At 40.5% G+C, this 277,076-nt stretch overlaps 8 protein-coding genes across 19 annotated transcripts; 3 read left to right on the top strand and 5 right to left on the bottom strand.

Moving 5' to 3' along the window:
• Positions 1-14,482: 14,482 nt before the first annotated feature.
• ANXA5 (annexin A5) lies at positions 14,483-50,465 on the bottom strand. Of its 4 annotated transcripts, none has more exons than XM_033060890.2 (15): positions 50,407-50,465; positions 36,177-36,257; positions 33,249-33,552; positions 33,127-33,168; positions 26,757-26,841; positions 25,640-25,734; positions 25,154-25,267; positions 22,897-22,987; positions 21,975-22,054; positions 21,516-21,572; positions 19,056-19,149; positions 18,599-18,694; positions 18,124-18,182; positions 16,015-16,137; positions 14,483-15,002 (listed from the first exon to the last, which is right to left on the bottom strand). In XM_033060890.2, the coding sequence occupies exons 1-15, from the start codon at positions 50,448-50,450 to the stop codon at positions 14,940-14,942; spliced, it is 1,428 nt and encodes a 475-aa protein (XP_032916781.1). In that variant the 5' UTR covers positions 50,451-50,465; the 3' UTR covers positions 14,483-14,939. The 4 variants fall into 4 exon arrangements, with proteins under 4 accessions (XP_032916781.1, XP_032916785.1, XP_032916784.1 ...); XM_033060894.2 differs by lacking the exon at positions 50,407-50,465 and adding an exon at positions 49,278-49,325; XM_033060893.2 differs by lacking the exon at positions 50,407-50,465 and adding an exon at positions 46,853-46,993.
• A 3,958-nt stretch (positions 50,466-54,423) lies between these two features.
• Positions 54,424-59,081, top strand: EXOSC9 (exosome component 9). Its single transcript, XM_033061402.1, has 12 exons — positions 54,424-54,520; positions 54,720-54,814; positions 55,377-55,496; positions 55,583-55,685; positions 56,079-56,216; positions 56,320-56,402; positions 56,552-56,684; positions 57,111-57,199; positions 57,377-57,523; positions 57,801-57,991; positions 58,278-58,356; positions 58,829-59,081. Exons 1-12 carry the CDS (start codon positions 54,455-54,457, stop codon positions 58,908-58,910), a joined length of 1,326 nt encoding a protein of 441 aa, XP_032917293.1. The 5' UTR covers positions 54,424-54,454; the 3' UTR covers positions 58,911-59,081.
• A 2,896-nt stretch (positions 59,082-61,977) lies between these two features.
• On the bottom strand, positions 61,978-66,570 carry CCNA2 (cyclin A2). Its single transcript, XM_033060682.1, has 8 exons — positions 66,430-66,570; positions 66,062-66,296; positions 65,201-65,316; positions 64,644-64,867; positions 63,942-64,146; positions 63,082-63,195; positions 62,676-62,809; positions 61,978-62,273 (listed from the first exon to the last, which is right to left on the bottom strand). The coding sequence occupies exons 1-8, from the start codon at positions 66,568-66,570 to the stop codon at positions 62,222-62,224; spliced, it is 1,221 nt and encodes a 406-aa protein (XP_032916573.1). The 3' UTR covers positions 61,978-62,221.
• A 933-nt stretch (positions 66,571-67,503) lies between these two features.
• Positions 67,504-83,227, bottom strand: BBS7 (Bardet-Biedl syndrome 7). Its single transcript, XM_033060716.1, has 19 exons — positions 83,129-83,227; positions 82,901-82,966; positions 81,660-81,722; positions 80,656-80,831; positions 79,940-80,126; positions 79,237-79,309; positions 78,205-78,321; positions 77,294-77,424; positions 76,626-76,710; positions 75,120-75,222; positions 74,362-74,554; positions 73,367-73,441; positions 72,223-72,288; positions 71,195-71,334; positions 70,081-70,245; positions 69,895-70,004; positions 69,684-69,787; positions 68,440-68,563; positions 67,504-68,150 (listed from the first exon to the last, which is right to left on the bottom strand). Exons 1-19 carry the CDS (start codon positions 83,162-83,164, stop codon positions 68,017-68,019), a joined length of 2,148 nt encoding a protein of 715 aa, XP_032916607.1. The 5' UTR covers positions 83,165-83,227; the 3' UTR covers positions 67,504-68,016.
• Positions 83,228-83,572: 345 nt separating this feature from the next.
• TRPC3 (transient receptor potential cation channel subfamily C member 3) lies at positions 83,573-115,623 on the bottom strand. Its single transcript, XM_033061083.2, has 12 exons — positions 114,937-115,623; positions 105,844-106,615; positions 98,509-98,694; positions 93,931-94,095; positions 91,674-91,890; positions 90,923-91,156; positions 89,550-89,814; positions 88,844-89,039; positions 87,529-87,738; positions 86,927-87,010; positions 86,379-86,454; positions 83,573-84,133 (listed from the first exon to the last, which is right to left on the bottom strand). The coding sequence occupies exons 1-12, from the start codon at positions 115,158-115,160 to the stop codon at positions 83,991-83,993; spliced, it is 2,772 nt and encodes a 923-aa protein (XP_032916974.1). The 5' UTR covers positions 115,161-115,623; the 3' UTR covers positions 83,573-83,990.
• Positions 115,624-143,287: 27,664 nt separating this feature from the next.
• On the top strand, positions 143,288-226,780 carry KIAA1109 (KIAA1109 ortholog). 9 transcript variants are annotated; one of them, XM_042779248.1, is made up of 87 exons: positions 143,288-143,366; positions 150,560-150,689; positions 153,405-153,521; positions 154,877-154,955; positions 155,570-155,634; positions 158,707-158,893; positions 159,976-160,057; positions 160,719-160,912; positions 163,150-163,229; positions 163,625-163,775; positions 165,331-165,487; positions 166,247-166,325; positions 166,622-166,713; positions 167,559-167,676; positions 168,443-168,598; positions 169,008-169,105; positions 169,679-169,857; positions 170,018-170,124; positions 172,135-172,343; positions 174,175-174,402; positions 174,959-175,096; positions 175,362-175,538; positions 177,177-177,305; positions 177,460-177,579; positions 179,111-179,388; positions 179,492-179,742; positions 180,168-180,426; positions 180,815-181,658; positions 182,450-182,520; positions 183,036-183,209; positions 183,483-183,603; positions 184,324-184,470; positions 184,826-184,953; positions 185,063-185,265; positions 186,563-186,760; positions 187,360-187,571; positions 187,806-187,957; positions 188,831-188,981; positions 189,785-189,937; positions 191,159-191,399; positions 192,016-192,164; positions 192,596-192,815; positions 193,480-193,638; positions 194,619-194,794; positions 194,882-195,057; positions 195,682-196,388; positions 197,554-197,781; positions 198,138-198,231; positions 199,239-199,289; positions 201,806-202,012; positions 202,103-202,341; positions 202,781-203,025; positions 203,559-203,664; positions 205,411-205,508; positions 205,611-205,796; positions 206,467-206,635; positions 207,141-207,352; positions 207,935-208,133; positions 208,711-208,770; positions 209,124-209,372; positions 209,794-209,981; positions 210,192-210,322; positions 211,169-211,292; positions 211,449-211,558; positions 212,214-212,304; positions 212,843-212,905; positions 214,420-214,664; positions 215,209-215,424; positions 215,547-215,727; positions 216,553-216,745; positions 218,545-218,706; positions 218,808-218,947; positions 219,118-219,319; positions 219,482-219,685; positions 219,786-219,965; positions 220,388-220,525; positions 221,030-221,287; positions 221,671-221,821; positions 222,087-222,244; positions 222,369-222,561; positions 222,751-222,968; positions 223,161-223,412; positions 223,957-224,160; positions 224,380-224,574; positions 225,001-225,135; positions 225,565-225,730; positions 226,065-226,780. In XM_042779248.1, exons 2-87 carry the CDS (start codon positions 150,593-150,595, stop codon positions 226,279-226,281), a joined length of 15,267 nt encoding a protein of 5,088 aa, XP_042635182.1. In that variant the 5' UTR covers positions 143,288-143,366; positions 150,560-150,592; the 3' UTR covers positions 226,282-226,780. The 9 variants fall into 9 exon arrangements, with proteins under 9 accessions (XP_042635182.1, XP_032915325.1, XP_032915326.1 ...); XM_033059434.1 differs by lacking the exon at positions 209,794-209,981 and having other exon boundaries at positions 209,124-209,350; positions 221,027-221,287; XM_033059435.2 differs by lacking the exon at positions 209,794-209,981 and having other exon boundaries at positions 209,124-209,350.
• Positions 226,781-227,455: 675 nt separating this feature from the next.
• On the top strand, positions 227,456-233,844 carry ADAD1 (adenosine deaminase domain containing 1). Its single transcript, XM_033061191.1, has 11 exons — positions 227,456-227,724; positions 228,595-228,770; positions 229,153-229,320; positions 229,854-229,916; positions 230,369-230,491; positions 230,605-230,728; positions 230,886-231,056; positions 231,831-232,057; positions 232,515-232,752; positions 233,134-233,266; positions 233,414-233,844. The coding sequence occupies exons 1-11, from the start codon at positions 227,546-227,548 to the stop codon at positions 233,525-233,527; spliced, it is 1,716 nt and encodes a 571-aa protein (XP_032917082.1). The 5' UTR covers positions 227,456-227,545; the 3' UTR covers positions 233,528-233,844.
• Positions 233,845-259,733: 25,889 nt separating this feature from the next.
• IL21 (interleukin 21) lies at positions 259,734-264,192 on the bottom strand. Its single transcript, XM_033059937.1, has 5 exons — positions 263,982-264,192; positions 263,828-263,863; positions 260,375-260,506; positions 259,849-259,935; positions 259,734-259,748 (listed from the first exon to the last, which is right to left on the bottom strand). The coding sequence occupies exons 1-5, from the start codon at positions 264,114-264,116 to the stop codon at positions 259,734-259,736; spliced, it is 405 nt and encodes a 134-aa protein (XP_032915828.1). The 5' UTR covers positions 264,117-264,192.
• Positions 264,193-277,076: the final 12,884 nt, after the last annotated feature.

Here is a 277,076-nt window from a genome sequence, read left to right on the forward strand (position 1 = left end):
GAAAAACAAAGATGCAGACAGACCCTTTTGAAGATAGCAGACACTGATGTGGAGGGAATATAACAGCTTTTTCTCTTCTTGCAGTGCGAGCTTTTCCAGAATGCACATGACAATTGTGACCTCCATGTTTCTCCCCACTTTCTCCTACCCTGCTATCACTACAATATTACTCATTCCTTGGTGTGGCATCTGGAACACTGACACAGCCAAGAAGCCCAGGGGTGAGTTATTCCATAAAGAGTATGGAGTATACTTTGTCTTCCTCTAAGCAGTTGCAAATCCACATAGAGAATCCTCACAGCAGCAGTGAGGACAAAACAAACAGGATCGATTTCCTTTTCTGTAATGCTTTGTTTTCCCTGTGCCAAAATCCAGAATTTCTTAACCTATTTTGAACTTGTGCCAGTCCATTCCCTTTCAGAAAGCTCGGAATCAAAAAAAAAAAAAACCTTAAAGATAACATGAAGATATCATTTCAGGTGACTTGAAATGCACATTATATGAAGTCTCTGCATCACAACTCGATCCAAAGGGCTGAGATGAGAGCAAGGGAGACAGAGGGTGCAAATACAAGCACAGGGTGGTACCTTATGAGCCTCATCCCAATTTTACAGTTCCACTTCCTACTTGTGCTGCATGGATTTCTTTGTCCTTAGTCAAACTTATCTGCTTACGCATTTTCTGAGCGGAACATGTGGATTGTTTCTCTTCTCACAAGAAATTAGTCCATTTTTTCATTACATTTGCTCATAGGCAAATGAAATGTCTTTTCATTTGTAACAGCATAATAAAGAAGCCAAAGTGAGAGTTTGCTCTCCTGCTCCTCAGCTGTCTCTGCATGCTTGTAATGCAGTCATTGATTTGGATGTAAAAGAGATTAATACTAATTGGCACAAGCTGCAGCAAGGAAAACTTTGACTAGCAATAGAAACACAAATATTTACAGCAACAGCAGTTAAGCACTGGAACAGATTGCTCAGCCAAGCTGGAGGATATTCCTGGAGATGTCCAAAACTTGGCTGGACAAGCCCCTGAAGAACCAGACCTCACTTTAAAGCTAATCTTGGGCTGGACTATACAACCTCCAAAGCTCCCTTCCAATGTAAATTTAATGCCAGATTGAAGACCACATATTTATTGTCATCTTGTGTGCCAACAAATCTTTGGAGATATATACACCCCAAATCAATTTTTTATTGCCAGCCTTGTGGAAATGAGGCATAAGCCATGCAATTCCATGCTGTTTGTTCAACCTTCTCCCAAACCTGCTACAATTTTGGAAACAAGAGAGCCAACATCAGATTAATTTGATAGAGGGCTCAGTGCTAATCATATTTCCAAGTGTTTCAAAATAAATATAAACATTGACACACACTGAGCAGTCACACAGCTGGAAGCAATCAGAGGCAACACCATTAGAGTAGATGACTGTCATTAAATGTTTTACAACATTCCTCTTTCTCTGCCTAAGGCCTTCATCCTGAATGAAATACAGCTCTAAAGGGACTGGCAAAGCAAGTGTGCTGCATCTCTCAGGCAGGATATGATAGACAGGATAAGAGCACCCCTGAGTGCACCAAAAGAGCCCAAGGAAAAATATTGGGCAGGACACAGTGCATTTAGCTCATGTATATATGCTGATTTATCTCCTCACATGACAACTTCCCTTACAACTTGCTGTCTTGGTAAACACCTAAAGTTCCATAAAATAGGAAAAAAATCCACCAAAACCACTTTTTACAAAGAATCCTACTCAGCAGAATAAGAAAAAACCAAAAGCACTGCAACACACAGAGGACCTGTCAGCAGGACAGCTCCATCCTTGTCACCAGGAGGGTCCCAGCAGCACTGACTACACTGAGCTGGTGCACAGCTTCTGCTGATTTGCTGTGTGGCCCATGCTGGAGACATCCAAGGGGCAATCTTCAAGGTTCCTGCTCCTTCACGAGAAACTCCCTCATTGATAAAGGGGCCACAATCCAAATCAGAGAAAAAGTAATGGAAAAGCAGATCAGAAGCACGTTAGAAAAGCAAGAAGCACAGAGCAGCAGTTACCATGACACTTTTTCTTTAAAAGCTTCCTGATCTAAAGTGTTTCTTGTGGCCAACAGACAATATTTTAGACAATACAGTGGCAAAGTGCAAAAACTCTAAGAGCTGTTGGCCCCTCTGTACCTGCAGGAAGCATCTTCCACTGCAAAGTCCCCTATAAATCAAATGGCAAGGCCCATTTCACCACTGTTAAGAGAGGTGCTTTGGGGCTTGCACTTCAGACACAAATCCATCCACACAAACAAAAAACTGAATGAAGGTTTTCCTTCTGCTGAAGACAATTTTTAAGCACTTCATTGTCACCTAAGTGTGATCTCTTCTTTCACATGGAGATTTTCTGGTTTTCAGTAAAGCAGTGGCTAGAGACCCCACTTGAAAGAGAGGGTTCCAATTTAGGTGTGGCACTACAGTGGTAAGATGTGACTCAAGAAATTTCTTATAGCTTTTCTGATAAATTATTCCATTTTCAGCCTTTTGGACCCTAAAGTTGGAGTCTTGTGAAGCAGCTGGCACTGAGTAACTCTGCTAAAGGTCAAAGTGATTTTGCATTTATGCCATTACTACAGGCAAGTTGTTACTGTGTAAAAATCATTGCTTAAAACCCTCTCTTAGATCCTGAGCTCAGTCTTTAGTAAGTGTTAACAATTAATCAATCTGCATTAGCTTACCATATAGCCAGGTCAGAAAAAAATGTAAGAATTGTCTGCTCAGATATAATCAAGCCCACAAACTCATTTGCTCTGGTCTGCTGAGTGCCTAATTCACCAGTGAGATCCTGGCTGAGACCAATTTGAGCCAGCAACAAATACCTCTCAGCACTCTGCTGTTATTTCCATGATTTGTCTCATCTAAATAGTGGAAAAAGAAAAACAACACCTCCCAATATACACTCCTCCTCCACAAAAAAAAAAAAAAAAAAACAAAACCAAACCCACCACACTTGTTTTTCATAACTATAAATTCAGACAGACCCAAAAAAAGTCAACAAGAATAAAATTGTCATCTTTTCTCAAATCTCAGTAGATACAAGAAATTAAATAGCCCAATGGTATTATGCTCTGTGTTTTCTTAATGTTATGAAAAAATTTCAGTCCTTGATTTTCAAGGGCTTTGTTACTCTACACTGTTTTAATTCATGTAAGTTTAATCACAAAAAGTAATTTAATCTTACTTCCAGTACCAGCATATTAGCATTTCATTTTCTGAGAATTTGTTTCAGCTGGTTTTATATTACCATCTAGAAAAACCAATATCTCCTAATATTTCTCTAACACTTTTCATTCAAAACAACAATGCATTTTCTCTAGTCCCCACTGAAGTCTCCCCTCTCATTTTTCTCTGTACTTATTTATTGAGCCAGGCTTCACAGAGCAGGCTAAATATCTGTCACCCTTTAAATAATTTCTTTGTTCAGAGTTTCAGTAGGTTGTAAGCTAAAGAATGGAAGTCTCTTGTGGTACCACCAGACAGCCTCATGTATTTCACAGGAACTGGTAGAGGTTACTAGAGGGGAAAACACATCACATGCATCAAAACAAAAAAAAGAAAAAAAGACAACTCTGATTTATTACTCAGCCACATTTTTCAGATTTTATGTAAATGCATGCATTAAGTTTTTTCCACCCTCTGCCCAGAAAACATTTCACTTCTCAAAATAAAGCTGCTGTTCAACGCTGGTATTGGAAATATATTTTGAGAGCAAGACTGCCATAAAATAATGTAGGATTGTCACAGCAAGTTCCCTTCTTCCTGCCTTGCTCTCTCTGCTTTGGGAAGGCAGAGCTGTTCTCTGGCACTTCTCTCCCCCTGGCTGCTCACCAGCCTCCCAAGGGGGATGTTTTTTCTTACATTACTGTCAGCCCCACGGAAAATTCAAGGTGTTCCAGGTTCCCCCCTCCTTCACCATTTTCTGCAGATCCTGGAAATAAGTATATATTTGAACAAGATTTTGTTATAGGCTGAAATCTCTTTAAAATATAATTTGTGATTGAATATTAGAAGCATAGAAAATATACTCACTTCAACCATCAGCTAGAAAAGGCCTTTTGGTTATCTGCACTTCCTTTCATGGGAAGCCACCTCTGTATTTCATATCACTCTTAGAGTAAATTCTCTGTGATGGGGGTCTCTCAGGTTAAATTTCTGCCATCAATTGCTGTGAGAAAGCCACTGTTCCAGACAGATTCTCACTGATTTTAAAAGCCATCATCATATTTGAGACCATTTTCTCTGGCTCTTGAGTACTCTGATGCCAAAAACCACATAAGGCAGAAAGAGCTATCCCTGAACTCGCAGTAAGCAAAGTAAAAGACAATTCTGGGCAGACAGGAAGGTCCCAGGTATCCCTACAGCCCAGATAACTGCCACAGAGCAGAGATGGGAAGGACAAGGCTGGCAGACTCAGTGCAGCCCTAAGGAAAGAGCCAAGAGGGAGGAAGGAAAGCAGCAGGTACTTTGAGTTGTGTAAAAAACTCATGTCCAAAGGTAACAGCAATCTAATAACACAGCAATTCTAAGACCCCTTGCAAAAAGGCTTTACTGAAGTGGCCTTTCCAAACATGTTAAAAGTCAAGGTCTCAGTAATCTCCATGTCATTAAAAAGCTGCATAATCTTGTTAGATGTGATCTATCACAACCTACACCTAAACACCTATCTGTGTAATACAGTGCTTGGATGAGGCATCTGGTACTCTGTCATTGCCTGATTTCCAGCCCTCAGTGCTACTGAAATCCCCTATATAAGATGTTCTGGCAGTTTCTGAAGCCTGAAGACATGAAGGTGCATGATTTCTTGGTGGAGCACATCTGTCTTCACAGCTTCAGAGCTCCCATCAATGCCAAACCCAAGAGAATTTTACGCTCAATGCAGTGAATCCGCAAAAGTGCAGGTCTCTGGCAGAGATGGATAATGAAAGCTCTTCTCTGCCTCTCTGCTATTTTTCCACATTAGGAACAGAGTGACTTCTACAAGCAATTTCCTAAGGAAATGTTATGCCAGTGCCCTGCTTTCAATAGCCCTCTCTGCTGGGAAAAGCATGACAAAATGTGAGCATTTACAGAATTCTCTGTTAGGGGATTTATGAGTTTATTCAACACTTAACTAAAACCTTTTCCAGTTCTACTCAGCAGAGATCCATTAAACAGAATATCCATTTAGCATTATCAAGTTCTATCAAGTATATTACATGGAGGGAACTAAATTGCCTATCTTCATAAAGCCAGATGAACTGATAACAAAAGTGAGTCAACAGCTGAATTTGGCTCCATGCAGAAAAAGTATCAGTTAAGTATATTTTCCAGCTCAGTAGATATTTTACTCCTCATCTATGCATAATTCTGGTGCCATTAAAACGATGGATGACAAATCTTAAAATTTCATGTACATCCAATCAGAGTTCTCACATGGCATGTGACCATCAGCACCCCAGGAGTCATCAGTAAACATTTCTGCAGCCTTCTGAGCACTTTGTTGATTTAACAACACTGATCCCAGAAAAGGAGGAACTGTCACTGACTTGCTGTGTTGAACCTGGACAAATATTTATGTTTTTGCTTCCATTTTCACTAGCCCAAAAATGACAAAATTCAGTCTTTTGAAAGGCTCCCTCATGGATTAAGCAGATGGATAAAGAATATCTTTGTTGCTAATTCCCTTTGGGTTTTGGTGGGAGATAAAGAGATTAAAGTTCAGAAAACACCAGTCAGTCGTTCTTATCCAGACACAGAAATAACATAAGTACTGCAAACCTACAGTGAAGCTGCTTACATGTTTAATGTCTGGTTTGGGGCATGCCCAGGAATGCACCAATCCTATGGGAGCTCAGTCAGCTCTCCCAAATGGAATTTGCAACAAAATCTTCAGTGACATCACATTCTGAAGTTGGCACAGCATCTCCAAAGCAGCTATGACCATAGCAATCAAAAGTTTTGTTAACTAAGCACTGTGTCAGAAATACCATGGTAAAAGGCTCTCAGTGCAAAAGGCTCTGAGAGGTTCTGTTTTCTAGGTACTAAACCAAACCAGTACATTTCTAAATAACTGTCAGCTCAGGATGGATTTTCTTCTCTTCCAGGAGTTTCTATAATAGACTTTGTTACTGTAACACTTGCTAGAAAAAAAAAAAGATGAAGAGAAAAATAAGTTTATACAGTCTGGCATTGAAAGCAATTTTTTCAGGCCAGCCATGGTGTTCTGCAAGGCTTTCATTTTGTGGGCATCAAATGAGACTGAAAGGCAATCAGAATTTTTTCTCAAAGTGCCACAAAACCGTGATTTCTTCCTGTCACTCTATTCTCAAGCAACTTGCCCACATTGCAGCCTTTAGCGGTTGTGACTTGACACCGTTTAACCCTAATCAGGGCTCTCTCCCTGAAACCCCTTTGCCACTTTCTCCAGCACATTCATGGAATCAAAACCAGCCCTCCTCATCTGTCCCATTTCTGTGTGAGCCAGCACCAAACGAACACACTGCTCCTTGGAGCAGAGGCATCAGGGAAGGAAGGAATCAGCACCAGGTCAGTGTTTCCCAGGATAACTTTGGGCTGACATGATATCCCAAAGACCTCAACTGCTGTGATCTAATGCCAAAATCAAATTACTTCCAGAATTTAGAGAGGAATCATCCTTTGCTCTATACTGCTCTTTTCATTCCACTTCTCAATAATAGTGGACCGAGCACTGACAGTATAGCAAATTACATTGTTTTTATAGGCAAAACCCTGTCATCTTGCAAGAAATTTTAGGGGAAAGAAGAGTTCAGTTAAGTACATTCAAAAGTCCTTTTATGGACAACAGCCAATTTTGAACTTGCAGAAAAGACTTAGACTTGTTTATGAGAGAAGCAAAGAACAAAACTTCTGACCAGCAAACCAGCAAGGTCACTTCTTTTCCAACTTGCCTCTTGAACTGTTACAAGCCTGTTACACTTGCATTAAGATCCCACAAAAAAAATGTCCAGACCTTTTCAAATGGAAAGCAAGTAACAATGACAGACAGGCTCTGTAGAAGTTGTCAACCCACTGCAAGTGCTCTCAGCCGTGGAGTCCTCTGGCAGCGTGCTCTAACCAAAGCTCAAACTTTAATCCCATTTCTTTAATGCATGCTGCAGCCTCACTGCTATTTCCAACATGGCACTCTGTAACAAGTGCCTTAAAGCCTAAACTGCATCCAAGTCTTCCAGTGGAGCTCTTGTGTGCTTAAATCCACAAGGACTACACAACAATGTAAGATCAGGTTTTGTAAAAGCATCTCCGCTGTTGTAATCAACATATGCAGGATTCTCAATAATTTGGGGTGAGTGATACAAGCCCATGCAGCCCCTTCCTGTGTCACTGGCCCAACACACTCAGGCAAGCAGCCCCTTCCTGCCTCTTGCTTGCCAGGAAATTATCAGCCACTGTACCGGAATAGAATCTTTTAAAAGACTGGTTTCCCACCACCCACTGGGAACAGCAATGACCTTCAGAATATCTGCCAGGAGATACCAGGGCAGTCCCAGTCTGCAGAGCCTTGTTGGTGAAACAGATCACATCATACAGCCAACCCCACTGCTCCAGGGAGCAGGTTTTGTACAGCAGCACAATATTTTATAGAGCAGAACACTGCAGATGGAGGGCAGTGACTGCCAGAAGAGACAGTGGACTTCAGTCCAGCAGAGAAAGGTTGGGCTCTACAACACAATCATGCCTCTGTCCTTTCTAACCACTTTGTGTTTCAGACTCAAAACTTAGGCTGTATGTCCAAAACAGTGGCTGTACAGTGAAAAAAAAAAATTTTACAGATTTTGATGTGGTCAAGTATAAACTTGACTGTATTCCACCAACCTGCTGCAATGACAACTTCAAGTGTTAGCAGCATCATTAAAGATAGCCTAAAGCCAATGCTGAAATAAGACATCTCTGTCTACACAAGTCTCACATCTATGACTTTAATGTTCTGTTTTAATAAGATCAAGTTCCTTGCCTCAGGATGATTGAACAGCTTTGTGGTATTGACTATTTGACCTTTCCCTTGCTGTTACTGGGGAGGTTGAGTTGACCAACTTGAAGAAGGAACTTCAAAACCCAACCTTTTCAGTGTCAGGCCCTCAGAAGTATTTGTCCTGGGCAAGCAGCTCGTGCAGAAAGAAGAGAATGCAGCTGGAGAAGAGCAGTGGTGGCTTTTTAGCTTTTAGTGGACAAACATAAGTGTGGCTGTTCACAGTGGCAGTTATGAGTAGAATTTAGTCCGTTCATTTATACCTGGTGTGGTTGTTACACCAACAACTTCAGGGTCCTGCACTGAGAGCTGTGGGCACCCTGAAATATGTAAACAAGAAGGAAGAGACAGAGCTGCTTCTGCTGGTGTCAGATCCTTGCTGTCCATCAGTCTGCCCTTTCTGCAGGCATGCACAATCTGGAGAGCAGTGAGGTGGGATACCTCTCCTTCTGCATTGTGACTAGGAAATGGCACAAGTCTGCTTAAAACACAACTCCTTGGGCACACAGCCTTACAAACCACTGCAAATATTTACCAAAAAGGTCTTGCTCATCTCCACATACAACACATACCCTGTGCAAATCAATAAAATTAGAGGGGATTAGGGAGGAACAGAAGCATGTTTCAACGCTTTCATTCACTTGCATTGATTTTAGTTTTGTTTTTCAAAGATGTTTAAGATGAGTCTTCAACCAAGACAGGTTGAAAATCACTGCTCCACCTTCTCTTCCCAAGGCAGGACCAGCCACATCAACAACACTCCTGACACACTGTTCTCCACTGAATGCCTTCAGCTCATCTTGGCTGATGTCAAACTCATCAAGGTCAGTCCCTCATCAAGGGGCCATTAATTAACAGCCTCCCACCGAAATCAGCACTTTCTTGTGCAGAGAAAGTCTTACACGAATAGTTTGCAGTTTTAAATAGTTTGCAGTTGCCTGCTGTGACTCAGCTGGCAGCCATGGGGAAGACAAACTACCCTGCTGGCCAGGGAGGCAAGTGGGGAGGAAATAAAACCTGGCACCCAGGTAGGGATGGGTAATTTAATCCAATAATTGGCCACCAACAGTCACAGTCATGAATCCATCACAAACAGAGTCCCTGCTGGCTCCCAGGAAAAGCAGCTGGGAACAGTGTGAGCTACACTCTACACCTGGTTTAAAACTTACCCACAGACCTCTGCATGAGCTTGTCTTCTTAGCTCCTAAGTGTAATTTGTAGCCAAGGTCTCCACAGTGCCATGTAACAGCGAGTTCTGTAACTTAATCGTGTCATCACACCTTTTTCCTTTCATTTTGTTTCTAACTTCCTACCTGGCAATATTGCTGACTTCTCTGGTTCTTCTTGTCTGAGAACAGTAAATAGTGACGACTCCTGTTCTCCTGGTCATTCAGTTTGTAGTCTCCTCTCATCCTTCCTCCCCACCAGTCATTTTCAGACTCTAGGCAACATACACAGTCTAGAGGTCACCATAACATCAAGGCTCTACCTGCACATGGACTGAAGCAAAGTGTGACAAGTGATCTTTTGTTCAAATTCAGTGTTCACTCTAGCCATGCCTGCATGGATCCTCATCAGCAATACAAGAGCCTGATAAGCCAGATGAAACAAACAGAAACAGGCTCCAAATAAACACACATGATGCTGCATCAGTCTGGAGTGAAGGTGACGCAGTAGGTGCTGAGCCAGGGCAAAACACAACATAAACAGGTTAAATAATTAGGCAATCATTTAGACTGGGTTTGGTTTCCTCTAGCCAGGGGATGCCTTTGATGGATCACAGAGTATTTTTACTCACTGTAAATGGCATTAAGAGGTGGTTGCTCTGTTATGCCCTTAAGGTTAACAGATGCTTTATACCCAGCTGCACGGGAGAATCGCTGTGCGTGCTCCTCGTGAAGTAGCAAGTCAGATTACCTGCAGATAACAGCATCTATAAATGTTGTAACATCTAAGCATAAAGCAGGGAGGAAGAGGGGAGGGGGTGTAGGAGAAAAAAATCCAAAAACCAAAACTAAAGCAACCCAGACTCTTTATTCTCCTCACAGGTCATGTCAGCCATGTCTGCATCATTGCTAAGGAAAATTTTGGCTGTGTCCACTAAGGAACAACCTCAGACCATTCCAAGAGATGCCCACACATGGGACTGCCCGTGCTGCAAGCAGTGCTGCTGAGGTGGTGAATATGATAAAGTGCAAGCAGTGACAAAACACTCCTTTACTGAATTTATTTGTTAGGAGCAATGGATGGCCACGGAGAAAAGTCAGTTCTCTTGCTAAGCTGCCACTGCTGAAACTCATCAAAAATGAATGGGCCTTTTTTTTTTTTTTCCTTATTTTATCATTCATATTCACTCTGTGGTGCCAGCACAGTCAGGATCTATCAACTCTTAATTTCCTCCAGTCATCCTAATCACCAGAAGATTTTTCTGGAAGTAAACAAAAAATGGCAGAAGGGTGAGCAGAGATAAACAGGTAAAGTAGTTAACAAAGCAACAGAGGCATCCACAGAGTAACTTTGCTGATTTAGTATTTCTGCATACAAAGACAAAGCAGTCAGTGTGAAAGAACAGAACATGTCATGAATATTCAGCAGCTGATGCAGAACAACTTCTAATGACATTTTTACTGGATTTCAGAGATACTCCTGTGCCTCATTATATGCAACCTGTATATAATCTCTTACTGAAGGAGGCTTTGAGAACAGGAAGGGTAAAAGGAAAGCACATCTACTGTGAAGTGTGTGGAAATAATCACCTACACAAGCTGCTTTTATCTCTATTTCCTTCCTTCACATTCCCTTATGGTCATGACATTTCAGAGCTGTGTGTAAGAATGACCAAGACTTGGACCTTTTGTTACACCATTCTGCTACCTACTGAAATACAGGCTAGAAGTAGCCAAAAAGTTGAAGCTATCAGATTATTCTGTGGATGAAATTCTATTCACATATGCTCCAGATCCAGGAGGATTGATGAGCCCAATGGAAGATGACTTTGGCCATTTTTTCTTGTGGTAGCAGCCCAGAATAGTTTGTGTCTTACAATATCTTTCCCTTCTTCTGCTCTAAGAGTCTGTCATGATATCCATATAAATGCCACCTCTGTCATCACAACTGTTTGAAAGTAAAAAAAATTCAAAACATCACCTTTGCACCCCCCAAGTTTTTCCTGCTAATTACACTGCTACTTTCTAAAATACCAGGTCCTCCACAACCTTCCAATTTCTTTGGACAGTGCAGGGAAGTTATGCTGGTGCTTGAATAATATTAAATAACACCCCAGGCTTACTAAGACTCAGTAATGCAGGGACTGCAGGTCAGAAATCTCTGTAAATCAAATAATACTGCACAGCAAAATCTGTTCTACTAAACTCCCCAATCGTAAATGCATGAGTTGAACAAAAACATTTTCTCATTTCCCATAACTGGGGAGTAAGAGGGGATATTGTCTATGCTCAGACTGCAGCAGGTAAATGCTTAACATTAATAAAAGTGTCATGTGCATAAACCCAGCTTCTATTTCCAATAAAAAGTATCTTGTTCACTGCTCTCTCATTTTATATTGGACACAAGACTACATTAAAAGAATCTGAAAACATAACAAAAAATTCAATTGTCTGACTCATGCTTCAGGTCAAGGAAGCCAAATAAAGCAACATGAAATAGGTACAAAAATAAAACAATTCAGGTGATTGAGAGAGAATGAATTTGAGCACCACCAGGGCCTGAATGAGATTACTTGGAACAACAGCACCATCCCCTGCCCACATGGCAAACGGCACAGGCCTGGAGAAAATGACACTCCTGTCAGGAAATGGGAATTCAGCTCACTCCACCAACACCCAGAGGAACTAAAAGATGAAAACAAGGCTTTACACTTGGCTCCTTTTGCTGATTATAGCAACACTTCTTGCAGGCACAGCTAGAAAAAGCCTTGTGTGCTTTATGTGCTTTCAGTATTTCTGCAGGGACAAAATGACCACATGCCAAAAGCTTTACTGAGACAAAGAGGTGAAGCCTTTTCATTTCCAAGTCTGAAATGCAATGTCAGGATGAACTACAGACACTGGGCAGGTGAGTTACCTGGTGTTTAGTCATGTTCCACATGTTTATTCCAGGTGATCTATCAAGTGCCATTTCCAGAGGACAGCAGAAACTCCCCCCACACCACAACAGCTGTGACCCACCACTCCTCACTGTAATGACTCCTCAGTTCTGACTCCAAGATGAATCCTACACTAAATCACAGTTATTACTTAGGCTTTTCATGCCTAACATTCCCTTGTTCATAAATTACTGCTTTCAGCACATTTGACTAACTGGATGCCCACAGCAATTCCAGCTGTCAGGGAGCTGAAGTGGGATAAAGAAACAATATGAATAGCACTTATCATGAGTCTAAACCAAGCAAATCATAACCTGATATGCATCACAAAATTAAGGGAAATCAAGTAGAGAAACTAATAATTTTCTTTTCCCCCATACACTGTGTTCAATACTGCAAAAATAAATCCACTGTGATGAAAGCAAATAAAGAATATCATACTTGTAGCAGTAAATAAGGGCTCTTCCCCCACAACAAAGCAGGAAGGGACAGTAGCTCTTCAGGGAAAACCAGCAATATTGTACTTACTGAAGTTTGCTTTAAAACAGATTCTTCATAGGCAAGAAGGGCTGATTTCAGTGCTCATGCTCAAATCTTGGCAAATTGATTTTGCAAAGAGATTGATAGGATTTCTTAAACTTCCTAGTGACAAAATGAATGTAATACATGTTTTCATGACTCTAAATCAGATGATGGAGAGAAAAAGGCAAACACACCAATGATTAACTATTGCCACAGAAGAAGTAATTAATTTATTGGCAGTTGCAATTTAAAGCCCTCTTAGGAATGCACTGTACTGAAGATTCCAATTCTTGTATTCTTAAGAGAAGTTACACAGTAAATACTATAAATATTGCAATTCAATGAACTTCTTTACATGTAAATTAGATTTCTTAGAGTAAAAAAGATTCTCAGACTTTGTTTTCTCTGTTCAACTACTTCAAAAGGGAAATTCAAAGGCTTTTGCCCATTTGCATCTTAAAACTTTCTGCAGATGTCTGATCCCTAACAACTCCTGATCAGAGCCACTACTTACAAATTCTGCAAGTAATTTAGATCATTCCATTCAAATCATAAACATCAGGTTTTTTACAAGGGTCAGACTGGAGGAATAGCATCACATGAGAACCAAAACACATGAATATCAGACAGTACTTTCCTAAAAATCCTAAAGAAACTGAAGAACACTGAAAAAAATAAATACAGTGTCTAATCTCTAAAGCAGTAGAAAGCAATGCCTTAAAGCTTTTTGTGCATGATTTTGCCTTGGCAAATATTAAATCACTAAAGAAAAAACACCAAAAAATGCCCAAACTCCTGTTATCCCAAGGTAATTCCAGGCCAGTGGTCATGCCAAGCTTGCAGTGTTTGCAGCTGGCCACACCATTCCAAGATGAGCAGCTGTAATTTAGTACTCCTTGCTAACACATTTGTAAAGGCTCCATAAAAAGCAAAACTGACAAACACTGACAGTTCATTTCAGGAAAGGGAAGAAAACAATCTGAATATAAGATAATTTTCTCTTCTGCATACTTTACACTAAAAACAAAGCACTTAGTAGCAAGAGGTCATGACAGTACTAATTCAGAACTACAACATAAAAAATTAAAACTTTAAAACTTTCAAGGTGAATACATGTAAAGCTCTTAATAACCTGTGAAGAATCAGTTTCAGGAGGACCATTAAAATGTGCAGTTTCTGCAGCTGATGTGACTGACTGATAAGCCAAGTCTAGAACATGGTGTTCAGATCTTACCAAGGCATGATAGAGAAGCCTCTTTATTCTCCTTCACACACATCCACTTGATTTTCAGATCCCAACATAAATGCTGAACCAAAGCAGAGAATTCAAGACAGCCCATTAAACAGGCTGGTGCTTCCCTCACCCTGTGCTCTGCTCCCTGATAACCTGAGGGGAGGGATGCTGCAATCATCCCTTTCTCCCAAGATCCCTGAAGAACAGATCCCACCTCTTCTTCACCTGCTTCATCCCAGACATCCTTAACTGGTCTTAGAGTGCAGCACATCTGCTCTTCTCTGGCCCTGCACAGCAACTCTCCTTCCTTCCTGCCCCAGCTTTAGAGAAGGAAAACACAAAGCAGCACAAAATGAGAATGCAATACCTAACAAACACAAACTTTGGTTTTCCAACCACACTGAACAGCAGCATCACCACAGCACCTGTATCCCAGGCTAGACATGAAGATGGAGAGCTGCAAAACACCAGATACCTCAAACCTTTAATAATGGGAGGAAATATATACCTTCAGTCTGAGGCAGTGAAACCCTATCAAAGGGAAAATAGATCAAAAACATTAAATTAGATTAAAAACCACATACAACTGTAATGAGAGGGGAAGAAATTTATTGGTCCTTTAGATTTCCAATGACTGCTTGCAATATGCTCAGCAAATTCATTCCAATATTACATACAAAGGATTTCCTTGTTTGCCGTGTTAGAACTAGCTTAACACTCAGTGGAAATGTAAGGAATAAAAGCAAAAAAGGATTATCTTGAATTTATTGTGAAATATATGATGATTTTTTTTCCTATTTCAGCAAAACACCTGTAAAGTATTGGGTTCTGTGCTCAGCACCCACCTTCCACAAAGGCAGATCACAGAAGGCACTTGAAATTCCTGGAAGTTGGGATGTGGGGAAGAGGAGGGATAACAACGTGCTCCTTTTTGACTAAGTGCAATCCTAGTATAAATTCAAGCAGCCACAAAGCATTAAGATACAAAACCTCAGGCAGACATGCTAATGAAGGCTGCAAAGCTGGAGTACGACGAGTGCTGCGTGTCCTCAGTCGTCGTCTCCGCCGCAGAGGAGCAGCAGCGCTTTCCTGTAGTCCCCAGACGTGTCTTTCTGTCAAGGCAGCACAGCAGCACTGTGAGTCACCAGAGCAGCTGCCAGGAGGGCCCCAGCACGGTTACACATTGATCCCACCCACAGGAAATCCACACGGATGACTCTCTGCTCAGGAACGACACAAGGAAATTCTCCGCCTCTTACGTGAGAGCTGTATTTACACAGACGGACTGCCAGAGACAAAAATCCTCCACAAGCTTTACTAGAAAACAGAGCTGCCTGTTGCACACTTGTCTGCAGGGGAAAGTCCAGAGCAGCACCAAAAGCAACACATGGGCAAAGTGCACCTGCCACTGCCTAGAAAGGCGCCAGCTCTGCTCCCTGTAATCGATGGGAGCTCTGATACAAAATCCGTACAGGTCTGACAGGCAGCGCCAAAAAGCAACTCCAGCCAGCCTAGTCAAGGGAGCATAATGTCAGAAATGACAGTAGAAAAAATATCATAAAATGTAGGACTTTCAAAATAAAACAAGCGGAAAAAGAAAAGCCTTTTGGCTTAGCTTTGCAGCAACAGCTGGCTCCAGATTCCTTGCTGGCTCCTTCTCTTCCCTTCCTGTTCCTTCCCATCCACTCAAAGGAAATTATGACTCAGAGTGGTTCCACAGTGAAACCCTTTCCACTTGGAAATGTTGAAGAGTTCCACACCACAACCCAAGATCTAAACTTCAACCTCATGATAATTCAGACTCTCTACCCGTGTTATTTCTGAAGCCTGCACCCTCTCTGAAGCGCTGCACAAAAAGGAACCCAGACAAGAACAAGGAAATGATGCAGTAGCTAAAAATGGTGTATGAGTAACTGCAATTTCAGAAAACCTAGTGAACACTGGAAGGAAACATTTTTCCATAGGAAGTGTCTCCCACTAAACAATGCCATGTCAGAACTGCAGAGGAACTCACCAGTCTCAGAGCCCAGGTCACCCAGCTCTACCCACACCCTCCCTCTGCCAACAAAAACAGTGACATCTCAATCACCCCTGCATGCCCTGAGAACAGAAGAGTCATTTTACCTGAATCATTTGATACAATGATTTAGCAAAATTCTTTCTGAATTCTCGTCTGATATCCAGCAGATCAATCTCACTTCTTGAAACCATGACTCTGATCAGGGTGTCATCATCAGTGCCAGCCCCCTAAAGAGAAAAGACAAAATAACTTTCAAATGTGAGCCCTTCTGGACACATGCCACAACAAAACAAAATACAAACAACTGTGGTACAACATGAAAGCAACAAGTGGCATCTCAAACCATTCCTGCATTACAGTTCAGCTGTATTTGGGACAGTATCACGAGACATTGACTGAAATGTGGAGAACAGAGGGGTCACCATGCAGAGTGCTCTAATCCCTGGACCTCTATCAAGTGCCAGATGCTCAGATCTCCTATTTCATGTTTTATCTCAGGATTCAACTGAGAATGCCCACATAAATTTGAAAGACCTCAGTTCCAAGCTTACCCAGCAGCACAGTTGCTCACCACAGTCACAATCACATGTAAATCCCCCTTCAGTGCACCCTGAGGCTGCAGAAGCACAGTCAGTTCTGGAACTGGGTACCTCAGTCCCAGTGGTGACCAGCACAAAGGAACATCATACAGCAGGACACAGCAGAGCAACTCATCCCATGAACTCTCCAGCTGTTCTTGTAGGGGCAAACGTCACAAACCTTTTCCAACCACACAAACATGCCCCACTCTGTTCATCATCTTCAGTGCTGGAAACATTTCATGTTCCTGTGCAGACCAGGCCCTGCCCCCTCTGCTCAGACAAGGCAGACTGCACACAAGCTGAAGCCGTACAAACTCGCACGTGCTGACCTGCGGATGCACCTCAGGGAAGGACTTGGCAGAGCCCCCACGGTCATCTTCAGCCTAATGTCCAGGGCCACTCAATCCTTCTGGGTGCAATATTCTTGGATTACACCTAAAGATGCCCTAAAGCTGCTCAAAAGTTATGCCATGAGTCCAGTGGTTTCTGAGGAATAACAACCAAACTCTGCCCCATCTAACGATGAAAGGAAATTCTGCTCAGTGCAGAATGCTGTCATGTCAAACTGACACATGAGAAGCACAAACTCCTCTGTTAAAGTAATAATTGACACAAAGCTTTCTTATCTGAAGTGTTTAACAATTTTTATTTATATTAAAAAAAATTTGGGGGATCTCACCAGCACACATTGGTCAGGCTCCACATAACAGAAGTGTGTAAGAAGCTAAAGCCTACAGGAAAACTGCATTCTTTAAAAAATAAAAATTAATTATTAAGAATAAAGTAATCTTCCTCAGACCTACTGGTTTCACCTGATCCTTATTCTACATTGGTATCTATAAAAGCAGTAAAGGACTTTTAAAAATTAGGCTATCATTTTGTGTCTCATCACTAACTCTCAAACTGTCACCTCATCTTCTGACAAACATACTTCAGGGCTCTCCAGCAAGGGGAAGGGAAGAATTCCTCAGGGAAGCTGATAACTTGCCTGAAAACAACAGACTACTTCCCTCTGGTTTAATTAATATTACCCACTGGGAGTTAAAAATTACAGCTTTCCCTGCTTATCTGTTCCCATCCAAGAGAAGGTGAAGCCAACAGAAACATGGATGTGCTGCTAAATACAATTCCTGTGCATAATCTTTCACAGCTGTTTAAGCCTTTCCTTTACTCTGCTGAGCTTCTTCTGCTCCTCAAAACAGGATGGATAGTACCAAAACGTGTTTCAAAGATACCTAAAACCCTCAGTCTGTAAATACTCACCTCCAAATCAAACAGCACTAAAATTTGCACAATTTAGAATTCTTTCCTTTCTCAGTGCACCCACCAGCTAAAGACACTGCAGTTTAATCAGCTGGAAGCACCCAGAGGATCTTGCCAGACATTTTTCAGTCATCAAGTCACAAAACAGCTGATGACTGTAAAAAGTCTATGGTCTAACAAACCCAGGAGGAACTCCAAGCAAACCCCAAGGAAACTATTTGCCCTGCACTCCCTGAACCTTTCACAGATACTCAGTGATACAGTATCCTGTCAGCATTTACAGTGGCAGAAGAAATTAAGAACAAGCTAAAGGGGGAGGAATTGTAGCTGGAAGAGATGTAAAGTGACGTAGGGAAAATGTTTACATACCTTCATGGAATAATACAGGGTCTCAGCAAAATAGGCAGGCACACTCCGGATGCATTTCACTGCAGAAAACCAAATGGTTGAATTATGGACAGCTTTAAATACAGGGCAATCTCTGACCACCAAGGCAAGGTGAGAGTCATTGGGTTATTCTCTCCACTGATGTCACCTGGTCTGGTCCTCTGGTATAACTCTTTAGGTTCTGGGATTTAGAACTAACATTTATTTCTGATAGCAGAGACTTTACTAGTCAAACTCGACAAAGCTGCCAGGAATAAGGTGAAGGCAGAGTTTCAGCTTGAACACAGGTGCACAGAATGCAGTTCACCACCTCTTCTCTAGATATAAAAATAGATCCTAGGTGATTGATTACCTTCCTAAAGCAATCTCATTTTCATGCCAGTCTCTGTGACAACTTTTACCAATTTAAGGAGGCCTAGGAGTAAGCAAAGTGCCAGACATGTTAAGACTCAATTACCCACTGCCAGAAGCAGCTTCTCCAAATCACCAGAGGTCTCCCTGTCGATGGTCTCTTCAATCTGGAAGCCAGAAATGGTCATGTACTTGTCAAACACTGCAAAACAAAGAGTGCTGTGTCAGGGAACAGCCAACATTCCTGCCAGTGCCCCTCAGTTCAGGACAATGCCACCTGTGTGTCATCATCCACAGTTCAGGTGCTACACAGTCACTCACTGTCCTGTTCTGAGCACCAATTTCCCATCAGATGCCCCCTCCCTGCACCTGGGACAGCACCATGCATTATTCCCAATGCCTTAACAGATGGGCAAGAGAGACTTATGGATGAACAAGGAGCAGGGGAAAAGGTGTTGTCTCTCTTTTATCAGCTCATAAAATAGGCACCTTGTATGGGCTGAGCTTTTCCAGGCTGGATTTCAGGCAGAAGCTTTCAGGCCCTCATTAACCACACCACTTACCCCTCCTCAGGTGGGAAACGCTGCGAGTTCCCAAGATAGTGATGAACTTTTCTTCATCAGTTCCCCATTTCAGCTCCCCAGCTCTGAACAAAACCTGTTACCAATTCAAGAGATCCAAACATCAGCATTTGCTTTGTGTCCACAGATCCTGTTAAAAAGCTCTGTCTCACTCTAAGGAACATTAAGTTCACTACCAAGGTAGCTGGAGGGGAAAAAAATGAAATAAAATTGCCAAGTATTGAACTCATTTTAGAAATTAATGAAAAAATCTGAAATTGACTGTGAAGGCATTTCCATGAATAATGCAGCTTTAGGCCCTGAAACTGACTGTGCTGAGTACTCTTCCCAAGCCTGAAGTTCCCTGAAACTGTGATAATACAGCAGATAAAATCTATTCACAGTGCTGCCTTTTCTGCCCTTTTTCAGAGTAGCAACAATTGGTTACATGATGGCTTTTCCAAAGCAGAACGAAGCCAACTTGGCCCAGGAGGAAAATTTCCAAGAAGGAGGGGAAGATGGATCTAGAAGCTCTCAGAAACAGGATTTGTGGTTCATAAATTCTTAGTTGTTTGAAACTAGATTTTAATCATGATTTTAGCAGATCTGTGGTTTTTCAAGCAAGTTTGGTTTTGGTGCAAAGACCTGGGTGCATTTTTAGCACTAGGAAGGTAAAGCTCTTCAAAAAGTTGGAATGAGCAAGGAGAAAATGAAAAAGGAAAAGAAATTTGGAAAATTAAACTAGTTCTTTTTCCTGACAGTCAGCCAACTTTGCCTTTTTCCAAATCATGTGCTCTCAAAGGAGAAAGGTTATACATATTGTCACATGTGATCTTTTTAATATTAATGGTACAGAATAAAAAAAGGTGGAAAGGAAAAAGCTCTCAAGGCACTCACTGCAAGGCTATTTATTACAAATAACATATGCTAAACCCTCCAAATGAATAGCAGCACTCTCCATCCAAATGGAGCAAATGAGAAGTCCCATTACAGCATTTAGAAACACCAGCAAAAAGATTTATTTAGGATACTACAAGTTGTAAACAGCGCTTTATGTCAGCTTTAAGTTCTTAGCTGCCTTGCCACTGGGCAATACACAAAATGTACCTCAACTGTGTAACTTTACAGAAGTGATAGTCACAAAATCTTATCCAGAATGTCAGACTTTCTCTTTCAGGTATTCTCATAAAAGTCTCACAATTGCTTTGATTTGATATTTAGTAATCATAAACACAAAAATATTTAAAAATCACCACTGAGCAAAAAGTTTGCTTTCTAATGTATCAGGTTCTTTCCAGAATACATGACTTGAGAAAAACATTGGGAAGCCAAAAATACTCCTACATCTGCAGAGTCATGTTCTGACCATCTGTACCTGGCAATAGCAATTAGAAAATGACTGAATCTGTTCCAGCTGTGTTGGGTGGTGAATGGAAAGTCCACTGACTCAAGGTCCCAACTCAAGCTAAGCTAAATGCATGCAGCAAACCACAGAGACTGTTTGGGAAACCAGGACCTTTTCAACAGCTGGGTTTGGTGACTCCTAAATTTATCTGCTCATTTAAAGCAAATTAAAGGGGCCAAAAGGAATCTACCTACCTACCAGACCAGTGCCTCACATGTTTCCTCATATACACAGGCCCAGCTAAAAGCAAGACTGAAAATTTCATGGAACAATCTGGTTCACAATTCAAAAGCTTGCCCCCTCTAATTTTCCAGCTGTAATTTTCACAAGAAATTAACTTTAACAGCAGAAAAACTAAATTTAAGTGACAAAAGATAAGCCTGTGCCAGCAAAATATATTTTGCCAGTCTGTCTCTCCATCTTGCTGTCAGGAAAATGGTTTATTGATCTGATATTCTGTTTTTACTCTGTGTCATATTGAACAATCCCTGTATTTCTTTAATTTCAACAGACAATTTATGAGAGAAAAATGTCATGCAGAATTGTCTGAAATAACTGAGAAGAAATATACGTTAAATGAGTTACAACCAAATTGTTGAAATATTGTCCATCACTCCAACAAAGCAAGAGACTGGCAAGGACATCAATTAACTGCTGCCACTCCTTTCCATCCAGAGGACAGGGTTAGGGAGCAGCCATGGAACAGGGGATTAAATTCAGAGAGAAGTCCAAGACAGGTATTAAGGAATGAAATGTTAACATCTGAGTTTTCCAGCACTGAGTCTCTCAGCATCACTAAGCCTCAGCCTCTCTTCTAATGATCTCCTCCCTGTTTCATTGAGGCCCCACATTAAGTAATAAGCAAAATAGATATAAAAGTGCCAACATTTTGATCCCATTATTTCAGGTTTTGACACTTCTTTTGTCCAGAACATACAAAAGTATATATTAAAAACACAGAACCTTAATTATCACTCTTTCAGATTTGAGTTCTAGCTGTACACCATCTTTGTGAGGTAACTTGTAGAAATACCTCAAATCCTAAGTCAGTCACCCACCTGAGCATCCTGCTCAACAAGAGCCTCATCAACTCCAGCGTCAGGATCTCTGTTTGCCTAAACAGAAATTCACAAGTTGTTAAACTGAAGAATTACAAGTCAAAAAACATTTATCTGTTACATTGAGCCTGTAAGAGAAGTCACCACCTAATGCATCTTCTCCAAAACCATCTGGCTTTTCCTTTTTCCTTGTATGTGCCCATAAAATAAGTGTCTTGTTCCCATTTTGTCCTCAAAACCCCACACAGCAGCACCTGCCACACCCATGGGCATCACAGAAGTTTTTTGCTTCAGCGATATGGAAATGACTCAGAAGAGATCCCAAGGCTGACCCTGCATGTCAGAGGAAGTGACTCAGCTCCAGGGCCAGTCCTGCCTGGCACTGGCCCATCCAGAACCCAGTTTAGCAAGCAGAAAGTGATAAGTGAAGTCAAAGTCACCACACAACACAACACTGACCTGCAGCAGCACCACCAGCATTCTCTGGAAATGGCCTGATGTTTCTCCTGTGATCTTATCCTCCAGGTTGGCTTCATATTCTGCAAAAGAGCAACATCCATCACCACCTTACAGGCTCCCTTGCTATTTTGAGAGGAAGGTAAGGAAAGACTCACAATTTGTAGAATCATCTATCAGAAACATCTTTAGCACTCAGGACATATTCTGCTTTCACTTACAACATAACACTACTCTAAAAAAGGAAAATTCAGCACCTCACACCTCTTGTCAGGAGCAGATCACCCACAATATTTTGAGGTACAAGGTGACATGCCTGGATTCAGCTCCTTAAGGAACTCAAGGGGATACAGACATGGAGTAATGCTAAAGCATGGTGGTCTCACTGTACACAAACCATGAGCCCAGAAAAGTCTGCTACTAATCAATTTTGCCCCTGGAGACTCTTTCTGGGCTCAAAATTTGTTAAAATGTGAGAATCTCTTATGTTCAGGAGTCTGCATAGAGCTAAAAGAAATCAACTCCTGTGGACATCCAAAAGCTGCACCTACTTTAGCATAAGTGCACTTGAATACAACATAGAACAAAAGGCAGGGGAGAAAAACACTTCTGCCTTTTTATGCAATATCAGTCTCTTTGTTTCAAATTACTGAAAATTGCCTTTCAGTCAAAGGGATGAAAATAATGGCTGGAGGAAAGAAATGCTTTTGACAGAATTTTAACTATAAGGCACAAAGAACCACAACCTGCAGTCACAACCCTGAAATAAAAACTATTTCAATTTACAATTCAAATTCTTGTTCCTTTCAATACGAAGTTTTGCAACACAGCAGAAAGAATTCCCTCTTATTGGACACATCCATCAGTTCAAGGGTAAAACTTATCTGAAAGACAAGTTAAAATTATATTTTATAGAGAAAATTACCTTGCTGATAAACCTGTTTAATATTCTGCACTTCTGCAGGTGTTCTGGAGGCAAGAATTTCAGTCAACACTTTCTCATTGGTTCCTGCTCCCTGCAGGGGTGCAAGTATGAATCAGTTGATGGAATAACAAAAGGAAAACCACAATTCCCTTAAACAATCAAAACCAAACTAACTTATACATTTGGACCAAATAAACAAAAATATTTTCTTTTTTTCTGGTATACCCTGGAGGTTTTGAGGATAATTTGTCCCAGCTCTTCTTAATTGTTTCCAAAATGAACCCAACAATTTGTAAAAGCCCAGTGCTGCAGGATTCAGATGGGCCCTTCCACGCCCAAGCACAGTCAGGTGTGACTGTTTCTTTGCTTTTACAATCTAGGACATCAAGAGCAGTGAATGGAATGAGTTTTCATCTTAGCTCTCATTCATACAGTGTCTGCCACCAGCCAGGACACAGACAAGCACAGAGCCAACCAGCACAGATCTGCTGTCAGCTGTGCTGTTAAACAAACCCCTTCTTCCACTGCAAACACACTTGACAACAGAATTGCTAACCCAGATAGTTCCAGCAATTCTGCAGTTCTAAGTGACAGCAGAAACAACAGCTCTTCTTTCACTTTTACAAGGATAAAACTTACAAAAGCCAGGCCAATATCTTGTATCCACGAGTCTAAGCCCACTTTGTTTGCAAGAATAATCCACTGCTCTTCACACATACAAAGGAGTCATTTCACAAAAGCAACACTGAAATGCAATACTGAGCATTTTTTGCTTGAGCATGTTATTTACAACCTTCCCTGTAAGGAAAACACTGAATACTAAAGGCATACAAAGATATGCAACTGCACATGAAAGTATCCAGAAAACAAATCTGCCAGGTTACAGGCAATCAGTTCCAAAATGCAGATTGTTTCATGAACATGCCCACTCAAGGGAGGCAGGCAGAGTTACACTCACTCTAATCCAAGCAGCAGCAGTGAAAATTGATGGGACAGCCTTGAGTACAGAGTTAGTGCCCTTAGCTGAGTTATCTTGCACTCAAGTCCCTTCCATCACATCTGCTTCACTGTTACCCCCTTGGCTGAACTGCAGCCAGTCCTGACATCCTTTCCTGTGCAGACATGGCCTGAAATTCTAGGCTCTTGGGTTTAATTCATTTTTTTTTAAGTGACAAGAACAAAACCTCTCTTGTTGCACTATCTCTACATGCCCTCCTACACACATCTGTTCTGCCATTTCCCTGTCAGTCTTTGACTCCTAAATCAATAAGAGGAGCTTGGAAATACAATTTTTATTAATCAACAAGGCCTTTATCAATTTCTCCCCTTCCCCCAAAGTACACAAAGGTGTTACAGAAAACCTCCAGGAATGAAGTTTCTGTCTCAGGACTATTTACTGGGTCACAGGTGCATGAGCACTTGCTTGCACAGTTGGCTAAAGCCTACATATTAACCAGCTGCTCATCCAGGATCTTGGGAGTTTACATGGAAGTGTCATTCCACAAAGCACTATCTCACACTAGAGTCAAGTTCAATGTCCTCAATTTTCAATCAATACAGTAAATAGTCCATTGAATTCCTGAAATTCCACAGCTGTGACAGAGGCAGAAAAAAAGAGCACATGGAAGAGAAATTTCTACACATCCACATTGTAAATTGTTTGTGTACCTGGTCTGCCCAGAAAGGCACTAAATGACTCACTAAAGAGGAAATATAGAAGGGTAACACTGACAGGGCCATCAATTATTTGCTCTGTGTTACTGAAGGCAACTATTTAGAGCACATTTAATACTACACACAATACCTGCTCATAATTTTGGTGGACACCAGTTTACACAAGCTCATCAATTTTGGACTTGTACTGCAATCCATCAGGGGTAACACGCTCTGTAGTTTAAATAATAGTCAACAAGAAACAAAGAGCATTACACTTCCATAAATGCTCTGAACTAATTTTCCTACAGCTCTAGAGCCATAAAACCTTCTGCTCACAGCAGAAAAATCCAGAGTCCCTCCAGACTTCAGCACTTCACTCAAACAGCAAAAAGAATGTGAAAGCAACTGCACATCTACTCATTGTATTTAAATCAGAAGGAACAATTCTTACTCTGTGTAGATTCCCAAACTGCCTCTGAATTACTACAATTTTTAAAAAGGCAAAACCATTACATTGGCAGGTATTAGCACAACTCTGCTAATTTTTTTTTCATCAACCAAAAGCACCAATCATTTCATGTAACACATTAATTCCTCTTACCTTGATGGCATGCTTCAGTGCATGAGCATCAAAAATATATGCTGGTCTCATCAGAGACACCATCAAGGTTTCAAACTTGCCAGTAAGTTCTGATTTCAGGTCATCCACAAGATCCTAGTGCAGAACAAACAGTGCTGTAATGAACAAGGACTGAGCATTTTAAAAGGAGGCAGACAAGTCTGCAAGCTGACTGACTCTGGAGACACAGCAAAAATCCACAAAGTACACCTCTCTTTGTTTTAATTGGTCCTCAACTGAAACTAGGCAGAAGAAAAGGATAAACAGGTGTTTGGAAAACCTGAGATTTGGAAACACACTGTGATTTTTTTTTTTTTTTGATAAGGCAGAGTGGAGGAGAGGGAGAGACAAAAGCAAAAGTAGATTTTCTTGCAAAGAATGTTTTTACAGGGTGAATGTGCCTCATATTTTAAACTAATCATTGTAAGCCAGAACCAGCTCATTTCCAGAGGTGTTTTTTCATCTTACCCTGCCAAATAAGGTTTTAAAGGCAGAAGCTATTTCTTGACGCTGAGCATTGTTTCTGGTGGCGAGGATGGTCAGCACGGCTTCTTCATCAGTCCCTGAAGTCAGAAAGAACCAAAAGTTAAACACACTCTGAAAAACAAACTGCAGTGGCACAAACTCAAAAGGCAGTGAAAGATGCTTTGAACAACAACAGCCTACTGGCAAACAGTAGAAACATTTAAATTAACAAATGTCACCAAACCCCAAGCAGAACCACCAAGTTTGGTGCAAAAACATGACTGGAGGGCTTAACATGCTGTTTGTTCTCCATCAGTGCTCCAGACTCTGCTCCAAGCATCAGCTATAACATTTAGTCTGTTAGAAAGGCCTTGCCTTTGGGCTCAACAACAAACTGCCAACTCCCAGCAAAACTCAGTCCCAACAATCCCAGACACCCTGGAGGGCAGCAGTGTGGAGCTATTATCCATTTAATAGACAAAGTTGAAAGGTAGGTCCTCCCAGCTCAGCATCTTCCCAGCCCAACTGAGTTTGCCTGTGGGCTGAGGTGTATCACAGGTCCCTCCTTGCCTTCCTTCTGCTTCCCTGCACAGGTGGCTTCAGAGAAAGCAGCAAACCAGGGTTTGCTCTCCCAGGGAAGTTTTGGGGCAGAAAGCTACAGTGTGGGTTTACTGAGCACTTCTTAGTCTGTATTCACAATGTGTGCTTGCACTCCTTGTCCCAGGAACTGCTCTGTGCTCACACACTTGCAGGCCCAGGAGGCTGCTGAGGATTTTCCGTGCAGAGTTCCTACCATGCTGCTGTAATTCTCCACAGCTGTCCCTGTAAATCCAGAACTACTGCACTGTAAAATTTTGTGTGCCCAGAAGAGCTTGTGGAACATCCATTTCTTAATGGGGAATGTGTAAACTCCTCCTTTATTCCCTCATGCTAATCCAAAAATAAACATCCTTGAAAGCTGCGCAGTCACAACCAGGACACGCCCAGACCAGCGCTGTCATTCCGTGGCTTGTAGACACACGCACTACTCTCATCTACTGAGACAAAAAAGTGGATCAGAAAGGATATTTGCAAAGGAGGAAGAGCCTCTTCTTGCTTGTAAAATAAAAATCATCCTTACCTATTCCCTTCATGGCCTTACGAAGGGCTTCTGCATCAGCTCTGGCATCAAAAGGAGCGAAGGCTGTCACGGTGCCTCTCGTGTACTGGGGAGAAAAAAAAAGCCATGAAATAGAATATTGCATCTTTCAGTTCATACACAAGCTCAGGCTACATTTGAATCCAAAAGCTGGTTGTATTTTCCTTGGAATTTTCTGACTAAAGAGCAGTCTGTGGGTATTTAAACACAGCTCACTCTGGAGGCACTACTATGGTTTTCCTTTGCAGTGTGCCAGCTAAATTTGGGAATATTTAAGTACCAATTCTGAAAACTACTTTTATCTCCAACAATGGAACCTGAATGCAGGGAAATGACTAAAGTAATTTGAAAAATTAATTAATTGCACAAATCATGTATGCTAGGCAAATGGCACGAAAACACACATGGAAATACAAACTTCTCATGAAAACCCTACTGGAACTCTCAAGCAATTTTTTCCACCACCCTGCAAATGAGACCTATTGAACTTTTAAATTTTTATCATAGTGCTTTTGACATGAGCAACTTCTTAAAAAGTGATTCTACTACATTAGTTTGCAGCTAAAGAAAAAAAAAAAACAACAAAAACCAAATCCAACAGTTCAAACATAAGGATAAGAGATCAGCTTGTCCAAACACAAAAATAATACTACTAGGTTTCCATGGAACATGGCTCTTGAGGGAATTTCTCTTTGGATTAAACACAAAAGGACACTCATCATCCTTGTGGAAAAACTTTGCCTTTATTTAAACAGGTTAGTTCAAGAACCTCTGTGTTTAGCACAGTAGTTAAATTAACTATGGAAGTGGCCAAAAGGGGAAACAGCTGGGTTTGGGGAACAGGAAGGTGTTTCCAACAGCTGAAGAGGGGAAATTTCCTTTAAGTATTGCTGTAAAAACACAATAATCAGAACAGGCATGGCATTTTTCCACTCTCAAGAAAGAGCAGGACAGCAAGTGCCAAGACTGAGACTGGCACCAGATTACTCCAGAGGCAGCACAGCCATCTGGCCTTCCCTGGAGTTAGGAATTTCAGCCACTCTGAGCTTTGGTCTCCAGTCAATGCACTCATCAGAGACAGGTCAGCCAGGAGGGCAGGGAGAAAAGAGCAGGAACCAGAAACTCCCCTGTGCTCCTGCCAGCACAGACTCCCCAGGGCTCCCCAGCAGCAGCAGCCAGGAGTCAGGTTCATTTCTCACATACTCTGACAGAGTAGAACAAAAGCATCACAGTGCTCAATGGCAACAACAAATTTCTTTTTGGGAGATGGTTTCCAACAGCCAGAATAACTCAGAGGTGTGACAATCCCACTGGAACACTCTGCTTGTCCCATTATAAGCAATTTTTTTGGGTACCACTCCAAATGTATTTACTGTCATCTTCCTAGCTAATTCCAAAGGTTACCATAAAAAAAACCTCAAGGATTTGGGACTCACTTTCACACATTGAATTTAATTTGGTAAAACAGATAAAGACTGAAAAGCCTTTCCTTCCTCCTCCCTTACCACCACTCCACCCACAATGGGATTATTTTATTTTTGTTCCTTATCATCTCAACACAATTAATATTGCAAAAGTACCTTTTCCTTTGGAAAGTACCAATGTAAAGAAATCTCAGAGGAAGCAGATATTGATCTTTTGCTTTCTTTTGCTTATCTTGTTATAATCAAGTGGAATTCTCCTTCACAATTTCTAGGTCTTGTGACAAAAGCCCAACATTCCTTTGTGGCTGTTACAGACAAAGCATGTGGAAACACTAAATGCCAAATGAAATCTCTCTGCATTGCCCTCCTCATTTTTGTTAACTGACAGGAATCCTTCAAAACTCTCTATTCCAAAGCACTGCATAGAAAGCCTGAACATGCACTAAACCTGATGAACAGTTCCTGAAAATCTCCTGGTGCAGCTGGAGCCTACAAGACTTTTCTTGATGTCTGAGCACCGTTTGCATTCCAGGCATTTCCTTGTGGTGCACAGCACTCAGTGGATTTTGGCTCCCCACCTGCCACAACCACTCTCCATCAGAACCTGAGCCACACCTGCCTTTAGAGCCACATGTGGGCAGATGTGACACTCCCAATAGCTGACCCAGTACTGGGAAAGGATGGAGCCATCCCTAACTTCCACATGGTGTTCAACAACTATAAATCCATCTGCAACACCCCACTATTCTCAAGTGCCCTTTCAGTTATTCCAGTTCAGATTTCTCATTTGAAATACACAGACTGGAGCGGAAAGTTCTGCAGCAGTAAGATCCTCAGTCCTTGGAGGGAAGAGCTGTTCTCCTCCTTTCCCAACATGGCACATTTTGGCCACATGAAGAGAGAGCAGCACCTCTTCTGAGCCACCGTCACAGCCTGACCCAAACTTGCTGTCGTAGCACATCTGAAACAGGAGCTATGAACCTGCCAAACTTCATGATTTATTTACCTCTGTGAAAGATAACTTATCTTTAGTATCACTAGAAACATTCCTTGCCGTTTAAGTAAGCAGATACACAATAACGCTACAGCCTCATAAGTCCTTTTTTCTTTGGATAGTAAACTGCCCACCCAGTAGCACCCAAAGAGTATCAATGAAAAAGACAAACAGTCTTTGATAAAAATCCTTTCATAATCTGGAATTATCCTTTACTCAATCACCACACCTTACACCAGGCAGTAAAACATAAAGAGAAGCACAACACAAAAAACCTCAACACAAAGCGTATCACAAGATTACAACACTCCAAACCCACACAACATTCTTTTCTGTCCACACTCCCAACACAGGGATTGTTAAGGAGTCATGTGTAGTGCAAGTGAAATTTGTCATTACACACTAGAAATGAGCAGTGGCTTTCATTTTCTCCAGACACTTTCCAAAGAGATCAATGAAGCTCCTAGAAACACAAAATCAGCATTAAAAAAAAACCCAAAAGAAAAAATATTACCAAGCAAGAGATAATATTGTTTTAGAATTTATCCCTCTCCAAATGAGGAAATTCACATTCTCTGGTATTTTTGTCCAATTCTATGCTACCAAATGTTTCCAGAAGGAGAAGATAAAACCTCATCAGGTGAAATGTTTCTAGCCCACACCTTAAAGTGAACGTCTCCCAAGAAACAATTTTAGCATCACAAATTAATACTGCCACATATCCTGGCAACAGTAACAATAGCCACTTAACAAGGTTCCTTTCCATTTTCCTCACCAAGACAAAATATTTCCTGCCCCAAAGCCCCTGTGTTTAGCCACTGTTAAATGCAGAGCATTGATATCAGCAAGCAACAGAGCACACTTGAACTGACTGAGGCTCCTTCCCCACTACCATGGCTCTGTACCAGTACAGAAACTTCTCAGAGTTCCACAGATGAAGAGCCACTCCCTTTTCTCTTGCAGCAACAGAAGCAGAGTCTCAAAAATTTGCAGCTGGAAAATGTGGTATTTAGTGCAGAGAAGGTGCTGAGACTCCTTTTTACAAGCAGCTATTTGTTTACAAGGCGGCACAGGAAAACTGTGGAGTGCTAAGACTGGAAATGGAAACAGAGTATTTACCAGCAAAGAGAAAAGGTATTCTATTTCCAGCAGACAGAGGAGAGCCCAGAAGGTCATGTGCTAGAATAAATGATAGACTGCTGTAAGATGCCTTACACAAGAACCATCTTGCAGATAAACACAACACAGTGTTCACTGCTGACCTGAAAGTCCTCACAGCCATTGAAGCCCACACAGAGATGCCAGTTCAAATTGTGCTCTAAAACCCACATGACACAAGAAATATGCAATTACTTCCTGACATTTCAAGGGCAGTACAGTGCAAATGATATTATGAGTTGATGGATACAGGTGCAGAGCTGATACAAATGCAGAGCTGTAAAGATATGTCTGCAAAACACACCTCCAAGTTTAACAGGGCTTCAGATTGTCTGCTTAAACAGGAGGAGTGAGCTCAGGTCAGCAGACTATCTCACATCTGCCCCACTAAATTTAAACTCTTGAGAAAAAACAATTACACAATGTCTGTGGTGAACTCTGAGTCAGTACACCATGGAGATATCAAAGATAGGGAGGAGGGATGGGAAAAAAAAGGAAGAGGGGGTGGGAGAGAAGGAGAAGAGTAAGCAGCAGCCACACAGGAACCAATGCAGAGACATTTGAGAAACCCTCACGAGTAACCTCAACAGAGCCAGAGGGGGCTGCTCAGAGCCCAGTTCTGAAGTGTTTGTACTTTGGAATGTGAGACAATCCTCTGGAGCACTGTGGAGCTGGCAGTACTATCCCTGTGCTCCAAGTCACAGGTGCACAATGGCAGAACAGGAACTCCAGATACAGCACAGAGCAGCCACACCTTCACCAGCAGCAAGCGATCCTTTCCGGGCAGTTTACAAATGCACTCACCAAATACTCCCAAAGTTCTATTCAGGAAAAAATTGGGACTAGCAGACCAAAACAAATCAGTCCACAGCACTTGCTGCTTGCTTTCCAAATTTCTTTGCTAGCAAGTACAAGGCAGCAGTTCCCAGTCCGTTCACTGAGCAGGAGGATATGTGCCCTGTACATCACTGCAATAACAAAGATCACTGCACACACAGCTGGAGAGAAAGGGCAGCTTGCCAGGGCAGCAGAGCTCCCTCAAAGAAAGCATAAACACAGGCAGGGAGAGACCAGCCTGTGCAGCACATCACAGCATGCTGTAGTTTTCCTACAAAATGAATGAACCTTTCTGTTCTGGACAGTGAACACACGAAGCTCCTCAGGCCTTTGGGCAAATCAAAAACATCTTCACAGAAATGGGCAAGAATAGGTACACCAGTGACCAAGACTCCAAATATAGCTCACCTTCTTCAAAGGTTTTATTCTTCAGTGATGTACCTAGGCTAAACCGGACTCCAGCACACTGTGCTGTGCAGCCTTTGTGAACTCTGAAGCTTTAGCTGTACACAAGGAGTTTCTGTCAATTGACTCTCGACATTTCATGGGGATTTTCACTCTTACCTCCTTTTCATAATACAACATATAGAACAGACAGATGTCATGAGAAGCAGAGTTTCTACTTTAACTTTGCTTTTTTTATTTTCCTAAAATGAGTTACAGGCCACAACACTTTAACACTTCCAGTCTCTTTCATGGCTGCCTAACTCCACAGGCAAAGAATATTACTTATGTGGAAAGCAGCCCTCTGAATGTGGAAATTAGAGAGCAAGGCCTCTCTAATAAAAGCCCTCATTGTTCCAATGACTTCCATCTACCACCACCCACTACAGACAAAAAAAACAACCCCAAGTGTCACCTTAGGCAGCAGAAAATTTACTACCTGAAGCCAAGAGGAACTGGTTTGCACTAGTGAAGAATGAAATATTCATGCTAAGAAGATGAATTAAAATTTGTCTCTGTGGAATAGACAAGAGTATTTTAAATTTCCACGCTTTTACTAAAAGGAAGTTATCCTTGAGCCTATACATGAAGCTACAGAGACTATAATAAAAATCTTACTGTTCAAGTATATCCCTCTGGGCAGGTGCTCTGCGTTAGCAGGGGTAAGGCTCCTGTTCTGCAATCCTACAATCCAGGCCTGATGTTTAGAGAAAGAAAAACCCTTCTTTGTCACTCCAAAAAACCCCAAACCAAAACAACTTCAAGAATTTAGAAAAATACTAGTAAAAACTTTTCTCTAAAAGAACTTTCCTTTCTTCCTTTTAAAATGAAATCCAGACATACTGAGTAAACATCCTACTAAAATACTACTAATCACTCCACTCATTAAGTGCAATTACTCTGACCTTTGCGAAAGCCCTAATAGACCTTGATTGCTTTCACTTCCTACAGAAGCACAAACCCCATAAAGCCATTACAAACCTTACAAATAAGCCATTAAGCTCCTATTTTACTTTTCAGAGCGTATGCATTTGATGCAACTATAGAAACACGCTGGAGTCCGCCCCATTTTCCACGCCTCCATCCAGCCTCAAACCACAGCAACCAAAGGGCTACAAAGTCTCCAAACCCAGAACCACAGGATAGCTCCAAGGCTCCCAGAAAAATTCATGTTAGCTATGAGAAAACTGGGAATGGAAATATTGAGCCCCCACTAGGCACTGCCACGGCGATGGTTTTTTTCTCCTTTCAGTGGAAGGAGCCTCCACCCATGCGCAATATAAACACAGGGTACCGAAAACTTGGCGAAATTAGTGGAAACTGGAGAAGGAAAAAAAAAATAAAGAAAAAAAGTTGTGCCTGACGCGCCCCTCACATGATCCGTCCCCCTCCCGTCCGCGTTCACTGGTTTAAGGGAGCCCGGAAAGAAATGGGTGAGGATGAAAGTAAGGAGAGGGATAATACGAGGGTGTCCCGGAGCCGTCGCCTTCCTCACCTTCGCCATCTCTGGGATCTCCGGGTGGGGCCGAGTCCGAGTCTGCAAAGAGAGATGCGACAGTGAGAGACAGCAAGCGACAATGAGGGACAGCGAGGGACAGCGCTGCCCGCGCCCCTCACCTCCACCGAGAGCCACCGCGAGCGAGGCAGGAGCGGACAGGGAGCAGAGAGAGAGATCCGACAAGGAGGAGAGATCCGACAGGGAGGAGATCCCGCTCGGCCCCGCCGCTCTTGCCTCAGCCGGGGGCCGGGCCAGCCCCACCCCGGGCGGGCAGCGAGGCTCGGCCGCCTCCCGGGGCCGCCTCCCGCTTCCTCCTCCTCCATCCCTGGGATGCCCTGCGAGGGGGGCATTGGTGCTTGGTTTCTTAGCGGTCCCCGTGAATCTGAAGGGGATCCTGTCCCAGCACTGCAGGGCAAGTCTGAACTGAATTCGGTAAAAAGCAGACATTGCACTAGCTGAGCCAGGCTGGCTTCCAAGTAAGCCAGGTTAGCACAACAAGCAGTGTTGAATGCAGTGTCAAGGCTGTAGTTTTCGACTATCAGAAATGTCAAGTATTTCAGGTGATAGTGACACTTTTTACTTCATGTCTTCCAGCAGGACCATTTCCCCACCCCAGGAATAGGGAAGATATAGCCAGTTTGGGAGAGCAGGGAGGATGCAGCCTGCTCCATGTGAGCTGCAGACAGACTCACTCCACAGCCACACAGCCTTGAGTCAGATCAAAGGGGGGAAAGTGACTGCAATGCGAATGGAATTCAGTGTCTCTGCCAAAAATAAAACATGCAGTAATCCTGCTGTGTGAGCCTTTTAACATGTAACAGTCACTTCTGTCTGAAAGAAAGTTGCATTTGCCTTACAAACAGTGAGAAATACATAGATCGTGATGTAAATTTAAATATTCTGTCCAGCATTTCTCGTTGCCCCAGCAGTGCACATACAGTACAGCAAAAACATGGGATCCACCCATCTGGCTTCCTCTGCAGGACCGAGGAACAAACTGTTTATTAAATGTTCTGATTTACTTATTAAACTCTGATTTGAATCTAGTCCATTGAAGTTGCATTCCACACAAGCCCAAAGATGCACAAAGGGAATAGAGAGCTGCTCATAGCATGCATGTGGAAATGCACATATGAATTAGATGTAGAATCACAATATTAAAGAAAACATTATAGATTATAGTTTTAAAAAAGAGCAGTTGATATTCAAATTGGTTACTTCTAATTTAAGCACAGCCTTGCTTAGACATCCACCCCTTTCTGCAAAAAAGCCTTTTTCTCCTTACACATCATACCCAGATGAGACACAGGCCACACTGGATCATGTTTCAAGCTGTACCATCTAGAGAGTGCAGACATGAGAAAATGCAGTGGGAGCCAAATCCACACTGTTCAACATTCTAAAATTCTATCAATCAGAATGAGGCACATGAACACTGCAGTAAAGGCTCCTTAAGTGCTTAGTGAATCAGATGTGTGATAAAGAAAAAATATGTTAACAGAATACTACAGTAAACATCACACAAAGGTCAGTAAGTTACTCTGCTTGACACAAAAATATCTATTAAACTTCACAAATAAAACAAAGCCTTGCATAATTTGAAAAAAAGGTGTCTGTTTGTCTGACAAATTATTTAGCAGTTAGCATGGGACCACCTGGAGTGCATCTGCTCTCCCTCCCTCTCCTTGCTGCAGCAAACCCATCCCAGCTCCCAGAAATGCTGGGTATAGCTTAACCCAGGCATCCCAGAAATTAAAGGTTTAAATCCTTGGCTCTCTGAAATGCTGGGTATAGCGTAACCCAGGCACAGTGACACACAATTCCTGCAATCCTAAAGAATCTGTTCAGAGTGTGTCATTTGGATAATAGCACATTAAAAGGCAAGGGGGGGATAACTTGGCTTTTAACCTTTCAATTTAGGAGAATGGATTTTTCTCTACTATAGAATTTTTGTTTCCTATGCCTTATTTAGTATCCTTCTTGCTACTTTATAGCAACTCTCAGATTCAAGGAAATGATCCCAACAGATGTATTGAATTCCATTTTGCCCTTCAAACTTTGTGTTGGGGGCTGTGGATTTGAAATCAAATTAACACATGCCTTTTGTTCTGCAGTAAGTGTCTCTAAGCACACTTTGCTTCTCTTTTCCAGTGGCAGAAGTCTATTTTATTAAAAATCAAAATACTTGAAATGATTTTCGATTCTACTACCTTCAACCAGCTTGTTATTCTATTATTTGTGAACAAACATGAGGTAACATTCAGTCAATGGGAGGCTACCTCTGGATTTCTAATCAGTGAAGAACAAGAATATTGGGAGTGAGAACAGAATATTTTTCTGTCTGGAAGGGGTTTGAAATGCATGATCCAATATGAATTGCTGTGGTAGGAAAAGGTTAAACAGAGACAAGAAGGACCTCCTTGCCAACAGAGTAAAACCCACTCCAGTCAATCTGAAATGTTATCAGTGTGTGTTTAAGCAAGGGAATATTTACATAACTTCATAAAGCAAAGAGGCCTGGGGGAGCAGGGAGAAATGTTAGAGTAAAACCATGGGAAAGACATGAGAGGCTATTCAGCAAGAGCAGATGTTTGAAAAGAAATAAATCTGATTATCAGAGAGTTTCAGCCTTTGCATCAATTTGAACACAAAAGGAAAAGGCAGGAATAGCTCTATGAGCAAATCCAGGATAGACCTGGAGACATGAACATGTGCCTGGAGAGAAATGCATTTTGCACTGATTGCCTTCAGCAGACACAATTCAAGTTGGGCTAAAACAGTTGGATATGGTGACTCACAAGCAGCAGCTGCAGCACCTTCACAGTCACCACGGGCAGGTATTTCACCTGACAGAATTTCTAACAGTCAGTAGTACCCACCCACAAGTCACAAATAAGCCTTCTAGATTTAGTACACTTCCTTTTCTCATTTTTAAAAATAAGACAAATTTTCACACAAGTTAAAAAACCAGATGAGCTCATAGCAGTTCTTTCACCTTCCAAGCCCCTCCCTGCTCTTTGCATCTTCAGTCACTACTAAAATCATACCAGGATGTGACAGTCTGCTTCCCAGGGCTGCTGCTGGCACAGTGCACTTCCAATTCTTCCTTAACACAGAGCTGCAAACACCTGTAATGAAACACAGCAGTAAAAGAGCAGAAAAAAGAGTGGCATTGCCTTAACAGCATATTTAGCTCTGGCACACATTGAGACTTTGCAAGCAGGGCCCTGTCACTTCCCAATCCACTTCAAGGCACAAGAATTGTCCACACAGAGTGTAATCCAGGGGTTGTAGCTGCTCAGGAAGGCAAAGAGTGCATGCAGGAATTATCAGATAAGTGAAATAATTAACTTGGTATGAAGTTTCTAATAAGGGTCTTGAAAATGTTTTCAGAGTCTGGTTTGCAGCACTAAAACACACCTGTGTGTTTTTCTGGAAACAGTGGGGAAGTCTAGGGTGATGAAAAGCTGGCACAAAAGCAGTTCTTTTCAGAAGCACAGCCCCTTGAAGTTGCTTTGAGGAGTTTGTAAAAAATAAATAAGGGAGATGGATAGTTTGCTGTATCAAGGCAGTCTCCCAGCAGGTCCTCACCTCCTGCCCAAAAGCATCGTGCCTCATTTTGCTACCAATGCTATTTCTGAGCTGTTATGTGACCCTACAGAACTACCTTCAAATGCATCACAGAAGAGAATAAAAGAGCAAGGCCCTCTTCAAAGGCAAGTTTGCTCTGCTGTGTATCCAGAAGCTGCTGAAAATGGAAAGGTCCTTCAATTTATCAAACAGAGTTGGAGCACAGGAATCTTGTTAAAGCATTTCTTGCACAAGATACAAAGGCCAAGGCCTGTTATTGTCCTAGTTAAAATATTTTCTCCTAAAAATAAAATCCCATTGCAAAATATTTTAAAAGCCCATTGTAGAGGCATTGAAGGGCAAGAGGCTTACCAAGGGAGATTTTCAGGCTTGGGAAATTTCATGGAGCAGACCATTTCCTTAGGATTATAACTGAAGATCAAACCTTAATGCTTCTCCACACTTTAATGTCTCTTTGGAAGTAAAACAGTCCACATTCCTTGGTGAACCACAGTCAGAAGCAAAGGTGAGGGTAGGAAAAATAGAGCAGTTTCAAGTTCATGGTTTGATTAACACTGACAGAGAAGAATCTGTTTTGTTCTAGACTTGGTGCCAGAGGATAGAAATTTCTCAGTGCCTCATTTCCCTGAGCTGCTACTCGAGGGGAGCTCAGCGTGGGTGGAAGGTGTGAGGCAAACACTGAGCAGTGACACCATTAAAATAAGGGACAAGAGAGGAGAGTTTTACTGGTTTATAGGCAGGGAAAAAACTTCAGAGTTTAACACCGACAGAAAGGTTACAAAATTCTTCCCCTATTGCATGTACTGGTATCAGGGGGCTCCTGAAGGACAGGCTCAGAGTACAAAGTAGAAGATTTTGTTGTTTCTTAAAGCACTTTGAGAGTTGTTTTGGAGACAAAATGTTGTCTCATATTCCAGCAAAGACAACTTCCTGTAAGTGATTCATTACTTCTAATCCACAACCCATTACAGAGCAGCACTCTGTCAGATTTTGATTTCTCTGGGGACACCAGTACAAAGTGAAGAGGTTAATGGGAGGTACAGGCATTCATACCAATTACAGCAGCAGGCAGCTGAATTCCTCTTACTGGAAAACTGTGTTATTTTCATTTACTCAGAGGAGGTGCAGGTTTCTTTGAAATTGTCTTTAGAGTAAGATACATCACAAGGATGCCACCAGTGCAATAATCTCAATTCAAGCAAAGACAAATCACTAGAGTCAGATTCTAGGCCTTGATGCTACTCTTGGTTACTAGGACAGCTCTGCAGCACTCTGCTAAGGCAGAGTTTGAGCTCCAGGCTAATTCTTCCTGAGAAATACAATTGATATCCCTAATGACCAGCAATATGGACTCCTCCTCTGGGGAAGGAGAGAGAAAAGGAGCCAGGTGCTCAGCTCTAGTTCTGCATTTCCAGCTGTTCCAAACTACAGTTGTGCAGATCACTTGAGCTTTGTGCTCTACACTCACACACAGATGGTGTATGAGGGCACAGCTCATCTATAGCAGCAAACACTTCAAGCACTGTGTGAAGAACTTAAGAGCCATTTCAAACCTTTGGGACAGCACTAAATCACTACCCAGAACAACCAAATAAAGTTCAGAAAGGTGTTTCCCTTAACCGTTAAGGTCATTAGTTCTACTCAAGAGAGAGGAGCAAGAGAAAAAGAATTGAATTCTGTTAGCTTAATGGAAATTCAAAAAATCTGAGGCACAGAAATAAAAATCACCCATGAGTGGTTGTTTCCCTCCCTGTGGAGAGGAGAAATAAGTTTAGCTGGAATGAACTGCCATAAGGTCACTAAACAAGTGTGGACTCTGCATTTACTGTCCCCTAAAACACTTCTAAGTGAGGTCCTGTAACAAGACCTCTTTCTCACCAAGGGGCCTCCCATTAGAAGCCACACAGGAACCCTGGGACACAGGAACAGCATTATCTTCATTTTCAAATGGACAATAAAGGCAAGCTGAGGGACTGATAACTGAGCCCAGGTTTCAAGTCTCAAGCTACTGACTTTGCACTGCTTTGTTCTTCCTCTCTCTACTTTGCCAGAGGCCCTCAGTGTCACTGAGAACTGCCTCCTTGGTTTACTTCTGACTCATGAAGAAGAAAAGCATCCATAAATTATTCTGAAGGTGTCAGGATAAGAAGCATCCTCCCACCTCCTGTGGCTGTTCTCACCTGACACAGCAGAAGCCTTTGCTCCCGTAAGGAAGAGCAGAATCAGGCCCACAAAATTCTGCTTTGATTATGAGGAAGTACGCCTGGAGACAAAACCAAAACCTACATCAACAACTTCTCTCTTCAGCCTTTCATTAAAATATGTGATCTCAACCTTCCAGGTGACTATTCACCAAAACCCTAATAGTGTGCTTTGATTTCAAACTGCATAGAGTCCACATCAAACCCAGATAACCCAACAGTTTTATCAGGAGGCACTTGTGTCCTACAGAGCTTTAATGATTTGTTTGGAACTCAATTCCATTCTTTCTGTCTATAACTTGCCATAAACCATCAACACTGGATGTTTACAACATAAGAAATAATTTTAACACTTAGCTCAAGACCTCTAAAGCCACTTTCCTGGTTTCTACAATACATTTTGATAGCTAAACTAAGACAAACCTGCCTAAACTGTCAGCACACAAGTGTGTTTTAATTGCTCATTCCCAACACACACCAAGACACAGACACTCTAGAGGAAAATGCTCCATTTCTTAATTACTTATTTTTTAAACTTTAAAGGGTAAGAGGCCACTTAAAGGTTTATGCATGAACAAAGCCATTCAAACATCAGGCTTTGGGCATAACTGTGGATAGGACAAAACTCCATAAACCTTCTCTTGCTCACTGTCATGCACAACCAAACACAATATTCTGAGTTGGAAGGGACCCACAAAGACCAAGGCTGAAGGGCCTGCCACTGTCTAAACCCCAGCCTTCACCTCAAAATATTCAAAGACATTTTAAAATAGCATTTCTTAGCATTCTACTAATCCCACCCTGATCGTTGCCAGGCACAAGGGGGGTTTTTCCTCCTTGGATTACTGGCCCTACAATCAAAAAATAGGGCACTGCTGGTAGCTTAAATTTCTCACCTCCATCATATTTTTGAAGAGTTGGCTGTATGCCAGAATATTTTTATTCTCCCTAAACTAGCTGTTTGCCTGGAAATAAACTATAAATTTAGGAGAAATGTCTGTGGCATTGTTCCTCTAAAAGACCTCAGTGCCTCTGCATCTCCTCTTTTGGTGGAGTTTCTGTTACTTTAATTCACATTTTGAAGCTTAAAACAATTAACATAGCACACCAACAAGTTCCAGTAGTGTTAGTGATAGCAGAGCTGTAGATAAACCAGAGCCAGGTTAAGGTCCAGGAACACAGGAACAAGTGACATCCTGATGCAAACTGCAGTTCTGTTTACTGAAAGGTGTTCCCCCTCCCATCCCCAGCAATAACTTTGATGTATTTATTATTCAGGTATTCACAAAGGAAAACATGGCTTTCTTGATTTTATTGATAGCATTTTTAATGCCAATTTTCTACATATTAGAGGATAAATTCAAATTCAGGGGCTGCAAGTCCTTGCAAGATCCACTGTTAAGCTACCATGAAACCTCAAGCCTCTATTTCTGTATTAACTATTAATATGGTTAAAACAGTGTTTATTCTTAATAAAAGTGCCTTGAGGCAAATATCCACAAAAACTAACAGCAAGCACTAAACCCTAACCTGTAGATTAGAATTGGTTTTGACCAAAAGCCAGGGTGGGTTTGTGCCATTCAGATGCTACAGGATAACCCCATTTGCAAGAGGAACCACAGACTGCCTGATGTTAAATGTCATTTCCTGCCTCTTCCTCCTGTGTCCTGAGCTCCTCATTTTGTTGTATCTATTTCCAGTCAGTGGTTTGGCTGTCTTCTCACGAGCTGTCTGCAACACCACCTGCTTCACCACACCCCAGGTAATCAAAACTAAAAATAAAATTGCTATTCCATTCCAGGTCTGGAGGCTGTTGCTCAGAAAAGCCAATGTCCAGATCCAAGAGCGGAGGTAAGAAGGAATGAGATGTCACAACTGAGGCAGTCAAATCATTGTCCCAGAAGGAGAAATCTCCAGACCTCACTATCCCCAGGCATGGGTGAAACTGAAGTTAGACAACAAGAAAGTTTTGTCACACAACTTTTCCAAACACAGCACATCTTGCCCGTCTCTCAGTGCACAATTCCTAGGTCTGGATTGGTAAGAGGGAAGAAAAGGGGAGAAATTCCTGCCCTGATCCCTCCAACACCATTAAAGCCCTCAGGCAGGACAGTGCAGGACTTGCAGCATCAGGCTGTGAGCTGCAGGGAAAGGTGGTGCAATCCCATCTGTGCCATGGGTCACATTTAAACTTTGCATCCAAACTATCAAGCAGGAACAGATGCATTTTATTCTTTTAATGGCTAATCCATTTCCTTCCTGGTGTTCTATTATTTGCTCAAGACAGCTGTGAACATAAATTACCTTTCTGCCTGCAGCCAAAGCAAACAAATAGTTATGGCTAATTAGGATTTTCCTCTTAGCACTGGGAGCATTCACCTGTCTGAGCAAGAGGCAATACCACAGGTCCCAGGAACAGTCTAAGCAGAGGGAGAAACTAGGAAACACCCAGAATTCACAGCAACCTCAGCCTCCATCTGCACCAGGATCTATATCCCGGTATGGTAGGGATATATACAATTGCTGTACAGCAGCTTAATACCAACTGACCACAAGTTATTTTGCTGAACACAGTGGCACAGAAGGATGGGTGCCTGCTTTTTGTCAGGCTCCCCGTCTCAGTCACTGCAGGAATTTTAGTTAAACCACGCTCAGTAACAAATTTTTTAAAAATAGGTATGGTAAGAGCCAAAGGGGAAGTGAAAAAATGAGTAACGTGAATGGTGACAGGCTGAAATCCCTTCTATAGTTCCAATATCCCGGGGGTTTGGAAAGCGGGATGAACCTTGCAGGAAGCGCTCCATCTAGTGGCGTGCTCGGGAATTGCAGCTCCCCGTGAGGACCGGGACAAATTAGAGGAATAACAAGTAACTGCACGTGAGTCCTCCAAAATCCTGACACGGGATAACATTCAACAATTTCCTTCTCTAAATAAGTCAAAACATAATTTTACCAAGTGATGATACAGGTGTTCCACTTGATGGGGCTTTTCTTTTGCAACACTCTTGCCTTTTGCTTCCCTTTCTCTCTCAAAAGCACTCAAGAGTTTACATTGTGCATTCTGCTGCATCTGAATAACAGATTCACACTTGGAAAAAAACATGGGTTTGCCATTTTTTAAATAAATTAAAGGGAAGAGCTCCACTACTGGGGGAAAAAATAAAAAAAACTATCTTTACCTACACATCCTAATATTTGATCCCAGAATTTCTCTGCTTACTAAGCGTTCCCAGCAGCTCTAGGCAGGTCCCCCACCAGCTCTGCTTTCTGCAGAATCAAACTGTGAGCAGGTAACTGTAAGCCAAATTTTCTATAGAAATAGATAATCTCATGCCAAGAGTTTGTCTCTAACATGTGAAAGATCAGTGATGAGCTGGAAATGAATCCAGTAGATGCAGTAGGATCAATATCAGGGAAAAAAAAGGTTACATTTTTAATTTCTTTTTTTCGTCACCAATCCTTATTAGGACTTTACATTTAATTTTGGGTTATATGTTACACATTGAGGAAATAGTTCTCACCCAAAAGACAGCATAAGTGACCCTAGAGTTGTGATGAATAAAGGAGAAAACAGTAAAACCTCTCAATTAGTCAGGTTACTTTAGTGGAGACTGCAACCAAAACCATCACAATTCATATAAGCATTTCATGCCTTCCTCTGTACTAGCACTGAACAGCATTTCACTGCTTTTCAGTGTTCAGATAATTCCCCTCTAAGGAAAGCTGAAAGGGGAAAGATTTTACACCAGTGATATGTCTCTGCAGTCAAGGCAGATTTTGGCCAAGAAAACTATTTATTTTAAAATTTGATACTCATAACATCAAGCAAACAGCTTTCAAACAGTGAATGAGAAATCCTGACTATGCTCAAAGGACCAGACTAAAGTGCAAGAACAAGATTAATAAAAACCAAACTTCTTTAAAATTAAATTTCTGTTTAAATTAATATTGCACAGTTCCATGACCACGCATTTCCTTTAAAAGTTAAATTATTTCTACAGAAGCTCCCAGGTGATGCTTGGTTTCTCAGAGCTGCAGGCTGAGACAAATAGAAAAATGAGTTTGTTACACATCTCACAGCTCTGCCCTGTCACAAGCATTTGCTGATGCTTGAAATATTTTATTCCTAAAATGTTGCCAACCTTTGTGTTTTCCATGGAGCCTGCTGTTAGTTACAGAACTGGCAGCAGAAACAGCAGCTTAAAAAGGAAATTTGTTTGGGGGCTTAGGGCCACAAACAAAGGGCACCAAGTTGCTATCACAGAGTGGAGGGGACCTTTGTGGGTTCATTAAAAAAGTTTCCTCACTGCACTACCAGCAAACAGCCACCCACGGGGCAAAACAAACTCTTTTTCCATGAGCAGATTCACCTGCCTTCCATACCACAAACAGGAGCAGGGAAAATGCGCTGTTTTCCCTGAACTGAAGGCCAAATTACAAGCTTTATTAGCTGGCATTATAACACACTTTCTAGCAGTCTTTTGGGTTTCTGACCTGCATTAAAGTGGCAGGTAACAGTGTGTGCAGGAGTATCTCTGAGTCCATTTGTATTCGGCTCCAGCAACCCAAAATTTTGGCTTCAGCCACCAGGGGCCTTGAGGCAGGTGCCCACATTTAGGTTTTGAGTGGCACACAAATGCCCAACAGCTGATCCCCACCAGAGGCTTGCATTGTATCCCTGCTCAGAATCACTTTATGCCTCTGTTTCCCCACCTGAGGAATTAGAGTAACAGGGCTTTGCCAAAAACCAGCAGCCAGGAGAGGACAAGCAGTGCACACACAGGCCAGGTGCAGCATATTTCCCTCCCAGCTCTTTTGAGCCGTGGATAAGTGATGGAATTGTCAGGTTTGAATGAGGTATGTGAATACAGGGCTGGGGCAGAGCAGCAATGAATCATCTTTCCCTCCGTGCTTATTCTTTGCACAACAACATATTGCACACCTCTAATTCCTCTGCTAAGCATCCATAATTTTCTGACAGCTGACAAGTCTCCAGGGGTTCACATGTGAATCAGGGCAACAGACACAGACAAGTGCATTAAGGAAGACTTCACTAAAGCAGAGTCAGAAAATGTATAGACTTCTACTATAACCAAACCATAGACTTCTACTATAACCAAACTGCATTCTAACAAAAAAGTGCTTTACATCGCTTCCACTACTAGCACTCTTAACAAAATTATTTCACTAGAGGCTTATGAAAAGACCATGAAAACATACTGTACAATTTCCACAATTTTAAAATATAGGAGAGCACATCAACCCAAGACATGTCTAGGAACAGGGTGCTAAGCTGTGTTCACAGGACAGACAAAAAAACCTCTCTGCAGACACCAAAAGCCCTATGGAACTGCTGGGGAGACTTGACAAAGTAGGAGGGGCTTCATCACCTCCTGCTTTGTGAGACCTCACTGTTTTCCTGGGAACTATTTGGCTGAAGAAGACAAAAAAGAGCCCCACAAGCACATTTCCCTTCACCCTCTAAGGATCACCATGCTCTGCTCTTTCCTACACAATAACCCAAGGATAGCAAAACACATAAACGTGTCACCTGCTGTTCCTGGATCTCCTCTGCCCTGGGGCCCTCCATCCTCACTGGCTTCTCTCGACAGATGTTCAACCAAGTTGCTCCAGAGGGCATCACTCTGCCCAGGCCAGCAGCCAAGACTCACACACCACACCCACCACCCCTCTCTCTCCAGAAAACCCCCAGCTGCCTGTCCCAGTGCTTTTAACCTCTCTGTTTCCACCCTCACTGCGAGTAAAGGAGCCTGATGCCCTCTCTATTGACCACACTTGTGTTTTGTTCTGCTGCTCCTCCACCTCCTGCCAATCCTCACTCCCCCCACGGCTCCCCCTGGCCATCAGAATCCCCCAAGGCTCACAGACGCAGCCCTAGGCTGTCCCGAAGATTCAGCGACACTCATGGTGTGAAGATCTGAGAGTTTTTGGGAGGCTTTTGTCATTTTCAGGACGGAAACATCAAGTTTTCATGCCATGTCTGATGTTACCTGGCATTCACGTCGTGTAGAAAGAACTGGTTGGAATACATGCATCACCCCAAAGGAAGAGAAAACAACGGAGAGAAAGCGTACACCAGCGATCCTTTCTCCAAGCACAGCAGTTAAACTTGTCTGCAGCAATAAATCAAGGCTCCAGCAAAACCTGTTCTACCAAAATCAAGCCATCCTTTGCGAAAGAACAAATTCCTCTGAAAACTTCATTAGCATGCGTGAAGACAGAGAATTGCCTCTTGACAGGCTCCTTAATGCGGCATAAATTTTAATAAGCCAGCACTTCCCAGGTGTTAAATAGGTGTGAGCGTGCCCCGGTGATCTCAGCAGACTCGCGCTGAACTTAGCTTTTAAAGATATTACATCTTACTGAAAAAGCAGAAGGACCTTTTGTTAACACAGGGATTAAGTAAAGCCTTGTGCACAAATGCTGGAATGAAAGCTAATTTGTTTTTCTCTATCAACTGCTTTCTTCAGCGGGCAGGGACTTTTCTTTTAACCATTTTTGCAGTGTGCCGTTTCTGTCAACAAAGATACAGTAAAAGCAGGAAATTAAATTATAAAAAAAACCCCACCCATAAAGACAGAAATAATAAACCAAGCAGACTGATAAAATGTACATACATTTTATCTCTAATTATAAAAGTTAATGATCCAGGTAATGCAAATACCATTTTAAGGTCATTGCTACTGACAAGGTCAGTTCTGAAGATGTTCATTTTCCAGAAATCAAAAATAGGATATACATTTTCAGAGAGAAGTCACCTGAAGCACATGCTGCTGAATTTCACTGAAAACATAGAACATTCAGATTTGTGAGGCTGTTCATAAATCTCCTCGAATATTTATATATATTTCTGACAGAACTGATTAATACTTTAATTTTTGCAACTACATAAATCAATGTATTCCCCATTCTGTAAAACTTGCAGTCATTATGTGCTAAAATATCAAAGTAGCAGTAATAATAGTAGTAGCAATAGTAATAGTAGTAGTAATAATAATAATAATAACAATAGTAATAACAATAATAAATTTATTCTCTAAGTTCAAATAATATGGGCCATCATATTCTGTATTGAAAGCTTTGTCAGGTCAGATGTGCCCATACACCTGAAGACAAAATCTGCTCTGGCTGAAGTCCCCCCAAGGCACCTCAAAACATATCTTAAGTGACTGTCAGAATTTTGACAGCCCTTCACAGAGGTGGATTTTCAAAGCGGAATTTGAGAGATGTAACAACGTTTGAAGGGAAGTAACACAGTGGAGTTTCTCAGGAATGCCAAAAAATGAAAGGTACTGAGCAGGCCTTGCCCAGCTGTGGCTGGGAGTGGATCCGTGGCACTGCCTGTCACTGTGAAAATACACCAGATTGATCATCAGAAAAACACATTCCTGTGTTTGGTTTAGAGTATTTGTAAGTACCCAAATTAGGACATTTCTGGCATAATTCTTCAGGCCCCACTGGGAACTGTTTTGGCCAATGAGTCTTTGTGTCTTTTAATCTACAGATGGGAAAGAGGTGACAATATAGTTGGTGCCTCTTCATGAGATCACAGCATTATTCCCTCTAATGACAGTCTGATTTTACACGGCAAAGATCGAGCTTTGTGTGCCTTCCCTGGGACATGATTTCTTGAGTTAACACACCTTGCTGTCAAGTACTTTCGTGTTTCTAGTCCCTGTCTGTACTGTCTTCAGCCCAATTACAGATCATGCTAAATAAATCTTCTTCCTCAGAGTTTGTATCTTTCAAATATTTGCAGTTGATTTTGTTAACCCGTAGCTGCCAGCTAACAACAGCATACATATTTAACTGTTTTGTTCTTTCCTTCTGGATTTCCTTCTGGCACCAGCAATCTTTAGGAAAACAAAGCACCTATAACACCAGCCCAGAAGAACAGAATATCCACCCACCTTCTTGCCCTGTGACCATACCAGCAGAGGGGAAAGTGCTGCCTCCACAGCTGTGCCCTAAAACACACATCAAGAAATGGGAAATCGTTTGAATGGAGCAGATGTTTGATGCCACTTGAGCGTGGGATGCCAAACAACTCCCCTGCTTGTCCTTCCAAATTTTACACTGCAGATGACAGTGCTGGAACATGGAGCTTTGTTAAAAGGAGCACTCATCTTGTGAATTTGAGGTGAATTTATTCCTACACTGCAGGTATTTGTGAAATGACAACATTTGAGATGCAGTACTAGTACCAAAATAAGAAAAAGCAAAGAGATTATAATCCTCTGACCTGCACATGTTTCACTGAATAGCCCCCACAAGCTTTTCTTTCTCTTATTAGTATAAAATGCTTCTATGTCAGAGAAAAATCATCTACTAGTTTTCATTTTCCAGAGATAGGTAACTGTGCCCTGTCAGTCATGCTTGTAAAGAGTCATTACAAAAATCAGATTCTCTCTGCTCCATGCAATACAATAAGTATGAAGGGGTTCTGCAGCACAAGTTATCAGAAGTGCCCCAACAATTGCCAAAATTTTAAATACTTCAGGGCTACTTATCTGTGAAGTCACCCTCTGAAGGTAATCTCTTGGTGCTCATGCAGAGTGTGTCACAGTTTTATGGATACTTATATTAATTGAACAAAACCTTCTAATCACTGATGTGAGGCCAAAATCATTCCCACCATTTTCACAGAGGAAGAACAAGAAAACCATAGAGATAAGAGGCTGATGGGTCATTGGCAGGGAACCCTGCACTGGATTGTTCTCTCATCATTTTCCCATGACTGAAAAAAACAGCCAAAAGTGCAGAAGGACAGCAGGGGCATCAGGCACTAGGAGGGGCTACAGACAGCAAATCCTCATGGCCCGAGGTGTGTGAGGCAGCACGGCATCAGCTCCAGGACCAGTAGCCAAATAGAATGTCCTGAGTCTTGCAAAGCCCCTGCCAAGTGGGACTGCACGTTGTGACAGTCTGTGTAAGAGATGATGGATCTATAATGCAAATAAAAGACCTGAACTAAATCACAGTGTGTGCAACAATTTCTAAAGCTTGAAATAAAAAGCTTGAACCAGATGGAAGAAGGGCCAGAGCAGTGCCAACACCCTCTGGAGGAGGGCCTCTCCTGCTTGATTTTAACTACTCCTGCACATTAGCAGTCTCTTCCCCCATGCCAAGTTACCCAGCAGTGAGCAGAAGAGAGCTCAGATCACTGCAGCAAGGGCTGGAGAGCTAGAATATCCCATGTTCCCTCTAACAGTGTCCTCGTGCTCGCAGCTGGCTGCCTTGTAACAGAGCAACGCACAGCAGGAGTGAAGGAGGTAGAGTGAACTGAGAGGCACTTGTTGAATTAGCAGCAACCTGCCCTGTAAAAATACACCCCACAGCAATGCTGGAGACCTGGCTGCCTGCAGCCACACCGCCCCAACAGCTGCCATCTGAATGTGGCCTAAAGAAGAACCCCTAAATCCCATACTTTAAAATAAGAACACCTATTAGTGCTCTATAGCACTAGAATAATTTCTTTTTGCCAAGCTCACTACTCCACAGGTCTTTCCTGTGTCTGTCCACCTTTTGCCATGGTGCAGAAACTCACCTGAGTGAGCACAGGTCACAACTCATGTTCGTTTAAGACACCCTGGTTCCAGAGAGCTATCAAAAAACCATGCTGTGAAAGGTCTTCAGCCAAAGGTCTGCACAGATTTCCTAAAGGCCTCAAGCAGGAATTTCCTCAAGGCCCAGCAGCTGAGTTGGTTCATCCATGCCACCCCTGATGCCCTGCACAGGATGGGGGCAGTCAGCAGGAGGTGGCTGCTCAGCCACACTATATGGACACCAGCCCAGCTGCTGAGTCCCTGAGGGGCATCAGAGATGGGGTAGGGTCAGCCATGGGCTGTGGCCAGGTCGGTTCCCACTCTACAGGGAGTGAAGCCTACTTGGCATTGGTATTTTTGCTGTATGATGGAATAACTCCTGTGGAGTAAAGGGAGGAAAACTGAGATGTGGTTAAAGTTGGGGGGGGCGCAGGGGAAGTTCTTTTAAAAGCTCTTCTGCACTGCAAAACGCTACATTTTAGAAATGCTCTAATCGGGTCAAATTGGGATCTCTATATGCCAAAAGAAAGGCAACACAACCTCCTCCAAAAGACAGCCTGAGGGGAGTTTTATAATACTTTCTTACAGATCAAAAGCTGCAGGGTGAGCGCACCTTCGAATTTCCCCTGAATTGTACATGGCAAACGCAGCGAGGGCGGGGGACCGGAGGGCGGTCGCGGGCAGGGATGCTGTCGGAGCAGCACCCAGCCCGTACCTCCCCGAGGGACGCGGAGAGGCGGAGGCGGCCCCGGGGGCGGCCCCCAGCCCTCCCAGCGTGTCGCGGACTCACCTGGGGGCGGCCCGAGGCGGCGGCGGCGGGCGGCTCGCAGCTCCCGGCTCCCGGCGCTCAGCCCAGGGCTGCCGGGGCGGCGGGAGGCGGCGCGGGGCTGCTCCCGCCGAGCCCCGCAGCTGCCGGAGGAGCAGGCACAGCAGGAGCAGCAGCAGCAGCAGCAGCAGCAGGAACAGCGCCAGGTAGAGGAGCAGGTTGAGCTCCCAGTCCATGCCGCTGGCGGCGCGGCTCGGCTCCCCGCGGACCGCTCGGTGTCGGTGTCGGTGTCGGTGCCGGAGGCGGCCGAGCCTCCTCCCCTGCGGCAGGAGAGGGGCACCGGGCGGAGGGGCCGCGGAGCCCGTCCTGCCGTCACCCCCTGCCCCTGCGGCACCTCCCGGGACAGGGGCGGTCAGGGCAGGAGGCACCGGGGCTGTCCCTGCTCCTTGGGTCCCCTGTCACAGAAACGATGCTCCCACACCACCTGCCACCCTGGCACGGGCAGGAGAAGCTCACTTCGAGTCGGAGCTTCCCATCCGGACTGAAATGCCCACATGTCCACCCTCCCCAGCCCGTGTCACCGTACAGCAGCTCAGGCCAAACAGCTCCCAGCTCCAGAAAATCTCTCTCTCCTGAAGACATCTGAGATCCCTGCCCTTGTTCCAAAGCACACTCAGGGATTGCCGTGGCGGTAGGGAAGTTGTTCCGAGTTTTGGCCGCTTGACTCAGATTTTGGTGAACAATAACGATTGTGATGGACCCACCATGAGTTCTGTTTTTCCACTTTTCTGCATGGTTTGTCTTGACTCAAGCCATATTCCCAAAGCTTCCAGCAATTCATAAGCCAGGGAAATGAAATTTCACAGAGGGAACATCAGCACGACTGCATACACTGCAAATTTTGGGAGGGCCAGAGAAAGTGCACTGTTTTCTGAAGAAATACATATTTGAAAAAAGCTCATAAATTCTACTTCATCAAGCCTCCCAAATTCTTAACATAGGTATAGCATCACCCCAAGTCTGAGCTAAGGAGACAAGTAATGTATTGAGTTTTGATTTTGCACCAAATCTATCCTTGTTGGACCTCTGAATAACACTTCACAATAAAGCTCAGTAGAACAATTTGAGGTAATTTGGAAAAATGATCATTTACCTTTTCTTGAAGTAGCAAAACATAATTCTGACAACTTCATCCATACTGTAGAAAACATTACCTGGTGGAAAAAGGCAAGGCCAGCATCTATCATTCTCCATTGCTCATCCTGGCTCTGAGGTCTCTGACACAATAATTGGCACTTTCCCGTTTTGCTGGTATTGCTAGGAGGAAATTCAGCTACTCACATCAGTTTTCATGTAAGCATGTTTTTGGCAGAGAACGAAGAATTGGGATCTTTGGAGAATCTGGGGAGATTAACACACTTAGATGTGGTACACAGAGAATATTTCATGTGAGACATCCTGCTCTAGTGCATAAGACACTGGTGAGCAGCTGTTCTATACAACAGGAGGCAATTCTCAACCACACTTCTATCTTTTTAAAACACCTGCATTCTAAGATACAGCAGTAGAAGTGAAATTTCATTTTAAATCAGCCAAATTAAAAAGATTCATGCCCTGTTTTAAAAGCAGCATTTTAGTATCAAGCATTTTAAGGGAGGTTGTCCATGCAGAACAACAAAAATACTTGATTAAGAAAGATTATGACTTCTAGCATTTCAAGGCTCTCAAGATTAATTTCTGGTCTGTAACAGATACATGGAAGCTAAATAAGCAGGAGAAATAATTGAAAAAAAAATTTAATTGAATGGTTTAACTTGATTATCTGATTATCCCCCAATTTTATTAAATGTTCTATCATCTCTTAGGGAGCAGATGTGATTCATGAGCTTGTCAGTACCCTGGATTTCCCTAGTATTGTAGGACTATCAATAGGTGGTAACAGCAAACATTTTATGACACCTTTCCAAAATAAGAAACCCCCCCGGTTTCCAAATAGGTATTCAGTTCATTTTCACACTTCTGAGTTCTGGCATCAAGCCAGTATTTAACCTATCTGTTAAGTAATATTTAAGATTAGGATATGAGAAAGTGCTTTTTTTTCCTGGCAACAATTCTGGTTTATTTTTACCTATTCCCCATGAAATGAAATTAGTTTCTACTTTAACACGGACATTTTGCTGCTTCTTAAGAGAATTTGAAGATGCTTCTAAAAGGTTTGAAAATCTTAAACCACACTAAAATCTGCACTCAGATATTAGTTCTGTATGTTCAGAGCCTTCAACTCAAAGATGTAACAATTTTGGCTTAGCAGAAGGATTTAACTCAGCAACTGGTTTCACTTGAATCCATAGAAATCATGGAAACAGTTTGCCTGGTGACAGGGAAATTGCAGGGTATGGAGACAAAAAAAGGAGGGCTGTAACTTCTTTTCCTCTGACTTTGTTGCATCCAGCCTTAGGAACAGTTCCCACTTTCCTAAATGGATTGCTGAGAGTTGGGAAGTGTTCGGTGTAGCACTGTCTACAGCATCAAAATTTCTGGCAGGACCCTTTGGAACAAAAAACTTCTTTCAAGAGAGCAGTAAACCACAAGAGAGGATGTGAAGGATAAGTACAGGTGGAAACAGCAAGAATATTTTGGGATTTACTCTGAAATCGAGCCTATGGAAGATGATCAAGCAAGCATCCAGCAAAGTAGATGAAGATGTTATTACCAACTTGCCTTAAGCTGGGGTTTGGAGGATTTCCTGGCCCTTCTTGGTCCCATTTTTTAAAACAAAATTATTTGAGCATATATACCAGGCAACTCCTTTCCTAAATTTTAGCCTTGGAAGCTGTGACACATTCCTTCTAATACCTAAGGGACAAAAAGATAAAAAGATTGTTTGAGTGCTTCCCTGGATCCTGGCCAGAATATCCTGTTCCTCATCTCAGCAGGAGGTGCTGTTCATGCCTCAGTTCTGCCAGCAGCGCTGCTTGCAAGGATTGCCCATCCTCCCACCCCCCGTGGAACTGTTCATCATAAAACCAAATTATAAATTACATCATTACATTTAGGCAGAGCCTTTCTTCCCAAATAACCTTATCAGCTGGGCTACTGCATACATCATGTCATGCATGGATGTGTAAATGAGCAGGACTTGCTGCCAAGCACCAAAGGCACATCGCAGTTAAAGCTGCCATGGCAAGAGAAGCTCAATTTCTTATTTGTTCTTATTTGTTTTGATAAAAAACATAAAAACTGCTGGCAGCTTGCTGCCAAGATGCTGAGATTCTGATGCAGTTTGGTTTTGTTCTCCAGTCCTCAAATGTGATCTTCCCTCCAGGCTCAGTTCAGTAAGATAAACCAATTCAAGCATTGCAGCCCACAGAGCATTCAGCTCAAATGAAGAAATGCTTCCATGTGGGCACAGTAGATGATCAGGATCTTCCTTCTAAAAATTCCTGCTTTAGCCTAAGTGCCTGTGATTTATTCGCTCATTTATTCACTCTGCAGGGTGCAACACTCACTCCTTCTGAACACTCAGAGTATTTCCATTATTTCATTACCATTGTAACCCTGCCCTTCACTGTTCAGAAACACAGAAATTACTCAGCTTCTATTTCATTAACCATTTATTACTGACCTTATTTTTCTGTGTACCCTCCTCCTACAGATTTCCAGTGCTGTGGTTTAATGCCTCCTTAATTTGTTCACGAAATTCTTTACCCTTCCTAGCACATATGCAAGCACAAAAGCTGCAAAGTACCCTTTGTGTGAAGGAGATGGCATGGATCAAAGGGGACATAGCTGATTTCCAGCCCCAGGACATGACTGATTTCCTCTGGAATTACATCTAGCTCTCCTTGAAGTTCACCACCTTCTCTGGGAAAGGGTGCTTGGCCAACAGCCTGATGGATCAAGGCACCTTACAATTCACTAAGAGAAAGAATTTTTCCCACTGCGCCTCAAGCAGAGATCTCAACATATGCTGAAATTAACTTTTTCTTTATTTTTTTTTTGGTCATTGATGAAGAGTAACAAAGTTTGGACGACTCCCACAAACAATAAAAACCTTTCCAAATTTGCTGTTAGTAAACTTGAAGAGTGTGAGAATTTAACCCTAGGCCTTCACTAATGAATATTGTCACCAAGTTCACACAACAAAAGAGTAAAATCAGACAGAATTTCCACGTGAAGATTGCCAGTAAAACTGCAAGGGCTATTGCCAGTAAAACTCCTAGGGCTATTTGCTTATTTTTATCCTTGGAGGAATGTCTTTCTATAATCTCATCAATATTGTCTTACAAATATTAGTGACGGTATTAATTGATCCTAAACTGAAAATATAAAACCAGCATGGGAAAATCAGGCAGCGCTTGTCCTCACTAGCACAAACTTTTAAGTTTCAGAAACACGACGAACATTTTAGTTTGTGCTAGAACTGTAGTGTGTTAACAAGGCTTGAAAATGCCAGTGACTGGGGTTTAATATTGACGGGAAGATAATAGCTTTTTGTGTTTTAGGTCAAACTTTGTAAAGGCCTTTTTACTGACGGGCAGCATTTCGGAGCAGCAGGGAGGGATGTTTTCCTGGCACAATGGATGTTTCGGGTGCATTTTTGCCTGCAGCACCGACCGCCGTGTTCGCGACTCTCTCTGAGGGCTGCGGGGCATCCGCACCTTGGGGCTGGCCACCACAATAGCGCTAACCACTCGAAATGCCCGGCATGCATGATTTGAGGGCTTTTTTTTTTCAAATTCCAGATAGCTTTCCCGACACTCCGTCTGCCTTTGTCCCTTTTGCTCACCTCACGGCTGAGGTGCACACTGGTGCGGCCTCTCCGTTTTGGGCACCACAGGATGGAAAAGGCACTGAGCTTTGGAGGTACTGAGGGGCCGGCAGGGGAAGCCGTGTGAGGCCGGCTGAGGGCACTCGGTCTGTCCGGCTGGAGGAGAATGAGGGGAGACCTCAGCATCCTCATCAGGGGCAGCCGAAGGGACAGGAGTCGAGCAAACAGCACGAAGCTGAGGCAGGGCAGGTTTAGCTTGGATAGCAGGAAAAAGCTTTCAGAGCGTGTTTGGGTACTGTCAGGGCAGCGCCCTCCCTCAGGGGACGCGCTCGAGCTCGAGGGCCGGGCACGCGCGGCGCGCGGCGATGACGCGCGCGCTCCCCCCCCCCCACTTCATCCCCCGCGCGCGCCGCCCCCTCACGGCGCGGCCATGAAGGCGACGCCGCTCTCCAACTGCGAGCGCCGCTTCCTCCTGCGCGCCGTCCAGGAGAAAAAGGTGCGGCGCCAGCATCCATCCCCTCTCCCTGCCCCTTTTCTCCACATCCCTCTCCCCATCCCCTTCCCCGCCGCCGGGGCAGCGCGGCTGTCCGCGGGATCCGCCCCCTCTGCGGGCATGGCGCACTAACCCTGTGCATGTGCGTGTCCGTGTCCATGTCCCTGTCCCTGTCCGTGTCCGTGTGTTCCCGTTCCCGCAGCGCCTGGACGGGAGGCAATGCTACGACTACCGGAACATCCGCGTCTCCTTCGGCGCCGACCGCGGCTGCTGCATCGTGGAGCTGGGCAGGACCAGGTGGGCCCGGCTTAGAGAGAGCTCAGGAGCCTGCAGAGATCTCTGTGAACGCCTTTTAACCTTTCCAGCCTAAAAGTCCTAGTGGTTTAAGGGTAGGAGCAAAGAGGAGAAGATGGAAAGGAAGGCACGGGTTTCCGTGGTGATTATAGTTGCAAGTAATTTATAAAATGCGAAATTGTTTTCATCCCTTTATTCGCTGATCTCGCATTTTGTATTCTTCCCCAAACCAAACGATCCTTTCCTGCCCGTGTAAAAGCGAAATTCATGCACTCACATAAATATTTCATTACAGTTTCTCATGTATTCGAGTCAATTTTCAGTCTTAAAAGGCTGGAGCAAGTTCTAGCTCTTAGTCTTAAAAGGCAGGAGTATGTTTTAGTGCTTACATTTCATTCTTTCATTTGTTGATCAAAGTTTAAATATGTATGACAGGCATTGAACAAGACACTGTCAGGAGTGAGAATTACCAACTAAAACCCTAACCAGATGCTTTTTCCCTCAAGTATGTGTTTTGTTTCTAGACCTTACATTCTGTGACTCGGTGCTTTGCTTGCCTTGGCAGGGTTCTTGCACAGGTCTCGTGTGAGCTCGTGCCCCCCAAGCCCAGCCGGCCCACGGAAGGCGTGCTCTTCTTCAACCTGGAGCTCTCACCCATGGCTGCACCTGGGCTGGAGCCTGGCAGGTAGTGAATGTCTTAAAATGACTAAACTAGGATGGCATGGAAGCTGCTGTAATCGTAATGAGTTTGGGGTAATTTTGTTCCAACAGACAATCCGAGTTACTGGTGTCGCTGAACAGACTGCTGGAGCGGTGCCTCAGAGATTCCAAATGCATTGACACTGAATCTCTCTGCGTTGTTGCTGGTGAAAAGGTAGGAAAACCTCCTCATTCCTGATAAAATATACATGTAGCCCAATTTTAAGTTGGTCTCTGTCTTGTGTTGGATAGTAGTACTGATTTTAGGTTAAAGATCCACTCATCTGATTTGAGAGGTATTTTTAACTTGGATGTCTGTGTAGGCTTTCTGAAGTAGCTGGGACCCTACAGAATGATGTTTAAATTGTGCTGATGATTGTTTAAATTGTGCTGACAATTGTCATAATTAAATCTGGCACAGCAGGTATCTTAAAATATACCAATATCTCTCATCTTCTTAAAGACTTAAGGAATATATGCTGCTTCTTTTTCTGGTTTAAAAAAAAATGAACTAGTTCTGAAAAAAAATTAACTTCTGTAGAATCAAGGAGTTTTGTGTTTTTCTCAGGTCTGGCAGATTCGGCTGGACATGCACCTGTTGAACCATGATGGCAACATCACTGATGCTGCCAGCATAGCAGGGATTGTAGCTCTGTGTCATTTTCGCAGGCCAGATGTGTCTGTGCAAGGAGAGGAAGTAACTGTGGTAAGTTCGGGGGGTTTTTAAAAAATTTCCTTAAATTTCTTTGTCGTTTTAAAATCAAAGGAGTTTCATAAATAACTGTATTCTGGGCCAATTCCTTTCAAAGTACACTCCTGAGGAACGTGATCCTGTCCCCTTGAGTATCCACCACATGCCCATTTGTGTCAGTTTTGCCTTCTTCCATCAAGGGTAAGATTTTGAGGTCTTATGTACCCATATAAGGGGTATCAATCTTGTATATTAATATGCAAACCAACTCCTTTGTTTAATTGTCTTTAAGGGTAGTTAAGATCCTTTGGATTTCTACTGTTGCCTCATATTTCAAACCTTGATTCTAGGACCTATTTATTGGTGGATCCAACTGAACGTGAGGAGCGGGTGATGGATGGGCTCCTTGTTATTGCCATGAATAAACACCATGAAATTTGTACCATCCAGTCCAGTGGAGTGGTCATGCTGCTGCAGGATCAGGTAAACTTTTGCCTTGAGCAGTCCTTCTGGAGTGTACAGACTGGTTCCTGTGCTGCAGTCCTGATGTGGAAATATCCGTGGAAGTTGAGAAGTCAATGAAGTTGTCTGATTTTATTGGAAAATATTAGTAGAAGAGCATAGTACTGTGTACCATGCTGCAGAAGGGATGTAGAAAATGCATATACATCTTTTTATTTTCCCTGTGATTTGCTGAAAAAGCCTGCAAATTATTTCCAGTTGCACTCTGGAGGCTGTTAACTTTTTGCATAAGTCTCCGTGGATCCAGTCCCTCATGCTAAGGTGCCATATTTTAGGTGTTTGTAATTCCTGTGATTTAAATGTTTATGATTCTTGTGATGCTCTGCACTTTCAGTTCAAAACTTCCTGCTTGCCTGGTTGTAAGCTGCTTTTTTGTATGTGTAACAGATTCTGAGATGCAGTAAAATAACAGCTGTTAAGGTTGCAGAAATAACAGAACTGATTCAGAAAGCCTTGGAAAACGACCAGAAAGCCAGGTGAGTGTTTTGGGAAGAGATTGAAATGGGGGTTTTTAAGAAATGGAGCTCGTGGTTTCAGCAGCAAATTATCTTCACTTGTATTTGCTTTAAATAGTAAGCATTTGTATATTTGAACTTGGAAAGAGGAGCACTTTTTGGGTTATCCTGAAATAATGTCTGTCACTGAATGCCCAGGAAAGAAGGTGGGAAGTTCGGCTTCGCAGAATCCATCCCCAACCAAAGGATCACTGCCTTCAAGATGGAGAGTGCTGCTGTGGACACCAATGATGTGGAAGAACAGGCTGGAGAAATCATTGCTAAAGCTGACCCTCCTTCAGAAGTGTATCTTTTCCAGAGTATAGCTCTAGGGAAAACCAGGCTAAACACACATCGTAAGGTTCCATAGAACCTTGAGAGGAAACATCATCATCACAATCCTGGTTTTGGCTCAGTCTGCTTTTAATTCCTTGCCTAAAGTGCAAAGCTGAGGTCAGAGCTGTGACTGGAGAAGTGGCATTCTGAGCTCCCCTTTAGGGCTTGCTTATAAACCACCTGAGTTTGCTCTCAGAATATCAAGAGTTTTACCAGCAAACACCAAGGTTTTTCTTAACTTCTGCAGTTTTGCCAATCCAGTATTGCACACTCCTGGGACAGCCCAAATTGGGGAAGGAATAGAGAGCTCCTGGGGAGACCTTGAAGAATCTGAGAAGGAAGAAGCAGCAGAAGAGGAAGGTGAAAGTGAGGCAGCTCCTTTTGAATGTGAGAAAGTGGAAACTGAGGATACAAGTACAGTGAGGAAAACTAAGAGTGGTAAGTACTTGTTTTGCTTAATATCACATAATATTATATTATCAGCAGTTCAGAATTAAAATGGGAAAGGTCCTTAGAAAGAAAGAACCACTGTAGCCACTTTACACATTTGGTAATCCTACTTGACGTGGCCAGTTCTTCTCAAAACTTGATTGCTGTAGTGTAGGGAGGGCTTCAAATGACTCAGTAGCCCCTTTGAATGTTTCTTGAAAAATACTGTGGTTATTATTTACAGGGTTTGTTTGTACAAGACTGATCAGCAGTTTGGGGTCTGTGTGTTTTGTAGATGAACCCATTGTACTGTCCGACAGCGAGGAGGAAGAAGTTGTCATTCTGGAACCACAGGAGCTGCCAAGGAAAACGAGGTAACCAGCACATGGAATGAGGAGGGGAGAGGAACTTGTAAGGAGTACTTCCAGGAAGGAGAGGATTTTGGCTAAGGCAGCTTTCAGTTGATCAGAGATAATACAAATAGAGCTGAGTGCAAGGAAGTTTATGTCTAGGCTAAATCTCTGGCCTTCTGTCCTGAGAAGCCAGAGCCTGGCTGGCCTGCAGCTGTTTGAGATGATTTGGCTATTTGACTCATTTTAGTCCTTCCAGAGGGCATGAGAGCATAAAAGTGGATCTCAATCAGTGGCTCCTTAGAGCTGCTGTTGAGTTTTAGCTCCAAGAAGTGAGATATGCTGCTGTACCCATGGAAACTCTCATTAATGTACTTTCAAAATACTAACTTGGCCCCAGGCAGGGTCTGTAGTTGCCAAGTTATGGATAATCATGCCTGTTATTTCAAAAAACTATTCAATATCTTTCTCTGATACAACTGTTGTTTGCTGACAGAACACAGGCCAGCTCCAAACAAGAAAATCCAAGTAAGAAAGCATTTAACAAAAGGAGAAGAAAGAAGAGAACTTCTCGTTAAAGCTGTCATCCCTCCTGCAGGAATGCTGTATAATATGGATTTTGGTGTGTTATTACTGAGCTTATTTTTGTAGATAATGTCATTTTCTCCCACCATCTGGTTCTGCTTTTACATATATGTTAAAACTACTATACACAGATTTAAATAAAAAAATGGTGCCTATAACTGAAATCCTGTGTTTGGCATCCAGCTGCAGCAAAAACCCACCTAGGTCAGCTTTCTTCACAGGAGAAAAAAATCAATGTGCTAGGATTAAAAAACCTTCTTGCCCCTGTTACTCCACATTCTACCTTGTACTCAAACTGCTTTACGTGAAAAATCATCAGAAATTCATGGATTTAACAAACTAGCACACAAACTCAGCAGTGGAGTTTTTAAAAAAGTTTAATTAAATATTACATGCAACAGACAGGAATGCTTGAACTATAGGCAAAGAGTTACGCTCTGAATTTAGGATCAGGCAAAACAAGGAGACAAGGAGGATTCCAAAATAGCTGATCTGGGTGCTTTGTTTGCAAACAAGTGACACTGGAAACACACACATATTTACAGAGCTATACAGGTGACCTCAGTGTTACACAAGCTGTGAACAGGAGAGAAGTTACTGTTGCAGATGTTACGTTCCCCAAATCAGGTTAAGAACTTAATGTAAAAAAAACCCCAAACCATATATATATAAAATTGCTCCCAGCCAGGCAAAGCTTGAATCAAGTTGTGCTCTTTCAGGAAGGGACCAAAACACAAAGTTTTCTCCAGGAGCTAAACCAGTGCATTTGCTTAGTGTCAGTTCTTCCAACCCTAAGTCGCTGTCCTGAGTACAAAAATGGGTGAAGATGCAGTTCCTTTTAGTTCTGCAGTACCACAAGAGTGTAAACTTCTTCAGAAAAAAGAACAGTATTTTTTGCACTGCTGTTTCTCTCTTCAGGTATAACATCCCTATATTCCTTAGAGCCTTTAGCTGGAAAGGAGTCGACCTGGATAGGCTTAACAGTAGTACAGTACAGGCTGGGATATTTTGTTCAACTCTTGGAAGCAAAAGCTGGAATTGTCCCATATTAACTTCAGAAAATGAGAAGATGGAAAAAGATAGCACTGAACAGCAGAAGCAAGAGCTGCCCTGAGAAAGGAGGAGGAACATTGTCCTGCTGGGCAGAAATGCCAGCCCCTGACTGGAGATTTTTTTTGTTAGGCTGCAGAGGAAGTAATGTTGATAATGGTGAAGATAAAGCTCAGGGAGCATGGAGGAATTTTTCTCTGTGCCATGAGAACAGCAAGGGAACACATTCCATTGAAACTCAAGCACAGCTCTTTGATTAAACACTAAATTAATACTAAAACCCACTGAAGTCTTTTCACTTAAGTAATGCTACTGCTCTTGTTCTGGAGAAAATAATTAATGAGCTTCCTTGAAATGACCCTTCCAATGTTCATATTTCTCCATGGTCTTGGAATACACCCCAGAAATGAAGGGGAAGGCAGAACATGGTTTCCCTGGAAGAGCACTGTGGCCTGTTACCTTCAAGTAATTGCTCCCAGTCAGCCTTCCAAGGTCACAAACAGGGAAAAACACATTCCTGCCTATATCAACTCCCTCTCCTGCAAGGTTAAAGTGTTTCCAACCCAAGCACCAGACATGATAGACTGCACAGGCTGTCCACAAGCCCTTTCAGCATTTCAGTAGCAGCCCACTGAAATTAAAGAAAGGCTGTTGGCCAATGAAATGTGGTTCTTCATTAACCATTAGCATGCACAAAAGTCCAAGTGCATCCTAAGAAGCTCAGACTGGCCAAAAAGGCCACTCCTGCTGCATATTTCTACAGATTTTTGAACACTGCTCGACTCCATTGGTTTTGTAACTGAGGTGGTTCAGGGAATGCTCAGGCAGGAGCACAAGGGTAGGGGCAGAGCACTACCTTGGTAATTGCTGAGGTGAGACACAGAGTTCTTCCTCATTAATACCTGCTGCTCAGTCTGACAGAGATATGATGTAAAAAAAATTATTTCAAATAGCCCACACCCTACCAGCTGTTGGACATCTGTGAGGAGGAGTTTATGCTGCTGGGTGCCCAGATAACCAGAGAAACAGCGCTGACTCCACGTCAAATCAGCACAAGTTTCACAGGGCAGCCCTTGCCAAAAGGCTTTAGGAATGAATGTGCCAGTCTAAGATGACAGTTCTACCCCTCAGTGATTTTAAGCTATTGGCAAGACCACTAACATCAGATACAAAAAGTGTTTATTAGCCAACCTGGAAATGGTTGTTCAGCCCATTTCCGTGCACTCGCTGCTTCACATGCAAACAACAGCGGGGATAGGGCAGCATCACTCCATTTACACAGGCTGAAGGTAAACATCTACTTGATCTAATGCTCATTGAATGCCAGTTTGCTCATGTAACAGTTCCAGAACTGAGGAAAAATATGGCACAGTTTTGCTGTGTGCCACAGAGGAGCTCCTCCCAGCTCATGCCAGAAGATATTCCCAGCTCTTGAGGGCACAGAGCAGCAGTTCACTCACTGCTGTTTAATCCCTCCACCACCCCTGAAGAGGTACAAGGCAAGCAGACTGAGGACTGATTTTCTCAGTAGGCATCAATGGACTTTTGGGACAGCCAACACATCAGTGGGAACTCCATGGGTTTAAGATCAGTATCAGTTTTACACTTCAACTAGAAAATACTGACAGCAAGACCATTTTCTGTGTAGCAGAAGCACGAGGTATGAACTGGTGCAGGAGTTTTAACTGTGCAGTCCCTGCAGCAGAGCATTCAGCCTTTCCCCTGATGAAGATCTGGCACTACATTATACAGCAACTGGGGCACATCCTAGAGCCTCATGAGTTGGTTCCAGCAAGGAATTCCCCTCGTGGCCATAGAGTTTCTTCCAGTTTTGTAGCCATTAAGGCACATTTTGGATCTATGCTAAGTCTCAGTTTAAACTAGACAGTATAAAAATGCTACTGGTACTCTGTGGAGACCAAGTCTTTCTTACCCAGGAGAAAAAGCCCTACTATAATAATGCACTGCTAAAATTAACATTTAGTCTATAATTAGATAAGCAGTCTCAGATTTCACGTGGCCTGCATGGTTAATTCTGTGCCTGAAGAGAACATTCTGATAAAAACACAACTAAAACTCTTAACAAGATTGCATGTACAAAAGATTTACATTAAAACCACATGAAACTATAAACTTCATAATTGAAGTCAAAGCCTGCGTTGATACTGAGTGATCATATCTAGAATCTTGAACCATGTTTAAAACTGTACATTTCCTGGTAATATACATCTCAAAAAGATCAGTCTCTTGATTGTTACAATAAGTTTAGTGTGTCTGGTGGGTCAATGAGCGATACTCCATGGTACCTAGAGAGGGAACAAAAGAGGCAGGATGTCATCTTGCTCAAGTGCTCCTTGCCACAAAGAGCAGCATAACTGCAGCAAAGCACATTTCCCACCAGGCAGGAAACATTCTGGGGCTTGTTGGCTGCCATGCCCCATGCAGATTTTTAGGAGCATTAGGTATCACCAACTGCAGGAATGTCAAGAAAATTCCTCCAGTTTCTACCTGACAGTCCAGCAACAGAACAGCAAGTATTACTTGACAAACCACCATGCAAAAACCCCAGAGAGTCGTGTCACCATCTCACTGAAGAGGTGAATTTGGTTAGTTGAGTCTGCCTGAAGACTCAAAAGATACATCCCACACCCTGCCAGGCAGCTAAATGTTAGAGCAACTCAGATGTTAACACCTCCACAGATACTCACTTGGTACTCTTGTACTTTTCCCTTATGGACTGTTGTGTGTGCTGGGCTGCTTTGAGGTAGGTGTTGTGTAGGTCTATGAGGCAAGGCTTGATGTCTTCAAGGGTGTAACCAGTTACTTTGCACAGGGATTCAGGCTGAGGGGGGAAAAAAGAAAGGGAGAGGAACATTTGAATGTTGCTGTTCATTTATGCTGATCACCAGTGGTGGAGATTTTAGTTTCCTGTTGAACCATATTTACCTTACCCCCCATCCCATTTTTCAAATGCCACAGGGAGCAATCCCTAATTAACAGCCAGGAGCACAGAGGGGGTGCAATTCCAGCAGCCCAGGGCCAGCACTCAGAGCTGTGCACAAATACACTGAACACACACAGGCCCATGAAGGTTCATGCTGAAGTGCTACGTACCCAGGTTTGTCCAGTGAGTGTGTAGTCTGCCAGATGAAATGCTGCAGCAGCAATAACTGATGGCAAGTATTTCAGGTAAGGATCAGCATCAATTAGACTCAGCTCTCCCAGGTACTGCAAGTAAACAAAAAAAGGAATTATCTGCTTCCAAAAATTAGCAGCTGCTTTAGAACCCTAACTTGAGCTTCCACTCCTTCCATCAGTTGGAAGGACATCTTTTATTACTTTCCACTTACTTTCTCTTTAAGCATTTCCTGCTAGCTACTGCCAAGCAGCATTCCAAACACATGCTTTCCCAGGACATTTTATATTTAGGGACATATAAGAACTAGAGGGAAGAGTGTAGTCAGGTCTGACATTTGCAAAGTGAGACAAAGGTTTGTGTTTAGGACCTCTGGTACCATACTGTACAGCTAGGATTTACTATAACTTCAGCTGAAATGTTATCTGTGCTCTGCTCTAGAAAATAACCTCTGGATTTAGAGCTTGCTGCTGGCTGAGGAGAAAACCAAACCAAAAGTCCTTTCTTGCCACAGTGTGTGTGGGGGTAGGTGTGGCAGCTGTAGATAAGACAGAGGGAAACATCTGTCTAGCAGAGCAGCAAGCCTCAATTTAAAGTTCATTAATCTCTGCCTGCTCTGAGTAAGGGTGCATGCCTGAGCCAGGCCAAGTGCCAGCCTCTGATAAGAATGGAGTATCCCAAACAGAAAGTGGCAATAGCAGTGTTAGTTCCCAGCAGTGGGGGCACCACTCCTGGATGAACACAATTCATAAGGTGCACATATGTTATACATATATATGTGCAATTAGTATCTGCTATAAAACTAACTACATGGGTTGAGCTAGTAATTCTTGCTTACCATTGACAGGCTCTCCACTTTAGCATCTGTCTGCTGGTGCAGGAAGTACTGGGTGAGGAACTGGTTGATTGTTGGAGCTGCCAAGTCGAACGACAAAACCTTGAGAATTAAGTGCTCCATCCTTAGGACCTGCTTCTTGGTGTAGGTGTCATCTGTGATGTAGACAAACTCTGCTACTTCAGGAGGGTAGATCTCTTCAAACTTCCTGCCAGGAGAAACATGTATGAGTAAATAACTGAGTACCAGGAAACCACCAACATTTAATGAAATGCTTATTTAAATTCTGACTTGGGAAGAGGGTGGGCGCTGGTGCCAAACAAGTTTGCTGCAGTTGGTTCAGTAGCTCTTGAATCAGCACAAAATTAGAGAGCTACAACAGCATGATAATTTAGGACTTGGAGTCACTGAAACTCCAGAATAACCCACTGAATTAGTAATTTGGGCTAGCACAACTTGCTTTTCACATGCCTTATGAATATTCCCTCACACACAGTTTAGATGCCAGCTGCTACAGCTGGAAATAACAGACCCTCACTTGAAGGCAAACTTCAAAGGTAACTGCCAAGCTTTTAAGTGGATAATTTGTGATTTTTATCCTGTGTAAAGCCCTCCCACGTCAGTCCTGCTCTAGACAACAGAATCAGCCACAAAATTTTCATCTGTATGAAACCAGGAGGTGGAACTTGAAGCAATTTCACTTACGATGCGAGCAGCATAGCTGCAGTACCCACAAGCTGAAGTTTTCCTCTCAAAACAGACATGGAAGAAAGAAACCTATCAATGTAATTTACAGCTAAGTGCAGGGTTTCATTCTGTAATTTGTATTCTTCTCCAACTTCCACCAGCCAGTCCACAAGAATAGCCCGCATGTTGTTTGTGATATCAGGCTGCTTCTTCATGTAACCTACTTTGGGCTTGCATTTCACCTGTAGGTTGAGATGACAGATAAAGTTGAGGCTGGACCACGTGTTGGTAGGGAAGCAACTGTTTAAACTCCATTTATCACAGTTTAACAAATCAGAAGTAAACACTGGTGAGCTCAGGATCAGCGAGTTCTATTTCTGTAATCCCGCTTTCCAGTTTCTGTGCATGGCACAATCAGCTTTATCATAATAAACCAGCCCCATGCTCTTATTTCTCCCTTTCTAGCAAGCTCTAATTTAGTCTTTGCCTTGGCAACTTGTGTTCAGAGACCCTTCTCCACCCCAAACTCTTCCCCCATGGGCCACATGCAAGTAAGAGATGGGACAGCAGCTCACCTCCATTTCCCTCAGGTACGTATGGATTTCATCGATATAGTCTGGCACGTTATTAACGTTTGGTGCTTTCTCTTCTGGTTCTGAGGTTATTGAAATATCCATAATACTTGGAGAATCTAAGCAGAGGATAACAGCCATGTTAAAATGGGCACCATCCCATCATTCCCTCACAGCACAGGGAACCTTGTGCTGGCTCACTCAGCCAGACTGGGAGTTGAGGAGGTTCTGTGGAAGTCAAATGTTAGGGCAACAGGGAAATGTCCCCTTCCTGCTAAGAATGAAGAGATGGAAAACTCTCTTTGCAATTATGTAGTGCTCAGTGCACCCTGTGTTACCTTGTTACATCGATGTGGATCCTGTAAGCTTAGATTGTGGTTTAAAACAGGGCAGGGGGTGCCAGAACCTTTTGTGGCCTGCAGAAGTGGATCACAGGAAAACCAGCCCTCAAATATTCAGACATGTGCTACAGCAGATAGATCTGGTAGCTCCCTTTTTTCACATACCGGGAAGAGCTCAAAACACTTGCACCACTACCTGGGAGAGAAACCTTTTACATCTTGGGATCTACCTGGGTAAAGTCCCATTTTAACTCTGTAAAGGTATCAAAGGGCGAGGCTTTATAGGTTGATCTTGTCTGTAATCTGACTTTTCTCACGAGGCACTGATGGTTAAAGCTATACAGTGCAAACCAGAGGATAAGAACACAGAGGGGGCTCAGCTGCATTGAACAGCTGCTGCATCCTGGTGGCAGCCTCAAAGCAACCAAAAGTCCCGAAGCACATCCCTGCAGTTGTCTCGGGAGCATTCCCGAGGGATCGGGAGCAGGTGGGACGGGGCCCGCCCGCCCGGGGTGTCACGTACCGAAGCTCAGCTCCATGGCGTTGCCCAGCGGGGCCAGGGGCCGCCGCTCGCCCAGCGCACACACGGCCGCACGCAGCCCCAGCGCCGCCTCCTCCTTGTGCCCCGCCGGGACGCCCCGCTGCCGCCGCGGCTCCCGCTCGCCATCGGGCTCGTCCACATGGATGGAGAAGGGCTGGTTCTGATGCTGCTGCAGCCCCGCCGCCGCTCCGTGGCCCTCGCAGCCGCCCCGCGCCGCCTGTGGGGAGAGCGGCCGTGAGCGCCCGGGCCCTGACAGCTCCCGCCGCGCCGGAGCGGTGCTGCCCCTTCCGCATCTCCCGCATCCCGCGCATCTCCCGCGTCCCCCCGTGCCCCTCCCGCTCCCCCCTCACCTGCAGCGCGATCCCGGCGCGCTGCTGCGCTCCCCGCAGCAGCCCCAGCGCCACGCGGGTGCCGGCGGCGGGCGGCACGGCCGCGGCTTTGCCGCCCGCCGGCGGGGGCACGTTCTCCTGGTTCTCCTGCTCCGCCAGCATGGCCGCAGCAGGAGCGGGGGGCACGGCCGAGGCGGCGACGGCGGGGCCGGAGCGGCGGGGCCGGGGACGGGCGCGCCTGGAGCCGCCCGCGCCGTTCAAGTAGCCCGCGACTCTTGAACCGCCCAATGGGCGCGCGCGGCGTCACGGCCGCGCCGGATGGGGCGGACAGAGGGACGGACAGACAGACACGGGCGGACACTGAGGGCGGGGAGCGCCTGCCGGGGACACCCGAAGGAAGAAGGGAGGGAGGGAGAGAGGAACCCCGGGCATTCCCGCCAGGAAACGTGCTGCAGCTTGCCCAGCCAGGCTCGTGAAGGAGCCCTGGGTGATGGGGAGTTAATCGGGAGAAAAGGAGGCTCGGAGTGGGGGAGAGCTCTGAGAGGAGGGGTAATGAGGTGCCCGCAGCGAAGGGACGAGAGGAAATGGCTTCAGGCTGAGACAGGGGAGATTGCGAGCATCAAAGAACCGCAGCCCACCGAGGTGCTCTTGTTCCAGCCATCCCCTGGGCAGGGACACCTTTCACTATCCCGGGCTGCTCCGGGCCCCATCCAAACCTGGCCTTGAACGCTCCCAGGGGTGGGGATCCACAGCTTCTCCGGGCAGCCTGGGCCAGCCCTCACCACCCTCAGATGAGACAATTAAAAAATTATCACTGCTAGGGGGAGTCACCATCCCTGGAGGTGTTTAAGAGGTGTCTGCATGTGGCGTGGGGGATGTGGTTTAGGGGTTGCAGTGATAATGGCAAGCTGATGGTTGGACTTGATGACCCACAAAGATCTCTTCCACCCTTGATGATTCTATGTCACTTCAATGGAGCTGATTTTTTTTGTTTGAAAACAGATCTCTGTCTCCACTGGCTGCTTCATCTCTTCTAATTTTAAATAAAACCAAGTGAGAAAGTAGGTGGGGTTTTGAAATGAAGCACAGGGAGGCTGGAGAAGGACTGAGAAAATTTAATGCCATCCATTCCTAAAAAAAAGTGTCATCAGTCTAAACTTCAGAGTTCTCCCCGCTCTGCACATCCCTGCTATATCAAGCCTGGTGAGATTCTCACACCACATTCTCAACACAGCAGGATAAACTAAGGTACATCTTAAACATACAGATTTCTTCCAAATCCATCCAAGTCTCTGGAAACCAGTTTCTTCATGTACTCTTGCAGTTGGGGGACAGGCTACTGTCGTCTTAAACAGTACTGAAAATATTTTTGCCAAAAGGATATTTGGTATTTACATCTGATTTTTCTTGAGCTATTAACACTGTACATAAAACCTCTGCGCAGTTACATACACAACAATTTACATGTGGTTTACTACTGTATCCAATATGAAAATAAATATGAATAAAACCTAAGAGCTGACAATACAACAAAAGAGTAAAAGTGTTTTTGACTTGATACTGAAATGCCTTGGTTAAAATCAGAAAAATTACTCTGCTTTTTCCTTGTCAGGCAGCATCAAAAAATGCAATCAATCCATCTTGATCACAGCCATCCAGAATTTCCAGAAGGAGAGGAACTTTGGTTTTCACATTGGTGCCTTTAAATTTAAATTTATCTATGAAGAGATCTGTGATCATACCTGTAAAAGTAAAATTCCAGGAATTACTATTTATTTTCAGTAGGAGGTATCTCTACTTTTAACTCATTATTATGTACTCCAGTTGTTAGAACTTTTTTAGCTTCATGTTTTAAACAATGGTTTAATTGTAAACAAATGCAAGCCACTTAACTTTTATACATTCTTAAACACCATCCTGAATTTGAACACAATCTTTAACCAGAAAAGAATCATCTAAATATAAGCAGCTACTTCAGCCATGTCTCTGGACATTAAGCCCCATTTAAATAAAGCTGAATTGTCAACAAACCATAAAGTCTCTCGAGGTGTGCAGGCTGTCTCTTGTATTCCTCGAGCAGCTGATCTGCCTCTTCCAGAATGCTGCGGTATTTTGGGAGCAGGAAGTCCACATTGCCTTCATGAACTTGTAATTCCTCAAAGACAGTTGGAAATGGTCAGAGCTAACAGCAGGTAAGTATCATAAGAGCAAGTAAAATGAAATTAAGCTTAGCTATGTCAGAAGGAAGCACTTCTTCTAAACTAGAAAGTGTTATTTTCAGAGTGCCTCATCTCTAGTCTTCTAATGAAATGCCAGATGTCACTTCACAGATTTGATTCTCAAAATCCTGTGTATTACAGCTTCCAGCTCTGAGCCAGAACAGGATCACACCATACAGACTCAAGGTTTAACCACACCTTCATTTTTAGAATAAGGGAATTCCTAAGAAAGTGTAGCACACAGTGAAGTCTGAAAGTAAAAGTAAACTCTGAAAGTATCACTCAATTTGTGATAGCAAAAAGTTTTGAAGGCTTCTCCTAAAAAGCCTCAGTCTATCAGCAGACCAGTTTGGGATGGTTGATAAAATAGATCTTTTTATCCTCCAGAGAAAGGCACTTCTGTTCTAGACAGGAGGTTGTGCACTGTGAGTCTGCTGGGATAACAGCTTTCATCCAAACATTAAATTATTTTACTGCCTAAGTTATTATCCAAAAAATGTGTGACCAAAACATTTGTCAAAGACTTGCTGTCTAAAACAAGCAAGATGTACAACACCATTGTTACTGCACAAATACAATATGCATTAAGAATAAATTCTCTGTTATTGTTCACATCACTGGTTTTCCAAACCAAGCCCAAGTAAAACCCTTTAAGTTATAATAAAGATTCACACTGTTCTCACTGGTAGCCATCTTTTCTACTATCTAAAGAGCTCTGACAATTTGATTCCCCCAAAAGGGCAAGAGAGAACTGGTTCAATGTTTTCACCTCTCCTCCCATTCAATAAAAAATACCAACTTGATGATGGTGAGCTTTTGACAGGAAAATCCTGGTGGCTGGAAAAAAATCCAAGAACTGAGATAAGCTGCCTAACTGGGATCTCCCACAGGCTACTGAGGAGGATATTAAGCATAAGATTCAAAAGCAGATAATTCAGAAATTATGAGACACTGGGATGAGTTCCAAAGCAAAGAAGTTGCATCTGGCCTGGATAACCTGAAAAACCATAAATGTTAGTGGGAAAAAAATCAAACCCCAGGAGTTCAGATACTTACTCTCAAAGCATCTATTAAGTGAACCTTCTTGGCCAGCAGCTGCTGATATTCCAATTTAGGGTGGATAAGCTTCAGTGTGTGCCTCACAGATTCTTCATTTACATCTGGCAGGGAGTAAAAAAGAACGCCAACAAGCAAATGAGTACTACATATTCCATTTATGGGATTAACAAATGAACTGAAGGACAACAAAATAGAGAAGAATTTTTACCATATGATATGTTGAGATTAATCTTCCTTTTAGTAGCCTCTTTGGAAAGCACATCTTTGAGGATGGATATTGTAGAGATGTTGTCAGATTTAAAATATCCCTCACCTTTTCTATAAATGAAGAAAAAAGTTAAATAAATAACCTTGAACATACAGGCATGGATTAGGTTTGGTGATTGTATTTTACCTGTAGGTACTTTCAAGCTGTGTTCCCAGGAAAGTGTTCTGAAAATAAAAGGTGATGCACTCTCCAGCAGGAGTCTTCTCAGGAACCTCAGGCAAGCAAAACACAACCCAGGAGTGAATTTCAGCAAAACTGAACTGGCCTTTGAGCATCAGTGTATTCATGGGCCTGTGACATTGTGCAATTAAAAGAGAAAAAGGACAGTTAATACTTAAGAAGGAGAGACACTAAAAAAAAGTTTACCACCAGTTCCACGTGATGGTTTCCTTTTAATCAGCACCCTGTAAAAAATCAGGTCTCTCCCTAAGTACAGATACATCTTGCAGATTACAGCTATTTTCCTGTACTTCAATATGCAAAGCTACATGCACATTCAAATTTTACCTCCCACTAGGCATGTCAGATCTAGACAAAAAAAAACCAAAACAAGTTGGAAGTTTTTGATGTCCCATTGCAAGTTGTTAAACCTGAAATTTAGGACAAAGGTAAATAACTGACAAGAGCAAATATGACTAAGACAGAGCCTCCCATGCTGTAAACCCCAGATGTAGCACTTTTATCAGGAACAAGGCATAGTGGAGCTCATTTGCACACTGAAGCCTTTGATATTCTCCCCTCAGTCTTTCAGTTTTAGTTTGAAGCAGCAGATCCTTGGAGGCAATACAAGATGTTAGCTGAAGATGGGCAAAATCCATCAGAAATTGTGTAAAATACTAAACTCCTATAACAGAGAGATAAAGGTAAAAAAAGTCTTGGCTCAGTTTTGAGGCCAAGTTAGCTGTGAGAAAAAAATTAGGGGAAAAGGGTGGAGCAGAAAATGAGGCTGAAACTGAAAAGACAACTAGAGAGGAAGGTTTCCTTTCTACCACACCCTCAGCTCTACTACCACATGGGGCTGAACTACAACCCAGGGCAGTAAAATTAAAAATACCCCCAAAACAAGAATGGCAAGGAACCCATTTAATCTGTAACTTCTATTTAGAAATCCATGAAATGGAACTACAGTGTAGGTCAGGGGTTAGAAATTCCATCCTTAAGTTTACAGAGAAAATGTTTCAGCTGGCTTGTGTCACTTTTTCCAAGTGAAAAAAAAGAATTGATTTTTCTTTGCACATACCTATCCTCATCAATAGAATGAGTTCTTTGGTGAAGTGAAAGTGGCTTAATTTGATATTGATGAACTTGACAGGTTTTTGGTTGAATTCTGGGAGTTACATATGCCTGAAGTGTCCCGTACTGCCCTTCGATCGAGCGAACCTGCAGAGAGGAAAGGACACACAGAGGAGAAGAAAAGGGAAAAGATTGCTTTAACACTGTTGGGAAATGTAGTGAATATTCAGAGTATGTTAAAGAAAGCCTCTAGTATTTCAAGAATATTTATAGTACTATATTTACTTGATAGTGCCACTGTAAATAAAGCAGGTGATTTTTAAACTAAATGCAGCATAGTCCAGCAAAGTGCTGTTGTATTAGATGAATTAAATATTAATAAAACAACACTCTCTAACTCATTTTCTGATCAGTTTAAAATAAAAAGCCTCAAAATTGACAGTTTTATGTAAACATGTATCAGATTAGGAGGCTGCAGGAAAAAAGAGAAAACCTCATGCCTGTGTGCATGCTGAGGATTTTTCTAATCAGGATTTCCTTCATTATTTCCTGTGGTGGTTACCATAAAATGTGTGAATTTGGTGGATCCTTAAAAATAAACTACAAAGCACCCACGTGCCTTTAAGTATAATAAGCATGGGATGACAGGATTTGTTTCCTCTCCAAAATCCAAACTGAGTCTCTATTCCCTTTTTAGTTCCCAATGTTACTTCCTTCATACACTTCAGAGGATAAACATTGCCACAGCTTTCTTTCCCACACCTCCCTCAGCTTCTAAGTGCCTTCAGAATCCTGTATTTTCCCAATCTGTGGTGTCCTCCACTGCTTTCATCTTAGGGACACTCAAAAAGACCCCAGGCCCTCCTCTGACATATTTTTAGAAGCCCTTAGAAATCCTAAAGACAAGTAAAAAGGAATTAGAAGGTCTCAGGAAAAAAAGCAGCAGTAGAAACTGGACTGATCCATGTAAAGAACTCTCCATTCCAGAGCAGGACTAACTATTAATTTTATGGAACATATTTTTGAGCATTTTACCTTAAGTTCAAGTCTTGTAGTATTTGCTTGGCATCTGTAAGTTGCAAGAAGAAAGTTGCTATTTGGCTGGAAAAATGAAAAAAAAAAAAGCAACAAACTAAATAGGAAAATAATACAAAATAGGCTTGTGGATTCACAAAATTTCTACTGGGCTGTTTTAACTGTAGATATGTTACAGTGAAGTTTTTGTTATGCATGTACAGCTATTTACAAGAGTTAAATACAAAAAAGCAATCCTTGGTTCTTCTGAATGTTCCAATTAGTTTCAATTATGATGGAATAAAAAAAAAAAATAAAATCTCTCTTGAAGGAGGATACAACCAAAGCCTCTTACACTCTAATATCTCCATGAAGATTACATAGATACCTACTTTTCATCTGAAAAATGCATATCAGCCTGCCCCTCTCAGCTGCAAAATTAGTTCAACATTCAAAAACTAAAGCAGGATCAGTAAGAAAATACACCCCAAAAAGCACTAAGTTAATCATCACAAATGGCACACAACCTAAAATAAAAAGCAGCTTTCTGGGAGCTCCAGGGCAGAACAATGATGTGCAAATTCAGTTCTTAGAACTATAAAATAAAGGACTGTTAGAAGGGAAAAGATTTTACAGAAGATTTTCATAAATCTAAGGTGGTTTCTGGATTTTCTCCCTGGCCCTCAGTGTCAGTAGTAATTCTGTAACTATTTAACTCTGTAGTTATTATAGATAAAAAAGGCATGCAAACATTTGACTCCTCACACAGCAGAATCGTCACATTCTAAAGATATTTTTCAGAAATCAACTAAGTAAGAAATGTAACACTCTTCACCTAAACTACTTGAAGTAAATGTACATGAGTCTATGAAATCCAGAGAAGAGAGCAATACTGAATGTCTCTCACAATCCTCCTCAGGAATGAAAATAAATGAAGACAGAAGGTATTTTTGCATATATTTAGGTTTGCCTTATGTCAGGACCTGCCTTGAACTCCTAATTCTGCAGTATCTCTAATGAAGCTGTGCTTTCCACAATTACCATATGAGTAGTTTAACTGAATCTATTTTAAATCAGAGAGATACAAATCCAAGTTCTATTTTTACTACACAATATTAAGAGTTTCCATCATGCCATCTCTACAGACATCCTCTGCTTCACTCACCTCAGAATCACAGCTGCTAAAACTGACAACAGCAGAATTTTTATCCACATCCAGCAGGTCTAGTGGGACATCACTCTGCAGAACACAGGATGAAGGAAAAATAAAGAGCTTATGCTCCTGAGTAGCTCCAAGTGCATTGATCCTCTAACTGTCATCAATCTTGGTAATAAGGGAGAGGTAAGGAGATTGCTTCATCTCAGAGGCAAAAGCCTAACAGACATGCAGCTTAATCCTGGAGTAACATGATGGTCTTTTTCTTATTCCCTTACAGAGCCCTGAACTCCTGGGGGGATGGCTTAGCACAACCTCAGTGTAAAATCTGTAACTGTCCTTCAGACGTGAAAGGTAGATTAAACAATTTCATAATTTCTTTATTTAGCTATAGAAACACCTGATATCATACAGTGGCAAATTAGCTGTAGCTTAGCATTGCTCTGTAACATCCTTAATAAAAACAGGATTTTTACTAAGAAGTGAAAATTAAAATCCTACAATACTTCTTCCCATTTGTAATAGAAAACTTGCCTCATAAATTCCTTCTTGTCACATTTTTCTCCTCATGCATTTTCCAAAGGAAGGTAATTCACTACTGCTACTCTTTTTCTACCAAAGATGGCATTAATTTCAGCTGATGCAGTAGGAGAAATAATTAATTAAGGCTGCTGTGATGGGCAGGAGTATTTCTCCCCAACTGCACACAAATCAGATGCTGTTCCACACTGGAAGTGAACAGGTGGCCCATAACATTCTGAAATTAATTTTCCACTACAGAGGGCACTTAACTGGCGAGTGAGGATGTGCACCTCATTTAACTGGTGTTTAAATAAGGACATGCAAAAGCAAACACAAAGTTACAAAGAAATCACAGCAGGCACTTTGGCCTATTTTGTTAATTGCTGTATTTATTCCCTAAGATGCTTGGTATTTTGAACCAGAAGTCTCTGAGTGTTTTATTTCTGCATCAAGAAAGCCAACAAGAACAAAGCCCCACTGACCTGCACCAGGACATTATCTATGGCTGTCTGCACCTCCAAGATGAGGCTGTAGCTGGCATCATCCTTGTTCAGTGTGAACTTGTCATTCACACTGAAGGCAGGTACTGAGGAAACTGCAGTGCTGGATTGAGAGGACTGCTGGTATTTCTCCCGTTCGTGAAGTACTTTTATCTGCAGTTGCTCCAATTCATTCCTAAAAAGGCAAAATCACTCATCATGCCTTTAAAAAAGGCAGCTATAGAGCCACCCTGGAAATTAGTTAGTTTAAACTAGCAGAGCAATCATGTTTATCTCCTGTACTTAATTTTCCAGCCAGAAGTGACTGATGATTCCCCTTTGATGCACTCAGCAAAGATAAAGCAGAAACTCTATCACATGGACACATGGATTGTATGTGTTCCTTGCCAAAAGATGCTTTTGAGACACAGGAAAGGACAATCTTTTTCCTTCAAGAGTACAATGCATTTTGAGTAATATGGTAGTGACTTCTTTCGTGCCATCATTTAGAAGCTATGGAGCAGCAAGGAAGAAAGGAATCTTATCATCTTATCTTGCTGATACTGAGGCAGAAAGCATTAGGACATCATCATGAGAAGGCAAGACAGAAAAAGACTACTACATTTCTACTTTGAAAAGGTTTGATTCCACTGCTAGATATATTAATGATAAAGAAAATCCAGTGAGATAGGAAGGAGAGATGACATTTCAGCTTTTAACATTTTCATTCTTCCATTTAAATTTCTTTCTAGTGCAATTACCTTAAGGATGAAATCTTGCTCTGCATTTCTTGGCTTAATTTTAGTTCTTCACCTGATCCACCTTCTCTATGGACAGGTTCTGTAGTCAGTCCTGTCAGCCAGCCTAAACCAATATATGAAGTTTATATTCCTTATAAGCTAAAAAGAAAATTCTACACTCAGCTATTGTATGTGTGGAGTGATGTTTGTTCCACACATTGGGTAGGGAGAATTGAGCCCAATTTAATCCTTTTTTGTAGGATTAATTCTAGACACTGAGCATCATTTTTTATGGGTTTCATTCTTAAATTGGAAAACATTACTTTTTTTTTTTCCATCAAGTACTTTGAGCAATCATTCCTCTTTAACAGTTTTTAATTGAGCAGTGGGATTTTTTTCTCACCTCTCTTTTTCTGAGAAAACCTTGAATTACTGGCAGTACTGAAAACAAAATAAAATCTGTGCAATGTGTTCATAGCAAACTGGATGCTGCTCAGTGGGCTTAGAGGTTGGCTGCTGCTGCTTGAAAAAAAAATTTACTTTTGCTTACAAAATTACATATATTTATAAAAGCAAATACTAATTGATTATATTCTGATAACTCAGGCATGGTATGCAGACATGAATGGGTGTTTATAGCTCTGGTTCCCTGACAAAAATCAGTCTAGTGCACATCCTACCAGAATTCTTTGAAAAGCCCACAGGGGAACATAGGCTTTCACTTTTTCCCTTTCTTCCATGATCCATGGATCTTTACAACATTCCTACTGAAAGAAGCCACAAAGGATTTAGGCTGCAACAGTTCTGTGGCCAATCACACCAAAACAATTCATATGAGGTCAGGTGTAAGAGTCTTTTGATCACTCAAAAATGTTTAAAAGAGGCACTTGGAACACCATTATTTCTCAGTAACTGACTGAGGATTGTATCTTGCCAAATGACATGATTTTCATCACAAGAAGTTTCAATAGGTTAAATTTTAGCACTGAAGGTAACTAAAGAGAGGGAATTAGCAGTATTTTAGCTCCCAGCAGCTGACACGTGCAGCTGTCACAGACAGGTCAATAGCTCAAGACTTAGGAGCTGCTGAGATGCCTCACATGGGGGAGCTTTATTTCCTACTAACATCAAAATCAACCCCATCTAAAGCACTGTGAAGCTGAAAAGGAATGAAATTACATAAAAGACAGAAAAATAAAAGAAAAACCTGCTTCTAGATCAACATTTTTCATATATATTAAAAAATCATAACTAATTCCTTCAGACATAGTCATTAATTCACCACAATAAAGCAGCAGCTTACACCAAAATATAGCCAGTCACTGTGTTATACATGATGAGCATCTTAAAATACAAAATCCCTACAGTTTAAGTGTAGGAAACTTTTTATAAGTGCAAATATTAAATCAGAAGAGATCTTCTCAACACAAAATTTTAAGAGATGTGAGTTGCACTACAAACATAACCTGCTTCATTTTATCAGCTCACCACACATGGCATTTATTGTGTCAATGATATGAGGCTTACCTGAGTATGTTGCTGCTAAAATTTCATCATAGCCATCTTTCCCCACACAGCCACCCTGGATTGATGCAATGCTCTCAGACAAAGCCTTCAAATAAACACATTCAAGCACAGGGAAATATCACTGCATTTCAGAAGATTTTAGAAGATTTTACTCCACACAGCAAACACTGAAAAGTTGAAAGCAAAACACTGATGGACAGTGTTTTTTCCCAGCAGAAATCAGCAATCTGACTGAAGTGAAATGATCCCTCTGGACCCAATTACTATTTTAATCAATTGATAACCAAAGTAATTGTGCTCTGTGAAGCCCTGGCACTTTCCACTTCTTAACCTGTAAATCACAGACTATACACAACACTTTCAGTTTTTTCACTCAGAGAGCAACCCTGTATTATGTTTCACCCTGAAGTCAACTAAGTCAAAAGTTTAACACATTCTCTACATTATTTTGATTTTTGTTCAAATCACAACTACTTCACTTTCTGTTTCTTATGCGTTTATTTATTTATTTATATTAATCCATACTGATTTCAAGTTCATACTGTCAATGTGACAAACCTCCAAACCACATATTTTAGCAGTAATGACCATGTAAGTTTTGAAATGCAGATTTTTATTTTTAATTAACCTTTATTTTTCCCAGAAGAGTGTGAAGAATGAGCACTTACATAATCATGTCGAAGCACAGGATCGTCAGCACTCTCAAAGCTATAAATCTCTATCATTCCATCATCTCTTCCAACAAGTAACTCCTTAACTCCATCTCCCAGGATGTCAAAACTATCAATACACAGAATACCTAATGAAGAAGAAAACAAAGCCATTTGCTTCATCTTTATTAAAAGTTCATGATACAATAATACACAGGCCACACTGAATTACACAGAAAGAGACTCCTGGCCAGCTTTTAAGATAATAATGAGATTTCTGGATGAGTTCTTGAGGTCCTGTGCTTCAGGTTCAAGGTTAACTTTTATAGTTCCATATTTCATAGAAAGACTAAGTACTAGGAAGCATTTTAAGAAAATAATGTGGTGGTAACTCTTATAATTAAATAAAAATGCATTTATACATTCCATTCCTAATCTTCTGCTGTACAAAGCAGTATGGGCTAATAAATGTTCCAGAAGCAGCACACCAAGGCTAAAACTGGGAGTTTTGATCAGTTATTTGGGAGACATATTCCACCTTCAGACAAAACCCTTTATTATGATTCTTTAGAGACCTTAAAACCACTGAACATCTGATAAGTTTGGCAAATATACACACACTTAGAAATAGAAACATTATAAACATCTCAATCATATTTGAATCAACACTGTTTTACAAACACCACTTTAAAAACAGTGTAAGAAAAAAAGTTTGCTAAAATACTGGAAATAATATGAACACAAAATCCAAAGCAAGACAAACTGATTAAAATTATTTGTCAGAAAATCAGAAGAATCAAAGAGACCTTAGTCATATTACTGACATAATCACAATATGCTTCCAAAATTATCTGTAAATAAGATTTCCTGATTACCCTACTCTTAACAAAGCCTCAGGAATGCTGAGAGTAAGAAATTGAGACACATACCTCCTCTCTTCTTTTCATTTCCAATTTCCCACCTTGGGATTGCCTTGGTACCAGTAATCTGGGTGAGGCCCAATTTCCCATCAGAAGTCCCATACACAACTTCTTCCCCAGAATCACCTAAACACAGAAACTGAATTTAAAATTGATAAAATCAAGCACATCAAGATGTTGTGTAGTTGCACTCTGCAGCCAATGGGAAATGACAACACTGAATTAGTGACATGCCACAGAACTGTCAGGCTTCAAAATCAAAAACAAATCCATGAAAAGTGCATCCATGCTGGTCATTTCCTTGTGGCTATCACTGTTCTGTGTTTGGCTGCACTCCTGCACAAGAGCTCTGCCTAAAAACCAGTCAGAATCTACTATTATATATTTCAGCAAAGTTAGGCTGAGGTATAAAAGCTATTCAATGTATTTAACAGAAGAAAAACAGAAAAATCCATTCAGAACACACTCAGCAGTGAATATTGTACCAAAATTTCAGCAGTTAAGAACTACTTTTCCAAACCAGCTCTGGATGTTTGTCACACAATCAAACTGAAACTAAATTAAGCAGCAGATTAACACCCTAAAGAGATTTCTATGAGGTTAGAGCAGATTAGCAAGAAGGATGATCAAACTATTTTAGGTTTGAACCTTCCAGTCTCAGCTTATGTGAGCTCTGCTCAATATTCTCATCCATCCATGCATTCCAGTTATGGAAATCCATGTGTAAGAGAAACACAAACCCAAAACCTGGACGTGGCCCAGAAAAGTCCAGCTTGTTTTTACACAATGAGACCCCTCAGATCTCACTAGTGTTATAAGAGGCCTTCAATTAAATGTAAATATAATTTAGAACTTTCTAAAGCAGTCACATCTGGGTCTATTTATATATTTAAAAAATTACCTCACATAGTCACTTTTCTGCTGTGTTTTCAGCATCAGCTTAAAAATCAAAGTAAAATAATTAACAAAGACAAGCTACAAAATCTTAAAAATACAGTAAAATAGTATTATTAATTATGTGTATATTCCAAATCTTGTTACCCCCATTGCCATTGCTCAGAGCAAGAACAGTAGGTGGTCCAGGAAGTTCTACTTCATACATCAAATCAGATCCCTGAAGACAAAGAGAACAATCTTAAATGAACTGTTAAAAAAACCCAAACAACAAAAAAAGAACAACCCCAAACCACCAACCAAACACCAAACCAAAGCCCCACAATGACAAAATTATTATGGATCATCCTAAAACGTAAGATTTACTTATTCAAGCTCCTATGGGAGAACCATTTCTAAGCCAAAACCAGGATGAAGTCTGTAGAAATGTAACATGGTGTTATCATTAAAAATGATCCAGGAACTCATCTGGCAAATTAACATGTTAAACCGCTTAGTATCACTCAAGACTTGTAATTTATGAGAGCAAGAATTCCCAAAGTGATAAAGACTGCAGGAAATTAAATGTATATCTGAGCACTTTTAGTTAGAAGGGACCAATTTGTCACTGACTTCCACCTATGAATTCCAAAGCCTGTTTATAGTGGTTTCATTAATCCTCATTTTCTGCAAGTTTACGATAATGATTTTCCTTTTAAAAACCAACAGAAAGGGAATGCAGCAGCAGCAACACTGCCAAGTAAGGCACTGATCCTTATGATGTTTAAACCATGCTGGTATATATTCCCTTAATAATTAGTCCAATTCCACAGCATCCATACATAAAACATAAAGGAGGAAGCATTTTAACCTGCAACACCCTGAGGATTCTGTCCTGACACGCAAGCACCGGTGTGATGCAGTTCACTTTGTCTACAGGAAGGCAGAGAACATCATTGATTTTATCTCCTGATAGGAAGTAGTGCTGGTCCTTGCAGTCACAGTAATGGTTATAGATGTAGCTTGCACAGAGAAAGAGATCTGCTCCTGAAATGTACCTGAGGAAAAGAAAACACATCCTGTAGCATCTTGCTGCAGCAAGAGTCTTTTATGCTTTTATGCCTTACAATGCTTGCAGCTCCAAGGTATTATGGGGCCCTGCAAGCTGTTCCAGCTTTTACAGTTCCTTACAAATATTGAAACCAAGTCGTTTCTGCAGCACTCACATTTCTACTTTGTCTTCAGGTAAATCCCTGAGAATATCTTTATACAAATTTCATTACTGCATTTTTTATGCTGATTTATCTAGTGTAGCATCTTACAACACAATCCAAAAAAGATTTTGCTCCAGGAGCTATGTGGACAGGCCATCCTGTGGCAACAACCCTAGCTCTGCTGTGAGTGACTCCAAACCACTCCCAATTCCCCCTACACTTCCAAAACTTCTCCATCATATTCCAAATTCCTCCTACAGGTTACAGCAGTGTCACCTAGGGTCACCTACACAATATGCTCAAAATCATTGCATAAAACCACAGACTAACAATCTGCTACAGCTCTCAAAAAAGTGCAAAATATCATACATACATAGCTTTGATGCTTTCAGTAAGGTTAGTTTCAAAGGAAAGAAACTGCTTCCCTCTTTTTGTGAAACCTCTGACTTCAGATCCTGTAGCCACAAAAATTTTCTCTTGTGGTGTATTAAGAGCTCCTCCCAGCTCCAGTCTGGAGATCTTTTGTCCTGGCAGTGTCTTGAACACTGGCTGTCAAGAGAAAAGCAATTTTCATCATCACAGTATCATACTTACTGTAATCTTTTTAACATAAAGGATAAGGAATTTCTTTACAGTTTCTGGCAAAACTAAGATGCAATAGGTTGTACACAGACAAAAAAAATCTGTACATTTATCTTCAGAATCACAGAGCAACTAAGCATTTGATCAGTAAATAAATATAAAAAGCTTTAAAACATAATAAATTAAGACTTCATTACTTCAGTGTTATTTATTCATCCATGGGAAAAATTCAGCACTGCTGTCAGCTGTTTTATTAGTGGTTTGTTTTTTATTTTGAAGAACAACACACAGACATTCCCTCCCTCTCACGTGTTACATTCTTATTCCAGAAGTCTACATTGATTTATTTGTATTGCTGTAGAATACTTATGAGCTAACCATGAACTCCCTGGAGAAGAAAACTCAAAGAAAACAATTTTTTTATTGAGCTGGGCATACAAAGCCATCAGTTTGTCCAAATCCCCAAGGTGATTTAATGAATCTCTGCAGGTTTTTGTCCCATTACAATAACTGTGTATGTGCCCAGGCTTAAGCCCAACTTAAATGATTTGCAAAATGTGTGGAAATTACTTTTTTTGGTGATGATCCACATTAGTTTTTGATTCTGTAACTGTGGAGGATGCTGACCAGGCATGAGATCAGCGTCCCATCACCACAGTTAGGTATCAGTCCACAGCTCTACTCAGACATCTTCCACAGGCATCTGATTTGCCATGTCAATAAAAAATGGACTTTCAAAGTTCACTGGGGCGAACATTTCAAAAATAAAATTTTAAATGGAACATTTCCACTTACCACAGCTTCCCCCTTTTTTATTCCAAAACACGTAACGACCCCATCCTGATCTCCAACCACCACCTTCAAAAGTATAATAATACATTGTTATTTTTTATTACACACATAGCTGTGATTTTAAAGAATGTTCTTCCTGTATTGATAGAATCACAGAATGGTTTGGGTTGGAAGGTACTTTAAAGATCACTCAGGCCCAACCCCTTGTCGTGGGTCCACTATCCCAGACTGCTCAAGTTCCATCCAACCTAACCCTGAACTCTTCCAGGGATGAAGCAGCCACAGCTTCTCCGGGTAACCCCTGCCAGTGCCTCACCACCCTCACAGGGGATGATTTTTTCCTAATATTTAATCTAAACCTACTCTCTTGTCAGTTTGAAGCTGCTCCCCCTTTATCCTGTCACTACATGCTGTTGTAAATAGTCCCTCTATTATAAAATTAATGGTATTTTAATATATTTAAGGACTCGGAATTCTAGAGTACTTAATTACATATAGGAGGAATCTATATAAGATGGTATAGATAGGAGATTGAACAGCAGTTCAAGCACAGGCATTTACAATCCTTTTCTTGCTTCTACTTGTAAATGGTGCATTTGGGATGAGTTGTGTTTTCACACTAACACTTTATTATTGAAGGAAAAAAAAGGCAGCTATTTGTATTGAGTTTCCCTAAAAAGGTTTCCTTAATTTAAACTTATATTAAGAAAAACTTCAGAGAAATATTTAATGGACTCATCAAGGTTGGAAAAGACCTTTAAGGTCATCAAGTTGTCAGTATTACTGTAACCCCAAAACCATGGCAGTGCCACATTCAGACACCTCTTCAACACCTCCAGGGATGGCGACTCCACCAGTTCCCTGGGCAGCCTATTCCAATGCTTGACCATCCTAACAGTAAAATATATATTTTTAATATCTAATCTTAATCTCTCCTGTCTCAGCTTCAGGCCATTTCCTCTAGTCGTAAGTATCAATAAAACCAAAATAAGAGAAATATGGAAAAATCCCTTGTGGTTTCAGCAGTGCCGTAAACTACAAAAATTCCTTCCCGGTTCTGAAGTTTCCCAACCTCAAATTCAATTACTTTTCTATTTTTTTTCCAAAAAAAGGTTTTCCAAACCCCCAGAACGGGATGGCACAGTCTTTCCCTGTGACGTCCTAGATCTAAGGAAACTCTGGAGATGATTAACGATAGGATGAGGCACAGAACAGGAGGCAGCGAAGCAGCAGGCGCTCGGTACCTTCTGCGTGGCCTTCTTCCCGGAGGCGGGCAGCAGCCTCATCGTCTTCTGCGCCGTGACTCCAACCTGCGATGGAAAAGACGCTCCTGAGCGGGGCCCGGAGCGCCGGGACGCGCCTCGGGCCGCTCGCAGGCCCCGCCGCGCGGCCGCCCCTCGGCCCCAGGCGGGCCGTGCCACCGGGACATCCCGTCCCGCTGCCGGGGCGCTGCCGGGGGGTGCCGTGCTCACCTGCAGGTAATCCACGCGTGCCAGGCTCGGCTCCATCGCTCCCGCGGGACGCGCGTCCCTCCCGCGGGCACGGCGCGCCCGCCGCCCGTCACCGCGGCAACCCCCGCGCCGAGCCCGCCTCCCATTGGCTGGGCGGGCTGAAGAGGGCGGGGCCTCGGCAAAACGCGCGCCGTGATTGGCTGCAATGTGCAGGAGGCGGGGCCAGGGGCGGGCACAGCCCCGCAGCGGCTCCTATGGGAATCTCGGTGCTGAACCGCACGGGAGGAGTGGTTTATTTAACAACGAAGCCAAAAATACCAGCCCTGCACCGAGTCTGAGTTTAAAAAAAATCCCTTCCCACTCACCTGGTTCTCAGCAACTCCTTGCGGTCATAACCATGAGTTCTGGGCTTACACGCGTTACTAGCACCACCATAAAAAACAAAGATTTCAAGTAATCCTCCACTCATCTCTAGTTGGTTTATTGTAGTATGAAAAATCCTATTTTGTACCTGGACACTGCAAGGAACAGAGTATTACGCTGTATCTGTTAATTTTTTGTCTTGCAAATTTAGTGCAAAGAATTCTCCATATGTAATCATAAACCTGTTAAAATATCAGCAATCGATACCATTATACCTTTTTAATGCATAAATGCAAAAAAAATGTTATGATAGTTCTTGCTTTTAGACAATTAAAATGAAGAGAGCAATCTTTTTGTGGTGAGTTAATAAAAGTTCCTAAGACTAAATTCCAGAGAAGCTGTACATAAAGTTATTTAGTGCTAAAAATCTACAATACATTTTTTTTCAAGTATAAGATACTGAAATATTATTGCCAATAAATAGTTGTGCTGTAGTCGAAGCCACGGTTCCTTTGTTGAGTCATTCACATCTCAGCATATTAGGATTTAGTTTCTCACTGAGTTTATGTATTAAAATTGCCAACTCTTCTGTTGCTTGGGACTTATCCTCCAACAGTTCATAGCGAAGACTGGAGATGTCCTGTTTGATTTCCTTTAATTCACCTGCATTAATAATGGAAAGAAACACTCCTTAGCAAAGTTTAACATTCAGTCAATACTCTTCTGTTGAATCATATCAGTGCCCATTTCAGATTATCATCCCAAAATGTTCATGAGAGCAGGTACAGGATAGGTCAGGAGGATTTATCTCTCCTTCATTCCCAGTGAGACGTCTCTCCATCCCTAAATAGTACCAAAGGAATTTTAACAGTCCATCGAGGTCTCACTTTGTGCTCCACGTGTTCACAGAACACCAAAGATCCCCAGAGGGCTGGACAAAGGTTAATGAATTAATCACACCAACACTGCTGAACAGCTGGTAAATATTAGTATCCCCTTTTTAGAGAGAAAAGGAAAAAAGGTTTGTTTCTGAAGGGGTGTGCCAAAATCACAAAGGAAAGGTGTGGCAGAGCTGGCAGTAAAACTCACAGCTTCTGAGTCTTTCTCCTCTTCCTTACCAACACCCTTGGAATTAGAAAAAGTCAACCAATTTAACATGATATTATAATTTGATATAAATACAAAAAACACATTTATACAAATAGTTGTGAAGGCCAGGCTTGTAAGAAGCAGTAGCATGTCTTCCCTTGTAGGATATTCAGTTCAACAGCAAAAGCTTTTAAAAATCTTCAAATACTGTTCTTCCAGCAAGTGTGAGGGATGTGTGAGCATCTGCCTCTGGAAATGATTAGTCATGTATGAAATAAAAGAGTATGAAGAGACACCTAAATTCTCTAGTGATGCAGAACAGGGAAAATTTCCAGACTTCTGTTGAAGTAGTTGTAGCACATAGACATGTCAATGTTTTCAGTTTAGGGTACAGCAGACTTGAAGAATTGTATCTTCAGAGGCTGGGTCTGTACTTTGGGTACCAATGAGATGCTCAGGACACAGAGCACTTGACTGTGCATCTGAAGAGGGAAACTCAAGGGTTACTTGCCCTGCTCCAAATGGACTTTCCTCTGCCTGGTAAAACGGTGCTAAAGCCAGAACCATGCTGTCAGTAAACCCTGATTCTTCTGCACTGTCTTGCTAATTTAAACACATCTCTGCCAACACCAAAGTGGCATCAGGGACCTGGAGAGGGCTGGCACTGCTGGTGACAGAACAGTCTTTTCATCAGTCACTAGGCAGATGATTTCCTACATCACAGAGCAGGAACAGGAGGAAAGCAGTGGGAATTCAGCAGAGCAGCACACTGAGAGGATTCACTTTTAGGAGCCTTTCTGCTTTTGTCACTGACAATCACAGCTCTGCAGAGCCACACAGGATGGGGAAGTGTCAGGATAACAGACAGTGCACAATGCTGCATTTTGAAGGCACTGAGGGGGATTTAATTTAATCTTTTCACCCTGCTGCAGAGTTACAGGTAAGCAGAAAGCAACTAAGGAGCAAAACAGAAGCTTTTCTGCCTTAGCTGAGAGCTGAGCAGCCCTTTCAAGCCCCTCACCTCAAACATGCACACAGCTGCATGATGCTGCCATTCCAACAGAACATCTTCTGACCCCAGGCTGTCCATCACTGCATCACTTTATTGCTTGGTAAGATTCTAGGCTAGAGTTTTTGTTTGGGGATCTGCCCAGAGCACAGCAGTTTGTTGGACTGCAGGCCTGTGTTTCATTCCTGGAAAGCTGGGGGAAGGAGGACAACCTTTGCCATAATGTCATCTCAGTGATGAGCACCTGGAGCATGCACCTCTCACATCTGCCAAGGAGCTCAGATCCACTGTTTCTCAAAAGGTCTCCCACTAAAACAGAGGTTTCATCTGTCATTTTTTATCGCCATGCAGCTGACTGTGGAGCTTTGTTTAATGATGGGCAGCTTCACAGGTAATTATCCCTCACAGCTCTATGAAGGAAGGCAGGACAAAGTGGTTAATGGTGTAAAGTGGTAGATTGTGTGTTCAGTTGAATGAAACAGAGAGGAAGATCCTGCAGCTTTGATTAGGACTCTGGAAATGTGAATACAGTTAATGGCTCCTTCACAGGTTTCCTCTGTGCATTATGTCTGTGCTCTCATTTTCTGTCTGTAAAATGGGGCCCATAATATTTCTCAGTTCTACTTCTTTAGTCCCACTTTTCCATTTTTCTGGATGACATGGGCATACTTCCATTACTATCTGAGCTTCAGTGCATGTGAAATAGAAATAATCCCTCTTTTCACTCAAAACCCCCATGCATCATTGTAACACTGGTTCCTAATACAACATGAAAAAAATTGCCTCTGAATATTGCAGTCTCTTTCTTACCTTCATTGACTTCATCATTTTCTTTGTCCACTTGTGCTTTCAGAACATAACGTTTTATCAGTCTCTTCATTATTTGCTGCCAGATTAACAGAGTTATATAATCAGGGGAGATTATGTAATTAAACATTGTTCATTTTTCTTTCTTAGCTCTCTCTGTCACATCTGCCTAAGAGAAAGAATGAAGCACTTGCCTCAAATGGGCTTTTCTAAGGGCATGCTGAGAAAGGAACAGCCAATTGAGTCAGCTTTTACATCCTTTACCCAGAAACTCATTCCAGATATTCCTTCCCCACTTTCAGATGTTTGCTCCTCACACTTTCCCAACTGGAACATCAAACACCAATTTTAAATACTGCATGAGCTAGTTTTGAAATGCTTCAAATAATGAGCTTAGACAATAACTGTCTTTTCAAGGAGCATCCTAGAGTTTGATTTCTACAGGAGGTTTTCTTTATCTAGTGAAGACAAAATGTACTTGAAACACAAAACTCTGCTAGAACCTTCTCACAGTTCTATTATTCAGGACAGTGAACACTGGATGGACTTACCTGATAGCGTGTTGGCTGATTGAGAATGCTGTTAAAACTGTGGGATTCAAAAACTCTGGAGTTCGACTGAGTGAAAAGGTTTAACTAAGAAAAAATAAGACAAAATTAAAATAAATTATGGAATTCACACTTAGGATTCAGCTCCGTTATTCTTTTTCTTTAGACATATTGAGGATCTTTCCATCTTTTGTTATATCAGAGTATTTTTTTTTTTAATGATATTGTCATGAATTATATGTTAGTTTTGGTTTTTTGGGTTTTTTAAATGCTGATAATTTTAGCCATCCTATTCTGAGGAAATAGGCTTAAAGTATCTTTAATCAATATTCAAATAACTCCTTGTGGGAATTATTTGCATCTTTGAAAACTCATCAATTTTTGTTTTAATTGTGTTTCCCCAGATTTGCTTGCTCTAACAAAATTTAAGTCTATTTTCTTGTTTTATGCAGTATGTTTAGGCAGTCTGAAATAGAGATTTATTTACACAGATGATTAATTACTCTACTATCATCAGAAACATGGGTTATAGGCTAAAACTAAAAAGAAAAGAAGATTGTTGGACACACAATTCTTCACTGCAATGAAAAGATCTCAGAACCTACCCTTGATTTGGAGTTGCCCATTCCCATCTCAATGTCCTTCTGTAGCCGTCTCCTCCTGCACTTAGAAAAGTTAATGATCCTCATGATGAAATAGAAAAAAGATTTGGGGCTTGGTACAAGACTGAAGGGTGGAGGTAATGTTTTCCCATCATCAAAATATGACAGCCAAAGTTTAGAACGAGCAAACTTCCACTCTACATCACTGTCATCCTGTGTTGGGAAATAAAACAGATGATGCTCTTGGTTTTTATGAAAAAAAACCAAAAAGATTCCAAATTTTTAAAAAAGCTTCTTTCAATTGAAACTGCTTTGAAATATCTTTCTGGTATTAGATAAAATGTTATTTTCTTGCTAGTAAGACATCAGCAGTTCTGCAAAAATGTAACCACTTTATTTAGTCTATTTTAACCAAATTTCAGTCATCTCTTAATGGCAACATTTCATTGAGAATACTTAGGTCAAGCACATGAAGCATTTAAACAAGGATAATTTTTGCATCAAGTGAAAGCCAACATATAAACTCCCTGCTATTTAAAGTGGAGCTTTCAGGGGATTTACAAGTCTTGTTTTTCTTATTAAAGTGGTCACATGTGTTTGGTACTTGCACTAGTGTTGAAGTATTAGACTCAAGGCAAAAAATGGCTTAAAATGGTAGTGGCTCACAGCTTTTTATATAACCAGGATAAACAACTCTGATTTATGACAGACTATAGAAAATACCAAGTTTGTGGTCCTGAAGAAGTTGTGTTAAATACTGACAAACTTATTTTGTCCTAATACATTCTTTAGGAAGTAGTCCAAGGCTGGATTATGACTAGTTTTCTCCTGCTGAATTGGCTAACATTTCCCAGAACTCATTGAAAAGACTGGGAATGACATATCCATTTGTATACTGTGCCTTAGATAATCCTTCTTCCTGTTCATGTGGGTGAGTGCCTGCATCTGTGTGAATTAGTGCTCTTTGAACTCATGGTCTGTCTGGAAAGCTGGCACTATAAATACACTTTTACTTTCGTTTCAGCAACCTGAGATTTATTTTTGAAATCCAAGTATCTTCAATACTCTACATTTTCTGATTTTTTTAAAATTGAATTGGATGCCAAATATAGTGTGTACATTGCATGAGATAAAACTTGTTTAGATCCTGTGAGTTTCTGCAGCTTGGCTGAGCTATTAGATAAAGCCAGATTTATTTTATACATTTTGTGATATCCTTTCCTGTGGTAATCTCTTCTTTGTACTTTTTGAATATCACTGAAATAATTCCTATTAACAGAAGAGAAAAACTTGAGAACACCTTGAGAACAGAGCCCACCTCAATTTCTTGATATGAACTGTTGATCATAGCAATCAGCATGTTGAGCAGAACCACCACCATTGTGACATTGTATATGCCATAAAGAACATAACCAATGTTCTCAATGAACTTGTGATCATATTTGAGGACAACAGAGGTTACTTCAGACAAGCCAAATATCGACCAAAATAAAGTCTTGAAACTTTCTTCCACTCTGTAGGAAAAAAAAAAGGAAGGCATTATTAGTAACTACACAAAGAAATATATCAGTTGTGTTTACAGTGGCTGATAAACAACCTCAATTAATTTGTCTGTGAATCAGAGCATTGATCAAAACAACAAACATGCAAGGAAACATTTTTCACAGCACTTCCCATTTTTCCTTTGTGCTCCACCTATCCATCACAGCTAATAGAGCTGTAACAATACATGCAGAACAACAGGAACTAGAAAGGTATTTTATATCAAGTAATATTCTCTTCCAATTGGTTGCCCACAAGTCTGCGTGATTGAAATATATGCAGGTGAAATTATTTCAGCCTGAAATAAAAGCTTCCATTATACAAACAGGGAACAATTGGTCTTTTGTGTTCTGCTTTCTGAGGTCTGCAGTTTTATTTTAATGCTAAGAGAGAGCACACAATATCTCACAGACTTTGTTATCTTAGTGAAAAACCTGAAAGTTTTGATTGGCTTTTTACTTACAATGAAACCTCATACTTACGTTGTAAAGGCTGGGTTTAGCTTAGCTCCAAGGTAGTAGGAGTACAGTATGAACATTCCAATCATAAATGCAAGAAAAACCATAATAAAAAGGACCATAAACTTGAAGATGTCCTTAACAGTCCTTCCAAGTGAGATCTGCAAGGGCCCAAAACTCTCATTTGCAGGCAGGATATAAGCGATCCGAGAAAAGCTGAGAACAACAGCAATTGCATAAAGGCCTTCAGATATTATCTGAGGATCAGATGGGAGCCATTTATCTCTAGCTGCAAGATAGGAAATACAGGGGTTACTCATTTATCACCATCTAGAAGAATAAACCTTGACAAGATTTTTCCATTAACATGTCTGAATTTAGTTGAGACAAATATTTGAAGAGTCTAATAGTTGCTGCTCTATTCCTATTTCATTTAAGTCACAAATTATGAATGTGAGTTACATTACCTTCTGTCAGAAGAAAAGTGACCTGAAGAAACTTGGAATTTTCTTCTGCAGTTTCCATTTCAACCTGAACTAGACAATAACTAATTCCTTACTGCCTTCTTTAACATCTGTATTAACAAGCACTGTGCTAAAGGTGGGAATTTATTCCTATTTGGTATTTTATTGATGGGAAGTTAAGTGGTGCCTGATGAACAATTTCTTTTATTAGTCACACTGAGCTTTTGCTTTTTGCACAATTTAACCTAGTTCCCATAGTGACCATAAAGAGTTTTGCCAATTACATCAAAAGAAATAGGATTGTGGGCTTTACACACAATGTGCACAGAAACAATTGAGTTACACAGAAATTCATAAATTACTCTGTGAATTCATGCACCATCTTAGCAGAGCATACTGAATTAAAATGTGTTTCATATCAAAATACCTTGTGTTTCTAAATGTGTATTTACATGTGCACAAATTCAGATTGGTTATATTGCAATTAAGGTAAATTAAAAAAACAAGTCTGCTGTTACAATATATTGAAATCCATCCTAAAATACAGTCAGCAGCATTTTCTTGTGTTGCAAATACAGATTAATCACATCTTTATTAACAATTTCTGCACTGCTATAAGTAGTTTTTAGTAGTATTTAGTAGTTTTATTCTACTTAAGCAGATCTTCACAGGGCCAGCATCCTTCCTTCAGGAGGAAATGCTGATAGATGTTTATGAGCATGAATAACTATCAAACAACTGAATCAAAAAAAAAAGAGAAAGTAATCACATCAACATTTTATCTGTTAATGCAATTAGTCAACAGTAAAATACAACTTCCAAATGTTTGAAATCAAGGGGGTCAAATTTAGCTCTAGGGTAAAAAGAGGCTTCTAAGTGCACCCTTGAGGCTTTCCTGTGTTCAGATGTGTTTGGCAGAAAAACTAAGCTCACCATAAGTAAAATATTCAATTTCTGGAGGAAGTGTGACCTCGGAGAGGTCGTTCTCCTCAATGTAGTTGTCCACATACTGTTGTGCTTTTGTGGCCTGAAGGAATGCCAAGAGCCTGGCTGTGAAAGCAGCAATGAAAATGGACAGCATCCCGAAATCCAGAACATTCCATAACTGCAAGATGTATTCCCTGGGTCCTTCCAGCCACAGCTCTTTGCATTCTGACCACATCATACCTGCAACAAGAAATGAAAAAGCACAGCAATGTTTGCCAAACTGTTTTCATGTAAATTCCCTAAATTCTCCCATTTCATGGAAGTGGGTGATACCAGTGGAGCAGAGATTTATTTGCAGTATCACAGCATCATCATCCCCTTCACTAAGGTTATTTTCTCTTGGTTTCAACAGGGTTGATCAAATAGCAAGGTGTTAATTGAAATTAATTAATGGAAATATATACTTGAGACATCACCCCACAGAGGGTAGAGTAGAGCCTTGAGTTTGAAGTCAAAGTATTGTGGCCTAACAATAAAATCTCTGTAATTCCAAAGAAGGAAAAATAAAGTGTGGGGAATAAATGTCTTCTTACTTTCTTACCATTTACATTCCCAAGCCACTTGTGAATCAGAGGGTTTAATTTTTCCACAAGAACACACAGCAGCTGGATCAAAGGTTTGGGACCTGGGCTTCTCTCCTCCCTTTCAGAATTTCTATTTGCAAGAAAACAGGAAGATGAAGGGGCAATATACCTACCAAGAACCCACACCATGATCAGCATTTCTGTCCAGGTGAACTGGGTGGTCTTCACCCTAAAGATCTGCTTGGGGTAATCAGTGACAGTGACATTGGGCAGCGTCGTTATGCCCTCAAATCTGTCTGAAGCATTGAACACCAGCAGGCCTAGGAAAATAATGAAGGATGCTGCATGTGCCACAAATTTCATAAATGGGCTTCGAAGGATTCTTCCAAGCTGCAAAGGCAGAATGAAAGCAGTCAGTTTTCTCAAAGAAACACCAGGCATTACAGAAGCATAAATGGGCACTCAGAGCTCAGGACAGCCAATCTCATTCTCAAAGGATATTCTTCCAAGAGCACTCAACTGTGATGCTTTGCCATTTCAGACAAAATGCTCCCACAGGGAACCTCACAGATTATGTTGTCCTGTTAGTGAATGCTCATGTTATTCCATAAACTCTAGATGGCAATGTTTGAGGGGAAACACTCCAAGGAATTGCAAATGTACAATGGCAGTGACCAGTAAGAGTTTATAAAGTAAGCCCAGGGAAAGATAAATTATTAAAATCTCCAACTCCAGCATAACATTTTCCCTAGCAAGAGTGTACTATTAAATTTTCTATAACTACAGCTCTAGGAAAAAATCAATTGTTTTCTTATCTCTAGTTTACTATATTCCATCCACAGAACACATGTTCAGAGCTCTAAGTCCCAAATAATTACCTGTGTCTATTAAAACTAATGACTGTTCCACGAAATGGACTAAGAAAAATGAAGATCAGAAATATTAGTGATTTCTTAAATAAATTCAGCAGGTTTAATTCACATCTGCATCTGGCAAAAGAACAAAGTAGCAGCAGTAGGGGCAGTCTGTCTGCACCAGGAGAGGGAACCAGCTGCTTCCAGAAGACCACATGAGCTTTCTTACTTCAAGGAATTGTTTTCCTTGAAATTTGGGTCACCTACTATGAACTAAGCAAACCAGCACACATTAAACTGCATTTACTACCTGGGCAAACAATCTCAGGTTCCCTTCCTGCTCCTGACCTTTAGAAAGCATTTTGTAATTGCAATATCCAGCAACTGACCTGAATGTATAGCACTTTTATTTGACATGAGCACTGAGGGGAAACATCAGATGTTTCTGCTGCTGGGAATTAGAGCTCAAGGACAAATGTCACTTTTCCATATTAGAGACCAGCTAAAAATACATTAATATGTTCCTATTGTATCTGTGAGCTGTGAGGACTATATTTACTAAAGATATTAATGGAGAGTAACAATTGCACTATTTTCATAAAAGTTTATCTTTAAAGTTAATAAATATTTAACTCAGAGAAAAGATCAGATATGTAGACGAGAAAAACCTTATCCTCTTTGAGACGAACTAAAAGAATGAAATATAAAATAAACTCACATTTATTTGCTTTACACTTGCTAAGGAAATATAATTGAAAGACCACATTCAGCACAGGAGTAAATGTACTTAAATTTTTAAAAAATGTTAATGCACCAGAGAAATCTTAATCTGATTTACCAAAAATCTATCAATACATCTGATTTGCAAACAATTCATGTGCTACAGACCATAAGGATTTCAAAGAAACTGCTGTTCCTTTCTTTCTGAGATCAGCAGGAAAGGTGGGAGCACCCTGACACTTTCACATATTTTTAAAAATGTAAGAGTTTGCAGCTACTCTCTTTTATGAATATACCCCACTGCATGGTCAGAATGATGCATTTAATTTAATTTCTGCTCTACGGTTCAGCTGGCAAACAGACCTCCTAGGGCTGGGATAACAAATATTTTACTTAAGATTAAGTTCTGCATCAGTAAAGTCAACAGATGTTCTGCTAATGGTTTATATGGGAACAGCATGAGACCTCAGGATGCCACCAGAGGAGACTTAATAAAGAATCTGAGCGGTGACTTTCAAAAAATCCATGTTACTAATACAAAGAAATTACACAGCAGAGACTGTGAGGTGAGCACAACCTAGGGAAATTTTAAAAAGAAAAAAGCTCTGACAGAAGGCTATTTTTCTTTCCTTCAGCTTAATGCTAATTTATATTCATATTTCATCATTGTGGTCCCCTCTTTACAGTGCAAGTAACAAAAAATCCCCTAAGCATCTTTTGGCTCAAGGTTAGAGATTGCTAAAAATATCATTAATTAGTTAAAATTTGGAAGCAGCAAAAATTGCATGTTGACTGCCAGAAAAGGAAAAACAGCTCTGAGAACAGCACAAGACACATAATTTATAAAATTCAGTACCCTGCTACATGGTGCAATCCAATAACCAATGGCTAGAAAGGGAAGGCCCAGTGCCACAACCAGCACCACCAGACACTTGATGGCTATGGTCTGCTCCCGTAATCCTGAGAGGTTTTCATACCAGATTGTCAGTAGCTGCTGCTGACAGTTTGGATGGGCCACAAACTGCAAAGAAAAAGAAAAAGAAAAAGAAAGAAAAACCAAGACATGCTGTCATTAACAGGAAAAGCTACATGCACAATTGCGATCACCTCAGGGTCTAAATTAACACCAGATATTTAAGAACCATGGCTTTTTTCTCTTTTCTTTTAAAACAAAGGTTAATAAATAAAGAAGAAACTGCCAGATCACAAGAGCATGTGGGACACCAGAATTAAGCACAAGGGTGAGCAGCCTGGTTTTCTCAGCAGTTTGAAGAAATCTGATAATACATTTGTCAAAAACTGGTGAATCAGAATAAAGAAGGTGAAGTGTTTCACAAAAAGAGTTTGAAAATAAATCTGACAACTGATAATTTGTGTTGGGTTATGTGTGAGATTTGATGTCAGTTGGTTACACTCTAGAAAAATTGAAATACTGTAAACCTTGGATACCCATTTTATTATCCCTTGTACTCTGCAGAGATCATTATGTACTACATACACTGTTGTTTGCCAGGTCTTGCCTGCAAAACTCTATTAATATTCCAAATCTCATTAAAAAGTGCATAGAGTAGTACAACAGGACAGACTTCTTAAAGAAAATCAAATTAAATCATTGGCAATGAAAACAGGGAACCTTAAACCTCTCAAGGAAGAGCAATCTGAAACTGCTGCATGAACTTTAAAAAGGGAGGCAATCTTCATACTTTAATCTACTTTGCTGTAAAATTGAAGTCCCTAAGCATTTTGGTGTGTGATGCATTAAGCAGTTACTTCACATATTAATGCAGTTTGTACATAAAATGGAGTGGCCAAGAGAAATAAATAAAGAGATTGTAAAAAAGTCCTTTAAGAAATTAATGTCAACTCAAACTGATTCTGTTCTTTTTATTAGGCTGTCACCTTTGAAGCTTATGCACCATAAAAACTGTCAGCCTGGCCCATTTGAAAAGAAGAGATTGGGTTTTTGTGTGTTTGTGCATTCTGACATATGCCCCCAGCCTCTTCTTTCACTAAGATAAATTTCATTGTCAACTCAGGACATCAAAGGGACAAATCCCACAGCAGATTAACTGTGGACAAAGGCAGGAAAGTAAATAATTATTTCAAATTACAAAGACATTTTTAAAATCAGGCTTAAAACTGTAGGGAAGAGGAGGGAAGAAACAGCCACATCATTGCCTCTGTTACCACAGGGAATGGGAAGAAACAGCAAAGGAGCTTTAAGGAAGTTTACCCAGGGCTGGGAATCAGCCCATGGGCCCTGTGGCACCTCATCCAGAGCTCTGCACTGGTTTATTCTCCTGATCTATCAACATTCTGATCTGACACTAAGAGGACATCTGCTACAATTTTCAAAAATTAAAAAAAAAGAGAAGATTTAGTGAATAAGATGCCAAGGGTTATGGGCAAGTTCTTCTCTGGCAGTGAGTCTAAAGGTTCTTGAGAGGATCTTAGCAACTTATTTAACTGCTGGCAACTGCACAGTGTGCATCACTTCCAAGCCCTTGGAGCGAGTTGTGTCACTTCTCATCCATAAAAGCTCTGAAATTCATCCCTCCTCTCTCAGTCTTTACTGAAATACTTCAACTCATGATGATGTTGGTTTTATTTTCAGCAGCTTTAAACTGTGCCCACCCCTGTTGTGTGTGTGTGTCTGTATTACCTGTATCTGCCTGCAGCTTCATCTCCTCCAAGGACAGCAGGTTGACATCATGTTTTAGCTACTGCTCATATCATCCTACAACCTTGTTCTTCCTGCTTTTCTCCTCTCACTCTATTTTCCATGCACTTTCTCACTTTTCATTACATATGTTGAACTCATTATCACATGTTTCTAATACTTTCAGCTGCAAGCAGAACCCCAGTGAACAAAAATGATGCATGAGAACAGTATCTGGTCACTAAAAGAAAAAAATACCCCAATTTTAATGTAGCTGCTTTTCCAAGCATAATTGACAGTAACACTTCTGATGTTTTCAGTTTCACGACCATGAACCAAGTCATCAGTATGTAAATATTTTTCTGTATGACTCAGAGTGATTATGTTATTTATTTCTACCATCATAATGGCTGGGCTCAGAGCAAGAACAAATCCTGGCACACTCGGATACATTAACGCACAAAATACAAAGGGAATTTTGCATCCTCTTTCTTATCCATCAATTGAACACTTCAAGGTTTGAAAATTAACTCCTGTGATTTTATTCCAGCTCTTATTGATTTCACTTGGAAATTCCATCTTGATTTTTGTCTTGGCAAGAACTGCAGATTAGTTGGGCCTGTGTCAGCTCTTCTCTGGAATTTTGTTTGCAATCTAAAGACAGAGTAGAGACACAAAACTAAAAGCACTACTACAGCAGTAATTCAGCATACAGAGCAAGACTAATTTGTTTTCTTTTTTTCTCTTTTTCCCCTCCCTTAATTCCCTTAGTCCTTCTGCATTGAGGCTGCAGTTTCAGTCTAAACCTTAGCTTCAAAACCACATCATGTTTAAAAGATGGGCTCCACTTTGGTGCAGTACCTAGGGCATTAAATGCAAGAGTTTGATTACTAATAGAATTAAAAACTCCCTTTCCCTAGCAGTGAAGTTCTGAGCACATTTGCTACTTGCCATATGTGTTTTCCTGCCTCTCCTCCCTCTGCACTGGACCTGCTGCTCTGTTTGGCTGCACTCTGGCAAAAGGGAACTGACCTTGATGGACCTGACCTGGAAGCACAGCTGGAAATATGGGAAGCTAAGGAAATAGGCTACATCCTTGTCTGCTTCCTATGGTGAGAGGGTTCAAATAATCCTGTGTGGAGTTCCCACATCTGAATCTGTCACAGCTCTGACAGAGCAAATGCCAGCATCAAAGGACCACATTTCCATCCCTCCCATGCCCTGTGTAATGGCCACTTACACAGAACTGTATGAATATGGTATCATGCACATGTATGAATATGGTAACAACTCTGCACCATCTATTTCCTCCCACCAAGATCATTCCTCTTGTAGGTTCTGAACTCTATTTGTCATGAACTGCAGCCAGCACTCTGAGTTTGTCTCTTGCAAGAGAAGAGAACAAGTTTGCTATGAGGAATTCTCTCTCTTTTTTTTTTTGCTATTTAGATTTCAGTTATTCTTAACAGATCTGTGTGGCCCTTTGCTCAGCAGTGAATTTCATCAGTGACAACAAACTCATAAAAGAAAACCACAGCCTTTAGCATGAAAGCTCAGACATGAGTCTCAACAAAGTTTTGGTACACATTAAACTATAATACCATAAAGAATATATATATTTAGACACTACAGCATGCTTAGGCAGTTTGATTTTTTTCCCCTCCTGCAGTTTTTAAAATTAATTTAATGCTTGTATATATTTACCTTGATTTTTGGTAATTAATATGCACTTATCTGTAGACCAATCCTATACTGGAAATTATGATTTGCTGCTTGGGATCTGTGTTTACAATTTCTGTTATCAATCTTTTGGGGCTGTCATAAACACCAGCAATCCCCAGTTGTTCTGGCAGGGTCCTTACAATTCATTTTATATGGCAGATTGGCTCAAGAGGTGGCCACAGAACACAGAGTTATTTATTCTGAGAGACACAAGGCTTCTTGTGGAGATGATGAAACTATAATGGCTGTAAGGAATGGAAGTGATGCTAATCACATCAATAGGTGGCTGTAAATAATACATAGGCACTGCTGTATTTCCTGGCTCCTCTCACAACAGGACACAGTTGTAGCTATTTTCTGTGCTAGCCTAATGTGGGATCTTGAGGAGAACAACATAGCAATACAATAAAAACCACAATGAAAGGATATGTATTTCTGTCAAATATGGGATGCACACCTCTATTTTTCAACACAAAACATTCATTCACAAAATACAAATTACTTTGAGAGAGGCATCTACTGAAAACGCTTGTCAAAACACCAATAAACATAGGTACAAGGTGAAGAACAGGAATTTATTGATCAAGAAGACACAGATATATTCCATGCATTTCTAGGGCTGGGTTTTAAAATATTTTTTGAAGGAACAAACACAGTAAATCATGTGGAATTTCTTACTATAGTTGCAGATGAGCTATTTATGGGTCGAAACCAACACAGCCTTCTCTTTGGATTAGGTATTATTGCACTGACTGACAGGAAGACAGCCTGAGTGTCACTGAGTGAAAATCTCACTCTACTGAAACACCTTTTGGGTTAATCAGGAGAAGGATCTGACCAACTGTGCAAAGCCTTGCTAGCACACCTCATTTATGTCATCACAATCTCCTGCCACTTCTCAGCGGTGGCAAGTAGATTAAACCCAACTCCTTCATTACAGCCCCCTCCTGCCTTGTGAGAGCCTTGATTACTCACCCCAGGTCTCAGTTGTGCATCACACCACCTGCAGCAGGAGGAGGTGGCACTGCCCCCCTGAGAGCTGTGAGGAGTTACCTTTTTGACTTCGTACTTGATGGCCAGCTTGACGCGGCTCAGGGAGGCTCGGTGCCGCTGCGCTTCCACGGGCTCGGCGCTCAGGTCCCCGTTCAGAATGGCCTCCACCTCTTCTGAGTCCCGGCACAGATCCAGGACCCCCACCACAAAGTCCTTGCACTGCATGGACAGCTTGCGGTAGTCGTTCTGGAAAGGAGGGGGACGGAAGATGGCACGTGACAAACGGGCTTGAAGAGGTAATGGAGAGGAAAAAAGGACCAGCACAAGTTGCTAAAAATGAAGGGTTTCATTTTTACTGTCAGTTTGGAGTGTATCAGATATTGTAGAATCATTTATCTGACACAAGGTGAACACCTGACATAGGAGTGTGATGAAAATAACCTGGATGGGCAACCAAGGGGCACCTGAAAATACAAAAATTACACAAACAAAGCAGGACCAGGATTATTGAAGAAGTAACCTCACTCTTGCAAAAACTTTACTGACTACTCATGAAATAATTGCCTCTGAGGCTACAAATACCTTGTAGCTCTCTCTACACTGCTGAAGTGGCTGATTACTCAACATCCTGATGTACACCAGGTACATTTTCCCCTTTTTTCCTTTCCACCTTCCCTTGGAACTTCTCACACCCAACAACTGGCACAGTGGGTTACAAAACAACTGCACAGAGTAACTGCAGGACAAACTTGGATACCAACTGTAGTGGGCAAAAGACCCCGAATTTCCTCTAAGAGTGTTCTGGAAAGAACAAAAGAATTCATCTTCCATACCTGGCCAGTCTTTCCAAGGACTATCATACACATCAACATCAAATATTTGCCTTTGTCAATCTTCAGATTTCAGAATTCATATCTAACTTTGTAAAGCATGCACATCTGAAATTTTGCTTGTGCTTTTGTTTATACTTGTAAATGTCTCCCACCACCTCTGTGACATTACCTACAAACCTTTTTGGATCTCAGCTTCAGCAGAAACCTCAGTCTTCATTTTTGTGCCCATGTGCTCTCAGACAGATTTCTAGAAATTCCGCATCTGAGATGTGGCCTCTGATTTCCTCACATGAGGCTACAGCTGGAGGAGGAAACGTGACTGGATCTGCCAATTTTACCTGCAGTACCCAACCAGAAACAGCACAACCACCTTTTTCAATTATTACATAGCTTTCCTTCCGTTTTTTTTCCTCCACCAGGCCACCAAAACACTAATTTGAGCCCTCTGCCTCTTCATTTTTTGTGTTTTACTGTTCATTTCCAGATACTGCCTTTTCAAAATCACTTTTTGAGAGTGCAGATTTTTCCTTAGAGGTGCCTGTCTTCTCAAAAATGTTTCCTTACTGCTTCTGCCCTCATAATTTTCTTACTTAATCTCTCTCTCTCCATTTTTTTTTTTTTCTCAAATCCTCACTTTTTCCTCCTAAGTAATTTTACCTCCTTGCACTGGCAGTTCTGCTAAATTTTCAACTTAGCATTTATATAATGGGACAGAGAAACTAATGTGCTCTCAGCAGCTTCAAATTATTTTGGGAAATGATGGGAAAAGAGGCTGCATAGGGTAAGTGCAAGAATCAGCTATCAGTTCCATAGGTCAGATTCAAAAATGAATCAAAGTGAAACATTACTGGAGACAAACAAATACTCCAAGAAGTTGTGTTATGACACAAGACTGACATCCCTGATACAGACTTGGAAACAACCAGTCCTAATCACAGACCTTAAACAGGATCCTGTTATTTCCTTTGGTCATAGAGGACAAATTAATTCAGTTGTCAGTGAAACAACAGGATGTAAAGGTTATTTTAGATTTGTTTTTGGTAGCCAAGGAGAACAGGACAGAAGAGCCAATTATAAAAATAATACTGGGATGTGTGATTAAATTCAGTGAAGGGATAAGCAAGCTTCTGTATGACCAAGATTTAGGACTTTGAAAAAGGCAAAGTCTCATAAAAAAGTGAATCAAGGGAGTGAAATATATTTGCTAGCATGGAAGTCTGAATGCAGATAGAGCTTTTATACATGAAATGTGATTAGATCTCAGACACCACAAAGATGAAAACCTTGCAAAAGAAGACTCCAGGATGGCTAAAGGAGGTATATTTAACAAAGGAGATGGCTGAGCAAAAACCATGAAAATCATCAGACACAGCTTAACATGAATTCAAGAGCATAAGAATGATAATTGACTTTTTTCTAACACTTTAAAGTAGCTGTAAATCTGCTTTCAAAGTGCATGGGATAATACACTTCCTGCAGTGATTTCAGTAATAATACAACATCACTAAAAGAGAAACAACATTCTTTCTCACCTGAATTTGCAGACACTTCTAACTTTCAAAAAAGAAGTATTTCTTTTACTATTCTTTGTATCTAACCTACAGTCTAAAGTGGCATTTTATTAAGGTTTAATAAAGTTTAGTTTAGATGGTTTTGTATTATTTAAGTCCTTTATGACAGAACCCAAATTTTTCCTTGTATGAATGAACATGGTCTGTCCAGTTGCAGGGTGAGGTTTCAATTACCAAGCGTTTTCTCATTCTTTTGCTAATTGTGAAGAAATAGAAGAAATAGTGGATTTCTAATAGTTAGGAAATAACAAGAGTTATTTCCATGCTTTGCATGTTTGCTTACCTTGTGAGTTACCCAGGTTTCTTCTAGTAGCAGTAGAGTAACAGTAGAAACATGAATGATGTGTTTCTTCATTGGTAGATAACACTGCTTATAAAAATTATGCTTATTGCCAGATAGGATGAATGATATAATGGATGAAGTTTTATTCTGCCAAATTTAAGGATTAAATACAGCCTACATTACTCACAAATGCTGTTATGAGAACTGAAAACCAGTATGTGCATTCTTAATATCTCACTCTGATACCTTACAGCAGGAAAACTTGTCAGATTTCCCTCTCCAGATCTTTATTTACCTACGTATTAGCAAATCAAATTTGTGCCAGTCTATCTGATTGCTTTACAGAATTAAGCAGACAAACAGTACCTGATTCTCAAACAACCTTCTACCTCTAGGGTGTTGTGTGAATATCAGGAATTTTAATCTATGGTCCCAGTTATCCAAATAATCTCTGCTCACTCCTGAGAACATACAAATGAAGCCACCAGATCAACACTAACAGTGACACAAACACTAAAAAACATCAGCCTACACCCTGCATTTCCCAGGTTCCACACATGACTCCAGCACATCCAGGACAACTGATGGCGACTGGAATTGCAAAGCTGTGTCTCACAAGCAGTTTCAGAGGACTCTGACACACATCAAAAGCTGGATCTCAGCCTGCCCAAATTTGTGTGTTCTGTTCTCACTCATTACATCAAGCATTGCCCTGTGAATTCCTCTGGAGTCCTGACAAAGAACGAATCGATTGCTCTGTGCGCAAAGAACGAGGCACACGAACAGAAAACCTTCAGCTGATTTCACACAAGATTTGTGACCACTGCAAAGGAAATTTATACTGAGCTATCACATGCAGTCAAACAGTGTTACAGGAGCCACAGTCCTGCAAGCACCAAGGTTCACAACTAATTCACAGTCATTTTACTGAATCATAAATCTATGTTATTATCTGGTAAAAGACCACTTTGAAATCACATATATGGTGAGTTTGCACATGTAACTGTATATGCAAATCAAGCACATAATTGCACTAATGGTTATGGATCTGGGCCCTGTCCTTTCAAAAGCTGGGCCTAAACCTAGTTGAAGCTTGAACACTTTTTGTTAGTTCAGCTGAGATAACACTATGTAAATTTACTTGGAACCCTGACAGATTCTGCTTTTAGATGCACGTCCACATCTTCTGTTGGTTCAGTAGGAGCTTTCAGCAAAACTGGGAACAGGGATTTATCCTATAGAAGCAGGACTGCAACCTTTTGGATCCTTTCCAGGGCAATTTCAGCTGGGAGAACTGAGCTTGCTTACACAGGACAGTGTTTAGTTGAAAGCTGGTATAAAGAGATAACCACAGGGGTTTTTAGCCACCTTGTCCTCTCTCTTCCTATGGTGACTCCAAAGGAAAGTTCTGACTTCCAGAAATCCTCCCTTCCCTGGGCAGTAACAGCTTTAAAGTTCTCAGGGAAGAGGGTGAATGTCAATTAACTTTAGTAACCCAACCCTGTCCTTCCCCAAGCCAAGCCGCAGTGGCCATGGTCTGCTAAAAATAGGAGAACAGGAAAACATAAAAATTTGGAATATTTGTATTGCAAAGTATTTTGTGGGCAGGAAAAGTTAATTCTCCAGCTATGTTAATGGTCACTTATTTACATTAAAACAAGATACAGTTCCAGTTTTTACGATTTGGGAGCATTCTTGACTGAGATCAAACTGAAATTCCTGATGTCAACTGAAATGCTGCAAGCAATCCCTGGAATTAGGAGACTAGGGACACAAGGAATACAAAGTAAAGTCAGAGAAATACTGTACTCCCTGCCCTGGCCATGAGAGAGTTGAATAGAATACATGGGAAGAAGAAAGTGGATACAAAGATCAAAAAGGAGTAAAAGTGTCAAGAAGAAATAAATACAGTAGATGAACAAGAGCAAAAGGATAAACAGCAGGCTGAAACAAGGATTTTACAAAGGGATTTAAGGAAGCTTGGAGATGAAAGGAGTAGAATGAAATGGCTTTTAGGACTCCAGTTTCCTCATCTGTTTTTATTATTTTTCAGTACTTTTTTTTTGGCTATGTGTCTTGCATCTTCCAAGAAAAATCAGGGCTCTGTGGTCCCTTTGAATCCTTTCTCCTTACTTCTATAAGGAAAACAAAACAAAACCCTAAAAATCAGTGTAATCAATCAGGTTTTCTTGAGGAACTGACTGCCATGAATGAATGGCCTAAGTCACCTTCCCACATTTCTAATTCACTTGTGCAAACCCTGGTTTGTGCATTAGAATTCCTTAGTGTAAATGATAAGCAAGAGAGGCAGACTGGATTTTGCATATGCAGTGGATGTTAGGTTCAATTTAACAAGCATTTACCAGGAAAACTGGCCCTCAGGTGTTTTTAAACAGGTTCAACCTATGCTCCTTCTCTGTGGGAAAACCACCCAGAACAGTATTTTCTGTAGGAGTGCTCTGCATCCTGGAAGCAGAACATGGACAGAAAACATTGTGGGCCTCAATATTCCATACATAATAAGAACAAATCACGATTTAAACAGATTTGTCCATTTTTTTGTTGTAAGACAGATGAAGTATTTTGCCCATTTTTCTCCACCCTGAAACAATTCTGCTCAGTGCTGTGCTACAGATAGAATTTGAGTGGAATTCCAGTGATGATCCTGAGAAGAGTGCAGCAGAAGTCTGCAGGAATGCAAATGCTGGATTAGAAGCTTTCTCCTCTGGGATGTGACAGAGCACACAAGTTATCAGCCAAACAGATTCAGATGACACATCTATAAGGAAGAAAGCACTGAAAAGGCAGTTACAGATTGGAGGGACCCCAGGAAAACACTCAGCTCTCCTATCAGGCTTGATGGAAACAGAAAGAAGAAAAAAGATGTGACGTCAATGAGGAGAGTAATTATTTCACTGGAATGTTTTGGCATTGATGAGAAGCTGGAATTTCCATGCCAGCAAGGAGTCAGGAACAATTTTTTACTCCAGGTGCCAAAACTGAATCATCTGATACACCTGGCAAGGTTAAGTAGCCATGTAAGTGCTATCCAAAAATACTGAAATCTGTAAAAACAGTGAATTTCTTGGGGTCTTATGCAGCCCAAAAAATAGCAGGGAATTACCATTTTAAAAACCAAAATAATTTTTAAAGCCCTGGTTTGAAATGAGAAGCTCAATCAAAAAACTTCACTTTTTTTCCTCTAAAATTTCAAGCTAGTTTTTTTTCCCTGATGAAATTTGTATGGATGGTATTAATACTTGTAAGATGGGAGTCTCCCATGAATTTCTATTTGCACTGTAATTTTTCTGTGCAGTTCTAATCATCTACATCCTTGTCTAACAAAACCACAATGCAGCTTGCCCTAATTTAGCTTTTGGTGGCAGGGTACCTTTTCATCTGAGGAAAAAGAAAAATCTTTCCCCACATAAATACATTGAGGAAGTATTCAATAAATTTGGAGGTTACACAATACACAGCATGGTATGAGTGAGTTCCTTCAGCAAAGAAAGGGGAGGAAGGGTTTAAGCTGAATTTTACACTTCATCAGTGTGTATTATAACACATTAATCCTTCTCACCATTGAAAATTTATTTTAAAATTCTCTTTTAACTCACTCAGCTGAACATGGACCTATTTTTTCTCAGGAGTTTTCTTCCTCTTTTGTTAAATTTCACTTCATCAATTTCTGCCTGTCTTTCTCCAGGTTGTTGTATATTCCCTGTGAGTAATCCACAGGGTAAGCAGTGCTTGCTGCTGTTTGGAGAGGTTAATGCATCTTTTGTCTCATTTTTGAAGATATTAAACAGACAAGTGACACCCAACACTGGCCTTGCAGAACCCCAATAAATTTGCTGTTGCCCCCAGAGACAATGCTGTGAATATCTCTACTCACTGAGAGCAATCTGTCATTCCCTAAGCCCAGCTTTTCTCATTACAAGCAGTCTACTGGGGTTTGATTTTTTTGTGGGGTTTGGCTGCAGGGGGAGAATGGGGGACAAGAGGAAAGGTGGCTGTTATGGTCCTTTAAAAGGTATCCAACTGAACTGAAAAATCATTAAAAAAAGCACTGGGCAGCAGTTAACTAAGCCATTAATTGCCTGAGGGAGAAGCTGAAATACATAAAGAAGTCAGGGCACTGACATACAAAATCAGATACAGCTGAAAACCAGGTAAGAGGACCAACATCTGTAAGCAGTCTAACAGCTGGATTGGAACACGTGACATTCCTAAAAGGTGCATCCAAAAAAATCCACTTTGGGTATTTTTAACACTTTGGAGACATCAGTCAAAATCAGTACAAATTACAAAGAGGGAATAAGGTCAGTGCTGCAGTACCCTCAAGAAAAGCAAAATGTTTCTGCTTTTTGCCCTTTTATTACTCAGCATTTGTAACTAAGAACAATCCTTATGTGCTGCAGCAAGCAGATTTGTTTTCCATCTGCTGCAAGGTTATCAGAACACGCACTTTTTCCAGTTTCCAATTTTACCAATTTTCTCTAAACACAGCAGGTGCAAAAGCAATTTCATTCCATTAAAAATTCCTTTTAAAGGCTTATGTATCAAGAATAAAAGAGACAGTAAAATGAGAGTGTTTGTAATTGAAAAAACAAAAGCACAGGGAATAATTTCAGCATCTAAGGACAACATGAAGTAGCAGCAACTTTAAAACAATAACAAAGACAGAGAAACACAAAAACACCTTTACCTTGAATTCTTTCTCAATGTTGGCCAACTTGGCAAGTTCATTGCTGAGTTCTAGAGCAGTGAGCACTGGATCTTCACTGGACAGGGACAGATAAGCCGGACTGGCCAGTCCTTTGTACGCGTTTATTCTCGACCTAGAGTGACTGAAAGAATCATGTTTTTGCTTCTCTGTACAGTCATTACATTTGCAGAAATAATCATGAGGTCTTTCTATCCTCGCTCCTTTCATCAACAGCATGTGCACGACTTCGTATTTTTGGCAGTGGGCAGCTAAAATGATGGGAGTGATGTCTGGAGAAAAGCGGGTACCGTCTTCGTCGTAGGAATAAAAATCATCATCCTGGAGCTCCTGCTCACAAGGGCTCAGAGTCAGTCGCTTATTTACTGAAAACCCAGGATGATTCAAAATTGCTTCCACTATCCTAATGTAACCCTTGCTGATTGCGAGCAGCAGGGCATCTCCAATCCGTGCCAAGTTCTCCTTTTTTAACAGAAGTTCTGTCACTTCCAAATGTTCGTTCCCCACAGCGAGCTGCAAGGCGTTTTGGCCCATGTAGTCAACGCAGTTGACATTCAGTGTCTTTGACTCCTCGAGCATTTTGCGCACCACGGGGATGTTGCCGTACTCGGCGGCGTCCAGGAAGCGCTCCTCCTCGGCCGTCAGGCTCGTGCCCCTGTTGTTGAACATGAAGGCTGGGCCCCTAATGGCCTGTCGCCTTCCCTTCTCCCTCATCATGGTCATACGCCTCAGGGATGGGCTCTCTTCGATGTACCTGAGGAGAAAACAAGGGAAAAGTAACAAATTTTCGCTGTGCTGGTAATTTGTAACTTCCAATCGTATTTTGTCCCTTGTCCTTTGCCCATTTGCTGACAAGCAGTATCCTCTACTGGGATAACTCTTGCTTGTCTGCAGTCTAAAGGCACTCACAGGCTCAGTGCCTTGGGCCATTGCTGTTCTCTTAGCATGGTCAGGACTTGTCAACATTTTTCACTTCTTTTAAGACATCACTCCTCTTCAGAAATCCCTCCCATAAACAAAATGAAAACACATCTACTATACTGCTTTCAGTAGGAATTAATATTATCCATCACAGGCTTTCAAGCTGATGGTATAAATAAGGCAATACTTAATCCTTACCATGTTGTAGATGACATAAAAGTGAGGTGAGAAAACACATTTTCTTCAGGATGTCTTGCCAAGCAACACATGACGAAGCCTGATCACAGCTTCTCGTGTTACTACTAGAAATGTTAAACCTGGAGGCTTTTGGAAAGCAATAGTATGTACACATTCAGCAGACTTTCTGCAACTAAACTGTCACAGGTTCCAGACACCATGAGTCCTCCTGTACAGACTGGGACCAGCTGTCACTCCAGTGGACTCCTGCAACACTGTGGATTGTGTTGGGCCTGTTTCTACATCACCCATTTTAGTCTGTGTATACATTCTTGTACCATAATAAAAAAAATGGGAAAGTCAAAGAGTTAGTGAATGAAAATTGGGATAACTTGCTTCACTAGAAAGAGGGAACCTGGGTGTAGGAAAGTGAGATGCTTTAAAGGAAAATGAGAACCAGGGAACCCGTGAACTCTCCACAGAAACCAGAAGAAAGAGGGAGGAAAGAGAAGGGTAACAGGTTAAAAGAATAGGTGAGCAAGCTGACTTGGTGAACACACAAACTGGAATTATGAACCAGTGAAGGTACTGGCTGAGAGGACAGGCATATTGGGGTGCTGAGCTGCATCTAGCAAGGCAAGGAAACAAGAGAGGGGTGAGGAGGTTCAGAGCAGTGAGACTGGATGGAAATTGCAAAGAAAAGGAATGAGAGGCTGAGCAGCAGACACTGACTAGCTGGAGAAAACAGCAGCAGGAGACAAGTGCCTGGCAAGGTCTGAAACAACAAAATGGACAGGATCAGACTGAAGTGGTCACAGCTGGGAGAACAGAGGCATTTGTGCCTGCCAGAGCAGAGGCCAGAGGCCTGAAGATGTACTCAGGATACCCTAACCTTCCTTCAGCACCATCTGCACATAAATACGAAACCAGTCAGCAATCTCCCTTGCCTTTTCCAGCTCAGTAGTGAGAAAGGCAGCCTCCAGCTGCTATCAGTTGATCCAGTAGCTCAAGGGATAGAGATCACTTGAGATGATTTGATGGGCATGGAGACACCAAGCGCTGCTGATAAACAATATGACTTAATAGAGGGTGTGCTTGGAATACATATAACACACTATATATATATATATAATGCAGAGGGATAAAGAAATCTTTTAAGTTCCAAATCTGTTTCTTAGGTTCCTCATATTTAGAAAAAGAATTGTTGGCTCCCATCTTACGGGAGCACTGTGAAAATTAAGTTTTTTCATTTTGCTGAAAGACACAGGAGTAAAAGGCCAGACAGAAAAACTGAAAAGGAAATTAATCCTACATGTTGCAGTAATAAGCAGACAGGACTCAGTTTCTTCATGCAGAAAAAGCCAATTCTTTACTCACAAAGCTCATATTTATAGGAAATATCACAAGGCACTGTGTTAGACCTAATTGGTTAACAACACACTGACACCCAGTTTATTGGTCTGTAAATGGCCAGGGTGTATGTCTGTCAAATTTCTCTATTTTTGGTTAGTTTACATATTTTGTTCACTGATTCCCATGGGACAGATTTCTTGTTTATTACAGGTGCAAACGGTTCTTGTACCAGAATAGTTTGTTGTGCTAACTGCTTTCATTCTTATGATTTTTCACATGGAAAGTTACAAGCTAACTCTTAGCTTTAACCTAAGCCTAAACCAGGTTTTATAAGACCTTTCTTTTATAGGATCTCTACCTGTGTGCAACATCTGCCCTCAGTGCTTTAGAAGAGATGTGAGTCCATGTAATGAATGCCAAGGGCAAACCAAAATATGAAACAGCCCTTTTTAAGTCAGTAAAAAGGACAGAACCAAGGGAAAAATGCCACACACACCTTTGGGCACTGCATGAAAGTGGACACAGCAGCACCTGCAGGGGCAGCTTTGAAAGGTAAATATCCAAACTGGTGCAGGTTCAAATCCACAGACAGAGGAACAGCCTCCTAAGTGCTGCTGGGGTTGTTTTTTGTGGGTGTGAGCTTTGCTCTGTTGATGCTGCACAAAATATGCCTGTTGCCATCACTGGATGGATGCAGCACTGGAGTTTTCATTGGGATAACTAATTCCATTCAGGTTGTAGGGATAGGCTGCCCTTCCAGCTATCTACATCAAAATATAAAATGTTAATCACTTTAAGGCAGCTACAAACATCCTAAAAGCCAGTCCAAGCCCTGAGCATTTCAGGGAACACAAACGGGCAGCTCGGTTGCACATCAAGCAAAGAAACTGTGAAACTCATTAGCAAGGGCAGGGCTCTCCTGGGATGAAGCATTTGATCTTTTTACCTTTTTATCTGTGGCTGGCATTTCTGGACTATCTGAAATAGCCTGAGTGGCACTGCAGTATAAGCAATGCTATAACCACAATTTACTTTTTGAAAGATGTGGCAGAACTGCTCTGGCAAACATAACATGATCCATTCTTTCATTTTTATTTTTATTTTTTTGCTTCTGTACCACTTTCCTTAAATCTATAAAAAAGGCTGCATAACAGAGAGGATTTGTAAGTCTGTTAAACACAGAATTTAATGTCTTAAACCTCAGGCATATTTCCCACTTAAGAGTAGTCAGAAATAAAGACTTGAGCCCAGAGTGCACACTGTGAACAGCCACAGCGTGCTGCTATCTTACTCCCCAACAAAATCAGAAGTAAAACCAGATATATTTTCTTCTTATAGTTTCTTTTTAAACAAGATCTTTTATGCTGTTACATTTCCACTTTTCCTCCCCATCCAAAATCACACAGGTGCAGAAATGTAGTGTTTATTGTAATGTTATAAAGAAAAAAAATTTACAGCTATTAAACATGTAACAAAGACAAAACAAATTGACCCATGCTGACTTCTTGCTTTAAGAGGACTCTAAACTGCCACTTTGAATCTCATTTATCTTTTATGAAGTCCACAATACAATTGTCCTTATATACTCAGTTTTATTTTTCAGCATATTTTGAAATATGACATTTATTTTCATTTTATCTACCTTCCTTTCAAAGCCCACTATCTGAGTGATCATTGAGGTGATTCATCTGACTTCCTCAGAGAGACACACATCCTTTCAACACTGTCCTTTCAAGAGTGGGTTCCTAATAAGGAAGACATCCTTAACTGTAAACCTTGTGACAGAAATGATGGCTCTGAAGTGACTGCAACACCTTCTCAAAATAAAGATGCACAATGCTTGGTATTTTAATGACTAAAATATTGTCAAAACATGCTCAAAATAATGAAAAGAAAAAAATCTTGTGCAGCTCCACAGGGCCATGAGGCTGTTGTGTTCATCCACACTTCTCCTCTCTTCCACTTTTCCCTCAGCAAATTCTAAGACCTTGAAGCCAGCATAGCTCTGGTCAGAATAATGCATTCAACAATCAGGTACAAGGTCTCCTATTTAATTTTCTGCTCTCCTTTTCTTATATCTAATATTTTTAGCTATCCCAAAGTATGAATAAAAGGCTTAGAATTTTAGTTTTAAGTGTTTGACCATTTTCAATATACTTTGTATGTATTATTTGCCATCTGAAATAATCAAACCAGCAAAATCTCAAGATGCATCTCTCAGCATCATTAAACTGGCTTAAAAATATGATTAAAATAGAACTAAATGTGCATTAATTACTTGTGTTCTATTTCCAAAGCCTTTAAAGTTCAGACACTCAGCCTTGTCTCTGTAGGGTGCTGACAACCTACATTTAAAAAGAGGGAAGGAGAGATGGGAATCATTTCTCCTCTTCCCAACTATTCCAAATAGCTGAAAGAACAAACACACAAAAATATTAAAATATTTCTAGAATGCACAGAAAAAAAACCCACAAAAGAACCAAGCAAGGAAAATGCAAAGAAGGATGGAACTGGAGATCAGCCATGCTAACTGAAGCACACCTGTCCCACCACATCTGGACATGTTTCACTTGGCCTTGAGCCTGCAGTAGCTAAGGAGCTGTTTTGAGGAACTGAAAAACTTCATGGAAAGAAGGAAGAACTTCAGGAACTGCACACAAACCTTCAGAATCACTCACTCATCAGCTCTGCTTTGCAGCAGAACTCCCACACAATGAGGCCAAGGCTCCTGAAGGAGCACATCACCTTTCAAGACTTTTACCTCATATTAAGTATCACAAGCTGTCAGACAGAGCAATGTTATGTGCACTCTGAACAATTAATTGGCTCATTACAAAAACCTATCCTACACTATAACATGCTTATGCTTACCTCAAACATTTTAATCTAAAATGTATGACCTTCATATGGGAAATAAAAAATTATTAAAAAAGAGATTTTTCCACTGAACAATCAATGCCCACTTGTCTCCTGTTTTCTGCACACATCACATTTACCACGACCTTACATTGCATCATATCCTTGCCTGGTCAGACTTATTCCTACAAGGAATGTACAAGACATTTGAGCAGCACAGCAACTGCAAAGGGCTGGAAAAAGCACAATCCCTCTGCTACTACCATGGGCTGTTTCAATTACAGATTTCTACTCTGTTACTCTACCTATCCCTGTTCATGTTCAATCTGGAACTGCAGCAGAACAGAAATGTGGGATGAAGAGTTGACCTGAGAATTCCTTTTTCCTTATCCCACTCGTTATCTACAGCAACCCAAAGGATTTATAGTTTTGTTTCTAAGTCTACTTTTTAACACTGCAAGCAGCACAAGGAATTTTAAAAGAAAGGAGGGTATCTGGAGAAACAGAGATTTCATCCTGGGCCTTCCCAGATCCATAGAGCAATTTGTGCTGAAGAACAGGCTGTTACTCTCCCTGAACTACCACATGCAATAAAAGATGGCATCAACAATTTACAAGCAGTTTACCCCCCTGCTGAACTACAATACATTAGTGATCCTGATTCCCTTCTAGCCCTAAAGGAAATGCAGGCCAGTGGTAACAGACAGATCTGATAAGTACATCGTGCCAACAGCGTTTAGAGGCAACAACACCGGAGTCATCCGAGCAGGAGATGCAGATTGTGCCTCTTGTTCTGCCAAAAGTCACCTCTGAGGTCCCAGTTTTAAAATTAAAGACTGGTAATTGCCTTACAGAAGTGCTCAAACATGCACATACATCAGAGCACAGTGCTGTAGCTAATGACTCCTGAGACCTCTCAAACTAAGCGATCTCAAGTGTTTTATTTGTTCTGTCACAGAAAAAAACAGCTCTTCCACGTGAGGAAGGTGTTCCCGGCTCTGAGCAGGGCCACAAGCAGTGCTGGAGGGGCAATTCCCAATCCTCACTGCCTCTCCCCAAAGGAAGGCTTTCCCATCTCTCCAAGCTCTGCTACAGCCATGTGTGAGAATGGGCCAGTGGGAAATTTGTTTCTTCACCACTAGAACCAGTGTCTCCTTCATGCATGTTAGCTAATGTTCCAAAAAATTTGGCAGTCCCTGCACCAAATCCAAATCACATTAAATGAGAGCTTCCTTTTCCCTTCTGTGAGCTACTGCCTGGGCTTTCCAGAAGAGGGAGGCTAATTCAGCTGAACAGCAGAACATAAATCAGGCCAGCTGCAAGATCTGACTGAGGTCTATACTCTCCCACTGGTCTGAAACGACACAATCCATCATCCAAAATGCCCTCATGTCATCTCACAGAAGTTCTGGCTCCAAACTGGAAAGATTTAGTCCAAAAAAATGGAAAAAAAAATTACAGTGAGATATCAGGAGGAGGTGTGCATGAACTTAAGGGATGGAACAAACTCCTGCCCCATGAAACTATGCAGAGCTTTTTCTGACCATTACCCTTCACTAATTCCTCAAGGGAAAATACCAACCATCTGAACTCCTGTGGGAAAAAAAGGACTATATACTGATGGCAGGAGGGCATCCATACACACACAGAACAAGGCAAACATCTCACCAGGAAAGAACCAAGTTAACAGGGCTGTACCAATAAAGAATTTTAAAGCTCCTTTGAAACTTGGTCCTTTCTTTGTGTTCTGCCAGTCAGAAAACCTCACTGTGATTTTCAGAGAAGTCAGGTATCTGATGCCTACTACATTTAATTTACAGGGTTTATCCACCTTTTTCCCACTGGGGCATACAGTACCCTGTGAAACAAGTATTACATCCAGTCTGCAACCATAGTGGGAACCCGAGGTTAATTACTTTTTTTTCCAGCAATATTTGGCACAGGAGGGAGCCAGCTGTACACTGACAAGCACCTTGCACAGGCTACTGCTTTCAGAGATCTCAAAACCACCTTGCCTACTTCACATCTTCCTGCCTCTTTCTCCTCACACCTTGCACTGAATATTTAGGCTACAAATCCTTCCAGCCAAGGATTCTCACTCTGTGCCTGCTAAAGCCTGACATGTGTCAATCTGAGCACATCAGCAGCAAGCTGATGCTCATCTTTCTCTCGTTAACATGCACAGTGATTTCAGGCATTAGCACCAAACACAGAGTGTTACTCCAGGAGAAAAATCCCACTGCTACGCCAAGGATGACCACAGGGAAAATACATTTCTGTGTCTTTGCCTCTATGCCCCAATAGTTCAATCCACACCAACCACATTAATCCATGTCAGCCCTTTGTCAGTCCATTGGGCTCACAGATTCCCAGGATATCAAGAATTATCTACCAGGGAGCAATTCCAGGAGACAGAGCTCACTCCAGGCTCACACACTGATAGCTGCGCAAACTGAACTCCAGTTTGATCCCCCTCTGGGGTAGTACCCATTTCTTAAACATGGGAATATGCCAACCTTTCTGGAAGGACACTTGGGACCCAGAAATTGAGAACTCATAGCTTATAATTCATCTGAGCCAGCTTGAACTGTCTAAAAATAATGTGTCCAAGTCTCTTTTTATGGCAGATAAAGACAGGCACCTCCAAAAAAGAAGATAAATGACTAGGCTGCCTTTCCCACTGCTATTTCCTCTCCCATTCCATCATCTACATGGGAGTCTAGACAAGTAACTCAAGCACAACTAACTTTCTGACAGCTGAAGACAAAGTGCAAACTGCTGGGCACAGGGTATTTGTGAAGAATTTCTGCACAGGGATGGTAAGCCCCACTTTTATTTGTGGTTATCCCATTCTAAGCACTACCCTAATTATTTCTGTATTTTACAGCTGTCTCTGGGGTGATTTTAATTATGGCTTCTACAAATGCTGAATATCTTATCTTAAAACTCAGTGTTTGCTATCTGGTAATTAAAATATTTAATTAAGAACTAAACGTTGTTCTGAAAATATAAAATAGTCAAGCAATCCTCTGAGGTTAAGTCTACCTAAACTGCAGCATGTTATAAAAATTAGTGAATAATTCATGGACAACCTACATTTTGCAAGTCGAGGAGAAGAAAGTTAACATCCCTACTAGTAAAATTGAATGCATTTATCTTGCAGTAAGTCTGGTAGCATGGGCAGCACCTTTTTATACATCTAGATAGACAAATGTTTATGATTGCATCTTTGAAAAGAAAGTGAAATTTTGGAAGAGCACATCCAAACAGGATAAGGTGCATCTCCAGAGGTAAGGCATTTCTGCACAGGTGTCCCAGATTTCAGCGGGGAATTTGGTTTTACCTCAGCATAGATTTAAAAAATATACAAAGTGGATGCATTGGCAATGGGCTCTCTAAACCTTAGCTGAGACAATAATTGGGCAATTTCTCGTCAGCTACCCTTGTACCCAGCGCGGAAAAAAGAGACAGGGAGGGGAAAAAAGGAAGGGACGGAATGCTGGGATGGGATGGGATGTTCGGCCCGGCACACGGCTGAAGAAGCGAAGCTGGGGAGCGGGGCCGAGGGCAGCAGGGGCCGCCCGGTGCGAATTGGCCGCGCTCGCTCCCGCCCGCGCTGCCCGGGCCGGCCGGGACGGAGCCGGGACGGGGCCGGGACGGAACCGGGACGGGGCCCCCGGGCCCAAAACTCGCCGGGAGCCGCATCCCTGCTCCGGGGAAGTTGCCGGGCGGCCCCCTCCGAACACCCTCCCCGGCCCCCACACTTACATGGTGCTGGCAAAAGGAGGGGGCGGGTAGTATCCGTAGGGCTCCCGGAGGGTTTTGACAGCTCTTTGCGGCGGCGGAGGGGGCTCCGGCCCCCCATTGACGCCTCTCCAGCCGCGGCGCCGGCGCTGCTGCTCCTCTTCCTCTGCACCCTCCTCCTCCTCCTCCTGCTGCGGGGGGAAGGTCACTCTCCCCTGCTCCTTGCCCTTCCTGCTCTTGCTCGACATGGTCAGGGTCCCCTCAGGCGGCGGCGGCGGCCGCTGCTCCCGCTCCCGGCTGGCCTCGTCCGGCAGCGTGTGCAGCGGGGAAGAAGGCAGGAGGAGGAGGAGGAGGAGAAGGAAGACACAAGCCCTGCCCGGCGGGGCACAGAGCACCTGGAGAGGACAAACCCCTCACCACAAAACCACGGCCAGCCCACCGCCCGTCGGCGAGGCGATGCGATGCGCAGCCCGGCAGCGGGAGCCGGGAAGTGCCGGGGAGGCGAGCAAGACACAGGGCTCCCGGCGGCGGCGGCTCTGCCTCCCTCCTCCTCCTCCTCCTCCTCCTCCTCCTCTGCCTGTCATCATCCCTCGCTAGGACGGCATCGTCACGGAGGCAGCGGGGACATGGAGAGCGCACCCGCCTCCCGCAGTGGGCGCTCCGGAGAGGAGGGGACGCTCCCGTCCCACCTCCGCCCCTCACGGCCCGGGAGAGGGGGGGACGTGAGGGGGAGGCGCGGTGCCACCAGGGGAGCGCTACAAATGTCCCTCATCCGCCCGCCCGTGTTGCTGGCTTGAGGGAAATGCTGTCCCTGCCAAGCCGGGCTGAGGGGAGCCCTCAGGAGCTGCCCCCAAGCCGGCGCCCAGCCCTGAGGGAGCCCCAGCTCCTTGGCCCCCGGTAACAACGTGAGCCACTAGCAAGGTAATTCTCGCTAAAATGGCCCAAAAGCCCGGCCAAACCTGCACAGAGCTCGGCAGGTACTTAGAGAAATATCCACCCTCACATGGGGAACAAGTTGAAGTCGAAATTTTCAGGTGGAAAAGAGGCGCTTGTGGCTGACTTACCGAGCGAGCCGAGGTTCCCCAAAGTGTTCCAGATGTCTGCCTTAGGCTTGACTGCTTCAGTTCTGTGTGGTGCCAAGCAGAAAAACAGTGGGAGGATGCTGAGGCGCCCATGGCATGTAATCAGAACTAATTATGCTCTATAGAGCCCAGTCACAAAGATTCGTGCCGTACAGAGACGTATTACCTCTTCCATTATTATGAGATTATATTTTTTTTTGGTGCGTTGTTTCACAGCGAAAATTATTTTGTGATATTAGGGCAACCCCTTTAAAATCAAGGCAGAGCCTTGATTTTGTGTGCAGAACATACAGAATGCTAGGTACACATAGAGTACATGTGTTAATTTATATATGATAAAGCCATTACTCTGTCTGCATGCTGCTGAGATGACATTTTTCTCTTGCTTTAAATTTTTTGAAGCAGTATCAGTATAAATTTCCATGAAACTGCATTCCAAATCCACATTCAGGTGCTGCTGAAATTGAAATTTATCTAAGCTTTCCAATGACTTCAGAGAAAGTGGACTTTTATTCCACATATCACCACTAAGATGAAATTCTCATTTGTGAGTGTCATCAGGTAGTCTTAGTGTAGAATCCTTATTAGCTCACACTGTTTTCAGTACCATCCTTGGTTTTGCCTTTGTTGTTTTCTGTATGTACCAAGTTTGTCCTCATGAAGCACAGGAAAAGCCAACCAAGAGTTTCACAGAGATAATTTACTCAGCTACGGCTTTGAAGGAAGAATTGGACTCTGTCTTCATCACTTTAATTAACTTGCATCTTGAACTGTTTAGGGAAGTGTGTTTTTTATGTCTTTCATCACATGCAAAAGCCCTTTGAGCTTCAGTGGAATTATGTGCACAATAGAGCAAATTTTGCTCTCTAAGAAACTACTGTATTGTGCAGCTACTGTAACTCTGAAGTGCTTGGGGTTATTAATTTAAGACAATCTAGGTGTTTAACCTAATTACACATCTGTATCAGTGTTAATACATTTTAGAGCACAGCCATGCAGCAATCTGTCTGAATCAAACCTTGTATTCGTGCAGGGATCCTTTGACTCAAAAAATGGTACTGCCCATATTGTGTTCCTTTTATAAAAAAAATCCTCTGTTGTTACAGGGGGCTACAGGAATGGACTTTCAATTGCCTTGGGTATTTCCCTTGAGAACAAAACATAAAAGTAAAGCTGAAAGTCAATGAGAAATACTCTTGCCTCAGAAATGTATGCTCAGAGCAAGGCTTTCACGTATCAAGGTTTGTTTGTTGTTGTTTTGTTTTTCTTTTCAGAAATAGCTAGAAAATAGTTTTAATGTGAGTTCTTGGTTTTAAGAAAGTCTTACTCTTGCTTTCTCCATTGCACCTCCCATTACTAATTTGAATTGTGTTCTGTGGGTTGTGTTTTTTAATTTGAGTATTGTGTAATAGAGATTGGTTTTCTGTTCATGTCATAAAAGTAATGTCCACTGTTTTGTTATCCAGGTACCTGATAATACCTTGGAATTCATCCTTGGAAGGATGACTTGGAAGTCATCCTTGAGAAGCCTTCCTGATACGTCTCTCCATTTCAAGGGGTAAGATGATAATTCCCTGAGTAATCTTAATACTGAAGGACAAGGGGAATGTAAAAAGAATTTGCCAAATCCTTTTTTCTTTCTCTCCATACTGTTACAGAGCCACCAAGCTGAAATACATGGTTCCTAATATTTAGATTAACTGTAATATTCCCCTTTGTTCCTTTCCCTGAGATCCAACCTAAAACCTGCCAGCATGGCAACAAAAGAATCCATTGCAAATCTCAAATGTACTTTGTATGGTTATACTGCTAGAAATAATGCATATTTCTAACTGGAATGTGCTGGATAATTATCTTGGTCACAGTGAAATGGTTTATAGAAAATTTACCACAGTTTGAAATGTCAGGCTGCTGCCATTGGAACAGGGATGTGAGAATCCTCGTATGATTAAACTTCAGCCATCACTGCCTTACCTGACAGTAAGAATTTAATAATCATTGCTGTGCCTTGGTGGTATGGTTGAGGCTTTGAAGTGCCAGATTCAGACAAATAAATTGCATGAAGCTGCACTTTTGAAACAGCAGAAAAAGTGAGAAATCTAAGAGTTCTGAAATGGTACCTAAACAATCCTGGTCAGGGCTGGATGTCCCAGAAAACTGATTTCTGTTCACGGCCCATGTTTTTGAAAACATTTATAATTCCATTAATTCCAATGTTCTAAATACTTACTCTTAAAAATATTTCATGTTATCACAGTATCAAATAGATGTCAACACAGCCAAGTTGAAGAAGGTGAGGGAGAAAAGATGAATAAATTTGAAATGCCAGGCAGAGCAAGGCAGGCAAGATTGTGCTGGCTGTGGATTCAGATGGGTAAAGACTTTACAGTCAAAGGCTGCCAATCCAGTACATTTTGTGAATGCTGACTTGAATTTACAGGGTTTGGAAGTGATGTCATTTTAATCTAGAAAAATGCTTCCTGGAAGTTGCTTAGACAAGAGTGAAATAATGAAAGGAATACTACCCTGAGGACAGAGCAGGAGCAGAAAAACCCCAAAGAGTTACAGGTAAAAGGGAAATATAACAGATAGGTGTGATATTTTATTACTAAAGGTGCTAGATTACTCATCATTTTGTTTTAGAACCTTGAAATATTGTCAGAAACATGAGTTCTGTATTTCTCTCTCCCATTCCTTTTCAGTGTCTTTGAGCTGAATGAAGATCTGAAATATGAAAACACAGCACAGCTAGCATTTATTATAATAAAATAACAGGAAAAATATTCAGGAACTACCACAGTAATAAGAACTTGCAGGTCTGTGAGGCACCTAAATGAGCAGATGTGCACTTAAGTAAGATTGGGAAAAGTGATGGGGACAAAGATAATTTAGGGAATTATGCTCTGGGGTTGTTATCCCTTACCAGAACTTCTCTGACAGGTACATGAACACTGTCAATTTGAAAATCAATCTAACCTTCTTGTTGAAAATTGTATTGTAGACACTAAGACCTCCTTGTTGAAACCAAGTGATTTCGATTTAAGAACCAGCAACACACAAGAAACTTCTAGCAACAATTTCCCTTGTGGAACAACTTTGTATGCTACATGCCAAATTATTATTTTCCAGCTTTATTAAAAACAAAAAAAGGAAGAGTACCTTCCCTCAAGAGACAAAACTGGGTTTTATTTGCTTGAAGTGACGGGCGAAGAGAAGCAAAAAGACACTCATGGTAATGCTAGAAATAGAATCCAGGTCGTGCAGTACATTGAACCCTTCTCCAACGTGTGTGTACTACTTTCACAAAAATTGGGAAAGTTGGTGGGAATAGCAACAGTGTAATGAAAGCAAAATTGGCCTTCTTTGCCTCATACAGGGAATTTGCCTACTTGCCAAGAACCCAGTGTTTTCAAGGACATTTAGCTCCTACATCAAGGACTTCTATGAAAGTCTAAACAGGTTAAATCAGCATGAAGGAAAAAGAAGGAGTGATGTGATGTCACTGATCTGTAAGCAGATCTCAGCCTCAGAACTAATATTATGGTTTAAGGCTTTTTACATGAGATGAAAAGACACATTCCTGAGACTTGAGCCTGTAATTTCAGGCACCCTGTGCAGCCATTCAGGCCCTTGTGAAGTGAGTGGGTATAAAATGCTCTCAAATCACCTACTGCAAGCCAGGCCCTCAGAGCTGTGCATTGCAGTCATGTTATGTGGTCTACTTTATAATTATAGAAGGCTACTGAAGTGCCAGTGGTACCATTAGATAGACACTGGCTACATTTTCAAAGAGAAAATGGACAAATACTCTTACTTTTTTTGACATTAGGTGGCAACTATATGTCCATTTACATATTTTCACCTATTAGTTTCTTTTTTCCTAAGGTCAGGTATGCCTTTAGACAAATCCAATCCACTTTTGAACAAATCCACAGGATCCTGAGCCTGTGCCAATTAAGTTTTATTCCTCTCTTTTCAGTCCTACTGGTAGAAATTCGAAGTTAGCAGAAGTGCCACTTGGAAAGGGACTGCAGAATCAATTTCCTTATCTCTGCACTGCCCTGGGGATTGTATGTAGCTTATACCTTCTATAAAGTTTACTTTCCTAAGATTTGCTTATCGTTTATATATAAAGGCTGGATTTTTTTTTCCTTAGATTGGTTTCCCTGTCCCTGAGTCAGCCAATACTCCTTGAAAATGTAAACATGAACCTTAGCCTACAGCTGAGTGCTGGGAACCATGTGATAAGTAAATTTATTGTCACAAGCCAAAATCTTTAACAAATCATTTTTCTTTTTGACAGTGATTCAAATATGTGTGGGTGAGTGCAATGTGCCCTCCTGTCCCCTTGCTGGTTGATACCAAAAGTTATTGCCTGGATATTTCCAGTGTTTCAACTAATGAGGGTTGCAATGGGTGTGTGGAGTGCAGAGTAGCTCTTATTTTAGTAAGTTATCAATGATTTCCATCCTGTGCAAGTAATTAAGTCTGAGTATTTTTGGACACAGTTTGATCTGTCTCTAATTGGGGGATTTGAGTCACTGTGGGGATGAGAACAGGGGAAGCAGGACACAATAAAAATAATAGCAAGAGGCAAAAAGGTCAAGTGATGAATTAAAACAGTTCACAGTGCTTTTTAAACCCAGAAACAAGTGGCTTTTTCATGCTGTTTTGTTTTGTAATATATTTTAATCTGTAGACACATTCTCACTTGTGACTCCTTAGCAGAAAGAACTTTAAACAGCAGCTCACCAGTATGGAAGACAAATCTGAGTGACAAGCATGGCTCCCTGAGGAGGAAAAAATCCTTCATCCAGGTTTGCACCATTCTAAGCTCCCTTGTCCAGGGTGTCTGGCAATTTTGACTGAAAGATTGCCTGATTCTGTCATAGTTCAGAGCCTACTTGCCTTAAATCTCATCATTAGATAAATACCATCTGCTCCTAACTACTTGTGTACCTCAGAGCATTAAACTGCTCTGGTTGGAAGAGGAGTGAATACCACAGTGCACAGTGTTGATTGAAAATGTAATCTCTCCTTCCACGGGCTGCTGTGGAATTGGTGATAACACTCCACCAGAGGTGCTCTCTGTTTGAGTGACAGAAACTCAGGGGGTCATCCCAAAACCCTGCTTTCCATCCTACATCAGAGGGATGGACAGCCACGAGGGGGAGGAGATCAAAGGAAGATCCTGCTAAGCACTGTAGCTATGCTGGGAGTGGGAGCACATCCTCCTGTGCAGCTCCAGAGTCATTTGGGGCCAAGAGAAAAAAAAAGCCTCATTATCTGGTACAGCAAAAATCATGTTTCCAGCTCTAGCAAATAATTCCTAGCCTTGAAATGCTGTTCAGTGCTGAGCACTCTGAGTATCATCATTCCCAGGGGAGCAAGAGGTGATATTGGCAACCAGTGGGTTAGTCTTAAGCCTCCTGGTAATAAACTTCTTATAAAGAGGCCACATCTCACCTCTGAACTGAGATGCAGAGACATTCATTAGGAATTAATCAGAATTGGTATCAGAGGTATGGTGAAGCCTCAAGTCTGATTAAAGCAGCCACAGATACCAACACCCTGCCTTTCTATAGCACAGACCATGTTTATGTTCTGTGTTTAACTCATGGCAAGTTCAGGTGTTCTGTAAGGTTTGGGATCCCATATTCTGTGTTATGAAATGAAAGCAAAAATCCTATATACACTTCTGTCGCAGCTCTCCTGCCTTATACGTAAGAAAAGCCACTTCACAAAAAGGAGCAAGGAAATTCCAACATTTCTAGCAATTGAGAGGTGCTCAATAACAAAGAGAAGAAAACCCCAAGCAAACAGGATATTTGGAAAAACACAACTCCTGTTACACTTGCCAGTAATAATCTTCGAAGCAGCTGGCAGAGAAGATGAGAAAGTGTGGGAAAAGGGAGATATGACATTATTATAAATTATTCCCTGCAGGAAATTTAGAATATATTGAAGATATAAAATCTTTTGCTGTGAAAATTAGAATAATTCTTCTGTTGTCAATAACAGGTAATGTCCCACTGAATTAATAAGTGTTTTGGGAAGGAAGACATTAGTAGAGGTACAAATAAGGAAAAGGAAAACCTCAGCACTCCTGTCTTTTATCACTGGTCCCTGTGGTACCCCAGCATCTGTGACCAGGTGCTGACACAGAGGTGTGGGCATCACATTTCCTACTTCTCTTTCCAAATTAAGGAAAGCAAAAAAACCTTTAAGGATCTTGCCTGTTTTCTGTTTTGTTTTCTTTGGTGAGTTCAGGACAATTCTGTCAACGCCATTGCAATCACTTGCAGTGAAGTTTGAGATTCATATTTGGCTTTCAGTAGAAACAGTAACCCATGAAAAGCTGGGGGAAATTTCCCTAGGGTTTCAGAGCAGAGCCAAGTCCAGGTGGACTGGTACCTCAGACAAATTGAGGAGAATAGGTAAAACTCAGGAGACTCTCACATGTTGCATTAATTTTTAAAACATCCATGTCCTGGTTTTTAGGAGTAAACTGCAACTACAGCTCCCATTAAGACTCAGACAATGAGACCTGAGGTGTTTATTCAGCAGAAGAGCTTCAGTAGAAGGCCAAGTATTTTGTGATAACATGACAGACAGACACAAGGAAGTGTCTTTCATGCAGAAAGCTTTTATACGCCTATAATAGAGGTATTTCCATCTCCCTCAGTATTTTTCATTACATTACTAGAGCTGCTGTGTGGAAACTGCCTGCAACAATGAGGGCTTTGTCTGGGAATCCCACCCCCTCAGCTTCCAGGTTCAACTAACAGGGATTTCTTACCAATAGAGATCTCAAAGGGAATTCATCTGAATAACCAGAGGTAGAGTAAGCCCTGAAAAATTGAAATCCTAAGCATCAAAATTAGTCCATAAGGGAAAAGTGATACAAAAGTTTCCTTATCAGATTGAAGAACTGTTGACAGAAATACGTGCCTGGCAAGTCAGATTTTGGAAAACTGGTCCATTGTGGACTTTGATGAGGGCGTAGAATTCATTCGAAGAGATCCAAAGGTTATTCAAGGGCTTGTTAAAATCAAATTAGTAAATATACATTAAGCATACATCCTGTGTGTAAAAACAGTATGTTGAAAGACTTACAGAAGCATTTAAAAATTTGCATTGTGGCCACAATTGGGTTCTCAAATTAATAAAATCCCTTTTACACATGTAATCAACAAAAAATAACTAACCTACAGTATTAGATGAAAAAAAAAAACAACTTCATGAGCCTCACAAACTTTCTGACATTTATATTTGCATTGTATAAAGGAGAGTGAAAATTACAAAGTTGTTCAAAAGGCCAAGAATGATACACTGACTTGGCCCTAAACCAGTGAGATGCAAAGGAAATGATTCAAATATTTGGAGGAGAAGGCAAGAGCTTGTTTCTGCCATCTTCAGAGGTGACATCACCATAGAAAGCAGGTAGATATTGAGAGGGATGGAAGCAGGAGTGTATCAGCATTTTTGCCCTTTTCTCCCTGTGACATTGCCACAATTAACACAACACAGCTCATTAGATCCTGAAAGGACTGCTGGACACTGTCCTGAGCAGTGTCTCCCTGCAGCCCTAGTAGATTAAATATGCTGAGCCAATTAAATAATCAGCATCCAGTTTTGTGGAAACCACAAATAAAATCCAGATACATGGCACAAGGATGCCCTTGACTTGCAGAAACTGAAAGATCCCTGTCATATATGTTAAACCTGACTGTACATCCCATGTAGAAAAATAAGCAGGAAATTTTGTGTTCCAAGGCACATAAAAGTTGCTTGTTCCCATGTAAGTTCCCTGCTTCTCTTCCTTTGCTTTGCCCATCTTTCCTCTTTTCCCTCTGCTGCCATGCCCACGCAATGCAGCAATAATTATCAGTGGTTCTTACTGAGGCATCTGGACCCAGCTCAGCAGCAGGAGAATATGATTCAAATGAAGAAAATTCGGGGGAGCACTCCTGCAAGGCTCAGATCAGTGCATCCTGTTTGTAGCTGTTTAACAGAAATACTCTCTAATGTCTATTTAAAATCAGAAGTGATTTTTTTAATACTGGCACAAAATTGTGGAGATTTGTGAATACTATTGACTTATTCAGCTGCTGAATTGAAATAGAAATGGGAGAGGTAATGAGAATAAATGTGAGCAGCATTGTGCACAAAAAACAATTGACAGTTCAAGAGAAACAGACCCAACCAGAGCATAAACACAGCCTTAAATGTTATTAAAATATTAAACCGGTACATTGGGTCATTCATGCCATTTGATTACTTTAACGTTTGCAACCACATGGGACAAGGACTTGACATGAAGGATGGAGTGGCTTTTGCACAATGGACTATTCAATTTGAAAAATTGGCCAAGTGCACGAGGGACAATTTGCCTTCCTTTGAAGCATCTTGCATTTGCCAAGCAGAGGGGACAATATTGGACTTGATGGATCATGGGCTTAATGGAGCATGGCAGATCCTATGTTTCTATTAAAATTGACTGGCAGAGGACATTGTTCCAGACACAAATTTAGGATTGAAAGTAAATGTATATATTCTTCTGAGCCTCCTCTATATAAAAAAAATTACAAGCTGTATGATTTCTGTATTTCTGTTAGAACTCAATAATTTTATGTAGCTGGATTATTTGGTGCATCACTCTGGTTTACACATTTATTTATGAGACACATTATTTAATATTATTATTATTTATATTACTATATTATAATAATGTAAGGTATTAAAATTTGTGTGGGTGAGAAGTGTGGTGGTCTTGTGATAGAAGTACTTCCAGGTAAAATGAAGGGAACAATCTTGGGAAACCAGAAATACAATTCAGTGATGGCTGTCTTTATAATATAATCTTTCAGCCAGTGTAATGCAACAACCCTACCAAGCCATAAAACCTCTTATCAGAATTAAGCCAGAATTAAGAAATAAAGAAAAAAACCAACCCATTGGAATCTTTTTACAGGCAAAGGCAGGGCTGGAATGGATAAGTATTACAGAATGACATCATCTTCCACTCTGTCCTCTTTGTGGCAGGTCCACACCCTTACAAAAAGGGCAAGGCAGGGCATCTGGTGCCTGGTTGCCCATTAGTGCTACAAAATGCTCTCCCTATATCTAAAGGGACCTGTCTTGGAATTTATTAGGTGTTTTACCTGCTTCTGTCTTGTGCTTTGTTAGAAAGCTACCCTAGAACCTTTCATCTTTGGCCAAGTAAATAATTTTCCATGGCTGAACACCACTGTTGTTGTTGCAGTAGCACAGTGGATTTGTGCATGCCATTTTCTCAAGCTAGAAAACTATTGCAGTATGAAAGGCAAAGAGCCTTTAAAATCCATCTCCCTCCAATTTCCATCATAATTATTAAATTGCCTCAGAGCTCAGGTGAACATCCTGCAGTGAGCTATAGCAGGAACAGAGAAGACTCTCACACTGTATAACTTGTACAATTAAATAATGAATTAAGATCATTCCTACCCCCCTTATGTATCAGTGGAGAAAAGGAGCAGCTCTTCTAAACAGAATGTAACAAAGGAATCTAACTGGCTTTCCAGTTTTGCCACGTACAGGGTGTCAGGAGGTAAATTATGGTCAGAAAGGGCAAACTCTGAAAGGATTGCTTTACCAGCTTTATCTAAGTTTTTCTGTATTTACAGGCACATTAGAGGTGTGGTAGGAACTTTGAGATAACAGCTCTACCAGAATCCACTGCTGGAAGTGGAGGGTTTAAATGCCAAAAGGGTTTCTGCAAGATTTCTTTGTTTCCTATTAGATTTGGACACTTCCTTAGGGAAGGATGCAGGGAAAACACAGGTAGAGGACATGAGGGAGAAGGTGAAAAGGTCCTAAGTACAGAAGCCACCTTGGATTTCTATTCAAACCTTGCAATGTTCAGCTTCCTCCTTCCTGGTAATCCCAACTCATCCAGGGAGCTTCACTTGTCAGAGTGAAGTGGGCACTGCTTAGCAGGGCCTGTGGGCAAAGTGCAGGAAGGAGACCTGAGTACACCTGAATTTCGTGCTGCTTAAAAGTGTTTTCATTTCAGACCTTTCAGCCTTGTGCAAGCACTCACCTGGGAATGCTCCTGTTGCCATATGAACAGATGTTTAATGCTCACAGAGTGCTTCATTTTGTTTTTCAAAGAGCTTAAAGAACATAAATAATTGCTGTGGTGTACCCACTACTCAAAATGTTAAGTTCATAACAAATTTCGGGCCAGATGATCTGCCTGCACCTTAGGAAAGGTTTGAAAGTGCTTTCAAAAGCAGTCATAGCTGGCAGCTGTAAAGAGACTATGGTAATTTCTTCCCTTTACAGCAAGCAGCAAGAGAAGACACTGAAAAGGCACAAGCTGTCACAAATAACAACTTCCTTGCCACAGGACAGTCAGGATTTTGTGATGAGCCAAGCAGTAGTTTTTCACACTGATGACAGCTTGGGCACAAACTGAAGTCATCTCTGAGAGCCCTGAAAGTGGAGGTAGCAAAGAAGATAGTGGATAAGAAGCCAAGGCAGTTACATGAAGAGGTTTCTTTTCAAGAGTTGATGATTCCTGCTGCTTTCTGAACGTGTTTCTTTGGAGCATGGATGTAAACAGGTACGTCCCTTGATGCTGCAGATGCCTGCAAATGCCTCCTGGCTTCCAAAACACAGTAAAACCTAAGTTTTACCACATCTTTCAGCTTGAAGGGATTTATGAGAAGCATGCCCTCATCTGTGCAGCCAGGGAGTATGAGGTCTCAAGGGCTTTCCTTTTTATTAGAACAAACCCATTAGTTTTATGAGCTTTTAAGTAAAGCATTGGCAAAAAGCAAAAAATAGTAGCTGATATAAAAGATGCATACCTCTTTATCTGTGCATGAGAAATTAAATAATTTTCATTAATTTTCATGGATAAAAAAGGACTTTGACATACATCTAAAATCAGGCCAGGCTGGGGATAAGGCAAATAAAACATTCTGTGCAAGAGCTGCTCTCAACCAACCAAAATGTTCATTTCTCATTCACTAAGTCACAGCTCAGGCAAATATATTTGGGTCATTGCCCAGCTCCTTTGCTCTGAATTTGGATTGGCCATCTTGCTGCTGTATTAGCAGTCACTGTGCTCTATTCCAGAGGATGCTTCTGGGAATAAATTTTTGTGTTGTGATTGCAGTAACAGTAAATACAACTGGACTTCCAGATTATGAAATACTGAATATGTTCAGGTCACTCCACTTAGTCTGGCTGCTTTTTAGTGCATTTCCTCTCCTGCCTTTTGAGACAGCAAGGTCAATGGGTTGGCCAAATGTGATGAGAGTCTCTTAGGTTGTGGAAAATATGTATTCATATACATCCATTACTAGAGTACAGAACAACTTGTAAATTATGCATCTGGCTTTCTTACCTACAAAGCCATTAAGGTAATAATATAATATGGCAGGGGTTGATTAGGGGATACCACATTTAAATAAAAATCTGCTTTGCTACAGGTCTGTGAAACCACAGCTATGTAGGACCTTGTACAATCCCAGCCATAAATTCTGTTCACTGAGATCAAGTGTAGTAACTCACACAGGTATTTGGATAGCCTGTTCTTAGGCATGCCCAGCAGTGCAGATTCCACAAATTCTGGAAATGATGTCCTTATTGCTAAAATGTAGTTGGAAAGCTAGAATTTTTAAAATTACTTTTCCTTTGCCATGAAAAAGTAGATTTCATTTACAAAATGAGAACTCTGTAATTTGTTCTCTTGGTGCATTCAGGGTGCTGACAATGCTAAGTAAGCTCTTGCTAACTTATTTCCCTACTTTTCCCCTTATTATTTTAATTTTTAATTTCATTGTGCAATGTGTAGATCAAAAATGGATTTTTTTACTGAAACCATTCTAACCTTATTTGACCTATTCTGAGTGCAGCCATGGCACCTTAATATCACAATCTTTTGAAATCATAGGCTTCAAGGACAGTTTCCCTCCTGCTTTATCCACTTATTTCCATAGGCTGGTATATAAAGAATTATTTTCACACTGGATGGACTATTACATTTCTGTTTTCTTGGTAGAGTGGTACAGCTTTGACATATAGAAAACGGTATTTTGCAAAGAACCATGGAATAGTTTGGTTTGGAAGAGACTTTAAAATCACCCCATTCCAACCCCCTGCCATGAGCAGGAACAGATTCCAGAAGTCCAGGTTGTTCCAAGCCCTGTCCAACCTGGCCTTGAACCCTTCCAGGGATGGGACATCCATTTTTCAGGCTTTTATTTCTGCCCAGTTATCCCTTGGCTGCAACTTCTCTCATAAGTAAGGGAAGTATGAGGCTGCTTAGACAGATAAAACAGAGAGGTTGTGCATGTTCTTAAGATTAATAAAACAATTTTTGTAGCCATTAATAATAAGTAAATAATGTTGAATTGATAAAAATAGAAGATCTAGCCTATTCAAGCATTATTTTTAATGGATCATAGCTCTAGCAGCATGGTATTGGACTGTTTTGCTTTTGTATATGGATTTATCAACAGTTCTAGAGGTAATATCACTGTTTTAGCAAGAAAAATACTGTATGTTTTCACTGGCAGACATGCAACATTTTTTCACTAAAGCATGGACCACATCCCCAGGCATGGGGTTGAATGGATAAACTAAATTAACAGGATAACTTCACCATCTGATAAATTCTGCAAGTCCTCATCTGCTGACCAGCCAGCTGATGGAAATGCAAAATGCTTGGCCAGACAGAATGTGTGCACAGCCTTTATAGGAACACATGAAGGAAATTTTAATGAAAACAGCATTTCTGCAGAACCAGGTGTGGAAGAGGAGCCTGCCTGCTGCTCCTGCTCTGTGTGCCCATGAAGGGGTGGACTGGGCTTATTTCCACAACAATCAGTCAGCATTTTCACAATTAGGGTATCCTCTCCTCCCCTTCTCTGAGAAAAGGTGCTTGCTGGGGAATTGCAGCTTTGGCTCATTCTTTCTCCTTGTTCTGTCACCAGTCTTGGTGATGGGCTAGAATAATGTCAGTTGTCCTGATAATAAGAAATGCTGATTTCCTCACTGCTGTGAACTAAAACAATAAGTTGCCTTACGATAATATTTGCCTCAAACCACACTTAGACAATGCTCTGAATTGCCTCTGAGAGGCTAAACTAATGCTTTAAACTCAGCTCTGTGGGTTATTTATAGATCCTCTGCTGGCTGGTGATAATGATCCTCCTCAGGCTTAAGTCACAGGCAGAATAATCCCCTGAATTGGAGACCTTTTATTAATTGTTCCAGTAATTTTGCTTTGTGGGAGGAGAGCTACGTCCTACCTGCGTGCTTGGATGCTATTAACAAAACACCTCCAAGAGCATATTGTACTGTTCCAAAGGAGCCTTACCTCAGAGAACAGGGACCTGCAGTACCTTGGCTCAGATTCCCAAGAAACTGCCCAAACTTTATCCTGAGGAGGATAAAATTCTCAGGCTTTATCCTGAGAATTTGCTTAGTCCAAACCACCGTGGCTGAGGCATCCTTCACATGGCCACAGCAGCAAGAGCCAAGGGTGGTCATCCCAAACCACACAGCCAAGCAGCTGTGTTGTCCAAGGTATTCAACACTGTACAATGCTAAAATAATTATTTTCCTCCTTTTTTTTTTACTTTAATTTTTAATTAATTTGGAATGTAGCAAGCCCTAATCAGATAACAGAAACGATCACTCATTATTCAGAAAGAAAGAGATGCAGAACAAATGCTCCCCCTTCTTTAATGTGGGAACAAAGAAGAAGGAAAATTGGAAAATTGAAATTGGAGCAGAGAATCTTAGAGGCTGTGTAAGGGAGGAATAATGTAGCCTTTGCTATGCAGTTCCTTTGACCTTCTTCACTCCAGCCTCTTCCATGATGTCCTCACTAATGGTGCAGGTCCTGGGAGCAGAAGGTATTAATAAAACAATTCTCTGCTTTCATTCATTCCCCTAAGGCATGTGTAAGTTTTGGGAGGAAAAAGAATATTCTTTATGCTGGTGTATGGGAAGAGAATACATTATTTGGGGTTTGTCATCATGTTTAGCAAGGTGTTATTTTCATGTGACTCTCACTCTGACAAAAGGGTATTTTCCGAAGTGATAAAATTCTTTTCATCACGATTTTATTTCCTTCACCAGATTTTACCCAGCTTTCTGCATATGTATGTGAGAAAAAGAAACCACATTCCATGAAAATCTTGGAAAAATCATTGGCGTTACAGATTTCCTACCAGCAATTCCACTGAAGAGTGCAATGAGAAAGCAAATGGCAGATTATTTCCCTTCACTTTTCATGCTTCCAGAAGAGTTACAGGTGAGAAGTAATATCATAATGAAGTCAATAAAGACAAGCTTTACACTGCCCCACAAATTAAGAAGGGTCAAAGCTTTGTTAGAGGATCAGTCCTACACTACAGGAAAAATAATTGTACAATCAGACAGTTCATTGGTAAGACAACGGAGCATTACTTGCACCACCAATAGCTGCTAGAATGCAGCTCCATTCTGGAAAATGTTTTAAATTAATTTCTAATAGACCATGCCTGCTGTACAAGTTCTCATGAGATTCCTTCAGAGAAACATCTTACTGAGGTACCTGAGGAGAAATCTCTTTGGGAAAACTCTTTGAAGTTGCTTTTAAAATTAGAATGCTATACTAACAGATAAAAAGACAAACTTAAAAGTGCTGCAGATTTGCTGATAGGAAGAGTACCTACTGAAATTTCTTTGTAGTTTCCCATAAAAGTTGAAAATACAGATATTTCAAATGTTTAGGAAATGTCTTTATTAATCTGCTTCAGTATTTCAAGCAATGGGAACCAAGAAAGAATAAATTGTCCAAATCAGGGTATGTGTATGATGTGGATTGACTCTCAGAAAAAGAAATGCAGACAGTGCAAAGTTAGGAACTGCCCAGTGAATGGGAGGAATATTCAGAGTAATTAAACAAGGAATACTAATAATGTTGATCCTTCACAAGTATTTTGTATAAACTGCACAGTATTACAGCACTGCACAGGTATGTGCAGCAGTTTAACAGATGCTTGTGCTTAGAAATTAATATTGTAAAAGATAATTTAAAAATCATCTTTTTAACCAAATTTGCTGTATCCACGTGAGTGTCCTGAGGCTGACTGGTGATTCTGGAAAGGACCCCTATAACCAGCCACCCCATTTGATTTCAAAAAACTAAGCTAGTAGCAATACAGTGAACACAAAATATATTATTTAGTCACAGTTTTGCAAAGTAGCTGCAAAATGAGTAAATAAACAAAACCCCAGAGATTTTTTCAGAAACTCTTCAAATGAACCTACAAAACAACACTTACCACAGAACTTCATTAAAGAGAATTAATGACATAATCTCTCTGTGTGTTTACTTCTTCAGAACAATTACTTGAGGCAGGAAATCTTTAGATAAAAACCTTTAATGATGCTAAGTCTCCTATCTAACCTCCTTCCCGAAAACATTACAGTTAATGATGACAAATTCTTTCCTTTTGTATCATAATAAAATTCAGTCTTTGTATGTGGTTCAATAAGAACAAAAGAACAATTTACCCTCCTTCTTTCTGATTATAGATTGACACTGGTAATTAAATAATGAGAAGTTTAAAAAGGTGGAAAACACTATTTTTCTTCTTTTGTCAGTGTAGTTTTTATTTCTTCTGAACTTGCAAACAGATCAATTTAATGAAGAACCAGCAAATTCAGGAGTTTTAGGTTACAGTGAATGAGAGACTTTGCTTTTGCTTTTCTCTTTCATAGGCTGCAAAGAGGATGAGATGAGCCTACAAGATGCAGTCAGACCAGGTGAGAAGGATAAAAGTATAGCTACAGATGACTCTTGTAAGAGTCAGGGGCTGTGAGAAGAATTTACAAATCAGGAAACTGGAAAGGAAAGCAAATGCTGCCAGCCTGGAGGGTGGTATGTAGGTACTCATTTCGAGATAACCCTATCTAAGGGCCACATGCTGCTTGGGAGCACAAAAGTGCCAGCAGACCTGCTTACCTACTGATACTGCCAAATATATTGGGAATTTATCACAAGTTTTCAGTTACTGTGCAAAAAAGTGAACTTGGGCCAGTCCTCTTTGTGTCTGATGAGAACAGAGTCAGTTTTACAGTAGAAATTACAGAGCTAGGGATTATGCACAGAGGACTGCAGGGTTGTTCTTCAGTGAGTCTAAAGTAAGTGCTGTCAGAGATGCAAGTGGCAATGGGTCCTCTACTACTCAGAGGATTTGCAGATACCTTTTGCCCTTTAAAGGACCCACTATTAGGGACATGCATATAGAAAAGGCTCTGGTGCACTTTGATGACATCATGTACTCCTGAGAAGGTGATACCTGGGTTTAAATCCCAATAGTAATTTTAGCATTTCCTCTAGTAAGGCTGTGTTCTGACAGTCACTGCTGGGAAGGTGGTGGCAGATTTAGACACACAGAGCTGCTGTGCCAGGACTCACCCCAGTAGTTCAGCCAGGGGAATGGAACACTGGAGTGCTCCTCATCAACACTGCTGCACAAGTCAGCCCATCTAAGCTGTGCTGCTGCTGCTGTGGCTGCTTCAAGTAACTTGGCTGAGTTAACACTGGAGTGAGGAGAGCTCATGTGATCTGTTCCCTGGCTGAACTGTGGGATGGAACTGCCCTCAAGCAGCTGCTGCTGCCAAACAGGAGAGAGTTTGTGCATAGATCATCTGAAGGACACCTAATGCTGCTGCCAGTGCTACCTCTGGCAGGCTGGAATCAATACCAGTTGCTTTAGAGGCTCCTTATCAGTCTGGGTAAAGCCAGAGACTTTACAGAAGCAGCATCTTAAAAGCTTGAAAAGCATAAAAGCATAAAGCTGATGTTTGAGGCAATGTAGGTCCACCAATACCAGAATTTCTTATGAAAGCTCTTACTGAAACAGTAAATGAAATTGTCTGAGCAATTGTTCCTTAACATTGCACATGCAAAAGAAATATGTTTAATTCAATATTGCATGTCTTTGCCTTTTACAGGACCTGGGTAACAGTAGGGCATTGATAAAGTTCAATCAGGAACTTTAGGAAGTTCTTAGCTGAACAGAAGGTTCTGGTAGGCACTTTGTTACTGGAGCTGGGCCAAGGGAGCTGAGGAAGGACTCCCACAGCTCAGAGAATTGCTGGTACTTTCTTGTGGGTCCAGCACAGAATGTAAAACAATACATGATAATCTTTTGAAGTACGTGCTGGAGTTTCCACTTTTTGAATTTAAAATACACAGCACTGCAGTTCAGGCAAGAAAAACAAAACAGCACACACGAGAGTGGACTCCCTTGCCTGAGTCTAAAATGTAAACAGAGCACACACCCTCAAACAAATACTCACCATTACCCCAACCCCAAACAACAGCCCTTCTGAGTACACTGAGTTCTGCTGTTACCTACAGGTGTTACCAGCTTCTATTATTTCACTAAAAGTAAAACCATGCTCAGTTTCAACTCTCAGATCACTGTAGATTGGTAGATCAGAGCTGCAAGTTTTCAGCACATGCCCCTGCTAGGCAGAGCAGGCATCACCTCTAAGTCCCTGTCAGACCCACCCTGATGCCTGTGTGTCCTGGGAGCTGGAAAACTGTTCATACCACCAAAAGGCTGTGTCAAGGTCCCAGTCTGGGGTTGTTTGTTCAGAAGATATATCAACAGCACAGCTGGAAAGCATCTAGGTACAGTTTCCAAGCCCTTTCTGAGCTCCCTGCCCTCATCATAACTCTTCCCCTCTACTCTCTTGCTTCTGCAGAAGTTCTATCCACCTTGGAGAAAGGAGCAGGAGCTGCCAAGTCACCTGCCACAAGCTCTCTGCTCTGTTGGTGTGCAATTTCTCCTTGTCCTTGCTCTCCCTGCCTTTTTCCAATTTGTCAGCATCAGCCTCCTCCATCCCTCTGCATAAGATACACCCAGGGCTCTGGAGCTGGGGAGGGGCAGGTGGGAGATGCAGCAGCAAGTATCAAAGAGGGAAATGTAGAAAATTGAGAGCAAATTGTGAAAAAAAATCACTATTCAGGAGGATTTTGTGTTTGCAGTTACACTAAATCCATCACTTGTCATCATCATCAGAGCCCTGTGACACAGCCTGTCCTCACTGGTTTAGGTCTTCACATTAGATCTGTAATCAATACAAAGTATTAAAAGAGCTGATTAGAAACAACTCCAGGAGTCTGGCTGGTCAAAAGCCATTTTGGTGCTTGAATGATGCCCCTTGCTCAGCAGTCAGCTGCATCACTCTTGGGCCCTTCGCTTTCAGAGGTTGTGTCTGTGGGTGACAGTGACAAAGAGAAATACACCTAGGGGACACCATTTGATCCAGGGCTGCTCCCTGCCAGGAAGGGCTGACTCTGGACTGACTAAGATGCTTGTTCTTAGATTGAAATACTAAGTTGGCATCTGCATTGCACTAGGCCAAAAGAGAGTAGGCTTGCTTTTTTTTTGTGGGAGTGCTGGTGCTAAAGCCAGCAGTTTTCTTTTTGCTAAGTCTGCAAGAGCAATTACTAATATGGTCAAAGTCCAAGGAATACTGTCAGTTTTGCAGAAGTCCTATTTCTAAACATTTAGAAATCTCACTTGTAAAATCTGGTGGGAGCAGAGTTTCTTATATTGCACAGTTAATACTGAAAACAATTTCCATAGTAAGTTTGATTTTGGTTTCCTTCCCTGCCTCTTGCAAATGTAAATTGAATAAAAAGAAAAGTGCAAACTCCATAAACAAATTTCAAAGTCTATCAACAAACCCTTTCCTGTGCACATGTTGAGCCAGGGAAGGGGGATAACTGTAGGCTGAAAGGGAAACTGTGCAGCTCCTTGTGCCAGGAGATAGTGCTTCCTTATCTCCCATTCTGGCCACTGCCATAGGAAGCATCCAGGATTTCAGATAACACCTTTTGAGGCAGCACAGAAATTGAGACCAGTGTTCTCTTTTCAACAACAACAGTTTCAGTTACTTTGACCCCTTGACTGTTTTCAAGGATGGCTCAGGTAGATGGAGAGGACACACTGTGCAAACAGAAAATATTGAGCTGTCACTTGCCAGCTACCCACAAGATGGAAAAAATGAAGAGCTGATTTTATCTGAAGGCAAAAACCACCTCACTCTTGCAGAGGGGCAAACGACAGAATAGTCAGAATATAATCAAGGAAGCTGCTTAGTTTAATGAAAGCAAATGTGATAAATTGCTTGTTTATAAATTACTTACTCCTTGTAAATAAATTTAGTGAAGTATTTATTAGTTAAAATCACCAAAATCATATGTCTCCAAGCTTGTGAGCTGTGTATTAGCAATGCTAAGTGTTACCACCAGCCAGTTTTCATCACCATATTTTATTACCAATAACAATATATTTATTTGCACTGCTTTGTGCACTACCCAGATGGGGATCTGCAGTGATTACACTATGAAAGTGTCAGCAACACTTCCTCTGGGTCTCTGGGGAATATTAATGGCATGCACCCTGCTTCCATGGATGTCCTGGTCAAAACTTCCAGTGATTTCACTGAGAACAGTGCTGCTCTGCTCTCTCCTGACATGGTCCCACCCTCCAAGCTGAGGGCTTGGGAGCTCCCCTTGGACCAGAGCTTCATGGTCAGCTGACACCTCATTAATTTATCCCCTGGATGCAGTATGACTTGAAGCCTTTCCTCTTTTATTTCTACTACTGCTTGTTATTTTAGTGACATTTTTAAAGTCACCTTGCTCACGCTGAGGTGTTGTGAGCCTGGAAGGTAAGATGAAATTTGACACTGTAGCCTTGGGAAGTGGAGGCATCCACAGTGAATTAAGACACTGTCCTTACAGCTTTGTCAATGCTGTATTTTTTCCATTTATCCTGGAAAACACAGGAGACCTGTAAAACACGTGCAAAGTAGTCACTTCACCCACTCACAGGAGCAGGCACTGCTCTAGCTGAGTGTGGTCACCTCTGTGGCCTCAAAGTAATCCTGCCAAGCAGCTATCCCCAAAAGATTGGGAAAAGATGACATTCGAGGTGTATAATGCGCCAGAGGATCTCCTAGGCAACTTCCAAAGCCCTGGGTCACTTATGGCACAAGAATTTCAAGCACTGAACACAGGTAAGTTGCATTGCACAGTAATTTACAATAATAAACCATCACTGTTTCCTGTGTTTAATGGCTCTCCACGAGCACAATTTTGACAGCCTTTGGTCTGTTTTTTTGAGCCACAATTATTACCTTTACATCTCTTCTTTCACCTCTAAATCATTTCCCTAAAATCTGCACTTAAGCATCATTATTCCCTCAAGTGGCACAATTATATCACCCCTTAAAATCCATGTTATATTTGTGCATGAAGAATTCACTGTTGGATTCCTCCATCCTTTTCATTTTTTAAACCAATAATTGAACAAGTAATGAAAGGAATAAACTCCCACAAAGTCTCAGTATGGTCCTGCCACACAGCAGTCATTGAGACACCCAGTGAAAAGCGGCTTCTCCAACAAAAAACGCTGGAGAAGGTTTAAAAGAAATGTAGGTGGATATTTGCTATTAAAAAGGCTTATTGTATAGGGCTGGTATTAAACATGGGGTGATACCCCTGTGTCTGTCTTTGTACACCCAAACTTCAAGTCTGTGGGAATTTCCAAAGTGCAAAGAACATGGAGTATAAGCCAGAATTATTTGTAAACATGTGATAGCTGAGATTTATGTAACGGCCCACTGCAGATTTATGAATCCAGGAAAGGAAATAATTACAAAGGAAATTAAAGTTAAAAATAGTCATGAACCACCAGAAAGAATGTGCTTGCACCTCTTTCTCTGGCAATAGAGTGTAACACCCACTTGCTGTGTGGCAGTTCATTCTTCTAGATAATTAGTAGTGCCAGGAATGGGGTCTCCAGTTTAAAAAAGAAACTTTACTTGGTAAATACTTCTCATTATATGTTCAAAATGGGTTTTAGATTGCCTAGACAAAAGGCTTATACTATATGCCTATACATCCAGCACAAAAAGTCTAATAATAGTGTGTTTCAGTATAATGCACTTCTTTTGAGAGCCGGAATGACTAAAAATAAGAGAAATTTTAAAGCCTAAAGCTAACCTACCATCTGACGCCATTTATTACCAGCAGAACAGCATAAAAAGCAGTGTGTGAAATGTAAGATATGAACACTGGAGGAATGGACACAGCTGCTTCTAGTTACCCTGCAGATAACTATTTATAGGGCTGGAGACACACAATAAAATCCAGTATAAATCAAGAATGCAACTGGCCAGAAACAAGATGGGGAGAAAACTCTTTGCTGCTCTGTGCTGGATATTGCTGTCACCTATGATGCATACAGTGGGGCCATGCCAGGGAGCTGGGAGGATGTCCAGGATCTTTAGGAGCTTACAAATACTGCCCTGAAGCCAGGCACAGGTTTATGGTGGGTTCAGTGAAAAGATCATGGGCAAAGACAGCAGCAACCATTTTCTTAAGAGTAAGGAAGTTATAATCCATAGCAAAAAAAATCCATACTGAAAAAAGGAAGCAGTAGCACAATTAAGCTTCATCCAGCAAGTGAAGTAGGGTAGAAAGATGGGGTTTTAAAATGAAGGATTTTATTTGATTTAGTGGAAAAACCTGTCCAGGTACAACACAAGGACACTCAAGTGTGTTTTAGGGATTGCCAAGATACAGCAATGGGATCTCCTGGAATCCCTACCTGTTTGCTTGTTTGCACCTGTCATTTTCTGAAATTAAAAGTACCAATTTTTTTACAGAAATAGGATGTTTAGTGCTGTCTGAAAATAGTTTTGATAGATGAATTTTAGCAAGATTTTGGTTCTACAAGCTATACCCTGGGCTTGCTGAAATCACTGTTAACTGTGTGTTTGATGCCTGTTTCCTCACAGGATAATCTGCATCCAGTAGGTTTGAATGAGAGACACAAGAACAGTCCTGAGAATCTGGATAAACAACACTCATATCTAAAATGCAGATTTTATTATCAGTGTTGGTTTACAGTGACACTCATTAATTACACCAGAAGGAAAGAGTTTATGAAAGTGATACTTTGAAAAAACTAATAAAAATAAACATCTTTTTTTAGTATTCTCATATTCTACTCTGACTGCTGATCAAAGTGAAAATGAGATTGCTGAGTTTAGAAGAATATGACAGCATAACCTTTATGTAAGGTGAGTTATATTTTCCTTTGCATTTTGTTTAGAGATTGAACGGAGAATACCTTGATCTTTGTACATTTTTCTTACATTCACATAAGATCTGGGTGCTCAGATCCAGACACCAATAAATTACTGATGGAGCAAGGATGATTTCCTCAGTTAAGGCACCTGTTTGAGAATCAGTTTTTGGGTGCACCACAAAATAGGGAACTCCTTTGAAACACAGGCAATGTTCAGTGAAACTCCTTGAATAAATATGCTTTGGAAGTTAAAAAGACACTGAGTACTGAAAGGTCAAGTATGGAATAAATTAATTCTGTAATTGATAACAAGCGACTTCCAGCTCTGGCAAATTATGTACTTAAAACAAATTATTAATATTTGTTTGTTTTCTGAACTAAGTGTCTGTGATTTTATCCTTAGATGAAAAGAACCAAGGAATTTAAGATTTTGCCCTGAAGTTAAAGGATGTGGGTGTTTTGACCCAGCAGCTTCTGGCTTGTTGAACTGAATTTTCGCAGTGTTGTGAATATTTTGCATAAGGAATATTTATATTTCTTTATCTTCAAGCCCAGTGTTTGTTTGTTTTTAATGTAATCTAAAATGAACTCTTATAGTAAATACTGATGTTATTTAGAGGAAACATAAATCAACCATTGGTATCCTCACAGCTCCAGCAACTTCAAACTCCTCACTAAAGCAGAGCTGAAGACAGAATTAAGTTTCATAATACACAGAGTGGTAGTAATGTCTTTTCTCTTTCCCATTTATTTGCAATTGTTGTCTCAGAGCTGGGAGCAAGAGGGAAATATTTCAAATTCTGAGTTGATTACCATGCTTCTCTTGGTCCAGTGAAGGTGAGTCTGCAGCCTCCTTGGATACCAAATGCAGCATCAGGAAAACAATTTCCTGGTATCCTTAGAGAACTCCCTGCAAGAGGATTGCCTGACAAGAGCTTTTCAATCTGATAAGGCTATGGAAGGGCTCTTTACAACTTCCTGATTAAATGAATTGTCTCCTCAAGTAACTGATGCCAGTGAATCATCTTCCAGCTCCATGATGGTGAATGCCTGATTCTGCTCACTGGGCTGCTGCAGGATTTTTAGAGGGTTCATACCCTAAGTGTCATTTAATGTCAGTTGGGCAGTGACTGCTCCATTCCCGTGGAAAATGCCAGGGCTGCCCTAACAAGGTAAATGGTTTAAGTCCCAGAAAAGACTGAATATTCACAGTCATATTTTTGCTTTTGTTAAATAGTGTCAAGTGCCCAGCAGCTTCTGGTTCTGTCTGAATAAATTCCAGCAGCCTCAACATCAGCTTCTCTTTGACCCTTGGATGGCATCACCCAAAGATAAAGCAATGGGCTAAATGACTTGGGAGCTTTTAGAACAATGTTCAGAGAAGCATCTTCCACAGCAAAGCAGAAGAGGCATAAATAATTTAAAGGTAGTGCTTTTACTCAGCTACTCTTCTTTGCTTATGAAGAAAGTCTTGGAATTTCAGGCATGAAAATAAACATACTGAGGTAATGGTAATGCCACCCAGTGTCAAACAAAGCATAGAGGATGTAATTTTCCTTAACTTGGAAGTTATATGATGAAGTAACATTTATAAAATCCCTTTTCAGTTGCCATGCTGATAACTAGAGATACAACATCATATGCTGGGAAGAATTAAGGATGAAATATTCTCTGTTTTCTAGACCATGAGAAAAATTTGGGCAAGACTGAAAAGTTATACCCTAGAGACAGCACTCAAGCCTGGGCCATTCGTGCTTGTGTGCAAATACATAACACCATCAGAAGCTGCCAGTTTTCCCCCAAAAACGAAATGAGCCTCTGGTATGTTACAGGGCAGAGAGGAATGGAAGAACCCCCTGATTTAGCCCCACCCTGCAAAATGTGAATCTAGATACTACAGTCATTTTGTTACTCTGCTTTAAATTGTGTTGCAGTGCATTGTATTTCATCTGTGAATCTCAAGCTGCCTGGGGAATGGCTCAATGTATCAGGAGAGGCTTTCCTGGTGCTTCAGATCTGAGTCATCAGCTGGGTTACAGAATACAAAGGTAATTAATCAATTAATTTCTCTTATGATGTGAGCTTTTAGGTTTGTGTGGCTAAGGTATCTTGAAGCTTTGATTATTAGTTTGCCCTTCTAAAAGTAATTCCTATAAATTCAAAATGCCAAATGTATTTTATTGTCTGGAAATCAGCATACAGAAGGAAGGGCTGAGAAAAATGATTTGGCATCATTCCTTATTGGAAAGAAAATGAAGGAAAAACTCCTTTAAGAAGAGAGAGAATGAAAAGAAAGCAGGGTGAAAATATCAGGAGCTAATTTGTAGACACTCCCCCAAAAGGTCATGGGAGGCAATGGAAGGAATGAAACTGGTGATGGAAATCAGCATCAGAGGCAAACATCTCAAAAATGCAATCTTCAAAAAAAGCAGCAGGCAATCAGGCAGGGGTGCTGTGAGAATCCACAAAGCTCACGTCAGCACTAACCTACAGCAACCACCAGCTCCAGTCCCTGTCACACCCAGGCAACACCCCTGCTTCCAGGGAGCTGCACTCTGGGGTCAGAAACTTGCACATAACACCAAGAGCCCACCTAAAAAGAGAAAATCCTGGCACCCACTTTCCATGGCCTCATGGCTGGGATGCAGTGACTTACTGCATTGTCCATATGAGCCTGAGAAGAACCAGCTTCCTTGAACCGAGTAAAATGATGCTGAAAACATAATTGTCAGGTGTAAAAATAGAGGGATCTGAAAACAGAACGAATCCAAATCTAAAAATTATACTAATTGTTAGCACTAATTGTTAAAATTACTTTTTGTTGCCACTTTTGGAAATAGTTCTTATTCTTGCTGCCTTAACAAAGAAAGGAACAAAGACGGAAAACTACAGTGCTGCTGACTGTCCTAAGGCAAAGTGAAGATGTTCCAGGTTACAAATATACACAGGACCTTATTTTTTAGATAAACATTTTGGACTTAAGATGAACTTTGCTTAAAAATTCTGCATGGAATAACTTCTGGGCTTGATTTTATGTGTTGCACAAGTAGACTTAAAGCCTCTCCATTTCCTGCCCACCAATGGAATTGGAATAAGACCCAGAGTTTTGGTTATCCTGGTTTTTCTATTTCAAACCTGGTAACTCTAAGTTGTGGTATTACACTAAGAATAGAAATAATTTCTCCCTCTGCCTTATTTTGGTTATTTTGGGACACATTCTGCCCTGTATTGATAAGAGTTTAAAAATAGATCTAGTAAAACATAAAAATATTTTTGTGAGAAGAAAGTGCACATTTCTTTTACTGAGAATGTAAATACTCGTGTCCTTTATAAAACAAATAAGTTCAAAGCTGTAGAGGGGTAAATATTTTTCCCCGTGTTAATTCTGTATTTCAGTTTTCTAGCCAGGCCTGTATCAGCATTAAAGCTTTTACCTTCATCTCTTACAGCAGGCACAGACCCACCTTCCTCAGGTTCTAATGACAGCTTTGAACTAAAATTTCCTTGTGTGACTTATCTGTGTGGATCTCATTAAAGCCTTCAGGCACCATGTGGATAAAAAACATTTGGAAGAGCATCCCAAGACTCCATCAGATCAGGGACAGCAGATCAGGGAAGAGTGCTGGAGTGCACCAGTGGGGAAGGAGGTGGAAGGGGGGCCTTCAATATGAAAACCTGTAATACTTAAACAATATTTTCCTTACTATGCTCAGTATGATGGGAATGTAATATAAAACAGTGAGGGATAAACCTCATTTGGTAACACTGGCTTTGATGGTGGCTCATCTGCTGGGTGGAGGAAGAGTGGAGCTGCAGTTCTGTCCAGCAGGGTGCTGGGGCAGCTGGGGCAGGATTCACCTGTGGTTTGTGGCACTGCTCAAGGGATAATCCTGCCACTGCCTTCCTGTGCCAGGTTAAGAGCTCTCTCTAGGCCCCCAGGGGCATCCATGCCCTTGTGCAGCGAGGAATTGCTGATCCAGCTGAAAGTTGGCTCTGCAGGGAAAACCATGTGGAATGCTTGAGCAAGCATGAGCCAGGAGGCAGGAACATGTGGCTCACAAGAGATGAGCCACGAGCTCTGTGCTCAGCTGGGCTCAGTCTCACTTTGGCCCAAGCAAATCCAGCCAGTCCATGGACAGGCCACTGGGAGCAGCACCATGGCTTAGGGAATCTGTGTTTTTTCACCCACAGGATTTATTTTGCAGGTACCAAGCAGTACATCCAGCCTTCTGCTCCGGTGCCCAAGGATGGGTACCCCTCAGGACAGACAGCAAGGTGCAGCTTCTGGAAACCTCGGGGGCATTGAGAGAACTCAGTGATGCAGAGCTCAGCATCAGTGTGGAAAGTGTGCAAGGACCTCGTGGAAGAAGGTACATGTGCACACACACAGTCATTGTTTTGGTTCCCTCTAGTGATGCACACCTGGCTGATTTTAAAGAAATCTATGTGTTTTATCATGTCTGGGCGATTCTAAAGAAATGTGTGTACTTATCACATTGGGCTACACCTGGCAGTCAAGCCACGGCCACACGTATTCAAAAATGCCTGAAAATTCACTTTTTATCTGGTTTCGGGAGGGCCAGCTTTCTTCACCTGCTTCGGAAAGCACAAACAACGGGCGAGAAAACGAGCAGCCCGTTACCGGGCGGCTCGGCCAGCAAACCCCTCCGGTGCCTCGCAGTTAAGCGCTGCCAGGACAAGGGCGAGCGGCAGGTGCCGCGGCCGCGCAGGCGCTCGCTCCGCCAGCCGCCGGCGGGCGGGCAGCACTCCTTCTCCCGACCTAACAGGCATCCAGCCGCGCCGGGGTCGGGATCCATCAGCCAGACTCCAATTTCGGGGCCGTGCCCCCTCCAGCCCCGCAAGGTACCGGCCCCGGCCACGCCCGCGGCCCCGAGCGCGCCGCGCACATCTGGCGGCTCCAGCTGTGCCCGCGCCTGCGCGCGCCGCGGAGGGGCGGGCGCGGCTCCCGCACACACACACGGGGCAGGCGCCGCGCCTCGCCATTGGCCGAGCCGCGCCTCGGTCCCGCCCCCGCGGGGGGCGGACGGCACCGCCATTGGCCGCGCGGGCCGGCGGCGCCTCTCGGTTGGCTGCGGCGGCACCGTGGGCGGGGCCGCGCCTTCACCGTGAGGTGCGGGAGGGCCCCGGCCGCCGCCGCCGCCGGTTCCGGGTCCGCGGGGGAGAAGCCGCGGAGGGCGATGGCGTAAGTGTGGAGGGGGGAGCCGGGAGCGGGCTGCGCTCCGCTCCCCGCCGGGATGGGCCCGGAGCGCGGGGCTCGGCCCCGCCGCTCGCCCTGGGCCTGCCGGGAACGCGCAGCCGCCCCCGCGCCGGGAGGAGCCGCGGTTCGGCGCGGGGCTCTGCCGGGCCGGGACGGGGAGGAGGCCTGGTGCCCGTCCCTCCGCCCCGGAGCGCGCTGTGGTGACCCCCTGGTGCCGGTCCCGCCGTGCTGCCCGTGGCCCCGGCCGCTCCAGGGCTGCGGTGCCTGCAGAAGCCCCTCCGGTGTCGCGGGTTCTGTGTTTTCCCTTCGGCGGGGTTCACGCCGTGCACAGAGGGTGTGAGGCCGGGGCGGGAGCTCCGGCACCTCCGGTTGTGCTCGGCATGCGAGGGAAGTTTCTCTCTGCTGGTCCCTGGGCGGTGAAAGGCGATCCCTGCCAGTGTCTCCGGTCCTGAGAGGGTTTAACACACACACAGTGATTTAACAGGACGTGCACCTGCTTTCTGGTATGCCTGAAGCTGTAGTGAGAATGTTACGTAATGATGTTATGATAACGTGTTTGCACTTTGCATTATCAATAAAAAACCCGATATAGTTACCAATGTGACGTGTATATAACAAATATGGTACATAACCTAACACTGATATGGTGGAGGTGCCCATACAGCAAATATCCCTATCACAGTCTTTGTCTGGACTGGTTTCCCATCCCAAGACACATCTCCACAGCAGCCTTCACTCAACTTTATGAAAACTTCCCAAGCTGGTAGTTTGCTGCAGCGTGTAACTGCATCAGGTTTAATATTGAAAAGGCCACAGTTGTTGCCGTATGAGTTCTGTTGTGTCGCTTAATCCAGTAATTCTGCTTTCCTGGCTTCTTCTTTTTATTGTGGCTATGCAGGGTTTCCACCCCCCACACACATTCCCCCCCTGCTTTTTGTGTGGTGACCAGCTAAACAATGGGGCCAGAAATTTTGGCAACTGAGAAAAAAAACTGGAGTGGAGGAGGGAGTGTTGCTCTTGTTTGTAGAAGTATGTTAATAGGTTATTCAAACAGCCATTGATAAAAACAGTATTGAGCGTCCAGTTAGGCAGTTGGCTCTGAATGGATGTTCAGGGATGTTTGTTTAGGATCATGGCCTGAATTTGCACATTCTGACAGTGTTCATGAGTAGGTTTTGCTCGTGGTGGATCATCTGGGCTCGTTGTGTGAAGTATGGACACATTTAGGGACAGCCTTTACCCTTGTGAGTGGTGTGCTGAAGTCACTCTCCCTTTTGAGAATGCTGTTGGGGAACTTTGGCATGTGAAATGTGCATCAGCTGCTGTTTGGTGATTGCTCTTTTGCACCATTTTATCCTGTGGGAAAGAGGCAAGAGGTTAATGCTTTTGTGCAGAGTTATTTTGTGTTTGCTGTGACATGCAATACCTTCTCCTAGTAACTTCTTATCTCCTCACATAACTCATTCTAGCACTTGTGGCTGCACCAAAATCTTTGTGGTGACTCCAGGCTGGGGTGAACCTATGGGTAGTTCTCTTAGGGATGATGATATATGTGGGTACAAGACTGACTCTTAGTTTGATTTATGCAAAGACTTTCCCTTTTCCCAAATTGTGGTGATGTGTTAGAGGAGTAATTTAGTGGAAGTAGACTTCTGGGAAAATTCACTTAGTTTTGTAGAGTATTTCAAAGGTACAGTGCTGTACTCAAAAAAGGAGAAGAAAAAAAGTTAGTGCCTTGTTGAGGCCAACAACAAAGGCCCCAAAGGCAATATTTTTATTTTTCTCTCTAAACTGAGGAGTGTGCATCCTGCTCCCCTGAAGGAGTCTGGGAGGAAGGGTTATGCAGTATATTTTTACTTTTTTAAAGTTGAATTAAAAAATCATCCCAATTCAATCAGGGATTCCTAGGCTAGCAGTGGAAGTGCTGTGTGTTGGTTGCCATGGCAGGAGTTTGTCTTTGATCTCTCCTGTAGGAAAACTCATGTCATGTACTATTAAAAATAGATAAATAAAAGATACCACTTGTGCTGTGAAACTCTACCTCACTGGGCAGGCTATTGTGAGAATGATTTTTATCTTGTATCTTACTGTTCCTTTGGGTATGCTTTAATTTTGATTTAATTAATTTTGAAGCAGACCTGTTATTTACTAAGCTACTGTAGTGCAAATTTTGTTTGACTAAAGCTGTCCACACACCGGCTCAGCCAGGTGTGGCTCTGCTTTCAGCACAGCTCTTTGTGCTGGGGGTTGTAGCAGGATTTCATTAGTATAATTAAAGCTCTAGTTTATTTTGTTTACAGTTTACCGCTAGTGGAACTTAAAGCACTGGCAGACAGGGAGGAAAACAGACCTGAATCTTTGCTGTTTTCTTAAAAAAGCTCAGAGCTGCTAGTTTTAATTGGGTGCCTGGTATGAAGGCAGTGCAGTTTGTCCTGGGGTAGAATTGCTTTACGAGTGCTGTTGCCTCCCTTGGGTTCTTTGTGTGGTTTTTTAAAAAATTTGAGAACAACTCTCCTTCTCTTCCTTCCTCTTTCCTTTGGCTTGTTGACTGAAGAGTAGCTGAGTTTCCTAAGCTGTGCTGGGATGCATTTGAAGTGTTTGACCTAGCTGGAGAGTTTTGGGACAGGTGCCAAGGTTGGCAGCTTTTTGTTTTGTGAGATGTGTTTAATGTGCCTCTGGGTGCTGACAGTCTAAGAATATCCTGACAGGAAGATTGTGTCTGTGTTTGTGAGCCTCCTTTATAATATCATTTACTTATCTAAACCTCTGATTTCATAGCAGAAGTGCTGGAGACCCTTTGAAAGGCAGGTAATGCAGAATTACCTTTCCTTTGAGGAGCTGCCTTAGGTGTGACTTCCTTTTGGAGTTGAGGCATCCAGACATTTTATGTACATGTGTTTATTGACGCCGGGGGGATTTGCCTCCTGTCATTTAATGTGTTACTTTGGGTGTAATTGTAACTTCTTGGAATGGTGGTTAACCTCTAACAACACAAATTAACATATAGTCGATAAGCACTTGATTTCTGTGAAGATCTGAGAGATATGTCTGGCAAATTTAAACTCCTGGTTTATCCCCCACTGTGAAGTCCAGGAATAATAATGGAATTGGCCATGTCCATTATTTCCCTACCCACTTCATGGCCATATAAAAGTATTTCATCTCTGTATGAAATGCCAGTTTTCCCCCCACCTTTGGACACCTCTTTTATTCAGCTGTTTCCACAAGGGCATGCCAGGAAAATTGCTTACAAAGGATGTGGTGAACAGAATTTTTTTTCCTTTCTCCTTTTCTTGCCCAGCTCAAGACCCACATCACCTTAATGCTCCCAGGCACTGAGTAAAGCATTTGCTGCCTTTGTGCTCAGCTGTAGGTGCAGGACAGACCTTTTGCAGGTGGGTGCAGCTGTCCCTGCCAAGTGGCTGCACTCTGGTCACCGAGGTCCTGGTTTCTCTCCTGCCAGCTCTTGCATATATGCATGCTCCTGTAAATTTTTAATGACTCAGCTCAAGCAGAGGTTTGTTCTTGGTGTTGAGTTAATTTGCCAGGCTGAGGTTAAAGCAAGTTTACCTATCTGATGTGATTGAAATGAGTTTATAAATATTAGGAGCAGCTGCCTTTGAGTATTTGGCTTTTTAGGAATGGAATATTTGCGGTGAAAATTGGATTTGGCTTGTAACACTGGAAGCAGGCTGAAAATAAAGTACATCCCCTCAGGATTATAACTTCTCTGGCATCTTTTTAGTACTGTGAAGAATGGATTATGTGTGACACAAGTAATTAAAATTCACTTTTTCATATCTGTTAAATCTGTGTTTTTGCTATAAAGACATTCTGGCTGCTGCAAGGTGCAACTTCACAGTAAAATTGAACCCTCATATCTTTAAGGTGGTCCAGTGTCTGACTTGAGCCTGCTAAGTGCTCCAAACATGGCACAACCTGAAAAGCAGGCCCTTAGTATTTCAGTTTGGCCATCATAAATAAGGGATCTGGCCTTTATCTCTCCTTGCTTCAGATATTCATTAGGAGGAAGACATCTACACAATGCCCTAAAGGGCTGCTGTGAAGATAAAACATGAGTATCAGTGTTGTCACCTCAGTGCCACAGAATATTCCTTTAGTCCTCTCTTCTTCCCAGGAGAAAGATAATACATTTTGTATTTATTAATGTGATGTGTGGTAAATGAGAGCCACAAGTGACATAATGAATAGTAAAAATGTGTTTAAAACAATAAGGTGGGGGAAAGGCAAATAAATCCAAACACTTAGCATGGTTTTGGACTGTATTTCAACATGCTCACTGATCTGTTCATCACAGAACAGCAGAGACCTTGAGAAAAGATCATAAATAAATGCAGAGATAAAAAACGTGAAGTTCTGGGTTTCTGTTCCTCTCTGTTTCATTTTCTTTTGTGTATTTGCATGGTTGGCAAGAGTCAATTTAACACTCCAAGAGTAGCTCCTTACTTCAAAGAATATAGTATGAAAGAACATTCCAGGCTCAGCAGCCTATGGATCAGTGTTCCTGGAGAGTGCAGCAGTTGGCTCTGATGGACAAGTTCAGTTTGCACACAGGAGTGAATGTGGCAGAGTGTGGGCAGTGAGAGGCCTGCAGGATTCCAACCTGTGGTTACAGTGTATATCCTATGGAAGAGGAAGGCTGCAAGGTCCAGGATTTAAATCATGGTTACAGTGTAGAGGAGCTGGAAGGTGCACGACCGGGGACACAAAGAAATGCTGGTTACTCAAAGTAGCAAATAGCTGTTCTGAAAACGCTGCATCTCTTCCTGTAAGCAGTGCTGATGGTCCAAACCCTGCCCCTTCATCCTCTGGGCCTTGTAAATGCACAGGGACATTTTGAACCGTGTGTACTCCTTAAGTCTCTGCTTGTATCCCCTTCCTATTACAGTAATTCATAATCTAAGTGGATTAAGCATCTGATTCCTCTGAGAGATGGGGTGAGAGCTCACATCCAGTGCAGGTGTTGCTACTGCCTGGTTTTGGGTGGTTTTATTGCCAGCATCCTCCCTCAAAGAGCTTGTACAAGGGCAAGGACTACCCTAAAAAAAATTTAAAAATCCAAAACCCGTGGGCCAGGGTGTTAAGGCTTCATCTTTGGAAGTCAAGTATGTTGTATTGACACATGATGAGAGATGGGGCATCCTGAATTTATTTGCATGCAGGTAGGAAATGTATCCCAGAAAAAAATTGAAAGGATGTCCAATTTATGGTTATGGACAGTGAAGACAAAAAAAAAATATTAACACAGTCTTTAAGTAGCTAAGTATCAAGATTCAATACTTTCAGTCTCCAAGTTGTCTTGTCATAGTCCTATTTAATGATTTTTAATCATGTCTCAGTATCATGTAATTTTGGGTGATAATTTCTTAGGAAGCAGCCATGGTTTGCTTCCTTGATGAGATAAATATTGGTGGTTGAGGCAACAGACAGTCCTCACCTATTGACAACATTTCCAGGGTGGTCTTGGTCACAACAGAATGACTCTGGAGAGAAAGGGAGAGAGCAGATCTTCCATCCCTTTATGCTGGAAGTGTTGATTTGGCTTTCTGTCTTTACCCTGGGATTCAGGGGTTAAAGGCTCCCAGAGGCTGCCTGCAGAGACATCCTCTGCTTCATCATACAGACATGTGGCTTTTTTATTGAGGTACTGTGGATGTCTTAAAGCAAATCACAGGGCCATTATGTGATTTAATTTGCTGTTCTAAAGTCCCTTCTGAAACAAGAGCTCTTTTCTTAGTCTGTGTACATGTGTGATGTTTATTCCTCTTATTCCTCCCCCTTGTAGGGGAGTAAGTTGGAGTCTTTTTTATCATCCCTGCTGGAAACTGGTGTTGGTTCATTGTGTTTCTTTGTTTCTTTTTTTTTTTTTTTCTGTTTGCTGCTTTCGTGTTCTTTCCTCCTCATTCTATTCCTTCTCACAGAAGGGGTAATGAATAAATTATTAACACTCATTCTTGGGACTGTACTCCTATTGTAGTTCTAAACACAGACTGTTGGTTCAGGGTACAACAGGAGAAACAAATGCATTAAAGGCAGGTTTTTTCCAGCTTCTTCCAGTTAAAGTAATGAGAGTAGTGTGATGAGTACTAAAGGAAAAAGCAGATGAATTGCTTTATTGCTCACATTTGCAGATACTGAGTATTCCAAAGCTGTTGTGCTGCTGAAAAACTAAGGACTCACCAATATTAGTTTTATGTTCTAGAGCCCTTGATGGAGAAACCAGCAGAGACTTCATGACAAAGGGGAATAAAGTCTGCTCATATTTTTGGAGGGCTGAATACTGTCAGGAAAGCAGGCTGCCAGAAGCTGGAAGGTGTTAGAAAATAAAAAAAAAGAAACAGAATGAATGCTTCTGTTTTTGTGAGAAGATTTGACAGGTAACATCCAAGGGAGAAGAGTTCAAATGAAACAATGCAACAAAAATATTGCTGTGTAATTACAGATGTTGCTGAATTAAGCAACTCCCTGCTAATCATATTTAATTAATAAAACTCAGTTGCAAGGTGATTGATGGGTGATTTGAAGAAGTATGTAAGATCAGAAGAACTGGTTTTCTGTTCTCTATAACAGATCAACCAGGTAGTCAACTTTTACAAAATGATGCAAATCCATCCTTAAGCAGAATTAATGGACACAGTGGATCAGGAGGTTTTGGGAATTTTCTGCAACTTCTACAAGTGTCTTACTTGGCCTTTCGTTCTGCCAGACCAGGGGTTTAGTCTCATGTTACATTTTTGCATTTAGTAAGTTTAATACAGCTTCATTTTAACTTGTATGTTCAGTTGCCTTTTGGCTTGGTGCTGTGGCACAACAGTTTTAGACATCTATTTGCTTTTGTATGCTGTACAGGGCATCCAGGGCACTAAATTTGGAGAGCATATTTTGGTGTTTTCTTGATGTGTAGTTTGTTTGGGGCAGTCATGTGCCTGGAATCTGTTCCAGCAGAGATGAGTGGAAGTGTTGCTGGAGCTCTGGAGTAGAAGAAGAGGTAGCTGAGAATCATGAAGTTGTTATTGAAGGAAGAAAACAAGTACATTTGTATTTGTGTGAAACAGACTGCTGGAGATGATTTAAGGTGGTACATAGTTCCATTTTTTCCAAATTGTATTGTGCTTGTTTCTCATTTTGGTTTTCAAATGGTGTTCTTTTTCCTTCAGTTCTATAGGTGCTGGTGCAAAAACAGTGTAGCCATGGATCAAAGAAAAAATGATAGTTTTGTCCCAAGTATCACACAGCTGGAAGACTTCCTGACAGAACATGACTCCAATGTGGTTTGGCTGTTAGTAGGTAAGATTAACTCTTTTGTTTTGGTTAAATTTCTTTTATGATACCATAACAAAGGATTAGCATGACAGTCAGCTACAATAACTTCCTTATGCCAATATGTACCTGCCATTTAATCTGGTGTAGTTTGGAAAGTGATCCAAGGACTATTGTGTTCAATGACACAGCTTCCAGACTAAAATGTGTGCCACAATGAGCCTTTAAGCCAAGCTGTCATTTCATCAGTTGTGAGCTGGATTTGTGAACATGCCTGGTTTTTATTATATTTTTTTAATAGCAGTAGTGCTATTGATTATATTGGTGTAGGTATTTTTATTTTCTTAATTTATAAACAAGTGGATCAAGGACAGCAAAAAAAATATGAGGTTGTGCTCAGGTCCATGTAAGAATACTGAAGGTGTGCAGTGGATTCAGACTTTTCCAAAGGTAAATAATGCCTACTTTCCAGCCTTGACTCTTGGACTTGGAATGAGGTGCAACACCAGGAACAACAACTTGATTTTTTTCACTTTCACTTCTGACAAGTTAAAGCAGTCTGTTGGCTATTAGCATACTGGAATTATTTTTCAGTAGGCCAAATTAAATAGAAACATAGGTAAATTATTTGAGGGTGCTTGCTGTTTGTTCTTTCCCTTTTAATGTGATGAAATGGAAAGTTTGTACTTAACATAGAATTCTTAGTGTAGTCAAAATGAAAATAGGGGAAGTCGCTGGTAGCAGCTTATGGTAAAACATGGAACAGATGCAAACAGATCAGAAAATTTTGTCTTCAAAAGCTTTGACTTGGTTCCTGTTATGAGGTTTGGATAGAAACACATTCGAGTGATGTTTATTAACTGACCCAGTTTCAACCAGCCTTTCCTCCTTTACTTTTATCTGCTGACCTATGGTATCATGTTATAAGGGAACATAAAAAGATATCAGTAATTTCTTCTCCTGAGTGCTGAAACAGCTAAATACTGGTCTCAGTAAAAGGTGATGGATTCCAGAAGTGAACATGCTCCTCAAAGTGCCGTTGCTCACTTCTGGAATAATTGCTAAAAATGCAGTAAAACTTCAGAAATGCAATTTCTAAAACTTGGTTTCAGTCAGGAGGCTTTATAATAATGAAATTAATGAAGTTTATGGGATTTGGTGAAGGAAAAGGCTACAGTTTGTGACAGAGGTGAGTCTAGTGCTGAAGGGAATGGATCAGGACTGGAAACTTTCCCAATTTTTCTCAGTATGTTTCACCTTAAGAGGGCACCTTCTTGACTTCAGCCATCTAGCAGTGGCTAGTTGAACTTCAATCTCAAATTTATGGACCCTCAGAGTGTGAGTCATGCCACCTTCCTCCCTCCCCACAGAGGACCAGCAGGGAGGAGCTCACTCACCTCCAAGTGTGAGCTCTGTCCTTGGAGTGTGCCTGCCCTCCATGTCAGCAGGAGTTTCTTTCCTGGGATGTAGCTTCCACCCTCCCTGCTCCTTCCTGTGTGATCAGCCACACTGATTTGGTTTGTTTAACGTGTCAAGCAGCTTATTGCCCGAGGGTATGAGCTACTTGAATTTTGGTCACACTGAATCCATTTTCTGATAAGGAAACAGCAAAAGTCGTGGGAGTCGTTTTCACCTTCTCTTTCTCTTTCAACAAAGTATTGTTATGAAGCAGTGGAGCATCCCACTGGAAAAAAATACAGGAACAGTGGAAGAACAGATTGTTTTTGTAAGTTTTTTTGAATTTTTTTTTGAGTAATCATCTGAACTCTCTTCAAAGTGAAGACATCATGCTCCTATGCATTTCTGCACTTTAGATTTTCCATTAAAATTTTCCATTTTTAGAGTAAATGAAAAACTTCTGTTGCAAAGTTCAGGTTTTTTCCCTACACTGCTTTGGGTGAAGCAGAATGGTAATTATCAGTAAGGTGAATTAGAACTAGTCCATTCCTTGGCAGTGCCATTCCTTCTGGGTTTGTCCTTCTGGAAGCTTAGAGAACCCTTGTAATTAGAAATAGGTTACTCGCTCTTAATCAACTACAGTAAAAATTACTTTGGGGATTAGCAGACCTAATTTTTTTTTTTTAAAAAACGTGTTTCTCATTGGATTGCTATTTCCTTTTTTTTCCCTATCAAATTCCATGCTTGAACTGTTGAGATATTTCTGCTAACCCAAAGGCTGGTACATTTCTCTCAGGATGCAGCATCGTAGGAAATGGTTTCATCTGTGATAATGTTTCCTGTGAAAATATGTGAGAGACTAGAAATTTAATTTACAGTTCACAATTTGGAGAAGAGTAGGGAAGGGATGTAGTATGACTTTGGTGGTGTTGGGATTTTTTAAGGTCTTCTGAAATAAATGTCCATGTGGGACAATGCATGTTACAATTCAATCTATAAAATCTATAACTAATGATCTGTAAGTTCTTAGATAAGTGATGTAATGAAATAATGTGGTGCCTTCTGCAGGTCCTCTGGGAGGACAGGTTTTTTTATATTGAGAAATGGAAAAGCAGTGAAGAATCTATGTTTTTCTGGACTTGCCATTTCCCCTTTTCTCCTCATCTCTTCACACCCTTCTCACACCATCTCTGTGAAAACTCCCTTTAAAGTGTCCCATCAGTTTCAAATATTTTTTGAGAGCAGAAAGAACACTGCTATACCTTATAGTCCTAATAGGTAAGGTTTTTATCTGGGTCAGTGTACTTTAAAAAAATGCTTTAATTCACTGTAATCTTTCAACAGCAACAATATTGTCCTGTGGATGGATTATCTACCTAACTTACTATAATTCCCGGAACATTGGACTCATTTTAACGTTGGTTCTTAACAGATTATATAAACATGGCTACATCCATATTGGTGAGTTGTCATTCATGTAATGCCACTCTTTGTCTGCTGCTTTTTATCATGCCTCAGTTTGCTAAAAAGTAAACTCAGTGTTCCTTTGTTAGAGTGATTTGAAAACATTCAGTGGATTCAAAGCAAGTCTTGAGTCCCTGTTCCAGCACTGTCCTTGCTTTCTAAATAAGCTGTCAGAACAACTAATCGCAGGTTGTAGAATTGATACTGGATAGAACATTTTGCATCAAAATCCATTAACTTTTTATTAAAATATTTTAAACTTTTTCAATAAAACAGGTCAGTACAAATCACTTGGGCACTCACCCACTTACAGAAATATCTGGTGCTGAGTCACAGAGGGCTGTAGTCCACAACCTCACTGATCACACTTTTAATTTTATTTCACTTGCTCCTCTGCCTTCCTCTGTCTGCTTCACAGAATAGCAATGACTTTAGGTCTGGACTTTTTCTGCAACTATACATCATAAATGTAGTGAAAACTTCAAACCAAAAAATCCTATTCACACTTGGCCTGGCAGAGACACCCTTGCAATTCATTTACTTATGTCCTCAAGAATCTAAGAACTGTATTCCAAATCATGTTCAAACCCAGCTTTTTTGAAGAGCAAAATAGATGAAATACTTCCTGGCTGCTCCACTTGATCTATAGGCTTTTATTAAAATTTCTCTGTGAATTTGCCATTAAGTAAGGACAGCTGATATGGCTGGCCAAATATGTGATATTCTTTATAAATCTCATCAATAAATAGAACACAACGTTAATTAAATGCTGTGATTTACAGCTTGGTTTCAGTTGTTTAATATTGATTTGTATTTCTTCTTTTTTTTTTTTTTTTTTAAATTATGGTGTACTTAACTTTCTGTGAGTGAGGTGAAAAGCCTTAGGAAAAATCTGGGCTATTGCATTACCTGCTGGTCTTTTCATACTTATTAATCATTCTTGATTTAATCATAATTTGTCATAATAATTGAACCAAAATCCTTACAACCATTTAAAATTTTTAAAAGCAGTCCATCAGAAATCTTTATTTCTCTGATTATGGCCTTGCACACCATGGCTTGAGATCCTAAATTTTCAAAACAGCTTTTTTAAGTCTTGTGGGCTTTGCAAAACACCTGGATGTGTGAGTGACTCATGTGCCTCAGGGTTGTATTATTGGGTGGTGCCAAACCCAGCATCCTTTAGTTGTGTTCTCTGCCTTCTGAACCTCTGACTTCCCTTCACAAAGGGAACTCAAGATACCCAGCTAAGCCATTTCAGATAGTTGAATGCTGTATTGTCTCTGTTCACAAAATCAACAGCTTTAGACTAATAAGCACCTTTTTTTTTTTTTTTTTTTTTTAATAATTAGGTTCCTTTTCGTTCTCTGTGCTGTCTGGAAAAGTCATGGTGCGTGAAATCTATTTCATCACAGAGGACATGTCCATCAGGTACATGATCCAAGGGAGTCCCCCTTCTAAATAAGGATTTTAAATACAGGTCTAAATAGCACAAATCAAAATGTAGTTTTCCAAATGAGCAGTGTATTCATAAGTGTTAGACTGTCTCTTTTGGTGCTAGGATTTAACACTCCTACGTACTTGGTGAGCTCATTTGCCGCTTTAGCCTTATCATTTGGAAGTGAGTGCTAGATAAGATTGTAGTTGTCTTTAATATTTGTCAAATAAACCACTCTGGAGTGTGGAGAACTGTTTTTTCATTTATGTCTTTGACTCTCTTCCTGCTCTTAAATCTGGAAGATTCACATTGGCCAAGTTGTTGGCATTTACTTAGTGGGATTCAGAATAATTTGTTTCATGAACTGCCAGCAAATAGTTTGTAGTTTCGATTCTTGCTGTCAGATTTGAAAAGCCTTGAGGAGGCAAGGGATATGGGGTTTTATATGAATTTCAGCTAAAGCAGGAATTGTGTAATGCATTATGTGCTGTAATGCTTTCATTTTCCATGTACACTGCCTCAGCTGCAGATCTCTGCACAAACTGCATGTGGGATGTTGGATTGTCTCTATCTCAATTTCTGTTTCATTACAATTTATTTGATTTAGAATTCAAGATGGATTTATCATTTTTCGCTGGTGGAAGATGTACAACCCTAAGCAGAAGCAGCACGGTAGGTTCCCCAAAAAGATTTCTAAATTTAAATTTGCAGGTAGCCCACAGAAACACACTTTGTTAATATGTACCTGAAATACTCTGGGTCCTCAGAAAGTGTGGATTTGTTCACTGGTTGCACAGTAAATGAAATAAATACAGGATTCATTATCAGGGACATGAACTCTTCTTGACACAAACCATTAATCTTAATAGCAGCCTTCATTAGCTGGAGTCCAAGCATAATTGTCTCTGTATTGAAGTTGATAACTATGATGAATAGAGATGTTCTGCAAGTGATTTTAGTTTTTGAGTTTCAGTGAGTGTATGCTTTTAGTATTTTAGCTAAAGTGTTATGGTAGTGTTTGACAAGCCTGTGTCTTGATGACATCTGTGGTTACAGAAGTGAGGAAGTGTGAAAAATTCATTTATTTTTCTTCCTCATTTCTGGCTGAAGATGGGTGATTAACACAGATGCAAGAGATGAATTGTATATGCAGAAAACAGTGAGAAAGCATAAGTAGCCTAGGGCTGTGTGTTTATTCATTTATAGGATCAGAATCTTGTTGAATGGGACTCAGGTCCTGCCTCTCTTGACTTTTGGAGCCATCACAGCTCCATTGCTCATTCAAGGAGATCCAAAAATGTCAGCTATCTACAGCTGAGTACAGTAATTGAGAGGGTCATTGAACTTTGGAGGGCTTTATTTTCCTGTCCTTGCCTTTGGAAGTGGTTTGTGCTGGTGTGAAGCCTCTTAGACTTGTCAGCAAGCTCGTGGAGCTGCTGCTGTGTCAGTACCAGCTCAGCAGTGGCAGCAGTTCTGCATGCACAATCGGTCAGGTGAATGAGACACACCACTCTGGGCACTGATAGGGGTTTGGAAGAGCTGCTCATTCCTGTTTACTGAGGCACTGCTCACCCTCTGAGGTGGGGGTACAATTCAAATTCTTTATACCATAAAAAAATCATTCAAGAAGTGGAGCCTAGTTTTAGAGTTAATTAGATTTTTCCAACCAAAGGTTACTGTTCAACAGGTTTTCATAGGATTGTCTTCATCTGCTAGTTAAAGCATATTTCTCTAGTGGCTCAGAGAATGAAAAAATGAATTTAATTTAATTCAGTGAAGATGGTTGCCTGTCCTCTATGGTGACATTTTTGCTTGGCAATATTGCAAGGCTTTAAAGCCTTTAAAGGCTTCCTGCTGGCATTTAAGGCCACATGATTAGTGGACAAATAATCCACATAACCACAGAAGTTAGAGCTGTCCAGGTCTGACAGAAAAGTAACAGGACTAAAATGCTCTTTAGGTGTTAAATTGTGCTGGGGTTTGAGGTGTTGTGTGTACTTGAGAAATGGAAGTGGTTTAGTAACAAAAGCTGGAGAGGATCATGTTGTGGATAGGGCACACCCCGATGACTTGGATTAGGTGCCACAGCCATTATCCATTTCACATTGTGAAACAATCTGGTAGTCACCTGTACATAACATAAATGATTCTTTGAATCATTTAGTATCATAACATTCAGATTTGCTTGTCTCTTTCTCCTTGTCTTTTTTTTTTCCTTTTCAAAATGTGTTTTAGCCAACCAAATTGATGTGCGGATGTCAAACCTTATTTTTGTTGTTAGGAAAAAGAGATACTTGTCTCTTTAAATCTCCTTTAAAGACATGAATTAGTACATATGATTTCATTTAGTAAATGAAGTCTAATGTCTGCATCCAGGAATTAAAAAATTACATTTATTTGTGTTCTTGATGCTGCTGAGGTCTCCGTGGTGAGCAATTGTGTATCCCAATCTTTGTCCATGTCATTCTTTGCCTGACTCTTACTGATGCAAGTTGAGGTTGGCAGCAAATGGACTTGATGGTACTTTTATGAAAACAGGAAGGAACTGAAGCTGGCTCATTAACTTTTCTCTGTCTCCTGTTCAAGAAAACTCTGATGTCAGCGTGTTCTGGAAACTTACTTTCTATATGTATATATTTTTATAGTTGTATGGAAATTTCTGGTACTTTTGGTGTGATGGGGAATAAGTGGGTTGTTGTTGGTACAGTGTTGCAGGAATTTTGGGGGACAGCTGAGGTTTTTTTTATCAAATTGGGTGCATTTAATCAAGCAGATCTCTCTAAACCTTGGATCTTGGGCATCTGCATTTCTTCTTTTGACCCTGACAAATCTTTCCTTTCAGTTTTAACTTCTTGTGTCTTTGGGAAATGCTGCCTTCAGTTTGTACCCTCTGAGTTACAGATTGGAGATTGCTGTAATAGCCACTGATTCTTCAGCTGCCTGGAGTCTGTTTGACTTAGAAAGACCAGATGAGGTTTTTAGAGCAGCTCAGGTCTCTTGAGTCAATGTGTAATGGGCACTCTTTCAACTGGGTAATTAGGGGGAAGTGGTGCGAGCTTTTCCCTCACATTAACTGCATAATTAGGTCACACTTTCTGAGGCAAAAGTATGTCAAAGTATGTCACAATCAGCTCCATATGATCAGCAGATGTTAAAATTGGTTTTAAGGTTCAGAGAGCCAAGCTGATAAAACAGTTGAAATTTTAAATTTGTGAGAATGTGTACTGATTGTGCAAAATGACTGTGATCCTGTTAGTTCTGCATATTAATGTTTCTCTGTAAAAGAAAACTTTACCAGGGAGCTTGACTGGAACACTTTTGGGCACTGAGATTGAATTGATCTCAGTGATACCAGTGCTAAAGAACAGAAATTTCCACCGAGGCTTCTGCTCTATGCATCAAGAGGGATGTTTGTTTGTTTTCATACATGAGACTGAAAAACTTCATTTACCATTTTGTGCAGTTTCTGTCTGGATTTATTTTTGGACTGTGACCTAGGGGTGAAATGTCTTTCAGATTTAATGTTTTGTACACACACAGTTGTCTTATTTGCTAAATTTTACTGATTTGCTTAGAATGCTGTAATTATTTTGTGGAGTTTTTTACTGCTTTTTAATATGTACTCCAGCAGCTGTTCAGTGCTGTGTGGATTGGTTTTGCAAAATGTGCAGATTTGAGAAACTGTAAATATTCCAAGGGAATGTTGAAATAGAATTAGAACCTCTTTTCCTACTGTTTGGTTAGATCCAAAGGCAGAAACTCGACTGTATATTATGGTGAATGACTTTGAATTTCATGTGTACAACCGCTCTGAGCTTTATGGACAACTTCAAGAACTGTTTGGCTTGGATCCCACAATCATTCCAGCAAAGAAAGACGATGAGAGAGCACAAGTGAATGGGAGGCAGAGAACACACACCAATCTTGAAAGGTAAATAATTATTCATTTTGCTATTTTGTCGATGCTTTGTTCTACAAAGTGCTGAACTAATTGGGGAACATTTTGTTAACTGTGCTCCTGAGACCAAAGGAGGGAAGCACAACTGAGAGGAGTTGCACTGACAAGTCTGAATCTCTTCCCTCTCCTCAGACTTCCTACCAATAATAATTTAAAAACACAGCCAAACAAACCAAGCACTCTTGTATAATGATCAGAGACAGGCTGAAAATCTATTTGAAATACAGTGTGGGGAGGAAGCATGTGTTGAACAGGATTTTGCTGGCACAATAATAATGGTTTTGCTCAGTAGAAGTAACAGCTGCTCAAGACATTGAATAGGCAAAATGTGAGGATCTGTATGGTCTTGTGTACAGCTACACAAACTGTCTTCTGTTCATTCCTCTTTTTGGGGTACCCCAGAAAACATGCTGTGGAAATATAAGGAGCTTCACATGGTTTATGTGCAGTGCAGACAGATGTTCAATAATCAGCCTCTCTTTGGGCAGGACCACACCAGACTGATTTACTGTCAGGAGCAGAGAACATCTAATGAGACTTGAGTCCTGCCACTGCTGCTGGCCAGTTACTAAATTACAGAGTGGGCAGCTGCAGGATGCTGTGGCAGTCCTGAGTTTGAGTAAGGGCTCTGCCTCCCAGCCAATCTCCTTGTGTTTTTAGCTCAAGCTCTTATTGACAGGCCCAGGAAGGATTTCTGCCTTTAAGGAGGATGTGTCTTGGGAAATGAAAAATCCCATGCCTCAACAGGAGTATTTAGAACAGGCCAAGGTCCCCTGAGGAAGATTTATGTAGCTGTTGCTCTGAGTTAAACTAGGCATGCTTGTTTCCTACCAAGGTGTAGCTCCGTGTGCTTCCTGCTGTCCTCCCAGGCTTGGGAAGCCTGGCAAGTCATCTGCCAGCAGGTCCTCTGCATCCCTCTGGGGAAGAAGTGTTCCCAAAGAACTGTGCCCTGAAGACCTCTAGAAGAAAAACTTGGTTGGTCCTTCTGATAAATATCATAATTAATAAAAACTCGTAATAAAAATAATTCCCCTTTTTTTTTTTTTTTAATTTAGTGTTAAAGTAAAAACAGAATCTCAAGACCCCTCTTCTTCATGGAGATCACTTATTCCAGTCATTAAAGTCAATGTGAGCACGGTGAGTGAAAAGACCTTTATAGGGAAAATATTTATCAGTATGTGTTTAGAAATGACACTTGCCATTCATATTTCTTGCACATTCTATTTAAAGTTTTTGTTTGCCTTCATGCTTTAAAAAAGTTAAAGTTACACCATCAGCATTCCCCAGACACAGTCACAAATCCTGCTGGTGCTAGTGGAAACACAGTTATGTTCTAACTTTTGGGAAATACTCATGCCCTATACTTAGTAATGATTTCCAGATTATCACCAGTAATTAAATTGTGGGTGTTGTGCAGTATGGAGTGTGTTGGATTTTTTGGGGTTGTGTTTTTGGTTTTTCCACCCCCTGTATGTTTTAATAGGGTTGTTTGGACACATTCTTTAAAAGTTGATGTTACATGCCAAAACCACACCCACCTCAAAAACCCAAATAAACAACAGCAAAAAAAAGCCAGGAAAACTAATAGAAGAAAAAAATCAGAGTTTTATAAGATGGTATTTTTAGATATGCACAGGTTATGGCCAGGACTTTTGTCCATGTCCTTTATTTGCACATAGCTGGTTCAACTACATTTTTATAGGTAAATACTTAAATGTAAGAGATCAGTGTAAATAGATATTTAAATATAAGAGATCAGTGATTACCAGTGAGTTACTGGGTTTGCTTTTTGATTTAGGGTCGCTTGGCATTTGGGAACCATTACCAGCCACAAACACTTTGCATTAACTTTGATGATGCCTTTTTGACATACACCACAAAACCACCTTCAAGCCACCTTGATCAGTTCATGCACATCGTGAAGGGAAAACTGGAAAATGTTCGAGTCATGCTGGTTCCAAGCCCCAGATATGTTGGTCTTCAAAATGATGAGTAAGTTTGGGGTATTTTTGCATCCATATTATTTTACTATTTATTTTAAGAACACAATAAAGAGAATGTTCATTTTGTTTCAGTGTGTTTAGACAGTTGCCATTTTTACCAGTCTGAAGGTTGTTAATTTTGGATCTTCGAACAAGTTACTTTCATGGAGAAAAGCATTTGTTTCCTGTGTTATTTATGTTTGTATTTTTGTGTGTGTGTTCTGTTGTTAAACATAGAATCATAGAATAGTTTGGGTTGGAAAGGTTTCTTTGAAGGCCATCTGGTTCAACCCCTCTGCAATGAGCAGGGACATCTTCAACCAGATCAGATTGCTCAGAGCCCCATCCAGCCTGGCCTTGAATGTTTCCAGTGTCCAAGGTCTATTTTACTTCTCTCAGGTGCTAGAGCTGTACTTTGCCAGCACTGAATTTGTAGCTGAAATACAAGGTTTAAGGTGTTGACTTCTGTAAAGCTGATCCATAGTTCAGGAAATAGATAAAAAACTGGGGGAAAGCTGTGTAATACTTGGTAGAAGGGAAACCATGTTATCTTTTGAAGGCAGACTGCTGATCCTTTTACCTCTGTGTATTCTGCATAAACGGGGTTAGGCAGCCTGAGCAAGGTGAAGGAAGTCAAACACAAGCCTGAGTTTGTAATAAAATAAACTGGACATAATTTGTACCTTAATTGGCCTTTTAGCAGCCAAAACTGCTGTGTGTAACTTTGTTTTTCATAGAATATTCTGTGGCTGCGTACAGAATCTTACTCTTCCAACATGACGACAAAGGAAATTTCTGCAACTAATATTGAAAATAAACAAGATTAAAACAAAATAGGATTAAGATACTCAAACTATTAGCTTTTCCTCCTGCTTCCTCTAAGTATTTGCTTTTTATGCTCTTACCATCCCTGCAGCTCCTGATGGCTAAAGGATGGCATCTGTGCACAAAATGTGCTCTAATTTACTGGGCAAATTTTAAAAATTGCCCAGTTCACTGGAAATGAAAAATGCTTGACTCTAGAGCCTGCCCTCTTATACTGCTTTGGCTTAAAACTCAAGCTGGATGTTTTAATTTCCAGAAATTCCTGCAGGCAGTGAATATTTGAAAAGCCAGCCAAGTGACTTGATGAAATTTGTAACAGATCGACTAATCAATACAAAGATCAGAATTTTACCTTGGAAACTGACATTTTGTATTGCCAACATCCATCTTGACATTTTTATCACTTTTTGCAAATAAGTCCTCTGAAATTCAAGAAAAGAAAAAAAGTGGTGCTAAGAGAAGCAGGTCAAAGTAGCAAAAGTTTGGAGGCAGCAGGCTCAAGGTGGTAGTTCAGGATAGATATTAGGGAATACTTTAAAATCATAATGATAATCTCATTTAATTTACTGCCGTTATCTAGTTTGTGTTAAAGTGTTTTAATCTTTGGCTGCTGTAGTTACTCTCCAAGTAAACTTAGTTTCAAGGTTTCTGCTCTGTTGCTTTTGAAGACTTTCTGGCAATACATGATCTCCATGTTTTCCAAGATTTCCTGCCTTTGAAAATGAGCTGTGGTAGAATGGGCAGTGTACTCTAACAGGTCACACTCTTAAACTGCCACAGGAATTGTCCTTTTTTTGTCAAGAAATGACAGTTTATCCAAGTGGCTGAGAAGCTGCAATAGTGTCTTTTGCAGTAAAACCAGATTATTAATATGTAAATTAACTTGGGAAAGGGATTGTAATATACCAATATAATAGTGTTAGAAGAAATGTTTCATCTCTTAGATTTATCACTTAGCTCCTTTTATACTGAGGGAAGTGTTATTGAGGCAGAACAGGTTTTTTTTTCTTTTTTTTATTAACTAATGGTCTAATTACTGAAAGTCTTGTCCCTTTGGTGTAGAAGGCTATTTTAGTAAGAAAACAATTAGCAGGTGAAAGAGCAATATAGGACAAGGAGAAAGGAACTCTTGACTGAAAGGAACACTGAAAGTAAAACTTGAGTAGTTACTTGTGGTTTAGAATATCTGAGAAATACCTTTATGGAGAAGAACCTGGTGTCTTCATGCTTTAGTTAAACTGTTAAGTTATTTAATGTAATAGTTATAATAACAACATTATGATCAAGGGTTTGGTTTTTTTCTCAAATCTTTATGCAAACCCATTATGCTTAATACATTACATTTAAAATTACTTGAATTCATAAAGATCAATCTTAGCATGTGGATTTTTTTTTCTTTATCTCTGCACTCTTTCCTTGCAGACCACCAAGGCTGATGGGTGAAGGTTTTGTTGTAATGCAGTCCAATGATGTTGATATCTATTACTACATGGATGAACCAGGTACGATCTGTTAAATAGAAAAATGGTTTATTTTTTTTAATGGTGAGAAATCTTTACCCTAAGAGAGTTAATGCCAATTGGAGCCAATAGAAATATCATAAATATGTTTTTGGTCTGACTGTCCTTAAAGTATTGAGTGAATCTTGACCAAAGGCAGCACATCTGCTAATGGTGTGTACAGGTGTAGGATAGGTGACAATTTTGGATCATTTTTGGTCATATTTCTTGGCCTTCCACTGGAAGTCTGCATTGAATTGTGTCTTGATATTACATGCTGTAGTGCTCTCAAATAAAACTGACATCAGGACACTTTGTCCTGTGCTTAAGCAAACATTTCTCGTGCTAATTTGAAGCAGCTTCCTTTAATAATGTGTTTATTATTTTATGTAATGCAGGTCTTGTACCAGAGGAGACAGAGGAAAGTAATGATGGAGAAACCAGCAATGAAGACAGCAAATTACAGGACCTGCCACCATGCTGGGGTTTGGACATTGTGTGTGGAAAAGGGACAGACTTCAACTATGGGCCTTGGGCTGATAGGCAGAGGTATGACTATGATTTACAGCTCCCATCTTCATCTCCAACATTACTGAGAAAGCTTTCTCAAGTTGCCATTGTGTGTGATTGCTCAGACTTCTGATTTGTGTGTTTTAGGACAGATCAAGTCTGAAAGAAGAGTTCTGCCACAATGGTTTAAGATTTAGTAAATTCACTAGTGTTTATCTTGTTGACCTTCCAAAGTTAGGATTACTCTCATTATTAAATGAATAGATTATGTTCCCTTTTTGTAAGCAAAGTGTTTTTAGTATTTATCAAGTGTCACGTACCCAAAGGTTTAACTTGTTAGTTGGTGATCTTTAGATTTATTAAGCTCCTGTTAGCTAATATGGGAATAAACTGCATATTAATGGGGAAATTTGAGGGAAGCAGAAATCTGGCCATGAAAATGATGGGGGAGGAATAATTCATCCCTGCTTAGCATAATCAGCTTCTTGCTGTTATCTCCAAAGTATTTATTATCTAGTTATTTTAATACAAAATTTTAGGCTAGAGTTCTACTGTTCTTCACTTGGCCCTGGATGTTTTACACATGAGCATTTCTGGTGAGGACAATAGGATTGCTTAGAGAGTAAAGGACTATTAAGCAAAAGTGACATAATCAGTGCTTTCCCTCTTTTCCCCTGTTAATTACAGGCTGGTACTTGGCCTTTCCTAATTCTCCTGTGAAACTGTTATGATTTACTGTCTCTCAGGAGTGTGAGGATGGCAGCCCAAGGAGTAGTCATTAGATATGATAGTGCATTTAAGAGAAAATGTTGCTTTCTAGACCCCTTTGCTAGAAATAAGAGGTTGGTGAATCACTAATGATACTTTTAATACTCCGAAGAAAGCTTGCCCTCTAATGGAATGCTTTTTACCATCTTAACTGGCTCAGTAGAAAGGAGATTAGTGCATAGAGTTCCTAGAGACATACTAGGAACACTTCTGCATTGTGCTGTGGATAGATCATGGAAGTTTGGAAACTTTTAAGCTGCTGCAACAGCCAGGTGCTGGGTGCAGGAAGGAATTCCACCCCTTTGAGACCTCTGTAAGCTCTGCTGTCTGTGTTCATCACTCTGCCTTTCCTGTCATGTATTTCATGGCATGTTCAGGTATAAATCCGTAGAAATGTGGTTTCCATTCTGAGGTCCTAAAGTTTTGTATTTTCTTTATTTCTGGGCTTGTGTCAATTATTTATGCGCAAACTGAAGAATAATTAAATGACTTCCTACTATGCTTTTGTAGCAGATTTTGTAAATCAGGGATTAGAAATAAGAATTAAAACATGGTTTGTTTGCCTTCTGAATTAAAATTTATGGCTTTTGTTAGCGAGTTAACTTTTTGCCATTGACACTTTTGGAGATTTCAGTAATGAGTTGGAAGGCTCCCTTGATGAAGATTTTCAACAAACATTTTTCTTTATCACATCCACTGGTTGTCTAAAGATTCAGCTAAGAGGAAGGTTGTTAAATGAACCATGTAGATACACAAATATACATATATATTTCTTGTGTGAACAAAAAAAAAAACCTCTTTTTTTTTTCTTCTTCTTCCCCACTAGGGATTGCTTGTGGAAGTTTTTCTTCCCACCAGACTACCAAGTTATGAAAATCTCAGAAATTGCTCAGCCAGGGAAACCAAGACAGATCCTTGCCTTTGAACTGCGGATGAATATCATTGCAGATGCCACCATTGATTTGCTTTTTACCAAGAACAGGGTAAATAATGGAACCTTGTCAAGAAATTAATTTTGTCTACTGCAGTTGCACTGTGCTTTTTGGGTGTCCACAGTTTTTACTTTCTCAGGTGTTTATTAGGGTTTTACAAGCTGGGTGATTTTTATCTGAGGTTTTTTTGTAATTATGAGCAAACCCTGCAAAGAGAAATAGATTCTGAGAGGACTTTCAGTTTCTTTTAAGTTTTAAAAGTACATCTTAAGCCTGCCAGCTCCTGCAGTCTTGGGGTTTCATGATCTGGGCATGTCCTGTGCAATCTTAAATTCTGATAAAGCTCACCATGATGATAGATGAAAAAATTTCTTCTGATATTGAATGATGAAATGACACTGGGGAGAACAAAACTTGTTTGTGTAGGAATTTGGACTTTTCTTGTCCTTGTTGCTGCTCTTCTAAATGGGATACAGCATCACTTAATTGTACACCTGTTTTGTTCTTTTGTGGGGGAACTGAAAAGGGTGGAATTGTAGTGTTAGAAATGTGTATTAGTCTGCCCTCCCAGGCCTTGGATCAGAGTATTTTATGCTGTTTCTCTGACTGGACTTTAGTCAGCATTTGTTGAGCCTGCAAAAACTACATTATTTTCTATCAATTCATATTGATAGTTCATTAGTGATTTTTTCCAAAGGCAAGAAAGACTTTAATCATCAGTTGCTTTAGTCCAGGTGTGGATAATGACAGCCAGAGGCATAAATAAACCTAAAAATCATGTTTGGACTGTTCTGCTTTTTTGCAATGCAGGAAACAAATGCTGTACATGTAAATGTTGGTGCAGGATCCTATTTGGAAATAAACATTCCCATGACAGTGAGTGAAAATGGTGAGTTAAGGCTAAGACTGATTTTTTTTTTTTTTTCCCTGCTGTTTTTCCTGACCAGTTATCTTAATTCCTGTGTGTATGAATGTCTTTTAGTGTTTTTGCTTTGTAATCTTGAGATGTATATTCCTGAGGAAAGAACAAAAATACTTCCTTGTGCAGTTCACTGCAAGATATTAGGGCAAATATTGGTCAGGATACTTCTTGGTAATAGGCTGCTGAAATAATTGGTAAAAATTGTTGAAATATTGGTGTAACTCTTGTGTCTGAATGATCATTTGGGAACTTTTGTTTGCCAGGCTACTCACCTACAATTAAAGGGCAGCTCCTCCACGTGGATGCCACCAGCAGCATGCAGTACAGGACTCTCTTGGAAGCAGAAATGCTGGCTGTAAGTGTGCATTAATAAGCACAAAGATTCAGTCTCTATAGGATTTTTAATAAAGAACATTTTTCTTGTCCTGTGGAGCAGTCCTTAGTTTCTTAATGCAGGAAAATGCCTTTTTAATGTGTTCTGCACAACCTGAATATATAAGGAATTTCTGTATATTGACATAATTGTGCATATGTGTAGCCTTTAGTGACTTAAGAAGCACTAACTTGGTGTGTAAATTATGTGTTTATAAATGTTGCCTCATTTGCTATGTAGCCACGTGTTCATACAGGCTTTACCTCAATAGAAGATTACACTCAGTAGCTCTGCTAAAGTATATGTGTGTACAAGTACTTAAAAGCATTCAAGGGTGCTTGAACTACTTGAGACAGATTTAATACTGCATTATTCTTTTGTTTACTTTATTTTACTTCTGCAGTACTGCAGTTGTGTAGATTTCCTTTCTTAAATGGTCTTCTTCAAGTGATGTTTTTAATGGTTGAATTTGAACAATGGCTGAAAAACACTCTATTCTGGGGAATTTTCTTTTGGTGTATTGTGAAAGGTGATGCTTTTGATGGCATATTTGCTTTTTAAATTGCTTTGTACACTTACAGCAGCAGATGTATCTGAAACTCATAATATATCTTTCCAAATAAATGAATACACTAACACTTGACCTTCAAACACAGAAGGAGAGACAGAGATTAAATTATTAAGGAACTGGAAGGACCTTCTGTTCATCCCAGCAGGAAAACAGTTTTAATTATTCAGCAGGGTACATATGTGAAAACTACTGGGAGGCAGGGTCAGGGATTGTCATCTTTTCAGCTAATTCTGATGCTTTAATTTCTTGTCCACAGTTCCATATTAATGCCAGCTATCCCCGGATATGGAACATGCCACAGACATGGCAGTGTGAGCTGGAGGTTTATAAAGCCACCTATCACTTCATCTTTGCTCAGAAGAGCTTCTTTACAGGTAACCTCTTTGATAAATAAATTACATGTCAAATTAAATATTCTTTCTTTGGGATTTCTTCTCAAATTTTGCTGAGTTGTGCAAGGTCAGGTTCTCTGATTTCATGTATTTAAGGCAACAAATCGCTTCTGAGGACAGAATTCCTGATGCCTATAGAATGTCCAACTACATGATATTCTTACATTTGAGTAGAAATACAAATAATTTAGTTTTCTAATATCTAAATAAATTTGATTTGCAGTTAAGTGATTTAAATTTATTTCTTACCAGAACTCTTACCACGTTTACTGATTTGCTTAATATTTGTCGCCCATGATGTTGATTTCTCTTGGTATCTCTCTTTGCTTGGCTCATTTTCAACTACTTGGGCTTTGGATTGGGTCCCTGTGGCTGACAGATGATGAGAAAAATAATTTGCTCCTCAAGATTCTGACTGTGAGGAGGAAGGCCATGCAAGGTGGTACAGCACCACCCAACTGTTGCTGGAAGCTCCAGCTGCAGTAATGGAAAGAATAAAGCTCCATCACTGTGGTGCTGCCTGGGCTAATTAGCCCTGCTGGGAAGAATGTTTAATTAGTGCAGGCATGGTGCCATGCTAATAAAGTTATCCCCTGAGTGAGGCCAGAGCCATGGTGTGGGCAGTGCCACAGTGCCCAGTGTAACCTGCTGCTTTGCTCAGAGCAAACATCAGTTTCTCCAACACAAAAATCCTAAGAAATCACTCACCTGATACTAACTCAGCTTTTATTTCTTGATGTGGGTCTAGATTTGATCCAAGACTGGTCCAGTGACAGTGCACCTGATATTTTTTCATTTGTTCCATATATGTGGAACTTCAAAGTCATGTTCCATCAGTTTGAAATGATCTGGGCAGCAAATCAACACAACTGGATTGACTGTTCCACCAAACAACAGGAGAATGGTGAGATCACTTTTTTAATTTGGAAGAAGTAGCATATACAACAAAAATCATTAACAAAATCCAGAGTATGTAAATGCATATAGAGAGAAAGTACTAGAATTACACCCAAAACCTGGAGAGTAAAGAAAAGCACCAAGATGTTGTAGTTATTTTTATTGTTTGCCTGCAGTTTCCTTGTGCTAAGTACAGTGTCTTTCTAGAAAGAACAAGCTGTAGGTAGTAAATACTTTCAGAATATTTAATTGCAGTGATTTATTACTCCAAGTACAGTGTATTTAAATGGCAATATTCTGTGTTGTGAGTTCTTTAATATCTTTGAATTATTCTACCTGTATATTTGATATTGAGCCTAAGAACAAAATAGGGAATAATTTTGACAAACTTGTTTGTTTTTCCTTTTCCTTCCCAGTTTATCTGGCAGCTTGTGGAGAAACCTTGAACATTGTTTTTTCTCTGCCTTTCACTGACTTTGTTCCAACCATATGCAATACCAGATTCTCCTTGAGGGTAAGATCTTTTGTCTTGTAAATGTGAGAACTCTTCCCTTACCTTTTAACAGGTTCTGTAACATAAATAATGATCACAAAGTGTTTTTAACACATGCACATAGTTCTTTGAATTACTGTACTTTTTGTCTTCCTTAAAATAGAAGCTGTCTACTGCTGCTAAAAATAAACTAGTTGATGGTGATGTTGCTAATTTGGTATAATTTGATAGCAAAGAAATCAATGTTTTATAGGTTTCTTTCTTTTTAAAGTGTGATTTAGTTGACATGTGGAGTCAGCTTGGTTTAGTTTTTTAATTTCTGCAGTATGGTTTGAGCAACAGAAGGACAGGGATCACTAAAAGCTGTCCAGTGTTTTATAGATTGCTCTGATTATGTGTAAGTTAATGGACTTGTAAGCATTCAGAACTGCAGAGTTCTTGGGATTGTACTTAAAACTTGGTGGGAAACAGATTCATTCTCTAATTTTGTCTGCAAAAATAAGATGATGGCACATATGAACATGAAAATAGCATGAGCATTATGCATAAAATTAATGTAAGTTAACTTTCCTGTTGCTGATGTTTGATTTTTAGGGAGAAGATGTTGATCTTCATTTGTATCTGCCTGATTGCCATCCTAGCAAATATTCCCTTTTCATGCTGGTTAAAGATTGTCAACCCAATAAAATAAGTCCTGAGTCTTGTATTTCTGCAGAATGTCAAAGTGGGCAGAAAACAGGCAAGCCCAAATGGAGGAACATTACTCAAGAAGAGTGAGTTTTATTGAGATATTTATATATAGATATATGTCTTTATCTTGACTCTTTTTATTTATTTGTTTTGTTTATGAGTCATGAACTTTTGAGGTTGCTTTAAAGGTATTTAAAGGAAGTATTGTGCTTGAAATAAAAGGGTGCTGTTTCCTTTTGCAAGGGCTGGATGGGTTGAATGCTGGACAGTCCCAAGTGTTGTGTTTACCATTGACTACTCCTGGCACCCAATCTATCCTCAGAAGGCAGATGAGCAGTTAAAGCAATCCTGTAAGTGTCACTGCTTTTTCCTTGTTAGCATGGTTCATTTGGGAAGCTGTTGGGAATTTGGATCACACTGCTTCCATCTGCAGAGATGAACTTGGAACTGAATTGCTGTTTTATGTCTCAAGGGAATGTGTTGATCATTAGAATGCACTGGGATTGATGTAAAATCTGACAACATTCCATGCTGCTGCATTTCAGGATGTGTCCTAGTTCCTTGTGTAGAAAAGAGGATACTGTCTGCAGTTCACTTCTCCTTGTCCTTAACAAAGTGGATCTCTTAAGTGGGTTGTTGCACAAGATAAAATATCACTTGGTATATTGAACATCAATATATTAAATAGGAAGTACAGTATTTTCCTTAGCTGTTCTAAGTTTTTTTTCTTTTGGATGTTGTGATCTCATCTTATGATTTAAATGTTTAAATATATGAGATGTAACAATACTGTCTTCCCTTTATGAGTATCAAACTGAGATTTCATTTTCACTGTTAAAGTGAACCATCAGAAATGAGGGTTGGACTGGTCAGTCAAATTCTAATACCTAAGAATTTATTTTAACTGTCTAAATATTTCTAGATAACAAATATCCTAGAAGTATGTGCTTGCAAAGAAAAAGGTTATAAACACAGAGATTCAAGTAAGTTAATTTAAATGCAGAGGGAGGTATGCAGGAAGCTATGGGGTTACATAAAACTCAGGTTGAGATTCTAGAAGCAAAACTGATGGAGGAGAGATGTTAGAAGAAAAATGAGGGTTAATTTGAAAGGGCCACAATCAGCAGGTGTTAGAAGACATGCTGGATGGCATTTTTGGGGTTTGAGTTCCAACAATTAACATCTTAAAGAACTCTAATTTGCAAGGATGAAGCAGAAAAGGTGAGATTGATTTTGCAGATGCTCATCAAGTGCTCTTGTGAGGCTGTCAGCTTGTGTCAAATGTGCATTCTTCACATTCTGAGAACATTTCCTTCTAATTGTAGCAGTTGAAACCTGTATTTGCAGGTTTGTACATACACAGGTAATTCATCTGCAGCTTCCTCAAGTGATTATTTCAGCAGTCCACCCCACTCCTGCTCCGTGGTGCTGATGGAATCTGCTTTTTGCAGTAGCAACTTCTGTATTTTATTTTGAGTCAGTCCATAAACATCTGGGAAATATGTTGTATTACAAAAGATGTAGTTTCCATAAAAAGTGCTCATCTCACTGCAGCATTTGGCTGATGTAAAACTCATCAGATGGTGCAAGAACTGCAGACAATGATGGGGAGCTCAAGCCTTGGAGGTTTCTGGCTGCAGGTGTCTGTAGTTCTGTATTTGCCAATTCTTCCCATTAAACTGGCACCTGAAATCTTCCTCCAGCTGGAGCATCAATTTTTTATGTTTTTTCTCATGGAGTTCTCTACTCCCCAGCAATCAGTTCACATCCTCAAAACACTTCAGTCACTCACTACATTCTCATTGCCTTTCCTTAAGAAAGACAGGTTTTGGGCTCTCTTGTTCCTAACTCCAGCTAGAAAGAAGAAGTAGGAAATAAGATTTGAATTTCCAAACTGTTTCATGATTAGAGTAATTGAGTTGTTGGAGACAAAATTTTGGCCTGCAGAGCTACTAATTCAGAATAGATTTTTTAGTACAACTTTGCACTTTGCATGTTTATTCTCTCTTGTTTATCCTGCAGTAGCTGTGTGGTTGTGGGAAATCTGCTCTGCTGAAATGAAAGCATGTCTCTGTTTAACTTCAAAAGCAAGATAAATACACTGAATACTTTTTTCCCAACTTGAGGGATTGTTTTTCTCTTGCATAATTAACATTGACTAAAATATTTGATATTTTCTTGTCTTCCCATAGTTAGTAGATATGAAAAACTAGTTCTGTAGCATAGACATGCTAATGTAATTATACAGGTTTGGTGCCAAAATTTGTATATTTAATACACATTCCTGTTTGCTAAACTCTGTCCAACAGAAGCCTAAGTTGTAATCAAAACCTGTTTTCTCCTCTGAAATTGCTCCCAAGTGTCAGAAATGGAAGAAACCATGTTGTCTGTGCTGAGGCCATCCCAGAAAACCACGGACAGTGTGATTTCATCTCCCACAGCTTCCACCCGCCTTCCCCTCGACCCCTCGGAGCTGCCCCCAGATAAGCTCCACGTGGAGCTGGAACTGTCCCCAGATTCCCAGATAACCCTGTATGGACCCCTGCTCAAAGCCTTTCTCTCCATAAAGGTAGGCAGAGGAGCATGACTCATAAAATTTATGGGTGGCCACTTGTAGGAAAGGGAAATAATTAGTTTTGAAATGGAAAATTCTAATTCTGAAGGATATGTGAATTTGGATGGAAACCTTTGGTAGGCACTAGCTCTAGTTTAAAATTATTTCAGTGATCTGGTATAGCTGGATTGAATTTTACTGTCACAGGTTTGTGAGAAGACTTCTAACATAGATACATATATATTTTTATATAGATACACCCATATCAGTGTAATTTTTCTTTCAAGAAATACTGCATGTTCTGGACATGTACAGAAAATTTCTTACTCAGTTTTCCACTAGTAAATTGAAAGAATACTCCATGATTAAGACTAGAGCTTACCTAAACTCCAATTTTTATGCCAAGTTATACCAGAACCTATGCTTTTGTTGCTTTGAAGTTCTGCAGTGTGTTGTTTTTCTGAATTAGATTCCTTGACATTTCTGAAATTAGGATCATAGAGGGGTCTAGGGAAGGACATGAGAATAAGCTTAATTTAAAAAACTTCTTCATTAGGTACTGGAGAGGGATTATGTATCCTTTTCTTCACATTAATCTATTATGCTTTAGAATGTATGTTTGGTTTTTTTGCTGTCTTCTCTTCTATGACTGATTTTTTTAGGGTGTATAAGTTTAATTCCTTCTCATCTCCCTCACCCTCTCTTGTAGTAGTAAAAGCCAAGGCAGTTGAATGTGTCAGTTCTGTTTGGCTAACAGCAAAATCCCTAATTCTATAATGATTTCATTTTTAGGTGCAGATTTTTTAGCTTTTCTATTCTAATTCTCAAGAGAAATTTTATATTAATAGGTTGTTTATGAAAATGTGCATTATTGCTCTTTTTAGCATTTTTGTGACTCTGTTTAGAACTTTTTGTCCAGCTGTGCTGGGACCATCTCTTGAAAGATTTCTTGGAGCGGTTTTTTCATGTTTATTTTCCTGACTTGTGGTTGTTTTCAGTTTGTTTTCATTGATCTTTTTTTAATACATGGTGTAGACATCCCTGGTCACACATTGTCCATGCAGCTTAGTTAAGCCTTCTAATAGTGGGAGTTGTTTTTTTGGTATAGCACACCCTGATAAGGGTTTACTGTCTGGAAATGAATGATTTATAGGTCCTGGCATTCACAGCAGGAGTTGTCAGGAGTGAGTTACTGGAGTTCCTGCCACTCTCTGCTGGGTCTGCCTTATTCAAAATCACTGTAAGAAAATTCTTGAGGGTTTAGCTTTCCTTTTAAGGGAGAAGATGTGATAAATTGTGAGAAACCTGATGGATTTTCTGTTTCCCAGTAGAATTTGGCAGTGTTGCCTTGGCCTTAGATAATTGTAGAGGATTTGCTTAGGCACACAATGGCATTTTAGACCCAAGCAAGAAATGTTTTAGAAGCGTGTTTAGGACTTTTAAGCTTGCTGAAAAAAGGTTCAGAAAGTTGGATGAGGGTGACTTCCTGCAGGATGTGTTTTGTGTTCTTACTCTATCATGTATCTTTAAAAGCACAAAAATCTGTCTAAAAGTGTCAGTAATAATATTTCAGAACAGTTACTTGTGTTGCATGAGTTTCAAATACCAATCCTGTGAGAACTACTGAGCTGCCTTCATTTTCTGCAAAGCCCAATGCCTAAATTTGCACATTTAAGCTATCCATTTTTCATAAAATAAAAGTATCTATGTTCCTCTAGCTATAGGTTATAGCTCTACCACTTATTTTAGGGAGGATTCAAACCAAAAGATTTGATTTGTATTTCGATTCATTGCCTGCATGTTTTTAATTAGTTTTCCATATGATCATAACAATTACTTTTCCTAGGAAAATTATTTTGGAGAAGACGACATGTACACTGATTTTGAAGAGGTTATTTCAAGCCCTGTTTTGTCCCTGTCAACATCCTCAAGCTCTGGCTGGACAGCTGTAGGAGTGGAAAATGACAAAAAAGAAAATGAAATTTCAGTCAAGCCTGTTCACCCTCTTACTTTACGCCCATGGGATATCACTGTGCTTGTTAATTTGTACAAAGTGCATGGGAGATTGCCAGTGGTAAGTACTTTATAATCATAAAAGAATTCACTCCATGTAATCTCTTTTTTTTTTTTTTTTTAGTTTCATAATCTGAATCCACATTTAACTGCCTGGAAGGTTTGGTGCTTCCCAAACTGGGTAGATATTCTCTGCTGAAACTGTGGCTATCTAAACAACTTTGAGACAGAATTTATTTTGCCTATCTGGATAATTTTTTAATACATTTGTTATTCCCAGAACTTGATTTGTGTGATATTTTTGATTGACCATTACAATTTCTCTGCTGATTAGCAAATTTGTCTTTTAATAGTGCACTCTGCTCTGTGCTCCTGAGTTCTGAGGGAATCCCAGGAATAAAAAATCAAGATAAAACATTGGGTTCACCCAAATCTTTCTGACTTGCTGTTTATGCAGTTGTCACAAGGTTTTTGAAGTTGCACAGGCTTCTTTTTGAGTATCTACTTATAGGAAAATTGGCACACTTCCTGCTCACAGGCTTGCAGCTAATAGTAAAGTTTCAACCAAGTTGTGTGCTTTCAGGTTCTAAAACAGATGTGTTTATTTTTTATTTCAGCATTGCAGTCCAGATGGTCCAGAGTGCCCTACAGCTTTCTTGGAGAGGCTGTGTTTCGAGATGAAGAAAGGATTTAGAGAAACAATGCTTCAGCTTGTACTGTCTCCAGTGAACCTGTTTCTTAATGACAATTATCAGGTAGTCAGTCAGTGTTTGTGTGGCTGTATTGTGGAAGTTGTGTTGGCTTTAAAATTGGATTATTTTTTGGTAGGGATTTTCCTGTTGTACAAAGATTTTTTTAATTAAGGCTTGCGAATCATAAAACAAGTCTGATGCGTATTTTGTAAAACTCTTTATTTTTGTCCAGTTATTTTTGTCATTTTGTCATTAAAATAAATGGGATTAAATCAGGCCAGTGTTGCATCTTTTCCAAGAATTGCCTCCGTTTCCTTGTCCTTTGCAGCGCCCTGCAGTGGACGAGGTGCTCCGGGAGGGTCACATCAGCCTGTCAGGCCTGCAGCTCCGTGCCCATGCCATGTTTTCTGCAGAAGGGCTGCCCCTGGGAAGTGACACTTTGGAATATGCCTGGCTGATAGATGTGCAGGCTGGAAGCCTCACAGCCAAAGTGACAGCACCACAGGTACCATCTGGAAACCATTCTGAAGTATTGAAGTATTACCCTTCTTCTTCCTTTTAAAACTGGCGTAGCTTGGATTTCTGGAAAGCGCGTGACCTGTGCTTTAAGTAACCTTTATAGCTTTGAAATCCAATAATTTCTGTAAGGGGACAGGAGATGCCAAATGAGCTATTGTCACAGTCCTATTTTAAAGTAGGAGGAAAATGAGATCATTTGTGGGAGTGTAGTATGGACAGGCCTCAGGAGTAGCTGCTCACTGCATAAATTCTGCTCCTTGGTCCCACTGGGACATAGTTTGCTTTCCCACTACTGCACTTTGTAAGGGCATTTTTAGCACTAACCCCTTTTAATTTTGCCATTTATGTTACATTTGTCTTTCCACTTAGGTGAATGGCTCCAAGTATACAACAGGCAGATCATTTTGATTTATTTCTGCTGTGGTCTGCCAGACCTTTAAAGAAGGGTTGCTTTGCCAGTGTGTTCTGAGACACAAGAAAAGTACCTACATTCTATATAGTGGTTACTATCTGCTTTAATTATTTTTAATTTTTTAAGACACTTCAGTATCTTCTTGTTCCTCTAAAAACTGGTATTATTTTCTAGGATTAGGTACGTATTTATTTGCAAGACTTCTGCAGCAAATAAGGCATACAAGCAAGTTTAGTAAATCTAAAGAATAGACCTTTTCTTGTGACATGAACAGGCGTTTGTGGTGGTACTTCCCAAAATGCTGCCACTGCTTTAGATGATCTGTAGGATTTGCTCCACTGCTCTGTGGTTCATATGACTTAGTGGATTCAAAGTACTCCAAGGCTAAAGAAGATTTCTTAAGGTTTAATGCAACTGAAAGATTTTCTTCCCTTATAAAGCCATTCTCAATTGTGTGCATCATATAAGATTTTTTTTTAATTGTCAGCACTTGGATTTGGTGTTTCAGGTTTCATTGGCTTTTTTCCTTCTGTAGTGTGATGTATTGGAAGAATTTGTGAAGGGACTAGGCTGAACAGAGGAGGAGAGATTTTGTGCAGGACAGTCATAGCTAGATTAAATTCCATGCAAATTACTGCTGATTTTAAGTGCCCTTTCCTTTGGCAAGCCAAAGAAAACCCATTTTCCTCTCATAACAGAGGCAGACAGTCATGAATCATTTCCTTTATGAGCGAGCTAACTATATAAGAGACTTAAATCAACAATAGGCTAATTACCAGGTCTAGCAAGAATCAGCAGTGTTTTGTTGAGCCAGTTTCCTCCTGTGCTATCTAAAAGTAACTTTTTGGCTTTTGTAGAAGCAAATCTGACATTTAAATTAGGAATGGTAATGAAGTACCACGAGTTATTCTTTGTGATCAGTTTGGGGAAGCTCTGTCTTTACAATGAAGTTCTCAGCTGACTGTAAGAGCAAAAACTGCTGCCTTTTATTAAGAAATAATTTAGGAAATTGTTTAGTGTCGCCGTGCTTTTCCATGAAAAAGTGCAGACTTGGATGTTGTACTGCACACAAGAATAAAAATGAGCCTGGAGTAGCAGGGAGGTGCTGAAACCTCCTGCTCAAATCCCAGCCCTTGGGGTTGTTCTCCATGGAACACCACAGGTTTATTTTGTTAGGGTGGTGATGGACAATGTGCTGTTGTCTGCTTCCAGCTTGCCTGTCTTCTGGAATGGGGGCAGACCTTTGTGTTCCACGTGGTGTGCCGGGAGTTTGAGCTGGAGAGGCCCAAATCCGTAGTCCTGTGCCAGCACGGCATCGACCGCCGCTTTTGTGACCCAAAGGTACCTTTCATCCATCCCTGCTGCTCTCTGGGCATGCCCAGCTTCCCAAATCCACCCTGAATGTTACCAGAGCATGAATCAAAGTATTCAAATCCAGCTCCTAATAGATGTTTATATATTTTTTTCCTTGATTTTCTTCCCCCTTTTCCTTCAGACAAACTCTGTGCCTGGGCCGTGCCCAACGTCGGATGAGTTGAAGTACACCATGACACGCTTAGCCGTGGATGGAGCAGATCTGTATGTGGTAGAACATGGCTGTGCCACCAATATCAAGGTAAAATTATTTCTCTTAACAGCAATTTAAATACTTTGTCAATAGAGATATTTATATTTTTTGATAGAATATCTGCCTGAATTGATGGCTTCCTTGCATGCAACTGATTAAGCAGAATTTCTAGAACTTTAAGTGATAAAAGACCAGGAGTAGGTCAATTTGGCTTCTGCTTAATAGTTCTGCAGGGTTGGTGTAAAATAATTTAGAGCATACTGAGCAATAAAAATCTCAGTGTTTGTACCTGAAAGTTGATAAGAACTTGTGCTGTGAATTATTAATTCAGCAAATGGAAATGATCGATATCGATCATGTAGAAGTCAGGACTGGATAACTCATGATCCTCTGTGTGAATTTAGATGTGTCTTTGGTAGAGAGGGAGAAGTGTTTGTGCACTGCCTGACTGAATCCTCTGTTCAAAAAGTGCTATGCAGAGGAGAGCTGGTATTCCTTCCATTATCCTGCTGCACAAGAAAAAGAGGAATAATTTATTCAGCGTAGCAAAATGTAAGTTTAGGCACAGATTGAGTTATGGTAACAACAGAAAAGAAAACTGCCATGCTGATATAGCTGAGTAGTAATTGTGCTGTTAGTTAATAAATGCAGTTTTAAATGGTAGACTTAAAATTAAAAGTTTTGGGCACAGCTTCACATTATGAGCAAGAATCTAACTGAAGGGCACTGGTAATTATTTTAAACATTTTTTTAATGACGTGCTATGTCATAATTTGAATGGCTTGCTGCCCTGTGGCAGTAAAAAATTATGTTTGAGCCTCCCAATTCTTTTGAATCCAATATTAAAAAGCACCATCATAAATATTAACAGTGTCTGCAGGCATAAATATGAATGGCAGTATTTTCAAAGGCAGCTTAATAACCTGAACCACTCTAGAAAATTATATCCTCAATGTGTTTCATTCAAATTTAACAAAAAAAAAAGGGTTTCTAGTGGTCCTTTGTAATGTGTGACAAACAAAGAAATCTGTGAGAAACAAAAATTTAATATTAACCCTGTGGGTAGCTGTTCCATGGCTGGATTATCTTTCATTTTTCTTGGTTAAGAGTTGGAAAACTCCATGTGAAATTTCATGTGCTTCATGGTGACATTTGGGAGAGGACTCAAGCTGTGCAGGAAACTTGATCCAATGTCTTCAGGTTATGTGAAGTTTGAAGACTAAACAAGTTTGGAAGTTTCAAATCTTTTGGGTTTTAGATGAGAGCGAAGAAGTTAATGATTTAAGTTTTTTTTAATTTCATGACACTGTCTATTGACAGTTGTTTTCTGTTTTGATCTGTTTACAAAAGGATGCTTCTAAGTGAATATATTTTATTGTTATGTGAAAAGTGGCTGAGATAATTTCTAAACTTGCTTTGTTTTGTGTGCATGCTGACCTTCATGTAAAACTGCTTCCCCAGAGAGAATTTCACTGAGATCTTTTTGGTCTGCAGTATGGGATGTGTTAACTGGTTTAGGGCCACTCTTCTTTGTTTCACTGGCAAACAGTCAGAGTTGCTGTTTAAATCCTGTTTTCAGATGGGTGCCATACGCATTGCAAACTGCAACCTCCACAACCAGTCTGTCGGGGAAGGCGTCAGCGCCGCCATCCAGGACCTGCAGCTCAGGCAATACGTCGAGCAGGTGAACAACTGCAGAACTGGCCTGCAGCCAATACTGAGGAGGGCATACTGGCTGGAAGCTGGCTCTGTCAACCTGGGCCTCATCACTGCTGACATTGCTTTGGCTGCAGATCATCCTTCTAAACACGAGGTGCAGAGGCATTTCTTGGAAACGCACGATAACCGAACCAAGAGGTGAGGGAGGCGCGTTTGAGAGGGATGTTTGTTCATCTTGCTTTCACTGAGCTTCAGCATGCTCTTGTTTTTGCTTTGTGTTCTGCTCTTCTTCCTTTTGTAGGTTGTGGTTTTTATGGCCTGATGATAATTTGAGAAATAAGAGAAGCAAGAACAAGTGTGGCTGTCTCGGTGGTTGTCGATTCTTTGGTGGCACCTTAACGGGACTGGATTTTTTCAAACTTGAGGAACTGACGCCTTCAAGCAGCTCTGCTTTCTCAAGCACGAGTGCAGAATCTGATATGTTTTATGGGCAGTCTTTACTGCAGCCAGGAGAATGGATAATCACCAAGGAGATTCCTAAAATTTTAGATGGTGAGAATGGACTGTACTGTATTTTTACTCTCTTTTGCCCAAAAGTGTAATTTCTTAATTTTTATTAGTTGTAGTGTTTATGAATCTGATTAATAAGTACAACTGCTTGTGCTCTTGTGGCCTGACCCCTTCTAAGAACAGACAGAGCTTGAACTCTGGATTTTTATATTAGCATGCACCTTCTTTCTGAGTAAAAAGGAGATTTTTGACTCGTTCTACTTGTATAGAAAGCAGCCAACTGAGACAATCTGATGTTTTGCTGATATGATTTTATTAATTTTTGTCAGGACAGCATACTTGTATGTGCATGCATTTCAAAACTAGGGCTTTTATTTAATAATTATTTTTATTTCAGTAGGCAGGGAAGAGTCCACTGCAGTTGTGTTATCACATATTGAGCTTTTCTTTTCTTTCCCTGATCCTAGGTAAAGCAAATGGTGTCAAAAGAAAAGATTGGGACTGCAGATCTGTGGGGATAGAGATGGAAAGGAAAGCACAGCACCTGAGCCTCCAAGTGCCACTGCGCTCCCACAGCTCCTCCTCCTCTTCAGAGGAAACCAGCAGCTCCAGTGCTGCCCTGCCCTTGCTTGCAGGGGAGAAGGACAGCCCTTCATCCACTGCTGAGGATCACCTGGGACAGAAGGAGTTCCTGCCCAGTGCAAAAAGGGAAGATGCTCATGGAAGGTTAGTGCTCTTGGCCAGGTAGGCCTATAATTCAACTCTTGAATGCTTTGAGATGTAAGAAAAGCCTTTGATGCAGCAATTTTTAAAGGGTTTGTGGTGCTGCTGAAATGTATTTCCTAGTTTGAATGCTGATTTGGATACCTAATAGGGGATGAGCAAGGCAGAATATCCAGCATGTAAAGACACCAGCACTTGCTGTTACATGTTTGGTTTTCCATCCTCTATATGCAGACAAGTGGCAGAGTTCAGTATGTAACCAGCATGGTGAAAGTAATGGCTGTGCTAATAGAGAGTCACAGAACCACTGATGCATTTGACAGCTGCTTCAGTGCAGGGAGAGAAGCATTAGTACTGAGATAATCATTCAAGTGTTGCTTTCTGTTGCCAGTGTGGCGGTGGAGGGTGCAGAGGGCCGGCCTGCATCCCCTGGCCCCCAGGAGAGGCCCGTGGGCCAGTCCCCCATGAGGTCCCCCCTGAAGAGACAAGCGTCGGTGTGCTCCGCGCGGCTGGGCAGCACCAAGAGCCTGACGGCCGCGTTCTACGGGGACAAGCAGCCCGTCCCCGTGGGAGTGCAGTTCAGCAGCGACGTGTCCCGCAGCGACGAGAACGTCCTGGACTCCCCCAAGCAGAGGAGGAGCTTTGGCTCCTTCCCCTACACTCCCTCAGCGGATTCCAACTCCTTCCACCAGTACCGCTCCATGGATTCCAGTATGTCCATGGCGGATAGCGAGGCTTATTTTTCAGCTGCTGAAGAGTTTGAGCCGATAAGCAGTGATGAAGGTCCAGGAACCTATCCAGGGAGGAAGAGGAGAAAAAAGCAAGCTCAGAAAACTGAATACAGTAGGGCATCTATTTATCACAGCGTGGAAGGACCCTTAACAAGCACAATCCATAGAGAAATCAGTCAAGATATGAAAACGTTGCCAATTAAGACTCATCCTTCCCAGGCTTCATTTGTTTCAGCTCTGGGAGGAGATGATGAGCATGTTGACAACATGTATGTCCTGGACTCTGAGAAGCCTGTGGAACGTGAGCAGATCACTTCCCAGCAGCCTGTGATGGCATGTTACCAAAATTACCTGACACAGTTCCAGGTGATCAACTGGTCAGTAAAGCACCCAACGAACAAAAGGACTTCCAAATCCTCACTGCATCGCCCTTTAGACCTTGACACACCAACGAGTGAAGAAAGTTCCTCATCTTTTGAGCAACTCTCAGTCCCAACTTTTAAGGTATGGAAGATGGAGGGGCAGAGAAAGGAGTAAGAATTCAAAATAACTTAAAATGGCTTAGTACCAGTTGTGAGAATAAGCCACAAGAAACTTGAAATTGCTTTGCTCGAATTTTTGACTTCAGATCATGGGGTTGAGTGGCTGGAAGATTTTGGGCAAAAAAAGATGGAGTTAAAATTGTGTGGATGTGTGCTCTGAATTATTGTTGTTGCACTTAAAAATGCTGCCTGTTGAGGGATATGCAGCAGGAGAATATTTATGTGAGTTTTGTTTAAAATACATTATACAGAACTGCAATAGCAGTACATTTAATACTGCAAAGCATAATTCAGGCTCTCAGGGCTTTATTTCAAAATAAAATTGCAATTCAGGTTTAGGAAATGAGTTTTTTGAAGTGACCTGAGCATAAATGCTTAAGGAAGGAGCTGAAATGAAATACATGAAAAATAATGGAAATTGCTTGGTAGAAAACAGGTTTTTGAGCTCTGGAATTGAATTTGCTATCATTTTGCAGAAAAGGTTTGTGTTGATGCAAGCCTTATGTAGATTAGTATTTGAAGGGGTTTTTTAAAAGCAATACATCAGTGTTTATGTAAAAGTACTGTAATCTGATTTTTCAAGGAATTTAAAAAGCAGACCTGGGAGTTCCTGTATCATATATTGGAGAATCTACTTCTAAGGGTTCTTTTAAGAAAAGCAGCTTTAAGGGGACTTTTTAAAGATACCTTGGTTGGCTTTTTTTACCATATATGGAAGGAATGTAATAAACTTCTTTTGCACTTTTATCTTAGATTGTTAAACAGGGTCTCACAGCTAATTCGTTACTGGACAGAGGCATGCAGCTTTCAGGATCAACATCTAAGTAAGTTGAATGCAACCTGACATAATTAGCGTGTTTTTCAAGAGTAGGATTTTCCTGATACTCTTCTGAAATATTTTGGCTCCCAGTAGCCCTTTCAAAATTTGATTTACAGCATTAGTTTTCAGTGCAAGATCTATTTCAGAACAGATCATTTTATTATGAAACATTTGGGTTTGGTCAAACAGCAAGTACACAGTGCAAGCATTAAATTATTTCACTTGCACATTTTCAAGATTATCAATGGTGATTTCATTAAATTAATTTGGAGGTGCTGATAGCAAGTGTCCATTTCACTGCCAGAAGCTGAACTTGAATCTGGGGATGGTCTTATATATTATTATATTATTTTATATGTTGTATTTTTGTACTTTATAAGATACATCATAGAAGAAACCTGTCATTCTGTGGATTAATGAATTAAAGAATTAAAGGAAGTTAAGAATTCAAATGATTCCAGAACACTTTTGTATTTGCTTTTACAAAGCCTGATGATTGACTGTGTTTGGCTTGTTTAGCACACCTTACACTCCCTTGGATAAGAAGTCTGCAGAGAATACAGATGATGAAACAATAACTGAGGAATGGACGTTGGATCACCCGGTCTTCCAGACGCGGACAACGGCAATCGTGGAAGTAAAAGGAACTGTAGATGTAGTTCTGACTCCTCTTGTAGCAGAGGCACTGGATAGGTAATTTTGTTTTGATGGTACTAAAAGTTGTCTAAAATCACAGCTGTTCTGTTCAGCAAAGGCTTAGGTAAAAAAGGCTGATGGAACAGCAGGGCCTGGTGCCCAGCGGATGTAATTCTGCATTTCCTATGAGGTGGCTGGGAGAATGGGAAGTGCCCTTTGTGTCTGTCAGTGCTTGTTTTTTCCTCTGTAGTGCTAATTCCACGTGCCTGATGGTGTGCCATGTGGAGCTGGGAGTTTCAATGGTCTCTTGTGGCTCTTTTCCCCTCGCAGGTACATCGAGGCCATGGTGCACTGTGCCAGCTCCCGGCATCCGGCAGCGATCGTGGATGACCTGCACTGCAAAGTCCTGAGGGATGCTGTGCAGAACAGCAAGACCAGCTTCTCAGAAAATGTGAGGGAAGAACAAGGGAAAACCATATGAAATTGAGAAAGTGCTCTTTTCTGTATCTTGCATTTTCATAATCAACTCTTACAAATTGTCTTTCACTGTCCAGAAATCTTTTACAGGATTGAAGTTTTTCTGTTTTGGAGGGTCTACAGTAATTCACATGAGATCAAATCACACATTTTGTTCTTTGAAATTACTGTAGCTGGTATTCTTAAGTATTACATTCATCTCAGTGAGATGTTTTTTATTACTTTATAATAGTTAGGGAGAGCTGTCAAAGTGCCTGTGAGGTTTTTAGCAGTTCATCTGAGACCTTAAAAAATTAATTTAACTTAAAAAGAATTGTATAGCAGTTCTACAGAATTAGGTGTTCTTTCTGTCCAAGGTAATGCTCATATTTATATTTTATGGTTTCTTAGACTTCACAGTGTAATGGACACTAATAATTTGCTTCATAGTAAGATGTTTTATATGATTTACATGTGCAGAATTCAAACTTCCAGCTGAAGTCTCGTTCAAGTTAAGAATGGCAGTGCTGCCCTTAAGGTTTTACACCTACTGTACCTCTAAGTGCTGCAGCCCTTGCTCTGGAAATTGTGGTAAACTGCCTAAAATAAAGCCAAAATCTCTTTCCACTTCAATGCTAATCAAATACCCTGCTACTCCTGAGCTCAGCAAACTCTTAAGTTTGTGCTAATAAATTATTTTTCTCCCCTCTTCAAGTTGTCTTCAAAGCAAGACATCAGAGGAACAAAAATAGACACCACCACAACAGGAACAACAAACCAGGGACCAGCACAGACCAATCTCTCACTTAAGCAAGATAATGTGACAATTAAAGGTCTTCAGGCCAATGTTACAGTTCCAAAGGTAACAACTTCTCTTTTAGCTTATCAGTAGAAAAATGCCTCACAAAATGACCCTTATTTTGTGTCCCTGTTTATTCCCCAAATGCCTAAGCTGTGCATTTGTGCTAGAGAACTGAAGTTGTGAATTTTGGAGCTGCTTGATTTTATGATGGTACACATGCAGTAGTTAAATATCAACCACCATAGGGTATCAACCACTGGCTGCCATGTCTCTAAATTATGTTCTGGTGTGATGGTTTTAATTTTCTTTTTACTGAAAATATAAGACTGAAAACATAAGGTTGTATCAGAAAATTATGATTAATGTAACATACTTCAATAAATGTTTTTACTCTTGGATGGAATTTTATGTACAGGTGAACCTGTGTTTGCTACAAGCATCTGTGGATGAATCCCCAGGAGTTTCTTCCAGCAAAACCGTGACTCACGTTTCTTTAGTAGCTTTGTGTTTTGATAGAATTGCTACTCAAGTTCGTATGAACAGGTAAGAATAGTACATGTCACTATTTCTCATAAACTTCAGACATACTTCATTTGATTGTTTTTATCTTGAGATTTGCTTAATTGTCTTTTTCCTCCCTGATTCTGAACAGGGGTATAGTTGAGGAGACTTCGAACAATGCAGAGGCTGGGAGGAATTCTGTCACGTTTGATCGTTACATCCAAACCAGCAAAATGCAGCCCCAGTCTTCTGGCTCACTGAGATCCAATTCTGGAGCAGAAAAAGGAAAAGAAATTGCTGCTAAATTGAACATCCATCGTGTTCATGGACAGCTTAGAGGTCTTGATACAACAGGTATTAAACAATACTGAAGTGTAGGAATGTCAATTTTAATAGAAGCGAGTAGGTACAGTTGACCTTGTAGTTTTTTATCAACATGGATGAAAAGCTACTTGCACCCAAGCCTTTTGCAGATACTTGGGAGAGGAGTTTGGAATGCATTATTATTCTACTAAGCTCTAGATTTAAACTTAGGCAAACTAAAAACTGTCAAGACAAACTTGTAAGCAGTTTGTGTGGCAGATGTGTTGCTGTGTAATTATTGACCTGCACTGCTGGAATTTGAGGCCTGAGCTCCCTTCCTCCCAGCTGATCTCTTTTCAGCTACCTTTTGTTGTCACCTTTTGCAGGGAATGAATTACACTTATTTTCCTTCTTACTACTTTCTAACACTTTCAATAATGTGCCAGCAATTTCAGCATGACAGCCTTTAGATTTCATCTCTCGTGACTCTGAAGCTGAAAATGGGATCTACCTTCAAGAAGCTATGAGTTAAATTTTGCTATAACTCCTGATCCTGAAAAAACTAACCAGGAAAAGATGACCAAAAGTTTTTGTTAAACTGCTTCAATTTTAATGGAATCTATACCAGTTTTTACTCTGTTTCATAAGGAACAGGAGTCTTCAGACATGAGGAAGGACTCTGCAAAGCCAGGATGCTTAAAATACACAATAAATAAACAAGAAATCCCACTGCTCTGCATAGATGAGTGCACAAATGAAATTGGAGGAAACTAAAACCAGAAAACACTGAAATGGTTGCCTCCCTTTTTACTTAGTTATGGGTAGAGTCTTACCCTGTGTCAGGTATGCTACAGACATTCAAGAACACCAGTTTTGGAGCTCTAACCAAGACAAGTCATCACCTTCTGTCTGAAAGGTTTGAGAAGAGCCTTTCTAAGGATCTTAGCATTTCATGTTTACTCCAGAAGTGGATGCAGTTACAAATTGGAGGCAAAGAGTAAGAATTAGAGAAGGGATATAAAGTGACTCAGTGTAGTTCTTTTCCTGAGGTACTTGACATTTAGGTATAAAGTGATTTAAAATGTTGCTCAGTCCTTACTTTTTTTTTTTCAAATTTAAATATTATCTTGCCCATATTAACACAACAGGAGCAAGGGTTTTTTACCCTCTTTTTTTGCTTCTTTTTCTTGCTCATGTTACAAGTTTCAACTTTTTCTTTTTCCCCCCACCTCTCCTATTTGAGGAATACTAAACTCCCCCAAAACACTCTAAACTTCAGAAAGCTTCTGGAAGATGTAAAGTTTTTTTCCATTTTGGAACAAAGTAGTAAATATGTTTATTTTCACAGATATTGGAACCTGTGCAATAACAGCCATTCCTTTTGGGAAATCAAAAGTTCTTTTTACTTTGGAAGAATTGGATGAGTTCACTTTTGTGGATGAAACAGATCAACAAGCTGTTCCAGATGTAGCTCGAATTGGTCCTAGTCAAGAGAAGTGGGGCTGGATAATGTTTGAGTGTGGAATTGAAAATTTAACTATAAAAGGTAAAGCTTTTAAAGGCTTTATGTTATTTTGTTTTATGAGGTTACTGACATTTCTGTTGTTAGTTCTGGCATAGCAATTAATAGATTAGAAGTTGTTGAATCCAGGTGATACTGAATAGTACGTGTCTGTGGTAAATAAATTTCATAGGTTATACAATAAAAACATTTTTAGTTATAATTTTTAGTGTGTGAAATAATTTAATATAAACTGGTCTCACCTTTTTCTAAACCTAAGGTTTTAATTGATGCTTTCACCGATCACTCAAATCCTCACCTTATCCACAGGAAATGCATTATAGAACAGTTTTTCTTGGGGGGTAGGTAGTAAAAAAGCCCACAGTTTATGTATGTTTTCTGTCATCCAAGATACTTTTTTCCAGAGAATAATATTTTAAAAGTCTTTATGTAAGTACTCTTCTACTTGTGGTAGACCACCAGAAGCTTGAAATTGTAGTGATAAGTTGTTGAATAAAATGGTAATGCATCTTGTTTAACCAAAATCATGTGTATTTCTCTGCTTAGGTACGGATCTTTTCTATGGGGCATAACTTAGAGCTATTTATGTGCTGCCAACCTTTACAGTCTGGGTATTTTTACAGGGGGAAGACAGTCTGGAGCAGTGCTGTACAACACATTTGGAGTCATGGGTAAATCAAGGGACACAGAGAGAGGTGGATTGCTTGCATCAAACAACTCTTCAGATTCCCCCACTGGTAGTGGCTACAACACTGATGTGTCTGAAGATAACCTCCCTTGTGACAGAATAAGTCCCTCTTCAGATATTAATGGGAATTCAGTTTCAGATGAGCAGGTATGTTCAAACTGAGTGGAAATGATTGGTCACTCATCCTGTTTGCTCAGACAGGCTCCCAGCTTTCTGCAGGGTCCCTTGGGAGGATTAGTGGACAGCATTAGTTTATTTTTCTTTGCCTAAATTCTTATGGAACAATTTTTTGTGAGCGTGGTATGGTATGTTAGTGCCTTTAAGTGTAATAATTTTGGAAGACAATTTTCCTTCTAACTACACAATTCCTTGTTTTTGAAGGATGAAGGTGTTGAATCAGATGATCTGAAAAAAGATATCCCCTTGATGCCTCCTCCCCCTGACTCCTGCAGCATGAAGCTGACAATCAAAGAAATTTGGTTTAGTTTTGCAGCTCCCACCAACGTGCGCTCCCCAGCCCATGTCTATTCAAGGTATAGTTTTACCTGATATAAAAGAGAGAAAATGGCAGCTCTGCTTTGCTAAATTTCATTTGTATTTGGCAGGTACTGAATGGAATTTCAATAATTTTTGTAGCTTCTTTGGAAATAATAATTTTGAGTTTGTATATATCAGAGTTGCTTCTGTTTTTTACTATGTTAAATTTCTGTGGAAGTACTGCTAGAAAATTCTCAATTAGGTGTGATTAAAAGAAGAAAAAAGAGTAAAAAACCCAAATGCAACAAAAATCCTTGGTGAGATGGAAATGTATGAGGGAGAAAGGCAGGGGAAGGTGGTTGTTTTGAGCAGGTGAGATGCTAGTGAAGAGAACACCTCAGTGCTTTTAGTATTCAAGCTGATATCATCCATGATCTGACTGCCCTATTCTATATCTGACTGATCTATTGCACTTTAAAGTTCAAGATGTGTCTTTGTAAGATACATTTTCATATTGTGTGTGTAGAATAAGCCAAATATTTCAGTCTGACCATATAAAGTCATGAATTAGAAAATACTCTGCTGGTACTCTTGCTTCAGCCCTTTAGCAAAAGTCCTTCATGACATGTAACACTTCATGTGGGATTCAACCAGTGATGAGAATTTCAGACTGTATGATTTCAGTAGGGAATACAAATGGGAAAGGGGAGGAATAGCAGTAGCAAAAGTGGGAAGAACCTTGGGTGTGTGAGTCAGTAAAAAATTGCCACAGGTACTTTTTGCCAGTTCTTGTTTTCTGGGCAGTAAGTCTGTGTTTATTACTTTGCATCAGTGCCCCACCTATTTGACTGTGGCTCATAACAGCATCAGAAAATCCTGCTCATTGCTGCTGCCTGTGAACATTCCTTTCTTTTCATTTGTCTCCACAGGCAGCTGAACCTCCTGAGCACTGCAACGCCTGCAGTTGGTGCTTGGCTTGTTCCCATTGACCAAGTGAAGTCATCATTAAATAAACTGGAAACTGAAGGAACCCTGAGGATCTGTGCTGTTATGGGGTGCATTATGACAGAGGCTCTAGAGGTAAATGACCTTTATAAAATCAGTGAGCATATCAGAATAGGACAGTGTGATAGGTTACATACAGTTTTTGGAATTCTGGATGTTTTCACTGGCAAATAGAGCATCTCTTGTGAACCTTTGGAATTGGACACAAGATTTCACAAAAAGCTGGGCTTCTTGTACATAGTCTGAATTTCAGAGCTGTTATTGGTGAGGAAGTCTCATGCTCCTTACAGAGTGCATCTCCAGGTGAAATAAGAGTAAGAAGTATGGCTGTAGTGCCTGGTATATTTTATTAAGTATTTTTGCTTGCTGTTGGTTTGATTGGCACCATCTAGTGGGAAGATTTTGATGTGATACCCATGCTGAGATCCTGTCTTGCATAGTGAGATGAATGACTAAAGTGTGATGCTGATTTTCTGCTCTACTCAAAAATTATCCTTTACAGCAATCTCTTCTTCCTACCTTCTTTCAAGCATTAAACCAAATTAGAAAAGATGCTTGTATTGTTTTCAACTAGGAATAAACTTCTCTTTGAAAATTGCAACTGGCTTTGCATATATGTATATTAGTCCAGATGAAACTTTATAAAGCTTGCAATTTGAATGCAGGCTTTTCTTTTATTGCTTCATATAAATAAATACGCATCTGGAATGATTTTTCACATGCAGTATTTAAAATAAGGTGGGTACCCATGAGACAAATCTTTGTTGAAGAATTTCAAAATGGAGTTAGAATTTTGTTGTCTCGTAGACCCTCAATGACAAGATTTGATCTGTTTGCAACTCTGTTCATATGTTGAAAATGTTTTTATTTTAATCTAGAATAAAAGTGTGCACTTCCCTCTGAGAAGCAAGTACAACAGGCTTACCAAAGTGGCTCGTTTCTTGCAAGAAAATCCTTCTTGTTTACTCTGTAATATATTGCACCATTACCTTCATCAAGCAAATTACTCCATTATTGAGGATGCCACTATGGTGAGTTACCCAGGAAAACTGGAAATATCTCAGTCCTTTAGTTTCATATAGGCCAATTCTAATGTCTTCAATTTGGCAACAGTTTGAGGAAGGTTAACAAACAAGAAAATATAACCCAAACTCATATGCATCTTTAAAGTGATAAGTAGATATTGTTTCTCTCATTTAATTTTCTTTGACATCTGCTGTTTTTATGACCTGTATATATGCATAATGTTTATCAAACTATTTTAATAGTAAATACATGGGATCATAAACTAGAAAGGCATCCATTCAAAATTGTATATGACTTTTAAAATCAGATTTAATTCCCTCTATCATATTTCAATGACCTTCTTATAAGATTTCATTTTTCATGGTTTTAAAATTGAGTAAGTCTTGATCATTGAGGCATGGTTAGTTTATTCCAAGTTCTCTCCTTGGAACTGGTTTTCATGTCTTCTAGAAACACTGGGGTAATGCAGACAGTTTAAGGAATGAACTAGAACTGTACAGACTTTAGGGTTTAAGAATTGAATATTTTTCTTGATGGCTTTAGAATATAAATGTCTAGATAGTAGTGGGAAATAGTTATTTGGACAAACATCAGGCTTAAGGGAGGAGTGTTTATTCCTGATTCTGTGTCATTTTCATAATCCAATTCCACAGCTGTCAGATTTAAACTTGGGTTTTCAGCATATTCAGCTGAGAGCCAGTGATCAGGAATAGCACAGTTTGTGGCACAAATAGCACAGTTTGATTTGTGGTCAAAATTCCAAGCTTTTGTTTTCTTTAGAACAATTCAGTGATGTAATCAAAACAATCCCTCTATTTGGCCTCAAATTTATGTTCCTAAAATACTGCTTATGAACAATGGAAAAAACATCTTTTTAATTTCAGTTCTGTTTGTACAGAGTTGCTATGCATCTTAGCCCATAGTTCAGAGCCTGATAATTACTCAAGTACTTTTAACTTCATATTTAACTAACCTGCTTCCTGTTGTTTATTTTTGTCCCCTTGGGCTAGATCCTCAGGTCATGTAGATAAATGTATTTACTGTGTTCAATGAAGCTGTAATTTTTATCTCTCAGCCCCTTGGCTTCTTGCTTGATGTGTTGTGGTGCCAGCATATTTGTCATAAGCTTCTTAAACATAGAGATTTAAGAGAGCTTTGACTTTCTCTCCTCCAGTTTACCTCACAATGCTGTGATATGAATTTTTCATTTTTTTTTTAATTTAAAGAGTGATGGCCTTCCTGCCTTAGTGACCTTAAAGAAAGGTCTGGTTGCCTTAGCAAGGCAGTGGATGAAGTTCATTGTGGTCACCCCAGCCTTTAAAGGAGTCAGCTTGCACAGACCAACCCAGCCAATGAAACTGCAGCCAAATGCCTGCCACGAGCATGAGGATGGCCTTGGCTTGGACAATGGAGGGGGCCTTCAGAGTGACACCAGTGCTGATGGAGCAGAGTTTGAATTTGATGCAGGTATTTTTGTGTTATCATCTCCAAAAAAAAAAATCATAGGGACAAGCAGACATTTGTACCTACTTTAGTGTTAATGCTTGACACTTCGTAGTCTCCTTTATTTAGAATTATCAAGCTTCTCTTTTTATATCTCCTTTTTACTGAAGCTGCTGCTAGCAATGATAATTATAGCATTACAATAATTCGTGCTTGTTCAGGGAAAAACAAAACAGGAGACCTCTCTTTCTTCACATCTTTTTCTTGTTTTTTCCTGCACAAAATAAGTCAACTTAATTATTTGCTACCTTTCAGTTGAAAGCCAGGCAGCAGTTAGCAGCTTTAAGAGAACAAAGGTGTTTGTGTGAGAAACTTGTATGTAATCATACAGTATAATGGAAGTTTTTGCCCCCATCTCTCAAATATCTGTTTTGATTAAGCACAAACCCTTGGATTATTAATCAAAACCCAGCACACCCCTGTCTAGGGTGTTCTTAGTTGTGTATAAATCAGACAGCACCGTGTAGATGTGTGTCAGCACTTCAAAGTTCATGACTGCTTGTAGACAAATGTGCCTGATAATAGAGATCTTGGTTCTCCAAATCCATCTAAATGAGGAAAACTGTTTGCTTGGGTGCAGCTACTGTGAGTGAGCACACGATGCTCCTGGAAGGAACAGCCAACCGCCCTCCCCCTGCCAGCGCCTCCTCCGGGCCTGTCACTGGTGCTGAGATCATGAGGAAACTGTCCAAGACTCACACTCACAGTGATTCTGTGCTGAAAATAAAGGTGAGTGCACAGGGCTGGGCACCAGGGCAAAGGGAGTTGTAGCTGGCCTGTTCAGGAGCAGTTCTGGAGCTGCAGGTGAATAAATGCATGCAAAAAGTTAAGTACAGCACATGGAAGCTCTGCTGCTGACCTTACAAAAGGGATGCTCCTGATTTATGTTCTACATCTGTTTTTTCTTGTTCTTCTTGCCAGTTAACTTTGTGTGCATCATTTAAGCATGTCCCCTAACCTTTATAGCCTTTGGCCACTTATTTATGGCAGCAGAAACAAAGATTTAACTCTCATGATACAAAATTAAAGACTGGCAAAGCTCTCCAGTAACTTGTAGTAAAATTGTGTTCCAACCTTATATTCAGACCAAATATTACTTTTGTTTTTTGAAATACTTTGTTCCACAGTATTTCATTAATTTCTTTGTTTTCTGCTCACAGGGCATCCATCCATATCATTCCTTGAGCTACACCAGTGGAGATACAGCTACGGATTCACCAGTGCACGTTGGCCGCTCCGGAATGGGAGTCAGGGAAAGTCCAAGGAAAGAAAGTCTGCTCAGCTATCTCACTGGGAGCTTTCCTAGCCTGCACAATCTTTTGGAAGGGACTCCTCAAAGAAGTTCAACTGCAGTTAAAAGTAGTTCTTTAACAAGAACAGGTATGATGTAGCATAAACAGGTGTGATGTGGCATAAAAAAAGTATGATGTGGCATAAACAGGTATGATGTTGCATAATTTTCTTTTTGAATCTTTTTGAATGGATAAGGAAATAACCATTTTGTATTTGGTTTTTCTTGACCTTGTAAGTAGCTCAAAACCAGACCTGAAACTAATATTTCAGTAACTTAATTTGCATGCGATGAATTGCAGATTTTTAGTAATGGTCTTTTCAACAAATACTTTAGAAGCTTGAAACATTGTTTATACTCTGTATTATTTTTCAGAGTATATTGTTATCAGTTTTTCTTTATACATAAATTGCATCCTGTATATGATACTGTATTTTCTCTAAAACCTCTCTCCTTTGCTGAAAGGGACCGAAATATTGTTCGGGAAAAAAGGTATTTTGGTTTCTTAATGACTCCTTTCCTCTAATTAATGGTAGAGATGAGCAATGCAAAGCCATGTGTAGTGCAACATCCATTAGTCCCCTGTATACCTTCTGTGGTGGCACCCATAGTGCTGTTTAGTGGAATAAACCTTGAGAATTAGGCTTATTTTTATAGTTTATAGGTGTTGTCAGTGAAATTGTGCCGTGTTTTTTTTTTTTTTTTGCTGTCTTGGATGCAAGAAATGCTGAAGTTTGTGCTTTCTCTGCACAGGAAATACTGTGGCCACAGACATGCTGTCTGAGCACCCTTTGCTGTCTGAGCCCTCCTCTGTGAGTTTCTATAACTGGATGTCCAATGCTGTGGGCAACAGGGGAAGTGTTGTACAGGAGAGTCCAGCCACCAAGTCTGGGCACAACAGCCTTCCAACAGGTATTGCTAATTTGCAGCTGAGTTCCAGGTGCTTCTGGGTTGGCCATGCCTATGTTTGCCATGTTCTGATTGAAAGTAATAGAGTGATTTATGTTCAACAGAACTTAATTGGTTCAAAGTATTACTTGTGGGATTTGCCTGCAACCTGCAAAATGACAAGATGGGATTTAAGCAAAACTGCTGTTTTCTTTTGCCTCACCCTGCCTCCAAAAATGTAGCTTTTTCTTACATTTGGACCTGTCAGTGTAGCTGCTAAAACCATATGTAGCTGCCAAAAGTTAAGCCATAAAATCGTCTTCTGTTGCTGAGTTCCTTGGTTTTGTTGGTTATTTTTGATGTAATTTGCATATGCTTATTTTGTGATTTATGCATTGGAATCCTTGCTCTTTCTCAGTTCAATTTTGAGACTAAGCAAACATATTTTGAGAGTTATTTAGGAATGGGTTAACTGGTGTAAGGGAATAAAGAAAAAAATATCTTTCTGAAAGTTTTAGGTGTGTTAAAGAACCAGATATGTATTTATTGTAACTCATTTTTTTTCTTGTTGGCCTGTCATTCAGACTTTTCAGTGTGTCTTAATTTTCTTTTTCAGTAGCACTATACTTGAATCTTTTTTCTGTGAATACTCCTTCAACAATGCTATATTAATCTTAGGCAATAAGAAGTTGTTTCAGTTTGTTTTTAATATTGAACCAGTAGTCTGATCCTACAAACATCATCATGCTGTACTTATTGCTGAACTGTTGTAGCTCCTTTGTAAACTGGAATGTGTTTTTCTGCAGGAAGACTCTTTCCAAATTTGAATTGGACAATCTCTACCTGCTCCAGCAATATCAGGCTGTTTCTTTATCCTGAATGCCACCTTTGTGAGGTTACAGACCTCACTGTGGCTTGTTTATTCAATTAATTATTGAATTAATCGAGTCAGTGGTGGTAAGATTTGCTGTGGTGTTAGTGTTCCATGGGTATTTATTTTCCAGGTGTGGCACCCAATCTTCCTACTATCCCCTCTGCTTCAGACTTCAACACAGTTCTGTCCAGTGACCAGAACACCCTGGATGGCACCCACTCACAGCACAGCACCAGCCAGGATGACATTGCAGGAGTAGAAGAGGGCAACCAGGGCTTTCCAGCTGTCCAGCTGGCAGATGCACAGGTAACTGGGCTTGCACATCACCAAATGATGAGTGAGAGTGTGGAAATCAAAGCCTTTATAACTAAAAGGATGGGTTTTGTTTCACAGGTTGTTTTCAAACCTCTGCTGAGTTACACGGGAATTCAGTCTCAGGATGCCGTGCCCTTGTGCTACAGGATGTACTTTGGAGAGTACCTCTCTTTCTCAGGAACTCTGGACTGCCTCAGAGCAGACATTGTTGATTCAGACACAGCAAAGGAAAGGAAAAGCAAGCGAGCCCGAAGGTACGATGAGATTTTTTAAAGGTGTATTGGCTAAAGAACAGAAATTAACTTTTCATGTGGTGGCACATTTCCAAAGCACTTTCATAGGATAAAGAGAAGCCCTTTATTCTTCTTGTCTTTCATTTTGTCTTCCTGTTAAAATAATGTTTTTAATCTTCCTATGGAATGGTTTGGGAATTGTAACTTTGAATCTCAGCTGCTTTTTGAAAATGGAGATTGGGGAAGGGGGAGAGCTGGTGGGAATAATAGTGGGGGTGAATTTGAGTGGCTCTAAAATGGTGCTTAATAATTAATCATGTAAGTAATAATGATGTGACTGTTTTGTGAAAATGCTGAATCTTCCCCCAGACCAATTTTGGGCAAAGCTTTAGGCTATAATGGAATGATTGCATGCCAAGCTAGGTTTCATAGAACTGGATGATTTCTATGTCAGTAGCACACAGTATGAAGCTGTAAAAGTTCATTTTCTTATATTTAGAACTGTGGTAAAAGGGTGATATCCTGAGGGAAATAAAAGGCTGGATTCAGTAAATTAGATGTAGGCTGTGTAAAAAAACTTATTTGACTCTCACTCATAAAAAGCAAAAAAAAAAAAGTAGTAACTTGTAGCTTTCCTTTCCTTAGGCAAGGAGCTGTCAATCTTCCTCCTCTGGAATTCAAGCCAGCTTTGATGTTGGAGACTTTCAGCATCAGCGCTGTGGTGATGGAGAAATCCATGTGCACCCCCCAGAACTCCACCAACGCCCTTTCCTTCCACGACTTGAACAAGCGCTACTACAACACCTTCCACTGCAACTTCACCATTTCCTGCCAGTCCATCAGCCAGCACGTGGACATGGCCCTGGTGAGGCTCATCCACCAGTTCAGCACCATGATTGATGACATCAAGGCCACTCAGACAGACATCAAACTGAGCAGGTACACGGCCGGCTCGGCCTCCCCGACCCCCACGTTCAAAACCCGCAAGCACCGGGACTTCCGCTCCTCGGATTTCAGCCGCAGCTCCCGGGGGAGCCTCAACGGGGGCACCAGGGTGAACAACACCAAGAACAAGAGAACAAACAACGACAACAACAAGAAAGAGTCCAGGAACAAGAATTCCCTGGGGAGGTCGGAGCGAAGGACTTCCAAAGTGTCCAGGAAAGGCTCCAAAGATGTGGTTGACCACGTGACAATCCACATGGATGACTCCGACTCCATTACCGTGTCGGAACAGAGCGAGCCCTCTGCAGAGTGCTGGCAAAATATGTATAAGCTACTGAACTTCTACTCACTCATTTCTGATCCAACTGGCATCTTAGAAAAGTCTTCTGAAACTTTTGGGCCAACAGGTAACGTGGTTCGCGAGCCCAAATAACTGAGTGTGTGTACTTTTGTTCAAATGGGACATTCCAAAGCTTGGTTGTGAGGTGGCTTTTGAGAGATGCCCACCCCATTTAACTTGGATCAGAGAGGCAAGTGGTGAGGATGGAGGGGAGCTTTTGATTAGTTCATCAAGATGATGTACAAAAGAAAAGCTTCACTTCTCTCACTAATCTTGTAGTATGGGTTGAGTTTGTCCCTCCTGAGGTGCTGTTTTGTTTTCAAGAAGCTACTTGAAATGGTGTTTATTATATTTCTGTGAAAATATGCAAACATGTACCTAAGCCATTTAGAGGGAGACAATTTCTGCCTTGAGAATGAGTGACAGTAGGGGAAAAAAAATCTGTGAACCTTGTTGTGAGAGCAGGAAAAGTGAAATACTGATTTTTGTCAAGTCCCACAAAAGTTACAGGTGTTTGGGTCATAATTTCACCTAAAATCTTGAGATCTGGTGTGATTATTGCTATTTCCAATGTATTTCACCACACAGAGTAAATCTGAGAGCTGACTTAGTATCATTCTTTTTGCTGCTGAATTTAGGTTGTTGTAAATATGCAGGGGATGGTATAGTTGCTCTATACCTATACAGTTTGGATTTCTTTTAACTAAAGAATGAAATCTAAGGAAGTTTCAAATGAGAACTTCTGTTAAACAGAGGCCAGTGTCTTTCATGTACAGTTAAAACATCTGCACAAAATGTAAATTTTCTTACATTGCTTTTAACCTCTTAAGCATTGAAAAGGAAAACTTGCTCATCCAAAACAGCATTATAAGAACCTTTTCCTGTGGCACGATCAAAAAATAAACGGGCCACTTGGAGACTGTCAGGGCATTTTTCTGGTATAACAATAAAATCTGGTCAGTACACATATTTATACAAGGTACATAAGAGCATATAATAATGAGACCACATTATTATTAATTATTAATTATTATTAATTATTATTAATTATTGTCTTCAGTGTGCCTTTGATTTGGTTCAGTTGCAATGGTATTGGAGTGCAGCGAGCAAGGCGCAGATAATCTTCTTGGCCCTAGAGATCCGTGATCCTTGGTTTGAAATGCAAATATAAATGGGATATGCCAAGGATTTATTGTGGATCAAGCCTTAAACAGCTGCTGGTGTTGCTGCAGGTGTCCGAAGCCCCACTGAGCCTGCCTGCAGGGTGGTGTTTGAGAACGAGCAGGAGAACGGGCGCAAGCGCAGCCTGGTGACCTCGGAGCCGCAGCACGTGACCCTCATCGTCTTCGGGATAGGGATGGTGAACAGAACCCACCTGGAGGCTGACATTGGTGGCCTCACCATGGAATCTGAGCTGAAGAGAATCCACGGCAGCTTCACCCTCAAGGAGAAAATGAAAGGTGGGATGAGCTAAAAGCATTCTCTGTAATTAAATTCGCTGGCAACTCTACATGTTTGTGTGTGTGTAATATAATAATATTCAACAAGCTCTTTTAAAAGCTGTTACTAGGATGCTGAAGGATTTTAAAAGAATGCAAGATTTTCAGAAAGAGTGGAGGAAATTCTCTTAGAAGACAGTCACTCATTTTCAAAAGCTTTCTTCTTGGCACAATTTATAGTTGACATCACTTAATGTGGCTGCTAAAGCTGTAATTTTTCAGTTATTTTCCTGCTACAATATTTTAAAAGCAGTAAGTGTACCTGAAGTATTGTACTGACTGAAATGCTGTTAAATATATATTTTTTTTCCCTGAAGATGTGCTACACCAAAAGATGACTGAGACATGTGCCACTGCTCACATAGGAGGTGTCAATATCGTCCTGCTGGAGGGAATTACTCCAAATATCCAGTAAGTAGGAAGTCTCACAGTTTAAATTGTTCAAGTTGATAGAACAGCTATGAGTTGTATTCTTTCTCTTATGCTTCTTATTGCTTTTTGAAAATTGTAGGCTCAAACCATATGAGATTTGTAGGGATAGCTCATCTGCTGATGCTAATTTTTCCTGTGCAAAGAGCTATAGTGTTTCTTTATTAGATATGTTTTTCAACTCTCATAATGCATCATTCTTTGTTCTCTCATGTTATTTTTACAGTTCTAATATCCCTTCTCCAGCCTTTATTTAATTGACCCAGCCTGGCAGGGGAGGGGGAGATAACCACTTCTTGTGCATGAACATTGTCAATCACTTGCTCAGCATCCACATTGTTCTGGCTTTTTTATTTCTGCCAGGTTCACGGACTCAAAAGGGCCATGCATTGTTTTAATTTGTTCCCAGCTGCATCTCTTCCTGTTTGAGTTGCAGAATGAGCTAAATCACAACTCTTTATAGCACAGATCACCCTCACACAGTTTGGGTGTTAGCTGGGTAACCCTCAGTATGTGGACTGGACTTGGAACATGACTCTGTAGAAAGGGGCTAAAAAATGTCACTTGAGTTTATCTCTCCTTTTAATTCTTGAATATTTTGGAGGATGCTACATAGAAATTAAAACATACAGAATTATAAAATTTCCTCAGCTAAATTGCTTCCTATAAGTTCCTTTCAGAGGGATAAGTAAAAGTTCCAATCTGACAGTCATGAAGGGTTTCCAAACCTGAAGGTGACCAAAGCTCTTCATGTCTGTTTAACACACAGGGAAGGTACAAAAGGAAATGAGGGAAATAAGGATAGATCTTAAAAACAACAAGAACAAGGAATAAACATGAGCAAAACCAAAACTTTCAACTTGATAATTTTAAAAATAAATGTCATATTGTGGGTTACAAGAAATTAACTGACTAATTTTGCATGACTGTTTATTCTTTATTTGCTTTGTTTTTATTTTTCTTGCTTTCTCTTCAATCTTCATCTGTAGACTGGAGGATTTTCCCACATCTCCTACAAGTACAGCCAAACAAGAGTTTCTGTATGTCCTATTATTATGTTTAATAGTCTTGCAATTAACTCTGTGTTGTGTAGCTAATGGCTGCATTCCTACTGTGTGTGATTGTGGAGGCAGATGTTGCTTGAATACATTTTAGTTTAACATCTGGTATTACCTAGATAAGTTTATTTTAATGAAGCCTGCTAAATACCTGCCCAAAAAAACAGCCCTTGTCAATGTTAGCAATATAGTTTTAGGGGCTAATATTGCACTACACTGACTACTGTAATATTAGAATGGTTTCACTGGCCCTTAAGTTCTTTAGATCTGCTTCTGTATTTATTTTAATGAGCTGAAATACTGTTGATAAATCTAAGGGAACACAGAGGTGAGATTTGCTTTGGAACTACTGTTCATCATGAGCAGGGCCATTCCTTTTTGTCTTTATTTCCCTGTGTGCTGGTTTAACTCCCAGGCATGCTGAAATCTGTGTTTGTGGGTGCAGGTCTCCTCTCACAGTGTCTGTACATTCAGTGTTGTGATAATACAGGATTAACTTTAAAATGTTCTTATAACTCTGCAAGGAGAGGTGATGGACTGTAAAACTGCAAGTGATGGAGGGAAAATATTGGAATTTCTGTTCCTTTTTGTCTGGTAGCAGCATTAAACCAGTGTATCACTGAGTTGTTGAATTTGCTGCCATATGAAAATGTGTTGAGTTCTGGCTCTGTAGTCACTTCTATAGTGGGACAAAGACTTTTTGTCACTAGTTCATCTTGAGAGTGATCAGTGATGATTTTGATGTGAGAATATAGGATTCTTTCTGGAGGCATTACTGGTATATAACTTAAATAATGATTAATGATTTTAATGAGATACAACCAGATGTTTTACAGTCATATCACTTTAGGAAAGCAAGCTGCAGATGTTTAATAATAAATGGATAGCCAGACTGTTGTTCCACATTTCATTCTGTCATGGAAGTAGGTTTTTTGTAGGCAAGCAGTGGTGAAATTAATTTGTTGCATGAAATATGGAGAAAGCACAGTTAATTTTGCTGAGGTTTTTTTCTCCTGCAGCAGCTATACTGGTGTAATAAATTTTTAATTAAGGAAAAGTTTTAAATGGTTTGAATGCAGTAGTATTTTGTGTTATAGATGGAGATGGAAATGTGTTCTTTATTGGCTTCACAACAGTTGAGTCAGAATGGTAGCAGGAATAGAGTAAGAAATGAGCAAATATTAAGAGAAATAATTGTTTTTCTTTTAAGGAGGTGGATTAAAACAGTTCTGACTTTTTCTTAAGTAATGTTTATTTGTATAATGTTGTTCTGAAAGTTGTGAATTGTTTTGTGTTTTGAAATCATTTCTACTTGACAGTCTGCCCTAAAATATTAATTCTGAGCTGCTTTAGGTCACTTGCATCTCTTATATAGCTGTGAAAATCAGAGAATGTTCCCTGAACTTCAGTCAATTAATTTGCTGTTGATAGGCCAGTGGCTACCTTACAGTGCTGTGTATTTCTTGATTACAAGCAGAAGGGTCATGTCTATTTTTTTTTTTTGTTTGTATTTCCACATCTGGGTTGTTTTGGGCTTGCTGATATTTTAACATGAGAATAAGAAGAAACATTGCCTAGAGAGTGGAGTTCATTGATTATTGTACCTTTCACCATGAGACCAAACTGTCTATAAACAATTTTAATAGGATACAAAAAGTGTTTTAGCTATAACCCTTGAAATATAGTATTTGAGAAACTTACATTGAATGTTGCAACTTTACAGTCTATTTTTCAGCCATTTTAGTTGATGTATTGCATCTTGACAACCACATGTCCTTCTCTTTGAGGCTGTAATTCTGTGTTGGCTGCATAATATACTTCCATTGGGTAACCCTCCAGGAATTGACCATAAAAACGTTAATGTGTTGCCTTAGTGTATTTTTTAGTAGGAGTTAAGTGAATTCTGCTATGCTAGAATTCTGTTATGACATCAAAAACTGTCAGCTTAGTGCAGTTATATTTTTATCTTGGGTAACCATTGTGAGCCATATCCTCCTCAACATTAAAATAAAGTTTAGATGATGTATTTTGGAACAATCTGATTTAAACATCAGTATTAATTTACAAATTCATCTATCATGTGCAATGTATTTCCTGTTAAGTACTTCCTCCAATGACTTATTTGGATGCAAAACTCGATTTGACTTTTTACCAAAAGGATGATTCAAGATTATTCCTGAACAGGAGTTGAAATGGAAGGCTCTTTTTTTGTTTCTGTGTGTGCAAATTTGTCTATGTGCAGCCCTGAAATCACCTTACTTTAGGCAAGAATAGCAGTTTTGAGCAGGTATTTTGGCCGTGCATGATGTGTAGTGCCCTTAAGTGTAGCGTAGTTGTTTGTGGCATGTAGTGAGTGCATCTGTGTGTCAAGTGAAAGAAAAAGCAATGTGGCTGTAGTTGACAAACAATATTACTTCAAAATTCAGGTCACACTTACAAACAGTTTAACCTACAACAGGCAGGGCATGCCAATGACTGCTGTTCCCTTTTGCTGCCAGAACCGTGGTGAAGTGCAGCATTGCCAAATCGCAGGCCCTGTACAGCGCCCAGAGGGGGCTGAAGACCAACAACGCGGCCGTGGTGAAGGTGGGGGCCATCAGCATCAACATCCCGCAGCACCCAGCCACGCTGCACAGCATGATGGTGCGCAGCTCCCACCAGCTCTCCAAGCAGATCTCCGACCTCATCCGCCAGCCCTCCACCGCGTGAGTGTCCCCAACCCCGCCCGCGTCCCGGGGTTTGGCACAACCATGGATTAACAGGGAGGATTTCCCACTCTTTGTCTCGCTCTGCAGGCCCCAGCCAGCCAAGGAGGATGTGGCCACTCCTCTGCCCTCTGAGAAGACTCCCACGAGCATCAATCAAACGCCAGTTGAAACGAATGAGTTCCCCCAGCTGCCAGAAGGCTTGGAAAAGAAGCCCATAGTGCTGAAGTTCAGTGCCATGATCGATGGGATCGCCATCGGAGCGGCGCTCCTGCCCTCCCTCAAGGCTGAATACAAGATGGGAAGAATGAGGAGTCATGGAATGACAGGTAACAGTTCTCTGGAACTTTTCAAACATTACTGCTTCTGGTTTGGCCTTCCTATAAGCATCCAAAAGCACTCAGTGGTTGTGTTGACTTATAGCTAGAGCTTTGAATCTGTTGCCATCAACTTTTTTTTTTTTTAATCAATCAGATGGGCCCATATAGAGAAGCTACCTTGTGGTTGTGTTGTAGTGTCTCAGTACACTCTAGGTGGTTTGTATGATTCCCTTCTCAATCTTATTACTGTGGAGTCTTCATTTTCTTCAGAAATTAAGGCAAGCCAGAATCATGTGGGTGGATATTTGCAGTTCTTTATTCTGTGCATTTCAACAACATTTTAAACATTTCAAATTTTTATTGTTCAAAAACTGTTCTTAAATTTAAGGATAAATAAGAGTTTCTTTTTCCAGTTCATACCTTTTCTTTCCCTGCCTTCCTTTTATAGGTGCCCAAACCAGATTTAATTTTGAACTTCCAAACCACAGACTGCGCTTCACTTCCAAAGTTTCTGCCACTGACATGTCAACCATTCCTCCCTCGGCCAGTCTCAACCTGCCTCCTGTCACCATGTCAGGGAAATATGTCATGGAAGAGCATGACACTTATTCTGACCAGATCTGGAGCATTGATGAACTCCCTGCCAAGCAAGGCTACTACCTGCAGGGGAACTACCTGCGCTGTGTGGCTGAGGTAGGGCTTGGCGGCTGCACTCATCTTTGATAACTTATTTCCCTTCTGTTACAATTCTGTCTGTGCATTTCCACATTTCTTTAACAATTCTACCTCCTCCAGAACTCTCAGGTTTACAGATTGAATCCAAATACTGAAAAACTGGCAAACTGTTTTATTGTTTTATAGCTGGTTTTTTTTGTGGGTGTTTTTTTTTGTGATAAGGCAGCTCCATAAATGGAATAATGACATGACATAGAACCTTAATGATATAAAATTTCCTGCTCAACACACAGTGTTCTATTCAGAGGTTCTACTTCTGTGCCAATTTCCGGAGTTAATTTTCCCAGAGAGAAAAGAGATGCTTCTTAAAATAAACTGGGGAAAATAAAATTACCTGCTGTGGAAAAGCAGAGCATTTCTACTAACTGATTCTTTAGTCAGAAAAATAGTCTGGCATATTTGTAATTGAGAATTCTGATGTTTGCAGCTAAAAAAAAAAAATCCACTGTTTTTAAAACTAATATTTGTCCTCAAATGTTCTGTTTCTGCAGGTTGGCTCCTTTGAACATAATCTCACAACTGACCTTTTAAACCATTTAGTATTTGTGCAAAAAGTGTTCATGAAGGAGGTAAATGAGGTCATACAGAAGGTTTCAGGTAAGCAGAACACTTAAAAGCTACTTTAAGTAAGATTCTCAAACCTTGTTTGATGGCAACATTATGTAGCTCTCAGGATCAGCTCTCTAATTTCACAGAAACCCTCATTTCACCTCTAGCTTTGCCAGCAGCAGGAAGCAGAACTGGAATTTGAAATAATAACACAGGCTCTGGAAATTATTCCAGGCCTGTCATAGGCAGGGCTTTTATTGGGAAGCAGGATTGTTTGGCATTCTGGACATCAGCTTTGTGTCTCTCCATGGTGTGACCTTGACTAGGTTATTTTCTGTATTCACTTTGTATGATTTGAACATTTTTTGAGTTACCCTAAAAGGCTGTTACAGAAATGCAGCTAATTTTTATTAGAAAGATTCATCAACACCTGGAAACATCATGAGGAAACAAAGAATAAAAGGTGGTAAATAAGTGAAAAGAATGTCAGTATGTACATCTACCTCCTTTCATGTCCCCCTGTGTGTGTGTATATATATTTATTCAGGTATACAAATGCAATAAAATGGTGCAGGTCCACATGACGTGCCCTCGAGGCAGTTAGAAAATGCAGTAGAGAAAATGGAAAATGCCAAATTCCCTGAAGACTAACAAGAAACACCCTGATACTTGTTCCAGCCAAAATATATTAGTATTGGGTAGTAAGAAAATGCTTAGGGAAATAATAAATCTTCTGATAGCTGTCATTAGTCTATTAGATTTTTTTTTTTTGCAGAGGGGCATACAGTGCTGAACCAGGAAACCTTTATTAGCTTTTACAGCATTTCTTAGACTCTGTATTTCAATCTCCCCTGCATTTTTATGTGAGGAATTTATTACCAGTGCTGGTTCTCTGCTTTTCTAGACTGTAAATTTGTATTGCAAGTAGCAATAATTACAGTTTATGTTGCACTAAAATATTGTTTGTGTATTATTTGTATATAAAAACTGTGTAAGTACTAATTACTGCAGGTGAAGTTGCACAGATTGAGAGCCAGTTAATGAACAGAGCAGCCCATAATTGCATCTGGAAGTTGAAGGCAGTGTTGATTAAAAGAGAATTATCTAGATACAAAATGGAGTGATAAAAATTCATTGTTGTTTGGGTTTTTTTTAAATCTGTGATTTAACTGCTTGTCCTTACCACCAAATAACTGTAATTAGATCAATTGGCATATTTGGAGAGAATTAATGGCTTAACCTTTTCCAGCAGCAAGCTCTTCCTATAAACTGAGTTGGGATGTAGATAAATCTCAGGAGAATTAAAACCAGGATTGCTTCTTCAAGGGTACATATCTTGGGATGAGATGTGCTAGGATGAGGAAGTAAACCCCAAAATAAAATAATTGCAGAATATTTTTCCTCCTCTCATTGAAAAATACTGATTTAATGGAATTTGCATAGTATTTGGCCAAGTGTTAAACTTGTATTGTCAGATAAGTAGGAGATACATTGGTGCAGGGGACAAGTGACACCTTTTTTGGAAAGCAGGTGTCACTCCTTACAGGCTTTGTGACTTGCTGTGGAAAGTTTCCCAGGAGGGAGGAACATGCTGCTGTTCCTTCATTCTTAGTGGAGAGATATTAAATGTATGTCAGAAGATGAATCTGCACTGGTCTCTTCAATACTCTTTTGTTTTTATAAACCTTCAGCTAGTCACTGTTTAAAATGTGGCTTAATTCATGGTCATCTTTTTATATGTATTGGTTTTAAAATGTTTTCTTTGGTAAAACTGTGCCTATTTAATATGTGCAGGAGGGGAGCAGCCAATACCTCTTTGGAATGAACACGATGGCACAACGGATGGAGATAAACCAAAAATTCTTCTTTACTCATTGAGCCTGCAGTTTAAGGTAACCTTATGATGACAAAACAGTGATGGGGTTTTTTTTATTCCTTTCTCATCATGTCTCTGAACCAGATGTTCATAACTTTGTGCCTTCCTTATCCATTAGGGAATTCAGGTGACAGCTACAACTCCCTCAATGCGTGCTGTGAGGTTTGAAACAGGGTTGATAGAACTTGAGCTTTCCAACAGACTGCAAACCAAAGCAATGCCTGGAAGTAGCAGCTACCTCAAACTGTTTGGAAAATGCCAGGTGGATTTGAATCTGGCACTGGGACAGATTGTTAAACATCAGGTTAGTGCTCAAAAGCTTTGCATGTAATGTTCTTAATAATGTGTGATTAAAAAGCTTCATAATCAAGCCAGGAGGTTGTTGTACAGTGCTGTTTTGGTTTTTTTTTCCACATACTATTAATATTTTGGAACTTCTTAGCCTCTTAGAAGGGTAATAGCCAAACTCAAAACTTCATTGATACAATCATCAGAATATTTGAATGAAAGAATAAGATCAGAGGGGATCCAAACATTGCTAGACCTACATTTTGACCTAGTTTATCTGTCTTGGTTTGACAGCTGTACCTCTTGTATTCTTAAACCTGCTGTTACCTGGAGTCACTTGTTCTAGGATATGAAAGTATTTTGTGCTGCCTGGAAACAACCAGGCAAATAGAAATCTTAGGACATGTAAATGAATTGTCACAATAGAGGATCTGGATATATAAATAACTACATTAGTTAACAGTTTATGATAAATAAAGAAAATAATGCTGTGGTCAGACCTTAACACAAGAATATTGAAGATCCTCAAAGGGACTTTAGCTAGAGAAGAAAAAGAGGACAGGACACAACTTGTTTTATTTTTGTATTTTGTTAAATGCAGTAATTTGGGTTTTTTTCTTCCCATCCCCATCCCTGAACTCTCTGGTGCAAACCTCTCCCTCTTCCTGTTTTTGGAATGTTTTAAGGTTTATGAAGAAGCTGGCTCAGACTTCCATCAAGTTGCCTATTTCAAGACAAGAATTGGATTGAGAAATGCTCTCAGAGAAGAAATCAGTGGCTCATCAGACAGGGAAGCTGTGCTCATTACTCTGAACAGACCCATTGTTTTTGCCCAGCCCGTGGCCTTTGACAGAGGTATTGTAGACAGTTGCTAAAATTTTATGTTCATACTGAGAAAGAGATACTTTCTTCTCAAAAGGCTTGATTATTCAAGATTCAATATATTTCATATTAAGTAGCTGAGAAATTTGAGAGATCTCCGTCCCAACAGATGGATAAATCTGTCATCAAACATCAAAAATTCCACCTTTTGAGGTGGTTAGTTTTCAGATCAGGTTTGAATCAGGCTTGGAGGAAGTTGCTCTTGTAAATCCTCAGAGATGAATAATGTTGAAAACAGCAGAACTTTCTCAATTTTAATGTATTAACTCTGATGATAAAATGATCAGGTTTATCCATTTTGTCCTTTGAAGCACAAGCCCGATCACCACACCCTGAATGTGTGTATCCATTGTTAAACACACTCTGAACTTAAATAATGGAGGAGCTGTGAAAAGGAAAAAGAAAATAATTTAGTGAACATTCAGTGGTTCTCTTAACATGTTGATTTCAATTAAACTTTTTTGGTTTCCTCCTCAAGCTGTGCTATTCTGGCTGAACTACAAGGCTGCATATGACAACTGGAATGAGCAGAGAATGGCTTTACATAAAGATATTCATATGGCCACAAAAGAAGTGGTGGATATGCTGCCTGGAATCCAGCAAACCTCTGCACAGGCCTTTGGAACCCTGTTCCTTCAGCTGACTGTCAATGACTTAGGAATTTGCCTGCCCATCACAAACACACCCCAGGTAAGCAAAAGTGTGACTGTTGGAAGTCTGTTAAAATATCAGTTTGTGTTTGGTGTTCCTGTGCAAGAACCAGGTGATATAAGCCTCAAAAGAGGTTTAGTTTATAAAAGGAAATATGTGGGCTGTTTTACAGGGAAATATAATTATAGATGTGCATATACAGAACTAGAAATTAATCAATCTGTACATATCAAAATAATCACCAAAAAAATCACATGAAGATGAAAACTGCTTTTTATCATTGTTCAATCGAGTCATGTGCCATCTTTCTTGGAGAAAAGAATTGATCCTGGACTTGAGTTCTGTGATCATGGGGTCATATGGATTACAGCCCTTGATTAAACATGGATTTTTGTTCCTTTTCCAGATAAGCTTGACTCCCGCTGGCCTAATAAATTTATAATGTAGGCATTGCATTTAGGGAACAGCCATGCAAGGCAGAGGTGATACTTTTGAAACTCCCTGCAGGGAAGGAAAAATGCAAGGAAATATGAGTAGGGGGGGTCAGTTAATAAGGAAAGTTAAATGGCATTTAATAAATGTACAATATCACTGTGACATTGCACTGATTTTATTTTCCAGTCCAACCACTCTGCAGATCTTGACACTGGCTCTGCTTTAGTCCTGACTATTGAAAGCACACTCATCACTGCCTGCTCCTCAGAGTCTTTAGTTAGCAAAGGTCATTTTAAAAACTTCTGCATCCGCTTTGCTGATGGCTTTGAGACAAGTTGGGATGACTGGAAACCAGAAATAAGAGGAGATCTAGTCATGAATGCATGTAAGTGAGGGTGATTTCATACTGGACAAGAGTATTTCAAATATAAATCCACTTTTGCTCTTCCCATTGACTTGAAACAGCTGAGCTTTCCCAAAAAACCTAAAAAAAATACTTTGGCCATTTGAAAGTAAAATAATACGGATCTAAAAGGTTATATTCCTTTGTTGTTTTCCTTTATTAATAAACTTTGCTGCTCTGTATATTATTGTAAAAATTTAAGCTCTGTCCAAGAGTGGAAGAATTGGATGCATTGCTTTTATAAACCTTCATAAGATCCCAGTAAGTTTTAATAGTCCAATATAGAATATTTATGTATAGAATGGTGAAAATTCTGAAAGTTTTATTATGGAATTTTAAGTTTATATATATATGTAAATAATAACTTATTTAGAATTTTGTATGTTACCAAGTAGGTTCACTTTACTGAAAAAAAAAAAGTCCTTCATTGGGCAATAAAACTAGAACTGCTATCACTCTTTAATTATGGCAGGCAGAGGCTGAGGGTGGGATTGGGAAGGGCTGCTCTACACAACTTTGGCTGCCTAATCAGTGTATTTGTTTTGTGTGCTTCATGTAGGTGTTGTGCCAGATGGCACCTATGAAGTGTGCTCTAGGACAACAGGACAAGCTGCAGCAGGTAATGAAAAAATAGGTCAGCATTTGTACATGCAGAAAGATATGTTTTATGTTTCTTACTGTTAGAAATTCTGTTTTGGAATAGTGTGCTTGCCTGCATTTGTATGGGCTGAAGCATGAGATGCTCTTGCTCTGAAGGGAATGTATTTTCATTATATCACTTGTTAAAGAAATACTGTGAAGTATTTTCATCAGGCACTTCAGTTGTGGAATGAGTTTTTCTCAGAATGGGCAGAAAAGACAGTTCTTTGTAACTGACAACCACTGTCTTGGCTAATGAGTACATAATTCACTATGGGGGATTTTTTAAAAGAGGAAAAACTGTTTAAACAACTTTTCTTTTTTTAAACACAGAAAGTAGTAGTGCTGGAACCTGGACACTGAATGTGTTGTGGAAGATGTGTGGTATTGATGTTCACATGGATCCAAACATTGGGAAAAGACTGAATGCTTTGGGCAACACCCTCACAACATTGACAGGAGAGGAAGATATTGATGACATTGCTGACCTCAACTCTGTGAACATAGCTGACCTTTCAGATGAGGATGAAGTTGACACCATGTCTCCCACTATCCATGCAGTAAGTGAATCCACTCAAATAAGTGCTACTGATTAGAAAAAGTCTTCTGTCAAATGGAAGGGTCTTAGTCTTGAGTCCAGCATGGGAGTCTTGTTGCAAATCAGAAACGTTTGTGTGTGTGTTTTCTAACTCCATATTTCAAGTATTCCTTCTGGTATTATGTGGAAATACTGATCTGGATTTGAAAACATGGAGGGGACACAACACCTAACTTCAGGTACCAGAACTGTAAAAGCTGTGGCTTTCTTCTAGGTTCTCTTCACAGAAGAATAAGTTACATGCAAATTTGTTTTAAAAACCTACTTCTACTCCATATGCTGCTGACATTGCTTTTTTGTTTCTACAAAACCATTTTAACAGCCATTCCTTAATGTCTCTTGCCTGCTGACAGAGGAAACATGATCCCAGCACACTAATGCTCCTGTTTGTTGTTCAGAAATCAGGTTCCCTGGGTGGAGAGGCACGCAAGCTCACATTTGGGCAGCGGATTGTAAATCACCTGCTGGGTTTGAGCCCCCCAACCTACCGCTACTCTGTTCCTGTAGAATTTCTCTTGGGCTCAGCGAAGCGGGATTTGCTCCAGCCTAGCAGAGCACATATGAAAGCAGGCAGATCCTGCTCATGGGGACATGTATGTAGTAGCTACAGTGTGTCTAACTGAATCATGGGCTTTGGATCACTGGAAAAAAAAAAATCCAATCAGCTGCCTATTCACACAAATTGATTCTTTTGCATGCACTAGTCCAAATTTGAAGGTGTGAAATTCGCTTTGCCTGTTGTTCAGAATGTACTGATGTCCAGTTTTTGATGAGGGCATTAATGAAATGTTTATTTTCAACAGGAGATCGTTGATCACCGGCGCCAGGGAGCTTCCAGTATCCAAACTGGAGAACAGCGGGGAAAGAGATTTATGAAGCGTTTAATTGATATTAGAGAGCTCAATGAGCAAGCAAAAGTCATTGATGACCTGAAGTAAGTGGGGTTTGCTTTATGTTCTTCTCATGCATCTTGTGGCACTGTTATGGTTAAGTGCAAATTGCTGCCTTTATTTGAAAAGATTGTCCTTTAGGATTCTAAAAGCAGAGGCTATATATGCAAGTACTCTCTCAAATCTCTGGTTGTTCCATAAGTGTCAGATTTGTCTGCATTTTTCTGACTCTGCATTTTAATGACTGATTTATAATCCTTTTCTGTTTGATTCAAAATCATAGCTCCATCCTGATTTATTATCATGCTGATTACTTTAGCAAAATATATTACTTTGAAACTGTAATAAGCTTAGGAAGAAGAAAAATATTTAAATTTATTTTTTTTTGCATCTAGTTCATGATGTTTCCAAGATAAAACTTGAAAACTTTTATACTGTACTTGAGAAAACCTTAAGAAAAAATTATTTCAAATTTTACTAATTTCATCTGATCTTCTGTGTACTCTATTAATAGCATTTGCAAACATGGTTTGTTGGGCTTGTTTGGACTTTTTCCCCCCTTTTCCCCAAGACAGACTTACTATAAATGGATCTGTCTGGGATGGGAATACAGAGGTTGGTAGTTACCTGTTAAATAATGAAAAGGGTTACACCTTTTGCTGTTTATTCTTAAAATGAAATTGCTGTCACTATTCAGAGGGAAATTTTATTTGAAATTAGGATTTTAGGTTAAAAGTTTGTTTTCATACTTCTGTGGCTATATTTGGCAGTGGTCCTAAGTATTGGGACAAAAGAGAAAATGGGATAATTCCCAGGGAAAGCATTCTTACAACAGAGATTTTTGAAACTGTGGAAATATTACCAGTAAGAGAACTCAACTTTATCTCCAGGAAATTAGGTGCAAGTGAAGGGACCATAAACCAAGAAATCCAACGCTACCAGCAGCTGGAGTCGGTGGCTGTGAACGACATCCGCAGGGATGTCCGCAAAAAGCTCCGGAGATCCAGTATGAGGGTGAGCAGGATTAAGCTACTTTGAGAAGATTGTAACACTTCATGCCCCAAAAACCCTTTTACTTTGCTGACACTCCCATGTACAGTAGCATTTTAGCTTGCAAGGGTTTTTCTCTGTGTTCTCAGTTGTTGCATTTCGATGTTATTTCTGGTTTAGGCTGCCTCCTTGAAGGACAAGTGGGGTCTGAGCTACAAACCCAGCTACAGCAGATCTAAGAGCATTTCAGCCTCAGGGAGGCCTCCTCTGAAGAGAATGGACAGAACAAGGTGAGCCTCTGGGAGTTTGGGATCTGTGATAGCCACAACAGCACATGGAACAGGGAAAGTGTTGGACTTTGGCCTGAAGAGCTGTTTGTGGTGAAACTGGATAAAAGGAGGTCCTTTTGCAAGGAAGGCATGTTCTAAAAAGCATTTTTTCTCATTTTTCTAAAACCTCTGAGAAGATTTCACTTCTACAACAACTTGGGGTCTTCTACAGAATCCTGTTTTTAAAACATACTGAAGAAATGTATATAAGGAAACATGGCATGGTGCACTAATCTTGTTTTCTACACCTGATGTACAATCATACGCTTTTTATAAGGGCTGTTGTAATGAGAAGAAGAAAGCAAGATGCTTTTTTGTGTGTGAATAATTGCCCTGTGTGGCAGAATAGAAATTTCTGCATGTTGGCTCAGAACTGAAAAGCTTGCATAGAGAAATTAGCAGAGATAGAATACTGGCCAAGTTACGTGCAGCTTCCTTCTCTTTTCTTCTCTCCTTCTGTCTTTTTATATACCCAAGTGCTTCAATTATGATTTTATATATTCTTCCCTAAAAGAATAATAAGTATGACCTTATAATTGTGTAGTAAAATGTTTGCATGATCCTAAAATCCTGTAGTACAACTCCAGAAGCTGTTTTGGTTTTGTTTTGCTTGCAGCTCTCGCCTGGGAGAAAGTGAGGACCTCCCAGATATCCGTGTGGATGCTGCATCCCCTGGGCCAAGAGTAACCTTCAACATACAAGATTCTGTAAGAATTACTTTATATGCCATAGACTTGTATTTCCTGTGCCATTTGGTCACCAGTTCATGAGATAATTATATCCAGGCAAACCTGAATTGTTTGTGCTTCTTTTAGCATTTGTCTCAAATTTCAGATGTGTTTTTGGAAGATTGTCTTCCAACAAAATAAGTCTGATGTATTCTGGTTTCTTGGCACAGAAGTTAATTGACTCATAAGAGAAAAATATGTTAAAAGGGCTTGATTTGTTTTTTAGGCTCACACAGTAGTCATTTTATTGTAATTTTTGTCAGAGGTGGGCAAAAAAATCATATAGGGATTTTTGATGTTTGAGTATATTTAGAGTTTTGGAAATTGATATTGGTCAATTTGCTGTAGCTCTAAAGGTGTATCCTTCTCAGTGTTTGAAATGGATTGTTGAGCTGGTTTGGGGTTGTTTTATTTATTTATTTATTTAGCTATGTTTTCTCACTTGTAAAATGTTCATTTTGATGGCTGAGATTATTGTTATTGTTTTAATTTCTATATTTTTTTCATTTCTGTTAAGTTGAATCAAACAGCTTTGGGGATTGCACAACAATCCAGCTGTCCAGGGGAAGGGTATTTTCAGGTATTTCTGAGCAGAAATAAGTATTCTTTGCCAGAGAACTAATTTATCTCACAGGGAGCTGCTTTTCAATATTTCACCTCTTTTGCACTCAGCTAGACAGAATGTATATTAAGCTTGAAAAATCTTTAAATGCATAAACTAAGCAGAGGAACATGATTTATTATTGATGAATAACAATCAAAGTGTTTCTACACCCTTGTGTAGACTAAAAACTAATTGTAAAATGAATTACTGAGTTTTTGCTGAAAGACTGAGCAAGGCTGATGTGAAGTGACCCAAGTCTAGCCTTGAAATGTTCTTCAGAGGATGATTTTAGTGTGTGCCTTCACCTGTTACATTGTGTTCCAATGCATTGGAGCACAACTGTGTAACAGCACTCAACACTGGTAGAAAATAATTACTAGGTGGGAGGACGTGTTCTCACACTATTATTTCTGTTAAAATTCTTATATTTAATGTGGAATAAGACATTTTCAAATAATAGCAAGTAGGGAATGTTCCAAAACTTGATATCCTGAGAACAAGTGGAGTTTTTTAACTGCTTTCAAAACCGTGTTTAGGGAAAATAGTGGAGTATTTTTCTTTAAAAAAAATTAGTCAAGCAAGTGCAGAACTCAAATCAGGAAAGGCAAGGCCAAACAAGTAAACAAAAACCCAAACTGAAGAGCCAGTAATTTTTCTCCCATCTAACTCTCCTCATGCTCCCAGAAAATAATTTCTTGTTTCTGAGAGAATGGTGGAAATGATACCTGGGAATGTGCTTTGCAGATTTAAATATGTTCATATTTAAAAACTCCCCTAGGTATTGTTATTGTTGTGTAAAAGCCCACTTAGCTTAGGTTTTATTGACATAGCAAAATACTATCAATCACTTAGAGGTATCAGATGTTTAATATTTTTTAAAAAATGCATTTTCCTGACATCATACCAGTTGCTCAGCAGAGCTCTAATTTGAATTTACAGTGACACTGCATAGGAAGTGCTGGTATTTAACACTTGTAGGTGCTTTCCACAGGCATTTTAAGAATTTAATGTTGGAAAATATCTCTTGGTACAATTTCTGTAAGAAGCAGGAAGCTCCTTTAGGACATTGGGTTCTGTGCTCGGGCTGGGATGCCCAGAGGCAGTGCTGTACATTCTGTGTAGTGCCTTCACTAACGCTTCCTGCAAGTCACGGGCACTTGGGCTGCCTGCTGTCCTGTTCTTTCAAAATAGTTCTTAAATTTAAATGAAATCTTTTCTTTCTAAATTGGTAAGAGCATGATGAGTCTTTGTCTAGCAGGCTGAGCTCAATCACTAGGCAATGGCAAAGGTCTCCCCACCAAGCTTTCATTCCCTTCTTTTTCATAATTCCTCTTGCAATTCCTTTACCTGCTCTCTCCGTGTTATGAGGAACTCAGAAGTGAGAGTTTCTCATAGCACTCTTGCTTCTTTATTTCCAGATCTACCTACTGCATTCTCGGTGGAAACCATATCTGTGGAAATTTACTATCTTTTTGTCTTTTCACAATCAGTTTCCAGAGGAGACAGAAATGGACCTTTTGTCCGTAACTATTGATGGTCCCTCCCATTACTCATCTACTAGTGAAGGCTCATGCTCGGTATTTGGTTCACCCAAAACTCCAGTAGTCTTCTCACCCGGCATTCCCTTCCAGCCTGAAGAGGGACGCCGGGACGACAGCTTATCCTCCAGCAGCGAGGACTCGGACAGGGACGATGACCATGAGAGGGAGAGGACCTTGTTTTATAGGAAACCACCGTAAGTAACGGTCCTGAGGAACAGCACAGAAATTGAGAAGACACCTGAATATACTTTCAGTACTTTCAGTACTCTCAAACTTGAAATATTGAATTTAAAACTAGGCATTCTGTTGCTGGCGAAGCACTGAATACACTCAAGTGTGTGTGTGGAAGGCAGGTGAGGTTGTGTTCACTGGAGGTGGGGAAGGAGGGATCCTGACTGGAAAATGAGGTAACTGTTAACAAATTTCAGGGCTTGGAACAGAATAGAAGAACTTGGAAAGTGAGGTTTTTGAGGCACAGAACAGGGTGTAGTTCCAGAAAATGTTTCTTGTTTGGTAGAGAATTTAAGAAAAGCTTAGCTTTTTGTACTACTGTATATTAAAAAATTTAATGTGCGAATGCACGGTGGATTGCTGTATTGCTGCATATCAGATAAGGCCTTTTCCAAAAAGGTTTTTATAAGATGATGCTCTGAGTGTGGGCATAGTTTGGGAATGCCTTGTAATCCCTGCTGAGGTAAATGTCCTGCTGATATCTACCCCCCACCTGTGCCTGTGCAGGAGCACCTCTCGCAAGAAAGCCACAGGCTTTGCCGCTGTGCACCAGCTGTTCACCGAGCGCTGGCCAACAACCCCCACCAACAGGAGTGTCACTGGCACCACCACGGAGAGAAACATTGACTTTGAGCTTGATATCAGGGTTGAAATTGATTGTGGGAAGTGTGTGCTGCATCCCACGATGCTCCAGCAAGAACACGACGACATTAGTTTGAGAAGGTAAGAAATTTGTGTGTTAGTTCATTACTGTCACTGCTTAATAATAGCACCATAAGTTGCAATTGTTCTGGCCCAGTGGGATGCAGAAAGTTACTTTAATAACATGAGTATATTTATTTCAGGAGCTATGATCGGAGTTCCAGGAGTTTGGACCAAGAGTCTCCTTCAAAAAAGAAGAAATTTCAAACTAATTATGCATCTACTACTCACTTACTTGCTGGCAAGAAAGTGCCATCATCTCTACAGACAAAATCCAGTGATGTGGAAACAACAGTGTTTTATATTCCTGGGGTGGATGTAAAGGTAAAACTCAGCAGAGGGAGGTAGTGACAATGTTTTCTCTCCAACACAGTCAAACTGTACACTCCCTTGGTTTTTTAATAGCTTCTATATCCTAGCATGAGAAGTTCTCAACAGAAATGTCCTTGTATTTAGTGATTTGAAATCCTCATGGAGTAAGAACGGGGAAAAATCTGTCATTGCTGAAGAAACAATGCCATAAATCACTTGCTACAGCTTGGCTTTTTTAGTCTTTCAATGTAGAAGGACTGTATGTGTCCATCTCCAGTATTCCAGGGTGTCTTCAGGGACAACAATTATACCTCAGGTCCTGCCTGTTGCTTTCAGTAAAATTCAGGAAAAACTAAAGATTCTCTATAAGTTTTGCTATGTTCTGTGTTTTCAGTAATAGTCTACTGTGCACATAAAGAAGGTGTGAACTGTTGGAATATCTTACTTAGATTTTTGGTTTTTTATGCCACTTTCTGTATACCTGTGTTTAGTAGTGGAACAGTTCCACCACACATTAAGACAGAAAAGAGGCTGTGTGCACAGGTAGCACAGGATGCATGTGATGTAACAGAGAAACAAGACACTGTTCCTAAATAATGAATTTCCTCTGTTTCTTTGTGTTTCATTGAATTTTTAAATAGTTTGTTAATTCATCTTTTTTGTACGAAGCTTTCAGTTCTTTTTGCGTATAGGATAGGAATTCGAATGTAGCATATCTTACAGTATTTCTGTAAATAATGAGAAGAAATAAATTTTGGAGGGATGGAGTGACACCAAATGGCTGTGCAGAAATTGAGTTCTTCATGTGAAGTAACTTGATTTTGCTTTGCTTTCCAGTTGCACTACAACTCCAAGACTCTAAAGACTGAATCGCCAAACACTTCTCGAGGATCCTCTTTGCCACGCACCCTTTCCAAAGAGTCCAAACTGTATGGTATGAAAGACACTGCCACATCTCCTCCTCTCTCTAGCACTGTCCACAGCAAGACTAACACCTTACTTCCTCCCCAACCCCCACCCATCCCATCAGGTACTTATAGACAAACTTTCTGAACCTTTCATGGATATATTTTTCCTTGGTGTAATCTACTGCCTTTAGATCTGGCTGCACATTACCTGGAGCGCTGTATTTATCCAGGCTTGACTTTGGCTGCACAAACCTGAACCCAGAAGCAAGAATGCAGTTCAAAAAGCTGCATTTTTAGACACTGTTTGCCAAACCAATCTCAGTAATATTTTTTTCACAGTCACCACATCTCAGTGTTGGGCTGTCACTACCTTCTCCCAGTTTTCATTTGACAAAAGAATGTTGGAAAGCCAAGTGTAAATACCTCAAGCTTTCTTTTGTCTCCAATGATTCCTGTTTTCAAGCAGGAGGCTGTTGATACCTCATGTTGGATCCAGAGGCATGTAGATTGCATCTCCAATTTCTGAGACATTCACTCTTCTCTCCTTTGGCATTTAAATATTGCTTTAAACACAAAGCCGAAATTTTGTCAGAACTTGATCACCAAGCAAACTGAGTAACTGAAACTTGTACTTGTGGGTTTTGCCCTCTAAAATTACCAGAGATGCTGAGAGAGAACAGTGAAATGGGAATACCTTCCTCAATTCTCCATGCTGTTGAACCATTAGCTCTTACTCCTTTAGGTGGTCATCCTCTTAGTGATTTCCAGATGTTGTGTAGTGGTTTATGCTACTTGTCTTCACTTTTGTTCTCTATCTTCTTTCTAATCTTTGCCTTTTAATTCTTACCACATCGTGTCCAGGTATTGAGTCTTGCTGGTTAAATGTCTGTGAGCTGTGCATTTGGTGTGGAAATTGCACTTCTGTGACAATATAAATGCCTCCCCAGACTAGATGTTGGCTTGTAATTTCTTTATTTCTTTATGCATTTTTAGAAGTGTTTATCAGTACTGAATGGTTTTGGAACACATTTATTATTGTTTATACTACCTTTTTGTAATAGTACTTTTCCTCTGGGAACCATTCCCCTGGAACAAAGACCAGCTTGTTGTACTGTCTTTGGTTTGCAGTAAAAGTAAGATAGGACAATATAGTCAGGAGATTTGAGGCAGAATAGTTTACACAGAATGAAAAATCCATGCTTTCTTATTAGCAAATGAAAGGATTTTTAATCTGTTTTAGTAGTTAATTTTTATATTTTTCTTGGAGAATTTTATATCTATGTCTCTATTGATGTATATTCATTCTAATAGCTATATTGCATAAGGACAGGAAATGAGCTGGTACTAATACTTTCTCTGCATATTAATATTTTGATGAGCATGGATTCAAAATTCCTCTTCCACAAATTTACAAGACAGTAACCTTTTTATTAGTTTACACTCTGACTAGTTCTAAGATTTCAAAAATTGTGGTTTAGAATCTTCAGTCATTCCTTGCATAAATAAAGAAGAACTTGCCATTTGCAGTTTTAATTTTTGGATGTATTTTTTATATTTAAACTGACATTCTTTCCAGACCTGTGCATTTAATTTTGCTAATACCACTTTCATTTCCAGTCAGCTGCAGTTACTTTGCACTGGATATTTGGAGAACTGTCTGTGTTTGCTTTCAGTGCTGTTTTCTAAAAAGTGATGTGTCGACAATGGTTGAGAGCATGAGCAATGGAATTACAGACTAATGGTATTTTTACAAAGTGAAAACTTAGACTTAATTTCTTCTAGCAGACCTGATCTAGATCTCTTCAGATGATAGAAAAAAATTAGGAGGCACTTCTTGATAAGTTATGAAGTGTCTTTGAATGTTTATCAGTTATGGCTCTGTGGTGTTACCTTGGACAACTGTATCATCTCAATGTTGCAGCCAAAGGGAAAGGAAGTGGTGGAGTGAAAACTGCTAAACTCTACGCGTGGGTTGCACTCCAGTCACTGCCAGAGGAGATGGTGATCAGCCCCTGCCTCCTGGACTTCCTGGAGAAAGCCCTTGAAACCATTCCCATCACACCCATTGAAAGGAATTACACAGGTCAGTTGCATAGTGCGTTCTGGCACTCTGTGCTTTTTGGGTGTTGAGCTGTTTTTCCCTTCAAATTCCACTTTCTAATGAGTTCTTGTACTTGTTAAAAGCTCTTAGCTCCCAGGATGAAGACATGGGACAGTTTGATATACAAGATCCCTTAGAAGAGTCCACAACATCCTTGGTGTCATCCTCAACATCGGCATATTCCTCCTTTCCTGTAGATGTGGTGGTTTATGTACGAGTCCAGGTGAGGTTTTAACTCAACATTCAGGGTAGTAACCTGCTTGAGTCACTGTCTTTGAATAATCCATGCTTCTAAGTTTGATTTTTAAAGAATAACTACGCTTAAAAAAACTTCTTAAAGACTAAAAACTCAAGTGTCCCTTCTGAATGCTTTATTTTCTTTCTGCCTGTCAGCCCTCTCAAATCAAGTTCAGCTGCTTGCCAGTATCCAGAGTTGAATGTATGCTCAAGTTGCCTTCCCTGGATCTTGTTTTCTCTTCCAACCGAGGAGAACTGGAAACTTTAGGCACAACATACCCATCAGAAAGTGTGTCCATTGGTGGCAGTACTCCACAGAGTGGCTCAAAGAATTCAGCTAGTAAATCTGGAGCACCAGGTAATACATGTGTCAATTCTATACACAGAATATTTAAGCTAGATTGCTGCTAAAGGGCATAATTTGAAGTGTGTTTGGTTTAATGCTGCTGTTAACATCAGGTATTATTTCATGTTTGAAAATACTTTCAAAATCTGATTTTTGCCCAAAAATTGACTCCAGGTTCATCGCCTGGCCTCGGCAGCCCTCTGGGCAGGACAAGGCACAGCAGCAGTCAGTCAGATCTGACAACTTCCAGCAGCAGCTCTTCAGGCCTGAGCTTTACTGCCTGCATGTCTGACTTCTCCCTTTACGTGTTCCATCCCTACGGAGCTGGCAAACAAAAATCAGCTGTTACTGTGCTAACGCCTGGATCGGGAGCCTTGGGTACGCAGCAGGCTTTTGTTTGCTTTCATGAATATTATACAAGTGTGCCACAGATTTGAAAGGATCACAGGAGATGAAAATGTTTCCTTCCTGCTTCTAGGGAATGTGGATGAGGAGCCAACTTCAGTCACTGGCCGGAAGGATTCCTTGAGCATCAACCTGGAGTTTGTGAAAGTCAGCCTGTCACGGATCAGGCGTTCAGGAGGCTCCTCCTTCTTTGAGAGTCAGTCTGCAAGCAAAGCTACCAGCAAGATAGACACCACATTGATCAACATATCTGGTAAATGCTTCTTTCCTTTTAGTCACAGCTAATTAGAGAACTGCTGTTCCAGTGATGGACTTTACTCTTAGCAGCTTTTTTTTTTTTTTTTTTTTGTAAGATCTATGTACTTATTTTCTGCCCCTGCACTTACTCAGCAAACAGCAGGATGGTTGTGATTAATCTGCCATTAAAATCCTCCCATGAGGACTCTGAGGCACATCCAACGCAAGCAGGACTCATTATCTATATTCTTGGGTTCTGTCATGTCTTCATGTAATACATTTCTGTCTAATGTTTGGACTTGGAGAAATGGCAACACCTCAGGAACATTATTTTTTCATGACAGCAGAGACAATGCTGCTAGGTGAAAGAGAATTTGACTTGGTTACCAGAACCTATTGTAAGTGGGAATTTACAACTGTGTGCATGTGCTTTTTCAGCTGTCTGTGACATAGGATCTGCTTCCTTCAAATACGACATGCGCCGCCTCAGCGAGATCCTGGCCTTTCCCAGGGCTTGGTACAGGAGAAGCATTGCCAGAAGGCTTTTCCTGGGTGATCAGACAATAAATCTGCCAGGTAGGAGACTGCTGCTTATCACAGAAAAAACTTGTTACGCACAGGGTTACACTAGGAATTTTATAATCATTTATTATCCATGTCATATTATATAATTGAATAGAATATAATATAATTAAATGTATTATGATTTGCTCCATATGCAGTCACTCAGAGATATTTGCTAGGAAATCCTAGATGGAAGAAGTGAAAAATTGCTAACATAGGTCACTGAATAATTTAAGAGCATATCCCAAAGCCAGGTTGGATGGGGCCTTGAGCAACCCAATCTAATAAAAGGCATCCCTTATATATTTGAGGTCCCTTATCCCAGATGGTATTTAAGGTCCCTTCCCAAGCCATTCTATAGTTCTATGATATATAAACAAAACCAGAAAACTTATAGCTATGTTAAATGAAACACATTTGGACACTCTCCCAATACATTTTGGTATACATGAGGATGTGGTTAGACACAAATGAAATAGTTTTCCTGTATTTCCTGTGCTGCTTTTTCTCCAGTAGCATCAGGCCCTGGCACACCAGATTCAATTGAAGGAGTGAGCCAGCACCTTTCTCCTGAATCCTCAAGGAAAGCATACTGTAGGACATGGGAGCAGCCCTGCCAGTCTGCTTCCTTCACTCACATGGCACAGTCACCCAATGTTTTCAGTGAGCACAGTGCCAGCAGCAGTATGTCACCTGGGACAGCATCTCACAGCCTCAAGTCTCCAGCTGTCACAAGATCCAGGAGTGTGTCTGACTCCTCAGTGCCTCAGAGAGGTGAGTAACTTTTAAATTTTTTTAAAATCTATTTCCATTAGTTGTGTGAGAGAAGTATGTCATTACTGCTTTGAAAATATTCTTTTCCACAGTGCTTGGCACTGGAGAGTCAATGGCTTAGAGAAGGGAAAATTGCCTAAAACGGATGAATGAAAGTTGTTAGCATATTTTCCATAAAATTTCCCTATCTGTAAGTCAATATCTATGACAGCTAAAACAATGCATATTGCAAATCCTCTAGTTCTCACTTACCTTCTCTCATGGTTTTGTGATCTTTGTAAATATTGTGCTTGTCGGTTCATTTGTAATACTCAAAATGGATATGTTCTGCCAGTTCCTCCTATCTTAACTTAAATTTTTGTCTACTTTTTCTTTCTGTTTAGATACTCTCTCAAAAACATCAACTCCATTTAATAAGTCAAATAAAACTGGAGGCCAGCAAGGAACACCGTGGGAAACACTGGTTGTGTTTGCTATGAACCTAAAACAATTAAATGTTCAAATGAATATGAGCAATGTAATGGGCAATACTACGTAAGTATAAAATATGATCCAGCATGTTTTAACAGGTTTGGGGGCAAAAAACCATTTTTTTCCCAATAGACTGTTAACAATCTGTTACCTCTTAGCTTTAAAATCCTACCTTTTTCAGTTTTGAACTGAGAATCGCCTCATTAAAACTAATTGCTTAATCCTGAAGTCACATATGCCTAAACCACATAATGCTTTCCAGTAGATAATATTCAGTTTCTCTTTTGACAACCTGCAAAGTTGTTGTCTATTATCACCTCTGTTCCAGGTGGACCACCAGTGGTTTGAAAAGTCAGGGCCGTCTGTCTGTGGGGAGTAGCAGAGATCGGGAAATCAGCATGTCTGTGGGCTTGGGAAGATCTCAGCTGGACTCCAGAGGAGGAGTTGTTGGAGGTACCATAGATGTTAACACCCTGGAGATGGTGGGTAAGTTGGAAAGCCTCCTGCTGTTAGCATATGCTCCAGTCAATAAAGGTGATATCACTGGAAAAACTGATTTTTATCTCTTTAATTCTGTATTTCTATATTGCTTTTTTCCATTCCATTCCAGCTCATATTTCTGAACACCCAAACCAACAGCCCAATCATAAAATTGAAATTACTATGGGTTCTACTGAAGCACGTGTTGATTATATGGGATCCAGTATCCTGATGGGAATCTTCAGTAATGCTGATCTTAAACTGCAGGATGAATGGAAAATTAATCTGTATAATAATCTGGATTCGAGCATGACTGATAAAAGGTAATATTGCCTGTGGTTAAAATGTATGAGGTTTGATAATGTCAAATGTCTTCTGACCAATACTGTGAAGTAGAAATGTGTCTGCTAGAATGCAAAGGGTTTATTGTTTGTTTTGGTTTGGTTTTTTTTCTGTAATTGTGTGTAGGAAATATATTAACTGCTAATTTTCTTGCTATTTTTAATATCTAGTGAGATATTTGTCCATGGGGACTTGAAATGGGATATCTTCCAAGTGATGATTTCAAGGTCAACTACACCAGACCTGATAAAAATAGGAATGAAGCTCCAGGAGTTCTTCACTCAGCAGTTTGATACAAGCAAACGAGCTCTGTCCACCTGGGGGCCTGTTCCTTACCTGCCTCCCAAGACAGTGGCCAACAACTTAGAGAGAACCTCACACGAGCAATGTAAGTGCTACCAAAAAATAATATGGTTCCCAATTAAAAATGTTTTAATTGCAAAAATTACCTAGGAGACAGTGTTGGTGAAACAGATAAGAAAATATCACTCAGAATTCCATGTTTTACCAAAAATATAAATATGCCAGCAATGTTTTTCTGTATCTTGCCTGAAGTTTGTTGTTCATGTTTGCTCTGCAGTGTTGGATGCTGCCCATCATCGCCACTGGCCAGGAGTTCTGAAGGTGGTGTCTGGTTGCCACATATCCCTGTTCCAGATGCCACTGCCAGAAGATGGGATGCAATTTGGAGGATCCATGAGCCTGCATGGGAACCATATGACCCTGGCTTGTTTTCATGGACCTAATTTCCGCTCAAAATCGTGGGCCTTATTTCACCTGGAAGAACCCAATATTGCATTTTGGACAGAAGCCCAGAAAGTTTTGGAAGATGGTAATTTAAACTGTTTATTCATTTCTCTAAATGTCTTTAAATGAGTTTTTAATAATGTATTATTACATAAGAAATGAAAGAAAAATTTATTTTCTTTGTCTGAATCAAGACTATTTCCCAAAAATATACCACTTATCTAAAAATAATCTATTCCCTTCCACATCTTTACCACAATTTGTTTTATCTGTGGAATAATGCAAAGTACATTTTCAAATGTACTGGATATGACCCTGATAATGAGCAAAAGTGGCTTTTTAATTTTGTGTGTGTGTATTTGTGTAGTCCTTTCTAGCTGTATGATGGATTTTGATGATCTTATTGCTTGTATTTGTCTTAATATTGTGACATTTAATTGTCTGTAGCTACTGAGGATTTAATTTCTCTGTTGTTTTCAAGCTTTATACCAGGTTTTATTCTACTGGCATACTAATTATTAATATTAAATACCTGTAGGAAAATGAGAGAAAATTCCACTACCCTCGCTAAACTGCTTTTAATTATTTTTTTCCTCTCCCACCCCACGCTGCCCACACCTTCAATGCAGGTACCAGTGAACACTCCACGTACATTGTGCAAACCCTGGACTTTCATTTGGGCCATAACACCATGGTGACCAAGCCCTGTGGGGCCCTGGAAAGCCCCATGGCCACCATCACAAAGATAACGCGGCGCCGCCACGAAAATCCCCCCCATGGAGTTGCCAGTGTCAAGGAGTGGTTCAATTATGTCACAGCCACGAGGAATGAAGGTTAGATCAGGTTCATTCAGTCTGGGGCTTGATCTGCTTGTTGAAAAGCTGATAAATCTCAAGTGTATGAACAACAAATTTGATTGACCTTTTTGAGCTGCACTTTTGGGAGGAGAATAAAAGATAAAACCTCAATAATCATGCAGCAGCAGTTTTACAAGTGACTTTTCTTAACTTTTTTGCCTTGTCATGCTTTAACATTTCCCATTGTTCTTGTAGAGTTGAACCTGCTTCGGAATGTTGATGCCAACAACCCAGAGAGCAGCACGACAGTGAAAAGCTCAAGCTTGTTAAGTGGCTTCAGGGGTGGCTCCAGTTACAACCACGAAACTGAAACCATCTTTGCGTTGCCAAGGATGCAGCTGGATTTTAAATCTATTCATGTTCAAGAGCCCCAGGAGCCTTCATTACAAGGTGCAGTAAAACATAATTTGGTTTTTCTTGGTCAAAAACTATTTCTCGTGAATTAGGAGATAAAGGCAGTGTGCTGATAAGAGGATTTAACATGAGAATTGCTGCAGATCTGCAAGAAAAGATAACATTTTTGTAGTAAAATGTAGAGTGAATTATTTTGAGAGAGTGAAGATCTAGTGCAGAGACTGGTTGCTGCAGAAAAAGCTTACTAAGAGAAATTAATATTAACATTTCAACTATGCTGGCTGTTTTAATAGGTTTGGTTTCCTTATGTTTATTAAAATGTAAACTGTGGTTCTTCCTCTCAAGAGTTGCTGGTTCAATGAAAAATACTATTTTCAAATTATTTGCATTCAAATTGTAGGTACTTTTAGATTTACTGTATGTATTTGTAAGTGTATTGATACTATTTTTATCTGGCTGTAGATACAAGTGTTAAACCAAAGGTGGAATGCAGTGTAGTAACTGAATTCACAGACCACATCTGTGTGACTATGGATGCTGAACTGATCATGTTTCTGCATGACTTAGTGTCTGCTTATCTAAAAGAAAAAGAAAAAGGTGAGTTGTTCATGAAGTAAACTTGTCTGACAATCTGCAGTTGTCAGATTATTTGACAGTAAATGTACTCCAAGTCATAATCTTGCTCCTATTTTGACACCTGGTGTTTAGCTTTCTCTTTGTAAGATGGTTTAGGCAGATCAACACTGTTTTAGGAAGCTTTATTATTCTTATTGCAATCCTTTCATCAGTGGAGTCTTTGTCCTGCATTTTTCTGATTTCAGAATTATTTACTTTTCCACCTCAGTATGTTCAATTGCAGCACATTCATTCTTAAACCATACGTGGTCTTTTGCAGAAATTCTGCAAACATGAGGTTGTTCTCATCTTGTTGAAACTTGTGCTTTGGTTATATTTAAACTGCTTCCAAAAAGAATCCAGGTGAGCTGCTTGTGACTGACTGGCATTTTTCCTCTCTCCCCTTTGCAGCAATTTTTCCTCCTCGCATTTTGGCTGCTCGTCCGGGGCAGAAGAACTCTGTTGGTGCCCTTGAGGACAGCTCCACTGACAAAGAGGCAGAGGAAAGCATTACCTACACTACAGTTGACTGGAGGGAGTTTGTGTGCAATACTTGGCATTTGGAACCCACCCTCAGGTAAGAAGCACTTTTAGCTGCCAGTCTCTTTGTCTGTGCAGTAATTTCTGGGTTAGAATTTATGCAGATTAAAGGCATTATTGAATTAGGATACAGTAAACCTAAACTTATTCATTTCAGTCAGGTTTTTCACCTCCTTAAACATCCTTTTTCTATGAGAAGATGTTCATTGGTCATCTTGAGCTTATCTGTCTAAATCAAGTTCAAAACTATACCTATTAGATTTAAACTGGTCACAAGTAGCACTGGGGAAAATGGATTTTTTGTATATACAGGTGTCTGTTTGCTGTATTTATATATTTGAGACTGAGGCTTCTATTTATTGCTTTTTTAGATTAATATCTTGGACTGGGAGAAAAATTGATCCTGTTGGTGTTGACTACATCCTCCAAAAGCTGGGCTTTCATCATGCAAGGACTACTATCCCTAAGTGGCTGCAGCGTGGTGTCATGGATCCTTTGGACAAAGTTTTGTCAGTCCTAATAAAGAAACTTGGTACTGCACTACAGGATGAAAAGGAAAAGAAAGGAAAAGACAAAGAAGAATATTAAAAGTACAATGTGACAACCTTAACTCCATTTGATTTTATCAAAGTGTTTTATTGTATTTTAAGAACTTGAATATGGTTTAAAGAGAAACCTAACAGCTTTTTGCTACTCTATTTAAAACTTACATTGTGAGTAACTGTTTACTGTGGTACTTGATACCATTCTGTATTTGAAGTTAGTGCATGATGATGATGATGATGACCAATGTATATTCTGTGAAGGAATAGCTGGAACACTGTAAATCTGCTCCTCAGCGTCCATTTTATGATGTGCAATATGATCCTGCATCTTTACAATACTTGCAGATTAACTGTGAATTTTCTTAAGATTTTACTTGCCATAACACAAACCCCTTGTTGATGTGACCAGTAATTGATTTGTCAATGTAGACTGGTGTAAATTATATATATATATATATATAACTTATGAAACTGTGATTGCCTTAGTGCTAAAAATCATGAAGTTTATTACACTTGTAATAAAATTTAACTACTGTACAGGACCTTTTTTGTGTTACAACAAGAAGAGAGTGTTTTAAGTGTAACTTTGCAGAGTGTGGTTTAGGTGAGGTAAAGCCCTTTTCCCGACTGAAGCTCGGCAAGGCGGGAAGCTCCGCCCGGCCGAGAAGCGGGGACGCGGCGCTTTGGCTGGGATCGGGACGGCTGCTCCCGCTCCGTGACGGCTGTGGCGGCTTCGGGTGCCGCCCATCCCCGGTGGGAGCGGCCGGAGAAGGCGAGGAGGTGCCTGGGAAGCGCTAGTGAAGCCGTGAAAGGGTGAAAGTGGGCGGCGGCCTCGCTCCCCCAGGTGCTCCCTCAGGCGCAGCTGCGGCTTCGCGCCTCGGCCGCGCCCCTCACGAGAGGGCGGGAAGGGCGGGCTGTGTGGGCCCGGCGGGCTGAGGCGTGAGGGCTGCTCGGCTCTCGGAGCCCATCGCCTCAGGGCGGCTGGCACCTCCCCGGCTGCTCCATCCCCGTGTGCCCTCAGCCCTGCTCCGCCTGCCCGCGGGAGTGAGCGCTGAGGGATCCTCAGGACGAGGGCAGAAGGTGCAGGTAGGAAATCCTTCCACTGCAGCGCCAGCTCGGCCTGCAGACTCGAGAGGGATCAGCTTTGCTGATTTAGCTCGCCTCGCTCCCTCAAGAGCGGCTTGAGGGGCAGAGCCGCGTTATCGTGAGGGAAGGCGCTTTAACAAAGTGGAAAAGTGGCTCTGCTGGCTTTTTTGCAGGGTGTCTTTGCTATTGGCAGCGTTGAAATTTCTGTAGGTCGGTCGGAAATGGCGAGCAGCAATGGCTGCTTTGAGAGTGCGACAATGCTCGCCTTCGACCGCGCCCCTGAGAAGATTTTGCCACCCGAGGTTCTCAGGCGTGCGATTTCAAAGGATTTCTCCGAGCCTGTGACTACAAGGCTGAATCTTCCACGTTCTATGAGGCGCAGTGAACCAAAGAAAAATCCAGGTATAGTTTGCAGTTTATACACCGGGATTGGCTGTTAATGCTGTTGAAAGTAACTTTGCTTTTTCTTATCGCTTGTTTTTTCTTACATGACTTTTTTATCATCTCTTTAAACTTGTTCGTTCTCTTCTAAATTTTTTGTGCTGCAAGTTTGTTAGCCATTTGTTATTGGGTGGCCTGTGTAACAGCAGCATCACTTAATTATGAAGTTCAAGTTAAACATTAAAAGTACTGCAAACTGACAAAATATAGCATATGTTCTGCTGCATGAATTTTCATAAATAATGTTGTAAAGGGTTTTAACTGCAATATGAGATGTCCCAGGATGTATTTTGAGTTGTCTCACTTTGAGTAGTTATATTGAGGTAAAGGCACCTGTTAAAACACTTAAAAGTGAGGATTTCTTTTAGTTGTTGGCTTGAGAGGTGGTTGTGCTTGGGTGTATCACACACCTGAAGCTGATAATTTTATCCATGCAGTGGTTGCTGAAACTTTTATAGTGTCTTACAACAGAGTGCCACTGCTGCACAGCTTTGTGTGGAAAAAACACAGCTTCCACTGTTTGCTATTCAGCAACTTGGATTTGATTGTTGATTCAAGAGAGAGGGGAGGGGGGATACATGTTGTATTTTTTTGTAGTACTGTCTATATTTAGAGATTACTGGATTTACAACAAGTAAAAGCTTTGATGCTTTTAGAAAAAGATGTACACACCATTTTGGAATTGCTGTTGCTGCTAAATGTAGGGTTCAGTATAAAGCAGTAATGCTCTACAGTAAACTTTGGGTTTGTTTTTTAAAGAAGCGTCTGAAAAGCATTTATTTGACACAGATTTTCAGAAAGTGTTCAGTTCTCTCCTTAATTTTGTTTATGGATCTTTTCTTTTTAAAGGAGCAGACCCCACCACATTTTCAGTCCTTCCCTCACAGGAAGAGCTGGATTTAATTGAAAGATACAAACAGGGAGTAATAAACTCAGTATCTGCCTTGCATCTGTTTGCCAAAACACACCACCTGCGGCTTGAATTGAAAGAAACGAGTGTGGCAGGTAAATACTTCTGCTACCAAATTAGGTAACATTTGTTTTTCTTTGGGATGGTCTGAATTGATTTGAAGGTGCTGATACAGCTGAACCTTTTTACTGTTGATTGCACTGCCCCCATGTGTGCTGGGTTTTGGCTGCCCCTTTGCTGCCTCCACAGCTGTTTCTCATGATGAGGTGGATTGTGTTTAATTATAGCTGTTACCAGAACTTTGTGAAGGGAAAGCTGTCAGAATTTTCGGAGGTTAGGGATGAGAGTTGTACTTTGCCAAAATTGTCTCTTTGTCTTGTATTTGTTGTAGGAATTAATATAAGGATGTAAAGCTGTGGATGAAGTGCCCTAAAGTAATTTCACTGATTGCATCTGCTTTTTTCTTCTCCTTTCAAGGTGATATCATAAGGCCTTACTTTGCCTTTTGTGCTGTGATAAATGGTGTTTGCTACAAGACTGGACTGGGAAAGAACAAGAAGGAGTCCAAGTTAAATGCAGCTAAACTGGCTCTTGCTGAGCTGCTTAACTTGGAGAACACAGGGGCAAAGTCTTTTGAAGATTCAGGTAAATATTGTGGCAACACCCAATTGGAACTTGAAATGCTTAACAGTGTCCTATGCAAAATATGTGGTTTTATAAATGCTGCAGTTATTTGCCTCTGTCAGGTTTCTTGAATCCTTGGGGCAAATCTGTAGTTGGGTTCTGAAACTGTTTTTTATTTTTGTCATTTGTTTTGTATTTTGTGTACTAAGAGTTGCATCAACTGATGCCAGGAATACTGAAGGAATTAATTAGTTGCTGTTGCACTTGATTTGCTGCTCACTAAGTACAGCAACATGAGCTACATCTCAAGTGGGTTTGAATTTTTATTATTAAAAGGGTTTCCCACTGAGATACAGCTTTCAACAGAGTTCAATTGCCACAATATTTTATCTTCTTTTGAGTTTTGCTGAGTTGTTCTGAGCTTACAGGGACTTCAGAATCAGAAAAGAAAATTCATAGAGAATTGGGAAGTTTGACTTGCTGGAAATGGTGTGAGATTCATGTTTACAAATTAGGAATGACCATCCCACTTCAAAATGTTGTTTAATTCTTAGATTTTTCCTGTGTTCCCGCTGAACTCCGACCTCCAGGAAACACTCCTTGTGTTTCAAGGACTGGTAAGGAATAGTCTTGTTTTTCCTTTGTTGATTCAAGCTGCCCAGCAAATAACTTCTTTTTTAAAAAAATTTCTTCTTTTAATACATTTAGTTCTGTGTTGTTATTATTGTTTTAAACATATTTGAAAGCTGTAAGAGCTAGTATTACTTGGGTTGGTTCTACAGGACACAGTAAATTGCTTGAATTTCAATCACTAGTCCAGGTGATAGAAACAGAAACAGTGTTCTCTGCTCTTACTTGAGCTTGTGTGTAATAGTTGATCAGACTTGGATTATATCTGTTGTTATTGCAATGGATGATAAAAGCATCAAGTGTTTGTGTTCTTGAGCTGTGGATATTCAGAATCCTGGAAGTACGTGTGGTTGTGCTTACATCATGTGTTCAGGGTTATAATTTGGCATGTCTGTTTTTTCCCCTACCTGCAAATTTGTGTCATGATTGTTTCATTTAGGAGGAGAACACACCTATCAAAAGCTCTCACAAACACTGGAGGAAGTGTTTAACCGCCTGACAACCCAGCACCCCGAGTACCACAGCTGCGGCAGTTCCCTGGCTGCCTTCATCATTGAAAAGGGCAAGTCTGGTTTGATTGTGAGTTTTGGGCAGTGGGAAACCTCTTCCCACAGAGTATGAAGCACCTTGGTGGGCAGCCAGGCCAGGTGAACTCACCAGCATCTCTGGTTTTAGGTGGGCAGCATGAAGTGGTAGCTCTGGGGACAGGAGAATGCAACTACAGCCGGAGGTTCGAGTCCTGTGGGAGGCTCTTGCACGACAGCCATGCCACTGTCACTGCCAGGCGTTCCCTTCTCAGGTGGGAATGTCTCTGCAAATTCTCCCCTTGCAGCCATCTTGTCTCAGTTTGCTGCACTCAAATTTTATAGTTAAGTTTATTATATATATAATAGTATATAATAACATAAACTTATGTTTATATTTTGTATAAGGTATATAATGTATTTTTCTTCTAGATATTTGTACCGGCATCTTTTGCTGTTCTATAACAAAAACCCAGCCAAGGCGGAGAGATCCATATTTTGCACAGCACCAGGCTCAAAGCTGCTTACCTTGAAGCAAAATATAACTCTCTCCCTCTACATGAACCAGCTTCCAAAAGGAACTGCTCAGTTAAAATCAGAGGTGTAAGTACCATGGCATTTCCCAAGATGTAGTGGAAGATTAATTTTTACCTTGTTTTGGGAACATGAATGTACAGGGTAACAATGATAAATATGAGATACAGCTCAATATGATGGTACTAAAATCTTCTACATGGGTTATAGGACGAGCTTTTGTTTATTACAGACAAGAACCCCCTTCCCAAGATACTATTAAAATGCTATAAAATCATGAATTTAACCTCTGAGCAAGTGGATGTAATGACTTAATGCCATCATACAAGACTGGAGTACAAAAAGCCTTGAGTTGAAACAAAAGGCTCTGCATTGATGTCTTACCCCTTTGTAAATAAGGGGAAGAACTATTTAGCTTCAGAAAGCCACTGCTTTGTCTCCCTTGTGTTGTGTCTTCTTATTTAAATATTTTGAATTACAGTGTGAGCTATGTTTTAAAGGAGATTTTCAGAACCTTACAGCTGTTTTTTCTCAACTAACTTCTGTTAGAGTGTGAGTAGGCAAAAAGTGACAGCTTGTTTGCAGCTGATCTTTTTAATGTGTGCAGACTGGTGGCTAAGATTAGATTGAGTGTTTGTTTCCTATTTAAACACCGATTTCAGTGTTCTAGGCACCCGAGAGCAGCTCAGTCTGGTGTTCTTAAGAATTACAGACGTTGAAGATAGTACTAGGCCTAGATTTACTGATTATTTTTTTCTGAGAAACAGCATTGGATACCACTTAGTGTAATCTCTGTGATCAGAGTGCCTTCTCACTGAAACCTGTTCTCTTTTCCTGCTGTAGGCATCTTGGTCCCCAGTCCATATCTGCTTATGAAGCCAGTGAAGAGCTGAGTCTGCACGTTGCTCTAGAAGGCAGGATTTACCTGGCTGCTTGCTGTCCCCCCAAGACTGTCAGAGTGAGCAGCATGTCAGCTGGGGACAAACTCACCAAGTGGGAGGTGGTTGGTCTTCAGGGAGCCTTGCTGAGCCACTTCATTGAGCCTGTGTACATCAGCAACATTCTTGTGGGTATGTTCCGTGCAAATTCCAGGTGGGGGTTTGTGTGTTTTTATATTCCATTTTATAAAGCATGAATAAAACCACGAGTTCTTTGGAGAGTTACAGAATTGTTCCTTGAGCTGCAGTGGACCAAAGCGTATTTATTTAGTAGGCAGTCACAAATGCTGTTGGATTTGAGGTAGTTTTGGCAAACTCCTCAGCATGTTTTCTGATCTGAAAGGATGAAGTTCTGTTTTAGTGGCGTCTTCTTCAGGGACCATAAGGAGTTGGTGAAAAACAGTGGTTCAAAGAAAGAAAGCATCCACTGAAAATAATGGTGTCTCTGGAGAAGAAAGTGGGAAATTTTGATCTTAACAAATATCATTTTTATGCAAAAAAATGACTATAATAGATTAAGAATGCAGGAATAGCTGCATTTTTACCTTTTTTATTTGATGTGTGTGACTGATCATGTCCTGTTTACTAGGAAATGGAAGCTGTAAGGATACAAAAGGACTGGACATAACCATAAAGCAGCGCCTTGATGATGAACTTATTTCAAAGCTTCCTGTGCCTTACCTGGTCAACAGATCTCATATTTACTTGGTGAAAGCTGCGCTGCCAATCCAAACAGATTTGAACCAGTGGTCACTTAGTTTGAATTGGACATTGTCAGATGCATCCCTGGAGGTTGTGGATGGATTGAGTGGGAAAACCACTGAGAGGTCAGCATTTATCTTCATTTTGTTGGAAATAATGGGTTTGCGCTGGTTTATTGGAGGATTCAGTTTTTAAGCTATGAGAGGAATTCTCTCCTGTGTTAGCATGAAGGTGTCCTGTTATTAGGTGAAGTTTTAGACATCTTGTGAGTTCAGTGAGATGCCAATATACCAAAGAAAACAGTTGTCTCAGTGGAGATGTCTGTACTAGCGAAAATGTTTTCTCTTTCACAATGCAGAAAACAAATGAGGATTCTAATTGAGATGAGATGAATTCCAGCGTGATGGCATTCACAGAGTGTTAGGAGGGAGGGAAAAGCCCCTGTGAGGATCAGAGCAGACTCCCTGTAGCGAGTCAGTTCCTGATTTCCAGCCCTGTTTCCACAGCTCGCCGTTCCGCAGCGGCACCTGCCTGGCCAGCCGCCTGTGCAAGGCCGCCATGTTCAGCCGCTTCCGCATGCTCGCCAGCGAAGCAGGACGGGCTGATCTGCTCCAGTTTGCCACGTACCACGAGGCCAAGGTGAGCTGACAAAGGGAGATCTAGCATTTTTACAGTGTTTGTGCTTTACCACATACTGGTGGTAAAGAGCACAGGTCTCTGTAACTGTAATTCTTGAGATTTTTTATTTTAAGCTTTTTCCTTTTTTCGTTTTTTTTTTTTTTTTAGGTTAAATCTCAGTTGTACCAAGAAGCTAAAAGCCTGCTGCAGAGCTACTTAGAGCAGCACAGTTATGGATCATGGATTGTGAAGTCTCCACACATTGAGCAGTTCAGTGATTGATGGAGGTGGATTGAATGTTAAGTCAGTTTGAATGATCTGTTTCAGTAAATAGAGTTCTGAGTAGTGAAATGTTCAACTTTAAGTTCATAGTTGCAGGATGAAGACAATTACAGAACTGCTTTTTGTCAGTTTGAATGCAGTTATTAAACCACCTGTAGCAGTTCAGTTTTTTCCCAGAATGGATGTTTTCCTATAGGTAAATCTGTTTTGCCACGTACCTCATTTCAGCTCCCTCAACCCTGTTCCTACAAATCCCCACCCCATGGAGTTGATAACTTTTCCTGATATTTTCATGATTTCTATATATTGATTTCTTCTTTTTCCTCTCTTTCTCCTAAATTTAAAAAAGAAAAATCACTAAAAGCTGGATTTCTTTAAAAAAAAAAAAGGGCATACCAATATAAGAGTCTTTCAGGAAAAAAAAAGGAGTGGGCAATCTATGCTTTATCTGTAAGCTTCCATCATTTGCTGTGCGTTTTGTTTACTGTGAATTTCCCAAGTGTCTTATAGTTTATTTGTACTAGAAGAGTTAAAAAATAAGTTTTGTATTTCCAAATGTGAATGCCCAGCTGTTACTCAACTGTTTTGTGACAATTACTGGTTCTGGTAGTGGTTTTAAAATATTATGCAGCTGTCAAATCTGCAAATAAGAAAATAATGCTATGTAGTACAGAAGTCATCAACAACAAGGTTTTTTCAGCTTATGTTGTTTGCCCCATCAATGTTAATGCTTATGGATGAGTTGGACTCCTTCACCCTCATATGACTTCATCACTGCACTGACAAGTCCTAGTGAAATTATCTGCATATGGAGTAACCTGGAAAATGGTGCCAGTCACAAAGCAATTTACTTCCTTGTAAGTCCTGGTAAGAACATGGTAACCTTGGGAGGGTTTTGTTCAGTGCCATGTTTGGAGTTGCTGTGGTGTTGTGAATGCTGGTGTGTTCAAGATGGACAGTGCACTTGGATTATGTCCCATGATTTCTGGAAATCATGCAAGAGGTGGGGAGTTGCACAGTGTACTCATACATCAGGAATAGCAGTGCTGTAGTCATGTTTCACCTTCTTTATGTTAGAGCATTCTCAAAGAAGTTTCTCCTCCTGGTATTTGTTTTTTCCTTAACCTGTTCTTCCAGATAATATTTAGAGTCTTCTGTGGGGATGATCTTATGCTGATTTAAAAGTTGTTGAAACTCACAGACTTGTTACTACTTAGTCTTTGACCTTTTCTTGGCTAATGGCCAAAATTTTTTGGTTCTTGTTTTCTATTGCTGTCCCTTAACTTTGGGGGGTTATGTGGTGATGTTTAGTTAATTGTGGCACTTGTTCCATGTAATGTTTTCTAAGAGTTCTTGGGAATGGCCATTGTATTCCAGGCTAGAGCACAGTGTTGCCTTTTTGCAAGGGTGTTAAAAGTTCAATAAATGTCCTTGACAATAAAGAACAGCTCCCTCCACCATTTTCTGAACCAGAATGAGCTCCTCCCTGGAAGAAGATTCCTTTCTTCCATCCCTGGTCATGATGTGAGGTCGTATAGAATGACATCTGTGTCTTGGCTGGATACTGCTGAAATTTAACCCTGTCCTAGCTGGAACCAGAACTTTGTTCATCCTTCTTACAAATGAACACAGGTCGCATTTCCATAGTCAATGTCTCTCTCTCCAAGATGTTGTTTGAGTTAGTTTAGTCTAACACTATGGGTTCTAACCATCCTAGATGCACACATGCTGCATACAATATTACACAATTCACATTACAGACTGTTCTCACCCAGAAATCAAATCCCCTTCAGCTCCAAATTGTGTTTTCCCATCTCTCTGCTTTACCCACTGTGTGCCCCTGAGTTTAGGGGCAAAAATGATCCCACAGATGGTTTTGTCTCTGCTCGAGGCAGGACCCATCCACTGTATAATGTTGTCATGCATCAAATCAGTCATGCCACATCTCAGACTTCATATGTTCACATGTCAGGTGCATGTCACATAAATGTCACATGCCACATAAGTATACACCCCTACCATGTCAAATGCATGTCGTGGCATGTGTCATATCTTAACTTGATACTAGAGCTGTGCAGTCAAGCAGGAGAAGGCAGCTGAGGAAATCAATTTTTCTTACTATTGTAAGGGGCTCTGTGTATATTTTTTTACAACTTAGAGGGGCAAGGTATGTCTAGTAAAGTTCACCTTGTTACACATTTTCAGATGCTTTTAACTACATCCTATTTCTCTATAGATTCTTTTAAAGCTTTGGCAAATACAGAAGCTGATCCTGCAGGTCCTGTTTAAGAATGTGGACCTACCCATGTTAAGATGTGGATTTGACAGGCATAACTGTGTAGCACAGGCACCTTCCTCACACCTCAGCTAGCTCTTTATGTCAGCAGTCTTTATACAAGTATTTCTTTGAAAAAATGTCTTGAACTTCGTGCTGGAGGTGCTGGGCAGTAAGGGAGCCTGAACATGCTTTGAAAATCCACAGCAGATCGTGGTTACTGTGTAAAAGTGATCCCCAAAACTAGAGCCAGGACAGGCAAAACCTCTTTCCATGACTAAACCTTCAGCTGTCTCACAATAGCCCAACTCCAAAGCAGTTTGTGCAGACCAAATGCGAAGAAAAGTGTATCTAGTTTCACACTGCTTGTGTTTATGAAATCGTTAGTGAGCTCCAGCTTCTGCCTTTCCTTATGAATACATGGGTGAGTATCTGTTTACCATCATTTCCTGCTTTCTGAAATATTTGACTGCTCCTGCCTTACCTGATGCTTGCTGTTTAAGGACTTAGGAAAGGTCTTGGTTATTCCATGTGGGATGTCCAGCTGCACAGGCTGACTCCAGGGTAGGTTTTACCCAGCTACTGAAGTTGTGCTTAAGAAAGTAATAAAGGAAGCCTCATTTATAAGAGAATTGTGTTTACTGAAAACTGCTCCTTTGCTGAGAGCTGGGGCAGCACTGCAGACTGATGTCTAAGCTGATACTGGAAGAGGTTTGTTTGCAAAGTCCTATGTTGTGTGTGATGCTGTTTCTTTCTGCATGCTGCGTTTAAGAATTCTTGAAGTAAGAAGAAGAGGATTTTTCTACAAAGATTGACAAGGTGGAAGGAATTATGTGAAAATTTCTTGCCTGTTTTCTCATCTTCAGTGTCCTACTGTATTAAAGTATTTTTGTTACTACTGTCATCTGATTTGAGGAGAGGGTGGAGCTTATCTGTTTGTGGCTGAGGTGACAGTATTTACTTTCCTGAGTCCTTGTGGGTGGGGACAGAGCGCTCCTTCACCGTGGGAAGAGAAGATGAGTAGAGACAGACGACTGTGCTGTGAGTATTTTCCCAGTTTTGGCAGAAAGCTGTCATTAACGCCTATTTTCTCTTTGCAGCATGCTAGGAAACTGCTGATTTTTCCATTGTTAGTCTGGTTTTAAGTGCAAGGTGAAGTACTCCATACCACACCCACCAGGAAAGCACATCAAAGTCTAAACGATAGCAGGTAGCTGTTGTAGGCTCACTTTCATCAATTACAGCCTGTCTTGTTAGTGTTGACTTGAGGCTTTTGCATTTACCTTGTTTATTTCTGCATAAAATTACCATGTCACACAACTGATGATGTTATTCCCATCTGCCTTGTGGGAGAAAGGACATTTCTGAGCTTCCACAGAAAGATTTCTGACAATGCAGTGTGTCCACGTGGATTATTTGCACATTAATCCTTAATTTCATGTCAGTTTTATTCTGGGACTTCAGTTACCTGGACAGTTGTTATTTGAGGTGTGTTACTGTTTTCATAATGCTTCCCTGTCTCTGAAAAGTTTTGAGAACTGTGTGTTTTGCTCACAGCAAATGAGAAAAATGTGTCCTGCAGCAAGCTTGTGTAGCTAAGCAGCACAGCTCAGGAAAAAAAGGTTTCTCTTTTGAGGGGAAACAGTTTGGTATTCTATACCTTGTGCTATATGCCAGCATAAACTGGCATTTTATATTGCTTGAAAATGATTATGTGCAGGTGCCTTGCTTTGAATCTGGACAACCTGCACACTTGCATGCTGCTGAATGCTTCATTGGGGTTTGTTGTGTGTTTTTAAAAAATTGGAGTACTAAGTCACCTGTAAAAAGGACAGTATCATAACAAAGAAGACTCTAGACATGATTTTTATTTGTCCATGACATTTATTAATAAAATCTACAAGTAACTTTTAATAGCTTTTTCAATAAATAGTTGTCTCAGGTTGTTGTCAAAGTGTTAGTGAAGGAATTTCCCAAAAAATGCTGAGCCCCTAGGGCTTACAGAAAGGATCAAGTATGATCTTAGGCTGTCTTAACCACCCACATTAAGAACATTTAGTGGTCTCAAAATGGACAACAAGCTAGTACTATGCCACGTGGCAAAACATATAAATTATTCAGAATTAAATATTCAATAAATAATGTAGCAGTAAAAAAACTGGTTTATACAACTTGTTTCTCCATAGATTGCAAGAAGCTGGTCATTTCTTCGTGAAATTCAGCAAACTTTTTCTTCTCATGGGATTCACACTTCTTGCATGTTGGGTCTGAGAAATGAGGGTCCTGCAATACAGAGAATTTTATCGATTGGTGATAACTTTGCTAGCTGGTTTTAACAATGATACATCAACTTCTGTAAAGATTTTCCTTTAACAAAAAAATAAATCCTTAATATTTGTAGCCTGAAGAGTACTCCTGAAGTGCTACAAGGATCTCTAAGCCATGGATTTTATTGTAGTAGCACGTCAGGGTGTGCTACATTCATCCCTGTGCCCTCCAGTCGTAAACTTAGGGCAGTTTTCAAAGCCATTGCTATGTAAATATTTGTTATGCTCCTAAAAGTAAGCTTTTGTCAATATAAGATGCTTTGCATGATTCAGCAAAGAAAATGTCATATTTTGTTAAAAGTTGGCTTGTGTAACCAGCAGGGCTCAAATCCATTTTACTGTACTAGATTACCATGCAAATAGATGTTTTTACATAGGTAATCTTAGCGTATTTTCGTACAAAACCCTGTATTTTCATGAGTTGGTAACACTCATGAAACAGATCTTGATGCATGAACATGCTGATTCTGGCATGTTTTTCTTTAATGGTGAAACACTTATTTTTATTTCCCTTTTTTTGGTACAACTTGTAAAAGATTGCCTACCATAAGAGCCTCAAGATTCTTTTCAATATTCATAACATGTTGCTTGTCGCTCTCTTCCACATCTTCTTTCAACACCTTCAGTTCTTTCAGGAAACACGCTAGAGTTGTGTGGTTGCACTCCTAGAACAGTCAGTAAGATCGTTAGACATGTATCTTGTTTTCCTTTTTCCAGTTTTCAAAATCTCAGCTCCCTGTTGTTCTTACCCTCCTCTTAGGAACTGAGCTGTTCGTTTTCTGCTGTGTATTACAATTCATTTGTTGCCCTCAAAGTTGTATTGGGGGATGTTATGTGTGGCCTTAGTTCTGTAGCTTTTGAGAAGTTTGCAAGACACTTAAAGTGTTGCAGTATCACTTGGGGACACAAAGCTGCAATATTTGTTCTTGAGCTGAGCCTTGCTCCTGGTTGCCATCTGAAAATCATGGGTTAGCAAACAGGTGGCCTCTCCTAGAGACATCTTCACTTGATGCAGTTTGGTCGCTTTATCTAATGTCTGCATCAGAGCAGGCTTTTGAACAGGTAAATAACCTTGTGCACCACTTTTGCAAGCTATTTCAGGCACTCCCTGAGAATGTTACTGATCAGCCCCAAACATTTGCATTTAAGCCTTGGAGCTCTGAGATAGCCAGGTCTTAATGCTGCCAGCACCTAAGAAAAGGGACACAGATAAGGAAGTGGTTGCAGAATCTGACTCTAAATCTGTACTGAAACAAAAGTGTTGTTAAGTGAGAAGTCTTCTCAATTAGAAACCTAGCAGAGGTTCAAAGCAGATAACTATAAAGCTTTTAACTAATTCCCAGTAGTAAATAATTTATTCTCTACTTTATGGGGCTGAATGAAAGGTAGTACAGATCAGCAGCCTGTCTGCAGTAGAGCTGTATTTGGAACACTGCACGCTGATGTGCTGTGTTTCAGAGAGAGGTGGCCACAATTATGGTATTCTTGTGGGAATAAGGCTCAGGTATTGACTCAGTGCCATACAATATGATTTACAGCTTGTCTATCCAGAAGGACTTGCTTAAGTTTTACTCATGAAGAGAATTAAGTAGAGCATAACTGAGTTTCATCCTTGATGAAATGCAGAAAACTTCTTGAGTAGAACCAACCAGTGACTCTGCCTCTGATTTAGATAAAATGTGGGTGATTTCATGTGGATGCTGCTTTAATCTAAGTCTGGTTTCATTCTCAGAATTGTTCTGTGTTGGAGTTAAGAGTATTGCCTCCTGCAAATCTCATACCATCTTTAAATTGTTCATTAACACCTTTTTTTCCGCTGTTAATTCAAGCATGATTTAAGCAGGATGAATATGAAGTATTCATTTTGTGTTACTTATTGCACAGAGGCAATAAGACAATATTGCATGTCAGCCTTTTCATGCTTGAGAATAAAAAGCAGAAACAGAAGTTTTAAGAAGTTGCACTCCCTAAATTGAATTAAAACTGAACAGAAAATTCAAACTTACCCGTTTGTCGTTCGGTGTATAAAAGTCAAGAAAATCCTGTAGAGAAGGGAGGAAAAGAGTTAATTTTTCTGAAAAAAATTATATAGAAAGAAGCAAATACAAATGAATCTTCAGATAGAAGAAAGTCACCACTTACATTGTCAATGTGTTTCAGGAGTCGTAAATCCATTATTGCATAGTGAAGGTAACACCGCTTTCTTTCAGCAGGCGATAGTGCACACTTCTGAAGAGACGCTCCATATGCTGCAGTCATGAGAACTGCTACTGCAATGCAGCCCAAGATGAGGACTTTGCACATCGTGTCAGTGTTATCTGGATGCCAAGAGTAGAGTTGGGATGGATGGTGAAAGCTGATCAGTTGTCATTAAGGTCTTTAGTGTATTTATACTCTTCTTTCTTGGGGGGAAAAAGATGGGGGCGTCAAGAAGAAGAGGTTTTATTACACATTTTTTCATATGTTCTACCTGTATGGCAAGAATCATTACTTTTGTTTTTCCTCCCCTGATGACACTTTGGAATTTTTATCAAGCAGGAGGGATTTTACCTACATTCACTGCTAAAAGAAGCCCACACTCACTTTTGGCAGCATGAAACACTTTTTCCTGTGCTGTCCTACTCCCCCATAGAATAGGCCATAGAATATACTCCTGCCATACAAAATGTTGTCCTAAAGTGTTTCATTTAATCATTACTTTAGTGAAGAAGAAAGAAACCTTCTAATCTTAGTAATTGTTGATTAAACAACAGGAAGAAACTTGGCTTCCTGTCTGAAGGTGGTTTTTTTACCTGTCATCTTTTGCAAAGGCTTGTAAGCTTAGGTGCTTAACTCAGTCTTTATAGCATCAGATTTGAAACATTTATGAGAAAAATCCGGCAGAATTCCTTGTTTGGAGATGATAAACTATTCCTTCTATTGCTGTTTATCTTTTCTTATTGTGTGCAACTTTCACTTTTCTGCAGCTTAGAATGAAAATGCACCACTGTAAAATGTTTACAGATTTTATTGCTGATACCAAACCCACTGCATCTTGTGCTGTGTATCACACCACTGAAGTTGACTGTAGGCAGTCATTTGACACTGAACTTTGGCATCTATAGCATTGCTAAATTGTTTTTCTTTTCTACTTCATGTGTCTGTTGGCTGATTTCTTTGGGATGTGAAGATTTTAAGATTGTTTCCTTCATTTTGAGTGTAGTTCTGAGCCAAATACTCCCCCTGCTACCCAGCAGCTTCTGACACTGTGCAACAGTTCTGCTCAGTGAATTCAACTGCTGAAGCTGTGTGGAATAAATCTTGTTTGCACACTGCTGTCGTTTGAAGTTTTGTACCATTTAGGATGTGCAGGACTGGATGGGTGACTATTCCACCTGCCATTGCATTATGGAAACCCACATAGCATGTTCTGATCCTGCAGTCAGAGGGGATGTGGATCTGTCCTTCTTTTTTTATTATTGTGTGTCTGTCCTTTAATCATTAACTCCGTGCTAATTAGCAGCACAATCCCAACTCTACAGAACATCTTAATTTCCTGGTTTGGAAATAAATGCAAACATTTCATGTCTATGATCATAAATCCTTGTAGCTATTGGGGCTTGCCATTTTGTAATATTTGTGCAGTTTCAAACTTTTTCTGGCATCTTATATTTGTATCTTGTGTTTATTCTTGATAATAACCAATTTCTAATGAGGTGAGCTGCTGAGCACTGGCTTGTCAACTTTTCTCCAGCTTCCTACTGTGTTCTTTTTCAGGTCTTGGAGAACTTAAAAAGCAAACCTGAGCATTCTGTCAGAACTTTTCAGCAAGTTTGCAACCAGGTCTATACAAAATCATGTACAAAATTGTAACTCTAGTTGTAGTCTAGATGTAATTAGAATTAGTTCTCTATCTGTTCATTCTTTTCAAAAACCAAAGAGGCTTGCACATCCAGGCAGGAGGGTGGAATCTTAATATGCAGCATTTAATAAACTGTGCACAGGAATTTGAGTGATTTGTTTCTGCTTAATAATGTGCTTCAGGATTTGTGGTCCAACAGAAGAAAACAACAGATCTTGTTTTCACCATTTTTATTGGATGTACCAGGTGAGGAAGAGATGGTTTGGAATGTATTGATGAGCTGAGAAACAGCAAAATTAAATTGCTCTGGAATAACAGAAGATAAAGTAGTGCTACAAATGCTGAACTGGAAAAACCCTGCCTTTAAAAAGTGTTGGGACCAGTGACCATGTCATAGAGTGGGGTTTTTTATTTGGTTTTAATGCACTATTGTGAAAGGTTAGTTGATTCATATCTCATTTAATCTCCAAATTAATATTTTTACGCTAAAAAAAGATATGAGAAAATGTACCCTGCATGAAAAGTTTCAAGAAACACTACAAAAGTCTTGCCTAAATTTTTAAGCAAGATTAATTTGCACCACATATTTTAAAGGGAAGTGGTATTTATGGGTCAGGGATTTGGAAAGGGAGAAGATTCTTGTTTTAATGGGTTGTTTTTAATTTGGTGCCTCATTTAATGAATAAAGACTGATTTTTTCTCTTTTAGAAAGTGAGTAAAAGTAAATGACACAGACTGACTAAACCCCTAATCTGTTCAACTTCAAAGTCTGGAAAAGTTTTTACATAGGATCTGACTTCTCAGTTTAGACTTACTTGTCTTTCTAATCTGAAAACCTGCATCTTTCTTTTTTTGTTTTGTTTTTGCTTTTTTCATTTTCTGCCCTTGCAAACCTGCTGACTGCTGAATTTTGGGGACAGGTTGTGGTTTCATTGAGGCATTTGGCATCTTGTTGATCAAGGTGCTTGCCTCCTTTCTCCATCACCAGAACAAAGTAGTATTGAGCTGAGGTGAATGTCTTGGTTGGTACTTTAGTTCATGTGCAGGTTTTTTTTCAGACTCCTATTATAGTTCAGGGTTGCTGTCAGTAGAGTCACAGGAACCAGAGCAGAGTTCATATGTCTGATGGAAGTGATAACCAATTTTTGATCATGGTCTGTTGGTTTAACACTTTCTAGTTGTGCTTCAGACTTCTGCTTACAGATCTCATCATTTTAAGCAATAACTTGTAGAAAATCTTTAATATTCTTATTCTACTCAGTAAGAGACTTGTGGAAACATATTGAAGATTTGAATAAAGGATTGAGTGACAGTGGTTTTTCATTTGATTTGGAGCTATAAAAGGGAGACATGTACCACTTTTCCTCTTCAACCTCTGCTTTGTCTTTTTGATAGATGCTACAAGTAGAATAATTTGCAGATAAATGCAGTGTATCCCTTATGTATTTAAATGTAGGAGTGAATAATGGATTTAGCTAGTTGAATATTGCTGCTGATCAGGAGAAAGTGCCAAAAAACCCCAAGCCCAAAGTGAGTAATTGTTAGAGTCAATTTTTTTCTGCAAGGATGTCAGTGGGGAATTTTTTTTAAGAAAGACTTTTGGTTTTGGAGGCTTGACTAAAATGACCTGGAAATAGTTGACAATTGGGAATCTCTTCACAAAACCAATGTTTGATGTAATTTTCCATTGAAAGGACTAACATTAAGAGGGACTCCTTTAAAAATAAAAAATGTTCTAGTTATGAATGAGCCTTTCATTGGGGAAGGTAATTTAATTTCTCCTTAGGAGGTGTGTGAAAGATGAGTTTAATCTTTCTAGAAATCTTGGCTGTGACGTTTATTTACAAGGATGATTAGTCCTGTTCACTCAGGTTTTCCTTTTGCATCCTAATGGACTTTTTAAGGCTGTCTCCACAGTGAGGTATTGCCAAAACTTCAGTTACCAACTTCTTCTTAGCACAATGGGCACCAAACCTGCTAAAAGTGTTCTTGGTATGCCCACAAAATAATACAAGTGTTAACCTCTGCTAGTTTTGGTTCACACTTTAGGTGCAGAAGTGTAGACATCAATACAAATGCACTGCTGATGAGACAAAGCAAAATAGAAGTGTCCTAAAAAGAGGAAATCGAATCAGAACAACCTGGTCAGCTTAATAGGAAAAAGTGCTTTGTTGTGGTTGAAAGAAACTGAGGTCTGTCACTTACTCTGGGTAGCTCAAATTAAAACAATGCTTGTTTTCATTTTGGAATGAGAAGTGAAGAGAAAGTCCAAAAGCACAAGATTTTTGATTTCCAGTGTTGTTGTTTTGCAGTGGAAAAGAGGCTGGTACATACATTGACAAACCAGGTCGTTGCCAAACTGTTCCCATGGTCTGGATTGAAGAAGTGTACAAGGAAATGCAAGTTGAAATTGCTCTATAGGGTCAAAAGGCCAGTGTCAGGTTATAATCATACAGGATACTAACAGCCCACAGACAAAGAACCTTGTCTTGCCTTGCTGAATGCTGTGATAGTGCATGTGCTGGGCAGATGGCCTAGATTTGTCACTAGATAGAGACAAAAGGTGTTGAGATACTCCCTGAGTGCTGGCTGGCTCCCAATTGTGCACAGGCGTTCTGACGTTGTTCCCACTCTCTCAAAGTTCCCTTTCTTGATTCCATTTTCCATTCACTCATTTTCCTGCTTGCTTCAGACTGGTTGTGTGGAATTTACTGAGGAACAACAGGAGCTTGCCCACACTGATATGGTTTTCCCACTGTCATGTCCAAGGCCTGTGTGATATTCCTGTGCTCCTTTGAACCTCTCTTAGGATCCACAGCACAAATGTTTGGCATGTTCCTTACATCAGCCTACTGTGACTCTGCGTGTTTTGATCCTGGGTCCTGCTAGGTTTACTTGATGGTTTTACCTTTTGGTCCTGGTACTGGAAGAGGTGGTGAGTCTTCCTCTCTACCTGTACTGTGTGTGTGTGACACTCAGAATTAGATGGGACTTTGTCCACAAGATTTGCCCTTTTTCTAGCTTTTCTTTACTGTCCTTGTTTGCTGAACAAAACAAAAATTTGTGCTTGTTGCCCTTGCTCGAGCCCTGTGAAGCTCTGATTGGAAATGAAGGGACTCAAGGGCAAATTTGCATACTAGTGACCTGACATGATGTGAATTTGAGTGTAAAGCTTGAGAAAAAACATCTCTTGCTAGGAAAATCCTCTGTGTCAGTGGGATTCAGAGGGAAGGAGTGTTCCTGATTCTTTCTTTTTTACTCATGTTGAAAATAATTTTATTACCACAGATGGTGGAGAGCCATCTTTGGTCCTAATGCAAATGCTGCAGTAGACAAGCTGAATTTCTCATGTGTCTGTAATGCTGAAAATGACAGTTTTAAGGAGTCTATGTCTGTTCCTATCAGGCACAGCAGTTCAGTATCTCTAGTTCATTCAAAAACACTCAGCACAAGTGTTTCATTTACAGAAAGATTATGTTCAGTTGATTTGGCACAAGAACATCAGTACAGGGATCAGAGCTAAATTCATCCCCCGTCCAAGGTCTCAGTAATACATGTGAGACATAATGAAATGTATGCAGTACGGTGAGAGCATATTTCATAATTCAAATCCTGTGGTGATTTTAGCAGTGCCTGCCCCTAGAGCTGCATGTCTGCCCCAACCACGTCATGACCCCGTAGCCGAGCGAGCCCCGCGTGCGTCACCCTCCCTCCTGCAGCTCGGTTTTCTCAGAAGGGAAACGCACTTGCGTGGGCAGCACAGGAGATTGTCTGTTCTGCCTCACCTCTGATCTGGACGATTGGGGTGGCACCTGTGTCAGCACCTGCCCAGCTCTCAACCTCGGTGGGGAAATCAGGCATTGCACTGTGGTTCTTCCCTTTGGTGCCTAAAGAGCATCGTGAAAGGCTCAGGAAAATCCGTGGATGTTGGTAGAAGCAAGTTTTTCCAAGGTTGTGTTGGAATGGGGAGGGTGAGCTTCTGCAGTACTCAGTTAGGAAATAGAATATTAAGTTACAAACCAGTAGAGACTTCTTGTGTGGCAGAATTGCAAAAGATGTGAATCACTTCAGACCTAGAACACTTTTTCTGTCTAAATGCATGCACTGTTATTCATATTATAATACCCAGCCATAACCAGTGAAATCCAAATCCTGTCCATTCACTATAAATACAGAAGGACAGAAGCTGCTGTCATGTTACATTGAACACACCTCTGAGCAATTATGGGTAACAATAATTCCTCAAAGACTTGTGTTCAGTGGGATTAGGGTGTGAGGTCTTGCACATCAAGGTTTCCTGGAGTTTGGGAAAAATGCTTTTACTTTATTTCTGCTGCTCTGGAGGCAGTTTACAGCGAGGCAGAAAGCAGCAGAAAGAATATGACTGGTTTTCACACTTGCTCTTTTGAAGCAATGGAATATACTCTTGAGAAGAGTGGGCTAAAGTATCCAAATAATATAAAACCATTTGGTTTCATCATATCTATCGCCATTTACTTTTGCTCACTAGTATTAAAAAGTGCAGGAAATAGAAACTTTGATCATGTAGTTAGAGGTTTCATAAGGGACCACAGTGATCTGATTAGAGTTTATACTCCTCCTTGGTTTCTGCAATCTTAATAGAATAGGTGAAGTCTATTAAACCACAAAGTACAAATTGAAATTACACAATTGCAATGTGTAATGGATGATTTGCTGCTTCAACAGGCAGATATGAAGGTCAGTAGAACCTACTGTGGAAAGCGAGGTTGAAATTTTGGTGCTGGGTTCTCACTTGGTCTCTGGACTTTCTTCATGACATACTTGGCAATGGAATGGAGAAATTTGCTGGGGTATTGGTCTTCCCACCATTATTCAAATTACTGTACTTTTCGTTTTCCATATCTTGCTGAAGGAAACATTGACAGTGATTTATTGGTGGCAAGTGCATCTCAGCAACTTCAGTCATATATTCCATAACGAAATGCATGAGAGAGAAAGCTTTGAGTCCTCCCGTGCTGTCCAGATCCCGATTTAAAAACTGTAGTAATAGAAAGGGTTTGTTTTCAGTGAAGAAGAGCCAAGAAGTCCCTGAATGTGTCATTTTGTGCCTATTCGATTTCTAAGTTTTTAAGAAAAGCAGCTTTTGGATTTGGCATATCAGAAGTACAGCACATGAGAGAGGCTGGCTGGAGGTGAACTGGGGACCAGCAAACATGTGATCAGTGAGAAGTTCCCTTTTTAACCACAGAAAGCACCAATTGTGGAGCCAAGTATGAAAATTACTGTGGCTTATTCTACTGTCATCACCTGATTGTGCTGCTGACCACGGAGTGACATTTGCATCCAAATGCTAAGGTGTTGCTTTCTGGAAGGGGAGAGACAAAGGTGGGAGAGGAGGATGGGATGGAACAAAAAAGAACCTTTTCCTGATATCCAAGCTAACCCTCCCTGGTTCATTCATGCCATTTCCTCAAGTGCTGTCCCTGGTCTTGGGAGAGAAGGGAACAGCACCGTCCCTCCACTGCCCCTGTGTGGATGCTGAAGACCCCAGTGAGGTGGCTCCTCAAATACAAATAAATATTTTGGACACCTGAGGATTTCCTGTAGGGAAATAGAGGATTTCCTACACATTACCCTCATGCTCAATGCATGACACTGCTACTTTGCATTATCACATTCATGGTGAAAGTTCTTTTCAGTGTATTTTTTTTTAGATTTAGGTTACAGAAAGAGAAGTGAACATGCAATTTTGTTGTTATTTTGATTCTAGAAAATTGCTTTTATATTTAGGCTAAATTCTCTTTTCAGCCTTTAATGACCGATCTGACTCAAACCATTTGATTCTAAATTAAGGTGCAAAGATTTGAGCCAGATATTGAAATAAAGTACCAGGCTTTTGTCACAGGTTCCTAAATCCCTGCTTTCCAGAAGCCTTTTCTGGTAATTAGCTTTCTGTGTAAAATATGAGGCTTTGATCAGCTTATGAGTGCCCCAGACAAAGCTCTTAATATTTCCAGAAAGAAATGAAACATGATTGCTGTGAAGCATTTCCCATTCAAAGGATTTTCTGATTGCTTTGATGTAATATGATTTTTATTTTTTTCACATTTTGGTATGAAGTTTTGATATGAAGATTTTAAAACAGCAAGATTCAAGAGATTTAATGCTGATGTTCTTCCTGATCCTGTGAAGAGGGAGTAGTTTGTTATGGAATATAAGAATTAGCCATTGGTAATGTGAGCATCTGAAAATTGAAGTTTATGAATAGAATTACATGTATTTTTGGTGGTCTCTTTTCCATTTCTGGTGAGATGTTTCTTGTTTTGGAATTTGTAGTCAGTAAAACACTTTATGGCTGAAAATAACTTCCCCTGATGGCAGAGGCAAGTCATTATACCCTTTATAGAGGGGAGATCCTATCAACTGATAATGTTAAAACTAAAATCTCTTAAAACCACTAAGAATTTAAGAAAATGAGAATGTTTACTGCTGAAATAACTGACCAACTGTTTCCTAAAACAAAGAAGTAAAGGCAAGAAGAATATCTAATGGATAGAAGGAAGCAGTTTTTGGGAAGATGTCACTTTTTAGGATGCCAACACCTAAGCATGACAAGAGGATTCTGACTTTTTAAATCCAAGAATCCATTTCCTATTAATTTAGGATGTGTGAAAATGAACCACTGAGTTTTATTGAGTCCTACTACATCTCTTCCATTTTTGAAGGAGTAATAGCAAAATTATTACTGTGCTTTCTGCCACTTTCTGCCAAAAACATCAGAAGTGACTAGAAGTGATAAAAAGTCACATTGGAATAATTGTGATTTTTATGTGGAAAAGGACTCAGCTGCTGTGGAAAACAGTGCAGTAAGAGATGTACAGATTTTCCTGAGGCATATTGTGACATCAGTACAAAAGTTTGTGGTAGATTGATTGTTTACATTCCCAAACCAAAAATGTCACTCTTTAGAAAACACTGATCAGGGTTTAAAAATTTCTTGGGAAGAGTTCCCTGCCTTTTCCCTGTTTAAATCTAGCCTTGGGCTATGTTGCCAGATTCATGGAAGAGCCCAGTTATGTGGAGAAATTCTAACTGATCAAGCACAGGGAAGAGGAAATGTGGAAATGGCACATAGTAGAAATTTGGATCAGATTTCAGCTGGAGTTTCTCATCATGAATCTTTCAGCACTTAAAATTTGGTGTATTTGTCTGTGCAATAAGAGATCATGGCTTATCTCACACTATTTAAAGGCTGTCATTTCAAGAGGTCTTTAGGAAGTGGATATGCAGATGGGTGGTGTGTGTAATGAAGGTAGCTCTAGTACAAGGGAAGTTTTTTTGGGTGGTTTGTGTTTGGTTTTTTCCACATTTATTATCCTTTGAGCATCCTGATCTGGTGGCAGGTGTCCTTGTCCATGGCAAGGGGGTTGAAACTAGATGATCTTTAAGAAGCCTTCCAACCCAAAACATTCTGTGATTCTACGTTCCTTGACTTAAACATCTATCTAAAATTTTGCTTAGTTTCAAATACTTATTGTTGCAAATGTTACCTTCCAAAACTCCCAGTATCTCACAATCTTAATGTGCAAAGCCTGTGTGATTGAGACAGATTTGCCAAACAATAGGAATTCTGATCCCATTTCCTATTTTTTTAACCAAAAGAAGTTAGGATACAGAATGCCTCTTGTGGTTTGGGTTATAATTTCATTATTAACAAATGTGTCATGGGTAGAATGCAGGAGTTTCCCCCTATGCTGTGTAGTAGATCTTTGCTTGTTCAGGGTTTTCCCTCTCCTGGTTTTTTAGCTGGGTTATAGAGTCTTAATTCTTCCTGTTCTCCTAGATGACTGTATATTAATTTCTTCCTTTCTGCCCAGTCCTGATTGGTTTTTGTAGGATTACCTAGAGTGGTGAGGTGTGACCTTCAGCAGGGCTGTGGTTCAGAGGCTCCCATGTTGTCATCCTGGCTATGACACTGCCTCCCCCGTGCCTGGGGAACTTGCTGACTCTGCTTTAATCTTCATGAGTAAATGAGAGTGAAATTTCACTGCTGCCTTTTGCAGGAACTTGGTGCCTCCTTCTGAATAATCCAGTGTTAATCCTGATCTCACAGAAACCAAGAACTGATTTGCATTGATGAATTTCTTCATTTTGATGTACAGCTTTGGAACATTTACCTTATATGTCTGTCTCCTGATTTGGGCTCATTTTCTTCCCTCCAATGGAATTGGTAATAAGATAATGCACTTTGGTTTAATGATAGTAGGAATGATGACATGTACTTCTGAAAAAACACACTCATCTCCAGAGCATCTCTCCATTCCAAAAGTAATTTTATTACTTTATTCTGATTAACTCCTGTATTGCCATGTGGCTAAATAATTTTCCCCTAATGCTGTTTTCTATATCCATGTAAAATTGTACAAGTTTTGCAAATTTTTACACTTGTACATGTAAAATTGTACAAGTGGTTCTTTGTCTGGTATCTGTGGAAAGCTATACATTTAGCTTCCATATCAGAAAAATAGGGGGAATATTTTCTGAGACATTGTGTATTTTATATATATCCCATAAAGCAGCATCATTATGGCCTCCAGAGCTCTTAGTAGTGTGTGGCCAAACAAAAATGTCAAAGGTTCCTCTTAAATGCCCAAGGAAAAAACAGAGAGTGAAATCAAGATCTGTGGGAGAGAAATTTGTGATATTAAACAGGAACCACAAATATTGAGCAGAAATATTAGCAGAAGCATCATTAATAACTCTAGAGATGTACACATGTTCATTTTCTCACTCAGTTTATCCCCAAGGTTTATTATTTCATTTATGGGAAACTTAAAATTATTTAAACCACCTAATTTAGTATTTAAACTGGAAATTATGTAAGCGAAAATAAATAATATTTTTTGTGTTTGCCAAACAACTGATAGGAGGAATATCAACAAATCCTGTAGCTTAACCAATGTTAAAAAAGGTATTGTTTACTCTTTGACAACTCCAAGACTGATATTATCTGAAGTTTGTGCTGTGTATGGAGTTTCTTATTCTTTATGTTCTGCAATAATACCCATCTCCTGCATATCAGTGTTAACTGGACAATTAGTAATAATTTTCCTGTTTTCTACATGTAGAATTCGGATACAAAGATCCAAGTACAGTGATTTCATTATTATAAGCCGCACCATTTTGACTAAAATTTTGGCCCGGACCTGAAGTGCGGCTTATAATCAGGTGCGGCTTATATATGGACAAAGAACGAAAAGTTGCTGTTTTAGTTTGGAGGACAGGTGTCTGCTGAGAAAGGCAGGAACTTCTCTTTGAAATGGAGAATGTAAACCCCCTCCCTCCAAATTATTGTAATTTTGAAATCAAGGGGCTCTCAGGCAAAAATGTGGGAATTAGGAATAACAGTTATTTTCTAGGGAAATCAAAATAGAAATACAGTACTACAAAGAAACAAACCCCAAACCCTGACAAAGTCAGAACACAACCTGACACCCGTCAGGCAGGGTGTTGGCAGCAGTCCCATTAAATGGTGGCTGCATCCTCCTGCAGTGACAGATGTGGCTCAGTTGGAGCAGTGCTCCTGTACAAGGTGCAGTTTTCCTCTAAAGGTCCAGTGGTGATGTGGAGAAATCCGGTTTTCCTCTGGAGTCCAGTGGAGAAAGGGCTCCCTTAGTGTCCCAAAACCTCTGTTTTTATCTTGGTAAGAAATGTTGGGCTCTTCCCCCTGGCTGGAGCAACTCCCAATGGGATGCAGTAATTTTATCAGTCCCACAGTGGGACTCAATGGCCATTAGCAGAAAATGACTGGCTGGAGGAAGGATGGGTTGTGAAAAGATAAAGAACAATGCCCTGCCTGATTTCAATGGATGGCTCATTAGCAGAATATCTCCTGCAGAGATAAGGATCACTGCCCCCACCCTCAACAGATGGTGATAGAACAGATACTTTTATCACACTCTGTATTGTAACGTGCGGCTTATAATCAGGTGCGGCTTATGTATGGACAAAGAATGAAAAGTTGCTGGCACCCGGAAGTGCAGCTTATAATAATGAAATTACTGTATTCATTTAGAGTCTGTGTATGCCTGGACGTTCTCTGCAAAATCAGTAGAAGCAGAGATGGAGAAAAAACCAAACCAATGAACAACAAGTTCAAGATCATTGTATTTGGGAAAACTCCAAACCTACTATGCAGTGCTCTGAAAGTGAAAAGCATTTCCTTTGCTGCTGTAGATAAAAGGGTTGTGTGGGGCCTCTTGGACTGCAGCACTTGTGAGAATCCTGAATTCTAAGAAGAAGTGAAAGGACTTTTACTTGAGTTCAGAAACTAAGGTGATGTTTTTTTCCATACAGAAAATGATTGAAAAGTTGTAAGGACAAAACAACAAAAGGAAAAAAAATCAGAGTAAGAGTATGAGTTGGCCTTTACTCAATGTTCTGTTGTATTTAAAAAGTACAGCTGTGTTAGTCATGTTCTCAGAAGAATTTCTTGTAAAAGAGCTTTGCTGTTTGTAAGCTTTTCCTGTGATTAATGTTGTTTTTAAAAATAAAAGTATTTTATAAATTAGGTGAATTGGTACTTTAGAAATTGATAATGATGAAAACTGAAATGGTCTGCTCCTGACTTTCAGGGACACTGAGTGCTGTGAGCAGTCTGCAGAGCTGTGCAGAGGAAGCCAATCTGCCAGGGCTGGGCCAGTGCGTGGTTCTCAGGAAACCCCAGGAGGTGACACAGGACCTGTTGTGAGGCCCCATCTGCTGGTGCCTCCCCCTCTGGCTGTGTGTCAGGTACAAGGTGTAGTCTGTGTTCTCTCTGAGGTCACATCCCTCTGCCTTCACTGAAGAGCCCCTATTCTCAATATTTAAATCCTGCAGGATAAACTGGGAATTGAAACCCGTGCAGTGCAAAATAAGGGAGAAGTGTAGAGTAACAAGAAGCTTTGTTATGTTGCAAAGCTGCTAAACCAAATCAAATCTTTGTAAACAATAATGGAAAGGTGGGCCACTTCTAGTATGATTTTGGGTGTCAAAAGTCTGAAATCTCGTCACTCTCAGACTCCTGTTAAGGTTATGTGTTAGAACCCATCAACATGGCCAGTTTTTAGTTGGTCACCATTAACAGCTGGAAGCTGTCAAAATAGGTTTTTATATATAAGCAACATTCAAACAGAGCAACAGAAAAAACAGGAATTGTAATCATACTGATGATGACAATTAGAAAATAGTATTTTACAAATGTATGGGGCTACATATCTCTTAAACTTGGAGTGTTTAAAATATGTTATTCATGTCTTAAAAGACATGACACATTGTTCTTTACCTGAAAAACCAAGCATGAATTATCCAAAGCCATGTGACTGCTGATACCTGGCTGTTGGTATAGAGCAGTTTCACTGGGGTGAACTCATGTTGGTGCTTTGACTTGATGGAAAATAAGGAGATCTGTGGGGCCTGGGAAAGCACCCTGGGTGCTTTTGATTGTGAAATGGGTTATTGAAGGATCAGTACTCATACAGAAACTTTCAGTGAGGGAGAAGTTTTAGAAGAGATTACTATCCATCTTTGTTCTCCCAGTGACTTTTCAACCTACGGTTTCTTTCATTCCACAGAGGGATTTACTGTTTGCTGTGTACCTCTGCTGCTCTGCATCTGACCTTTATTGCTCTGCTGCCCACTGAATTGTTCTTAAAGCCTAAAAAAAGCATATGTGTCAGACTGGGAAATTTGCCGGAGAATGGTCTCAAACACTGAGACAAATCATATGAGAACCATGTAGAACTAACTAGGAAATATTTCCATCTCACAGAAGTGTCACTTTTTCAATTTTGACCTCCATTCCCCTTTGTGTCACTCTGAAATGATGTTGAAAACTTGCAGCTGTTTTAATAAAAAACCACTCAAGAAAGAGTGAGACTGATCCATAGCCATCAGTAGCCTGTGAAGTAGGCACCTCCTCTGGCACCTTGGTGGAATGTGTCCCAATGGAGAAGCCAAATCAAGCAGAGCAGGGTTTGGAGCCTGACTCCAGCAATCACTTCCTATCCCAAAAACCTGCACTCTTGCTTACATGCTTTTGTTTTTAACAAAAATTCCATCCTGGACCTGATAAATGGTTTTTGCTTAAAGTTTTGTCAGACTGTTGCAGTGAAAGTTGTCAAGTTTCAGTTTCAACTAATTGCTACCCTCCAGTGGAAGAACTTGCATTGAAAAATTCCCAACCCGGTCTGCTTCTGAGTTTGCCTTGTGCAGCACCTTTTTAAGGGAAGTCTTCTGATGCATAACAGGTTTACTTCATAAGGGCACGTTTTAAAACTGAACCAAAGCAAATAAAATTTGCCTCCTCACCCTTTCCCCCTGAAAAATGCAACTGTTGGGGGCCGGTAGGGAGAAGAAATGGGAATGGTTTAAGCCAACCCTGCCCAGTACAAGAGGTGGAAAAGGAACTTGAGGCAGTAGGTTCCCAGTATTTTGTTCTTCAGTGCCATAAAAAATCCTTAATGCCAGCTGAAGTGTTTGAGAATTTGTACTACACCTTTCCCACCATGTCCAGCTGCAACTGCTGCATTCCACATGTTATCTGGTGTTGGTTCAGCTCTTTGCAGGGTGTAACATAGAAAATGGAAAGAACTGACAAAAGTAAAATAGTAAATAGTAAAAAGCTGCTTTACAGGATGTGGGACACCTAAGGGGAGAGGCAGTAAGTCCATAAGGAATGCTTGGAACTGTTGTTTATCTGCAGGTGCTGGGTTAGAAATTTAGAAATGGACCAAGTGGTCCATGCTGAAGGGAAGTTCCAGGAAAAGAACAGATCCTGTAAATCTTTTCTGCTTGTTCTTTGTTTTCAGGTGATGCCTCTCCTAATGATACCTCTGAGATAAGGTGGCAGGATTTGCCAATTCTTTGTCCTGTCTGGTGTTGATGCAAGAGTTGTAAATGTCAGGCATAACTAAAGTGGCTTTCCTAAAGGAGAAATAGAGGGTAGAAGGGAGGAGTAGAGTGAATGAGGAATAAATTGTTTGGGAAGGAACAGAATACAGGAAGAAGTAGAAATTACGAAGTAGGTGCCATTTGAAATGTGCCTGTAAAAGAGAACACAGAAATAGGGGCATTTTTAGTTAAGTCCTCCTTTTAAACTGTATTTCCCCACATTTGAAGGTTTGTAGATTAATTTTTAGTGAGCTGGGCGGGGTCAGGAGGAGGAGGAGAGTGAGGATCTCCTTTCCCAGCTGTGTGCTGCCCTCTTGTGCAATGATCTGCTATCTGCACTGGTGCATTTCCCAGCCGTTCATGAAGGCACCGAGAAACTTGGAGCTGCTTCTCGGTTTGATGAAATGTTGGATTTGGCGTGCTGATCTCAAACATTTTTCTGGTTCACCCCCTGCAGATCCTGTCCTCATCAATTGGCACTGGCCTTGACCCCTTTGTCATTCATTGTCTCTGTATTTTGTAAGGATTTAAGGCAGAGAGGTGCTCTATCATAGTGTTTGATCTGTTATGATAAGCTTGATATGAAACCTACTTGTGAGTGCTTCCCTCACTTGTTTGGCTTAGAAGTGAAAATCTTTCTGATTTCTTTGTTGTCAGGATGTTCTCCTGTGTATGGTAAGAAATGGTAAGGACCACTAGCATTATGTTTAACTCTTTTTCCATTTTAATGGAATTGTGAAAGTGATGATCTTGCAATATCTAAGTGTCTGAAAATTCCCTGATAACAGAAAGGAATCAGGAGGAAGAAAGGGAGCTGGAGTTGGAAGATCAAGTGTGGGGAATTAGAATGGGAGGAAGATGGAGAACCAGGGGTGGGCATGGAGTTTAATGACAAAGTCATCTTCAAAAAATTAAGAGGTAAAATAATTGTTTATAAAGAATCTAAAAAGAGCAGAACTCCTGGTAGGTTGTTGGACACTTAATGAAGGGACACATGGACACAGCATCCATTTGTACATCCTCTTGCAGAGGGAAAGGAGCTGCTGAAGAGCCTGACTGGTGTGGTAAGGGATTTTTTAAACATGTTTTTCATTATGTTACAACAAAACACCATTGGACCTTCAGCCGTGTAAAGAGGAAAAGGGAAAACTAAAGGGCAAGTGGAGAACTTAGTTGTTATATCTGTGGTGTATCTCAAAGCTCACTGTGATACTCATCTTGCTTGCTTGTTTTGTGTCTGGAGCTGCTTTGCATTTCCAAATTGCCATCAAAAGGTGGCAGTACAGCAATGGAGATCAGCGGCTTGGGCAAAGATGTTTGAGTAGGAAAAGATGTTTGAATAGGAAACGTTCTCTTTCACCCTTGCTCCAAAGTGGAGAACATGTAAGGGAGTTTTGCAGTTACCTATTTTTAGTGAGAACTATTCCCTGTATGTTTTCCCACTGGATGGAGGGATCCCTCCTGTCTTTGCACACAAGAAATGAGCAGGAATCACATATGCTGGGATTCGTCCAGAATTAACTGTTAGTCAAGTCTGACTCATCTCACTCAGTGAGATACAAAAATACTCAGGAACAATTTACCCCACTCCAAACCAGGTCTGTGATACAGGTGGTGGGAAAACCCACAGGGAATAGTTCTCACACAGATAACTACAAAAATGTGTTTTTGAAGAAAAGAACGAGAGAAAATGGTATTAGCTAAAATTGTTTAATATCACAGGCATATAAATTAATCAGACCACACAGTCCTTAATATGAACATTCCCTTTACAGAAATGCAATAAATAATTAAATTAGATTAATCAATTGGTATAAAAATAAAGAATCCTCTCAGGAAAAGTAAATATTATACAAAATTATATATACCATGCTAAAACACATCTCAAAGTGCCTACAAAGGGCACTTATGATCAAAATCATAAATAAATTGTAAAGCCTCCGTGGGAGGTAATGAGCTTTTATGGCTTATATGATGTACTCTGTTAGTGAAACACACACTGTTTCTGCAGAGTGTACTTAGTCCAAAGAGAGTTCATCTCATGAAAGGAAACAAGAGGGTGTACACATTGAGATTTGTGGTATTTGGTCCTTCCTAAGGTCACAAGTTCCTCCTGGGGCATCTTCATTTTTCCTTCTGAGAACGCTGTTGCAGGACAAGATGATGTGTTCTTGAACACTGGTTTGTCCTGCACAGATTTCCTGTTCTTCATTCATTTTGTTCTTCAAATAACACACCCTGAATAATACACTCAGTCTTTGATCACTCTGACAAATCAAAGAGTGAACACAAGGCCACACATCTTGTAAATCAAAGCATATTTGAAGTGCATAGCGTTGCCCACAGTGATTGTGCTGACACTGCCCAGAGATGTGGTGTTGACCAAAATCAACTGTGCTAATTTTGTGATTAATGTTCTCTGTAGCTAGCTGGACTGGCTTGTCCAATAATTTTGGGTTTCAGTAAGATCTCAGAGCAATTAACCCTCCAAAGTTATATTTGTTGCAGTTTCTCACTAGTGAGTATTTTAAATTGTTGTTCTACAGGTACATGAAATAACCTCAATTAATAAACAAGTATACTGTGTTTAAAACAAGACAAAAATAAGCTTTAGCACTGTTGTTTGGTGTGATAAAATCCATAGTTAAAAACAAGTGAAGCAAGTCACTAAACAGGAATAGGTGCATTACTTACTGCATTGCATGCTGCCTCTTGGACAAAACCCAGGCATTGCTGCAGTGTAGGCAGGAATACCTCATTAGCTTATGACATTCCTGTGGGGAATTGCTTTTCATTCATAAAATGTCCATCTCAGGAACAAAAGTTGCTTCTCAATGCTTTGTAATGATTGCTAATAAATATGTAATACACAATGTTGTGTTTGTCAGGGCATGCTAATCCCATTTCATCTGCACAGCAAGGATTTTAACAGGCTCTTTTAGAAGAGTGATTCTAATGCACTTAGCAGGTTACTGGAAAAGACATTTACAGATAAAGAAATACATACTGTATTCTTTGTACAAAAATGAAGCTCTTTCTCCAAAACCCTGCACATGTAAATATTGCATGGGGCTGCATGAGAAGTGCTGCTTTATTGATTGTCCTTCTAGGACATAGTGCTCACTGATTGGGTAGGTGAGTCAGAGAAACAGGGCTAGAAGGTGCAGAAAGAACATCATTTCAACTCACTACTTTGATTACTTACATATGATTGGTAGTTCTTTTTTAGAATGTTAATTCTCAGCATTAATGTGGAAACATTGAAGTATGAGATAGAACATTGCACAGAGGAAAAATGGGCTTTGAAACAGAAAAAGAAGAGAAGAAAAAGATGTTCTAAATCAAAATGACCAGAAGCAAGGAGAGTTCACTTGGTTTTTTGGGCTCTGAGACTCTTCCTTCCTCTTTCTGATGTACATTTTTGAGGAGGTTCACGTTTCAGGACAGGGAAAATGTGGAGGCAGCAAAGCTTTTTGTATTAGCTTTCCTTTAGGCTGATGACAGTGGTAGGAATGGAAATATTTCTAGTACTGCCTTATTATTTTTGGAGGTAACTAAGCTTGTCATTTTCCATCCTAACACTAGATACAGTTTTCCAGTTTCCTCTCTCTACCACAGTTCTACTAAGCAGAGAGGAAATTAGATGAAAAGGTAATTTTTACTGGAAGGCTTTATGCTCTTTTCCAAGATCAGTTTCCTCATGGGGGACTAATATCTGTTTGGGGTAAATTAGCAGTTACTGCTCAGATGGAAGAACCCAGAGGTTCAGAATCCTTGCAAGCAGAATGGGGTGGTATATTAAGCTGCCAAAACTAGTTTCAAATGCTGGGATATTCACTTTCACTTAAAAAATTTTCCACATTTTCTCTGGCCATAGTGCCACAGAAATGTTCAGGATTCAGGAGCTGTACAGGAAAGTTTCCACATAACAAAAAAATTGACAGATTTTTTCAAGAAAAAATGGCAAATTGAAAACTGTTCAAATTAATCAGGAGGAGAGAGAATAAATAGTATTAATGGTACATGAATGTGAGTATAAATGCTGTCCTCTGAGAAAGCAATATACATTAGAGCTGTTTCACTCTGACTAATCATCAATGACTGTATTTATTGGACATTTTGCAGTGGCTCCTTGTACCACCCTGTCATGCCTAAGCTGGGGCAGTGTATGTGAAATTCCATTTTCTGAAGCAGGATGTCCCCCCCAGAATCCTATATCTCCACTTAGAGCACCTCTCCCTACTGAATCCCATGGCAAATGTGCCATTAGCTTCAAGATGTTAATCACAGCCATACAGTATGATTTGGAAATGTTTTTTCCAGTATTGAGAAGGCAGTTAAATACAGGATATTTTTCCACAGTTAGCTAAGATGCAGTCTAAGAACTATAACTAAAGCTCTGTGTGTGGTATTATTGTAAATAAGGAAATCAGTCCAAGCAGATTCCTTTGAAACTTCAAAGCCCTGATAATTTTTCTGTTCATTTTCTTTTAAAAGTTGCAGGGATCTCTGCTTGGGATTCAGTTAAGATCAAAGCAAACATACATAAGTAACCATAGTTCAGCAGAGGGGGAACAGTTAAGTCCCTTACAAGAGACTATTTTTGTGAAATTAGAATTTAGTTTTTCCTGTAAGGTGGGGCTAGAATTACTTGCAAAATAGCATCCATCTTACAAATACCCATCCAAATAAGACTCCTTAATATTTTGAGAGAAGTTTTCACTTACCACACACAGAGAACACATCATAACAACACTGGAAAATATTTACATTTTTCACATCTTAAATATAGCATAGTGTCTCCTTTAAAAAGTAGATTTTCAGGAGCCTTCAGCTCTGGTGTGTCCTAGATTAGTTCTTGAATAGCTGTAAAAACAACACATTGTTAGTAAAGATGTAAAATAAGGATATTTGCAGTGGTTTGCAAAATGACAGAAAGGACCCAGGAGGAATGAACTCTGCTTACCATTTGTATTAGATTTTCAAAGCCCTTCAAAAAATTTTTGGGGGTTTTCTTCTCATAAGATTCACATGGAGGTGTAGCGTTGCATTGCTGGAAGATAAAGAGAAGAATGGCACTTCTAAACAGAATATCACAATACTAAATTGAATCTCAAGCTTTCTCACTGAAAAATCAAGAGGCTTGGAATCAAATGCCTTTTCTACCTGGAAAAGCTTTGAAACAAGCTCTTTCAAAGGGGAAGAAATTTAGTAATGACACCTTTAATTCACATTTTTTGCAGTAATCCCTGTCCTTCTACCAGAACATTGTGTGGTTGCCAACTACATGTATCTGACATTTAGGGAATGCTTCTCCCAAAAGTAAAAAAGTGTAAAAATTGGACTTTTTATTTTCTAAAGTAATGAAAGGCAGATTTCTTTTTCTAAGAGATTTGTTTTTCTAAGAGATTTGTTTTCTACAGTTCCCCCATTGCAGTGGGCATCTGCTATAGGAAAAAATCACAGTTACGAGCACGGTGAGGAAATCCTACCTTGTCTTTGGCGGTGAATCTGCTCACGATTCTGATGGCTTTGGTGAACTTTGGAGTATCTTGGCTCCTTGCTGGTTGTAATTTCAGGATGCCCTTCTTGAAGCAGGTCACTGTTGTATTCTCGCATCCATCCTAGGGCGGGAGAAGAAGGAGCTGTTTTAAAGTCAATGTTGCAGCACGTTTTCCTGCACTTATTAAATTGTGGTCCCTGTCCAGAAGGTGGTGTCTAGGATATTAACTGAGAATATTCAAGTATTCAACTGTACCTTTTAAAGTTAGTTTTTGATACACAAGTGATACTGAGGCTTGATTCTGGCTGTTCTTGCATAATTACTCAAGTATTTCCTAACAAAATGAATGTCCACTTGGCTACTAATCATGACAGCATTTAAAAGAAAACAATCCTGAAGACTGGATCAGCATGAGCATTTTGTATTTTAAAAATTACAAATATCTCTCAGTGCTATGTGTGGGAATATAATTTTTTTTCTTCCTCATTTTGTGCCCTTTCTAATAATGCCTAGTTAATAATCAGAATTGACCTAAAACTGCATGTTTTCAAATACTATTAAATGTTCATATATGATAGCATCAGAAATAATACAGAAACTATCCCCAAAACTAACCTAGAAGTCAACAGAGAAAGAAAAGCAATGTTTACTGAAGCCAATTTAAGTTGCTTTCTGTTTTCCAAAGAAGGAAGCTGCTGATCGTGCATATTAGAAAGGCTCCAAAGCCATTATCCTTGTTTGCATACCAGCTGCTACCCATGGTGAATCTCATCTGCCTTATGAAATGCCACTGCTGTTTGCTGCTTGGGCAAGGACAAGGCAGGCTTAATGGATGTTGCTTATAGCAAACTTTACTAGCAACATCCAGTGTTGGTCAGATAAAACATTTTATTTTCCTTAAAAGTGACACGTTTGTGTTTGTTTCAAGCATCCTTACCGTAACCAGCCTTTGCTTACTGGAAAAAAACCACTACTCGTCTTTTAAAGAGATCGATTTTCCAGCTGAAACTGAAAACATTTTCAGTCTCATCCGTGCTGAGCTGAGAAACCAGCATTTCTCATCTGTGCTGCCTTTTCTGTTTTGCTGAGCTGTCACTTACAGCATAGGCAGCCAACAACCAGGGCACCGCAAGGATTGTGGGGCCTGGCGTGTTGTCATGGGCTGAGCACTTTTGGGATGAGGCATGAAGGAGCACAACCACTGGAAATGCCTGAGCAGGGCTAGAAGCATGTAAAATACTGGTATCAGAGGCATTTGGCAGCAGTACTCTGCATCTGACTCAAACTGGCTTAAGAGATGAGCCCGCAGAGCCCTCGCTTCCGGAATTAGCGATCAGCGGGAGATACAGATCCGAGGCACATCCAGCGTGTGGCACTCAGTGGCACTTCAGCTGCAGGGCCAGTCACCAGCAAGAGGGCTCATTTGCCCTCCAGGCTGCAATCATCTCAGCCTTGACATTGCTTTTTCAGCCTCAGCCTGTTTTCCCTTGATTTGATGTCATCTAACCTCTCTTTATTCAAAAGAAAGGATACTTTGCTGTTGAGGAAGGAAATTGTGTGGGATTGAGTTGAGGGTAACAGTCTACACAAAGGAACCTCAAGGAAACCAAAACAGGGATAAACCACCTCATCCTAAATGTTATAATAGGTAGTTTTCTCATTGAATATTCAAGACCAACTGCAAATCTGCCATGAGCAGGTTATAATAAAAACAATTTCAAATATTTTTATATTTGAAATGCAGTTACGTGAGCGACTTTTTATTAAATTGAGTTTCACTTAGGCTGTGATGGCACCTAATGACCCTGACTGCTGCTTTGTCACACTGTGATACATATTTTAGTCACCCTGTAGGATGAAAAGTTTGTTGATTTAGTTGGTGGTGATAATTGCTATTAGCACACTAATTTTTTTAACATGATTTTCATCAGAAGCTGAACCAGCATCAACTTAATACCTTCTACATCTGTGAATTCTCTGTCTGTCTAGTATTCAGAGGAGGCACTTAGGACCTCCCACAATCAGATAGTAAAGCCCTAAGCTGCAAGTGAACTGTTGTTTTCCTTCCTGAGGTGAGCATGACTTTTTTTAAGAAAAAAACCCCAACAACCTCATTAAGCAATTAGTCACTAGTTGTATTTGCTTAGTTTCAGAGGCAACAGCAAACACTGGAGTAAAATGACACCCAATAATCTTCTCCTTTTCACTTTGACACCACAAGTTAGAAAGAGTTTTAATGGAAAAAACCCAGCAATGAGTTTGTGCACTGCAGTTGTTTCTAGAAGTTCGAAGGAATGTATCTAGTTTGGTCATGCTTCTGTATATTTTTTGGCAAGTTAAACATGTGCCCGAGTGTAAAGCCTAGGAGGAGGCTAACCAAAACCTGTGTGAAATGAGGTGAGTTCGTTTTCCTTTCTTCTTGTAGCTGCTTTGCAAAGGAGCTTAGAGTTCTGAGTAGATAGATTTTTAAGAATGCCTACAGCTTTTACGATGTAGCAATGCATAGTGATTGTTTTACATGTCAATCGAAATTGTTTGTGCTACAAAATAGGGCTCAAAAATTTAAGAACCCTAACACAAGAATATTAATTAGCTGCAGGTTGCTCCAGACCTCAGTTGCATGTTGAGGGATTATCAAAGTAGGATGCATTTACCCTCCTAAGTTTTTAAGACATGATTTTATATGATTAGCAGTTAAATTCACAGTACATCCTGCATCCTGCCACTTTTGAGAGTGCACAGACTTGGTGATTCACTGTATGTAAGAAGATCTTAACCTTGGAAGATGCAAAATATCAGCACTAAGTAACACATAAATGAGTATCTGCATTAAAAAGGGATTCACAGGGAGCTGCTCTTCTATTTTTAACTAGTTGTAAGCTGAAGAGAATATTTGCAGGTGCACTTTTGTCTTCCAGTTGGTAGCACAGCCCCTGCACAAATAGTCTCAGAGAGAGTAGTGGGACTGCACATGAGAGGAGGCACTCAGTGGCACGGCCTTGCAGTGCCACTCTTGCCTTTTGGCTGCAGTGGAAGGCAAGGGGGGCAGCTCAGCCAGGCTGGAGCTCATGGCAGCTGGAGGCACTTCCACCCCAAATACTTGTATCCCCAAAAGCATTGCTGCTCATCTGGGTCCTATATGAATCCTTACTCGTAGTACCATTTCTTAATTAAATGGAATATGTGCAACTCTTGATCTATTGGTGGGTTATGATACACATACAATAGCAAAACAGTAATTGTGATGCCAAAATAGAAACATTTCTGCCATCAAATATCCAGAAACTTAAAAAAAGTATTTTCTTATTCAGTCTAGCTTGCATTAAGAGTACTAGATCAGAGATGGGAAGAAGAAGAAGACATCTTCCATTTATCAATGGAATAAACCAGCACAAAATCAAATTGATATAATTATGAAAAAAAAATGTTAAAGCAATCTCACCACAAAGTTTTCTGGTGTGTACAGCAACTCAGCATCCTAAAATAAAACAAATCTAAGTTAGAAAAGTTTTAACATTTTCATTAACAAGATATGTACTAAGCAATACATAATGCTTGAAAGTAATTTCAACATTATGACAAATACCATCCCTTACCTTTTCTTTCACCATAGATTCTAACTCTTCAATTTTCCTGAGAATCTGTCTGTACTTTGCTCTTCTGGGTGAAGTTTCAGTCAGCACCATAGTGGAGCAGAAGAAAAGCATGCAGAAAATAATCATCCTCTTCATCCTGATGTGTTCTGTTTTAAAATGGGCCAGGAGCAAAGTTGTGCTGTTCAAGTGTAACACTCCAGTTTGAGCTGTGCTCAGGTAAGCTCTGCACCTACCTATATATTGCTCCCTGCTGGAGATGGAGAGCCCACCCATTTGGGTTTGTAGGAAAGCTTTGTAGAATGGATTCATGAGTAACCCTTTTTTCTTTTCCACTGGCTAGGTGCATGTACGTGAGCTTGTGCGTGGGGGGGCAGGGATTGATGGAGTGAAAGAAAATGTGCCCCATCTGCACATTGGGCAGGAAAAAAAGAGAAAAGGGTGAATTCCCATTTTCACTTTGAGTCAAGAAATGAACGTACTAAAATGTTGGTACTTAGAAACCACAGGCCTAGGTAAACAAAGATTCTGCATTTTTTTTCCTGTGTCATACAGCAATGAATCTCTTCAGTCCATCTGCAACTCTTCTGTACTTTTCTGGAGAAATAGGACAGGACTTCTTTCAAAGTTTAAATGCATTTCTCTTACTTTATGGCTCCTAGGAGTGTTTGTTAGCTGTTCCCTCCTGACACCTATGAACTGTGGCTTTTTCATTCCCAGCTGGGATTCTGTTAGAGCTGTGAGCAAAAGCTCATCTAGGCATTTAAACCAGATGAAATTTGCTTTATATTTGCTTGGAACCAGTAGCACATATATTAACAACGTTGTGGATGGCCACTGGGAAGGAAGGTTTCAGGGAGATACATTTTCCTGGGAGAGATGAATCCCTGGAGCATGGCCATTACCAAGATGGGAACAGTACACTGGAAGAGCAGATTTCTCAAATTCTGGTCAGTCCCAAGGGACACTGTTGCTTGTGGCAGTGATCCAATGTTTGTGGCACCTAAGCACATTCAGTTACATTCCAGCAGCTGAGAATTTCCTTGGGAATGCAGAAGAATGTATGAAGTTCAAACAAAAGTGCAGCACTAGGAAATGGACTTCCAGCTTTAGGAATCAGTTGGTTTTAAAATCACTGATCTTGATATTTCATCACAAAGAGGGGAAGAACAGCTTTAAATTACTTTTATTATTATCATTTTTTAATTACTATCAATACCATTGAAAGGTTCCTATGTGGAATTAGTAGAAGGCAGTTAAAGTCATTTGGGCACCTTCACTTGTGAATAAAAAGATGGTCATGTGTCTGTCAAATTGAATCTTTCCCTCTGAAAATCTAAAGATTCCAGATGACTTTGGGGATGCTTTAAAAAATCTGCACAGAGTTTGGACTGCAGTTGGATTCTGGTAACCTGTGCAATATGCTGACATTGTATAAAATGCGCCTGTCTAAATTGCCTGGTGGGTGAATCTGGGCTGCCAGGCTGGGTCACTTGTTAATTGTTCATTTAAAAATGAGTGTTTAAAAATGTTCATTTAAAAATGAGTGGTGAGAGCTCTATTTGACATACTCTAGCATGTTTCTTTTCTGTGTACAAATGATTATTTACTCTGTGCTCTTTATGTGTTTAAGTAATTTTTCACCATTCAGAAAATGAATAGTCTAAAGGAATAAATTTTATAGATATATGTATAAATACACGTAACTGCACTCAGAGTCTCATGCACACACACACAGAATCTCTCCCAGTGAAAGGGGTAGCTTCTAACACCCAACAGAATAGAAATCCTGAAAAATGAGAACTGAAACAAGTAAGAAAAAATACTTTCTTCTACCACATAGTCTGAAATTTTATTTCTTGAAGAAAAGGTAGTGTGTTTACATTTCCCCCCGCCACTGCAGACACATCTTAAAATAATTTTAGACAAGCTGCACAGAGGATCTCAGTAGGTTTTATTTTAAATGTCTCCTAATTCATGGCTAGGGTTCATTAAAGGAAATCAGCAGCATCATTGGTTTTAGAAACCACATGGTGACCAGTACTTCTTTTTAGCCTCTATCCTTCCATCCCATTCCTGTGAAGCATTGCAAAATCTTTTTTGTTTGTTGCCCAACACCTCCCTGAGACTGCTGAGAACATGGAGAGATTATTTTCAATAGTGATGTTCTTTACACAAAGAGGGGACTTGGCTCTGCTCCTCTTTACCCTAATTTTTCTGTAGGTTATTGTCTGGTAACATGGATGAACATGACGTTCATTTATCGTCAATCCACTTTTTGATTTACTATTGGAAGTGTCCATGGCGAAGAAACAGGCTGGTGGTAATGTTTGCTTTTACTTCTTCTTGTCAGTATTTCAATGTGAATTCTTTTGGGAAGTTTCTTTGAACCCAGCTGCTCAGGTGGTCATGGTAGCACTGTCAGGCATTTATCCATCTTTATTTGGTTGATAACTTGGGAACTTTCCACTTGGATGTGTAGCAGGACTCTATTAGCAACACCATCATGTGGTGATTGGCAGTGCTTCATGCAAAGAGATCACTGAAGGTTTTTGCTGGTCCAGACAACTTCAGAACCACTTAAAAACTTCACTTAATGCACAGGGTAACTCTCCATGTGTTTTCAGAAGCACGGCACTTGAAGGGGCAGAGACAGATCTCCACCAAAATCAAGGGAGGTGAGATGGCTCTGTCTGAGCTAGTCCAAATTAAATCAGTTATATCCGAGATCAGCTTTAAAACTGGTGGAGTAAAAGGGAAGTTAAACAATGGGCATTTGACAATGTGGTAATTTTTATTTGCATATCAAGTCTCTAAAGCTGCTGTATAGTCCTCTGTTTTGTGTTAGAGGCTGTAAGGCCACAAGAATTGCATCAAGGAAGCCATGCTGACAGAGAAAGTGAAATGCAAGGACAAAGGAGGACTTCCTCTCCACTGTCTAGGCAGTGGAGAAAACTCCTTGATATCCCTCTTATCTGATAAGAGCGAGCAGCAAGTTTTTTACATACGTCACTGCTCTCTTGTGGCTTAGGAACATGCTGAGTCAAACAATGACAGCCTCTCTCACACTGTCATCGCCAGCCCGGCCCCGCAGGGATGGCTGGAAAGTGGAAATGTGAGAAACCTCCCGGCCCAGCCCTGCCACGCCGAGTCCTCCTCTTTCCCCTTCGCGATGCTGCCACCCAAGAGCTGCATGACTTCGACCCCGAAAGCCCGGTTCTTCCACCCACATTTTCCTTTACAGGAGAGCTTGAATGGAGGCTTTTCCCATGGCTTAGTCATTGCTATGGTTCAGCCAAAGAAGTGCAATATACAGGGCTGCTTTCAAAGAATTGTTGTACCTTAGCTTTGTGAAATTTCATCTATGTACTGTCTGTGACTTGGGGGTATGGTAGGAGACACGGGGAGAGAGTTATGCTGGAAAATGGGAGACTAGGAAGAATATTCCTGTTAAACACATTTAGAAAAACTAGTCTTCAAGATATTTCTGACAGCTTTGCAAGTCAGTTCTACCCCCTTGCAATTCCTGTTATAAGCTTTGGTATAATTCTTTGGTCTTTTTAAATTAGCTTTGTAAAGAGAAAGCCTAACCTGGGAAAAAGCCCTGTTCTTAACTTGTATTTGCTATAACAACCAGAGTAAATATAACTGAATGTGGAGACATAACACTAAAATATTAATAGGCAACAATACAAAACCATTTGCATTCTCCATAATATTCCTCCAGCCAACTTCTTTCTGATCCTGCTCTTAGGTCAAGCCACTAATGCTTTTTAGGTGCATGGTTTGATGTTACCAACTACTAATAACAAACTGTTCTGAGGAAACATCCTGTCAACAGCTAGAGCCTGAGATAAGCTTAGACCCACCCTGCACAGAGCAAGATAGTCAGAACTGTCCTCTTGTGGGCATATCCTTTTAAGTCTCCTTCAGTGCTGGGAACAGCCTCCCACCTCCTGGGTCACAATTTTCTCTGCATGTAGGATGGAAGAAGCCTCTCTGGGTGACCAAGTGGGACCTTCTGCCACTTCAGTCAGCCATATCATGCAGTTCCTTTTACACCTCAGCTAAAAATTCCTGCATAAGTCCTGAGCAGTTTGATCTCTGTAATAAAGAGCTTAGAGCTGTGCCTGAGCTGTGTGCCAGCTTTCATAGAGAGCTTTGTTCTCCTTTACAGTAGTGCTCATAATCTTTCCCCACTACCAGAGGACAGCCACATTCAGAAGAAAAGGCAGCAGCTGACAGGATGTTTGGCTACCACAGTTCTCTTAAAAATTTGAGGGCAGAAAGGAGTTGTTCAGCTGAAAGCCACAGATGGGGAGAGGTTGGGGCAAGTCATTGTTCCTGCTCTGTGTGGCAGACCACAGAGCTGCTCAGGAGTTTGATGCATGACAGATCTGCAGTCTCCTTGTGAAGGATGGCCCACAGAGCCAACAGAGGCCACAGAGCTTCCAGCATTCCTTTCTACCACAGGAGTGTTGTCTGTTTCCCAACATTCCCAGCACATTTCCACTAAGAGACAGGACTATGCTGAAACCCAACAGTGTGTGTCATGTTCATCCCAAATGTTGAAAAAGAAAAATCAGAAGAGATACATGCAGGTGTTGGACAGTGAATGGAGGATGCAGAATGGCATAATGCAAAATGCTTCCTTTGTTCATTTACTATTGTTAATGAACTGAAGGAGCAGAAGTCAGAAGAGAGTAATTTCTGGGTTGCAATATCAGTAGCATAAAACAAATAACCTCCAAACCATTACAGGCTCAAGATGGATGTATTTGGTACACAGTCTGGTGTATAGGTAACTATTCCACTGGCAGCTGGGGCTCCCTGTATCCTGCCATGCCTTGCATGGTGATCAGCATGACACTGCAGTGTGAGTTTTGATAAGAGAATTAAAGGTTTGATGTTACAGATGCTTTTGGATGTCATTCCTAGGGTTTGGGGAGGCTGCTGAGCTGGTGTGGCATCTCCACAGCAGTGCAGTTGTTCCCCTCTTACACAGTCTAAAGCTAAACACAGGGCACAGCCACTGAGGGGCTATGGCCCCTTCTCCCTCTTCCAGCACATCTGCTCTGATTTATTAATGCTTTCTACATAAAATTACATTCAACATAAAATGCAATTTTCTCCTTTTTGTTGTGGTTACTGTTGGTAGAAGCAGATGACTGAATATCACTTATTTCTGACTAGTTCTGCTTTCTGGTTTTCAGGTACTGCCTAAATACTACAGATTGTAGCCTCCTTCACCTGTGTGTATGTGTTTACTGCTTACACTCAGTTTCTAATAGAATTGGTTTTAATGATAGTGTTGATTCCAAATCCTGTGAACTCAGTCACATTGTTCTCCTGCCCTTTGTTTTGTGTCTTCCCAGGGACAGTGTCACATCTCATGGTGCTGGGGCACCTCTGGCACAGCAAGAAGTAGTGAGGACAGAGGAGCAGAGTGACATTGCGCTGGAGGATGCGGTCTGCCTGCCTCTGGAGTGACACCCGAGTCCTTGCACACCAGCTCCTCAGCTTGCCCTGAGCACCACCCCTGTGTGTGCTGCACACCACTGGATCAGCCACCAGATGTGCTGTACTTCAGCTCCTGCAGCAGAGCAGAGCCTTTGGTGTCACACCCTGCGTAGCTGAAGGGAAGGCTGAGGCAGAGCCACCTCTGCAGTTCTCAGGGTGTAGGAATGCAGGTACTTTCTTCAGCAGCAAAGCCATTTAAAGAAATTTCGGCTTCAGGTCACTGCTGCTCTGTGTCACAGTTTGTCACAATTTGAGGAGCCTCTGTTACAGGATCTTGGAGTCATTACAGTGAAATCCCTCTTGCAAAGGCTCTGAGAGATTGTTTAGCTTTGTTTTGATTGCAATCATTTCACTGTCAACCCTATTTTCTCAGCACACCTGACAAATTTGCAAATAGAAATGAGTTGCCAGAAATCCCAAACTCCCCTTCTACTGGCTTTACCATAGAACACAACTGTGATCTCCTATGCACCAAGTGCCTCCTTAGCATGCAAGGCTGAGGGAGCCAGTGGCTCCCACTCAGCAGCATTGTTCCAAGAACAGCAGTTTGGTGCCAGTGCAGACAGCATTTCAAGGTTCTGGGAGAATCATTTTATGGAAGGGTGCTTAGGGGAATCCTAACTCTGCACCCAGGATTTGTTGTTACTTTCCTGGCAGTTATATCAATGATGGACAAGTAGCTATGCTATCTAGAATTCTCTTAAATGGGAATACTATTCTGTTGTTCATACATTTATTACTCTGGTAATGAAATGAACTTAGTTATGACTTTTAACTCCAGAAATAGATCTGCTGTTTAATTGTTTACAGGAGATTGAAGAATGCTGAGGTGACTAGCTTGTGATATCCTTAACAGATAAACTAGCAGCTTTGTAAAACCAATTTTCTTGATGACCTTTTTTTCCAGATGTCTCTATCTTCATCTGCAAGTAGACATATCTAATGCAGGGATGTGTGTGCCTGTAGGCTTATCTGTTATGTGCACACACATACAGATTTGAGAAGCTATATAGCACAATTGTTTGCATAATGAGTTTCATTTCTCTTCACAGGTCAGCACCTTAAGCGAACCTTGGAAAAACTCTTGTGTGAGCAGTCAGCACACCAAGGCAGCAGCACCCGTTGGGTAGAGCCTGTCTTGGATAAAAAGCTGAATGCTTGGTTTCACTGCCTTGTCGTTGAAGCCTTGTGGTTTCTGTGTAGGAGGCTGTATAGGCTGGACACATTCGACATCCTTGTTTCTGAGCTGTGAAATCTGTACATCTAATTTATGAAAATTATCTCTGGTTCAATTTTATTCTTTTTTTTTTTTAATGAAGTCAACATATTTTCCTTGCATTCAGTGGAAACAGTAATGGAAATGTTTTAAGATGCACTGTGAGCATGTTTTAACCTAAAAAAACGAGACAAATCAAGATATTCTTGGTTATGATTAAAGTCTAGGAAGGAAATTTTAAATTAAATATAGAGAGCCAGATGTGAGAAGAAAGCATTTTCTCAGGTGTGAAGACAAATAGAGTAAGCAACTGTGGTAAACGACAGAGGCATTATAAAATAAAAATCTTCCACCTGAGAATTTGATTTAAAAAACTCCATACATCTAAGATAATTTAGACTAAACCATGGTACTGGTACCATTTAAGGTAACCAACACTATCTGTAGTCTAAAATAAATAAATACATTTATAAAATCCAAGACTAAAGAATCTCTAGGATGGAGAACTATTCAATTCATAATTGAATAGTTGATCAGTGGTGTGTTTTTCCTTCTGCAGTGGAGTTGCACACTGCATTCAGTGAATTGATTCTCAGGATCACAGAATCATCACTTAAGTGGAGCCAGGAGAGCCATGGATTCAACATCTGAGCCTTCATTCTTCCCCTTGCTCTCCTCCCTTCTGCTCTGGTGAGTGCCTCCCATTCTGTAACTCCCCAGAAGGCTGAGCTGTAGCAACAGAGGACACCTGAACCTCTAATATTGGCTAATTCCATTCACTTCACTTCACTGTTGGCTGCAGTGACTGCCCAAACTTTGAGTTTTCACCATCAACACTTTTGCCTCTGCCAGGCAAGTTCCCAGAAGCATGTACACCATTCCCTCTAAGTGAACCAATGGGAATGAAATAAAAATGAGCAAAGACCTCTGGACAGAAAACAAAGGAGAAAAAAAATAACATTCAAGTTAATAAAATAAAGTTTCTTTGCTGAAATGCAAATGAAATTACTATTTGTGTGAAAAGAACTACTCAGTGTGTTTGTGGGAGTGCCAAAATGTGTCTGAAAACATTAGTCAAAGACTTCTGTGTGAATAAAGATTGAAAGTGTGATCACCCACTTAGCTATTTCAGAGGGATGACTGATATCTTAATAATTTTCAGTAATTTCCATATCAAAACATCAGTAGAAGACCATAGATTTTAATTCCTCATTGTCCATTCAGGAGAGTTGTTTCTTTTTCAAGGAAAAAAAAATAAATCAAAAATGTTACTCTAACATTGTACCTTTGACTGGAAAATTAAGTTGTCTTGTCCTGCTTGTGTTTTCTTTTCAGAAGCCTGAGACAGTAAATATGACTGCATTTGTAGATCAAAATACAAGAAAATAGTAAAACTGATCTCTAAAATACTCTTCTGGACAAGGATATTTTTCTTATCTGTTACTTTTGAGCTTCTTGCAGACTTTAAAATTGATACCATTCCTTGAGCAGGACAGTGCTGTTTCTCTGCACTAACTCGTGGGAAACCAAAAGGCCAACAAGGAGCACCGAAGATCCTAGCCCAGAACAATGGTGGCTTTTGAAAATCACATTTTCCCTGTTATCACTACAAACTGTGCAGGTAGGCAGATAACCAAGGATTAGCTTTCTTTTGAAGCACCCAGATTTTGCCCAGAAGCAATATCATAGGATTCATCATTCCTTCCCATATAGCTCAGTTTCCACTCCTGGATCTTCCTCTTCTGATTATCATAAGGATTGCACAACTACCTTGTTATTCAACCCATGGAAAAACCCTGTCAATGCCTCTTCTACTTGCTAGCTGAGTCTCCCAGGATAGTTGCATCTCTTAAATCTCCCCTTCTGCAGGTTTGAGCCCCTGTGTTGGGGGCACAGCTGAAAAGTCAGAAGAGATGTTGATGGCACTCCAAAGGCTGCAAAATACTTGTACCTGATAGTGCTGCACAAAGGGCAAAAACGTGAAGGGAAATGGAAACATTAAACCTGAGAACAGGAAAACTCACGAGAATCTCAGAAACGACCTGAAGAAAAAAGGAGACAAAGATGTAATTTCCAAAACAATACCCGGACATCAAAGGACGCTGAGGCGCTTTCAAACACTGTTTGTGGCAGATCTGCAGGGAAAGGTTAAAGAACATTTTTTTCAAATGTACTGTGAAAAATGCAGACTATGGCAGAGAAGCCACAGACCCTGCAGATTTTTTTCTTGTCTCTTTTCCTTGCCATTGCCCTCTCCACATCTCATTTGGCCACAGAGACAAATGTCACCGTTCACTTTAAATTACCTTTAAATTGAGAAGAGATGAAACAGTTCTACCCTCTGATATAATCATGTTCTATGGGAGCTCTCCTTGCTGTCTGAGCTGCATTGTTTCCTCCTTTATTGCCAGACCTAGTTCAGAGCACAAACTTTCCCTCTCAGCTCTGTTCATCATATTCGGACTGATCTTATTAAGTTTCAACAATTTATGACAAAGCTAATAAATAATTAGAAACATTAAAATATTCTGTGCTGACACTTTTGTATGATCGTTTCAATTTTCCATTAATTATATTTAATTATGAGGATTTATTTAAAGTAGTTTTAAAAGCTGGGAAGGAAACCTTTCTTCATTGTTTAAAGCAGAATATCCAAGCTGAAGTGAGATTTTTTTTTCTTGATCATCTCAATAGTTGCAGTGTGTTTTATGCCACTTCAAATGATTTCTGTTTAAAAAAAAAAATCAGACGCTCTCCCTTGTTTAGGTGATCAGTCTAACATTTGTAGTCATTCTCTGTGATTTCTTAGATCTTTATGATTCAGTATACAGGCTCTGAAAAATGTTTGTTTTTTTCCCAGGTGACAAACAGTGCCAGGGTTATATACAGTGGAGGACAAAGAGAAAGGACACAAGTAAAACCAGACCTTTGGCATGAAAAGCCTGAAGTTGGTTCTTGTCCTTCCTGCTTGATGCAGGAGGGTGAAGTGATCTGATATAAAAAAGGAAGGTCAGTAAGCCAGTGTGCCAAAGTAGAAATACCCAGGCACTTCAAGGCAGTTCACAAGAGGCAGGAATAATGTAGATTAAAGGTAAAATAACTTCTGCCTTAATAATTTTTGTTTGCTTCTAACAGGGCCAGGACAATTTTCATTAACTTACCAGGTTAGGGAATGTGGATCTGCCAGCTGTTTGGACAGGTAGTAGTTTCCTTTTTCTCTAACAAAAAGATAAGTAGTGAAACTTTTGGAATTCATACTATCTTTATATTTATACTGCTACTTGATGTTTAAAGAAAGAAAACTTCAATGTGTTTTTTTAAGGCTAAGAGGATGGTCAGGAGAAGCCAGTATCTTGTACATTAAATTGTCTTCTCTGTATAAAATTGTATTTCATAGCATACATTGTCTTCTCATTAGTGTAAATCATTCTTCAGTGTTACTTAAAATCCTCCATAAATTAGTGGAAAATGGCCTAATATGGGTTACTGTGGACTGCTGTGCCTTATTAGTTATTTAGACCTGCACTTTATTGCATTTTGTGAAAATGGGGTAAAAGAGCCTTACTTAGCTATTTTATCCATTGCCTGGAATGACAATCCCATTGACTGCCTCTAGCCCTGGACATCTTCCAAGAAATCTGTATGTTCTTTACTGAAGGGATTCAAGGGAACTTGCACCTCCAGGGTGTTGATTTACTTTACTTCTCCTATGAGCTAAGATTTCTTCAGGAAGGGCATTGTGCAGGAACAGGAGCAGCTCAGTGCCAGGGGTGAGCATTCACAAACCTGGGTGTGAATCAGAGCAGCCGAGTCCACACCTCCGTTGTCTCTCAGTCTAGTACTGAGAAAGCTTTCCAGGGCTGATTAGTCATTTGAGTGAAGTGCAATAAATGTCAGAGAAGTGAATTAAAGCAGAACTCTGCTCAGTGTGAGGCATAGCTGCTCTCTAGTGGACTTGTGAATAGTGTCAGCAGCTCTAAATACATTTATTCCCAGAAAATAATAAAACAGATTTTCTGCTGAGAGACAGAAGGTGAAAACTCCCTTCAGCTGCTTCACTTTCTTGCCACCTCTTCTCTTTGTAGCTGACTTACACCAGAGCTACAGTAAAACAAAAATGCAGAAGCAGCTTTAAAAAATATCTCCTGTCCAGTGCTGTGGAGGGACAATATTTCATTGTCTCTGTGTTGTGGGTTTGTTTGCAGAGGACAGTGTTTCCACTTAGCATTGTGAGAGTGACAAGTATCTTAGAGCTAAGGAAAACTGTTTTATCAGAAAAGGGGGAGGTGTTCAAAGTACAAGTGTTTATTTCCTGAGGTGGCATGGAAAGCAGAGGAAAAAATATCTGCTGCACAGAGGACCTTCACTTTTGTGAACATGAGATCTTCTTAAGCTTTCTCAGGAGAAAAGTTAATGATTTCTATGGGGATGAGTTCAAATAAGTGCATGCACACAGAGGACCTTGGGAAGGCAGGTCCTGCCCAGCATGGTCTGGGGTTGGATGTGGTATGGAGCAGTGCTCAGCCTACCAACATCCACAGGGACAGCACTTCTCTTCCTGAACTTCCCAGCAGCTGCACTGGCTCACTGTTTAGCCTGTTATCCACTACATTTCAAGGAATTCTACATCCACCAATATACCCCAAGCAATAATGTTCTGCCTGTATTGATTCATTGAAAGGTAATCTTTTAAAGAATTTCAGAACAAACTTATGGGTTACAATCTTGTGTTACAATAATTTCAATAAAAATCAGCCACACATTTCATAAAGAGCCCCTGAAAAAACTTAAAGACCAAATAACGTGATTCAAGCCACTAGAGGTATATTGGAGAGACTGAAAAATTAAGTCTTTAATACTAGGACCAAAATGAAGTGCACAACAAATTGCCTTCTGGAGAGAGCCTTGGTGCTGTGCAAGAGTTGTTCAGCCACAGAGAAAGCATTGGTGGGTTTGTGAGCGTATTTTAGTCACAAATCCAAACAACAACCCCAGTGGCACTGCTGTGAAGAAAGGGAACTCCATCCTCACTGGAACTGGGACACCCACAGTGATAAAATTGGTTACACTAAATCACAATCATTTTATTCTGGCAGGGACAAAGTCCATGATTTCCCATTTTTAATTGGGAAATATTTGTTTGCATCTTCCCTTGGGAAGTTCTCTGAGTCCGCCCATCTACGTACCTCAGAAGAGGAGGGGATGTGGTTCTATGCCTGAAGTGAGGAGCTTCCCCCTCTGCAGAGCACAGTATTAAACACTTTCCTGTTTCTGAAATTGAGGAAAGACTTCCTTACCTTGTTAAGTAAAATAGACTGGATTTTGTAGTCTGTCCCCAAGTAATTGTCCATTGCTCCTTCCTGTGTATGTGTTTGAACACGTGAGGTGCTGATCTTTGGCATTGCACAAGCACCTAATTCTTAATATTGCAGTATAGATGATAGAAGTGAATGGGAAGTAAATCTGACTTCTGCACTTCCATTCTTTAGTTGAAGTGAGGTAATGGTGCTTTAAATGAAAAAGGCTCAAACTTTAAAAATAGGAAATGCTTTTTTGTATGCATAGGGATTTAACAGGCACATCTGAAAGATCACCTTGATCTGTGAAAATATGTCAGTCTGATCTCTACAGAGGTGAAAAGATGTACATGAAAATTAATATTGTCTATTTCCTTTTTTGTTCAGCTTCCTGTATGCAGAGCCCAGGTTGTTTATTCTTGTGAATGATGCAATGGGTTAACGGATAATATGTGGGTTATCAGCAAGGAAATCTGAAGGTATAAGGACCATAACAGTACCTAATGTTTCACTTTGATTAAACTGGTGGAATTCTGTCTAAATGGAAAATTGTGAAGGCGTACAGCCTTCATTTCATCGAGAGGATACGGTAGGAAGTAACTCAAAAGATAAATTCTAAATTATCATCATATTATTTCTAAATTATTAAATGCCTTAAGGGCTTTCAATTCAAAACCTGTACAGCCTTTTTACAAAAGATTTTACAAAATACATGCATAGTCCTTCCTTGCCAAGGCTGAGATTTAGGGAGATGTGAGGCTCAGGGGAAGGCTTTGGTGGATTTACTTAGGAGCTAAGAGAAATCACCAGGAGGTTGCATTCTCCCACTTAGCTTGCACAAGAGAATGAATGTCTTTCCTTTTGGATACTGCTTCCATGACAAGCAGCCTTGTGTATGTCAAAGCACTTTATTTGCTTTAGAAATCTAAGTAAATTTTAAAAAAGATAGTATATATCTTTCTTTTTGTTTCTTTGCTGCTTTATAGAATGTACAGCAATGCAGGATAAGCTCAGTTGCCTCTCAGAAAGGAAAGGAGCTGGCACACAGGGAAGCTGCCCTTAATC

The sequence above is a fragment of the Catharus ustulatus genome, chromosome 5, assembly GCF_009819885.2.
Source record: "Catharus ustulatus isolate bCatUst1 chromosome 5, bCatUst1.pri.v2, whole genome shotgun sequence".
NCBI lineage: Eukaryota > Metazoa > Chordata > Aves > Passeriformes > Turdidae > Catharus > Catharus ustulatus.

Coding starts and splice junctions, on each gene's coding strand:
- TRPC3 (XM_033061083.2), bottom strand. CDS start 115,160: ATGTCGAGCAAGAGCAGGAAGGGCAAGGAGCAGGGGAGAGTGACCTTC. Junction 106,616..114,936: donor CCTCCTTTTGCCAGCACCAT/GTAAGTGTGGGG, acceptor TTTTCTCCTCAG/GTACATCGAAGAGAGCCCAT. Junction 91,891..93,930: donor GGATTGCACCATGTAGCAGG/GTACTGAATTTT, acceptor CTGCCTTTGCAG/CTTGGAAGAATCCTTCGAAG.
- CCNA2 (XM_033060682.1), bottom strand. CDS start 66,570: ATGCTGGCGGAGCAGGAGAACCAGGAGAACGTGCCCCCGCCGGCGGGC. Junction 65,317..66,061: donor CGCCATGGAGCTGAGCTTCG/GTACGTGACACC, acceptor TCCTCTGCTTAG/ATTCTCCAAGTATTATGGAT. Junction 64,868..65,200: donor CGTACCTGAGGGAAATGGAG/GTGAGCTGCTGT, acceptor CTCAACCTACAG/GTGAAATGCAAGCCCAAAGT.
- ANXA5 (XM_033060890.2), bottom strand. CDS start 50,450: ATGGATGAAGTTGTCAGAATTATGTTTTGCTACTTCAAGAAAAG. Junction 36,258..50,406: donor TTTTGCTACTTCAAGAAAAG/GTAAATGATCAT, acceptor GTTTCATTACAG/GTGTTTGCAGCTCTGTGTTA. Junction 16,138..18,123: donor CCCTGTATTATTCCATGAAG/GTATGTAAACAT, acceptor TTTTCTCTTTAG/GGGGCTGGCACTGATGATGA.
- EXOSC9 (XM_033061402.1), top strand. CDS start 54,455: ATGAAGGCGACGCCGCTCTCCAACTGCGAGCGCCGCTTCCTCCTGCGC. Junction 54,815..55,376: donor GTGGAGCTGGGCAGGACCAG/GTGGGCCCGGCT, acceptor TTGCCTTGGCAG/GGTTCTTGCACAGGTCTCGT. Junction 56,403..56,551: donor TTTGCCTTCTTCCATCAAGG/GTAAGATTTTGA, acceptor CCTTGATTCTAG/GACCTATTTATTGGTGGATC.
- ADAD1 (XM_033061191.1), top strand. CDS start 227,546: ATGGCGAGCAGCAATGGCTGCTTTGAGAGTGCGACAATGCTCGCCTTC. Junction 229,917..230,368: donor TCCTTGTGTTTCAAGGACTG/GTAAGGAATAGT, acceptor TGTTTCATTTAG/GAGGAGAACACACCTATCAA. Junction 232,058..232,514: donor CATCAGCAACATTCTTGTGG/GTATGTTCCGTG, acceptor CCTGTTTACTAG/GAAATGGAAGCTGTAAGGAT.
- BBS7 (XM_033060716.1), bottom strand. CDS start 83,164: ATGGAGCCGAGCCTGGCACGCGTGGATTACCTGCAG. Junction 78,322..79,236: donor TCTGAGCAATGGCAATGGGG/GTAACAAGATTT, acceptor TTCTGTGTTTAG/GTGATTCTGGGGAAGAAGTT. Junction 70,005..70,080: donor CAGCTTGAAAGTACCTACAG/GTAAAATACAAT, acceptor CTTCATTTATAG/AAAAGGTGAGGGATATTTTA.
- KIAA1109 (XM_042779248.1), top strand. CDS start 150,593: ATGGATCAAAGAAAAAATGATAGTTTTGTCCCAAGTATCACACAGCTG. Junction 184,954..185,062: donor ACTCAAGTTCGTATGAACAG/GTAAGAATAGTA, acceptor GATTCTGAACAG/GGGTATAGTTGAGGAGACTT. Junction 211,293..211,448: donor TCCGGAGATCCAGTATGAGG/GTGAGCAGGATT, acceptor TTTCTGGTTTAG/GCTGCCTCCTTGAAGGACAA.
- IL21 (XM_033059937.1), bottom strand. CDS start 264,116: ATGAAGAGGATGATTATTTTCTGCATGCTTTTCTTCTGCTCCACTATG. Junction 260,507..263,827: donor ACACACCAGAAAACTTTGTG/GTGAGATTGCTT, acceptor CTCCCGCCCTAG/GATGGATGCGAGAATACAAC. Junction 259,936..260,374: donor GATTCACCGCCAAAGACAAG/GTAGGATTTCCT, acceptor TTTATCTTCCAG/CAATGCAACGCTACACCTCC.